We start from the raw sequence: 288,358 nt of genomic DNA, 5'->3' as shown, positions 1-288,358 counted from the left end.
AGTCCTACTTCTTGTTCAGCCAATCGCTAAGACAAACAAGTTTGTTTACATTTACGGGAGATAATGCTGCCTGCTTCTTATTAACAATGTCACCTGAAAGTGAGAACGGATGTTTGCATGGCATTTTTGTAGCTGGCGTTGCAAGGTATTTACATGCTAGATATGCTAAACATTCGTATGCCCCTTCATACTTCGGCCACTATTCCAGAGGACATGCTTCCATGCTGATGAGGCTTGTTAAAAAAATAACGTATTAAATTTGTGACTGAACTCTTTGGGGGAGAATTGTATGTCTCCTGTTCTTTTTTACCTGCATTCTGCCATATATTTCATGTTATAGCAGTCTTGAACATGTGCTGGGTCATCATCCATTTTAAGAACACTTTCACAGCAGATTTGGCAAAATGCAAATAAGGTACTAATGTGAAATTTCTAAAAACAGCTACAGCACTTGACTCAAGGTTTAAGAATCCGAAGTGCTCTTTTAAAACTTTACTTTTAGAAGTTTTAAAAGAGCAACACTCAGATGAGGAAACTACAGAACCCGAACCACCAAAAAAGAAAATCAACCTTCTGCTGATGGCATTTGTCTCAGATGATGAAAATGAAGATGCGTCGTTTCGCACTGCTTTGAGTTGTTATCGAGCAGAACCCGTCATCAGCATGGACGCATGTCCTCTGGAATGGTGGTTGAAGCATGAAGGGACATATGAATCTTTAGCGCATCTGGCATGTAAATATTTTGCAATGCCAGCTACAACAGTGCCATGCTAATGCCTGTTCTCACTTTCAGGTGACACTGGCTAAACAAGAAGCGGGCAGCATTATCTCCTGCAAATTGTATCCAAACTTATTTGAGTGACTGATTCAACAAGAAATAGGACTGAGTGGACTTGTAGGCTCTAAAGTTTTACATTGTTTTGTTTTAGAGTGCAGTTTTTTTTTTTTTTTTTTTTTTTACATAATTCTACATTTGTAAGTTCAACTTTCATGATAAAGAGATTGCACTACAGTACTTGGTGAATTTTTTTACAGTGCAAGTATTTGTAATCAAAAATAAATACAAAGTGAGCATTGTACACTTTGTATTCTGTGTTGTAATTGAAATCAATATATTTGAAAATGTAGAAGACATCCAAAAATATTTAAATTAATGGTATTCTATTATTGTTTAACAGTGCCATTAATCGCATATAGCTTTTTTAATCACTTGACAGCCCTACTTATAACGTCAAGAGTTATGCTGGCAGTAAATTGTTTGAAGTAACATTTAAAACATCTCAGTTAAATATAAATCTGATCTTAAGAAACTGAGCTTAAGTTTTCTGGATTTTGTGAAGAGCATATCAAGTGTCTCTCTCACTTCATTGAAAATCTTTGTTTAAACTGTAAGAACTACACTTACTGACAAGTACTTTGCTCACCAACTAATTACTTCTAGTAACTGAAAATAAGTATTATGATTTAGCAAATACATTTTCCTACTTTTCATGGGCACTTTTTCTGCAAAGGCAGTGACGAAATGGGGGAAAAACACACCCAGTTTCTGAAGAATTAAAAGTTTTCATTCAAAAAACTAAGGCCATGATCATCACACTTGGGTGACTAATTTTAGGCACTGAAGTCTGAAACTCTGCCATCCCCCACCCCCCCAAGTTTCTACAATATAAGAAATCTGACCCAAACTTCTATTCCTTATGATTTTGAAGACAATCATCCAGATGAAAGCCAACATAGTTGTCTTCCTGAATGTGCAAGTAGAGAGAACTGCCTCTATTCACATAGATGGGAGGGGTTAATGACCATAGATGGTGAAGGTTTTGATCAGGATTTGCTGCAGCATTGTTAAGGAATTCAAGAGACAGGCATATAGTTAAGGAATTCAAGAGAGGTGGGCATTGACAAAACAACATGGCTCTTCAGACAGTGAGAGTTGCATTGGAAAAAGTGAAGTGCGAGCAGATGGACATTAACTTGCCATATCTTATTATGTATGCTTCTGGACCAAAGCACTTGAGCATGATGCTGAGTTGTTCCCAGTTTAAGTGGACTGTAGTAGATCTGATCAGGATGACAGTAGCACCTTGCCAAAAAGCCATGCAGGATGCTGAAGTCAGCAAGAATGACTCTGGCAAATTATCCTGGTTGGTGGCATGAGCAGAATGCCTAAGGGGCAGCAGACTGTGCAGGATCTGCTTGACGGTGCTCCTAGCAAAGCAGTTAATCCCAATAAAACTGATGCTATTGGTGCCGCAATTCAAGACTGGTGATATCACCGATGTGCTGCTGGTGGAAGTGACTCCCCTGTTCCTGGGAATCAAGATGGTGGAAGGTGTCTTCGCTCAGCTCATCAACAGGAACACAATGGTTCCAACCCAAGAAAAGCCAGGCATTTTCTATATTAGCCTGCTGACAACATACTTCTTGGGCAATTCACTCTGGTAGGAATTTCTACAGTTCAACATGGAGTGCCCCAGACTGAAGTCACTTTTGACACCGATGCTAACAGCACTGTTCCCATTTCAGCAAAGGATAAAGGGACAGGACGCAAACAGCAAATTGTGATCCAGTCTTGTGGTGACCTCAGCAAAGATGGCACTCGGAACATGGTGAAGAATGCAGAGAAACATTCAGAGAAAGACAGACGAAGAAAGGAACGTGTCAAAGCTGTGAAGATAACAGAAGGCATCATCCAAGATAGAGGAGTTTAAGGATCAGCTGCCAGCAGATGACTGCAACAAACTGAGGGAAGAAATTGCAAAAACGAGAGAGCTGTTGGCTCATAAAGATGCTGAAACAGGAGAAAACATTAGATAGACAACATCCATCTTATAGTAAGCTTCCCTCAAGCTCTTTGGAATAGCATACAAAAAGATGGCACCAGAGCAAGAGGGTTCTGGTGGAAGTTCTGGGGATCCGAAGAAAGAGAAACAGTAAAATATCACTGCTGTGCACAGACTGGAGCAGGAAGAGGGTGAAAGTTCTGAAGCTTGGAAGCAAAGGGACCATCCTGAGCTGAAATGGGCAGAATTCAGTCTGGTCTTTGCAGTATTCTATATATAATTTCTTTAGTGTATAAATGTAATGATTTGTCTACTAGATAAATCTTCATTTAATGAAAGTTAATTCATGAAAGAAAGTTCTAAAGTTTCGGTCTTGTGGTATTTTCAATTGAGCAGCCAGGGGATTCACTCATCATTTACTCTCCTAACACTTGACACAACAGTGTATTAAATTAGGTCAAAGGTTTGAAACCACATCACAAATCATGGTGCAGGGACGGGAGTCCTGATGAAGCCTGAAACAGAACAACAGCCCTATGGATCCTCTTTGTGGAGCTAAGCACTTGTGGTCTGATTTGTAGTACATCCTGGGTTCAGCAGTGGCTGGGTCAGTTACATTGCCAGACAACATTAAATCTGCAGCTAACTTAGTATTCTTGTACCAAAGGAGAATGTGTTACTTTAATTTGGCTTTAACTTTATTCCTTATTTATAAGGGCACATTGAAGTTACATGCATTGCTTGTCTAAGCTTTCTGCTCCATCCTAGTCTGCTTTCTGCTGATTGTAAAACAACTTCCCTGATGAAATTGTTCTCACTGGAATCACACACTTTAAGGTCAGAAGGGACCATTATGATCGTCTAGTCTGACCTCCTGCACAACTCAGGACACAGAATCTCACTCACCCACTCCTGTATCAAACCCCTAACCTATGTCTGAGCTACTGAAGTCCTCAAATCGTGGAAAAATCACTAAGTTTCCCCTCCACAAATTAATACATGCATCCACCCATTCCTTTCTTCACCCCTGCCCTCTCAATACCACACACTCACACACACACACACAACCTATCCCCTGCCAGTGCAGTGTAAGTCTTCTGGCTAACTACCTACTGGATGATGGTAAAAGTTAGGCAGAGTTGAACAAACCCAAGAATATTTACTGCTATCATGAACCTTTAATTAATTTGTTTCTCTTTGTTAACACATGAAATCATATACAAATGCACTGTTATTGTGGTAAGCAGTACTCTAACAACTTGTTTTATCTGTTACTAGTTTTCAGTCTTGCAAAATTTCCTAAAATGACTTTGTATTTAGGAATGAAATCAACCTTAAAAGCTGCAATTGGTTCGGAACATAGTAGCCCACTTAGGAGCCTAGACCAACAGAACCAGCTTAATCTCAGTGTTCCACTTTTCTCTGGCTCCCCAGTGAATATGGAGCCATATTTTATATTTCTGTAGTCCTATGCAAAGCCCTCCATAGGACTAAGCCAACTTAGCTGAGGACAGCCTCACACTGCCTGACCACAACCTTCTTCAACAAATGTTTCACAGGAACAACAGATTGTGAAACTTCTGAGAGTAGAAAATAGAGCTTTCTTAGCAAACAGCCCATAAATCTGGCATTCCCAAAAAACAGCGAGATTACTTCAAAGCTCTGTGCCGTCAGAATAAAATGCAAGGCTCTTTGACCTAACCTTTCCACAATAACATCCCCATAAAGCCCAGTTTTTGTAGACTTGAGGCGGGAGGAAATAAAAGGACACCATTATATCTGTGTTCATTTCATAAGTTCATGATGTACTCTGCTTACCATAGTGAACCTGGATGGAAACAAGGAGGAAGGAATTCAAATCAGCAAAGATAATAGTCTAGTGAAAATACTATTCTTTTAAACTTACATAAAATGAATTACATTCCCCTCCCATAATGTTCACATCAACAAAAGCTCACTGTGATTTAACATTTGGGAACGAAGCCAACAACAGTCCACTTTCCTCAAGGATATTAAAAAAACCCATGTATTTTAGAATATGAATGCAAAGCTCTACTCAAACCAAGGATTTAAAAATCTTCGGTGTTTACAAATAAAATATCCCCCCAGAGGTCATATTTTTCCTTACACTGTGTCAGAACAATCTTATCTGATATGGGAAAAGGAAATTTCAGATTTTACTCTTGGTTATGAATTTTAATAAGGCTGGATTTTAAATAGTTCTATTTAAACTCAGGAAGTTCTTTTGGTGTCCTTTGTAGGATTTTCCCATTAACTGCAACACAGCTGCAGATCCCCAACAATTAGTTTCACCATGCTTTTCACTGAGTGGAGTAACCTCTGCTCCAAGAAATGGCAGTCTCCAACGCGTAGACCAACAACAAGGTGTTTCTAGCTTTCCCAGTGCAATTAGTTAGAAAGATTTTTCTTTCCTTCCTCAAATGTACTGACTGACCGACTTACTTTCTTGAAGGTCTGGTATACTCTCATACAGTTATCAGTATATATGTGTGTCACCCCTTCAGCTTCAGGGTATAGCTTTACTGTTTCTTGGTCAGACATGAAATTTCTTCCGAGTTTACATCAACAGTGTCTCAGTCTTTTCCAACATGGATGTCTTTTACTCACTGCTTCTGTGGTTTATATCCTATGTAAATGGTTTTCTGAGCCGATATTATTAGACCTCCAGCGTAACAAGTGCACTGGTTTCTAAGTTTGACATCATCTTGCTCAGTCTGTGTTACTGGATCATTGTGATCTGGTGTTCTCAGTCTGATAGTGCACCTGCCTCTTCTCGTCTACTCTCTCCCCTTTTTTCCCTTCTATCAACTGCTAGTCTACAGAATTCACTGTAGCATGATCTATAGCAGGGGTTCTCAAACTGGGGTCAGGACCCCTCAAGGGGTCACAAGGTTATTACATGGGGGGGTGTCGCGAGCTGTCAGCCTCCACCTCAAACCCCACTTTGCCTCCAGAATTTATAATGGTGTTAAATATACAAAAAAGTGTTTTTAATTTAGAAGGGGGGGGTTCACACTCAGAGGCTTGCTATGTGAAAGGGGTCACTAGTACAAAAGTTTGAGAACCACTGATCTATAGCTCTCTGCTACATCCTGATCTCAGTTTAAACTCACTTCCACAATACAGAAACATATGCTAATCCAGTCTCCAATATGATGACTACTGCTCTATGAATTACCACTCAGACTGCTAGCACCAGCAGGAAGTTTAAAGAATTGTTGTTACAAGCCATATATTTCACATTGACCTTCAGGATTGGACATTTAATAGAGGGGCCCAAGATCCAACTGCAAAAATACAAAAATTTGAAGGCCAGGTCACTGAAGATTTAAGAGAACTATTCACCTCAGAATCCAGCATAATATATACAGGTATGTAGATACCTATCCATTTGCAAATACAAATGCTGTAATTTTGTTACTACATTTTTTCACTTCAGATGGGCTCCAGAAACAATGTATTTTTGCTTTCAAATGTAGAATTTTAGTTGAAAATCCCATTCTGGAAGATTCACTTCACAGCAGTTCCACAACAGGTAGCCTTTGCTGACCAGTCAAAAGGTTACTCTTCTTACTATCTTCCTGACAGAAAGATGTCTAGTCAACTCCATTTTCACTTTTTTGGGGAAGCCCAGAAAGCAACACATTTTACAATTATCTACACAACACTTAGTTACCCCCTTACAGAATTAAGGGCCTCCCTCCTACATTTTGAAGGTGGATTTGTTCAGAAGTGACTTTTAAATAAAAGTTTTAATGAATGGGTGAAATCTGTATACCTCAAGGTGACAGTGACCAAAAATACGAAAGTTGGAAGTGACAGGGGAAGAATATTGCTAATTCAATTCTTGGGGGGTAAGGGAAGAGGGAGGAATCTAAACTCACTATCATTCAGATGATATTACATATATAATATTTAAGTATATAATATTAAAAAAGCAACAATGTCTCTGCTCTCCTAAATTATGAATCAGTTGCAGTGTCACAAAGTTCCCGCCATGGCCTTTGCACGCTGTTATTTAGGACAGCAGTGTCTAGAAGCCCCAAAGATGGGGGCCCTATTGTGCCCACAGGCGCCGCCCCCGCAGCTCCCACCGGCCACGGTTCCTGGCCAATGGGAACTGCGGAGCCAGCACTCAGGGCAGGGGCATCGTGCAGAGCCGCCTAGCCGCACCTCTGCCTAGGACCAGCAGGACATATTGCCGCTTGCGGGGAGCCACCTGAGGTGAGTGCCACCCAGATCTGGCACCCCACACCCTTCTCCCACACTGAACCCCCAGCCCCGAGTCCCCTCCCATACCTGAACTCCCTCCTAGACCCCACAACCCATCCTGCACTCCGAACCCCTCATGCCTGTTCCTCCACCTAGGAGCAGCAGGGACATGTTGCCGCTTCCGGGGAGCCATGTGGAGCCAGGTAGAGAGCCTGTTGGTCCTGCACCAATCGGACCATAAACCGGACTTTCAATGAATATCAGAAATGCCGGTTTATAGAGCTTTCTGGTTGGTAAAGTGCCAGATAACACAGCTTTTACTATAATTAGTCATTGCCTCTTGTTTTTCATATTTTGGAAAGGAGCTGCAGATGTAGGCTTTATAGATGTGAGGTTTTTTGTTTTTTTTAAAAGGAGAAGTGAAGCCACATGTGGCTTGACAGTACAAGTCCATACATTCAAATGAGCATGAAAATTAAAATGCCAAACACAAAATATAAAGGCCTTTAAGAAACATTTTGCCTTTTCAGTTTACTAGTAAGTTTATCCTGGGATGTGAGTTGCATAAAGACATTTCTGAAGATGAGATGTCCTGGGTTCTTAAAACTTTCTTTTCCCTCTTGAAATGTAAGAAGATCCCATATGAAGAAAGCTAGTCTGATTTTAATTAGGAGTACAATGAAACATGGATTCTAAAAAGCAGATGTCATCCTTGTTTGCTAGGTACTACTATGACAATCACATCAGTGTTGAAACTGTTGAAAAGGGCATGTTTAATAAAAGTTAATGACTTGTTAAAACCTCCCAGCGTTGTAATACAAAACAGTTTTATTGTATTGTAAGCACCAAGTGTTGCAGCTTGCTCAGTTTTTCATTTGAGCTCCTGTTCAATGCAATGCAAGTTACAAATTTATTTACTTTGCAGATTTTTCCTTAAATGTTTAGTAAATATACATTCATATACTACTATTTAAAATATTTTGCTCATTTCTATCTCTCTACTCCAAATGCTCCATGTTGTGTCCAAACTAAAATCTTGGACTGTCTCTCTGACATGTTTTCATGGATGTCTAGCCATCAATTCAAGCTCAACATGGCTAAAATAGAGCTCTTAAACTCTCCCTGCTATCTCTTTTCTCACTGACCATGGAAAACACCATCAACTTGCCGGTCACTCAAGCCCATAACCTCGGTGTCATTGTTGAGTTGGAACCCTCACGCATAGATCACCACATCCAGGCTATGTCCCAAGTCTTGCAGATTCTTTCTGCATAATACACCTCTACCCCGCATTAACGCTGTCCTCGGGAGCCAAAAAAATCTTACCATGTTATAGGTGAAACCGCACTATATCGAACTTGCTTTGATCTGCTGGAGTGCGCAGCTCCGCCCCCCCCGGAACACTGCTTTACTGCGTTATATCCAAATTCATGGTATATGGGGTCGCGTTATATCGGGGTAGAGGTGTATTCCTTTCCTATCCATCCACACAGCTGAAACTCTCGTCCAGGCTCCCATCTAGCATCTCAGTTACTACAACATCCTTTTCTCTGGCCTTGACAAATGCAATCTTGCCCATCCATTCAGGATTCTGCTGCAGAGATCATTTTCCTGTCCCTTTACTTTGACCATCTCCCCTGCTTTGCATCCATCCACTGGCTCCCCCTTCTCTAGTGTATTAAACAACCAACTCCTGCCACTTTTGATCCGCCCATGATGCCAGCCTTCACCACCCACTTGATAAATTTTCAAGCAAGCACCTTTGTGCTTTCTCCAATGCTAACCCTCAGACTTCAGAGGAGCTCTTCATAAATATCTGCAAAACTAACTCATAAAACTTCTTCAAACCCTGCTCTGCCATGATTCTTACAAAAACTTCACAACAATTAGGCTGTGGTGGCTGAGACCGCAGCCTCTCACTGTTTTCTTGCACTCCTCCATCAATCTGCCTCTGTATCCATCTGTTGTCTCTTGTCTGATACTTACGGTAGATTGTAAATTCTTTGGGGGCAAGGATTATCTTTTTGCTCTGTTGCTACTTCACCTAGCACAATGTGGTCCTGGGCCATGACTGGGACTCCTAGGAGTTACAATACACACATAATAAATAATTAATAGCTATTATCTGTAGGATGAAAACATGAAGCCACACGTGGCCAAATGTTATAAATCTTCACGAGGTTTGAAATAAATCTAGTCAGTTTGCAATATAAATCAAGTTTAATGACTATCTTTACTCTCCTAAGAGCTACTCAGAACGTTATTCTTGAAAGGTCAGAGTTCCAGTGCCAGCAGGGCAGTTTAAAATGACTCATGAATATCAATGTAAAGGTTGTAGATATCAAAATGGAGGACACTGCCATTATAAACCTGGATATTATAGACTTTAACAAAGGGAAACAAATACAGGTAAGATATTGTATAGGTATACATCCGATGAGGCGTTCATCTTTATCAGCTCACTTATTTTGAACAAAATACCTTGGGCCAGATCTTCAGGTTGGTGTAAACTCACATAGCTTCAATGTAAATTGGCATAACTCCATCAGCTGGGGGATCTGGCTCCAGAAAGAACCCTAGAGAATTTTGGGGGTTGTGATTTACGCAAACAGTATTTGAAGAGACACTGCTGGAATACATCCATATTAATACAATTCCTCCATTTCTAATGGTTTTGAAATGATACTCTTTCAAAACTGAAAAAATCCCTACCTACAACATTATAAATAGCATTTTTATGGTAGGCCAAATCACACCAGTTCCTGGAAAATAAAATCCATAATCTGAATTCTTCCCAGACTGTCGGACATTACTTCGATCACAAACAACACTCTACTATCCTTGTCTATCCTCAACAGCTCATTGCATGTTCTCTGTGAGAAGTTCCAGAAGTTTTCCCTCCCCGAGTAGTATTTGGAGGGATTCTTTCAGTGTTCCTCCAGCTGCCCAAGAGCACACCTGCCATGGCAGAGGCTCTGGCTTCATTCCTAACACATATCCCAAATAATTCCATCTTCTTTTCTGGATTGCTTTAGAGATAATGAGCTGTTGAATGCTCTGATAAATCTTGGCATTTGTTATAAATTCATTCCATTTGATATTTAGTATTTTTCTAAAGCATTTAGACACTTGCCTGTACCTTTGGTGGATTTCCAGCTATTACATCCATGCATTAAGACGGAAATAATATTTGAGCTCAACATTCGTAGACTGGTCTTTAAGTTGTAGACTTTTGATGACCAAATCTTGTTTAAGCTGGGGACTTCAGCTGCCACCTTACCAATTAGTGACATTATTTCCTTATAGCCATCCCCACTGGCTTGCATGCATGTTACTGCCAACGTATGTGAATTAACTCACTTCTTTCTATTCCTCTGCCTTCTAAAGTAATGCTTGAGTTGGAAGATGCTGGGATTCTCAATTGATTTTTTCCCCCCATAACTGATTATTAACCCCATCTTTTTTGCAATGCTGGTCTTTATTTGCATGTTGGCTGAGCTGTCACTTAGACGAGCTATATCATCAGCACAAAATAGATCTTCTATACTGTTGTTAAGCTGCCTTGATGATACTAGTTATTTTTACTGGCATACCATAACACTTAAAGATGTTCCCAAATGAATTGCAACAGATGCATCAAATGCTTTCTTGAAATATATGACTACTGGTTTTTGCCATCTGACCCTCTCTTCGATTCTTCTTCTTAGGGTGAAAATCTGGTTGACACATGATTTTCTGGGTTTAAATCCAGCCTTCTAAAATGAGATTAATTTAATACCGCTACCACACTCATCTCCCTAAATATGCCCTGGTTAAGCAAGTACAAAGGGCATTCAAAAAAGTTAGTCCATTCTCTGTAATTATGATCAGAAGAGACTAAACAGAAGAAGTTTTCAAAGTCTCAAGGTCAAAAAACTAACACTTAGGTTCCTGACAGCCTCAAAAAAGATAACAGTTTCAAACAAACAGTAACTGTTAATGACAGTTGCTACTGATGATTAATAAATACTTGCTTGGGAGAGATGAATGTTACCAACGGTCTCAATGTTCTAGAAAGACTTAACTTCTATACCTAATCCAACTACACACAGGAAACAAAAGGTCTCAGGTTCCCCTCAAATCATCCAAAGGAGGAAGCTGGAAGCTGCAAGCACCAGTGAACAAGTGGATGCTGTTGCATCACTGACATCCGTCCCATTCACATTAGCACCAAGGTCTCCCTCTTTCATCAACAACGGGCTGAGAAGAAAGTATGAGATTTTCTCAGGTCTTGTCTAGACTGGCATAAAATGTGTCTTTTTAAAACACTTACTTTAGCTAAAGTGTTTTAAAAATACACCTTTTACCCTAGCTGAGATAAGCTCTTACTAGACAGAACACTCACCATCTCTCATAAAACGATGGGGAGTGCAATGAGGGAAGGGTATCGTCTTTCACCTCACAAAGAGCCCTAGTATCGAGCCAAGAGCTAATTAATTCCCCCAAACCATGGTAACAGTATCAGCTCCTTACCCCCCCTCCCCCCCCCCAGCAGTGACTGGATGCATCCTGACAAATGACGGAGAGGAGCCAGAAGAAAGGGCAGCATGCTAAAGGAGGCCGCCGCAATCTTGGGTATACTTGGGATAACAGACTCTTACCACCGCACCTTGCTGCTGTATGCCTGTTGTGTACCAGCTGACAACTTGGCCTATCAGGCCTTGTCTACACTAGATTTTTCCTTAAAGTTACCCACCATTATTACAGCTCCACTGGTGGTAGCAACAGCGGTCATCTAGTGCGGACCAGTTGCTGGTATTTCAACTGCATCAGAGCAGGCCTAGACAGCATGGAAATTAAAACACCTACTTTCACCCACACACTACCTATGCTAGCTCTCCTACTATTATCACTGATTGAGCCACACCAGAAAGTTTTAAGACAAGGCTTCAGTAGCTGCACGTCTCTGACTTGCATTCTCTCAGTAGCAGGAAGATTCTGACCAACCAGCAGTCACAAAACTGTTCCCCACTCCTCTCCCTCTTGTTTGCAGCCAAGTTGAGGGAGAAATATTCCTCTCAGACAAGGATCTAGAGATGTGTAAAGGCAGATTTTTCTAACAAAAATGGAGGGGGCAGGGAATGGCATTGTGCTTGCTCTGCCCTTTTTCCATCCTCAGAAGTAACAGGAATGTCAAGTCTGGTATTCCCCTGGTTTTTCAGGAAGACTTTTAGTGGACCAGGGCATATGAACTGGAGAGCTGACTCTCAGGGAATAGGGAAATTAACTGGAATAAAATATTTCACAATAGCTCCCTCTGTGAATTCACTTATTCCAGTGTATGAGTGTTCACATGGAGAGCAGTTCCAGAATATTTTTTTCAGAACTGTTTACCATGGTGCCAGGGTGCTGAATCTTTAATGAAATCCTTTATCCAGAATGCTCATTAGTCAAGTGAAATTAAATGTGTTAAATTGTAAACAATAAGTGACTAAAAAAATCACTTCTCCTTCCAACTGTTCAGTTTTCTGTCTTTTTACTCTTAGGATATCAATTTCACTAGTTCTCCAGTCACCATATAGCAGTCAAAGGAAAAGAAGGCTGGATTTCTAATGTGTAAAAACCATACATAAAAATTTGCAAATTGAACACTTTTCATGCCTTTTTTATACATTTTTTAAAGAGAACATTTGCCTATTTTCCCTTTTTAAATTGTCACCTTTAACTTTCAATTAGTTATTTTCACATTTAGGATAAAATTATATAGGAAACATCCCCACAAAGAGAACAATGTAAAAAAATTAAGCAATGCGTGTTTTAATTAGATGTTCCCTATTCAGAAGCACGGCTTGGTAAAGCAACTGGCCCCAGGCAAGACAGAGGCCTGCCTAGCTAGCAACAGTACTTAGCTTAGGTTCTGCAAATGTTGATTGTCTATCATTTACCAAAAAGTTTCTAGCCCTTGCACTTGTGACGATAATTTTACATTAGATTATTGTTTGAAAGCTAGTCCTTTTCCAAATCTTGGATACAGATTGCTCCAGAGTGCCACTTCTGTTACTCGTAACTTTGTTAAACACCAAAAAGGTAAAATTAACAAAATTCTGATAATTTTTATTGATGGTATTCAAAACCTTGTGCCTATCATGCTATGCATACTTAGTAAAGCAATGAGAAGCTGCGAAATGGACACACGAGCTAATTACTCTGATGTGCCACACAAAACATTGCTGATTAAAAAGGTAAAGCAATGGAGACCATTTCCCCCCCCCCCCTTGCAGAAACAGGAAGTACCTATGGAAAAAGACAGAAAAGCTCCTCCTCCCTCACAAAACCTGGGGAAGTGCGACTTCAAATTTTTCAGACTTTTACTAATCAGCAACTGATATCCAGGATATAGATTAGCCTTTCTGGCTGAGTTTCCCACCACTGCTCACACTGGCAGAGCTGAATCAGTGATAACAGAGAGAATTTTTATTTATTTATTTATTTTAAACACAAAAAGTCCATGATGTACACAAGTCAGTGGAGACCACAAGCAGGTTCCAGAGACAACATGCTGGAATAGCCTCAGCAAAACTGTCTCCCCCCCTCCATCTGTGTACATGTTGGCCTTGGAACTTGGCTTCTCATCAGGTTTTGCTGCTGGAGACCCCACCCTCTTTTCTCATACTGGAATGGAATAATGAATGTCTAGTCAAGTTTTTAAGTCCCAACTAAGAATTAAACATGCAGACCATAACTGCAGTTTTAATGAAACTAGAAAACCAAATATGAGTGTTGCATTATAGACATGTAAACTACTGGTATATGAGGCATACTGAACACTCGAGATTACCTCTTAAAATTCTCCTGTATGTTACCCTTAATAGATAATATTTAAAACAGAAGGAACAATTTACTCCAAAAGTTACTGAATACTCGGGAAATAAGTGTTATAGTATCAAGAAAGAAGATGATAGAGTTCTTGTTTAGTTTCCTTTTCTAGTATGTGTAATCACAAGCAGCATGTCTTTAATAATATTAACTAGTAAATAATACTACGCAGCACATACTCTTAAGATGGCGCAAGTGTCATGATGCTAATGGTGAGCATTCACATCATAACAGGAGTACTTGTGGCACCTTAGAGACTAACAAATTTATTAGAGCATAAGCTTTCGTGGGCTACAACCCACTTCTTCGGATGCATATAGAGTGAACCATATATTGAGGAGATATATATACACACACATACAGAGAGCATGAACAGGTGGGAGTTGTCTTACCAACTCTGAGAGGCCAATTAAGTAAGAGAAAAAAAACTTTTGAAGTGATAATCAAGATGGTTCAGTACAGACAGTTTGATAAGAAGCAAGTGTGAAAATACTTACAAGGGGAGATAGATTCAATGTTTGTAATGGCTCAGCCATTCCCAATCCCTATTTAGCCCTGAGTTGATTGTGTCTAGTTTGCATATCAATTCCAGCTCAGCAGTCTCTCGTTGGAGTCTGTTTTTGAAGTTTTTCTGTTTTAAGATAGCCACCCGCAGGTCTGTCAAAGAATGGCCAGACAGGTTAAAGTGTTCTCCCACTGGTTTTTGAGTATTATGATTCCTGATGTCAGATTTGTGTCCATTAATTCTTTTGCGTAGAGACTGTCCGGTTTGGCCAATGTACATGGCAGAGGGGCATTGCTGGCACATGATGGCATATATCACATTGGTAGATGTGCAGGTGAACGAGCCACTGATGGTATAGCTGATGTGATTAGGCCCTATGATGGTGTCACTTGAATAGATATGTGGACAGAGTTGGCATCGGGCTTTGTTACAAGGATAGGTTCCTGGGTCAGTGTTTTTGTTCAGTGATGTGTGGTTGCTGGTGAGTATTTGCTTTAGGTTGGGGGGTTGTCTGTAAGCGAGGACAGGTCTGTCTCCCAAGATCTGTGAGAGTAAAGGATCATCTTTCAGGATAGGTTGTAGATCTCTGATGATGTGAAGCATAAGCTTTCGTGGGCTACAACCCGAAGAAGTGGGTTGTAGCCCACGAAAGCTTATGCTCTAATAAATTTGTTAGTCTCTAAGGTGCCACAAGTACTCCTGTTATTTTTGCGGATACAGACTAACACGGCTGCTACTCTGAAACCATTCACATCATGGCAATAGAGGAAAAACTCTGTTGGCAGCACCAAGCATTTGTACCCCATTTATAACATTTAGGGGTGGGGGGGTCAATCTCTACTTTAGCATATACTATCCTCTTAGGCTGGATTACTTTTGTTTTTGGCCAGATTCACACCGAAGAACTAATAGTAGAGTAAGAGACCATATTTGGAGATAAAGTAAAAGCATATTGGTATTATCCTGTTTAACAAAAGCCCAAAAGAATTACAACCGAGGCTTAACAAAACCCCCTCTCAGAGACCCTATTTCTTCCCAGAAGGCACAAGTGGAAACAGGCCTCCATGAGCCTGTACTGAAGATGGCTTAACTGCAAGGGAAGAGGCAAAACCCAAATAATTGTCAGTAATGTGTCAGTTTGCTAATTATACTGGGCTCAATGTCCATAAGGAATGAAACTAGAACTACAGAAGTTTTGAGCTACATAAAGCAGAATGGCTTTTAAGTGTCTTTCAAAGTTTTCCATGAGTCAGTAAGTCAGTCCATAAGCCACCAATTCACATTTAAAATTACTATCATCACTGATCTACATTTACATACAGCTTCTCTTTTTCATTCTTCATATACCTATAACTACTCGCCTCTATAATTAAGTTCAGGACTTCACAGCACACTCAACTAGCAGACAACAAGCCTCGCTTTATATCTTCTTGCAATACTCATGAATCGGATGTACCCAAGTGTTAAGATTCCTTTATTTTTACATTAAATTGCAGAGTAAACTGTCAAGTAAGATTGTTTCCCAATCTTTGCTGCTCCTGTATTTATAGTATTGCAACTCTTTTTCTGCTCTATGACAAATACCAACTTTTATCCAAATCTTTACTTTGCTAAAAATTACAAAATTTAGTTGTTTCCAACATTCAGGGGGAAAAAAAAAAAAAAAAAAAGGGATGATGGAAACCACCCCAGGATTTATGTTGTGTGTCCAAATATGAGAGAAACTTTAACAAAACTAAAAATAAACATCAATGTTCATGTGGTGTAAAATAAGAGGGATTCAACTAAATGAATGTATGAGAGTAGAAAATTAAACAGTAGTGAGTCTTCATCACTAAAGCTTTGGCTAAAATGTTGCATTTCTGTAGCTTCAAGAAAACATTGCTGGAAAACGGAAAGAATCGGCTTCAAAGAATCCTTTAATACACACAGTCAAACCTAAACCCACCTCAAACAATTTGGGATTGTTAAGTATCACTTGATGTTTGCAGTATTGTAGCCATGTTGGTCCCCAGATATTAGAGAGACAAGGTGGGTGAAGAAGAGCTCTGTGTAGCTTGAAAGCTTGCCTCTTCCACCAACAGAAGTTGCCACAATAAAATATATGACCTCACCCACCTTGCCTCTCAAGTAACACAGACTTTCAACAAGTTCTCTGCTCCAAGTTGCATGAATGTCAACTCATGTCCTTCCTTTTTTGCCTACCCACATCTTTGTTCTATGCATTTACAACATCAATTTTATACTGTTTCTTTTTCAAACAAAAAAACATACTCCACAATACTTTAGAGTTAATACAATTTCACAGGAAGATTCAGAAGGAAGTTCTGAGTAGGTCTTCAGGAAGCAGCAGCCAATAAATTCTCATTCTTGAGCTTCACCTTTAGTTTATCCCCTCCCTCCTATGTACACTGATTCTTACATCCAAAAATAAAATAAAATAAAATAAAATGGCAGATCACATCCAGCAGCAGCAGGAAAATGGGGAAAAGAGGATGGTTAGAAAAATAACAGTCATGGACACAGAATGAGGGGACTACAAAAACTGAATCCCGAAAACCTTTTCCAGACCAGCCTTTAAACTGGACCAAGCTCAGTAAAGAAAAGGTCATTTACTTATGGTGCAACGTCTTCTATGAGGCTTCCTGATAGTTATTAGCACAGAGTAGAACACATGGGTTTAGAATGGGCACCACCCATATGTACCCTACTTGTAGGCATTTTCCTACACAAGAATTTTTTTTAAATTGGAACATAAATTGCAATTGGTGCAAAGGTAGCACTTCCCCACAGGTAAATTGCTCGGTATTTTCACACAGTATTTGCAACCTCCAACTGCACAAAATCAATAACCACCAGAAAAAGCTAGTTCAGCCACAAACATATTTCATTCGTCTCATTTCCAGTATTGTTTAAATAGTAAAGCATTTTATATCTATCTCATTTGACCTACTCAGTTGATTCTCTGATACAAAGACCAAGATAACAAATCTCAAAAAAGGTAACAACAATATAAACATACTCTGCCTTCTGCAGATTGAGATTAAATTAATCCCTCCACAAAACGCATTGGTGGAGGTTTGTCTAATCTAAAAACCTGATCACCAGAATACTCCTCAGCAAACTCTACACCTTCAACATGTAATAAGGTTTATTTCTTGAAGCTTTCATTTCCCCCTTTTGATTCTGAATTAAAAATTCTTAGAGGAAAAGAAAGTTATTTACACTTTGGAACATATATTGTTCAGTAAACTCTCTTTTCTAGAGGATCAGCATCTTGAAGAGGAATTTTTTACTTATGGGTTCAACATTTTAATAATCTCCACTCTTCCTCCCTCCCCAACAAAAAACAGCCAATTATGGAAACCAAAACTGCAGAAGATGCCTTTAAAAAAAAAAAAAGACGTCACAGTTCATTGTTCACATATCCTTTCCAGTACAAACAGCACCCTGGAGTTGATTTTAGTATAAGAACATCTAATCACATTTGTACTTTTAAAAGAGATACTGTGTTTATTTTCTAAGCATATATAGACATTCTCTTCACTCCCAATCTGGCTTTAAAAATCCCTCAACTTTTGAAATAGCTACTATACAGCTGTGTATTTTCGTTTCTGCTGCCTTTAACTGTTCTGCCTTCATTAATCTGGTTTATATCTATTTTCTGACAGATTGTAAAGAGCTTTGAACAAGAGTAGTGTACTTATTAATACAAGTCTACAGACTAAGCCATCCCCTCTTCTCATTCTAACACTATTATACTCACATATTAACAAACTATACACAGTACAGAGTCATGAAATCAGGTGAACATACATCACATGTAATCAACTGCAAGTCAGGCCCTACTTATTCCAAGCCAAGAGCAGAACAAGGGTGGGTTTGTTTAAGTTGTATAGTGCACCGTGTGGCAGAAAAACAGCAGCTCAGGACACTGAATTCCACGGTGCCTATGCATTAAGTGTCACTGGTGTTAATAAATTATCTTGGAGACGAAGTTACATTAAACAGAACTGGCACAAGCTCCCCGCGCAAATCCTGGATATTAATTTTCTGAGATCTGCACTCCCCTCCCTCCCCCCCACAAAATGGCGACGTGGACCGTAGGGAGGAGGAGAAAGGAGAGAGTGCAGCCCTCTCCTGAGAGCCGGGGCTGGGGAGGATGGGAGTGGGGTTGTGTGAGGGGAAAGGGGGGCGCCCCGGGGGGTAGGGAAGAAGGGATACGGATACGGGGGGAAGGGAAGGAGAGAGTATAAGCCGGGGAGGAAGCCGGGGAGGAGAAGGGGAATGTGACGGGGAGTGGAGGAATAGATCCCCGAGGGGGAGGGGGGTGTCCCCAAACGCCGGGGAGGCTTGGGTGGGAAGAGGGCGGCAGTGCGAGCCGGCTGCCCCGGGGAGGAGGGGCAGAGCGGGGGAGGGGGTAGTGGGGATTAGTCCCCGGTGCGGCGGATGGGGAGCGCGGCGCAGGCCCGAAGCCCCACGGGGTGCTAATGAGGAAGAGGAAGGCCCGGGGCGGGGGAAGAGGAAGGGCCGGAGGTGGAGGCTCGCGGCCGGAGAGCGGGCCCCGGTACCTTTTCTTCTCGCCGGTGAGCTCCATGGCGGCCGCTCCTGGCTCGCACGGCGGCGCCTGTCGCAGTCCGGGCTGGCGGTTCAAGCCCCGCACGGGGTCGCGCAGAGGTGGGGGGCGGCGCAGCCGAAGGCCGGGGCTCAGCGCATGGGGCAGGCGGCGGGGCCTGCGGAGGGGACGGGCTCGGCGGCGGCTCTGACCACGCAGGCGGCGGGCTGCTCGCTCCTCGCCGAGCGCGGGGAGGCGGAGGGCGAGTGGGCGGGCGGGGCCGGCCCTGCCAAGCGTCGCACCACTGAGAGGCCTCGCAGCCGCCCGGCCCCCCTCGCCGGCTGGGTCAGCTGAGCAAACAGCTGGGAGGGGGCCGGAGTCTCACGTGTAGGGCTGTGTGCGGGACGAGCCCCCCTCCGCCCGGCCCGCGGCGACACAGCGCGGCCTGCAGAGCGCTGGGGGCGGGGCCAGGCTGCAGGGTCCCTGCGCCTGTCACCGGCACCCCGAGCCCACCGCGGGGCTAGAGACGCCCCCACGCTCCGAGCCTGCCACCGGCACCCCGAGCCCACCGCGGGGCTAGAGACCCCCCCCCACGCCCCGAGCCTGTCACCGGCACCCCGTGCCCACCGCGGGGCTAGAGACCCCCCCCCACGCCCCCGAGCCTGTCACCGGCACCCCGTGCCCACCGCGGGGCTAGAGACCCCCCCACGCCCCGAGCCTGCCACCGGCACCCCGTGCCCACCGCGGGGCTAGAGACCCCCCCCACGCTCCGAGCCTGCCACCGGCACCCCGTGCCCACCGCGGGGCTAGAGACCCCCCCACGCCCCGAGCCTGCCACCGGCACCCCGAGCCCACCGCGGGGCTAGAGACCCCCCCCACGCCCCGAGCCTGCCACCGGCACCCCGTGCCCACCGCGGGGCTAGAGACCCCCCCACGCCCCGAGCCTGCCACCGGCACCCCGTGCCCACCGCGGGGCTAGAGACCCCCCCACGCCCCGAGCCTGCCACCGGCACCCCGTGCCCACCGCGGGGCTAGAGACCCCCCCACGCCCCGAGCCTGCCACCGGCACCCCGTGCCCACCGCGGGGCTAGAGACCCCCCCACGCCCCGAGCCTGCCACCGGCACCCCGTGCCCACCGCGGGGCTAGAGACCCCCCCCACGCCCCGAGCCTGCCACCGGCACCCCGAGCCCACCGCGGGGCTAGAGACCCCCCCCCACGCCCCGAGCCTGTCACCGGCACCCCGTGCCCACCGCGGGGGCTAGAGACCCCCCCACGCCCCGAGCCTGCCACCGGCACCCCGTGCCCACCGCGGGGCTAGAGACCCCCCCACGCCCCGAGCCTGCCACCGGCACCCCGTGCCCACCGCGGGGCTAGAGACCCCCCCACGCCCCGAGCCTGCCACCGGCACCCCGTGCCCACCGCGGGGCTAGAGACCCCCCCACGCCCCGAGCCTGCCACGGGCACCCCGTGCCCACCGCGGGGCTAGAGACCCCCCCCACGCTCCGAGCCTGCCACGGGCACCCCGTGCCCACCGCGGGGCTAGAGACACCCCCCCCCGAGCCTGCCACCGGCACCCCGTGCCCACCGCGGGGCTAGAGACCCCCCCACGCCCCGAGCCTGCCACCGGCACCCCGTGCCCACCGCGGGGCTAGAGACACCACCCCACGCCCCGAGCCTGCCACGGGCACCCCGTGCCCACCGCGGGGCTAGAGACACCCCCCCCGAGCCTGCCACCGGCACCCCGTGCCCACCGCGGGGCTAGAGACCCCCCCACGCCCCGAGCCTGCCACCGGCACCCCGTGCCCACCGCGGGGCTAGAGACCCTCCCCACGCCCCGAGCCTGCCACCGGCACCCCGAGCCCACCGCGGGGCTAAAGACCCGCCCCCGAGCCTGCAACCGGCACCCCGTGCCCACCGCGGGGCTAGAGACCCCCCCACACCCCGAGCCTGCCACCGGCACCCCCGTGCCCACCGCGGGGCTAGAGACACCACCCCCGAGCCTGCCACCGGCACCCCGTGCCCACAGCGGGGCTAGAGACACCCCCCCCCGAGCCTGCCACCGGCACACCCGTGCCCACAGCGGGGCTAGAGACCCCCCACACCCCGAGCCTGTCACCGGCACCCCCGTGATCACCGCTGGGCTAGAGACACCCCCCCCCCGAGCCTGCAACCGGCACCCCGTGCCCACCGCGGGGCTAGAGACACCCCCCCCCCGAGCCTGCAACCGGCACCCCCGTGCCCACAGCGGGGCTAGAGACCCGCCCCCGAGCCTGCAACCGGCACCCCGTGCCCACAGCGGGGCTAGAGACACCCCCCCCCGAGCCTGCCACCGGCACCCCGTGCCCACAGCGGGGCTAGAGACACCCCCCCCCCGAGCCTGCCACCGGCACCCCGTGCCCACCGCGGGGCTAGAGACCCCCCCCCCGAGCCTGCCACCGGCACCCCGAGCCCACCGCGGGGCTAGAGACCCCCCCACACCCCGAGCCTGCCACCGGCACCCCCGTGCCCACCGCGGGGCTAGAGACGCCCCCACGCTCCGAGCCTGCCACCGGCACCCCGAGCCCACCGCGGGGCTAGAGACCCGCCCCCGAGCCTGCAACCGGCACCCCGTGCCCACCGCGGGGCTAGAGACACCCCCCCCCCGAGCCTGCCACCGGCACCCCGTGCCCACCGCGGGGCTAGAGACGCCCCCACGCTCCGAGCCTGCCACCGGCACCCCCGAGCCCACCGCGGGGCTAGAGACCCGCCCCCGAGCCTGCAACCGGCACCCCGTGCCCACCGCGGGGCTAGAGACCCCCCCCCACACCCCGAGCCTGCCACCGGCTCCCCGTGCCCACCGCGGGGCTAGAGACCCCCCCACGCCCCGAGCCTGCCACCGGCACCCCGAGCCCACCGCGGGGCTAGAGACACCCCCCCCCGAGCCTGCCACCGGCACCCCGTGCCCACCGCGGGGCTAGAGACCCCCCCACACACCCCGAGCCTGCCACCGGCTCCCCGTGCCCACCGCGGGGCTAGAGACCCCCCACACACACGCCCCGAGCCTGCCACCGGCACCCCGTGCCCACCGCGGGGCTAGAGACACCCCCCCCCGAGCCTGCCACCGGCACCCCCGTGCCCACAGCGGGGCTAGAGACACCCCCCCCGAGCCTGCCACCGGCACCCCGTGCCCACAGCGGGGCTAGAGACCCCCCACACCCCGAGCCTGCCACCGGCACCCCGTGCCCACCGCGGGGCTAGAGACACCCCCCCCCCGAGCCTGCAACCGGCACCCCGTGCCCACAGCGGGGCTAGAGACACCCCCCCCCCCGAGCCTGCCACCGGCACCCCGTGCCCACCGCGGGGCTAGAGACCCGCCCCCGAGCCTGCCACCGGCACCCCGAGCCCACAGCGGGGCTAGAGACCCCCCCCCCCACGCCCCGAGCCTGCCACCGGCACCCCGAGCCCACCGCGGGGCTAGAGACCCCCCCCCACGCCCCGAGCCTGCCACCGGCACCCCTTGCCCACCGCGGGGCTAGAGACCCCCCCACACCCCGAGCCTGCCACCGGCACCCCCGTGCCCACCGCGGGGCTAGAGACACCACCCCCGAGCCTGCCACCGGCACCCCCGTGCCCACAGCGGGGCTAGAGACACCCCCCCCCCGAGCCTGCCACCGGCACCCCGTGCCCACAGCGGGGCTAGAGACCCCCCACACCCCGAGCCTGTCACCGGCACCCCGTGCCCACCGCGGGGCTAGAGACACCCCCCCCCCGAGCCTGCAACCGGCACCCCGTGCCCACCGCGGGGCTAGAGACACCCCCCCCCCGAGCCTGCAACCGGCACCCCGTGCCCACAGCGGGGCTAGAGACCCGCCCCCGAGCCTGCAACCGGCACCCCCGTGCCCACAGCGGGGCTAGAGACACCCCACCCCGAGCCTGCCACCGGCACCCCCGTGCCCACAGCGGGGCTAGAGACACCCCCCCCCGAGCCTGCCACCGGCACCCCGTGCCCACCGCGGGGCTAGAGACCCCCCCCCCGAGCCTGCCACCGGCACCCCGAGCCCACCGCGGGGCTAGAGACCCCCCCCACACCCCGAGCCTGCCACCGGCACCCCGTGCCCACCGCGGGGCTAGAGACGCCCCCACGCTCCGAGCCTGCCACCGGCACCCCGAGCCCACCGCGGGGCTAGAGACCCGCCCCCGAGCCTGCAACCGGCACCCCGTGCCCACCGCGGGGCTAGAGACACCCCCCCCCGAGCCTGCCACCGGCACCCCCGTGCCCACCGCGGGGCTAGAGACGCCCCCACGCTCCGAGCCTGCCACCGGCACCCCGAGCCCACCGCGGGGCTAGAGACCCGCCCCCGAGCCTGCAACCGGCACCCCCGTGCCCACCGCGGGGCTAGAGACCCCCCCCACACCCCGAGCCTGCCACCGGCTCCCCGTGCCCACCGCGGGGCTAGAGACCCCCCCACGCCCCGAGCCTGCCACCGGCACCCCGAGCCCACCGCGGGGGCTAGAGACACCCCCCCCCCCGAGCCTGCCACCGGCACCCCGTGCCCACCGCGGGGCTAGAGACCCCCCCCCACACCCCGAGCCTGCCACCGGCTCCCCGTGCCCACCGCGGGGCTAGAGACCCCCCACACACACGCCCCGAGCCTGCCACCGGCACCCCGAGCCCACCGCGGGGCTAGAGACCCCCCCACGCCCCGAGCCTGCCACCGGCACCCCGAGCCCACAGCGGGGCTAGAGACCCCCCACACACACGCCCCGAGCCTGCCACCGGCACCCCGAGCCCACAGCGGGGCTAGAGACCCCCCCCCCCCACGCCCCGAGCCTGCCACCGGCACCCCGAGCCCACCGCGGGGCTAGAGACCCCCCCCCACGCCCCGAGCCTGCCACCGGCACCCCGTGCCCACCGCGGGGCTAGAGACCCCCCCCCCCACGCCCCGAGCCTGCCACCGGCACCCCTTGCCCACCGCGGGGCTAGAGACCCCCCCCCCACGCCCCGAGCCTGCCACCGGCACCCCGTGCCCACTGCGGGGCTAGAGACCCCCCCCCCCACGCCCCGAGCCTGCCACCGGCACCCCGTGCCTGCCACCGGCACCCCGTGCCCACCGCGGGGCTAGAGACCCCCCCCCCACGCCCCGAGCCTGCCACCGGCATCCCGTGCCCACCGCGGGGCTAGAGACCCCCCCCCACGCCCCGAGCCTGCCACCGGCACCCCGTGCCCACCGCGGGGCTAGAGACCCCCCCCCCACGCCCCGAGCCTCCCACCGGCACCCCCGTGCCCACCGCGGGGCTAGAGACCCCCTCCCCCACGCCCCGAGCCTGCCACCGGCACCCCGTGCCCACAGCGGGGCTAGAGACCCCCACACACACGCCCCGAGCCTGCCACCGGCACCCCGTGCCCACCGCGGGGCTAGAGACCGCCCCACACACGCCCCGAGCCTGCCACCGGCACCCCGTGCCCACAGCTGGGCTAGAGACCGCCCCACACACGCCCCGAGCCTGCCACCGGCACCCCGAGCCCACCGCGGGGCTAGAGACCCCCCCACACACGCCCCGAGCCTGCCACCGGCACCCCGTGCCCACCGCGGGGCTAGAGACCCCCCCACACACGCCCCGAGCCTGCCACCGGCACCCCCGTGCCCACCGCGGGGCTAGAGACCCCCCCACACACGCCCCGAGCCTGCCACCGGCACCCCGTGCCCACCGCGGGGCTAGAGACCCCCCCACACACGCCCCGAGCCTGCCACCGGCACCCCGTGCCCACCGCGGGGCTAGAGCCCTATACAGGCGCCCTGGACACTGAAAAAGAACTCTTCAACTGATTGCAGGGTCAAGGCAAGGCCATGTCCCTAGGAGTTTCAGGCAGGGATGGCCAGTCACTGATGCATGCCCCTAGCATAGGAAGAGTAAGCCACTACAAGCCATGACTGGTGCCAGGGCAATTTATCCTTACTTGAATAAACTGCACTGGTGTAAATCATGGCTTGGCCTGTCTACTGGGTTTCCATCTGCTACACTGATGGCTGGTTACTGATGAGTGAAATTCCCTGTGCAGCCAAGGCTGTTAGAGACTGTAAGGCCTGGTCTACACTAGGAGGTTTTTTCAAATTTAGCAGCGTTAAATCGAATTAACTCTGCACCCGTCCACACAACGATGCTATTTAGTTCGACATAGAGGTCTCTTAAATTTGACTTCTGTACTCCTCCCCAACGAGGTGAGTAGCGCTAAATTTGACATGGCCATGTCGAATTACGGTAGGTGTGGATGGAAATTGACGCTAATAGCTCCGGGAGCTATCCCACAGTGCACCACTCAGTTGACGCTCTGGACAGCAGTCAGAGCTCGGATGCTCTGACCAGCCACACAGGAAAAGCCCCAGGAAAATTTGAATTCCTTTTCCTGTCTGGGCAGTTTGAATCTCATTTCCCTTTTGGACATCGTGGCGAGCTCAGCAGCACTGGCAACGATGCAGAGCTCTCCAGCAGAGGTGGCCATGCAATCTCAGAATAGAAAGAGGGCCCCAGCATGGACTGATCGGTAAGTCTTGGATCTGATCGCTGTGTGGGGCGATGAGTCCGTGCTTTCGGAGCTGCGATCGAAAAGACGGAATGCAAAGATCTACGAGAAGATCTCAAAAGCCATGACAGAGAGAGGATACAGCCGGGATGCAATGCAGTGCCGCGTGAAAATCAAGGAGCTGAGACAAGGCTACCAGAAGACCGAAGAGGCAAACGGACGCTCCGGATCCCAGCCCCAGACATGCCGTTTCTACGAGGCACTGCATTCCATTCTGGGTGCGGCCGCCACCACTACCCCACCACTGACCGTGGATTCTGAGGATGGGATATTGTCGACGGCCGCTTCCTCGGAGATGTTAGCGGACGGGGAAGATGAGGAAGGAGATGAGGAGGACGAGGCAGTCGACAGCACTTACAACGCTGATTTCCCAGACAGCCAGGATCTCTTCATCACCCTCACAGAGATCCCCTACCAACCGTCCCCAGGCGTTAACCCGTACCCAGAATCAGGGGAAGGATCAGTCGGTAAGTGTTTTAAACATGTAAACATTTATTTTGAACAGAACAGGAATATTAACAGTGGGTTTTTCATGATTAGTTTGCCCTAGGCGCTTAACGTTTTAGTCCTTGGCAGTGCAACTACTGCCAAAAAATCTAACAATGTCCGGTTTATCATGATTGGTTTGCCCTAGGCGCTCTACTGTTTAGTCCTTGCCAGTGCAGCTACAGTAAAATACGGTCTATATGTCCGGGGATAGAGCTGAAATCCTCATGGGACATCTCCACGAAGCTCTCCTGGAGGTAATTGGAAAGCCTTTGCATGAGGTTCCTTGGGAGAGCGGCCTTATTGTGTCCTCCGTAGTAGGAAACGTTTCCGCGCCAGGCTATCAGCAAGTACTCCGGGATCATTGCCTTGCAGAGCATGGCGACATATGGCCCTGGTCTTTGCAGGCTTTCACGAAGCATGCGTTCTTTCTCGGTCTCAGAAATCCTCATCAGAGTGATGTCGCTCATAGTGACCTGCTTTGAATTAGGGGAATGTTAGTATTGGGACTGCTTGCCAGTTCCTTTACAGAACTGTAACTGGCAGTTTACAGCCACGTGGTGGAGGCGGGAGAGGGGCAGCATACAGGGATCTTTCCCGGGGATAGCCGCGAGGGGGTGGGACAGGGGCAGAGTTCATGCTTGCCGGATTGCTGGCAGCAGGAACTGGCCAACGCTAGGAGCATTGCTTTGAACGTGAAAGAAGAGCAGTGCTATAACTTAAGTTTTAAGTAGCCACAAGTCTACGGCTTACCATGTCAGCCTGCTACCCAAATTCCGCTGTCCTGCCCCGCTTGTCTGATCTGCACTGCAAGACCCCAGGCACTGAATGCGAAGGCTGAAAATTCGACCTTGTCCTGAGTGCGCATGTGATAGGTGCTGTGCATGGTCTTGTTCACAGAGAAAGACTATATTCTTTGTTCACAAAAAAAAATATCTTTCTGAGGAATTCACTCCCTTTTTCCCATCCCACAGCTGCGACTGTCTCCCAACCTACCCTGGCATCACCCTCCCAGAGGCTGGCGCAGATTAGGCGCAGAAAGAAAAGGACACGGGACGACATGTTCTCAGAACTTACGGGCTGCTCCCGAGCCGAGGCGGCCCAGCAGACCCAGTGGAGGGAGAACATGTCGCAATACCAGCGAGCACACAACGAACAGGAGGAGAGGTGGCGGCAGGAAGACCAGCAGGCGACTCAAACGCTGCTTGGACTAATGAGGGAGCAAACGGACACGCTCCGGCGCCTTGTGGATGTTCTGCAGGACCGGAGGCAGGAGGACAGAGCCCCGCTGCAGTCTATCTGTAACCGCCCTCCCCCGCCACAAAGTCCCATACCCCCCTCACCCAAAGTCCCAAGAAGGAGGGGCGGCAGAGGCCGTGAAAACTGTCACTCCACCCCTGCAGACTGTTCAAGTAGCAGAAGGCTGTCATTCCCCAAAATTTGATAAGTCCTTTCCTTCCCGCCTCACCCAAGCCCCCGTCCCAGTTTTATCCCCTAACTGTGTTGTTGCTAATAAAAAATACCTTTCTGTGAATTACTGTTTCCATCATGTTCTTTTAGAGGAGAGTGTGTTTGAAGGGGGGGAAGGGGGTTGGTAATTGGACAGGACAGTCACCTTTACCAGGGTACAGACACGGGGGCAGGTTCAGCAGCAGGTCACACACACATTGCAGTCACTAGGCACCCTGGTCATTCTGGGAGGTGGTTTTCATGTTCTGTGTGGGGGGGCTATGTGACTTCGTGGCGGGGGAGGGCGGTTAGAGATCTTATGCTGCGGTCCTTATCCTGGATCACAGAGCCACGCACCAGGGGATCTGTAACCGTCCTCCCCCTGCCAGAAAGTCACATAGCCCCCACACACAGAGTCCCGAACAGGAGGGGTGGCAGGCTCCGTTGAAACAACCAGTCCACCAGCGCGGACCGCTCTAGGAGCAGGAGTCTGTCATTCCTCGAGTTTAGAAGCGTCCTTTGCATCACTACACTACACCCACTCCCCACCACAGTCTGCGTCCCAGTTTCAACACTTTACCCAGTTTCAACACTTTACCGCGAAAACCGTAATAAAGAAAACGGTGTTCATTAACAAATTTCCAGTTATTTTATTTTTAAACGTGTGTTGGAAGGGGGGGAACGGGGTGAACGGGGTATGTAACAAACTTAATAGTCACAGGTTACCCTGCTCACTGAAGAACCTAGCTTTCAAAGCCTCCCGGATGCGCAGCGGGTCCCGCTGGGCTCTTCTAATCGCACGGCTGTCTGGCTGGGCGTAATCAGCAGCCAGGCTATTTGCCTCAACCTCCCACCCCGCCATAAAGGTCTCCCCCTTGCTCTCACAGAGATTGTGGAGCACACAGCAAGCTGCAATAACAATGGAGATATTGATTTCGCTGAGATCAGAGCGAGTCAGTAAGCTTCTCCATCTCCCCTTGAGACGTCCAAAAGCACACTCCACCACCATTCTGCACTTGCTCAGCCGGTAGTTGAAGAGTTCTTTTTCAGTGTCCAGGGCGCCTGTATAGGGCTTCATGAGCCAGGGCATTAGCGGGTAGGCTGGGTCCCCGAGGATGACTATAGGCATCTCCACATCCCCAACAGTTATTTTGGGTCCGGGAAGTAAATACCTTCCTGCAGCCGTCTAAACAGACCAGAGTTCCTGAAAACACGAGCGTCATGAACCTTGCCCGGCCATCCGACGTTGATGTTTGTAAAACATCCCCTATGGTCCACCAGTGCTTGCAGCACCATTGAAAAGTAGCCCTTTCGGTTAATGTACTGGCTGGCCTGGTGGTCCGGTCCCAGGATAGGGATGTGAGTTCCATCTATAGCCCCACCGCAGTTTGGGAATCCCATCGCAGCGAAGCCATCTATGATGACCTGAACGTTTCCAAGGGTCACTACCTTTGACAGCAGTAGCTCAACGATTGCGTTGGCTACTTGCATCACAACAACCCCCACGGTAGATTTGCCCACGCCAAAGTGGTTCGTCACTGACCGGTAGCTGTCTGGCGTTGCAAGCTTCCAGAGGGCTATGGCCACTCGCTTCTGGACAGTCAGGGCTGCTCGCATCCGGGTGTCCTTGCGCTTCAGGGCAGGGGACAGCAACTCACAAAGTTCCAGGAAAGTTCCCTTCCACATGCGAAAGTTTCGCAGCCACTGTGATTCATCCCAGACCTGCAGCACTATGGGGTCCCACCAGTCTGTGCTTGTTTCCCGGGCCCAGAATCGCCGTTCCACAGCATCAACATGACCCATTGCCACCATGATGTTCACGGCGCGGGGTCCCGTGCTTTGTGACAGGTCTGTGCCACTCTCAGACTTCATGTCCTCACTGCGCTGCCGTAGCCTCCTCGCCCGATTTCTCAGCATCTGCCTCTGGAAAAGGTGGATGATAAGGTGTGAGGTGTTGACAACGGCCATAACTGCAGCGATGGTCGCAGCGGGCTCCATGCTCGCAGTGCTGTGGCGACCGCGCTGTCACTCACCAGAAAAGTGCGCGAACTGATTGCCCGCCGGCGCTTTCACAGAGGGAGGGCGGGAGTGACGGTTGGATGACTACAGTTACCCAAAACCACCCTCGACACATTTTTTTCCCCAGCAGGCATTGGGGGCTCGACCCAGAATTCCTATGGGCAGCGGGGACTGTGGGAACTGTGGGATAGCTGCCCACAGTGCACCGCTTCCAATGTCGACGCTTGCCCCGTTAGTGTGGACTCACAAAGTCGAATTACTGTCCTTAGTGTGGATACACACGTTCGACTTTCTAATATCGATTCCACATATTCGATTTAAGTAAAATCGAACTACTATCATAGTGTAGACATACCCTAAGATGCTTGGGGCAGGGCTTGTGTTTTTCCTCTGCATTTTGTACAGCACCAAGTACAACTGATGAGACTCACCAAATAATACACTTTATAACATGCAAAAAAACTGTTCAGCCTTATAGCTGAGATTTTATGGGCACAATAAATAAACGTCCATGATAGCACACTATTATTAAAAATATTTATGAAAAGATTTCCCCATCTCTTTTCAATTTCCCCATGGTATTGTACAACACAATGAAAACATAATTTCAAGTTACCCTTATTAAAACTCAAACATTTTTAAAGGCGTCTTTTTCATTATGAAAGATGTAAAGGAGTCATGTCCAACCTTTTCAGCCTCAAGGCTGGACAAGTTATTTCAAACAGTTCATGGGGCCATGCTCAGTACTTGGGGCCACATGCTCTGTCCTGTTCATCTTCATTTGTGCCTCTCAGGCACTGCGAAAAGGATCACTCCAACTCCCAACTAGTTGCAAGTTCCCAGCAGGCAGTGAGAGCCAGCATAGTTTTCTCCTCCTTGCAGCTTCTGCAACACAGCCCAGGGAGGGAAAGTGGCTGGAATGTGCTGCATTCAGATTATCCACAGCTGGTTTATGTTCTTTAGGGACCATAGCCAGCTGGCATAAGTTAGAGCACCCCCTAGAGCTCTAATCTGTGCTGGGACTGTAGCAGAAAGGGAGGGAGTTGTAACTGGTTGTTGGTTTGCAGTTTTCTCTTCTTTTTCCCTCTTGTAAGCTATATGAGGGAGAGGAACCTTCCTCTGATTAGTGCTCCCCTAGGCACAGGCAGAACCAACTGGGCTCTTACAGATAAGGAATGGGGCAACCAGAGGGATGCACCAGGTGGCCAGTAGGGGTGCTACTGAGCAGCTGCATCTCAGACTGGGCAGCAGGTGCTCAGAGCACTCCTGGCTCACATCAGAGCTGCTCCTGGAGCTGTGCAGGGGAAGTGGCAGGAGGCAAGATTCCTTACTTCTTCCCATGATTCAAACATTTCAGTTGAGAAGTCAGAGGGCATGGCTCAGAAAGCTCACTTTCCATTTGCAGAACAAATAGACGCAACTAATCCACAAAGTCAAGGCACTAAAGTCTTTTACAAACTGTGTCCCCAATCCCGCAGACTCTTAATGAATAATTGTATACATATGAGTAATCCTGTTTAGATGAATAGTACTCACTTGCAAAAAGCTACTCGAGTATATAATGGTTTGCAGGACTGGGTTCAGTGGGCCCAATCCAACTCTCATGATAGTGGAAAGACTCCTACTGACGTCAATGGGAGCAGGACTCCTACAAACATAGCCTCGCTGTAGGAGAAATATGATTGCAATGCAACCACGGTACAATTTTCATGTTGTCACATAAATAGGACTAATATCTCTTGTCTTTTGCAATACAGCACAGGTAAAATAAATTATGTTAATATAGTATTAAGAAAATGTTCTGTGCTGAATATAATATATTAGTGTAGTACCTTTTGTTCCAAAGGATGTCAAGGGATTTTACATATGCAGCATGACGAGCGTACCAAACACAGAAGGACAAGGTCCTTTCCCAACGAGCTTGCAATCGAACTCAGACAAATACAAAACAAGAGAGAACTGTGCCAGCACAAATACATGCCAATACTTTGTTAGTGAAGAGATTAACATAGGAAGGCCTCATGAAGGAAGCTTTACATAAACACAGGAACACAGACATACAGTATGAAACATCTGGGAAAGAGAATAACAACTAGAACATGGCACACCATGCAACCACAGCTAGGGAGTGGAGAGAGGAAATTTTGGCCAGAGTCAGTGCATTTAGCATTGAAGCCTCCACAGCAATGTTAACTATGTCTCCTTGATCATGTGGATTATGGGCCTGATCCTGTGTGTGGTAAATAGACGCAAGATACAATGGGTGTTCAGAGGTGATGAACTCCCACAGGAGGCAATTGGCACCTCACAAGATTGAGTCCTATGACAAAAGCTTTCATTATATTCCATCATATAGATCACTCTGCTTCTGTGTTTTACCCCCTCTGCCACGCTGTGTCTATCTTGTCAATTTAGATTATAAACTCGTCAGGACAGGTGCTGTCTGCTACTCTGTCTGTACAGTGCAATTACAATGGGGCGCCATACTTGGTTGACATAAATAAATAATAATAACAAACAATAAAAAATGCTCACATAAAGCTGGGTAATGTGATATGCTATTCAATCATGACACATAAGGAGCTACACTTGTTAAAAGATAAGTTTTGGTGCATATAGGTAACCTTTTGCATGCCTGTGTACATATTGTATAATGTTGTAATGAACGCTCCTAGGGGTGCAAGTTGGCGTTGCTGTAATATCCTTCACTCCCTGACTTTTATTTATGTAGGTTCTTAATTTTAACAAACCAAAGTCATTTTTGCATGCAACTGTGTGTTGTTGTTTTTTTTTTTAAGAAGAAAAAGTGGTGACTGTGACGTTTAAATAGAAATGGCAGGGCGAATAACTGCTGCAGTCTGATACACATATAACATAGACTCTTTTTATCCCTTTGAGGTTTCTCAGCTGAGAACTGATGAAGGCCAGTTTTGCTTAGCTTATGAGATGTGACAATATCATCGCTCACGGCAGCAAGGCTGTGGACTTGTGATATTTTTGTTGTTCTGCTCACTGAAGCCTCAAGGACAGAAATAATCAGAACAGGTACCAAAACTAGATCTCCCACATAAACACTGAAGAGCACTACCACGAGGCCACCCGACAGGAGGCCAGATACACCTCTACCCTGATATAACGCGACCCGATATAACACGAATTCGGATATAATGTGGCAAAGCAGTGCTCTGGGGGGTGGAGCTGCGCACTCCGGTGGATCAAAGCAAGTTCGATATAACGCGGTTTCACCTATAACGCGGTAAGATTTTTTGGCTCCCGAGGACAGCGTTATATCGGGGTAGAGGTGTACTTACCTTTCAAAATGAAGCACAGCCAGCCTAAAGATAGGGAGAAATTCACTGGTGCATTGCAGCGCCTTTATACCAACTTAACTGGGCCACAGAACCACTGTAACAGTCCTCTGGGGAATTCCCCTGATATAAAGGTGCAGGTGCAGAGGTGTCACAGTTGGCTCTGTGCCACTCCCAAAGGAGCCCCAGCAGAGTGGATGTGTTAGGGGCATTTCGGGGGTGGGGGGAGATAGAATGTGACAGTGGCATTCCTGTGCCCTGTCCTGGCTACTTCTGACTGCTGGAATGGTGCTCTTACCTGCACTGGGAGCTGAAGTAGCCCCTGCTGACCCCAGCCTAAGGAGGTGCAAAGCTGCCTTTGCACTTCCACTTCAATGCCTGCGCTGATCTCAGTGCATGTGGAGGGTTGATTTGGCCCCTTAGAACACTAGGTAAATAGCACAAGAAAAAGAACTAGTCAGGTCAAAACCTGCAGAGCTTTGAAAATTAGACAGGATCAGGTTTATTCTAGCCATTAGCATAATTTGTTTTCAAGCTTGCCGTTGCAATCCTTTCAACTGCAACTAACTTTGATACCTGTGATGTGCTCATTTTAGGAGGCACTTGTACAGCTTTACCACCACTGTCTGGGTTTGTTATACCATTAAAGTTTGAAGAGTTTATGGACCACTGTACATGTGACAAATTTAGATTGTGCCTCACAGTATATCCCCAAATGCCTCATCCTGTCTAGTTGTAAGTGACTTAAGCAATGAGACTCCAGATTAACACTACAGTCACACAGGTGTAGTAGATCCTTTGAGATCCCTGGATGGAAGGCACTAGATAAATGCTCAGTGTGCACAGTATTAATAGTATCCACGTTAATTGTTTAGAAAGTGTAAAATCTCGCTGCATGAACTGGCTGAGGAGTTGCAAGTGCTATGGTCTCATTATGCACTGTTAAGACAGGCACTTTTGTGTGCATTTCTCTCATGCCAAATATACACGCAATCTGTAGTAAAGACCTATCCATCAAAGGGTGGTAGTGTTTCAGAACAATATTAAAAATGGAAGCTTGTTTAGCAATTAAACATTTCCCTAAAAAAATGGTGCTATAGTCGATTTAGAGATGATATGAAGTATAAATGTTTTCCCCGACATGAAATTTCAAGCCACTTAACTTCAACAATTTCTTATACACTTTTCCTTTCTCATCTTGCCAGTGCCTGCTAACAGTAACTCATTATAGTATGTAGCAACTTAGTCACTTTTCCTGACCTTTATACGTGTACAAAGTTCACTAAGTTATTTCGTGAGCAGTAACCTATTACTTACATATGACTAATTACACCTAATTCACAGCAGGCTGGGCATTGAGTCAGAAAGTAGCTCAATGAGGATGGAGCAGGAAATAGGGAAGAGAACAAGTCAACAGAAGGATGCCGGACCTTGTTCCTTCTCGGTTTCCTGGTGTGCTTGCTCAGTGGTTCAGATACCACAGTGTAAAGGAGCTGTCTTGAGCTCCAGTTCGGGTCTCATTGAAATAAATGCCAAAGCTTCTATTGACTTCAATGGGAAGCTGGTCAGGACCTTAATCTCGTTGGACACCCTTCTTTCCTGACACTGCAGCAGGACACACATAATTCCCACTGACTTTCAATTGACAGTGAAGTCTATTGTGATTACAGCATTAATATCCATCAACTTTGTAAATAAGCCCTTGACGCTACAGTGATAGGCACCATACAAATAAATACATATTTCTCCACAAATCAGATGCAACCCACTGTACTCCTTCTGGAAGCACCTACTGGAAGGGTATGTCTTCACCTCAGAGTTAGCCTGGGCTAGACTAGCATGGGTGGAGCATCCCTACTGCAAAGCCCTACCTGTGAGACTGCATCCATAATGGTGCTGAACTAGCCCTTGTGCTGTGTTGAATTTCACGCAGGATATCCTATGGTTCTCAGGCTAGGTCTACAGTACGGGGGGGGGGGGGGGAGGGGAGGGTCGACCTAAGATACGCAACTTCAGCTACATGAATAGCGTAGCTGAAGTTGCGTATTTTAGGTCGATTTACCTGGCTGTGAGGACGGCGGCGAGTCGACCGCTGCCGTGCCACTGTCAACTCCGCTTCCGCCTCTTGCCGCGGTGGATTTCCGGAGTCGACGGCAGATCCATCGGGGATCGATTTTATCGCGTCTTCACTAGACGCGATAAATCGATCCCCAATAGATCGATTGCTACCGATCCGGCGGGTAGTGAAGACGTGCCCTTAGTCATGCATTAAACTGGGCCACTCCTATGAATTCATTTGCTGTGTGTTGTGGGAGAACTTGTCTGTCCTTCCTGGGTTCCTGTGGAAGTGGTCTTGTGGGTCTTACTGATGTCACCCCACAGCTTTACCATAAGGCTGGTGTCAGCTTCTGGCCATCAGGCAGCACGGGAGAGAGATTTATTGGATGGCATCTCTGTTTAAATGCTGAGGAAGTGCAACAGAAATGGAGCAGGCGAACAAAGGTTTAAAATGCAGTGCAGAATAAGGGAGGAGTTCGACAAAAAGTACTGCCCAAGTGGGATAGATTCGGAGAACTAACAGCACTTGGGCTTGATTAGCCTGCATTCACACAGCAAAGTAGGCAGGTTGCCAGCTTGGGCTGAAGTGAAACCCAAGTTCAATTGCCAATTGCTGTGATGTTTTTCATGATGCAAAGACCTGGGATAATCTCCAACTCATTTCACAATAAACAGCTATTTTTCAGTAATATCTGTCCCTATTGAGTGGATTCAAGCCTGTGAGCGGGTAGTGAAAGCGACTACCACGAGTTATTCCCTGAGTCTGCAACATTGGCTGAAGCAGAAGAGACGTGACTAGAAAAGGATACTACTCTTCTGCAATTGCTACTATTTCCACTAGTCTCTCCCAAGCCTTAGGGCATGTCTACAGTGCAATCAAAAGTGTAACTGCAACTCATGTAGACATACCTGAGCTAGCTTTGATTTAGCTAAGCCAAATAACAACAGTGATACTGCAGCAGCCCAGATGGCAGCACACGCTGTACAACTTCACTCAGGAGCCTGGGTATGTGCTCAAGCCGCTGGCCTGTGCTGCCGCCCTTGTTGCTACGGCTTCACTGCTATTTTTAAGCTTGCTAGATCAAAGCTAGCTCAGCTATGTCTACATGTGCTGCAGACACAATTCTGATGGCAATGTAGACGTACCTGTGACGGGCTGGATCACAGAAACCCCCTTGGGAGCTGCCACCTAATGTACCAAGACTTCTTCTATTCCTGTTTTCCCTGCCAGCTCAGGACTCCAGCACCCTGTCTTGCTGAGCCAGACACTCCCGTCTGCTCCAACACAGACCCAGGGTCTGAATTGCTTGCCCCAAAGCTGCAGGTTTACCTGAAAACAGCTCACCGAAGTGCGCTTGTCTTTAGCACTCAGATGCCCAACTCCCAATGGGGTCTAAATCCAAATAAATCCGTTTTACCCTGTATAAAGCTTATACAGGGTAAACTCATAGATTGTTCGCCCTCTATAACACTGATAGAGAGAGATGCACAGTTGTTTGCTCCCCCAGGTATTAATACATACTCTGAGTAAATTACTAAATAAAAAGTGATTTTATTAAATACAGACAGTAGGATTTAAGTGGTTCCAAGTAGTAACAGACAGAACAAAGTAAGTCACCAAGCAAAATAAAATAAAATGCGCAAATCTATGTCTAATCAAACTGAATACAGATAATCTCACCCTCAGAGATGCTTCAGTAAGTTTTTTCTCAGACTGGACACCTTCAAGGCCTGGGCACAATTCTTTCCCCTGGTACAGCTCTTGTTCCAGCTCAGGTGGTAGCTAGGGGATTCTTCATGATGGCTCCTCTCTCCCTTTATATAGCTTTTGCATAAGGCGGGAACCCTTTCCACACCCCCTCACTGGAAAAGCACCAGGTTAAAGATGGATTCCAGTTCAGGTGACATGATCACATGTCACTGCAAGACTTCATTACCCACTTGCCAGCACACACATATACAGGAGGACTCACAGGTAAACACAGCCATCTGCAGACAATGGTCCTAGTTAATGGGAGTCATCAAGATTCCAAACCACCATTAATGGCCCACACTTTGCATAATTACAATAGGCCCTCAGAGTTATATTTCATATTTCTAGTTTTAGATACAAGAGTGGTACATTTATACAAATCGGATGATCACACTCAGTAGATTATAAGATTTGTAATGATACCTTACAAGAGACCTTTTGCATGAAGCATATTCCAGCTACATTATATTCACTTATTATCATGTTTTTATAAAACCGTATAGACTGCACAACATCACAGTACCCTTGAAGAGTCTCCTCACATTCCTAATCCAGTCTCTTGTTCCTTCTTCTTAGCATTTGCATGCTAAAATATTTTAAGGCCAATGCCCTCTTTTAGGGCCTGGCTCCAAAGCCGGTTTAGGTAAATGGAAAGACTCACACTGACTTCAATGGGCTTTGGATCAGGCCATGTTTCTGCATACAAAGGGCATGCAGCATGGCTGGTAACTTTTACTGTAATAAAAAAAACACCATCCAGTTCAATCTGCCCAAATTCAGTATAGCTGAACTTTAAGGGAGAATATTGCTCTCCTGAATGAGACAAACTAACAACACTGACCAGATGGAAGCACGGTGCATGCAGGTGCTACGCAAGCTTCCCCACGCTAGTCTGCCAATGGACTATGCCTTGCCAGCCCCAGACCGCTCTTGAACAGACACTGGTCAATGTATGGAGGGTTTCCTGATGGGGACAAACATTCACTAGGGATCAGAATGGTATCTACAAATTGCCCCACAGAGTAAGGATGATGACCTTGTAGTTAAGACATTATCAAGGGACTCAGGAAGTCTGGGTTCAGTTCAGACCGTCTGTGGGACACTGGGCAAATCAGTTTCTCTGTGACTCATCTTCCCATCTATAAAATGGAGACGCAAATGTTTCCTTTTCCCCACCCTTTGTCTTTTCTTGCAATCTCTTCAGAGTGTGGGCTGTCTCTTACATATTTATGTACAGTGGCTAGCATAATGAGGCCCTGATCTCAGTTAGGGCCTTTTGGTCCTACTGCAATACAAATAAATAGGGTTACCAGACACTTTTACTTGTGTCCAAAATACAGGATTTTAACTCACATCTCTGGAGATGAAAAGTTACTCCAATGTGCTGACCAGCCCACAGCGTAACCAATTTAGCTGCAAGGCATCTGCAAAGCTAGTTTTACTTTCTTCTTAGTCCAGCTTCCCTTCTGAATGCCTTATAAGTATAAGGGAAATGTTTTAAGAACATGTAATGGAAGCCAGGCAAACAGTAGGTAGGTGAAACATGAACTGAACTTCAGGAAGAATGTGTTTGTACATACAAATGCCTACAACAGAGGGGACCTGTAACTATCTCAAAAGGAAAAGTGGTTTTTGCTTCACACAGACACTCGTTGCAAATACCCATGAACATTTTGGAAAATGTTTATTTTCTCCCCCTCAGCTAATTTACAGCCTGGACTGCAGGTTTGTGAGATTCTATGTTCCACAAAATTCGATATTCTGTTATTTCTGTAATAAACTGTGAGTGTTAACATGTATGTGAATGATTAAAATATAAGGGGAATCTATATATTTTTGCATAATCTAACATCCTGTATTGTTTTAACGTTGAAATTTTCCTGTCACGCTACTAAATTGATTTTACTAAACATCGGAAAATGCACATTTCCTGAATAATTTTTCTGTTTATCATTTTCCCCCTTGGGTTTTGGCTAAAATGGAAACTTAATTTGCTGTTGTGTTTTGGCTAATATATTAGAAAACACAATTCAGGCTTTAATAGCTGTGTGTGTTATAACATGCCTTTTGGAGAACTGTAGGCATTCACAGAGGGAGGTGATTAATATTATATCTAGGCTTGCAAAAACACGTAGAAGCAATTGGCTTGCTTCTCCAGATATTGGAAGACATTAATTAAAACAATGACCTCTTGCATTTTTCCTTCTTCCATGAATGTGTGCATGTACACTACTCAAGAAGATTATAAACCCTGAGCCACAGCTTTTAAGGGATCACCCTATTACAGATGATAAGGATTTCACACATATTCAAGAAGAAAAATTCATACAAGCTATAATCAAAGTGTTTATTATAAAGCAACATCAGTAGTAAATTTAAAGTGAATTCAAGAACTCCTGAATTCTAATCCCAATCCTGACACTAACTTCCTCAGTACTTTACCCAAGTCACTTAACCCTCCCCTGCCTCAGTTTCCCCATCTGCTAAATGGGAATAACAGCACGAACAATGCCTGATGAGAACGTTAACTAGCAAGATTCACTAAACTACCATAGGGAGGTGTCAGATACACCACACCCTACACTAGTGTGGAACCTTGCATCCCAAGGGTGAGATTTGGAGGGAAAAAGGACAGGTGGAATTACTTCCTCAGGAATCCCTCTTGCAGAAAGCCTAGGGGACCTAAACCAATGTTTATAAAGTACTACGTAAATAGAAAACCATCTCACTGGGCAGAAATTAGCACTTTGCCAACTTGACAAGGACACGGCTGAGACAGGGAAGATTTCTCGCCTTTTAATTCGCTTGCAATTATCTAAATGATTGGTTGTCACGATGGTTCAAGGCCAACAATGCAATACTAGCTAAAGAGAGCTCTCCAGTTTATCACAGGGTAATCAATGGTTATCCCTTATAGCAGTGATATTGCTTTTGTTGTGGTAATGCCAAAAACTAAAGCAATATGGCAAGACACCTCTGTTATACTTAATAACTCTCCAAGAACCCTGAGATGATTTATTCAGCCTACTGGGATGAAGGGTGACCCAGTGGTTTGGAGGCTAGCCTGGAACATGGGAGACCTGAAATCAGTGGGAGTTAGGTGCCTAAATACCTCTGAGGATCTGGACCTTAGTCTTTCTGTGCCTCAGTTCCCAATCTGCATAGGGGGGATAAAAGCACTTCCCTCCTCACATGGTGGGGGTAACTAAATTAAAAAGTGTGAGGCACACAATTTCTATGGTAAGCACCCCAGATAGACAGATACCATGCAAGTTACTGTTCAGAGGCAGTAGTGGCCCTTAGCCTGTGTGACCGCATAGGACCTTGTATTTATAGCCAGCTGGGGCACCATCCCTGATACCTTGTCTATCATCCTATCTTCTGACATGATTCATGGCAGATACTGAATTTCCCTTCCCCCACTTCTAGCTTGGCAAGTCGGGCTTTAGCTCATCCTGCTGGCTTCATAGGGGTTTCACCAGAGACTATAGGGGCTAATAAAATAGTGGAGTGTGAGTGGATCTTGGGCAGCCAGGAAGGAGGGGGTAGCTGTGCAGAGATGGGGGGAATGAACAAGTCACAGGAAAGCAAGGAGCTGGATGGAGCCTCGCCATATTATTTCAAAAAGGGTTCCACCAACTTGGGCTGACCCTGTTGGGAGGTGATAAATGGAGTCCAACAGAGAACGTGAAAGACCGTGAGTTCACATTAAAAGGAGGAATCAGTGTCAAAGATGGTTACATGAGGAGGAGAGTGTTTGCAGAAGTACTAGGCCAGGAAAAGTCAAAACCATATTGACAGAGCAACTGATTGAAACCAGTCCTTATTAGCTGAAATATAATAGTAATTAAGGAAACTGTTGCTCCATAGGAGGCAACTCATGAATGCGGGAGACAGTTTTCATGGGAGCTGGGTGTCCATTACATGACCATACATCTCACCATTTGCAGAACTGAATATAGAACTCGTATACACCCAGCTTTCCCATAATAAAGTTCCTCAAACACACACACCCACTCTCTCTCGCACATACACAGATTGTAAACTAATCAAGCTATTTCTTCTACAGGCTTGGAAGGAAGAGAGAGAGAGAGAGAGAGAGAGATTATTACTATTATTTTTATTTTTACATATGAGGGAGGCACTCATACTACAGTAATAGGGGCCATATACATTTCTAGTTAGAACAAGGGTTCTCAAACTGGGGGTCGGGACCCCTGAGGGAGTTGTGAGGTTATTATATGGGGGGTCGCAAGCTGTCAGCCTCCACCTGAAACCCTGTGTTGCATCCAGCATTTATAATGGTGTTAAATATATTTTTTAAATGTTTTTAATTTATAAGGGGGGGTTCGCACTCAGAGGCTTGCTGTGTGAAAGGGGTCACTAGTACAAAAGTTTGAGAACCACTGAGTTAGAACTTACTTCTGGATCCATAAACACTTGTAAGACAGCCTCAGAATTGAACTAAAGATGTAAACCATATTAAAGTTTATAACTATCTTAACAAAATGCAGACCGTAAACTAGGTGAAAAGCTTCTGGTTCACTGTCAACAACACCATTTAGTTTAACAATGAAGTGAAATAAAATAAGTAAACAAGGTCTTGGACTTTATATTGAGATGTGGAATAGTGAGCTGCATACCAGATGTTCTGTCAATACATGAACCTAATAAGTACACTTCATCTGAATAGATTGTGTTGTGAGAGCCCGGGGAACATTGTTAGAGGACAAACATTTCAGAGATTAGAAAAATACAACAGAACACAGCCAAAGGTGTGTAGATTGGAGTTCTGATTAAAGATTAGCCAAACTCTGCTAGAGATTATGGGGCACCAGAGTTTTAACACTAGATCAGAGGTTCCCAAACTTTTCTTATTGTATAGTCCCTTCCAGATCTACCAGCTGCCCACATACTCCCTTCCAGATTTACCAGTTGCCTGCATACCCTTCCCCTTCTCCTCACTGATACTTTGTGCATTCTTCTTAGCACAACCTGTCTTTAGCCATCTGTCCATATTTCACTGTTATGTACAGGTATAGTTATAGTGCAATGTATACACTTGAAAAAACAAACAAACCCTAAATTCTGAGCTCAGTTAGATTGGACAGTTGCTGGGCAACTGAACCCATGCTGTACAGTGATTGGAGGGGAGGGCTCTGTACAGCATCTCTGTGTATCTGTGTTCTTATTGGTTCATCTTGAAGTAAATGAACTACCGTACTTTATATAACAAATTCCCACAGTTTTAAAGCTTTGTCTGAGCAGTCGATTATGAAAATGGAATAAATAAAATCCACCATTACACAATTTCTCATGCATACCTCCCAGAGATGTCTCGCAGATCCCCAGGGGTACGCATACCACGGTTTGGGAACCTGCACTAGATCTGTAGGTCTACATTCTAAAAAAAGGGAAATAAGGGCAATCCAGGGAATTACAGACCAGTCAGCTTAACTTCAGTACCCGGAAAGCTAATGGAGCAAATAATTAAGCAATCAATTTGCAAACACCTCCACGATAATAAAGTGATAAGTAACAGTCAGAATGGATTTGTCAAGAACAAATCATATCAAACCAACCTGATAGCTTTCTTTGACAGGGTAACAAGCCTTGTGGAAGGGGGGAAGTGGTTGATGGGGTATATCTTGACTTTAGTAAGGCTTTGGGTACTGTCTCACATGACCGTCTCATGAACAAACTAGGGAAATACAACCTAGACGGTTCCCAGAGAGTAGTTATCAGTGGTTCGCAGTCAAGCTGGAAGGGCATATTGAGTGGGGTCCTGCAGGGATCAGTTCTGGGTCCGGTTCTGTTCTATATCTTCATCAATGATTTAGATAATGGCATAGAGACCACGCTTATAAAGTTTGCTGACAATACCAAGCTGGGAGGGGCTGCAAGTGCTGTGGAGGATAGGATTAAAATTCAAAATGATCTGGATAAACAAACTGGAGAAATGGTCTGAAGTAAATAGGATGAAATTCAGTAAGGACAAATGCAAAATACTCCACTTAGTAAGGAACAATCAGTTGCACACATGCAAAATGGGAAATGACTGCCTAGGAAGGAGTACTGCGGAAAGGGATTTGGGGGTCATAGTGGATCACAAGCTACATATAAGTCAACAGTATAACACTGTTGCAAAACAAACAAACAAACATCATTCTGGGATGTATTAGCAGGAATGTTGTAATCAAGTCGTGAGAAGTAATTCTTACGCTCTATTCCAAGCTGATTAGGCCTCAACTGGAGTATTGTGTCCAGTTCTGTGTGCCACATTTCAGGAAAGATGTGGACAAATTGGAGAGAGTCCAGAGAAGAGCAACAAAAATGATTAATGGTCTAGAAAACATGACCTATCAGAAAAGATTGAAAAATAGGACAAGATACCAGTCTTACGATTCAATGATTCTAACATACGGTACCAGCAGTATTTCATGGTTCTGCTGCTATAATAAAAGAATGCAAAAGTGACATTCCAAATTCTCCCAGCAGCATTTAAACCACTGATTTATATCAGCATATCTCTATATATAAAACAAAGACAAAAGAGATGTTCCACTGACTAAAGTAAGATCATGACAGGAAAAGAACAGATTATTGCTAAAAAGCAGCTCCAGATAATTGAAAGGCAAGAGTTTATGGCTGAAGTAAAAAGGGCAATGGCTATATACAACTGAGTGTGAATTTGTTGCTAGAACTAGAGGTTGTGTCATGGAGAAAGTTCCCAAAAGCAGCAACCAAAGTAAATTTAACTGGCATAGCAGAACATTACTTCTGGAAGCAAAAGGAATTAGTTTGGAGGTTATAAAGGAAAAGTTTTTGGAGTTTTGGTTGATTTAAATCTGGATACAAATTGACCCGTAAGGAAAAACATCTATAAGAAAAAAATCCTCAATATTAATTGGGATAGGCATTAATAAGTCAAATGGTCTTCTCTTGCTGTTACAGGTTTGTACATACATTGGAGATGGTTAAAGGAATGTAGTGGGGATAAAACTCTTCTCCGGTGGCTATGGGACCTGGACCAGGAGTCAGCAGGACCTGGGTTCTATTCCTGGCTCTGCTATTGACTACAGCATGACCTTGTGCAAGTCACTTTACAATTCCGTGTCTCAGTTTCCCATCTCATATCTGCTTATACTGCAAGTTCTTCAGGGCAAGTTTTGATGGAAAATTTTTGACCAGCCCTATCAAGCAGCTTGTTCAAAGTCCCACACAATCAGTGAAAAAAATTAGGGACAGAACTCAGGTTTCCTGATTCCCAGTCTTGTACACTTGCCACTGGATCATGCTGCCAGTAGTTATCAGAAGTGAAAAAATCCAACAACGGCATGTCAGGATCAAACACACTTTTTCAATCAACAAGAGAGATGTGACTGGTGTGACCCAAGTTTATCTTTCCATATCAAGCAGCTTCTCATGCAAAAGCAACCCAATTAAGTGAGTCAAAAGCCAGCAAGAAGCTGTCATGCAAAACAAATATAACATTACATGTCCAAATACAAAACTCTTTAAATGAAAAGAACCTGTTCCATACTTAAGAGAGTTTACACATGAGTAAACGTCATACAGCATATAGAGATAAGAAAACGGATGCAATATTCCATAACCATAGACACAACACAACACAATCAGGGCTATATTTTCAAAGTTAGGCATGTGCAATAGTACACACACAATTTGTATGTGCCTAAGATATATATGCACAAGATGCAGCTAAGGTATTTAGACACACATGCCAGTTAGGTGCCTAGCTGGCTGTGCATGTGCACACACCACATATATCTGAATGCGTGCATTTGCACATGCTTCACTTTGAATATCTTTTACCCCTCTCATACCAAGAGCATGCAAGAGGCATAATATCCTTGGAGTGACCCAATGCATCTGACCAGAGTTTATTTTATTGTTCACTAGCTTTTCTTCAGTTGGCCATCTAGAGTCTCTTGTCAGGAAGATGCCTCCAAAAGGCCTCAGTGCTACAGAGTAATTAAAGTATAAATAAATAGTAACATGTGCTATGGAATAGCTTACCGAGCACACACAGCTAAAGAGTAGAGGTATGTGTGTATGACTCAATTACTGCTTTGTGTAAACCTTATAACTGGCAGATTTCCAGTTCCTGAAACATTGCTCTGTCACTATGAACCCTGTCTCAAAGTTCATTTTTTCATATAAGAAAATATTAGTGATGTTTATAGCGTGACTTCAAACACCTGCTGATCAGATGAAGATGCTAATCATGTCCTGGCAGCATTTCTTCTTCTTCTTTTTTTTCATGTGGAGTTATTTTCTGTGTTATAATTATGCACAGCCACAGAGTCTTATTGGATGCATCCATGCTTCGAGGCATCCAGGCAGTAATAGTGGCAAGAAATGCCTTCTTCCACCTTTGGCTAGGCAAAAGACAGTCCCGCACTATGGTGTTCAGGGATCATTTAATAAGCAAAGTGCATGCAAGAGATTTGGTTTATTCTGTGTCTGGATCCAACTGGCTGCGCATAACAGCAAGATCATTCCATCGCCCTGCCCAGACTCCCTATCTGAGAAGCTCATCCCTAAAAGGCACAGTCCCAAATACCACACTCTTTCCTCTCAGATGAGAGCCGAGAAACTGTTATGCATGATTTCATCCTATCTTGAATGGTTTACAGCAAATTCTTCTGACTGGTGCTCACTGTGATGTCCACATAGAAACTCCACTTTGGACCACATACAGCTTCCCCGTTATACAAATGTGACCAATGAGAGTGTATCACATGAGTGCTCTGCATACTACGCTGGCTCCCCATTTGATTCCAGATCCACTTCAAAGTCCAGGTCCTTAATGAGCTGGGGCCCAGCTATGTATGTCTCCATCCATCTCACCCACTCAGTGAGGATGTTGCAGTTGGTAGAGATTTTTGTGAACCAAGAACAGCGACAATATGGCAGAAGATTGTTGACTCTGAATGAGCCTAAATCTGACTATTTTCATAGCATAGTGCAAGGCCCACCTTTACATGCAAGCTGTCCCTCAATGAAGGAGGGAGAATGTCTTGTCACAAACAAATGGATGATGGCAAGGGCTGCGGGGGCAGTGGGAAGGGAAGTCACAAGGACCTGATCCTATAATCCCTTGCTCACATGAGTAATCCATATTCACATGAGTAATCTCATTGAAGGTTTGCTGTAATGGGCGATAAGTAACAACACTTCACATCAGGAGGTGAAGAAAGCAGGGTACTTCTCAGCAACATTTTGCTTTGGATGGCCTAGATACCACACAGCGATGTGTGTATTAACTATAGATAGACAAGCCATTTCCTCTTTGTGGCTTAATATCGTCTTGCTATCACAGCAGCCATTTTAGTTTCATTGTGATAAGATGAGCAACATCATATCTGGGGCGTCAGGTAAAAAATATCCAGCAAAACCCCCAAGTTTAAAATTTTATGTTGCTAAAGTGAGCAAGATCGAAGAGAACAGGGCAGGAGTCCAGACTCTCTGTCTGCGGTAAAACCATTTTTGTGGAGCAGAAGTGCGGACTCCTGACTGAAGCGGATGCGTATGAATTTTCCTTGAAGAAGTCAGTGCAGTGAGATTGTAGGCAGAGCGGCAGAGTTCAGGAAGACGATGAAGGTGGCAGGGAAGGCACAGGGGTTGTAACTCTGTTTTGTGAGGGGGATGGTGGTACAGAAGTAATTAAATGGGAGCTACCAAAACAAATTTCTCTTTTCAGGCACATAATTTTTAGGTTTTCCAGTGAGGTAACAGCCAGGGGAGGGGAAGGAGGCGTCTGGTGAAGAGCCATAGAAAAGGCATCTTTTATGACAAAACATTAGCCTACTTGTAAAGGATGAGGAACTCCATCACACCCAGCATTTGGGGATTCCCAGGGAGTGGAAAGGAGACTGAGGCCAAGCCCAGGAAGTGTTAGAGCTGTAGAAATAGGATAAACAGGCAAAAATGAGGGTAAGGCTAGGAACAACCACTCAAAACTGCAATCTGGGAAAGGAATTGGAGAGTCCCATGAGAAGCACAGGCTAGGTCTACACTACCCGCCTGAATCGGCGGGTAGAAATCGATCTCTTGGGGATCGACTTATCGCGTCTCGTCAGGACGCGACAATCGATCCCCAAATCGACGCGCTTACTCCACCAGCGGAGGTGGGAGTAAGCGCCGTCAACTGGGAGCCGCGGCAGTCGATTTTGCCGCCGTCCTCACAACAGGGTAAGTCGGATCTGATACGTCGAATTCAGCTACGCTATTCGCGTAGCTGAATTTGCGTATCTTAAATCGACCCCCCCCCTGTAGTGAGGATGTAGCCACAGCTGCCTGAGATCAGGGATTAAGCAGGCCTTGTGAGCAGGCTCATGATGACTCATAAGCCAACAGAGCATTTCTTCCCTTCTGAAAGAGAGCACTTGTGTGCTGGGCAGGGCTATGGAAACTCTCTCTCGATGCCCTGCTGTTACAAGGCAATGCAGCCATAGCTACTTTCAAGGAAACAAGCTTAGTGGGTTATTTTAATAAATGCTTTTTACAAATAACATTTGTACAGAACATATTTTTTCTCCTCGGGAAGTATGTGACACATGGTAACTGTCTGCTTGCAGAAACATTTGGCTATCTGTTTTCAAGAATGAACAGAACAGAAAGTTACCTTATCCAACATGTAAGAGAGAAAAAAATAACCACACAAACCAAACAAAACTGGGAGCACAGAGGCAACGTTAAACACTGTCAGTCCATTTCCTGAGCTCAAACACAGCATTTGCAATGAAATACCAACAGAAGCTTTCCTCAGTCTTAGTAACACAGTTCAGTCTACTACAGAACTACCACATGGTAGCATTTTTGACTGTTTATACTCCTAGTGAACATTGGTAGAAAAGGTTATTTTATTATTCCTAGTGTGGGGGTGGGGGAGGAGTGGGGGGATTTACTGAGTTCTGGCATTTACATAAAGCCAGTGTTGTTTTTTTTAAAGATAGGGATTAAAAAACACAATGTAAAATATTAATAATAGCATCACTGATTTTTAAAGAATTAACCTACATTTTAAAATTCAGAAAATACAGCAGCCAAGTTTCATAAATATTTAAAAGGTGATCAACATTTAACTGAAAATTTTTGTTCTATATGATGGGATTCCAGCTGAAGCAGGCACCTCAAAGTGAAAATGCTCAGTGATATGAATTTCTCTTTCTGTGTATTTTGGAATGTTTATGTTTACTGAAATGATAGCTTTTCTGGTAATTTCTCTGTTTCCCACACACACACAAAAAGCCTTAATCGCCTTACTGGAAATTGTTCTATTTATGCAGTAAATCCTGCTTCTAAAATTGCTTCAGATCATGTTATGTAACCTAAACAGATGGACTTTGAACAATTTTTGTATGTCAATTCAAACCATAATCTAAACAGGCTGCAATCATTTATCAGCTCATTCACAGCAGAGAAAAAACAGATTTGAGGCCTTAAAATATTCATGGAACACGCACACTGATTAGCAGTGTTGATGTGATAAAACTGTAAAAAATAATAGAACTTATAAAGGGCTTTTTCCCACCCTCCCCAACTGAAGCACTCTGGATGCTGTATATAATAAAATAATAATAATTAATAATAATACAATGTATAATATACTGTGGTCCAGATCCTGCACATGTTTGACTTTATGCTGTGTGAGTAGTTCCACTGAAGCCAGTCCAGACATGCACACCACTGTGGATAAAGTTACATGTGCATAAGTCTTTCTGGGACCAAGGCCTAAATGATCAGCCTCTAAAAGCTTAATGAGGGAGGAGGAGCTTAAAAAGGGGAAGGAGATAAAATGGGGAAATGAGGGATGGAAAGGTAATAAATATATAGTTCCTTAATCATGTTCTCCAGCTCATCTCATAAATAGTGTTATATACTGTAATCATAAAGCACCAGTCCATCCCCCTGCTCCAAGGCAGGGAGAAATATAATAATGTATAAACCAGAATATAGCACCCATAAAGGAAACTAATTTTTAATTAAAATATTAATAACCTCCCCTTCCCAGTCAGATTCAGACAAACGGTGATGTCTCAAGGGGCCTGATTAGTATCACACCAATTTTACACTTGTTTATTACCACTGACTTCAAAAGGGCAACTCATATTTGACACCTACCTAAGTGAAAGGAGAATCAGACTCAAACAGGGGTCTGATACCAAAAAGGATGAGAAGGGATCGAGGGAAAGGTAGTGAATAAAAATCATTCTTAAAAAAATTAAGTATCTGGGTGCTTTTTAAAAGTGGGGAAAGTTGGTCAGATGGGTGTTGGGGCAGGTGGAGGAGGGACACAAAGAATGACTTGTGCCCCCTAGAGATTAGCCCAGTCAAGACCTGATTTCTTACACACTGAAGACCCATCCAAGGCTAGAAAATCTACCATGTTAAAACATGGTCTTAGTCCAACCATATTATAGCTTTCAGCTTAGTCCTCCAAGAATTAAGTGGAGTACTTTTAAGTTTGGGATCAAACTGTGATGTAGCCATGGTAAGGAGCTTTTCTCTAGGCTATTTTTTTTAAAACAGAGCTAAAAGCAGGGTTTCTTAACATGGTTTAAATATTCTATCCAGAAGCCAGGCCAAACATGGCCCCAATCCTACAATCACATCCATGTAAGCAGACCCTCGTGCCCATGTGGAACTAATTGCAAGATTGGGACCCCTGTTATACCGTGATTGGGCCATTCCTGTGTTTAAATGTGGTGCTTAACTACAGTGGATTTTGTTATGGAGATGGGGCTTAAAGGGAAATGATGCAACTCATGAGAAGTGTGTGGTGTAAGCAGCCTGAAGTCCAAGTCCCTCCCAAACACAGCCCAGGTCTGCCCAGCAGGCCATTTTCTGCCCTCAGTTACCCATCTGAAATTCCATTCACTACATGGTTGTGAGTTGCACTTTTCTAACTTCCCTGCTCTCCTCCACCCTCAAGGTTTTCCATTTCTAATCTTCTGGTAAGGGTGAAGGTAGCCACAGGTTTCACTGAAACACCAAGTCATTACAGAAATGAACTGACAGTACATTAAATACAATGGAACAAATTCATCCTCCTCATTCTCTGTATGGGTATATAGTGCCTAGCACAAACGGGGCCTCGATTTTTGGGTGCTACTGAAATACAAAGAATTAATAACTGCAATGACTTCAGTGTAGTTTGAATCTGGCCTAGTGATTATTTTATCATCTTTGAGTCAGATTCTATTTTGCTGTACAAAAATATCTCCAAAATTCCACTTGCTCACAAAAGAAAACCAGTGTGTTTTCCCTTCTGTTTGTAAATATATTGAAATGATCAGCTGAAGAGGATTGGCACTCAAGGTTAGAACGCATGCTTGGTTTAGAATAGCTTTCCCATAGATGATGTAATTTACTTTATTCTACAACTGTGTTAGTCGATCTAAGTAGATTAATGCTGATGCACCAATCTGGCATGCACTCAATTTGCCCAGCAGTTATTGAGTGCATTTCAAGCATGCTGTTATTTTAGGTTGCAGAATGCATGGTCCAGATGACTTTCAGATGGCCATTGCTTTGTTTGTGTGTAAATAGGTCTAAAATCCCCGAGGACTAACTATTGGACTAAGCCAAATACTGTATTAGCAGTTACGTAAGAGGAGAGCTAATGTTTTTTCCCCCATTGTTACTTGGCTATACTGAATTCATTCCCGTTACTAATAGATGTTGTTTCGAAGGGGACACCCACATCTTTTGGCATATTGATAAACTGATTCCTAAAAGGTCTCTTCAGGTCCCCAGTGTTCTCAATTTAAAACCCAAAAGAACATTGGATTTGTAGCTCTTAGGCAGGAGGGTTGTTTGTTTAATGTTAGTGAATTTAGTACTAATAAAACATGCTGGCCTGACAGCTCTTGGGAAACATATTTTATTTAAACAGAGAATATAGAGCAAAGTTAAGAATAATAAAACCTTTTCCATGACACACTCTTATGTGCCTTAATGCGGCCTGGTGGTGGTCTTTAAGAGGAAAGACAATAATGATCTCCATGCAACGTCAAACCTTGGTCTCTCTGCTCAGTTAACACATTGATTTTGTGCATCTGATCATGTCTCCCTCTAGTAGCTGGCTCCAAATACTAAAACAGACTCTTACATGAGGTCTCGGGTGGTTTTAGTGCTAGAGTACTAGTGCTAAAGATTCCAGCGTCAGACTCTGCTAAGGCAATGATGCATGTAAATAAACAAAATAAACTGTGGTATGCTCTCTGTTACACTGGGATGCCGGGCCCAAGAGAATGTCACTAATTGCAACATTCTCAAAGATCTAGACTGAGCGCACAAGTCATTTTACATAAGCGCCCAGACAGCCATTAGACCAGGGGTGGGCAAACTTTTTGGCCCAAGGCCACATCAGGGAATAGAAATTGTATGGCGGGCCATGAATGCTCACAAAATTGGGGTTGGGGTGTGGGAGGGGGTGTGGGCTCTGGGGTGGGGCTGGGGATGAGGAGTTTGGGGTATAGGAGGATGCTCTGGGCTGGGACTGAGGGGTTCGGAGGGTGGGAAGGGGATCAGGGCAGGGAGTTGGGGCATGGGGAGAGGCTCAGGGGGTGCAGGCTCTGAGCGGCGCTTACCTCAAGCGGCTCCCGGAAGCAGTGGCATGTCCCTTCTCCGGCTCCTACGCAGAGGCATGGCCAGGGGGCTCTGCGCGCTGCCCCATCTGCAGGCACTGTCCCTGCAGCTCCCATTGGAGCACATAGGAGCCGGAGTGGGGCCATGCCATGGCTTCCAGGAGCCGCATGGTGTGGCCCCTGACCCAGTGCCCCAGCCGGAGCTCCGGAGTGGGGCTGAGCCGCATGGTGTGGCTCACGGGCCGGCTTAAAATGGCTCGCGGGCCGCAGTTTGCCCACCCTTGAATTAGACCATAGCAATTTTTTGGACACTACTGGCCCAGGCTGAATTCAAGTCATGGATCTAGAGGTGAAGATGCCATATGTCTTTACAAGCCCCTGACCCAACCATTGCTCTAGTTTTTCTGATTTCTGATTTCCCATTTTGAGTGGGTGGGTCAGATTTTGTGGCCTGCATCATGCGGGAGGTCAGATTAGATGATCATAATGGTCCCTTCTGACCTTAAAGTCTATGAGCCTATGAGTCTATGAGGTGGCAAGGCTGGCCAAGAAACTGACAGCATCAGCAGTGACAAGAATGGCCCCTTTTTTTTAGGTGCTATAAATATTCCCAGTGCATGCAGAATGTACACAGATACAGTCAACTGAGCAGAGGCGAGTAGTTAATCTTGGACATACTCAGTCTTTGTGCAAGGTATTACCTATGCTCAAGACTTTGCGCTGAACTTTCCTCCCTTAAATAATAGCATTTTGCGACAGACTTGTGAAACAAAACTGGGAGCTCTAATGGCTGCTCCTGTCACTATATTTATCTCCCGGCGAACAGTTTTATGGCAAACGATGTTTCATTTTGATGAAAAAGCTTTTGAGCAGAAGCCAAATTGCTCCAGGCAAAGCAGATTTTGTTTTCCTACCATTTAATAAAGAGACCAATATTGTACTGCCACTGACTTGAAGTCAAACATCTCAGCTCACTGAAATGAGCATTTCCTTTCTGTTGCGCTCTGCGTTCTCTTTGTAATGTACCTGGGAGTCAAACAAAGATTCTGTTGGCAAAATATAATTTTAATTTTCTATGTTCCATTAATCATGTTGCCTAATATGAATCTAAATCCCAAACTAAACTTTAAGGAGCAGATCTTCAGCTGGTGTGATGAGTACAGCTCCGTTGGTTTTACAGGAGCTATGTAATTCCCACCAGCCAAGGTGGTCCAGAGAGTTTTAGTGGCCATCGCCTTCTGAAATGTTCTAGGGTCTGACTCGTCTAGTTTGTTGTTGATTATGTTAAAAATAAATGTGACCTGTTAAGGGGAACTTGAGGACGTTGCTCAAATTCCTGTTTGTGCCCTTGCTCCTAAGCGGTTTCTGCTCTGGCAGCTATTCAAACAGCGTGGACTTCTACAGAAATGATATTTTAGGATTCCTGCTGCAAAGGATCATGGTTTGTTGCCCTGAAAGAAGTGTTTCTAGAGTAAACACTAATATGCCAATGTAGCATGTGTCTGTGCTACCAAAATATAAGCTGTTTTGAAGCACTTTTATTTCTATGAAAAACATACTCGGTGGCACTGTGTCTGCTAACGCCAGAGCTGAATTTGGCTCAGTCTTAAAACTAAATGCAATTTTTTCAATTTGGGGGGGGGGGTGGATTGAGGGGAGGGGGAAGAAAGAGCCTTTTTTTCTTTCTTACCCATATGGAGCAAAATTTTATAACATTATCTATAACAGCCATGCAAATGCTACACTAGTGCCATACATTTTATGTCTGGATATGAGATCATATATTTACTCGTACGTGAATATAAAAGTGGCCCTTTTTATATTTCACTCTTCAGTTATATGTAAAACATCTATTACTTACAACCCATGGCCCTGATCCTGCAAATGTGACTGTATGAGCAGACCCCTATGCTCAACTCAAGCAGAGCCCCATTGATTTCAGCAAAGCTTTGCAGAATTGGGACCTATGTGTATTAAACATATGTCCTTTCCACATACATAGAGCCATATTTGGTACTGTCTTCGAGCCACGCTGGGTCTCCCATGGCAATTGAGGATAGAGCCTGAGGGCCTAAGATTTACTGTAAGACTGTAGTTAAGTCCGTCTTTTCTACCCATTCAAATATCTCTGGCTATTACCAAACCGGGGGGGGGGGGGGGGGAGGAGGAGGGGGGAGTGACAGGTACATTGATTTGCATCTCATCTGATATATTTGAAAGTTTTCAAAGTACAAATTCTAATCACAACTGGCAACAAACCGAACGTGGGCCAGATCCTCAGCTGGTGTAAATTGCCCAATCTCCACTAACTTCAGCTGAGCTAAGTCACTGTACACCCGCTGAGGAGCTGGAGGCATGCCTGTCAAGCACATACCCCTCTTTAGCATCATAAAAACCCAACTGTCACTGCAAACCAGAAAACATTGTAGAACATGTCTGAGGTAATGCAGGCTTGTCTGGGGTGATGCTATACAGAATGCAAGCAGCGAGACAGAAACTGCTCAGACCTATTATAATTCTTCTTATAGGCAGTTCTGAGGTTGTTCCAGGGTATAAAATGCATGTAATCAAATGCAGGTCTACATTCTTCCATGTTTACAGAGTGTCTGGACAATGCTTATTATTCTATTCCAGTTTTTTCATGGCCCCCATCCTAAGGGCTAGGCACACTACAGAAATGCATAACCATTTTAATAAAAGGCTAAAACAAGGCATGCAGAAATGCCTGGAGGCTGCACAGCAACAATGTGGATGGAGAATCCCATGTATAAGCACAAGTAATACACAGGACAGAGAGTACAGGGGAACCTGACCCTGCATTAACGAGAGTGCTGCTGCACCATCAGGAACTTACTTCTGCCTCGTGGCAAGAATATGGCCAAAGAAGAATGTAAGCTAATGTAACTAAGCAGTTTGGGAAAGATCCTGGCTCCCTTGAAATCAATAGGAGTTTTGCTATTGGATTCAATGGAGCCAGGGTACCCATTGGGTGAATGAGAAGGATCATACTTGTACTACCATCTACACACACACACACCTTGCCCCTTTTTTACCCTCTGTTGAGAGCACAAGGGCAAACACACAAAAGGCTTCAGAACTTCAGACTTGCTCCCAGTGCTGCTCCTTGCATAGCTGGGGGGCTCATTCTGCTCTGTACATGAGGGTGGAGCAGATTTTGTTCTCCCCCAGCAGTTCTCTGGCTCTGCTCCACTGGCTGGTGGGCCCAATTTGTCCCCACCCCCTTTTTGGAAATCTGCTATCTAGGGGAAGTAAGAGTGAGCAGTTGCTCCCCAAATGCCAGGGGAGCAGAGTGTGTGTTGTGAGTGGTCTCTGTGCAACAGCTAGGGAAATTACTTGCTTGTCCCTACCCCTGTATACACACTCATAATCTGGGCCTTAAATTTTATAAATTACTAATTACCTATAACCTTGTAGATGCTTAGGGCCACATTCTGCTCTTGGTTACATAGCCATACTCCAGAGTAACTCCATCTAAGAACAGGGCCTGTCTACACTAGGAACACAAACACTTTCTGACAATGGCAACAGACAAGAGTATCCTTCCAGATCCTCATTAGGAAGCTGTTTGACAGCTAGTGTAGGCCTGCGCCAAGTTGTTGTAACTTCATTACATAAAATATACGAGACCGCACAGAACCTGATGCATTTTCTACAGGTTTTGTCCCTTCTGTGCTGGCATCCAAACACTTTTCAACAGGAGCTGCAGGGGGAAGTCAGGATTGATTAACATTGTCAACAGCAGTTCAGTGTTCTAGGGTAGCAGAGCTTTAGATTTCTGCCTTCTATTCAGGGTCATATAAGGTGACTGCAGCTGGCAGTGCATCTGCCCAGTCCTCTTAGAAACTCATTCTAATCAATATTGAACTGAAACTAATTTCAGTGCTTAAACTGACTCCCCCCGCAATGGGAATTTCCATCACATCCTCGTCAGGTTTTGAGGACAAGACATCTTGAATCTGTGAGCTTCATAACTAGCGTTTCCACCTCTTTCCATTACAATGTCACGGTTAATGCTTTGTGAATATGTTTTAAGTAATTAGCAGATGCAGCTAGATTATCAGGGTTTGTGGGTTTTTTTAAAAAGGGAACCTTAATATTCACTTTCTGTTTGGCTTCTGATTTCATATTGATCTCTGTCCTTACCATTGTCACCTCTTACCACTGCTCTTCCTGAAAAGATTCTGCTGGAGAAAGACAGCTTTGATCTCTGCTAGCATCTCTCATCAGCTGAGGCTGCAGCAGGGACGCACTGAATCAGCCCATTTCCTGGCCCCCAAAGCCACCACCTTTCCCAGGCCACAGTACTGGTGGGTTCTCTGTGAATGCCTGCACAGTGAGACTGGCGATGCCTCACACTGCCACAGGGCTTCCACTATCCAACCAGGTTGGTCATGGCTACTAAGGGTATGTCTACCCCCAGCCGCTAGTTCGGCGGCTGGGAATCGAAGTTCTGGGTTCGACTTATCGCGTCTTGTCTGGACGCGATAAGTCGAACCAGGAAGTGCTCGCCGTCGACTGCGGTACTCCAGCTAGACGAGAGGAGTACCGCGGCGTCGACGGGGGAGCCTGCCTGCCGCGTGTGGACCGAGGTAAGTTCGAACTAAGGTACTTCGAACTTCAGCTACGTTATTCACGTAGCTGAAGTTGCGTACCTTAGTTCGAATTGGGGGGTAAGTGTAGACCAAGCCTTAGTCTCCACAAGGGTTTGCCCCAGTTTCCACTGGCATGGACTATGGAAGGAGTCTGGCCCATTGTACCTAAAACCCTGCACATTTGTCAGTTCTCTGCACTGCACATGCTGAAATACTACATGTGCCTGGTTTTGCTTTCCCATATATTGCATGGTTTAATTACATGACATTACATTCAAAGTCATACATGAACCTCTATTGCCAGCATCATCATACCACTTAGCACTTCTGTAGCAGCTCAAAGCTCTCAGAGCAATTTACACAAAAAACCACGCGTGACTCATTGATACCTATATTTTGACAAGAAGTGCACACTAAACCATTGGCAGGGATGATCAATGTTAAGGTATCTATTTCACAGGGTAAGAATGGTCTGTTGGCACAGCTGAGCCATTGTAACTGTTTGCAATGGAAAAACAACAGAAGCTGATAACATCTGTTCTTATGTCAGGAAATAGGAGGGAGACTAGGGGATTGAGCTCAGAGGGAACAAACCAGTGTCAATTTTCACCAGGTTTCCTCATTTCAAGCGTCAGCATTTTTGTTCTTTACAATACCACTTCTGGAGAAACTATTTAAAGGTTTTGTTAATTAGTCTGTGGTCTCCAGCCATTCCTGTGCTAACTGCTGTGATGCCTGTGTGATGCCATATGGTTAAATTTGTCCGATGCAATGTCAAGACATACGAATTGCAAGGAAACAGGGTATTTGCTCACTCCCAGCTGTACTGAACAGTGGGGACTGCTAAGCTGGGATTTATTTGTGGAGGTATCCTGATAATAAGGGGCAGTCTTTCAACAAGCATTGCCTGCAATCAGTCTCATTTGCAGAGTGCTTCTGTGAGCTAGGTTCCAGACAATCAGTGCCTGTGCACTGATCCCAGCAGGCATTGCTGAGGATTCCCAATCTCACTAGAATATCATCAGGGAACTACCGCTCAGACTCCGAAAACTGCTGAAACTTCCTCTTCCCCAGCACAACCTGCCAGACAGTTTATCAGTGTGTTGGCCCTGAAAGCATCACAAAAGACATGCACAGAGAATAATTAAGTACGAACATACCTCCCTTTCCTGAAACCACAGCCCACGGCACAGGGCACTGCAATGCACCAAGAGTTCTTTCACCTCCCCCTCTTCCCACATGCGGAAGGGAGAGGAGCAGGTGATTTTTTTTTTTTTGACTCTTCCTCAGAGCCCAACAGAAGCTTAAGTAAATGTTTAGCTGGTGGTGGGAAGGGAGCGTAGCAAACAGGGCTCCCTAGTTCTGCGGATCTGTAGTTCAGACCCGAACCCAGGAAATTAAGAGCGGAGGCTCCCAAGTTAGAATCACCTAAAGATGGGAAACCAGTTTCTTCAACTCTGTCACCATGAGGCTCCCACTGCTCATGCCTTACCCCTTCCTCTACTTCCTATTTAGCACACACTCACTCCTTCTCTCTCTCCTGCTGCTGCTCTCAGACCACTGCTTGGGCTGCCAGGGTACAGCATGGCCCAGGGACCACCAGTGGCACCAAATGAGGAGGCCCTCCACCCAAGGTTTCTGCACTTGCTCAGATTTCCATAGGCTGCACAGCTGGGGTGGCTGTGGCCTGACCACTCTTAAGCAGCGGCCCCATCCTAAATCAGTACGGGTGCTGCCCGAGCGGCCTGGAGCATCACTCCAGCTGCAGGGTCGCAACACCCCTGAAATCTGACCCAGCCACCCCCTCTGTCCAGACGGACAGGCAGCCAGGCCAAATGCTGTGAGCTGGTGCACAGGGTTCGGTGGAGTGCAGACGAGCCCACCGAGAACTTGACTCCTGGCAGCACCAGCTCACACACTGAACGGATATGAGGAGACGAGACTCGCCGGGTGAGGGAGATCTGGGGTCCCTGTGGGAAGGGGAGGGAGTGGGGATGAGTGGGGACAGGAATTTACAGCACTACCCTCCTCCCCCAGAAAGAAAAAGAAATCACCGTTGACCCAAAGCGCTTGTAGTGTATTGAGGTAATTCGACTGCATAGGTCAAATAAACTGGAAATAGATTTCCAAAAAGAGGTTTAAAGACTGAACAGTATTTTCCTTCGCTTAGGCTGGCATTTGATATTAGTAATGAAGTGTAATTTAATTCTTAACGTAACTCTTAATGCCCATGAGGGATTACATGCCTTCCTCATCAGGATGCTGGGAGGATTAGGTCGCTAATGTTTGCTCGGTGCTTTGAAAATGTAAAGCACTAGATAAACCATAAGCATGACTCCCTGTCCACAAGGCTGTAAAATGCCAGGGTTCATGGTATGCTACCACCCCCGGTATCTTGTGGTGTGTCTTGTGCCACTGCATTATGCTGTACAAACAGCAGGCTGTAAAAATCCTCGATTTTGCCACAGATGAAAGATCAGAATTCTGCTCTCAGAGCAGTGTGACACCATTGACTGAAGCAGAGTCACTACTGATTTACACCAGGGTGTGCAAGAGGACAGCTGGGCCTGGTCTGTAAAGGGCTGCAGCTTTCCAGGCCTTTGGTCTTCGATATTCTTTGTGACACTGGGAAGTACTGTCCATAATTCCCTCCCTCTCTCCTTAGTGCGGAAAGAAGAACCATGCCTTCTCTCTAGATGCCCTCCAGAAGTCCTAGTGCCACACATGAGTGAGTGCAGCACCACTACAGATGTAGCCACATGGATCAGGCTTGGGTAGGGCTTAGCAGTGGGGACATTTGACCCAAGCTAGGCTAGCCCAGGCCAGGTGCCCCATCTCCCGGGCTAACTCTGCACTGAAGGCACACCCTGCCTACATCCTGCTCAACGCTTTGCAGACCTCTGTGTGTTCACACATGAGGCTCTTTAAGTGAGTTTGCCTTTTTAAAGAGGATTGTCAGTTTCTCTACTATAAACACATTAGGTTTCAGCCTCTTTAATGAATGGCCCTTTCAGTCTTTGGTGGATAATACTTTGCCAGGCACCAGCCTGAGGCAAATCCATTTGAAAGTCTCCTGGAATAACACCACCACTTTGAAGATATCTAGTGAGGTGACACACATTGTATGAGGGTAATTGGGATGGGGTGAGGGAACCAGAGACTCCAACAAGGTGTGAAGAGAGAGAGCCTCAACAAAGAATGAAGACAAAAGGCAGATGATGCTAATGTCCAGATGCTACTCCCCTGCTGGGGAATTCATGTTCACTGTCTGGTTGTTAGCTTTCTCTATGCACCCACGAGACATGTAAAGTGGGCAAAGAATATTTTTATGACATAGCCGTTAGAATGGGATTTAATTCAGAGGGTAAGGCTGTGTCTTCAATACTTCAGCGATTACACTTAGCTTGTTAGTTAGGGATACCTGTCATTCTATTTATTCCCAGGGTTTTATAGCTGTGCATTAGATTTGATGTTAGAATCAGTATAAAATGCGCACACAGAATGGCAAGTCCTTTATTTTCTGCATTTTTCTTTTTGCAGCAATTGAATATTTGCCTCTGTGGATGAGAGCACATACCGATCCAAGTGGCTGTGCCGAGATCTGGGGTGTGAGAACTGAGCATGCCATGAGCTACCTGCACAGGGAGAGTGGCTTGGAAGACGATGGGTAACAGCAAAGTTGTGTGTTTGCCCTGACTGTATGTATTTACACACACAGGTCTGCAGATAGATGCACTATCTAAAGCATAGAGCTCGCTGACATTTATTATTGCAAGAGAAAAAGAGGACATAAGAAAATGAAAATCTCTGCATCATCATCTTTCAGAATCACTTAGCAGGTTTTGCGTCTTCAAATTTAATTTCCAATTTCTCACATCTGTTTCCTTTGCATCACAGATGTAGAAGCTGGAAAAATCTCATGAAGTAAACATTTCAGAGAAGCAAACAAGCCAAGCTCTGTCTTTGTCTGCCTCAGGAGAGCCCAAAAAGGGACTTGTAGTTACTTTAAAAATATATAAATTTACTCATGAAGGCTGGGCACCAAAGTTCTAATACCTTCATCAAAGTGGACATGGATGTATTTTAAATTGGTGCTTCACCACTTATTACAAAGGAGCTTGTACCTAAAAAAGGCTCCCTGTTTAGGAGAAAACGATGTTATATTAGGGCCAGATCTGGATGCACTGCTTAGCACCTTACTCTGTGAGCGTCCCCATTGACTTCAGTGGGACTGTTCCAGAAGTGAGGTACCAAGTGTGACTAGCAATGACAGACTACCAGATTTAACCCTTAATTTTCCAACTCCAATTAGCCTTTAAAGTAAAACAGATGATTCTTCACAAAGATGCTTGAAACAACACATTACCGAGTGTCACTGTAACGGATGAGAGAGTGTAGCATAGTTTCCAGCTTATCACTTCAAATCAGCAACACAAACCAAGATAACAGGATTGGATAAGAACAAATATTTTTGGATTTACACAGTTTTCCAGATTCAGGCTTTGCTGTTATCAGATTCTGGAAAAGGGGGGCAAGGGCAGTATGTTTTCCATAGATGGTCTGATTGCTAAAGAGGCCATTTGAATTATGCTCAAAATTCCTGGATAATTCATTATCCAAACTTGCATTAGCAAATTCTGCATACACAGTTTATACAAGAGCGATTGCTCTGGCAACGGATGTTTCCCTCCTGTTATGTTTCCATCGCATTAAGTGCCTTTGACATTAATGCGTGTGCCTAAGCAGAGACATTAAGATGACTGAAATTGCAAGACACAAGGAATCACAGATTCCACACAACCAGAAATACAGCTGCAATGTATCTCACCAAGACCAAAAGGCATAACCATAACACAAGGGAAGCAATTGTTTGGGGTTTTTAAGAGAATTGTTGCGAGGGTTGGGGGGGGGGGAGCAGAAAGGTCAAGAGTTCTGCTGTGTTAATGACTCTCAATCTCTCTTGCTTCTGGGTTTTGCATGAATTGGAAACAACTGGCACCTTTTTAGTCCGGTTTCAGAAGACACCTATTGGATGAATCAGACGCTTTCTAGAGACACATTGGCTAAAGAGCCATTTCTTAAGTACTAGTCCTAAGTAGAACTGTCCAAAATACTTGTGTGTGTATTTTATTGAGAGATTATCATCATTAGGTTTGATTCTGCTCTCACCTACATGGGCTGTAAAACCAGAAATGACGCCACTGAAGTTAATGGTTTCAGAGTAGCAGCCATGTTAGTCTGTATCTGCAAAAAGAACAGGAGTAATTGTGGCACCTGATGAAGTGGGCTGTAGCCCACAAAAGCTTATGCTCAAATAAATGTGTTAGTCTCTAAGGTGCCACAAGGACTCCTGTTCTGTTGACTGAAGTTAATGGAATTACACTGGTGTAAAACCAGACCAAGTGAGAGGAGAATCCGTAGATGAGTTGCCAGGATAGCACCAATCAAATATTCCGAGTTGGGTATATCCATGATTCTTGAACTCTAAATGCAAAGTGGGAAGAACAGGCAATTCTTCATATTAAAGGTGAACAAGAATCCAAATACATTCTCTAGCAATATGTGGCTACCATTTCTGCCCTTTTTAAAACAGGACTGATGCATAAGAGATATTTTCAGATGACAACTGAAGCGCGCACGCAGAGCTCGTTGCAAGCTGCTGTGAATTACATGGTTTAAATCAGTTGAAGAGGGTGAGAGAATGATTCTGAAATAACAGAACTTGCCTGATAGGAACTTTGAAACTAAAGCGTCCTGCTTCTCCCAAGCATTGCAGTGGTGAAGTGCATTTTTGTCTCCCATGGTGTCATCATCGTGGACTTCTTGCTGGGAAGTAAAATGGCAGCTGTTATCAGGAGATACCAGCACCAGTCATGGAAATCTTGAGATGGGGATAGTTTCTAAGATGCCACAAGGACTCCTCAGACTAACACTGCTACCACTCTGAAACCTAAAACCTCTGTGGAGCTCAAAGCAAATCATGTGTGTGTGTGTGTGTGTTATTTACCTATCATCTCCTATGAATTGATAGCATCAGGTTTATTCAGCGCCACTTTTAACCACTCTGTGCATTTTTTCTTTAACACCGCTGAAAACGAACAGCTTTTGAAAAAAAAAAAAAAGTTGGAACAAAATAGTTCCAAGTCAGAACAACGCTCAATTGTGCAAGTTCTTGGGAAAACTCTTGTTGTTTGGTTTTTATAATAGAGATTTGTAGAGTCTGAATGTTCTTCAAGTGAAAGGGACTTAATGCTGGTAAATCCCTGCCTAAGAACTGTCCCCAGCCAAAACAACATTTCTAAAACAATCAGTCATGGAAATAGCTTCTGGATTCCTCAGCTCCCAGAAGAAGATATTTTCTAGGTGTGCCTAAAGCTCAGTCAAACAGAGAGAAAAGGGCACAGGCAGAGAAGTGGAGCTGTACTAAAATAATGGGTAAGAAATTTGACATTTTGTCACTGAAGAAAAGAAAACAGCAGAAGAAAAAATGTTCCTTGGATGCAGATGCTTAATTGAAGCTTTTCCAAACAGTCTGGACCAGATCTGGCTGCTGTTGGACCTTAGTGACAGGGAACTGCTTATCTCAAAAACCACTGAGAGTCAAGCTATAAGCTTCACTGAATGACATGAATCCAAACAGCACTGACTAAAACCCCCTAAGTCCTATCCAGCATGCAATGGGCTCAGTGTAAAACCTAGGATGAATCCTTTCTGGAAATGGCCTCCTCTTTGGCTGTTCCAAAGTCCTGGTCAGGATTACGTAGGAGGCACTGCCTGGACATTACAATGACCTTCATCCCCTGCTCTGTTGTTCTCTTGAGGGGACAGGGAACTGTCAGCTGGCCTGCTTACCCCTAGCTGATTATAGCTTTCCTCTATGGAGAGCTGACTAGGCAGGTAATCAGCTTATCCCTATAGACAGGCCTTCCCTTTAGGGAAGCACAAAGGCAGCAAAAAGCCCAACTTAATTCTCATTAGGCTGCCTAGACAGTCCAATTCCCTCCTCAGTCTTCTGCATGGGACTCAGTAGCCTTTCCATTGTGGGTCCTGCTTTAAAATGTAGAAGGCCCTCCATGTCTTCAGCACAATTATCTTCCCCGGAGAATCACCCACTTGATTATGAAACCCTAATACGTAAGATCCTTCCTTTCCCCTTTTAAACTGTAAAGTAGTAAGAGAAATCCTAACTACTCGCACCCCTCTGTGCCTCGAATAGACTGTCCTCCTCCTGGGCACAAAGGGATCTTGCTCTTCTCCTTCAAGCTCAAATCTCCCAGCCACCCTTCCACTGCCAACTCTCCTCCAGGGCCACCTACTCCTGAGCTTATGCCTGAATAGATGCTCTTCAAATATAACTCGCCAACAACAAACAAGAAATCAATGTTGGAAGAGGAGACAATCCCAGGACTTTATCCTCTTGAATCGCCTTCCTCCCCCTGACCCATCCTATTTTTGCCCCCACCCTACACTGTGGTGGTAGCTGAGCCTTCATGCACAGGGAGGTCTGCATGCCAATCTGGGCCTGTAGATCTTTGAAGTGACCTTTATGGAATCCTCTTACCCTTCTATAGAACCCTAATTGTTTCATTCCACCATTACAAGTTCTATAGGACTCAATTATCGCCAGGGGATGCATACTTAGGGCACTATAAAAATAATAAAGCAATGGGGTCTACCCCCACATGGGAGGGCTAGTGGGTCCTGTTGCAGAAGACTGGGGTGGGTAGGGAGAAAAAATGGACTGCAGACCCTCGGATGAGATCTGCCTTAATAGGGGAGTCGGCCTCTTCTTGCTGCCCGCCCACCCACCAACCCACACCCAATAGGACCTGCCGCTGTAGGTAAATGCCCTTAACTAGGCATTGTTGCACCTCCAGGAGACTCCTTTTGCCTTCTGGGATTCATTCCCAGGGAAGGATTCTCATTTTATCCAACCCATTCACCCATCACCAAAAACAGTTTCCCGCAGGTGTCAAATTTGCCGACATTCCTATTAAAAAAATGAAACTGTGTGTTTGCCACCAGTAGTGAAGAGGCCTTTTGCCAGGCCAGTGAGCAGGAACAGCGGAAATGAGCTGGCAATAAAGAATGAAGTTTTAATGGATCCTGTACATCATCTTTCAGGGTGTTTAATTGCCTGCTCGAGCCGATAGCATTCAGCTCTTGCTGCTGTTGCAGGATGTGGAAAGAGGAAGTCAGACGAAGAAAGGAGACAGGCTATTGTTGCAAGATCTTCAGGGTTTCCCCCTTGCTGTAGCATGAAGCAATCTGTGTGCTTGCTATGCTTTAAACTTGCTGGTTTCATTTTCCAAGTGGACTCTCTCAGAATTATTGTTCTGAGAGGTGTGTTACTAATTCTGCATCATGATCCGGTGGCGCTAATGAAATCCTGAAAACGGGGCCAAGGAGAAAGGACGTCAATAGCACCAAAAATAACAGGAGTACTTGTGGCACCTTAGAGACTAACAAATTTATTAGAGCATAAGCTTTCGTGGGCTACAACCCACTTCTTCGGATGCATCCGAAGAAGTGGGTTGTAGCCCACGAAAGCTTATGGTCTAATAAATTTGTTAGTCTCTAAGGTGCCACAAGTACTCCTGTTATTTTTGCGGATACAGACTAACACGGCTGCTACTCTGAAAAATAGCACCAAAGACAATACTATAAAGGAGCAACGTTGATCTGGTGGTTTCTACTCAATAGTGACAGAAATGGAGAAAGGCTTGTTTGGGAAAGTAGAGGATTCAGCTGGGGCGAAACTGGAATGGGCCATTTCCTTCTGCATCTAGGTTTACTGGTCTCCGAGTCTATCAGTGCTTTTTGTGCATTGTTCCAAGACTAAATATAACAAGTCATGGATCTTTGACCTGTGCTATTATAATGTATTGGAGAGAGTAAATCAATATGATCTTAACTGTCATCTCTAGAACAGGAATCCAGTGTAATTCTACATGATTTAAGGGTTACATTTCAGATTGATCAGTGAAGGATGCCAATGTTCCTTTCCCATTGTCTGACCCCACTGTTCTAATATCAGTTCTTAGCTCAGCTGCTTTTCCATGAACTTAGTGATATTCTGGGAAGTATTATCAAGAGATACAAATCCAGGTCTTAAATTTGCTCTTTCTACCCCTCCCTTATCCCCGGAGGAGATCTGAGATGTCAGTGACAGAATCCTATTTTTCTTTATGCAATTGATTGTTTTATAGTGACTAAATTCTGGCAGCCAAATACTGTCCCTGCCCCAGTAATCTACCCACGAGATCTAGAAGTTGGCTTCCTTGGCCTATTATTTTTTTGGCTTTCAATTGGTCTCACTCACGGGTCAGTACTTTTGACTAAGGTGATAAAACAATGTAAAGAGCCGAGGACTGCTGGGCTGTGGAGCTAACTGCTCCAAATGCTCTGGAGCTGAAATGTTGACCTTGATTGCTCTTGGGCTGCCTAAACTGCTGCCTGCCCTCTGGCAAGGATTAATTAATTCACGTATTGATGTATCAAGCAACTGTCTTGAAATCATAAAAAAAAAAAAGGCAGAAAGCTGTTCCATAAAAACTTTGAATGCTAGTTCCCTATCTTTTTCCAGAGATGGACATTAACGAGTGGGAATGGTGAGAAAACTCCATCTTGTGTATGGGTAGCAGCAGCCTTTAATTTCAGGCTAAATTTTCTTTAAAGAGACAGACAGCTTTAGGGTCTGATTCTCCTCTTATTTACACTGGGGTAAACCAGGAGTAGAAGTCAATGGATTTACACTGGTGTAAAGCTAGCAGAAGTGCAAGGGGAATGTGATCTCCGGGCTCAGATCTTGAGCTGGTATCAATCAACAAACTTTAAAGGACCCACACTGATTTACACCAACTGAGGATATGGCCCTTAAGGTTTATTTTGTGGACAACTTTATAAACTGAGACTGGATCCAGCCATCAGTTTAGATTTCAATTCAACTCCTACGTTATTGTCCACCTTCTCCTTTTAGCAGATGAAGCTGGCACTAGTTCCATCTCCTGTTCCTATACTGGATCTCATCTCCCTTAGATAAGAGTTAACACAGTTATCTTTTCTCTTTAAATCTATCTGAACATGGAGACATCCCGTAATATTCAACAGTTCATGTGATCTATTCTGACAAGTAAATTTCTGCGTTAAAAAAAGTGGTGCATGGCCCCACACTTTCTCCAGTACAAAGTGTTATAAATATACTGTTGAAGTCAGGAAAGCTATATTTAAAAATAGGGCTTGATAATTTTGAATCTCAGTTACTTTTAATGGGCTATTTCCACATCACCTTGCACCAAAAGGAAGTATTTCCCCTTGTGAACATTGTTGTAAGGAAGAGAAAAAGTAAGTAGGGGAATGTCAAAGAGGATGTTGGTGTGGGAGTTGTGTGATGTTTCCTCAACCTGACTGTTCCTCCTTGCTTTATATGGAGATGCAAAAGAAGCTACAATTTCTGATTGTCTTATATATACATTTGTGACCTGCTACCTGAATGATCAATCAGATTAATTACATTCTTTGTTGGTTCCCTAGACATGAGCTGCCTGAGGAAAGATCAGTGGAAACTGGCACAGTTAGCTTTGGCTGGAAGAGGATGTTGGTCCTTTTCACATGTTGCAAATAGGGAAGAAATCAGTGCACCTGCAACTAAGCACAAATCCTTTTGTTTGCAGCTATGAGGCACCAGCACGGCCGGGAAATAGGCAGGGCCGGCTCCAGCATTTCTGCCGCCCCAAACAAAACAAAACAAAAAAAAAAAGAAGCCGCAATTGCGATCGGCGGCGGCAATTGAAAAAACAAAACAAAGCCGCGATCGCGGCGGCAGTTCAGCGGCAGGTCCTTCGCTCCTAGAGGGAGTGAGAGACCTGCCGCCCCCGAATTGCCGCAGGTGCCGCCCCTCTCCCTTGGCCGCCCCAAGCACCTGCTTGTTAAGCTGGTGCCTGGAGCCGGCCCTGGAAATAGGGGAGAGCTGGAAGAATCTGCTGGGGTCTGGCATGTCAATGAGTGTACAAAGCACCCCATTTTGCTTGCGAATGTCTATATCTGGCACTGTCACCATAAGTAGCCAGCCAAGAGATACACTGCAATATAAACATGGCCCTACCAAATTCACGGTCCATTTTTGTAAATTTCATAGTCATGGCTTATTAAAAATATTGAATTTCACAGTTTCAGATATTTAAATCTTAAATTTCACGCTGTTGTAACAAAGCATGAATATGTATTTAAAACAGCAAAAATATAATCAGGTGAAGCCCTTAAGTTAACAAAAGCAGGTGGAGAAAAAATAGTTCTGGTTTCAAATGTCATTAGTTGAATGTGAGCATGGAGCATCCTGCAACTGTGTCTTTCTTCATTCCCTGTCTCTGTGCTGAAAACACCTGTCTGTGTTCTGTCACAGCTCTCTGCATGCATGGAGGAGGCTGGAATTGTTAGACAGCGCTGAGCTAGCCTTGCAAGGTGGGGGATTCTGCCTTCCACTGAGATCCAAAACCGTAGCACAAGCAAAGTTCAGTCTGCTGCTTTCGTGATATTTTTGTAAGCAGGAACCTGCCACTTACAATTCTTGTCAAAGCCAGGAATTGCATTAAGTGAGGTTAAATCCCCCATCAACAGGGGCATTTGTGCAGGGTCAAAAATATGCACAGCTTTTAGGAGCCTGGCTGCAGGTTGCCGAAACTTTTGAGTCTTTTTTTTACATCGCTTGACTCTTCCCCATAGCAGTAATATTGTCCATACAAGAAAACACTTGCTGAGCACTGGCATTTAACTCAGCGTTGTCAGAGTGATTTTTCATTTCACTGTCAGCCAAGAACAGTGCATCCATTACTTCATTGTAAGCTTCATGGATTATGACATGTCAAGATTCGAACCAAGTGATTAAGTCCTTGAGTCCTGTGGCATTCTTGGCAATGAACTGAACTTCCTCATTCAGCTGCGCATCGTTTAGAAGGGTTGAAAGTTCTGTTAAAACCTGCGTTTTCGGTGTCAGTGTCAGTTCTTCTGAGACAAACTCTGAGCAGTACTTGAGGTGAGCTGCATGATACTGTACAGCCCGAAACCAGGAATTCCAATAACTGGCTATGGGGGAAGTGCAATTTTTGTTCCGCAAGTTCAGTTGCATTTGCAATGTACTGCCCGTATCGAAGTTTGCGGCTAGGGCAGTGTTTAAAGATCTTTTTAAAAGACCAGTTTATTATCTTTACTAAACTCGCATCTCCACACCTCACTGACTAGAGAAATTATACGTGCATTACATGTAATATGGACAGCATTTGGCATTAGACTTTGGAGAATAGATTTGAAAGATTTTGTCATGTAAGTTGCATCGTCGCTTGTGAAAGCAGATACTTTGTCAAAGTCCGCACCGTATTTTGAAACGCTTTTAATTATCGCTTGAGAAACTGTAGTGGCGTTAACAGCATCCAAGTAAATGCAGTTGACGAGCACTGTTGTTAGCTTTCCTATTGGTACATCTTTGGCCTGGTCAGAAATAAAATCAAACAGAACATGTAGTATCTAGCTGTCTTGCTCATCAGTGGATTCAGCAGAAATAATTGCAAAAGACTCACATGAGTTGGAGGCATCATCTCCTCAAAATGTGTTGCAAAACCTTTGGAAGATAGTTCTGTCATAGCTTATTTGCACTTGGTAAGCAACCGGCATTTTGTACATTCTGTTGAATAAATTCATGCAGCTTTGGGTGATCATGTTTTTCAAATGGTATATTAGCACTTGCAAATGCATCCACAAGTTCCATTCTAGCTAATGACAGGCCTCAGAGGTCTCTGATGTCTTCTTACAAAGAGAAGAAATTGTTTGTTTGTTTTCTAACTTTCATTTCCCATCAATGCGCTATCTGCAGCCCTCTTACTGCTTCGGTGGCTTTCCGAGTTTAAGTGGCGCTGAGCCATTGCCCGCTGTGTGTGATCCAATGAAACATGGCAGCTTGTACAAACAGTTTGTCACCATTGGCTTCCAAATTCCTTCACACGATCCACTGCAGCAATGATTGTAGAGGTTTTTGATTTACTTTGGACACTCATTTTAAAGTAATTTCACTTGTTTTACGGTAGGCTACCAATTGAGATGACTATGCTACAAAACTGCACCGGATGCCCCTATCTACCAATCAGTGAGTTGTGCCCTGAGTGTTATTTGCTGCTGTAAAGTGTCAATCAACAAATCCTGTCAAGTTCATGACCTTTCCTCTTTTTATATTGAAACAAGCTAATAATTGTATCTGGAACCTGTAACAGTACATATAATTGCATTGGATTTTGCTATAGGGTAAAAGTACACACAAAAACAGATTTCACAAGGAAGACCAGATTTCATGGTCTGGGACGTGTTTTTCACGGTCATGAATTTGGTAGGGCCCGAAATATAAATGCCATAGAGAGACAGAATTGGAGACAAGCGTGTCCACAAGATTATCCCCTCTCCTCAGATTTGTGGGATATTGTCAATTTGCAGGATGGTTAGTCTTCTATTTATTTGTATAGTAGTGTCGTGATGTTGCACCATGGTGTCACAACACAACAGTGTCATGCAGTCACACAACACCAGGAAATGGAGATGCAAATATAGAAAGGGCCTCTGATTAGAACACTGGATTGGGAGTTAGGAGACCTGGATTCAATTCCTCGCTCTGCCACAGAATTTCTGTGTGATTTCATCTGTAAAACAGGGAGAAAAACTCTTCCTTTCTCCCACCTTTTGGCTAATTCTTCAGGGAGGGGACTGTCTCTTACTGTACAGCACCTAGCACAATGGGACCCCAATATCAGTTGAGGCTCTAGCCACTTCCGTACTGCAAATGAGTACCAAATAATAATTGTGGTGTTGCGATAGTGTTGCACTGTCACTAGGCAGTTTATTTTATCCCACCAGGGTAATAGTTACAGACAGCTATACGCACCACAAGCAGTGCTTGTTTTCAAACATTCTTCAGACTTCCGTCCCACCCGGGATTCAAGGAGAAACACCTACACGACAGGAGGCAGAAATGCTTCCCAATACTCAGATTTTCAGTGTTTGGCTTTATCATCAATTTGATTATTTTCCTATCAGAGGCTTTCCCAAAAGTCCCTGCATTTTAGGATTTTTCGTTCCTTGTCTCCCTTTAGGATATTTGATTTTGGAATGTGGTGCCAAATACACGTGTAGTTGCTCCATTCTCTACCTTTCTCTGTACATTTTGCTGTGACTCAGATTCAAATAACCCTATAAACTTGGTGAATCTTAGCCCTAACCTGCATGTTTTGCCTTGGTATAAAAGTTTTGCACAGCTTCGCAGGGCCAATGTGGAAAACTGTCTACGGCCAGACAAAGAGCAGCAGCTAAGACGCGCAATCGGTTTCTTCTAGACCCTAGACTACACTGCTGCTGCATTGTACGATGACTGTCAGAAATAAATACCACATCACTTTGATTAGCTGATTCTATTCTACAGATTCAATGGGTTACCTGGCGTTGAGATAGCAAACCAGTTATCCAACAAAACATTAACAGACTTCTCACTCATCTGCCCACTATGGGACTTTCATAAGTTCAAACCCCATTCTATACCAAAACAGAGGGGAATGTATTAAGAATTAAATAATACACACACTGAAGTTGTCAACATTTTGAGACCGCCTCTATATTCCTGCCCTTGAAGTCAAGCCAGTAAGCCTTTATCTTCACAAAGAACTCAGTTGTGTTTAAAAATGATTTTAGCAGTCAAGTTAGCCAACATGCAAGAAGTTGTGTTTAGCTAGTCATACATAACCCCTGTCCCAGTAAGGTTTATCCACAACTTGCTGACATGATGTTGAATGTGACTTGTCCTTGTCTATGCTTACCAGTCAGTTGTGGTCAGCATAGATTGTTAAAAGTCAAATTTAAACCTGATTCAGATCTCTCTAGCCCCTTTAAAACATAGAATCAGAGAAATGTAGGACTGGAAGGGACCTCGATGGGTGATCTAGTCCAGTGCCCTGCACTGAGGCAGGTCTCAGCATTATCTAGACAGGAGTTTGTCTAACCCAGGGGTGGGTGAACTTTTTGGGCTGAGGGCCACATCTGTGTGGGGAAATTGTATGCAGGGCTGGGGCAGGAGGTTGGGGTGCGGGAGGGAGTGTGGGGTGTGGGAGGGGGTGCGGTGTGCAGGAAGGGGCTCAGGGCAAGGGATTGGGGCAGAGGAGGGGTGTGGGGTGTATGAGGGGGCTCAGGGCAGGAGGTTGGGGTGCACAGGGGTGCAGGAGGTACGAGGGGGCTCAGGGCAGGGAGTTGGGGTGCAGGAGGGGTGCGAGGTGCAAGCAGGGGGCTTAGGGCAGGAAGTTGGGGGCGGGGTGCAGGAGGGGTTCGGGCTCCAGGGTGGCAGCGGCACGCACTGGGGCCAGGGCAGACTCCCTCCACGCCTGCCCTGTCCCTGTGCCGCTCCAGGAAGTGCTGCGGCCCGGGGGGGGGGGAGGGGCAGAGGGCTCCACATGTGCTGCCCTTGCCGTGCCTCCAGGTACCTCCCCCGAAGCTCCTATTGGCCGTGGTTCCCTGTTCCCGGCCAATGGGAGCTGCAGGGGGCAGTGCCTGGAGGCAAGGGCAATGAATGGAGCCCTCTGCCCCCCCCCCCACCTGAGAGCAGCGTGGGGCCCATGGCGCCATGGGGGGCAAGCCCACGGGCCGGATCCAAAGCCCTGAGGGGCTGGATCTGGCCCGCGGGCCATAGTTTGCCCACTCCTGATCTAACCTGTTCTTAAAAACCTCCAATGACGGAGATTTCACAACCTCCCTAAGTAATTTGTTCTAGTGCTTAACTACTCTTACAGTTAGGAAGTTTTTCCTAATGTCCAACCTAAATCTCCCTTGCCACAATTTAAACCCATTGCTTCTTGTTCTGTCCTCAGTGGATAAACTTTTCTCCTTATCATGCTCCTCTTTATAACAACCTTTTACATTCTTGAAGACTGTTATCATGTCCCCCTCTCCTTCCTTCAGTCTTCTCTTCTCCAGACTAAACAAACCCAGTTTTTTAAATCTTTCCTCATAAGTCATGTTTTCTTGACCTTTCATCATTTTTGCTGCTCTTCTCTGGACTTTCTCCAATGTAGCCACACCAGAGGGAACAGGTGTATTCTCCCTTATCATGTTCATGCATGGTCTACACTGTTCTAGACATCCAGGGTGATATTCACAAAGGTATTCAGGCACCTAACGCCTATTGGTTTCAGTGAGAGTTAGGTGCCGAAAAGTTTCCAATCTGATCTCACCAGCCTGCCCTCACTCCTGCAAACAAGGAAAGAAAACAGAAATTCACCAGGACCACATAAGAGGAAACACCACTATCCATTTCAAGGAAACCTTCCCCCTGACTTTTTCTAATAACATCCAGGTAATGTAATCTGAGTGCCAGAGATCGGAGCAAAGCTGCTCTATATGTCACAATTGATTCCAACATCATATTGTACTGGGTTTTTTGCAGACTTTCCCACTCCATCCAGCTATACCCCTGACCTGAATATCTGTAGAATTATCCTTTCCCTTTAGGCTCCAACCAGAGTTTTCCTGCTCTGCTGCCTACACTAAGAAAAGACTGATGGGCCTCCTGCTTTGCCAGGCTTGGCATTTTCCCACCATACCTCCCAAGTGCAATTGCAATGTAACGTCTCGCCTTCAGCCAAGAGGACAGCCACATGGCTTCCTCATTTAACGGCTGCCAAGGCTGGGAGGAAGTCCTATGGAGTGAAAGGCTCTTCCCTTTCTAGAGCTCCCAGCCTCTTACAGCTTGTTGTGCAAGGTAGCCAGAGATCATACCACACTAGAGTTTCCCCAACAGATTGTAAAAGCGCATGGCTAACACATCTACACAACATGGTAGACAAGAACGGCCAGATCCTCCTCCTACTGAGAGTGGGGTCACTCGATTGATTTCAGTGGAGATGCTCTTGATGGACCCTGCTGTGAAAAGCGAGTCTAGGAACTTAGAAAACTCTATTTTCAGGAAGTGCTTGCCAAGAGAGGACAGTACATGTGTAGGAAGGACTAAAACCTGAATATTGCACTATCTTGGCTCTTTCTTTTTGCACACCCAACAGTATAGGTGTGGGGCTGGCTGGCTTCGGGGAGGGCAGGGGATGCGGAACTGGTTGGAGATGGGGTGCGGAGTTGGCTGGAGGCGGGGGTGCGGGGCTGGTTGCAGGCTGGGCAGGGGGTGTGGGGCTGGCTGAGGGCAGGGTGGAGGGTACCAGGGCCGTCCGTAAATATTCTGTGGCCCTACGCAGCCCCCCCGTGGGGGGGGGGGGTGCCCCAGGCCTCCGTGGGGGAGGCGGGAGCGGGGGGGTGGGTCCCAGGCTTCCGTGGGGGGGCAGGCCTCCGTGGGGTTGGGGCTGGCTTGGGGAGCAGGGGGGAACCACCCCCCAGCACTCACCGGCGACGTGGCTGGGGCCGGGTCTCGGTGAGTGCAGCCCCGGCCCTGCTGCAGAGCTCAAGGGAGTGGGGGCAGGGCAGGGCTGAGCAGGGGCAGGGCCCTGGGGAAGAGCCAGAGCAGCAGGAGCAGCGCAGCGCCCCTGGTGGCCGGAGGAGAAATAACATCACTTCCCGGCTGGCCGGAACTGATCAAAGCAGCAGCGCCCCCTCGCACAGTGGTGGGAAGAGGGTTACACATTTAGCCAGTGCCGGGTGAGCATCCCAGACATTTTGGGCACCGCTTTTTGGCGCCCTCAAATCTTGGCGCCCTAGGCAGCCGCCTAGTTTGCCTAGTGGATGCACCGGCCCTGCACACAATCATATTATAAGGATGAACATGGGGGTGTAGGGTGTTCCCTCTAGGGTGACCAGACAGCAAACGTGAAAAATCGGGACGGGGGTGGAGGGTAATAGGAGCCTATATAAGAAAAAGACCCAAAAATCGGGACTGTTCCTATAAAACCGGGACATCTGGTCACCCTAGTTCCCTCTAGGTACAGCACATCAGAGTGAATCCCGCCCCCCCCCCCCCCGCAACTTGCTCCCCTGCTTAGCCCTATGACTCTAGTTGCAATGGCAAAAGCAGGGGATATTTGCCTAGTACTTCCCTCTGAAGGAAAGCAGGGTAAGTAGAAGCAGTGCTGGCTCCACTCCTACCTCTCACCAGCCTGACACACTGGCTGGGCACATGAAGCAATTAAGCAGCTCCATTGAGAAGGGGGAAGTAATTTACTCTTCACCCCAGAGCAAAGAGGAAGTAGAGCAGGAATCGTGACTCAGAATCCCAATTCACTCCCCAATCTGATCCTTTGGCAGTGCAGCTACATACCACCCCTTGCCTAGGCCAGACTGTAAAGTCACAATCTAGCCCTAAATTAGGGTTACCATACGTCCGGATTTTCCCAGACATGTCCGGCTTTTTGGTCCTCAAATCCCCGTCTGGAAGGAAATTCCAAAAAGCCGGACATGTCCGGGAAAATAGGGAGGGGTTGTGGGGCTTGGATCCAGGCTGGAGCCGCTGGGGCTGGAGCCAGAGCTGCTGGGGCTGGCGGTGCTTGGCCGCCGGCTGGCGCCGCTCGCCCAGGGCCGGGGCCGGGGCTGGGCCGGAACTGCTCGGCCGGAACCGGGGCCCGAGCTGAGCCGGGCCGGAGCCGCTGGGACCGGGGCTGGGGTGCTCGGCCGCTGGCCGGCGCCGCTCACCCAGGGCCGGGGCCGGGCCGGGGCCGCTTGGCCGGAACCGGGGCCCGAGCTGAGCTGGGCCGGAGCTGCTGGGACCGGGGCTGGGGCCGGAGCCGCGGCCGGGGCCGGTGCCCTGGGGCCCGAGCTGAGCTGGAGTCGCCGGGGCTGGGGCTGGAGCCGCTGGGGCCGGGGCGGGCCGGAGCCACTCGGCCGGGGCCGGCGCCCCAGGGCCCGAGCCGAGCCGGGCCGGAGATGCCAGGGCCAGAGCCGCTCGGCCGGGGGGCCGGACTGAGCTGCGCCTCCTCGCGCCCCCCCGCCACCGCCACTGCCCCAGCCCCAGCTTACCTGCTGCCTGCCTGTTTCAGGCTTCCTGCAAACATTTGATTTGCGGGAAGCAGGGGAGGGGGAGGAGCAGGGGGCGGAGCGTTCAGAGGAGGGGGCGGAGTTGGGGCAGGGACTTTGGGGAAGGGGCGGAGTTGGGTTGGGGCCGGGGCGGGGAAGGGAAGGGGCGGAGTTGGGACGGGGCTAGGGCCCCGTGGAGTGTCCTCTTTTTGTTTTTTTTAAATATGGTAACCCTACCTAAATGTTGGATATGACATTGTAATGTTTTCTACTCCAGTGGTGTAAGGCAAAATGCACAGTGGTGCTGGATCTGGCAATTCACTCTGGCTAGAAATCAGAATTTCCATCCTGTGAGAAATTCTAATACATCAACTCACAGACTCAGACTTTAAGGTCAGAAAGGACTGTCCTGATCATCTAATCTGACCTCCTGCACACCACAGGGCACAGAACCTCACCCACCCACTCCCGAAACAGACCCCTAACCTTTGGCTGAGTTTCTGAAGTCCTCAAATCATGACTTAAAGACTTCAAGTTACAGAGAATCCACCATTTACACTAGTTTAAACCTGAAAGTGATCCAGGCCCCATGCTTCAGAGGAAGGCAACAAAACAAAAAGATCCACCAGGGCCTCTGCCTATCTGCCCAGCGGGGAAATTACTTCCAGACCCCAAATATGGAGATCAGTTAGACCCTGAGCATGTGAGCAAGACCCGCCAGCCAGACACCTGGGAAAGAATTCTCTGTAATAACTCAGAGCCCTCCCCATATAGAGTCCCATCAGCAGCCGTTGGAGATATTTGCTGCTAGTAGTCACAGATCAGCTACATGCCATTGTAGGCAGTCCCATCATACCGTCCCCTCCATAAGCCTTTGTTTTCATCCCAAATTGGGAAGAAATTTTTTTCTAGGGCTGTCAAGCGATTTAAAAAATGTATCGCAATTAATTGTGCTGTTAAACAACAATAGAATACCATTTCTTTAAATATTTTTGGATGTTTACTGCATTTACAAATATATTAATTTCAATTACAACACAGAATATTAAATATTCTCTCTTCTTCCAAGCCTATGAGAAACTCATCTACATTAATACATTATTAGTAGGGCTGTCGATTAATTGCAGTTAACTCATGTGATTAACTCAAAAAAATGAATCGTGATTTAAAAAATGAATCACAATTAATCTCAGTTTTAATTGCACTGTTAAACAATAGAATACAAATTGAAATTTATTAACTATTTTTGATGTTTTTCTACATTTTCAAATACATTGATTTAAATTACAAACCAGAATACAAAGTGTGCAGTGCTCACATTATATTTATTTTTTATTACAAATATTTGCACTATAAAAAACAAAAAAAATATTTTTCAATTCACTTCATACAAGTACTGTAGTGCAATCTCTTTATCATGAAAGTTGAACTTACAAATGTAGAATTATGTACAAAAAAACTGCATTCAAAAATAAAACAATGTAAAATTTTAGAGCCTACAAGTCCACTCAGTCCTACTTCTTGGTCAGCCAATCATTCAAACAAGTTTGGTTACAATTTGCAGGAGATAATGCTGCCTGCTTCTTGTTTACAATGTCACCTGAAAGTGAGAACAAGAGTTCGCATGACACTGTTGTAGCCGGCGTAGCAAGATATTTATGTGCCAGATGCACTAAAGATTCATATGCCCCTTTCATACTTCAACCACCTTTCCAGGGGACATGCGTCCATGGTGATGATGGGTTCTGCTTGATAATGATCCAAAGCAGTGCGGACTGACGCATGTTCATTTTCATCATCTGAGTCAGATGCCACCCACAGAAGGTTGATTTTCTTATTTGGTGGTTTGGCTTCTGTAGTTTCCACATCAGAGCATTGCTCTTTTAAGACTTCTGAAAGCATGTTCCACACCTCGTCCCTCTTAGATTTTGGAAGGCAGTTCAGATTCTTAAACCATGGGTTGAATACTGTAGCTATTTTTAGAAATCTCACATCAGTACCTTCTTTGCGTTTTGTCAAATCTGCTGTGAAAATGTTCTTAAAATGAACATGTACTGGTTCAACATCCTAGACTGCTATGACATGAAAAATATGCAGAATGTGGGTAAAACAGAGCAGGAGACATACAATTCTCCCCCCAAAGAGTACAGTCACAAATTTAATTAACGCCTTATTTTTTTAATGAGCATCATCAGCATGGAAGCATGTCCTCTGGAATGGTGAATGAAGCATGGAAGGGGCATATGAATGTTTAGCATATCTGGCATGTAAATACCTTGCAATGCCAGCTACAAAAGTACCATGCGAACGTCTGTTCTCACTTTCAGGTGACGTTAATAAGAAGCAGGCAGCATTATCTCCTGCAAACTGTAACCAACCTTGTTTGTCTTAGCGACCATCAATGTAAACAAACTTGTTTCTCTTAGCGATTGGCAGAATAAGAAGTAGGACTCTAAAGTTTTACACTGATTTGGTTTTGAGTGCAGTTATGTAACCAAAAAAAAAAAAAATCTGCATTTGTAAGTTACACTTTCATGAGAAGGAGATTGCACTTCAGTACTTGTATGAGGTGGATTGAAAAATACGGTTTCGTTTGTTGATCATTTTTACAGTGCAAATATTTGTAATAAAAAATAATAATAGAGAGAGAGCACTGTGCACTTTGTATTCTGTGTTGTAATTGAAATCAATATTGAAAATGTTTAATAAGTTTCTATTGGTATTCTATTGCTATAAGTGCAATTAATCGCGATTAATTGTTTGAATTAATTGAGTTAACTGCGAAGGAAGCCCTATTTTTTCATGAATTAATTTTTTAAAGAAACAGAAAGGTCTGAAAATTTTTGATTCAGAAAATAAATGTTTTTACATCCCAAAATTTAAGTATTTCATTTCCACATTGTTCGACATTGAACTGTGTCTGCCTGACTTGCAGCAGTGCCTCATGGGAGTTGTAGTTTGAGAATGGGGACATGATGCACCCTATGGACTTTGCTCCCTGGCTGGACTACATTTCCCATGAAGCACTGTAGTCTCAGCTCTGGTTGAACCACCATGGTGCATCATGGGATTCCTGTGGCAGTGGTGCACCATGGGAGAAGTAGTTTGACTGCAGAGCCCCATCCCTTAGAGGAGAACGGGGACATGATGCACTCGAACTACAACTCTTATGAGGCATGGCAGCAACACCTGTGGAAAATTTCAATTTTGCAGAAATTGCATTTTGTTTTGAAAAAATATTGACAGAAAGTTCCTGACCAGCTCTAACTCTGACCATGGGCCCTATTCTTTGAAATCATTAGAAGATTTTAGTAAGCATGTCCAAATTAATTCCATTTTATGGCATGTTCAAAAGCCATCAGGTGGATACATCAAATCCTAATAAATTAAAGCTATGTAAAGCGCAGATGCAGTCTCACAAACTTTCTATATGTGGGATTGCATAATAACCGGTAGCCTAAAAGACAAGGTGCCAAGTGTGAAGTAACAGTTAATTATTTATACATTTCAGTTGTCTCAACCTGCTGACGGCATGGCCAGGAAGGAGAAAATGGAAGTAAGAGCTGAGCAATTAAAGCAGGGAAAAGCGGTGGTTAGAGATGCAGGACTCATGATGGCTCCCTGATTCACAGTTTGCGCCTGGCCTCCTTTTACAGGCCAATCCTGCTAATTAGTGGCCTCAACACCAGCTGAAGTTAACGGAGCTGCTGAGGATGCTCAACACCTTGCGTAATTGGGCCCTTAACTCCTACTGGATGGTGATGGCAATTTACATTTCTGGGATTCTCTAGCTCAGGCTGCTGCTTCCTGTCTGATCACGGTGGGGAGGCGGGGGGGGGGAAGAGTGGCATTGGGCTCAGTGCTGATAACGAGGTGATTAGGAGCCCTGGCCCGGCCCACGCCACAGCAGCACCCATAGCCCAGGGCAGGCACCACACTGCTGGCTGGTGAGGCACTATGAAAAGTCAGGGGATGGGGACAACTGCCTCTCTGCCCCATAGAAAACAACACCCCAGATATTAACACTCCCCCATCTTTGCAATCCAGAGGTGAAAAGCACTATGTAAAAACTAAGCATTATTAATGGCCAGCCAGAGCCTATCTGTTCTGAACCCTTTTTTCTTTTACGACTCTAAATAAATACGTACAAAAATGTCTGTGAGTTTCTCGTCTAATGGCAGTGAGTCATCAGTCTAGTGCAATCACACCCCAGCAGCTTGCCATGGTCTGACAGACTGAGAAGGAGCTTTCCCTCGGGCCAAGGCCATCCATTTAACTGTAGGGGAAAAGGGGGAAATTTACCTTAATATGGGAACCATTTGTTACATTTAGTGAGAAATTCAGCCCTCCGCAGAGATTCAGCACCAGTTAGAGTCCCATGTAAGCCCTATTTTCAGAGCCTAAGCAGTGCGCACGATGCTCTGTGCATGATCTGCATAGGTGTGAATTTTACTGGTACAGAGGAGTTTTTACTCCCTAGATTTTACAGGCCAGTTTCCCTGCTGGTGTAAATTGGCATTGCCTTCGGTGGAACTCTACTGATTTACATCACTTAATAATCTGGCCCTATATATTTTGACCTCAGTACATTGTCGCTCACTGTGTCCCCTAGATGCAGGCAGATCAATTAGGGTTCAATCCTGCACAGAGCTGAGTGCCCTCAACTCCCATTAACCTCAGTGAGAGATTTCACAGGAGGTGTTCAGCGTCTCTCAGAATTGGACCTAAAAACAGATGCGACACCTATGATGAATAATACTTGCACCTGGAGGTTACCCTGGAGGGACCCTTTAAAAATGCTGTTTCATATTCCATCTGCTTGACTTTTAAAAAGTTATGCTTCCATGATCTGTATGCAGTACAAACAGAAGTGCCACTTGCATTTATGTTGCAATGTTGTTATATGCAATTCTCCTTTATGCTGACATCTGCAGAACATTGAAGAGTGTATTAAAAATGCACCAAACAAAAAAGGAGTGCAGGCCAAACTTCGCTCTCAGTTACACTGGTGGAAACCTAAAGTAACTCCACTGAAGTTCATGGAGGTGCTTGATGTTTACATCAATGCAAGAGCAGAATTTGGCTTGGCAAGTCATAATTATAGCTATGAGGAATGTTCATAGCCAAAACCAGATAGAACTGACATGGTTCCAGGTTTTGTTTCAAATACAAAACAGACCACATTCATCAGAGAGTTTGTGTGGGTTCATGAACCCTTCTGAGTGTCCCGGGGCAGATTAATGGTTTCAGACCACAATCATGCAGAATGTGTCATTTTGACTCTCAAAGCCAGAGAAATTTGGGAGTTTTCCTTTGAGAGCCATGGCTTGTTCAAACTGAGAATTCAAAGGAAAACATTGGGGCAGGAGCACACGGGAAGCGCCACAGAAGGAAGTGTTTACATGAATCCCTGCAAAGCAAAACTTCCAAGTCTTGTTTAAGTCTGCAGCTGCATACGAAAGTTGAATTGGGTTCATTACAAGTTTTTTCCATGAAGTCAACTGAGTTGTGGCCACTTACACCAAGGATAACTTTGGTTCAATGATTACTCTGATTTCGTTAAACAAAAGAAACCATCTCACTGTAATTTGCTGTGCACTAACATATCAAACATACAGTGCTGCAGCAAGCTATAGCTACTTGATGGTCTGATGCTGCCACTTTTACTCATGTTGTGCAGGACCTTACTGATTCTGTAGCCTCATTTATTTCAATGGGATTACTCAAAGCCTAAATTAGTACTCTAATGAGTAAGCGGGGGGAGAGGAGGGATCTAGTTCCTAGGATGTAGCTTGTTTCTGCTCAGAAAGGAGGGTTAACGGCAAGACACCTCCCAACAAAAGCAAAATTTGTAAAACAATTCACGCCAGCAAGTTACATTCTGATCAAAGCAAGTTTGAGATGAATAGTGTCAAGTCCCAATACGCAGTAGGCTGTATTAATGCCTGCCTCAACTGCTACGTAGCTCCAGGAAACAAAGGGTTGAGCAGCTGAAAGAAAATCTAGATTTATCCAGATACAGGGTGTGCATACTCTGTAACAACTTTCTTCTTCTTACCAGAGATGACACAGGCCTGAATCAAAATAAATAACTAAATCATCCAGAACTTGGAGAGACGTTTTTTGAAATCCTGATTCAGGTCTGGGTCTGGATTTTGTGGTTTATACCCATCTCAGTATTAACCTATTTCAGCTTGATAACATTCCTTGGTAAAACAAAGTCAACTCTTTAAAACTTTATAAAGAGAGAAGATTATTTAGGTCATGATTTTCAAAGCAACCAGCGATTTTTGGGGTGTCCAACATGACACCTTAGAGAAGCAGATTTTCAGACAGTCATGAGCACCCACCTCCCAAAAATAAATAAAACCAGGCACCTTTAAAGAGTCTCAAGTTGGGTACCCAGAAAATTGAGGCACTATTGAAAACCTTGGCCTAATTAGGGCCCAGTTCATGTTAAGTAGTTTCAAAGGTACTACTGAAGGAGCAACGTAGTGCTCCATGTAAGTAAGGTGGCGAAATTGGGCCCTAAAGAATTGTTGGTTATTTATTGCGATTCATCATAACTCCATAAAAAAGAGCTCCCATCCCCGGCTGTGTACACCCCTGAAGTCCAATTCATACCTAACACACTCAGGCCACTGGCTCGCTGAGAGCACTACCCCAGCAACATCACCAATATAACAAACAGTGAATAATAAACCCCAGCAGCATCCCAATCTTATCCCTTGTCCTGTTCCCTGGGGACCGGTGAGAAGAGATGAGCCCCGACAGTTTACAAGTTTAGGCTGCTATGAATCAAGTGGCAAAGTGAGCTACAAAGACGTGGGGCTTCAAAGGTGAATGCCTGCCCAGCGACCTTGTCTCTTTTATACCAGTGGAATTTTAGTTCAGGCACCTGCACTCACAGATTCTAAGGCCAGAAGGGACCACTGTGATCATCTAGTCTCACTTCCTGTATAGCAGAGGCCAGAGAACTTCCCCAAAACAATTCCTAGAACAGATCTTTTAGAAAAACATCCAGTCTTGATTTAAAAATAGTCTGTGAAGGAGACTCCAACACGACTATTGGTAAATTGTTCCAAGGATTAAATTATTCTCATTGGTAAAAATGTACCCCTTATTTCTAGTCTGAATTTGTCTAGCTTCAACTTCCAGCCATTGGATCGTGTTATAACTTTCTCTCTGCTAGGCTGAAGAGCCCATTATTAAATATTTGTTGCCCATGTAGGTACTTACAGACAGTGTTCAAGTCACCCCTTAACCTTCTCTTTATTAAGCTAAATAGACTCAAGGACCTCAATCTATCCCCATAAAACATGATTTTTAATCCTTTAATCAGTCTCCTGGCTCTTCTCTGAACCCTTTCCAATTTATCAACATCCTTCTTGAATTGTGGGCACCAGAATTGGACACAGTATTCCAGCCATGGTCACACCAGTGCCAAATACAGAGGTAAAATAACCTCTCTACTCCTACCCAAGTTTCTTCTATTTATGCATCCCAGAATCACATTAGCTCTTTTGGCCACAGCATCACATTGGGAGCTCATGTTCAGTTGATTATCCACCATGATCCCCAATCTTTTTCAGAGTCACTGCTTCCTAGGATAGTGTTCCCCCATCCTGTAAGGATGGCCTACATTCTTTGTTCCCAGATGTATACATTTATGTTTAGCTATATTAAAAACACATAGTCTTTGCGAGATCACTCTGAATCAGTGACTTGTCCTCTTAATTATTTACTATTCCCCCAATTTTTGTATCATCTGCAGACTTTATCAATGATTATTTGTTTTGTTACAGGTCATCGATAAAGATATTAAATAGCACAAAGCCAAGAACCAATCCCGGTGGGATCCCACTGGAAACAGACCCCACTCAGTGACAATTCCATGTTTAGAGTTACATTTTGAGACCTATCAGTTAGCCAGTTTTTAATCTATTTTATATCATTCTTGTTTTTTAATCAAAATGGCACGTAGCACCAAGCCAAATGCCTTGCAGAAGTATATAGCATCAACGCTATTACCTTTATCAATCAAACTTTTAAACACATAAAAAAAAATCAAGTTAGTTTGACAGGATCTATTTGCCACAAACCCATGGATTGCAACTGCAGCAGGGTAAGAGATTGCCTCTTACTGAATGTCAAGGTATGAATTGGTAACCTTTTAAAAAGAAAGACCATTGCATATCATGCAATCTCACATTATTATGACTGAAAGGATTCAGAAATTAGTATAAACTGCAACAGCACCATTAAAAAAGGACAACCACCCCTGGCTTAGCAGCTTGGAAGCAATACATGTCACCGTGCAGGACGATCCAGTGGTGGGTACAGTCCTAGATCTTTAGCTCCAGGGACAGGTGGAACATGGGTATGTTGCCAAGGTGACGTGAGCAGCACTAGGGGAGAAGGGTGCCTTCTGTCAGCCAGTTCACTGAGAAGCATTTGGCAATGATTTCAGAGAAAGAGCTCAGCTGCCCTTCTCGCTTCCAGTGTGTTCCAACCTGTTATGGAAGGATATGATCGAATCGGTCTCAGAATTACTGCTCGGGGCCCCACCTCAGCTGGCCTCAGTTCCACCAGATGTGGCTGCAGAGATGGCTGAAGTGTAAACCCACCAACAACCGGAAAGATGGCAAACATCTCCCATGCAGTTTTAACTGGATTTGGTTCATGTCTTAAACTCTTATGTGCTGTTCCTGTGAGCTGTTAGCCATTTGAGATGTTCCACCTTAGAGATGTTCTGTGATGGTGATTGTATTGTCTACATAGTACAACAATGCAGCTCAGAACAGCATTAAACATCCCAATCCTCAGATGGGATTGCTCTATTAGCTTCAACAGAGAGAGGTTAATTTGCACCAGCAAAGATTCTGGCCCCTGCCATCTTTTGAGGGGTGGTCTGGTAACTGCACAACTACAGACTAGGAAGCAAGGGCTGCAAGTTTTGTCCCAAGATCTGTGAGGCTGGAGCCATATTCTCTGCAGATCCATGGGTGCTGATCTATCAACATCCAGATCCCATAATGGACATGTGGAGAGAATTCCAGACATTTCAGCTCCTGGAGATTTTTTTTACTTAATTTCTCCCTTGGCATAAACATTCTTGAAAACAAGTACGTAGTTCTCCCAGTGGCCTGAAAGCAGATGCAATGACATACCCAGCCTTGGCAAATATCTGAAACATCTGCTCCCAGACTTCATTTTCTCTGTGAGCACGATGGGTGAAATATGCAAGTTTTCCACCCTAGAACTGTTTCTGAAAAATATATGGGACAAACCAGGACTAGAATACTATGGCAACCCAAAATAGCCAAGGATCAAGACAGCATGCATGAGAGCCAAATGTATCTGTGTGCACCTTTTTCTTTCTTGACTTCATAACCTTGACTTAGTTGGCAGTCTAAGTAACTGAACGTGTTTAAGTCTTAGAATAGTACGTGTGATTCAGAGGTAGACTTAGTCAGACCTGGCAAGAGTCTAAAGGAAGGTAGATGTTGTACTGAAAGTACTAAAGAGCAGACGAAAGATCCAGGGATCTGCAAAATGAAGAGCTTTGAAATGCATAGTAGATCTGCAAACAATGCATGTATACTGGCTCATGACATGTATTAGGGGGGATGAATGGATGTGCAACCATATTACGATTAAAGATGCCATGGGGGAGGCGGGAAGGAGGGAAATGTAAGGTGGATTCCTGACAATGTTTGGCTTGTGACCTCTGGCAAGGTCACAGCCTCAGGTGATGTGGTGACAGCCCATATTACTGTATCTAGTAAGGCCACAAATTAAAGGGCAGGGCTTCCTACACTAATCCAATACCACTAATGGCAATACCTTTGCCACCTGCCCTTTTACTCTTTATTGGAGGGGAAGGGAGAGAGCTTCTTTTATAGTTTAAATTAGACTGTAAGCTGTTCAGAGCAGAGACTGCATCTCCCTAGGTGTTTGCACGAGGCCTGGTACAATGGGAACTGACGCTGATGGGGTCGTAGGGCACCACACCAATACAAACAACACTGTTTCTTCAAGATGTTGCAAGATGCACAGACCCTTTCAGTTACGAATTTCAGCTAAGTAGAAATGAAAAGGAGAGAAGTGGAAGAGTAGCTTTATTGTGACTTCCTGAATTATCTTCTCAGACAAGGGCAGGCCTGTCTTTAATCCTCGTTTAGTAATGATGGGGTTTTTGTTAGTGCCTGTCACTGCAGTACCTAAGTTGCTTCTGCGGGCGTGACCAAGAAGACCCCAACGCACTTACCTGATGGCAGGAAAGTACCAGCTGTGTGGGAAAGCGGCTGACCAAGAAGAACTCTGTCTCCTGAGTAAAGGGAAAAGGAGGAGGAGGTCAGGTTCAGAGATTGCAAGTACACTGACCTCCATGCTGAACAGCACGACTCAAACTTCTCTGGAGTTGCTTACGCCTTAAGAGCACTCCCATCAAATAGGCGCTTTGCTTTAAGTTTACCATAACCCCACCACCCTTGTCTCTCTGGGTGGTTATGGATTAGAGAGGCTTGCACCTGTAGGCTGCCAGTTCAAAGCCTCCCATGGTCATTAGCTGAGAGAGGTGTCCTATGGAAAATGAGCTGCTGGTCTCCTTCCAGTGGACAAGTGTTCATAACACAAACACTAACCCGCAGCCTTGTTGGCAATATCAGAGACCAAGGGTTGCACAGAATGCATGGAGACTGACTTACCTCTCCCTTCAAAGGCCTCTTACCTGAGGCAGGATAGTGGCTTGAGGCTCAAGGAGAGGCACATTGATGTTTGTAGGGTGACCAGATGTCCCGATTTTATAGGGACAGTCCCGATTTTTGGGTCTTTTTCTTATATAGGCTCCTATTACCCCCCAACCCCTGTCCCGATTTTTCACACTTGCTGTCTGGTCACCCTAGTAGTTTGGGAGATCCTAGGTTGCTCCCTCCCCCCCCGCCGTGCCACAGCTCTTCATCTGGGAGGTCTCCACGGCTGTCAAGCCAACACCTTTCGTATACACAACATTTCACTGCAAACACAGCTTTCAAAGTCTTTTGGCCAAGTTTTTTCCAATATTTCATTTTGGGTGCTCAACTTGTTGTGAAGGAGCCTGATTCTCAGCAAGTGCTACACGCCCACCCTCTGAAAACAAGGCCTCTTTAAAATGGTCTGAAGGTGGCCACCCAAAAATAATTGGTCACTTTTGAAAATCGTTGCCCCTGCCTCTGTACTCTCAGATCCACATGTAAAATATGGTTAGTTACCACCAGCCCCAGCCCCCACAACCGCAGGATAGTCCTGATTTCGGAACATCTGTCCTGCAAGCTTGTCTCCACACATAAGGCACAGAGGGAGGGAGAGAAACTGGGATTTTCAAATTCTCCCTTGCGATGGATTTTGGGCATCCAAATCCCTTAAGCTTCTTTTTTACAGTTCGAGCTGGGATTTTGACAAGCATCACAGTGGAGCAGTTAGCTTCCTGGTAGGAGTATGGGAGGGTTTGTCATCCTTCATCGAACTGAACTGATTAGAAACTATTTTGTAGAGGGATTATTAGCAGATTTTGCAAAAAGGCCTAGTCAGTAAATGATTTACCAGGGCAATAAGAGATCAAGGAAGTTATTCAGATTGCATCACAAAGCACCTACAAGTTTGAAGTCTATGCAGATCTTGTCTGTGCCCAATACTCAACCCTCCAGCTCTTTTGGAACTTTGTACCAGTTAATTGCCCTGCATTCGATTTTTTCAATAAACTCATGACTAAGCCTACATGTCTGCTAACATGTGCTTTGCTCCAACACGCATATGTATCGGATCCTAGTAACAGCCCAGAGAGGAGACACTGTCAATGGGCTTGAATTTCACATACAATAGGGCTAGGGAAACTGCTATGCAGAAACAACATGGACAAGACTGGGAATAGCGTCCAAAGCTGGGAACAACTAAACAACAGAGGCTGTTTTTGAAACCTATCTAGTTTCATGAGAAAATGTGAAAGTCTCCTAGCCACAATGCTGCTGAATGAGAAATCTCCCCCTCCCCCTTCCCCTCTCCACAATGAATGAGGGGGGAATTCACAGACTGTGTAATAATGTCTTAATCAGAGAGAGATTCCACAACCATGGCAACTTTGACCGTTGTTCACACAATACAGTCACAGGGCCAGACCTTCAGCTGATGTAAATCAACATAGCCCCACTGACTTCAGCAGAATTATGCCCATTTACACTAGCTGAAGATCTGGCTGCTAGCGCTACTTGAATTCAGAATTAATTTGCAAACCAGACAAATGAATAAAAATAAGTGGCTACAAGCTACTTTATAGATCAGGCTCCAAATAATCAAACCTGTCTTCCCCCACCTCCACCCCCCAACAAGTTACTCTTCTCTTTCCTTGAAAGGGAACCAAACACACACTAAAAGAAAAGGCCATAAACAGACAAGAAGGGAGGAAGAGATGAAGGATAATAAGATGCCGTACCTACTCTGTGAGGCACGTACACATTGGCAGACATGTCACGTAGGCTCCCGAATAGGCTTCTAATGGTAACAACTTTCGGCCAGTCCTACAGTAGTTTGGTTTGAGTGTGAACTGCTGCCCAGGAGGTAGGATGACAATGGGAGATGGAACCTAACTCCAACTCCCTGAGCTAAGTAGTCTCTCCTCTAGAAGTAAAGGAAACAGGGCTGAGATGTTCAAAACCACTGACAGGATTTTAACATGCAATTCCCATGAAAATTAATAAGAACTGGGCATCTAAGTCTCTTGGCAAATTTCATAGCTTCTCGAGCTGCCTGGATAGTTAGTGGCCCACAATCTTCTGGAACGTTGGTTGTGTTTTCTTGCTGAGATACAATTTCAGCACAGTGCAGGGAACAACATTCACGTTCCTTCTCTTCCCCAAATATTTAAACCAGCTGTCAGTGAAAGCTGAACATCCTTTTGGTTACAGTGACCGCAGACAGCTACAGTTATTTCAGTTGGTGATGCAAGAACTTGTTCTGCAGCTGAGATAAAGTCAATGTCTTGCTGTTTCCTTACAGGACTAAATTATTTTGCCTGAGTTTTTGCAATATTGCATATGGAAAATACAGGGACACACTCGACTAACCTTCTCTTTTTATCTAAGCTAAAGGCTGGAGGATCTGTTTACAGCTCTCATTTGTTCCGGGAAAATTCCAAGCACATAGAACTATTTGAGAACTTTTAGAACTTGTGCAGACACCACAAGGTTTGTTCCAGGCCACAGATGTTTGCTGCTAAGTTGCAGGGCCGGCTTTAGGAAGTGCGGGGCTCAGTTCGAACATTTTCGGCGGGGCCCCAGCAGAGGTGACTAAAAAAAAAAAACATGTAAAAAAAAAGCCTTTCATTTCTTAGCAACTGGTTCCCTATAAAAAGTTCTGATTTAAGGGATGTGCCACAGTATGTATTTTTTGTACCAATAGGGTTACATACGTCCGTATTTTCCCGGGAGAAATTTTTAAATTTTAAAAATTCCTCCCGGACGGCGATTTAAGAACCAAAAAGCCTGACATGTCCAGAAAAATACGGATGTATGTTAACCCTACCTAAAGTTCTTTTTTAAAAAGATGGGCCTGAACTAGAAATAAGCTCCGTTTCACATGTGTGGGTCCCCGCCACTCCCTGGGGGTGTGCTAGGGTGACCAGATGTCCCAATTTTATAGGGACAGTCCCGATTTTGGGGTCTTTTTCTTATATAGGATCCTATTACCCCCACCCCCTGTCCCGATTTTTCACACTTGCTGTCTGATCACCCTAGCCGGTGTGCACATGTGTGGGTCCCAGCTGCTCCCTGCCCCCCTCATTGAAGCAGGTGTGCAGGGTTACTGCCCTGGGAACTGTAGGGCACCACTGGACATGGGGCTGGCTGGAGGCAGGGCAGGGGCTGACTGGAGGTAGGGTCTGGCTGCAGGCAGGACAAGGGGTGCGGGGCTGGCTGGAGACAGGGGTGTGTGGGGTGGGCTGGCTGGCTTCAGGCAGGGCCGCAGAGGGGTGCGGCATGGGTTGGCAGGGCTGGAGACAGAGGAGTGCAGGACTGGCTGGCTTCAGGCAGGGGGGTGCGGCAGGGGTTGGCTGGAGACAGGGCAGGGGTACGGGGCTGGCTACAGGCAGGGCAGGGGATGCAGGGCTGGTGTGGGCAGGGGTGTGTTGGGGGCTGGCTGGCTTTGGGCAGGGCGTCAGGGGTGTGTGGCAGGGGTTGGCTGGAGACAGGGCGGGGGTGCGGCAGGGGCTGGCTGTGGGCAGGGGGTGCAGGGCTGGCTGCGGGCAGCAGCAGGGCAGGGGGTGTGGGGCTGGTGCGGGCAGGGCAGGGCAGGGGGTGCAGGGCTGGTGCGGGCAGGGCTGGTGCGGGCAGGGGGTGCAGCAGGGGCTGGCTGCGGGCAGGGGGTGCGGGGCTGGCTGGAGACGGGCTGGCTGCGGGCAGGGCAGGGGGTGCGGGGCTGGCTGGAGACGGGCTGGCTGCAGGCAGGGCAGGGGGTGCGGGGCTGGCTGGAGACAGGGGCTGGCTGCGGGCAGGGCAGGGGGTGCGGGGCTGGTGCGGGCAGAGGGTGTGGGTACAGCCCACCCTGTACGGTAAGTGCCCCCTCCTCCTCCCTCCCCCACCAGGGTAGCAGCAGCAGGAGCTGGGGAAGCGGCGGGGCTCCAGCGGCTATTTAAAGGGCCGGGGTGGTAGAAGCAGCGGGAGCCCCGGACTTTTTAAATAGCCCCCAGAGCCCCGCAGCCCTACCCCAGGGCTCCAGCAGTGGGGCTCTGGTGGCAATTTAAAGGGCTTGGGGCTCCAGCCCCTGCTGGGAGCCCCAGGCCCTTTAAATTGCCCCCTGGGGAAGCCGGGCCATCCGGGTACAGCACACCGGCTCTTGCCGGTACGCCGTACCGGGGCTTGGGTGCGGGGCCCTCTTAGGGGTGGGGCCCGATTCAGGGGAATTGGTTGAATTGGCCTAAAGCCGGCCCTGCTAAGTTAGGTATATCCCTTGGGTTCAGGGGCATGCACGGGGGAGGGGGGGCAGAAGCAGGGGCACCTCCCCACCCCCCCAATCAGTGGGGGACAGAAAACTCCCCTGGAGCTGGGGTGGGGATAGAGAGCTTCTCCGGCCCTGAGCTGGGGCGGGAGATGATAGCTCCTCTGGCCCTGGGGCCATGGGGGGAGATCCGGCTCCTCCAGCTGCTGGGAGAGAGCAAGCTCCACCAGCCCCAGGGCCATGGTGGGGAGAGGCAGCTCCTTGGATGGGGGGGCAGGGGAGAGCCAGCTCCTCTGGCTGCGAGCGCCTCAGGCCTTGGAGTGGGGGCAGGGGAGAGCCAGCTCCTCTGGCCACGGGGGGCGCAGAAAGTGCCCCTCCAAAAGCGGCCAAATGTTTATTCCCGTGCATGCCCCTGCTTGGGTTTGTGTCCTGTCTACACAATGATTTTGTCACACTGTTAACATGTTAATTAACATGCTAAAGCATGTATGTTCTTTAGAACAATGCATATGCTGGACTGGATTTGAGTGTTACGTTCACTAGGATTACCTGCACTGCTCCTCCCCTGGGAGGGCAAGGCGTGAAACCCCTTGTGAGTTCTGTTAGCAAAGGCAGGGCTGCCTTCTATCCTGGGATCCAAAGAGCCCCACAGATAGAGGCTGCCCAGCTCTTTGCTAAATGTACTGTCCCAAGACATGCATCTGCTGGGCTGGGCTCCATGGCCATTCCCCTTCCCCAGCCCGCTTCTGGGCTGCACCAACTGGCTCCAGCTCCCCCTTCAAAGTAAGGAATGTGGCAGCTTCCCTTACCTTGGCTCCACCCACCCTCGCGGCAGATTAGCCCAGATTCTGCCGGCTTCCACTGGTGGAACCCAGCCAGTGAATCACACCCACTGGAAACAGCAATTCAGCCCGTACATCCCATAGCAGAGAAGCAGAAACACATCCCACGCTAGCCACCATTTGTACAAACCCTGACGAGCCAAACCTTCTCCTCCCCCCGACTGCTGTATGTTTCCACAGGTGTCACTTTCCCCCGGAGCTCAGCTGTTGTGACCATCTGAAGCATCTGTGCTAAGAACCCGCTGGTTTAAATAGGAGATGGTTGGGGGCATTACATTCGCAGTTTGGAATTCACTTCTCCCTTTGATCTGCCACAGCCCAGGCGCTTTTTGTTCTGTCTGTACAGTGCCCAGCGCCCCCCGCCCAGAGACCCCTCCATAGAGTGGGGCCAGGAGCAGAGCCCCGGTGGTGGGGCCAGGCGGCAGAGACCCCGGACCTTGTTGAGCGGAGCCAGTTGGCAGCCCCGACCCGTCCCTGCTGCCAACCCTGAGCCTGACCCCTGCTGCGTGGGGCCTGGTGCAGCCCCAATCCCAGACCTTTTTGTGTGGGGCCTGGTGCAGCCCCAATCCCAGACCTTTTTGTGTGGGGCCGGCGGCAGCCCCAATCCCAGACCTTTTTGTGTGGGGCCGGCGACAGCCCCAACCCCAGACTCTGCTGCATGGGGCCAGGTGGCAGCCCTGACCCTGGACCCTGCTGTGCTGGGCCGGGTGGTAGCCCTGACCCCGGACCCTGGAGTATGGGGCCGGGTGGCAGCCCTGACCCTGGACCCTGCTGTGTGGGGCTGTGCAGGAGTCCCAACCCTGGGTGGAAGCCCTGACCCCAACATGTAGCAGCCCCAGTCCTGGCCCCTGCTGCCCTTTCGCCACACAGCCGGGCCACAGCTGTGTGCTAAGTGGGCCACATGCGGCCCACAGGTTGAGAACCACTGATCTAGTCTGACCTCCTGTCTAACAACGGCCACAGAACTTCACCCAGGGATTCCTGCAGCAAGGTTCCTAGCATATGGTAGAACTGGAGCACATTTTGAATTAGTCTCTGATTAGAGAATCGCTGGGTTTGTAAGCTCTGAAGGGCAAGGACAGTCTCTTTACTACATGCGTCTGTGTGAATAGTCCTTAGCAAAATGGGGATCTGATGCTGACTCAGGCTTCTGGGTACCTCAGTAATATAAATGATAAATACTAACACCCCATTATTATTAATTATTATTATTATTCCAGAAGCTTGTTGCGGGGATGGGCTGCTCAGCAGCTTTGTTTTCCTCTGAACACTGCTTGACATTTTTGATGATAATTGTTCGTGGGTCTGGTTTCTGGGATGCCCCTGGAGAAGCTGATAGACGGGCAAAAGAAAAAAGCATCTAAATAAATGAATCCAGAGCCCCATCCAGCGCCATGTTTGAGGATGCTGCTGAAACCCTTGGGATAAATGGGTTTGCACCAGTCCTTGAAAGCAGCCATCACATTTTTAGCCACGCCCACAGCCGGGCCTCCCAGGGCTTTTTGTTTCAGACAGCAGCGGTGGCCTCTTGAGCATATAGTCATGGCAGATGAGGCACCCACAATTCTTGGGCCTGCCGAAGAAGCCCCTAAAAATCAAGGTAAAATTGCCTGCTCCTGCCAAGTGGTGGGAGAGCATCTTCTCCACCCAAGGAGGTTCCCAACCTCTCTCTCACCGTTGAGGGGAGGAGATGTAATGAAGACGAGATCCGCTTTCACATCATTTCCCTCCCAATCTAACAGCCTGCACCAAAGCCCAGTGAAGTCAATGGGAATTTTTCCATGGACTTTGTTGGACTTTTTGATCAGGGCTTGAGAGGGGAATAGGCCGGGGATGCTCTGCTAGCTTTGCAGAGCCACCAGTCACACCTCTCAGTACAGGGACTGTTACACATTGACCTGCTTTCCCTTGCTTTCTATCATAGCCCCATTGGGCGCACACTCCCAGAGGTACTGGAAACGAGCACAGCTCCACTGAAGTCAATGGAGTCATATAGCTTTGGCCCTAGAGCTCCATCTTACATCCTGCTCCCTTCCCCTCCCAGGCAATTCCAGTTCCCTACACTGCATTGTGGGATTCCCACCCAGCTTCCTTCCTTGAGACATCCTCTAACCTTCTAAGCAAGCCCCAGGAATAGCCATATGTCCACTCCCCAGGTATTCTCGTCGAGATATCAGGAGTTTTTGCTTTATAGCAGTTCCTAGGTCAGTTTTTAAAGGGATAGCCTGGGATATGCTGCGAATTTTTAAGGTAACAGCACCAGTGACTTAAAGGTTTAAACACTTAAGCAGACTATGATTTATACCCATTGCAGATCCTTGACCGAGCGTAACTATATCATACCCTAGTGTTTAGCCCTTGCTCTGGGACATCCCTTCTATGGAATTGTCTAGGCCTAGATCCTCAAAGGTAAAGTAAGTGCCTAAATCCCATTGACTCCAGTAGAAGTTAGGCACCTAAGTACTTTTGAGGATCTGGGCCTTAGAGCCTGATTTTCAGAGTTGCTGACCACCTGCCATTGACTTCCACTGGAGTTTTGGGGGATCGGCTTCTCTGAAACCAGGCTGAGACAGAGTATGAAACTGAAGGACATTTGCTGGGTTTGACACAGGGCCACTTTACTCACAGAGATAGATGTGCCAGGTGAGCAGAATTCAACCATTAGTGAACAACCCCTAGTTGATATCTGCCAGCAGGGAGTTTATTTGGATGGGGGTCATCAGAGAAACACAGTCTTTCATTAAGGGGCTAGTTCCTTTGTGATTCTGCAAGGGCTTTTCAGCTCCTTTGAAACAGATTAACACATTCTCGGATACATAATACATTTTAAAATCCAACACACACTATTTAGGTCACTGTTACCTTGACATTTCACTTCATTCTCGGTTTGGTTGAATGCAATGGGGCCCAAAGGTGAAACAGCCTAATTAGCAATACCACAAACTAAGTAGTGATCTGATTACAATAGCCCATCTATAGTCTGATCTGCATATAGTATCACTTAGCATGATAATCACTAAGTGCAGCATGTGGTTTAAATATCTCCTTTATACTAATGCTAAATGCATCTATAGCCCTAATCGCCTAATTGATTGATTCTAAATGTGACAGATTAGCTTTCTATCTCATTATATGGAGTACCTGCGGCACTTTAGAGACTAACAAATGTATTTGCGCATAAACCCCCCAAAACTTATGCCCAAATACATTTGTTAGTCTCTAAGGTGCCACAAGGACTCCTCGTTGTTTTTGCTGATATAGACTAACACAGCTACCCCGCTGAAACCTGTCTCATTATACGTATCTAATCAGCAGCTGAGGGGGCGTATTTCCTATTTAGATAAATGGAAAAACATGCCTTGCAACACCAGGTAACGTTACCCAGCGCTTGGTTCATCGCAGTCTTCTCCTCAGGAGTGGCGCCAGGGTTTTTGCCGCCTTAGGCGGCAGCGCTCCTCCTCTGAGCATTCGGCGGCGGGGGGTCCTTCCGCTCTGCGTCTTCGGGGCACTTCGGCAGCGGGTCCCGGAGCGAGTGAAGGACCCGCCACCAAATTTCCGCTGAAGACCCGGAGCGGAAGGACCCCCTGCTGCCGAATTTCTACCGAGGACGGCAAAATGCCGCCCCCCAAATCCTGCCGCCCTAGGCGACCGCCTAGGGTCGCCTAGTGGAAGCACCAGACCTGCTTCTCCTCCTCCCCATCACAGAAAGCAGTCACCATGTATATTATGATGGTGAGAAAACTACAGCAAGGTTTCACCTTAATTTGAAGGCCTCAATGTAGAAGTATTGCAACTAAGCCGTAGGGTGTGTCACCACCCCACCATACCCCCCAAATCATTGTGAATTTCTTGCTCCCCTTTCATCACAGCACTTCTTAGCGTTATAATGAATCGGGAATCATACATCTCTGAGGAGCTCAACATATAGGGCTCTATTCTCCCGGGAGCTGGCTGATGCTCCCTGATCCTAATCCACCTAGCCCTGGCATAAGCTAGGACAGCTGAAGAGCTACCTTAATTTATATCACCAGTGCAAGGTCCCTAAGCGATCCTATGCTAGCAGAGAATAGGCATATTGGAGCTCTGCAACACCTCCTCAGCCCTTCCCAGACAAGAGCCTTAGGCCAAGGATTTGAGGGGCATAGCTGAAACAGGAGGCAGGTACGAGCTAAACCGCCTCCACTAGTTTTATGCCAGCGGAGAGTTTCCCTATGACTAAGTGGTGCAAAGTGGCCATAACAGACTGGAGAATCTGGCCCATAATGCATTATTGTAGCAGAATAAAGATGAAAGGTGTCATGCCCTGAGATCAGAGATTTGGAGAAGGCATCCTGGGGCTGTAAGAAAAAAAGCTCACCCATTAAAGGCAAAAATAGTCATCAATTAATTGATAGGGAATGGGTTACCTGCATAATAAAGTTCAGTAGCAGGCAAGAATAAGAGGCATGGGAGGCACCCACCAGAATAATCTCACCTCAGGAGAGCAACATGTTCAGATCTGTTTTATCATCAATTAATTGATAGGGAATGGGTTACCTGCATAATAAAGTTCAGTAGCAGGCAAGAATAAGAGGCATGGGAGGCACCCACCAGAACAATCTCACCTCAGGAGAGCAACATGTTCAGATCTGTTTTATCAGGCAAGGATATTTAAACGTATTGCCCAAAAGTCAGTTCAAAGAGTTTTAACCAAATGACTCAGCCTTACTTATCTTTAATATGCTTACTCATGCTTACTCATCTCTAATATGATCTTCTTGCTTTAGGCCACAGGGTTTCCAGCTGCAAGTGGTGCTGTTAGGGGGCTTTTCTCACTTCACAGATTCCAGCAGCAATCACTGCAGTTGTCAGTAAAATGGCAATAGTTCTGGCTTTCACAAAAGCAAGGGCCCAGTTCTTAGGTCTGCAGTGGCTACTTTTGCACTACTCCCGGAGCACAATCACATTGTCAAGCTAGGTTAAGTTGGCTACTTGGGAAGCCCCCGGCAGAAAAGGGAATCTGGGGGTGGCACAGAACTGGAATAGTGGCTCCATACACCCATCCAGCCCCATAGTTGCTGTATAGGGGGATGTGGCCAGGAAAAAGGCTGTGTAGACTTTGTGGCCCGCTGTTCCTGGTTAATGGATTGGGCTCTTGGGGGATAGGCAGGTGGGGGCTAACTGGTCTGTGGTTGGCCCTGGAATTAAACAGCCACACAGCGGACATAAATCACTCCCCATTTGTCAGGAATGGGTTCTCCTCAACTAGAACTGAAACATTATGACTGCAAGTATAGACAAGGCAATGCTGTTTCAAACCCTTAGCCAGAAGAATGCATTCTGGGGCTGTGCTGAAAACAGTTCTTAGGTACCCAAGTCACATAGGCACTTTTGAAAATTTTACTTGTGGGTCTCTAGATAGTGAAGCAGCCACTGGGTCTGACCACCAATTCTCCCCACTTCTGTTCCTCCACAGCCACTTCCTTTGTTCTAGCATAGCACAAGCTTCTTCCATAGCCCTTACAAGATAGAGCCAAAGCTTTTGGTGTTTTCCTGGTCTCTCCTTGTTCTGAGAGAAGAGGTTGTTTATATCTTCTGGCACTCCCTCCCAGCATCCCTTGTTGTGACAGCTTCTAATTCCCACCAACCCTGGGAACTACAACTCCCAGAATTCTCTGGTTCTGACTCATCTCAGACCACCCTGAGTGTGGCGGATGCCTTGTTTATCAACTCTTAATGCACGGGGGGGGGGGGGAAGTCCCTCCAACTACCTTATTTCCTAGACAAATGGGGCTACACACTGATTTACCCCTCCCTGTTTGTGAGAAACTGTGTTAGCAACCAGAGCAGCTGTGCCAGTGGCTCAGGGGTATGCTTTCTTCCCTTCCCCAGATTGGACCCCCTGAAGTGGGCTGTGGGTGGGAATGGCAGAATGTCCAGTCTAGCTTCCCAGATTCAGGACCCCTACAGAAATAACAAATCTGATATTTGCTGTCACAACCTTCCGCAGCCTTTGGGGCACACCAGTACCCCAGTTTCAAGGAAGAATGGAGCTGGGCACAAAGAAATCAGGGAGAGAGAAAGTCAGAGAGGAGGCCCAGCAGTTCATAACCACCAGAGGCAAGAGGTCACTACAGCATTCTTCATGGTTGGAGACACAGGAGGATGGGCAGGCTGTAGCCACCAAAGAGAAGAATTATGTAGGAAATTCTGCACAGTTAGAAGTTTCAAATTGATACCTGGTCCTCAGAATGGAAACTATAGAAGATAACTCTCGAGATCAGAAGGAAAGGACAGGTAAATGATGCAGGGCTTTGGTCTTGTGGAACACTGGTCCACCTTCTATGGGGAGAGGAAGTTGAATAGTTTGGATGGCCTTCACCTCAGTAGAAGGTGGACCAGTTTCCTTGGGGACAGGCTGGCTAGAGTAGTCAGGAAGGAGTTAAACCACTAGCAAAAGGGGAAAAGCGGGAGGATATGAGCACTTAGCACAAAATCAAGATGTTGAGAACAAAATCAAGAAACCAAAGGACATGGAGAGAAGACATGGCTGAATTGCCTGTACACTAATGCTAGGCACCTGGGTAATAAACGAGAGGAATCACTCATTTATGAGCATAAATTGGATCTAGTTGGTAGTACTGAAACCTGGTGGAATGAGTCGCACAACTGGAATGTTAAAATCAATGGTTATAACTTATTCAGGAAGGATCAAGTGGGAAAAGGGGAGGGGGAGTGGCACTCTATGTCAAAAACCAGATTACCCATTTCAAAGTCACTGATCACATGGAAGAAGATTATCTTGAATGCTTATGGATCCATGTCCAAACACATAAAGCTCAAGATAAGGTTCTAGTTGGTGTCTGCTACAGAACACTAAATCACAGTGTGGAAAAGGATGGCCACCTCCTTACACACCTATAAGGTGTAGGAAAAAATACTGCGTGATCATGGGAGATTTCAACTTGAGTGACATACAGTGGAGGTCTCATGCTGCCAGTACTAAAACATCCTTGGAATTTCTAAACGTTGTAGATGACAGTTTCCTAACTCAAAAAGTGTTCCAGCCATGTCCTAGCAGATAAAGAGGAACTGATCACAGAGCTAAAAGGTTATGGTAGGTTAGGTACAAGTGATCAGGACATGATCACATTTATAATGTGCAAGCAGAATAAAGTCTAGACTAATAATATATTTACTTGGTGCTTTAATAGGGCCAATTTCACAAAGCTGAAAACCATTATGAGCCAAATCAGATGGGAGGAAAAATTTAATCTGGAAAATGTGAATGACTTAGTGGAGCGAGAAAGAGCATGAGGCCTGGTGCAAGACCTGAAGCCTAGTCAGCAAAGCCAGACCATGATATGAGCCAAAGTCAGGCCCTGTCATAAAGTAGACATTTGCTTACAAGTTCACTGCCTGGTACATGAACTTGGCAAAGGTACGGCAAGTGTTGCTAAAACACAGGCTCTCCCAAGTACTAAGTACTGGCTCTTCATGTAAACACAATCCTGGGAGATAGTACAGGAACACACTGACCCCGAGTAAGACAAGCACGGGGGACAGGAAAATGTAGGGGGATGTTTTGTTCAAACCAGCAGGTACAAGGTGTAGGGTTAGTAACTAACCACGTCAGGAGTGTAATACGTAACTTGTTTGTATCAATGTATAAAAGAGAAATCATAGAAGGGGCAACATCAGAAAGTCCTGTTGCTGACTGAGCTGGCCCATTGATCATGGGCATACATGTGTTAGTGTACCTGTAGCACTTATGGGGCAGTAGAACCGTGATTTGTCGACAATAAACCTGGGTGAAGGTCTTCTCCACCAAACCGAGTCTGTATTTTTTCTGGGTAGTACTATCAAGGTCTGTGCAGAGGTGGGACAGCTCACGGAGAGAAAATACAGATGCCAAGTGACAACAAATGATAATTGGGAATAATTTAAGAACACCTTACTAGATGCCCCACCATCGCACAATTGAGGAAGAAGGCTTTGCTGGTTGGGTAAATTAACCCTCCAACTAAAGGGTTAAACCTCTTGAAAATCTCCATCCTCTCCTTCATCTTCTCTTGATCAGGGTCCCAGTCTTCTCTCCTCTCTAGGGTATAACTGCAATGACCCCCTGCCGGTCCCTCGGAATCAAAGGGGAGCTCACACCCTCCCTCTTCCACAAACTCTAGTCCTGGCGTAGAACTTTTCCAAAGCTCCTACATGACTCATTCCCATTGACCTTTAATGGAACTTACACACCTAAGTCACTTAGGCACTTTGGAAAATTTTCATCCTTGGGGCCCAAAACATCAGGTCTGACCACGTTTTCCTGCTTCTGTTTTCTCAAGGCTACCTCTTTTGTTGGGCATAGTTCAAGCTTCTTCCAGGGCCCCAACTAGCAAGGCCCAGAGCCCTGGGTCATTTCCTGCTCTCTTCTTGTTCTGAGTGAATGGGTTGCTTATATTCCCCCCGCACACCGTCCCAGCATCTGTTGACGTGACAGCTCTTATTCCGATCAGCCGTGGAGATTATAACTCCCCCAGTTCCCTGGTTCTGGCCTGAACTGGGAACAGGGCTTAACGGACCAGCACACCCTGTTACACAATGCAAAAAATAAAACCAGGTTTGTGTGCCACCGTGATGAAAACACGTTGTGTATGAACATGCCAACAGCAAGAGGTGCCTGCTGTTGCGTGTAGAAAACTATATGCCAAGGCATGGGCACTTAATTAATCAGCAATGGGATGTAAGTGCAAAATGGGTGTATTAGTAACTGTAGTATTGCCAACCACAAGCGTTTAAAGATCATGAATTAGCCCCCTCCCTGCCAAATAATAAGATTTTTTGGTTAAATTTCATGATTTTTAGGCCAATATATTTTGGTTTCTTTTTACTTGCCTTCTACCTTTAGAGTCTTTAGGATGCACGTGAGTCCCATTTTTAACGCAATCAGAAAGGTTAGAAAACTACGTTTTTGTTAAAAATGAAAGCTAAGATTCTCATATTTACACAACTGCAGGAGCTGGGGCTCTAAGAAAAGTAAGAAATATCATGAGACTTGCAGATCCTGAGAGTTGACAACACTGTAACGGTAACATCCAGTAAGCCATGACTGGTGAGCAAGAACAGATAAGATGTCACTGATAAACCCTCTGCCTCATCTATTGTTAGGTACATTAACAACCAGCAGGCAGCCCATGCCTCATTCACAGTGCGGAGGGTGTAAGTTGCAGAATGCACAAAACAGACCTTCTTCTCATTGCAGGCACATTCCACTTGTCAGCAGCTGCAGCTTTTGAGCCTTGCAAGAGAAGGGATCCTTTGCAGTTGCTTTCCTGCAAAAATTCTGAGTTCCCTTAACTGTGTCCCTGTGTCCTCCTGCGCTGAACGAGACAGGGTTCACTATATTTTTTACTACAGTGCCACCTGCACTACAATTGTCAAGCCCGTATAACTCAGCTAAATCAACAGAATTTTTGCCAGGGTAACAAAAGCAGTATTTCCCACCCAGATGTTCAAAAAGCATGAGCCAGGCCCCCCAAAATGACCAGGTTGGCTCAAAAATCATAGAATTAAAAAAAAATCATTCCGAGTCTTTTTTTGTTTGTCTTCTGGTTTCTGAGCCTTTTGGAAATATCTGGGTCACGTTTTTTCAGCTTTCCTCTGCAACCATGAGGGCCAGAAACTTTTTTAAAAAACAAAACCTGAGATTCTCACCTAATCCCATGACTCCAAGAGCAGGGGCTTTAAATAAAACAACAAATATTGTGAGACTCCCAATACAATTGCAAGGATCGCCAATACTGTGAAAGGCACTTTGACTCCATAAGGGCTTTGCAATTCAAATTGCTTAGTGTGAGATATTTTTGCAATGGGAAAAGTGAACTTTACTCCTTGCCCATCCCCTTGTTCTCAAAATTGCTTGTTCTCAAGCTTGAAAAAAAAAATATGGAAAATTTCATCCTAGCAGTTGAAAGGTATAGAAGGTAATGAGGAGATTAGGGCAGGAATGCTTAGGCAACCTCAACTGAACGCAGCCATTGCTTGCACTGCAGTTCGAAAATGAGTGAAAACATGATGTGGGATTTTATAACTTACGCAAAGCATCTTTAGACAATTGCTAAATTTTATTTTAAAATTAAATTCCTAGAAATATTTCGAGGCTAGTGACAATGTTTTTTCATTGCCTGCCAAGCCGTTGCATTAAAAACGATTCCTTTGACAGCCTACTTGTCATATATCTTGAGCCATCTGCCTTCTTTGAATTGCATCTTCCTCTAAACTTTCAAAGGCCTTGAATGAGATTTAGCCCATTGAATTTTATGGCTAAATCTCCTGCATCTCTTTGAAAATGAAAGGATAGTCCATAGCAAGAATTCAGAGCTGAGACATCAAAGACACTTTCCTTTTTAATGCAAGAATTAAAAAGCCTGCATTTACCCTTTTAGGGCAAAGTTGCCTAATAATAATTTGCTCCATGGCCAATTTTCATACTGGAGAGAATACAAGCTTTCTATACTTTAATCTTTGGAAACCAGTGGCTGCTAGTTTAATACACTCCCAATGCAAGGTCTAAAATTAATATACTAAAACTGTCTAATCATATCCACCCAAGCTGGTCATGCTGTCAAAATAATTGGCAGAGCAACTCACGCAGGAGCTTCTTCGTATGGACGCTTTGTTTTAAAAATCAACCTTTAGCTGCATATTCAACAACAGCCTAAATGCTAGATCTGCTTTCGCAAAAACCAAAATTATTGCATGGATACTTTCTAATGAGTTGATATTCATTCTGCAGCCAACATGGTCTTGAAGGAGTGAAAGTGAAATATCAATTCCTTCTAAAAGAATGGCAGAATTCGGGGAATCCGGCCAATTGCAGCTGATTCAGCGTCTGCTGACTGTGGCAGCTAAATTATTATGTTTGTCATTTTAGTTCCAGGAAGCCAGCAGAGATGAATGGTTATTCTGAATTGTGAAAACCAGTATCATTATTTTACACAGCACAGCAGAATTGCAAATTACCATTGAATTTCCAGTCCAGGCAAGAGATCTGCATGTACATGCTTTTACAATGATGAGGATAATGTAAAAGGTCCTATGGGGTGAATTCCTGGCTCCACTAACATCAATGGCAAAATTGCCATCGACTTCCATGGGGCCAGGACTTCACCCCTGACATTTTACTCACCCGTCCAAAAACATTACCCCTGGTGAATGATCAACCAGAAATTGGCTGTACAAGGGGAGATTTTTTCCTGCTGGGCTCCCTTCAGTATGGTGTTAAGTGCAATTAGAGTTACTCCTATTCCCAACTTTCTAGCAGAGATTTTTGTGAAATGTAAATCAGAAACCATGTCACAATGGCCTGTTCCTTGGATTCACTCAGAATATAGATTTCTAGGGGGTACATCAATAAAAGTCTTAAAAGTTGGGTTTTCCACATTCATCTTGCAATCAATAATGTAACCAGCTACTGTAATATTGCTGGAGTCTGGTTAGCATGGTGATGCAACAGTAAGGTTCGATGTTTATGGGTGATTTGGCGGCTCTAACTCCTGAGGGATTCAAGAATGGTATCCCATGAGGCCCATGGATGTTCAGAGGAGCAGCACTACCAATAAAAGTGAGGGGGATGATACCAGCCATCTGGTGAAGGAGGCATGTCACGAATCACCCTCATGGCACAGGTCTAACTGCCAAAGGGGTTTGCCCATAGAGAATTTGTAACCAGCTGCCTGCTGAAGCCCTCCTTCCAGTGCTGAAAGTAAGGTTTTTAGAATGATCATTTTTATTCATTTGGTGCCCACCACGTGCATATTGCTTGTTAAAGAGAGAATCTCTGTTTTCACCAGTGCTCAGATGCTGCTGTGGTGGGTGTGGCCTGATCCAAAGACCACAGAGGTCAAAGAAAGGAGACCACTTGACTTCCATAGGCTTTGGATACAACTGTAATGTCTTGTCTACATACACAACTTGGACCACTTTAACTAGACCAGCATAATTAAAGTAGTACAACCCCCAAGTATGGATGCAGTTATATTGGTATCCAAGTACTTACAGCAGTATAATTTATTCCTGTACAGGAAGAGAAATAAACTATACCAGTATAAGCACTTTTATACTGGTAGAACTGCCTCCATACTAGGGGTTGCTTGTGTGCAGCTCTATCAGTAAAAAAATAAAATAAAATAAAATAAATCACACCCCTAATCAACATAGTTTTGCAGGTATATTGTTAGTGTGTAGACCAGACGTGAGAACATGGACAGTCCTTCCCAGACCACCCTTTTTTCAGATTAAACTTGTGACTTGTAACACAAAGTAGCTTTGCAAACTGTTTAAAACTCATCTCCCCTTCCCACTAACTGGTATCTGCCCAGGAGGTAGTCAAATCCTCAAGAAAAAAGGTTCTAATCCTGACACGCAGGCTGAAGCTTAGAAATGGCTAAAGAAGTCAGCATTGGAAACAGACATATAATGTGTCCGCTTTCCAGAAGTGAAGGTAAAGCACATCTGAATCTCCTACTGGAGTGACTGGTTCCTAGAAGCTGCTTTCAGCATTGTACCAACTTGACTATGGCTCATGTGCTTAAGGCTACAATTGATAAGACATCCCTTCTGAATAACAAGCTCTTAAATCCAAACCCAACTAGGTCACCTCTCTCCTTGAATCTTAGTGAAGGTTTATCCTTCTAAGGGGGAGAGTGTTGTCCTTTTATGTCTGTCATAACTATAAAGGGAAGGGTAACAGCCCTCCTGTGTACAATACTATAAAATCCCTCCTGGCCAGAGACACCAAAATCCTTTTACCTGTAAAGGGTTAAGAAGCTCAGGTAACCTGGCTGACACCTGACCCAAAGGACCAATAAGGGGACAAGATACTTTCAAATCTTGGTGGGGGGAAGGCTTTTATTTGTGCTCTTCGTTTTGGGGGTTGTTCGCTCTTGGGACTAAGAGGGACCAGACATCAATTCAGGCTCTCCAAATCTTCCTAACAAGTCTCTCATATTTCAAACTTGTAAGTAACAGCCAGACAAGGCGTGTTAGGTTTATCTTTGTTTTCTCAACTTGTAAATGTACCTTTTGCTAGAGGGTTTACCTCTGTTTGCTGTAACTTTGAACTTAAGGCTAGAGGGGGTTCCTCGGGGCTCTTTGAATCTGATTACCCTGTAAAGTTATTTTCCATCCTGATTCTACATCCCAGCCCCAGGCTTCCCGGAGAACCCGAGTCGCCCGATCTTTGGTTGCCCTGAAGAAAAAGAGACTGATTACAACAGAAGACATTAAAAACTTGCCATGGTACCAACGAAGAAGTATTATTACCTGGCAGGGAGGGACATGTGGTATGACTTCCTGGAAATGTGGGACTCGCTATTACCTAGGATTTCTCCCAGGGGAAGCCCCTTGCCGCTACCCCCAGGTTCCTTCCTGGTGCACTGCACTCCCCAATTGGGTGGACGAGTCAGTTACCAGTCAGGTTGTCACCCCTTCCCCTCTAAGTCCCGTGGGTACTCCCCTAGCTAGATCCCAAGCCACTGTCGTAAATGCTTCCAACTGGCCTAGGCCAGAAGGTCCTTTTTTTTGATTAAAAAATTTTGTTCTACCCTATTCTCAACAAAACCTAACGGCCACCTGTATGGCCACACTATCAAGTGGCATAAAAACAAAACCGTCACTAAGGAATCCTTCCCCTTTTCCCTTACCGACACCAACCTTGAGGTTCTAAGGGAAAACTCCCGTGCAGAAATTGAAATAGTAGCAACTGCTGGCACTTGCGAACTGTCTTTTGGTAGAGAAACTTCCATGCAATGCTTTGTAATCAGTTACCTACTTTTTGGTATTCCTACCACTTATTCTGGTTGTCACCCTAAGTTTACTTTCACCTGCAAAAGGGGGACCCCTACTCTACATGACTGCCTCATAGCCCATCGTTACAATCCCCACTCCCCAGTTGCTCCCCCATATATCTTCTCCAATTCCCATACAAATTTATCTGGCTGTGGCCTCAGAAAGCTTCAAGTCTCAGACTAACAAATGTGGTGTAGCACACCCTACCGACGGAATTATCGTTTCCGCCGGTGGATTGTGCTAAATGCTACTATAGGGACCACCACATTCTCATTTCCGCTTTCCAAATAACTACCCTATACCCCAATTGCACCCAAGGAGTGGCCATTCGGTTAGCCCAGCTTGTGCAGTGGGAAAATTTTCGGAGGAAAAGAGGCTTGCTGGAAGGGGCCTTGCATGGTCTAACTGGAGCAGCCGCTATCTGGACAATAGACAAGGCCCAAGACCATGAACAACGCCTGGGAAATTTGGAAAGGGCATCAGGCCTTCTTACTAAGGCAGGGTTAACCAGCACCCATTCAAATATAGAAACCCTCCATGCCCTGTCAGGACTGGGAACCACAACCCAAACCCTCTTAACAAAATTAATAAACACCCTCATTTTTATAGGGAAAGACACCAGATGGGATTCAGCTTGCAGCCAAATGCAGGATTTCTTTAATGGTCCTTAGCAAAAAATGCGGAGCGATGTCCTCAGTCAGCGATGGCCCAAAGCACTTAACACTACTGCAAAAGTGCCACCCGAGCTGTGGAAATGGAGGCATACACGTGGACGTTGTCAGGATGGGGCCTGCGACTCCTCAAAATGCTCTTTCCAGGCTTCGGGGCCTGTTAATGGCACATGGGCCCCAGTGCACTTACTTTTGCCGGGACCCTGGGCGGGCTGTCTATGGGACTGGGTTATCAGCCGGCAGGTATGGGAAGTCAAGCCACCCCACGGACCTAGCCGTTTTATCACCACTCCCCATGGTTTCGCTGCTCAACACGTCTGGGTGGGAATCGGAACCTTGTGGTCCTTATGGCCCTTGGAACCCCCACAGTCGTTTTGTCTCCGTAAGTTACACCCTGGGGAATTGCTGAACATCTTTAATACAGTTTGTTGGGAAGGAGAAGCAGTAGGTAAGGCCCCAGGAGGAGAACCCGTTTGGGAAAAAGGATGGTTGCGCCCTGCCATCCAATCCCCTCACCCCTCTTCCTTTTCACCTTAATTTGACCACTGCTCAAGGTAGCCGCTTTATCACATGGCCTGCTAATCCCCAAATCTCTGTATCCCTCCACCCAGCCGTCCCTCATACCTTCGATTGGACTTCCCTCATCCCAAACCGCTTCTTAAATTTAACTTTTCTATTTTCCCTCCTCTCCAACCTATCTCACCTCCAAGACCAAGTACATGTAATAGAGGTCGAATACAGCGAAGAGGCCAAAGCATTTCAGGCCGCCTATCGAGTAGGGCCCCTATGCTCTTCCCACGACGTTTTGTGTTTTGCCTCTAAGGAAATCACCCAAGCCATGCCCAGTCTCTTCACTTCCTCAGTCTTAAAAATACTAGCTGGTATAATACTTGCAATTTGTTGTTGTTTATTGATTGCCTCAAGAAACTGTCTGAGAGGGAAAGCCACTCGTCAATCAGCGAAAGGGAATGCTACGCCATTGTGTGCGCGCTGGAAAAGCTACGCCCATACGTTTGGGGACGGCGTTTCCAACTACAAACCGACCATGCTGCGCTAAAGTGGCTTCATACCACCAAGGGGAATAACAAAAAACTTTTTCGGTGGAGTTTAGCTCTCCAAGATTTTGATTTTGAAATACAACACATTTCAGGAGCTTCTAACAAAGTGGCTGATGCACTCTCCCGTGAAAGTTTCCCAGAATCAAGTGTTTAAAAATTGTTCTTGGAATGTGGGACATATTGTTAGTTTTTATATAATCAGTAGTATGTCTAAAGGTGCAGGTGTCTTATTAACTCTGTTTTCTCCTAGAGCTCCAGGAAAAAATCACAGCCAGTGTGGAACCGGCTGTCCAACACTATCTATGATTTGGGGGGCGTGACATAACTATAAAGGGAAGGGTAACAGCCCTCCTGTGTACAATACTATAAAATCCCTCCTGGCCAGAGACACCAAAATCCTTTTACCTGTAAAGGGTTAAGAAGCTCAGGTAACCTGGCTGACACCTGACCCAAAGGACCAATAAGGGGACAAGATACTTTCAAATCTTGGTGGGGGGAAGGCTTTTGTTTGTGCTCTTCGTTTTGGGGGTTGTTCGCTCTTGGGACTAAGAGGGACCAGACATCAATTCAGGCTCTCCAAATCTTCTGAACAAGTCTCTCATATTTCAAACTTGTAAGTAACAGCCAGGCAAGGCGTGTTACGTTTATCTTTGTTTTCTCAACTTGTAAATGTACCTTTTGCTAGAGGGTTTACCTCTGTTTGCTGTAACTTTGAACTTAAGGCTAGAGGGGGTTCCTCTGGGCTCTTTGAATCTGATTACCCTGTAAAGTTATTTTGCATCCTGATTTTACAGAGATGATTTTTTACCTTTCTTTCTTTAATTCAAAGCCTTCTTTTTAAGAATCTGATTGATTTTTCCTTGTTTTAAGATCCAAGGGGATTGGATCTGGACTCACTAGGAATTGGTGGGGGAAAGGAGGGGGAATGGTTAATTTCTCCTTGTTTTAAGATCCAAGGGTTTGGATCGGTGTTCACAAGGAAATTGGTGGAGAAGTCTCTCAAGGCTACCCAGGGAAGGGAGTTAGTACTTGGGAGTGGTGGCAGCAAAACCAGATCTAAGCTGGTAATTCAGTTTAGAGGTTCACATGCAGGTCCCCATATCTGTATCTAAAGTTCAGAGTGGGGAAGGAACCTTAACAATGTCATTGCTTATTATTTGACAATTCTGCTTTCAAACAGCTTGTCAGCTTTGCAGCTCCTGTCACAATAACACTACAAATAATTTAAGAGCTACCATTTTCCCTTAAAGTTTTAATGAGCCAGTGAACTCACAAAAGGGGGCTCCGTATAACATAATTAAATAAAATCCAAGTAAATGGCAAGGTTTCACACACAATATTTTAGTTGAAAACAGCTGGTATGCAGAGAAAGGAGCATTGAGAGTGCATGATGCAAAAAGGCATTTCACAGAATGCAAATGCTAAAACTTTTCATATCACACATATTAAAACACTGAGCTTATAAGTGGCTTCACTCCGATTTGGAAGAACAGGTGGGGGTGACATTTTTTTGCTAGTCTGCACAGTAAAATATTTTACATGGAAGCCCAAAACAGGTTCAAAGAACCATTTGTCCTTAGGATAGAAATAAATACTCCAGAAACAGGTAGCGCCACATGGACCACCTTGCTCAATGAGCCCAGTGGTTGCTGGTTCTTTCCATGTTTCCAAAGAGGAGGCAGTGCTGGATCCCTCAAAGCTGAATCTTGCAAAGGTCAGTATTGTAAAATGTCTGTTTGGCTCAGAGCTGCAAAACTCTGCTCATTTCATGCTCACACCAACTCCTCAAACTCATTGCAAATTGCAACTAGTCAGATCTGTGCTGAACCAAATATCTCAGCATTAATAGTCTGCATTGACTATTTATGATACCATGTTTATTCCAGCCCTATAAATATTTGATATCAGAGTTGCACAAATCCTAGAGGTTTTGTTTTTTTTATTTCACATTAAGGTAACTTTGTTGTTGGTGCTGTTGCATAATATAAGGCCGTTTCAGTGTATTCCTTGAGAATGAAATTCCTGGTAAACCCAATTTTCACTTCTTCCATCAGGTTCTATCACCACCTTGCACAACCTTCCATGTGGCTACGGCTGTAATTCTGGATCAGTGTATGAAAAGTTTCTAAATTCTTCTTGGTTAATCATTGCAAGAATCCCCTCTTCGATGGGGGTTAGAACTGGTTCTTCTTTTATAAAATCAGGATCAAAATTACTAACATCTTCGCTGCATTTCTGCCAAACAAAAAAGACAAAAAGAGGAGAGGTCAAAACCGTGCACCATCACTTTTCTATTCTCTTTGTTTGTAACTTATTCTCGTCTTGAGTGAGATGCATGACTGCCTCCATGGAGTGCTCAGCTGTTCTGTAACTCACTTTGGGCTGCATCCTGTAAGATGCTGAGTGGCCCTGCTTAGCCCTTTACAGCCTGTCCTTTGTAAGCCTCCATAGGCCTTTTGCAGGCAAACCCCTCGCTGACTTAGTTGACAACAGCTGGAGTTTTGGCTGCACTGTCGCTGAATGGCAGACCCCATGGAGCAGTAATCCCTTACTTTGTTTAAGTGTCAGATTGCACAGACCCAGCCATTCACAGTAATTATACACACAGTTTCCAATTAGCTGAATCTACACAGTCTTTCCTTATCTGTGCAGTGTCTGAAACGGCCTAGTTGGGGGATATTCTCCTTTGTTCAAAAGCCATTATACTTGTACAATAATGAATTAGTAATGCTACAGGAAGAACAAACACCGTCTCCAGGTGCCGGATTCCTACCCACCCAGTACAAAGTATGATCGTTTTTAATAGAGACCCCAAAGTTGGCTTATGGTACATTTTGACACAACGCTGATTTTTCCTGCCCCAGAACAGCAAGGAGAAGTTTTATTACCACGAGAGTTTATTTTTCCAGATCCACTCTAGCAAGGGAATTCACTAGACCCTGCAGAATGGTCACTTTACACTGTGCAAGAACATGTGCATGTTTCGAGTGGGATTTTCAAACATACTCAGCATTGGCTCAGCTCTGCTCCCACCTGTGTCTCAAAAGGGCATTTTACCATTGACTTCCAGGGTGGGCTGAGAGCCTTGGAAAAGCCCACCTGGATGGTTTCCTTGACAAGTCTCACAAACCTTGCACAACCCAAGAGATGTTCAAGCTCAGCAGACACACAGGTCTCTGGATGGTAATAGAAAGCTTGGTTCTGAAGTCCGAACTCCTCATTAGCCAAAGCAAAGGCCAAGTACCAGTAGGGTGAGCAGATAGCAAGTGTGAAAAATCGGGACGGGGTGGGGGGCAATAGGGGCCCATATAAAAAAAGCCCCAAATATCGGGACTGTCCCTATAAAATCGGGACATCTGGTCGCCCTGAGTACCAGGGATGGCTGGGCTGGGGTCCCAACATTAAGACTGGGGAAGATCCTGGTCCCAGGAAGATTTGGATTCAGGTGAAGGAAAAGGCAGAACATAAAGAGCCTGATCCTGAAAAGTACTGAGCACCTGCAAGGACCACTGGGCCTGATTCTGCATGCACTGAACTCACTGGGATTTGAACAGGAGGGGGGCCCACTGACTGCAATGTGAGATAAAGGAGCTCAGCAGCCCTGCGGATCAGGCCCCAAAAGGGAATTTAAAAGGCAGTGGTGCCATAGGAAGCGAACTGGAGAGAATCTCCATTGGGAATGAGCGCGAAAGCATCATGAGGAGCATCCGTGGGACAGTATGGTATCAGGGGACAGAGGGACCAGCATCATGAGGAGCATCCGTGGGACAGTATGGTATCAGGGGACAGAGGGACCAGCACTCTGTGCTCCCCATCATTGTAATTATTCAATGGCATTACAGTAGCACCCACTGGGCTGGGCACTGTACAAATACCCAGTGAGAGACAGCCCCTGTCCTGGACAGGTCACTGTCTCAATAGACAAGGCAAGGTTAAGTTGGGGGAAGGGAAGGATTATTACCCCACATTTTGCACATGGGAATTAAAGCACAGAGGGGAGTTAGGTACCTAATCTGCTTAGACACTTCTGAAAATGTGTCATTAGATGCTTAAGTATCTTTCTGTCCCAGGCAGATTGAGGAACTTGACCAGCATCACAGAGGGATATCTGTGGCAGAACTGTGAATTGAGCCCAATTCTCCTAAGTCCCAGTCCAGTGCCTTAATCACAAAGTCGCCCTTCCACTGCATCCTTCTCCCCAGTAGTTATACAGCTAGTGAAAGAATTCAACAAAAGGAGATTCTCTTGCTGGCTCCCCATCACTCACAATTCGAGGTCTGAAAGGCGGTTCCATCTGGCGCTGGTTCAGGAGGTCCCAATCCAATCCTTTAAAGTAGGGGTGCCTCAGTATAGTGTTCTCTCCACCCAGAGCCAGGCTGCCCAGGCGCATGTTGGGGTTCTTGGTCATAAACTGCAGAGCAAAATAAATGAACCTGGTTAGTCCTTTACTCACATCCAGCAAGGAGACGGGAGAGACACCTATTACTAGCAATCACACAAACTTTCTTGTTGAGCCTACTTTGCTGGCCAGACTTTCCACCTTCATTACACTGGAAGAGCATGCAGGGATCCTGACTCCTCTTTTAGGGAGGAAGCATGGGTATATTTATGTCCTTGGCCACTTATATTTCACTTACATCCTTGGTTACCATGATAGTAAAAGAAGGTTAAAGTGCATCATCTGCAGCACTATTGACATTGCACAGTGTTTTGGGGGGGGTTCTTTTTCAAGAACAAAAGCTCTTTATAAGGTTGGTATTTGCCAGCTGCCTGGGTTTTGGATTAGTCAGTTTTTAATGGTTCCTTTTTCCTAAACCTCAGCCTGCTGAAGTGAAGCCAGAAACCTGCAACGAGCTTCTTGCAGTCTCTCAGAAATCGGAGATGGCTGAGGAGAATGAGGAAGGGTTTGAATGTCACAGATCATTAAGAAGGAAGCAGCAACCCAAAGAAAATTGAACATATGAATTCATACAGGTGACATCACCTTTTGTATGTGAAACCTATTGGAGGACTTTCCCATCTCTGCTACGAGAGGAAGAAACCTCTGTATAGCAGCATCAAACTTCAGCTAGGGGTTCTGATCTGGAGGAAAGTAATAAGAAAAGCTATGGCTCATCTAACTGGTTCAGTACTGGGGTGAGAGGGATATGGCTTGTACCTTTCAGATTCTAGAAATGCTCAAGTGAGAATGCATTTTCAAGCAGTTGGGAAGTCTTTTCTCATACGAGGAATAGAGTATTTTCCTTTGTTTTTAAACTTCAGGACCTATTTTTTTTTTTTAAAAGAAACCAAATCAAAATCCCCACCCCCCAACATTTGATTCACTAGAGTAAGAGAAATCCGATTCAATTTGATTGGGAAAAAACAGCCACTTCAATTTGCCGGGACAGCTGAAAGGGCAGCAGAAAGGAACATCAGGATCATTGGTTGAGTTGTCCAGATGAGTTTCTCGAGGATGAAAGAGCATTACATTCTTTAAATACCGTACCAGCCACACCAGGCATCTGGTCACTGTTGATAGAATTTTAAGTCTACTGCATCCTCGGCAATGAGAAAATTAAAATGAGCAGGAGGAGCTTTGAGAAACCTTCTTGAATCCGACTGGAAGAACCTTTCAGAAGGCTGGAATTCCTTGAAGAGGAATTACTAAAAGGCCCAGTCATTCCCTCCCCTGGACAGTCCCATGAGAGGGGACGGGGATCACTGGAAATTCTGCAAGATTCACCTCAAGGAGTTTCCTCCACATTTCCCCCATGAATGGGATGGGCTTTCTGACCTCATGCAAGTGTGCGTGGGGGATTTTGCAGCCTGGGAAGCCTATAGGACCCTCAGCTCCACAAATAAACCAAACAGCACCCTCTTGGACTTCAGGCCACTGGCACAGGGAGCCAGCTCCTGTGTGGAGCTCTCTGACCTCCCAACCTTCTTCCTTGGCAGCATGGCTTCCATGGGAGCCATGCTGCCACGGGCTCTCCCATCCTATGTCTGTTTTCCACCAACCCTGCCAGAAGGTGCAGAAGGGGAGTTAATGCAGTTTACTGCAGCTGATAATCTGGATTCACAGGTGGCTGTGCCCTAAGCGTGCCCCTTCTGTACCACAAAGTGCCAGCTATGTGGTATCTCCTGGGTGGGGACAAAATACAGTGGAAGGGCTGTTTCCCTCCTATGAACGCCCCCTCCTATTCTACCTGCTTTTGTTCCTCTGCCAGCACAATCCAAGGGAAGTACGCATCCCTAAAACACTCTGATTTGGGATTAGTGGATTCCCCTTGATCTATTTCTCTGTAAAATCTTCCATGACCGCTCAGATTCCAATCCATATACAAATCAGTGAGGGGCAAAGTGAAACCCATTCAGAGCCTTTATATGAACTTCTTAGGTTTGCAAAAGTAGCTGGAAATCATATGATTACAGACCCACTAGTGAGATTCCCTGTGATGTTGCTTCCAGTCATGCTGGAGAGATGAGAACATCTCTCCTACTGTTTTAGCAGACCCACTTCTGAACCCAGAGGGAAAGTAAAAATTACTCTTTTTCTTATTTGTATTACAGTGGTTCTTAGAGGCCCCTACCATGATCAGGTCCCATTGTGCTAGGCCCTGTACAAACACATAGTACAAGACAGTATTTTCCCAAAAGAACTTGGATTAAATAGGCAAGACAAAGGAGGGGAAGGAGAAATGGAGGCACATCTAGATGAAGTAACTTGTCCAAGGTCACACAACAGCTGGAAATAGAGCCCAGGTCTCCTGACTCCCAGCCCAGTACCTATCCACTACACTATGCCGCCTCTGCTAAGAATGAAAAATAACAAAGATTTTCAAGTCTCAGCAAAGTCTCATGGAGGATAGGTCCATCAGTGGATATGGGCAGGGATGGTGTCCCTAGTGTCTGTTTGCCAAAACTGGGAACGGGCAACAGGGGATGGATCACTTGCTCTGTCCATTCCCTTTGAAGCACCTGGCATTGACCACTGCTGGAAGACAGGATACTGGGCTAGACGGACCTTTGGTCTGACCCAGTATGGCCATTCTGATGTTCTAAAGGCTTGGTACATATAGGTTCAAGCCATGTAACCAACAAAAATCAGAAGGGTCTGTCCATTCACAAAACCAACCCAGAGCCCTAGGAAGTAGGACTGTGCTTACATTCTCACTGACTTGTTTTATTCACCATTACGCCAAAACTGCATCAAGCAAAGGCATCCAGTGCAACAAATCAAGGTCCACCCAATTGTTCTGGTTCTGTTAGCTGGCTCTGATTAGCACAGTAGACCTCCTGCACCTCCTCGGGGAATTATAGCTGACACAAGACAGTAGGTATCTCAAACCCGAATGTATCTGGTTTTTGGTATCCAAAGAAGGCAGGAAGGGAATCAGTCCTTCCCATTTGCTCACTTATGGAATGCACTTCTCATTGCCTGCCCCCTGGGGCAGTTGTGGGAAGATGCATAATTACTGCCAAGCTCATGGCTGGGCCTCTGTGAAAATCCTTTTGAAGTGATCCTTGTTTCAGAAGAGTAAACATCTTTGGAAATGATTTGAACCACTGGATACCTGATCAAAGAGCCTCCTTCTCCTGTGCTTCATATTTGAGGTATAAATTCAGTCCTGTTCTGTAGTTTGTCTTGTTTTGGAAGTGTGTGTGTTCACTGTGCACAGGCACTGGGGCTCAAGTGATAACGCAGAAGCCTGAACAATTATCTTTAGGTCTCTCTCAAAAATAAAGGGCCCCTATCTCAGGAAGGCCCCTTTACACCACTTTGACAGAGTAGGTGGGTCCTTAAGAGTGAGTGTAAATAACTTAGTTTTCCGAAGGCACCTGTACATGACCAGAGTGATAGCAAAGGGCTGTATTAAATGAGAATCAGGCCCAAAATATTCTGTTTTAAAACAGGCAGGATACAACTGGAAAGGACAGTCACATTTATTATCATCACACATAACTGCATCCATCTCTGACTGACTTCTTTTACACTGTACTGAGGCATTTTGCATGCAAATACAGCTCAGTATGTGTGATTTATCATTCTGAAATTCTAGCCCTTAGATGTCATTATACAGTACCTGTAAACGGTTACTATATTCATGGCACCCCAGAACATCCTCCCCAATTACACAGGCTGATGTGCTGTCCTCATGCCGCTATGACCCAGGGGCTGTCACAAACACCATGCTGTTTGCCATTTCTAGTCTTTCGGTGCATGAAATCTTATCATGCTTTCTAGAAATGGTGTGTCTGGGGCAGACTGGATACAGTCTGTATGTTTTATGTTGGAAATGGTTGGGTTTAACATCATCAAGTACGGTAGGTATCTGGCAACTGAGTCCCAGGAAAAACAGAATGCTAACAGCACCTCTTACTAACTAAGTGTGTCAATGTTAGTATTTTGTGCCATAATGTAGTTACATATCGTAGCATCTGATGCACTTCAAATTAAAGGCTCAAATGTTCAAAGCCGCCTAAGGGATTTGGATGCCTGATTCTCATTACATTTAATAATCTAAAAGATATGCTCTAATTCAGTCCAAAGTAATGGGATTCACGCAGGATTCACTGGCTGAAATTCTAAGGCAGGAGGTCAGACAGATGATTATGATGGTCTCTTCTGGCCTTAAAAATCTATGAAACTCCCTAGGCAGCTTAGAACCTCAGTAAAAATGTTGTATTATTTATTCTTTGTATTATGGTAGTCTCTAGAGGCCTAATAGCAGGGACACGATATGCTAGGTGTTATACATATACACAGTAAAAGACAGCCCCTAAATAGACAGGACAGACAAAGAGTGGGAGGAAAAAAAAGTATTATCTCCATTTTACTGATGGGTAACTGAGGCATAAGTGGCTCAAGGTCACAGAACAAGTCTGTGGCAGAGCAGGGAATTAAACCCAGCTCTCCAGAGTCACAATCCAGTCCCTTAATCACAAAGACCAGCCTTCCTCTCTAAAGTGTTTACATGACGTTATGGGAGATTGAAGCTTGTGCCAATGGCTCCAAAATTTTAGCCAACACCTTCCTAACTAGTCAGTGGCAGGACGGGTATTGCAGGATGCCATGCTAGGCCACTAGAGAGCTCTGAGGGCTTCTGGATACCAGATGAGACATGAAGAGGACAAGGGAAAACACACAAGGACATTTAAAAAATCCAGGGCCTGGCCTCTAGGATTGTACTGGGAAATGATAAACTCTGGAAGAGGAAAGTCTTGGCCCCACAAAACTTAGGCCAATATATATTCATAATCAGGCCCAGGTCTGAAAGACCTACAGGGCCTTCCAGGTCACACAACTCTTCTGTGTTTTGGCAGGTAATGGGAGATGATTCACAGGTAAAAGGTTTCCCTTGGAAAATGTCATTTAGTACTTAATCAGTATCTGTACTTTGCACCAATAATTAGACAACTGATATGAATATCTGCCACTGGACCCAGCCCTATCTACAAACTGCCCATCAAAGAGTTACATAGAAAGAATGAGACAGCCCTTAGCAAAAGCAAAACAGGTTAAAAATTGTATGTCACTTGATCCTGCTTCCATTGAAATCAATGGCCTTGACTCCTCTGTTTACATGGGTTTGTAAAGCTGTAAACTCACAGTTAGATTGAACCTGACCTCATCTGAACTTCCCAGAGGCGCATCAGCCAAAAACAGCACACTGAGCCAGAACACCTGACTTCCATGGAATTATTGATACATATTTACTGAAAGAACATATAACGAATCACTCCATACAGTTAAGAGTGGAAGATTAGTCTGCCAGTGATGCTACAACAGAGATTGTAGGGATAAGAGAGCTCATCATTGGGAAAATATTTTGTCACCCACCAGAGTTAAATCTGTAGACAGGTTCTGTACACTGCTTGCCCCAGAGCACTGCAACTGATTTATAAAGAACCATGCCTTGTAAACTTGTCTAGAGACTTGAGAATGTGCAGAAACGTTTGCACAAACTAGGTTTCTAATAATAATTTCCTTGCTTTTTAGAGTTTTATATATAATGATCTCTCTCTCTCTCTCAGACACACTCAGCATTATTTTAACATATCTATTTTGCATTTATTTATCATCAGTGATTAGTTTCACATGTAATATTCTGGTGAGTAGGTTACTTCTTAGTGGGGGGGACTGTAAAAAAAAAAAAAATCCAAACACGAGGGGTGAGGGGAAAAGCATCTCAGGAACTTGGAAGGGTGAGGAATGAAAATGCCTTCTTTAGCCACAACAGTTGGCTTCTATTAGCAATAATTATTATTACTTGTACTACAGTAGTGTGTAGCTGTCACAACTCAGGTCATTGAGTTAGGTTGCTTACGTACACTTAGTAAGACATAACCGAAGCCCTGAGGAGTTTACGATCTAAACAGACAAGAGAGAGACACAGAAGGTAAGTATTTAATGAAGTGTTATTATCCCCATTTTACAGATGGGGAACTGAAGCACAGAGAAGTTAAGTGACCAGCCCAGAGACACACGGAGAGCTTGTGGCAGAGCCGATGACAGCTCTCCTGAGTCCCAACCCATCTCTTAACCACATGACCAACCTTCTTCAAATGGACACTGAGCCAGACCATCCCAATCCAACTCTTGCCTTCAAGATGTTAAGCAAAAGCAATATTTCCTTGTACTTTTTCTTAGTTTCCCTCTTGTTGTTAGTGAAGTATGATAAACACAAAAAGGAAAAGCAAGAGTGCACTAGACTAATGGAACCAAACTACAGCTCCCTTGGGAATGAGACAGAATGGGCTCTCCAGGATACTCAGGCTCATTCAGAGGAGTGGCCTGGAACAACAAAACAGAAATTAACTCTAAAGGAAACAGGGTTTCTCAAAGATCTATCTGATTTTAGACAAAGGGGAATCGTTATATAAATAGAGCAATTACTCTAATTAAGGCTTCTCTTCGTGAATCTTGTGACTGAACACTGGACTTGCAGCAAACGTGGTTTGACTATTATGTAAGCAAAACAAACCAACAATATATGATTTCATTAGCCTTCAGCAGCCTCTAAACAAAGGGGAAGACGCATTTGTTAATGACGTGAAGTCAGGAGGCACTCAGATAGCATAGGAGCCCTTCATTAGCAGCTCTTACGGGGCTCAGTCCTGAGCTCCTTTCTTGGACAAGACTCCCATTACCTTCCATGAGAGCACTGCCTGAATTAGACCAGGCATATAACTCCCCAAAGTGCCTAAATGGCTCAGAAGCCGTAATCCCATTTTCAAAAGTGACCCAGGCACTTAGGCCTTGGCTACACTTGCGAGTTACAGCGCTGTAAAGGCTCCCCCAGCGCTGTAACTCACTCCCCGTCCACACTGGCAAGGCATTTGCAGCGCTGTATCTCCGTGGTTGCAGCGCTGCATGTACTCCACCTCTCCGAGAGGAATAGCGAGTATTGCGCCGCCGCTGCAGCGCTGCGGCGCCAGTGTGGCCGCCCAATGTGCTGTGAATGGCCTCCAGAAGTATTCGGCAGTATCCCACAATGCCTGTTCTAGCCACTCTGGTCATCAGTTCAAACTCTACTGCCCTGGCCTCAGGTAACCAACCATGTGACTGACCCTTTACATTCCCCGGGAATTTTAAAAATCCCCTTCCTGTTTGCTCAGCCCGGCGTGGTGTGGAGTGCTATCAGCGAATCTTTCCAGGTGACCATGCCTCCACGCGCCAAGCGAGCCCCAGCATGGAGCAATGGTGAGTTGCTGGACCTCATCAGTGTTTGGGGGGAGGAAGCTGTACAGTCCCAGCTGCGCTCCAGCCATAGGAATTACGATACCTTCGGGAAGGTATCAAAGGACATGATGGAAAGGGGCCATGACCGGGACGCCCTGCAGTGCAGGATTAAAGTGAAGGAGCTGCGGAGTGCCTACCGCAAAGCCCGCGACGCAAACGGCCGCTCGGGTGCTCCCCCCGCGACCTGCCGATTCTACAAAGAGCTGGATGCGATACTTGGGGTTAACCCCACCTCCACTCCGAGCACCACCATGGACACTTCAGAGCCGGTGTGGGGGGGAGAGGGGGAGGAGGAAAACGGGAGTGATGGTGGTGGGCCGGATGGAGACACCCCGGAATCCCTGGAGCCATGCAGCCAGGAGCTCTTCTCGAGCCAGGAGGAAGGTAGCCGGTCGCAGCGGCCGGTACTTGGTGGAGGACAAACAGAAGAGCAGGTTCCCGGTAAGCGGGTTTTTTTTTTGGGAAGGAATTTTTTCGGTGCGGGCTCTTTGGGAGAGGAGGGTTAGGCATGCATGCCTAGATGCGGAATAGTGCATTGATGTGGTTTATCACATCGCGGTAATCGGCCTCGGTAATCTCCTCGAATGTCTCATCCAGAATGTGTGCAATGCGCTTGCGCAGGTTTATTGGGAGAGCCACCGTGGTCCTTGTCCCAGCCAGGCTAACGTGTCAGTGCCACTGTGCCGCGAGGGGCGGGGGGACCATTGCTGCACACAGGCAAGCTGCATATGGGCCAGGGCGGAAGCCGCATTGCAGCAGAAGACCCTCCCTTGCTTCCCAGGTCACCCTCAGCAGCGAGATATCGTCCAGGACGAACTCCTGTGGAAAATGTTGGGACAGTGTTCAGTGTAGGTGCCCCCTGAAGCTGTTGGCTCTCCCCAAGGCACAGAAACCCAGAGGACAGTGAAGCCCTGAAACAATCAGTCCCCCTTACTCACCATTTTGAGGCTCCCATGGGATATGTGTGCTCTGTTTCGGACGGGAAAATTATGCTATTGTGTAGACCCTGTGTGTTTTCTACTCCTTAAGTGCGGGGGGAATCATTACTCTGTCTGGTATGAACAATGCTGCCTCTGTTAAATGTTGCATTTTGCCTATACAGCTGCATCAACCTTGAGACCTCAGCCATCCCTCTTATCGCCTGCTCAGAGACTGCAAAGACTCAGGAAGAGACCGCGAAAAAGCAAAGACGACATGCTGCAAGAAGTGATGTGGCAATCTATTAAAGAGAATGAGAAAGCACAGGACTGGAGGGAGAGAGAAAGCAGGATCCGCCAGGAAAACGCAGCGCACCGGCGGCAAAGCACTGCGCACCGGCAGCAAAGCACTGATAGGCTCATAAGCATCCTGGAGCGCCAAGCAGATGCTATCCAGGAGCTGGTAGCCATGCAGAAAGAGGAGCAGTACCGCAAACGCCACCCCCCCCTACAGCCCTTGTCCCAAAACTGTTTCCGTTGTGCCCCACTGTCACCTCCAACCCACTTTCCCCAACTTCCATGTTCTTCACGCCACCCGCTGCCTCCAACACCAGTATCTTCACCACCCAGCCCTGAAAACTACGACCCTTACCCTCTGCACTCAACCCCCATCACCATGCAGTATAGCTGTCCTGAAGTGCAGCACTCACTGCACAGCACACCAGACAGGACATACGCGAATCTGTGATTGTACCGTTCCCCACTCCACCCCCTTGTTTCTTTTCAATAAATATATTTTTTTTCTTTTCAATAATTGGATTCTTTGGCTTTGAAAACATTCTTTATTATTGCATAAAGTAAAAGACTCCTTAGCCCAGGAAATAAACAGGCACTGCAAGTCTGCTTGTCTGCTAAGCAGACACTGATTCCTAAAGATTGGAACTACTGCACTTCACTCCTGTGCAGGGCACCAGATATCACTGCTGGTTTTCAGCCTCAAATTGCTCCCTCAAGGCATCCCTAATCCTTGCAGCTCCGCGCTGGGCCCCTGTAATAGCCCTGCTCTCTGGCTGTGCAAATTCAGCCTCCAGGTGTTGAACCTCGGAGGTCCATGCCTGAGTGAAGCTTTCACCCTTCCCTATTATGGAGGGCACAGCACGCGGATATAACCGCGGGGATGCTGTTTTCGGCCAAGTCCAACTTCCCATACAGAGATCGCCAGCGACCCTTTAAACGGCCAAAGGCACACTCCACAGTCATTTGGCACCGGCTCAGCCTGTAGTTGAACCGTTCCTTGCTGCTGTCAAGGCTCCCTGTGTAGGGTTTCATGAGCCACGGCATTAACAGGTAAGCGGGATCTCCAAGGATCACAATGGGCATTTCAACTTCCCCACCGTGATCTTCCGCTCTGGGAAAAAAAGTCCCGGCCTGCATCTTCCTGAACAGCCATGTGTTCCGAAAGACGCATGCGTCATGCACCTTTCCAGGCCAGCCTGTGTTAATGTCAATGAAACGCCCACGGTGATCCACAAGCGCCTGGAGAACCATAGAGAAATACCCCTTCCGATTAACGTACTCGGATCCTAGATGGGGTGGTGCCAGAATAGGAATGTGCGTCCCATCTATCGCCCCTCCACAGCTAGGGAACCCCATTTGTGCAAAGCCATCCACTATTTCCTTCACGTTACCCAGAGTCACGGTTCTTCTGAGTAGGATGCGATTAATGGCCTTGCAAACTTGCATCAACATGATTCCAACGGTCGATTTTCCCACTCCAAACTGGTTTCCGACCGACCGGTAGCTGTCTGGAGTTGCCAGCTTCCAGATTGCAATAGCCACCCGCTTCTCCACTGGCAGGGCAGCTCTCAATCTCGTGTCCTTGCGCCGCAGGGTGGGGGCAAGCTCCTCACACAGTCCCATGAAAGTGGCTTTTCTCATCCGAAAGTTCTGCAGCCACTGCTCGTCATCCCAGACTTCCATGATGATGTGATCCCACCACTCGGTGCTTGTTTCCCGAGCCCAAAAGCGGCATTCCACGGTGCTGAGCATGTCCGTGAATGCCACAAGCAATTTCGTGTCGTACGCGTTACGCGGCTCGATAGCATCGTCGGACTCCTCACCCTCACTGTCACTTTGGATCTTAAGGAATAGTTCGACAGCCAAACGTGACGTGCTGGCGAGACTCGTCAGCATATGCCTCAGCAGTTCGGACTCCATTTCCCGCAGACAGATCGCGCTGCACAGAAACCTCTGAAAGATGGCGCCAAAGGTGGACGGCAACAAAGGGATTTCTGGGATGCGAAGCGATGCATCACGGGGCATTGGGACAGGACCCAGAATCCCCGGCACCCACGTCCCCTTCCCACAACCCACGGCGCCAGAATGGGAAAAGGTGCTCTGTGGGATAGCTGCCCATAATGCACTGCTCCCAATAGCGCTGCAATTGCCGCAAATGTGGCCACGACAGTGCACTGGGCAGCTGTCAGTGTGGACAGACTGCAGTGCTTTCCCTACTCAGCTGCACGAAGTCAGGTTTAACTCACAGCGCTGTACATCTGCAAGTGTAGCCAAGGCCTTAGGTTCCACTGACTGTCACTGACAATTAGGCTCCTAAGTGCTGAAGTCATTTTTTGAACATAGGATTTAGACTTCCACGTCAATGAGGCACTTTTGAAAATGTCAGCTCTCTTCTACACTGAGGATTTGCCCCGATTACAGCTAGCGGTGGCCAGATGCAGCAGGAGCAGTACTGCTGCTTGGCCCCTTGTGCAGGATGGTAAATTGCTATAAGCTGTGATTCCTACCAGTCAGTTTACCATAGTTTTAAGCAGGGGTGAGCTCCATTGATGCAAATAACAGCTTTGCCTGTCTGTGTTGGGGTTCTGGCTACTGCTGGCAGGAATCAAGGCAAATTCTCCCATGTAGACAAGGCCTGAAGAATGCAGCATTAGGTCTAGGGAGTAGAAATATATTTGAAATGCATTTTTGAAAATGGGGGGAAATTCTTGGTTATTTCCCCTTTCCAGCTAAGAAGTAAAGGGGAGGTGGGTAAGACTAAATTACTCCTCTCTGCTCTTCCGAAAGCCACATGGAGTGTAAAACTTAACATCTATCACAACGGCACTAGCAACAGCTTTAGTGCTACAGCCCCCGGTGCTAAGGATAAAAATGTCAGTGCTGCAGAGGTTAACTTCACGGATATTAAATTGAGATAAGTTTGGTCTCACTCCTGCTTGGTCTCTAGATGATCACGGGACCACTGGATGAGGGGCTGACAATTCCAACAGCTGCAGAGAACAAAGAAGATTACTCTGTTGTGAAGATTGTTGAGGAAGATGGATACGCAAAATAAATCAGGGTAGAAAGAGGAAGCAGTGTGAGTGATTGACACATCTGGGGCTACATTTTCTGCAGCTGTAAATGGGTAAAGCTTCATTGACATCAATGGAATCTTGCCCATTCACACAGCCAGGGCCGGCTCCAGCATTTCTGCCGCCCCAAGCAAAAAAAAAAAAAAAAAAAAAAAAAAGCCGCGATCGTGATCGGCGGCAGCAATTGGAAAAAAAAAAAAAGCGGCGATCGGCGGCGGCAGTTCAGCGGCAGGTCCTTCGCTCCTAGAGGGAGTGAGGGACCTGCCGCCCCCGAATTGCCGCAGGTGCCGCCCCTCTCCCTTGGCCGCCCCAAGCACCTGCTTGTTAAGCTGGTGCCTGGAGCCGGCCCTGCACACAGCAGAGAATCTGGTCCCAAAAGGTAGCTCTCTGCCCCAGGTGAAGTTAGAATACTGATCGTTTAGCTTCAAACTAACTTCTTGTACTGGAATCTGCTTGCTTCCCCCCAACTTTTTCAGATGTTCCCATCAACACAAATACAACACAAAAATGAATAGACTTAGGCCAAAATTTTCAAACCTGGGTACCTAAAATAAAAAAATAATCACGATTAATCACGCAATTAAAAAAATTAAGCACAATTAATTGCACTGATAAACAATATTAGAATACTATTTATACAAATATTTTTGGATGTTTTCCACATTTTCAAATATACTGATTTCAATTACAACACAGAATACAAAGTGTACAGTGCTTATTTTAATTAACACATTATTGTTTTAATGAGTGTCATCAGCATGGAAGCATGTCCTCTGGAATGGTGGCTGAAGCACGAAGGAGCATACAAATGTTCAGCATATCTGGCACATAAATACCTTGCAATGCTGGCTACGGAAGTGCCATGCGAACATCTGTTCTCGCTTTCAGGTGACATTGTAAATAAGAAGCAGGCAGCCTTATCTTCCATAAATGTAAACAAATTTGTTTGTCTGAGCAATTGGCTGAACAAGCAATAGGACTGAGTGGACTTGTAGGCTCTAAAGTTTTACATTGTTTTGTTTTTGAGTGCAGTTGTGTAAACAAAAAAAAAATCTACATTTGTAAGTTGCGCTTTCATGATAAAGAGATTGCACTACAGTACTTGTATGAGGTGAATTGAAAAATACTATTTCTTTTAAAAATATACTTGACACTTTCTTTTGTTTATCATTTTTACAATGCAAATATTTGTAATAAAAATAATATAAAGTGAGCACTGCACACTTTGTATTCGGGGTTGTAATTTAAATCAATGTATTTGAAAATGTAGAAAAACATCCAAAATAGTTAATAAATTTCAATTTGTATTCTATTGTTTAACAGTGCGATTAAAACTGAGATTAATTGTGATTCATTTTTAAAATCGCGATTCATTTTTTTGAGTTAATCACATGAGTTAACTGCGATTAATCGACAGCCCTACTAATAATGTATTAATGTAGATGAGTTTCTCATAGGCTTGGCAGAAGAGAGAATATTTAGTGTGATCTCTTTGGAAGTTCTCTCAGCTGGGAAGCTACAGGGATTCCAGAATGAGGTTCTGAGATTGGAGCTGGAGAACTGCTCAGGAAATGCAAGATGAAAAGTAAACAAAAGTTGTTTACAAGGATCCAGCACAGAGCTTCAAAAAGCAAGTCAAATATTTTAGTGTGGCTTTGACAGCCAAAGCTTAATCTAACTGTTGGGTCTGCCCACTCAGAAAAGATGCCAAAGGGAATGATGTATTGGCATATTTGAAGGCATTTTTAATATCTGCTTTTGTTAGCCAGGCTCCTTGACTGTGAGGAGAAGCAATGAGTTCAGCATGGCTCCTCTTTGATTTCAGTTGTGTCCACCATTGTGTGCATCCTTTCCCCTTTAATCCTTGTCTAAAACCTTACAGTACCCAGTTTGTTGCACAAACAAGTTCACGCTGCTTGTTCTGACACTGTGTGCAAAACAGATTAGCTGCTGCCTTCTATTTGTTCTTAACACAAAGAACGTGGGCCGGATCCATGGACCATGCGTGCAAAGAAGGGAGAGCACTGTGGTAACACTCCATGTGTTCTCTGGGGGATGTGTCAGTGTAGCCAGCTATAAGCCACCAGCTCCTGGTTCTCCCCTCTCACATTCCAGTCCACTGTAGGATGCATTCTGGGGTGCAGCTGGAGGGCACACCAGCCAGCAGAAGTTACAGCAGTCACAAGGTTGCTCTTACTGGCCCTAAGATTTGGGGGATGAGGCAGAAAGGTGGCAGAAAGCTAAGCTCAGTCCTATGTATTTAATTCTCTGCTCCCCTGGCACTGGTAGCAGTTTGCTTGTATTATGTTCTTGAAAAAAATCTGCTTCATAAAAAAAAAATCTTCTTACTGCAAGAACCCTGGTCTCTCCCACCATCTCTCCTAACTAATGACATTTTCAAGTTGCTGATTGGGACAAGACTGAGGCTCATCTGGCTCCATGCTCTCTCTCATGGACTCGGGAAGACCTTCCTAAAAGTATGCTGATGAGCAAGCGTAAGGTGTCCGACACTAGGTGTAACCAATATAGCTGGTAATGTTTACATCCCCTAGGATGTATAGTTTATTTCTCCTGCATTCTCATTGCTTTCTTTACTGCAGCTTGCCTGGGCTGAGGGCCATAGGGGAATTTTTTTCAGTATCTCTCAGTTCTAGTTTCTGGCCAGATTGTGGTATGTTCGTTTGGCACAGATTCAGTCTCTGAGCGCTTTATTTTGGAACGATTATCCTCCATTTACTTGGACTGAATCACATTTAGCACTTACCACATAAGATATTAAAATGATCTCAGCTCTGCTTTAATTGCATTTTTGTGGGGGGCCTCACCATTTTCTGTGCTTCCTTACTTGGTATCACCCGCAAACTAGGAAAATCCCTGTTTTCTATACACTGTTATCGACCTTATCTATAAAAATAAACTGGTTCACTGCACTAGACTTTGATTTAAAAGGTGCAATTATGGTGTTATTTATATGAACACATAAAGCATTGACCAGAATGCACTACCCGAGTTCCTCTATGTAGCATGCTGCTTTAGTGCTTGATTCTGCCATCCTTATGTACCCTGAGTAGTACCTGACTCTGAGTAGCCCCACTGATTTCAGTGAAACTACTTGTGGAACTACTCAGTGTAAGTAAGGATGGCTGAATCACACCTCAAAGCAACAAGCTAACAGAGGCATCCTGGCAGCAGGGCATTCTGGGAAATCCAGTTGTCTCTCTACATGCTCTCAAGCACTATGGGGAGATTCTCCAGGACAGACTGCATCCGGAGAAGAAACTCCCAATTCCCTTTTTCTCTCTTGTGCACCAGTGGCCAAGAATTAGAGCATAGATAGGTCCTGTGAGAGACAGACTTACTTTCTAATGGCCTATTTCCACAGAGATTCTTGGAGCAACATTATTTTGTTTCCTATATCCAAGCTTAGGGCCCCGATTCTCATTTACACTGCAACCCCTTTACACCACTCTGGCAGTGTAAAGGGGCTTGAAAGTGAGTGTAAATGTAACTTTCTCTCACTTTCAGGCCCCTCTACCCTGCCGGAGGAATGTAAATGGGAATCAACCGTTAGATCTTTATGACACGTTGATCACGTTATGGTGGAGAGTGCGGGCAGCTGCAAGCAAGGGTGTCACTGATCTTTGGGCAATCGCACACTTCAGTGAAGCTGATGGGTAACCACCCTTCATTCTGGCTAAATAAAATAAGCAATTAAGCACCTATATGGAGTAAAATAGCTGAAACAATAGATCCCACCGCCCAAAGCACTGGCCACATGGAAGGTCTGAGCAAGAACTCTGGTAGGATCAGGAGTTTCCCTGGGGATTGATTGCAAAACAGGTGATGGGGCATTGACTGGATTGCAGCTGTGTGTGCTGGAAGCAGACAGCAAGAGAAGCAGTGTGATTGCAGCCCTGAAAGGAAACCAAAAGAGTTTTTCTGGGCAAAGTACTGGCTGAAAAGATAGGCTAAGAAATTTTGAGCAAGGAAACGGCCTCCTGTTTGTTCCCACTGTGCACAGTGAAGAACTTTGTACACTCTTGTGAATAAACAGGATTGAACAAAGAGATACCCGACTCCCATCATCAATTTCTCCTCCTAATGAAAACAACCTAGCAAGGCCTCCAAATTGGCTCACCACTCAGCTGAAAAGAGGCAACAAGAAGATTCTGGAAGTGCGTCGATATGAGGAATAGTAAGGAAAGATATGGGACAAAATATGCTAGCTGCTGCTTGGGAGAGTGGCTTTTCCTATTCCATGATCTATTTATATTTTTCAAAACAATTCAATAAAATAATAAGTGATAAAGAGAAACATGCAGGACCCAGCGATAACACTGACCACTCTGCTCAGGAATTGACATTAGAAATCCTTCATGACAGGTACTCAACTTTGCTGCTGTTGTTTTAATCCTGGGTTCAGACAACTGCAAGTGTTAAACAGCATCAAAGGAGTTACGTAGATAACCACAGCAGGAAGTGAACTCGGTGACTTGTGGCAACAGACAGTTTGGTAAACCAGAGAATTTGCCTTCTGAGTCAGTGTCAATTCTAGATAATTGTAATCTTTAAACATAGATCAACTTCCGTCTTCTTTTCTTCTTTCCTAATTTCTGTCAATTCTAGATAATTGTGATCTATAAACATAAATCAACTTCCGTCTTCTTTTCATCTGCATTTCCAAACTAAGTGTTGAACACAGAATACTGAAACCCCAGGCTGTCCTTCCAGCATCTGACCCCTCTCTTGCAGTTTCATTCAAAATCAGCATTGCAGGCACCTACCCCCAGTCTTGATTTTGACCTTTGTGGACAACAGCAGTGTTTAAATAATACTTTTTTTCCATTATGTACATCTCCAACCAGGGGTGCTGGAACAATTTTTACAGTGGGGGTGCTAAGAGCCATTGAACCAAACGGTAAACCCTGCATATGATAGAAACCATTTCAAGCCAGGGGGAGTGGCAGCACTCCCAGTTCCAGCACCTATGTCTCCAGCAGGCCTGAAGTCTAGTTTGTGATCCACAAAAATAAGGCAGAGCTCCCCACACACCAGTTTTTGGAGGAGGGTCTGAGCTGTAAGAAAGTGTCTGAACGCTCACATTGTGCACAGAAGCTAGCAGTCATCTCCCAGTGAGCACCAGCTTCCTCATTTGACTGTCAAATGTGAGGGGGGCCTGATGGTTAGAAGCTCTGGGCCCAGAAGGCAGGGATAAAGCTATCCTGGGGTGCTACCATGCCTTAACCCTGGAGGTTACCTACATTGTAGAGTGAGGCTTTAGTACAGCTGGTACTCTCCAGAAAACCTTGGAAAGCATCTAGACTTCAAATCTCCAAGCCTTTGGAACACCGATCACCAGTTCTATCTATTACCTACACCATCATCCCTTGTAATGACTCCATTGTCTTAGGGCTCATCTAAACTTACAGCACTGTAGCGCTTAGTAAAGACTCTATCTTCTCCCATCAGCGTAGTTAATTGACCTCCCTGAGAGGAGGTAGCTATGTGGACGGGAGAAGCCCTCCTGTTGACATAGTGTTGTCTACATCAGGGGTTAGGTTCATATAACCATCTCGCTCAGGGGTGTGGATTTTGGTAGTGTAGTCCAAGTATTCCTCTTCCCCTTGCCCTGAAGCCTGGTGCAGAAAGGAAGATCTCTGCATTTTTCCCTCTGTACCTTTCATGGTTTTACCTCCCCTTTAGACCGTTGCTCCTTGAGCCTTGGTTTTTAACATGACTTTCCCTGTCTCCTTTCCTGTTAAACCAAACTTCCAGCAAGCTGGTGCAAGATCGGGCCATATCCAAGAAAAGCACACAGATATGAACTCAACTAGAGTTATAGTGATGGTGCTGAAATCAGATATACCATGCTGCTCCTGGGGTAAAAAGGATGAAAGAGACAGTCATATTTCATGCTGTAATTCATCCAGCTGGGATCCCAAGATCTCCAGCTGCTTGGAATACCACTAGCTCCACTCTAAATGTTATTGTCCACTAGTGACAAATCAGACATCAGCCTTCTGTGTTAAAATGAACCCCTACCTACACACAGCCAATGTGAGTCACGGTCTAGGAACTTGCATAATGACATTTCCAGTGCAACCAAAAATTAAGTTTCCTTTTCACAGAGTCCTCCCCAGAAGATGGGGGTAACTAGGTCAGCTTATATCAAGGAGGATTTTGAGGGGGTATATTTTATAGAAGTTGATGCAGCAGGAGCAGGGGCCAGATTCATTCCTGGCATATCTAAATAGAATTACATTAGGGCTGATAATGAGTCGTGGGAGATGGAAGTTGGAAAATGAACCTCATACAGCTCTAGTTACAGCTAATGGGCCAGGTCCCCAGCTGGTGTAAGTTGGCACAGCTTTGCTGATTTACACCAGCTCAGAATCAGCCTGTCCTTCCCTCCAGCCCTTTACAAATATTTTTAAAATGACACAAAACATTGAAGGGGAAATAAGGAACAATTTCCTGTTTAAAGCACAAAATGGTTTCTGCTCTGGCTTCTACACAGGCTCCACGTGCATCTAGGTTGTTTTTTGTTTCCCTACAGCAGCAATGCTCAAAAATATTCCTGGAACAGCCATTGACCAAACAAGACCTTATGTCCTAAACAAGCACTTGAGAATAGATAGTGGCAACCTTCAGGAAATTATGGAGATGCACAGGATGCAGCCTACCTCACAGGATACATGCACAGATGACTTCTAGGGCGGAGGGAGCTGGGCAAAGCAGAACGGTGGTGAAAAGCAACTTGAAATAGGCCCCAAACTTCATGATGCTGAATCACAGCAGAAAGCCATACACAAAGATAAACTGCTCCTGTGCTCATTTATCCTATGTATTAACTTGTAAAAAATCTCAAAAGGCCAACTGTTTAGCAGATCAAATATCACGGTTAATTTGACACCCTTTGCCATTCTGGCTGGAGGGAGAATTTGATTTTGGTTTCAGGGATGTGTGTCTCTTGTGCTCTGCATTTATTAGTATCACTAGAACTGCTGAAAGTTTCAAGCCAGGCCCGTTAGTGAGGAGGAATGGTCCAGTAGTTTGGGTGCTGGTCTGGTATTAAGAAGACCCAGGTTCAATTCACGCTCTGCCAGACTTCATGTGTGATCTGTTCCATTCTATATCGGCTCTTCTACCATGCTCATCACTGTAATGTCAGAGTACTTGGGTAAATCACTTAGTCTCTCAGTGCCTCATCTGTAAAATGGGGTTAATGGTTTCCTGCCTCGCAGGAACACTGGGAGAATAAATACAGTAGAGACTGAGGTGCTCAGACACTATAGTAATAGAAGCCATATAAGTAACTTAGAGAATGTTAAAAGCAGGAGCCCTCTACCACCTGAGCAAGTCTCTTAACCGGCAGCTATAGTAAGCTATTATCCTTTCATAAAGGCCAGCCACTAGAGGGGAACAAAGACCTGCATTGTACAGTAACTCCTCACTTAAAGTCATCCCGGTTAACATTGTTATGTTGCTCATCACTTAGGGAACATGCTAGTTTAAAGTGGCGCAATGCTCCCTTCTAACGTCGTTTGGCAGCCGCCTGCTTTGTCCACTGCTTGCAGGAAGAGCAGCCCGTTGCAGCTGGCTGGTGGGGGTTTGTAACCAGGGTGGACCGACCGGCAGCCCCCCATCAGCTCCCCCATCCCCTAAGTTCCCTGTGCTGCAGCCGCCCAGCAGGCTAGCAATCAGCAGTTCAGCTGTCCCTCCCCCACTGCCATGTGCTGCTCCTGCCCTCTGCCTTGGAGCTGCTCCCAGAGACTCCTGCTTGCTGTGCAGGGAGGGAAGGGGGGGCTAATGTCAGGGTGTCTCCCTCCCCCTTGCTCCTGCACCCCGCTTACCCCTTCTCCATATAGAGCAGGGAGGGGACACAGACAGAGAGAGAAAGAGAGAGCTTGGGGCAGCAGCTGCTGTCTCAACTTCCTCATCCACTTAAAAAGACAATGCACTTAAGAGTGGGTCAGCTTACTTAAATGGGCAGTGTGCATCTCTGTCTCTCCCACACACAAGGTGTGTGTCTGTCTCTGTCTGCTATGCTGTCTCCCCTCCCTCGTGTTTGTGCTGCCTTGTGTGAGAGACTACATTAACAACAAAGGGTTAACCCTTGAGGGCTCAGCCGAGTGCTAGTTCATCATTTAGCAGCAAGACATTCCCTGGGAAATATCCCTCCCTCTTCCACCCTCTAACTTCACCACCTCAACCAAGCTTCACAATCATCATAGCTGTGAACAGTATTAAATTGTTTGTTTAAAACGTATACTGTGTGTATATCTATATAATATATAGATTTTGTCTGGTGAACAAAATTTCCCTGGAACCTAACCCCCCCTATTTACATTAATTCTTATGGGGAAACTGGATTCGCTTAACATCATTTCGCTTAAAGTCGCATTTTTCAGGAACATAACTACAACTTTAAGCGAGGAGTTACTGTATTAGTGTGTGTTATACGGGCACTTCATATATAAATATTGAACTGTGCTAATATCTGTGGCAAATATATAAATTCAGCTATTAGCACTAAAATTCCTTCTTACAATTCAAAAATAGGTAAAGAGCAAACAAGCATGTCAATTATTCATTGGAATTTAGAGGCCAAAAACATCCTTTTGTATCTAGTTACAAAGAGCTGCCTTTCCTCTAAAGCGGAGATGCTTTGGCACTATTGAAAGTACGACATGAGACAGTGAGAAGCGACCAATGAGACTATCTGATGAAATGGTCTGTAACCAAAAGCAATTAATCAGAGGCTGCAGGGAGCTCGTGCTCAAGATATACAAAGTGTCTTAGTGCTGCGAAAAGTGACTTGATCTCTTGAATCATAAATAAAAATTTCTGGTGCAGGCACCTGAAGCAGCAGCCACCTGGAAAGTGACAGATGTGTAAGGAATTGAACCAAATGGCATATATAAAATTCTGTGATGTAAACTCTCATCAGTTCATCACAGACTCCTGGTTATTGCCCTGAAATTGACCTGCTCATAACCTCCGTACTTTAAAGTCTTCTTCCTCCACGTCCCCCATTTCAGAAATTCCTTTCAGGGCACAGCTTTTTGTAAGCAATGCTTGTAAAGTGCAGAAAGGCAGTTCTGCTCTGGTTTGTGTTTCATGAGCAATAAGCAATGCTAGGGTGAGGAAGTGTTGTAGGAGAGAGATCTTTATGCATTATGTTGAGGGTCTACAGTTTGAGGGAGCTGCCTGGCTTCCGATTACATTCCTAAACACTCTGGTGTCTTACTGAATTAGGCCCCTCCTGAAACCTGACCCTCTTTCTCCAGTTCCACTCACCATGCTACTATTTGCAGTTACAGGAAGATCACTTAAAGTAACACGTTTGAAAACTTATTGTGAAATCACTATGATTATGGCTCCCTGATTCTTTGCCCCAGCCCTGGCCCTAGCATGGGGCAGAACAACTTGGGGGTGAATCTAACTTGCACCAGCTCGTGTGCTGAGGTGCCTGTTGTAATTAATGAAATAAATGTCATCAGTTTAACCTCCCCCCTTCACCTCATTCTGGCACAAAATAGGTCATATTACACTTTGTACTTCCTTGTGTGATTAGCGTTTACTGTATCACATTTTGCACTCTGTCTCAGGCTTACGTAAGAGTCCTGCAATGTATGAAAGTACAACTTTATCTATTTTAGATTTGTTTTTTGATTAGCTGGCATTTACACACCTGAGGAGGTATCCTTTCCATGACATAAACTGTCCTAAGCATTTAAGAGCACTGATCTAGCACTACAAATACTGCTCTTGAATTTCCACTGCTTTGAAACACAATCTTTTTTTTTTTCCTTTTAAATTGTTTTGAGAGATTTCCAAGCCAAAGACAGCTTTCAATGAGAAAAATGATCACCTCTGGCCGGGGCCTATGTATTTCGTAGCATGATCCTTCCGCAGGAGATGGATTTTGTTTTTAGTGGTGCTTTTAGGAATACAGGTCTGTCTCATCGTACGCGGGGGTTCCGTTCCGCGGTTAGCGCGTAAAGCGAAAACTGCGTATAGCCAAAACCTCATTGAGTTCAATGGCGGGCGAAATCGCCCACACTACAGGTATAATATTTAAATTGTTGTTTTTCTCTCTTTTGTTTTGTTTTTGTTTTTGCCGACCGCGTAAAGTTGAAATCGCGCATGTTAAATGCGCGTAAGATGCGACAGACCTGTATTATGGATGTGCTGGCAATTTTGTAAACGGTATTAACTGCTTTATATCCCACAGAAACCTTCCACATTAATTTCCAGAGTTTCATTACTAGATTACCTTCCTTTATAGAGTTGTTCCTATGGTGCTGCATTTATTTAAGCCAGCGTTTCACAAACTATTAATTACTTATGTTAGGTATTTATATGGTTCCCCCCCCACAATTAACAGAGTATCTGAGCACATCACAATCTTTAATGTACCTACCTTCACAATGCTGCTGCAACGTAAGGAATTAACTGAGGCACTGATAGGCTTAATGCCTTGCCCTAGGTTACAGAAGAAGATTGTGGTGGAGCAAGGACTTGAATTTAGGTCTTCTAAATCCTAGGTGAGTGCCTTAACTCCTGGACTGTCCTTCCACTCCTTACAGCAGTGCCATGCAGCCCCAACGTGGTAGGTGCTGTATGCACATACAATAAAAGACAGTCCATGCCACCAAAATTTTACAAGCTCAATAAACAAAGGAAGGGTTATTATTCTCATTTTACAGGTGGAGACCTGAGGTGCACAGAGACTGAGTTGTCCATGGTCACACAGCGATATGTGGCAGAGGTGGGAACTGAAGCCAGATTTCCTGAGTCCCATGCCAGAGCTTTAAACGCAACGTCATCCTTCCTCACACTGTTTGTTGGGACCTCCCCAAAGCGGGTCTCCAGGCAGGTCAGGGATTTTCCATTATAAACATTCAAAAATGAGAATTTTCTAGTGATTCCCTTGGGAAAGTCAACATTACCTACAGTTAGCAATAGGACTATCTGAGATACTGAAGATATTTCCTACTTTGCTCACACAGAAGTAACATGGTATCTGATGGTACATGCGGAGTACGGTATCTCTTCTGTTTTGGAAGATGAGCATGTGCTAAATCACGTAGTCTCAGAGGGAGCATGCATGCTGCTTGCCAGCCTGACTGTTGAACCAGTTAGGGAATATAAGCAGCGGGTGAACACGTCAGCACTGCAGTTCTTACCCTTCACCCCAAGGTAACGAAAGGATCCTGTTAGATTCATAACCATGACTCTTGCTACTCCACTCATCCGCTTGCTTTCCAGTGTGTCTGTCCCACCTCGTTGTAACTTTTTTGGATGCTTTTTAACTCCCACACTGCAGGAGAGTGCAGTATCCCCTGTCCTATAGGGTAGCCTGGGGCAGGCCTTTCTCACTCACTCCTATTGAGGCTGTTGCACTGTGTATACATAATTATACAATCATTGGGCCAGAGAGAGGGACTGACTTTATAGCCAGGCAGGTAGGACACTCTCCTGCAATGTGAGAAACCCGAGTTCAAATCCCTGCTCCAATTATTATTGAATTATACGTCAGGCAAAGGGGAGTCCTGAACGCAGGTGTCCCATATACTAGGTGAGTGCCCTCACCACTGGGATAAAACTTATATGTAGGCCTAGTAGAATTCAATTTTTATAACCTTGATGGATAATATTGATGGTTATTTTTAAGCCTTTTAAAGATTTTTTTATTGATTTACATTTTTCACAGTTGTGCAAAAATTATGGGTTTTAAGGTTGTTTTTAATTTTTATCGATTTAGCTTTTCACAGCTGTGAGAAATTATGGGGTGTGTATCACACACCACTACTTTAATGTCAGCAGACACTGAAATTCAATAAGTTAAAGCTTTATGACTGTTCAAACACAACTTCACATCTCACAACATACAAAAAGACAGGTTTCAGAGTAGCAGCCGTGTTAGTCTGTATCCGCAAAAAGAACAGGAGTACTTGTGGCATCTTAGAGACTAACAAATTTATGAGAGCATACACAGTCTCTCAGCATAGTCTGTGTGATATGTAGATTGTAATGGATTTTTTACCTTTAGTCCTTTTGGTATGATGTAATGCTAAAAAATCCATTACAATCTACATATCACACAGACTATGCTGAGAGACTGTGTATGCTCTCATAAATTTGTTAGTCTCTAAGGTGCCACAAGTACTCCTGTTCTTCTTTCAACATACAAAAAGAAATCTCTTCAAATCAAAACTCTAATGACTTCTCAAGCAGCATATTTCTTACTTTGCCTATTGGAAATTTCAATTATTACTGATGGAAATAGTTTTACGTCGGTTTGTGGGTGTATGGTGAAATCAACGTTTACCGACAAATCTAACCCTTTCAAGCCCTCTTATAAGGAAGATACTACCTTCTCCTCCAATCCTTTCCCCATTCTGTGAATCTAGCCCCTTATAAACTCCCAGAAATAAAATGTCTTGTGTTGAATGAAATGTTTGTTCGACCCGATTCACCTACATTTTTTTCAGAATTTTCAAATTCAGTTAAACCTGAGCCAAAATATTAATGATTTTTTTTCCATTTTTGGGAACTGCCAGAGAACTGAAACATCAATTATTCACACAGCTCTATTTGCATCAATGATATCAACTATTATTTTAAAGAACACGTCAGGCTGGTGTGAGCTGGCATGAAGGGCACAGAGGACACAAAATTAAGGGAACTTACAGCTTTCAGGATCCGTACTGCATCCTGCTGAAGCCAGGTTGGGTAAACAACTTCATCATTCAGAATGGCTTCAAAGAGGTCATCTTCATTCTCTGCTTCAAAAGGGGCGTGACCACATAGCATCTCGTACAGCAGCACCCCCATAGCCCACCAGTCTACATCAGGACCATAGAGCATCTCCTGCAGAATCTACAATGGGGATGGGGGAGGGGGATAAATATTATGCACTGGGCTTAACAATTGTTTTTCTAAGTGGGGGAGAAAATGGATTATGGAATATTAATGTGAACAAAACATATCACCGCACATTAACTAAGGGTATTCTCTTCTGTGCTTGCCATTCCTCCTTTCTCAGAGCCCCTATGTGATGTGCATGTCCAGCTGGCAACCCATTGATTTACATCTCCAGTGAACAAGGGGTCTGCCAGTTGTACTCACTTACCAGACGTGCTTAGGAACAGACTCTTTAAAATAATGTGCTGAGCAGGAACTGAAGAGTTTTTCAGTCAAATTGTTGTAGTGAGGTGGATCAGCTGGGTCTGTGGCTTGAGCCTCTTCACTCCCCTTTGCCTCCCAGAAGGAAAGGCTTACATGGCTCCAAAAACACATTTCCAGCTCGAGTAGGGAAGGGGTGTGAGAGCAAAAGAAGGCATGAGTGTGAGGAGTGGGGCAGAGGAAGCATGACCACAGAGCATAAATCCAGCAGCGTTACGGAAGCACCTACAGGATCTGGGAGGATCTGGAGGGAAGGTGCTTCTTAAAGGTGCTGTTTATTCATTTTAAAATTAGACAGATGAATAACGGGGGGGGGGTGGGGTGGGGGGAGGAGGGGACAGACAGAGGCAGAGAAGGGAGTTGGGGAATGAGGGAGACAGCAGCCTGCTTTCAACCACACTGGGATGGTACCTGTGCCATTTGCTGTAACCAGTATTTTGGCAGCTACAATCTGGCATCTATGTTTTTCAAGATGCATTTTCTTTTCCCCCAGTGGAGCTGACCCCCCTGTGTCAGCCCATAACAACCTGCAGACTTGTTTAGCCTTCACTAGCCCATGGGGCTGTAAATCTCAGTGTGCTTCTGAGACCAAACTTTCCACCTGTCAGCCCCATAAGATGCAGCCAAATTAAGTGGAGATCTCATTGTGTTGCTTTTAAACCAGATCTACTAACAGCTCAATAGATTTTCCAATGAAGAAGGGTTTCCTGTACCTCTGGAGCAATGTAGTCTGGTGTGCCACAAAACGTTGCGGTAGTAATTCCATTGCAAATCCCCTCTTTGCACATGCCAAAATCTGCCAACTTGCAGTGGCCCTCGTGATCCAGCAACACATTATCCAGCTTCAGATCCCTGCAATAACAACAATTATTATTGTTATTATTTCAATTGCTGCATACTAGGAGCTGTACAAACCCAAACGAAGACACAGTCCCTACTCTCCAGAGCTTAAAATAAAACCTGGACAAACACGTATCGCTGGACCCAGCAGCCAACTGCACCATCATCTTCTGAAAAAACAAACGGTGTGCATGAATTTGGCACTTGTAGAAGAGAGGAATTAATAATGTTGGGTTGAGCCAGATTTAATGTGGTCAGGTTTTGTATGAACTTCCCCACATGGCTTTCCCCACACACCACAAGTCTGACCTGCAGAACCCCCTGCTAATTCAGTTTTGAGATGCGTTTGAGCAGAGTGATAGTTCTACATAACACAAAGGCCTAAATGTTCTTCGTTGCACTTATTTCAGTGAGGTTGCACTAGTGTATCCAAGAGGAGGATTTGCTGCCAAGAATCTTATTATTTATGTTTTCTTGTCCCGTCCCCATGTTACTGTCAAAATGTCCAGCGGCTGCACCCGATAGAATAGGAAAGATGCACTTTCCAGTACACCACCTACCCATCTATCGGTATGGAAGCCCATAGTTTAAGCTAAGTTCAAGAAACAGATTCTAGACGATCAAGCAGTGTAGGAAGCTTGTCAGCAGCTTGACCTTGAGATGGCCCCAGGGAATATTCCACAGTCATAAGTGCAGTCAGGAGCCTGGCCAGATAGCACTGGAGCCATCTGCAGACCCAGACAATGCTTTCCTAAAAATATGCTCCAGCTCTTGGCATCTGGCCCCGTCAGCTGTCAAGCTTATCCTGTGCACACTCGCAGATGGGGGGAAGCAACCACTGTCAGAGAGCCGCCCCAGTGATGTTAACATCAACAGCAGGACGCCTGTGTACATGATAGGAATGGGCTGTGTTTCCCCTTCCTGGATTTTGGGGAAAAGATATGTGACTTGGCCTCTCGAACATATTCTGCTTGCAAAGCATTCTGTCAGATAAGCCAGTGCCTTCCTGGTGTGGTACAACCCAAACGTTCTGGCACAGGAAGTCTATGTCAGAGATGGGACTAGAACCCAGGTCCCTGGCTAGCATTCTAACCACTGGGCCACCGTTCTTCTCTACTATGGTGCCCTGAAAATGAGAAGGCCAGTTATCCCACTCTGTCTCAGACGTCCTATAACCAGAACCACCACAGGAAACATCTCTTAAACTAGCATTGGGTGACCATAGAGTTTCTTATTATCTCTATTACAGTGGAGCAACTGGCCTCGCTGTGCTAGGCAACCGTGTTAGTAAGAGTCAGGTCCTGCCCCAAAGAGCTTACAAATAGACAAGAGAGTGGGAGAAAGGAAAAATTATCATCCCTACTTGGCTGACGGGGAACGGTGGTGCAGAAAGATTAAGTCACTTGCCCAAGGTCACCAGAGCCAGGAATGAACCCTGATCTCCTGAGTTACATTGCAGCATTTGCTCTGGATGGGATGTGAACAAGTAGCAGAGTTTTTCTTTTTAAAATGAAAAATGGTCATAAAGCCTTGGGACAAAACCAACCCTGGAAGGGATTAGGAGGACACAGAGAGACATATTACGTGTGTTGGGTCATGACAACCTTACAGTGTGGCTTAAAGAGTGGTTTACAGTTAGAGCTCCTGGAATTCTGCCATGCGCTACTGGCACATCAGGAAACATCTCCAAGCATAAAGGCAAGCCCTGTTCACCAGAAATTTGCAGGAAAGTGGTTAAAACAGCAGATTATTCTTTATATCCAGTAAAATCCTTGTTGGTTCTAGGCAAGACTGGCTTGGGGGCCACTACAAATATGCAGGTGGGCAAGGCATTTTGATGAATAGGTGAATGCCTTGGAGATGCCCCAAATAAAATCCAAATGGTTGTAGATTCACTATTTACTACGTTTCTTGGAAACAGCTTGAATGGAAACTCTCTACTTAGGTTCTGGCAAGATAGATACGTGAGAGAGGGAGGGAGAAACCAGGTACAGCCACAGTCCTTGAAGGCTTTAGTCCCTCTCAGAGGCTGCGAGGTTTAAGCAAGCTTCAGGTTTTATAGTGGAGCTGCAACACCGGGGCCTGTTCTGCCTGGAAGCCATGTCTAGAATCTCCACTGCCTCCCATCCAACGAGCTACAGCAGCCCTGGGCTCCCTGTTAACTGGGAGATACAATATGATCATTAGAGCACCAGTATGAAAGGAGCATTTGCAGGTGCAAACTCACTGTGTCCCCCCAAAGGAATCTGTTTATGTAATTCCCATTAAATTTAAACCAGCTGCTGCCTGCTCATGTTCTGGAAGCAAGTACAGTTTTAACTACACCAAGGCAAGGCTCCAGCCTGTGGGCTTTCTCAGGCTTGCATATTAATCCTGTTAATGTCTGTCCCACACTGCGACAAGGTGGACATTTGCGCCTACTGGCATCTTTTTAAGTGATGTGAAATCTAAAGCTCACATTTTATTATTTCATGTAGCCCAGAATGGGGTATTAATTGAGCCTTGCTTGGTCACAAGATGCTCCAAGTTTGGCTCCCAATATAGGACGTGCCAAAAAGGGTTTATTTCACTCTTCACTGACCCTATCCGCAGTCAGTGGTTTTCTCAAGTGATGTCAATGGTATTAATCTGTATACTTGCTGCTTTGCATTCACTGGCCCTACTGTTCTTTATGCCAAGTGAACCAATGAGGTCACATTAAAAAAAAAACGGACAGGATTCTAAAGATTTACAGGGCGCTCTTCAGTTCAGCAGCAAGAACTCCAGGAAGCTGATGAAATTGGAAAGTAACCCACTCACAAAGCCCAAATCTACCTCAGATTCCCTTAATGCTTGCATTTTCCAGTCAACATTTTTAGTAGTGTCATGCAGCAATAAAGGGAGGGATATTTTCAAAGGTCATTATGCAGTTTTGATGCAATCCTTTCGCAGGCAAACTCCCACTGGAGTTGAGGACTTCGTGCATACTAAGGAATGAAGCATTTGTCTCTACATGTAGTTACAGTGTGTCAGTTAAACGCGTCCTTTATTTTAGGCACGGAAGACGTGACAAAAAGGGAGCTGTTCTAGCCTCTTGCATCACAACATGTGGATTTGCTATGTTGGCATTTTAAAGATCAAAATTTTTCCAGAAAAAAATGTGCAACTTGCCTGGTCCTCTCTGCAATATTTGCACATTTTGGCTTCCTCTGCACTATTGGGAATTTTGCCATTGACTTCAATGGGAGCAGGCACATGCCTTATATGAGTGCATGCCGGTCAGTCTGGGTGAAGTTGGATAGTTCAAAAGGTGGTAACTGCATTATTGCTACCTTTGCTCCCACTGAGCAGTACTTTACTCTGAAAGTGGTCACAGGGGCTATTTGCATTCCACTTGAAGAGGGGTAGCAGAATTTGGCCCAATATTTGTACTGAGACCTCATTTTGTCTCCCCCTGTGACACGTCAAAGGGCTTGAGCCAAAGCCCACTGAGATCAATGGAAAAACTCCCTTGGGCTTTGGATCAGGCCTCAAGTGATCTTTTACCCTATGGCAGAGATGAAAGTAAGCCGGTCTGGTCCGGTCTGGCATACCGGCAAGAGCCAGTACGCCGTGCCGGACTGGACCGGCTTCCGCAGCGGTGATTTAAAGGCCCGGTGCTCCGGTCCCTGCGGGGAGCCCCAGGCCCTTTAAATCCCCGACGGAGCTCTGGCAGCTGGGCTCCCGCGGTAATTTAAAGGGCCCGGAGCTCTCCGGCGGCCAGAGCCCCGGGCCCTTTAATTTGCCCCTGAGCTCTCAGCCACCTCTGCAGCTGGTAGCTCTGGGGTGATTTAAAGGCCCTGGGGCTCCCAGCCACAGCTGGAGCCCCAGGGCCTTTAAATCTTGAAAGGCCCCGCCTCTTCCGGTTGAGGCCACGCCTCTTCTGGTTGAGGCCACGCCCCCACTCAGGACTCCGGCGTACTGGTAAGTCCTTTAAGTTACTTTCACCCCTGCCCTATGGTATTTTACTAATGGTATTTGCAAACCCATAACTTGAAATCATGGAGAAGTCATTATTGAGTAATAATTTTTTTGAGAGGAAAATCTCATCTCTTCCAGATTTTTTCCAATAATAAGGCATGCACGTGGCCATGCATATTTTTATAACCAGGAATTACCTATCCCACTGCATCATGAGAATGCTTTGCAAATTTCCAGAGCACCAGTAAAGCTGAGTAAGCATCAGCAAACAGTAGCAAATGGTGTCTAAGGAAGACTTCTGCATCTCTTACGCTGGAACGCAGATAGAAAAACCAGTCTGAACTGCTGTTCTTTTTGTCAATGTTACCACATCAGTAGGTTTAGCGAGAGATTGAAATCACAAATGGAAAACCAGGGTATTGGTTTTTGAAAAAGGAAGCCACAAAATGGAGATGAGAAATAGATCCAACTGTTTTTAACATGAGAAAAACAGCTTGAAAGTTTCAGGTCTGTAAAATAAAAGACAGAATTATCACTATCTTTCAGCTTTGGATGCTTGCTCTAAACCTACTGTTGTGGAACTTTAAAGGGAAAATCAGCAGAGCCAGACAAATTCTGTAGTGATAAACAGTACATATGGGGTACACAGAGCTCAGAGAAGGAACACTTTCTTTTTGGCGCAGAGACAAATGGAATACTGAAGGTGACACATTCGGGTGATTAGCTAAAGAAATCCAGTACCCATATCTGGCCATAGTATTCTTGCCTGGCCCAAGTTTAGAAGGTTGGAATTGTTTTATAGCTCTGCTTTCAGAACATGATCCCAAAACCTCGTCAAGATTTAACTTCAGCCTTCTCTGCTACTTTCCCTTATTTAAAATATGAAACAAATGATATTGTAGGTATGTGCACAGTCCTCCTGATATTTGAAAATGAAGCATCAAAATAAAGCTTTCAGTTTGCAAAACATTAGTTCACCAACCCCCAGTTTTCTAGATAAATGTTCTGTTTGTTGGATGAGTGAAATGCTCGATCTAGTTTCCAAGTGGCTGTTAAAAGCCCCTGTAGTGTAGGAGCAAATTCTGTTTCAGGTCACTAGTGCACTGAATGCGATTAGCTTTAGAATCATAGACTATCAGGGTTGGAAGGGACCTCAGGAGGTATCTAGTCCCACCCCCTGCTCAAAGCAGGACCAATCCCCCACTAAATCATCCCAGCCAGGGCTTTGTTAGAATTAGTTCCTGCTACATCTGTTGAGCTATATGAAACAGTATCTTCACATATAGAAATATTGTTATTCCACGTCATCTTAAAGCCAACTAGCACTTTGAGCACACAGAGAAGTTTTTGCAAGCGGTTTGTCCAGGCCATGCCAATGCCATTCACTTTTTAACAGATCTTGGACTAGAACATAGGAGCTCCTGGCTCTCAGTTTTGCCCTCACATCACTTGATACTGCTGCCTTGTATCTGTAACTGTGTGTTACACCTGCAATATAACTACACAACAGCACTTGTAAGACCCAGAAGGCTTGGCTTCCCAGGATGGTGTTTACAAAGACGCAATGCCCAAGAGGCTGACTGCAGGTATAATACATGAAGGGATGCAAACACTGATCAGACTTTTCCTGCTTCTGAGACCTCTCTGCATTCATTTTAAATCTCTGCTTCCCCACCTCAGCCCCTTTTGGACAGTCTAATTGCTCAGAAGAGCTTCCTAGGGAAGGTAACTATTTCTAACACGGCTTAATTTTTACTGAGCCAAATGGGGCCTGATTCAGCTCCCAATTAAATTTGAGTGGGTAGGATAGAAAATACAGCCACTGACTAAAAACCTGGCACATCACAGTATATAATCACAAAGCTTCCTTGATACTACTGGCCCTGAGAGGTGCAGAACCAATGGGGAGCGGTGGGTGTCCTACACCTTTCAGGATCAAGTCCATCAATAAAACCTGCACCCTTATTATACCAATGGCGGCTATTAGATGGTATAATGACAGTTTCAAAAAGTGGCCTTAAAAGAACTGAACTACTCTGGTTTATGAAATTGGGCAGCAGAAAAACATTACTGCTGAAGCACAGATGCTGCTAGAGATTGCTACCTTAGGGTAACCCCAACGATGGTGCAATCCACCCTTACGTACATATATAGCACTTTAGCACACATTTACTTGCTGCACTTTTTCATGGCAGTCTCCTCAGGAAACAGAAAGAAAAGAGGTCCACTTGAGGCATTTCCCAGAATTCCAATGAAAACATTCGCTCATTTACTGTGCGGAGGAAAGTGACGGAAAAAAGTCATTATTTCAAGTTCATGGTATGTATGCTGTACACATCCTGTCTGGGTCCTGAGCCATTGGACTGACAGCCTTGACCTGGAATTTGCTGGCCCAGGCAATGCCATTTACCTAACAGTGCTTCTATTTTATGCTTGCCAAAATGATTAAAAAAAAACCCAAAAAAACCCTCCATCCTCCTGCCTGAAATCTTCATAGTAGGTGCACAGTAAGCGTCAGCCATTAATGTACCAGTAAGATGAAGATTCATGACTGATGGTGCCAAGAGAGAAAGAGGGAGAGAGATTACAAAGCATTAGCTGGGTAGGTCACTGTGACTGAAATAGACCCACACTGAATCCTGGATAATTAAAATGAAACAGCACTTGTGCCAGCTGTACATCTGGGAGTGATGAGGTGGATGAATTACCTGACAAGATGAATGATTAATGATCAAGCCCAGTTATAACCAGTTGTCCAATATCAATCCACAGCCCACCTAGTAGTTAGTATCTGCTAAAAGGCCCAGCCAGAGCTCTGTCCTGGTAGAATTAGAGCTGGTTTATTGAAAAGGATTCTGATTGCACCGAGGGAGAGAGAAATGGCCCCTTTTTGCCTGAGCCTGTCATTTTGAAACTAGAGGATGGCTCAAGTCAAAGCAACTCTTTCTGCTGCCTGATGACTAATCACACAACTGCCTGTGAAATCTACCTTCCCCAGGCCCAGAGTAACAGAAGGAATATTTCATTTCTGGAAGAAGCAGAAAACAGTTGGCAGAGTTGATCTGGATCATGTGTGCTGATTACTGCTGGGAATAGCCGGGACAGCAAACTAACCTGTACCAATATTTGTAATGACTAATAGGGTTTTGTGGGGAAGGAGGAAATCCTGAACTGAACCTAAATGTCTGGCCAAACAAACAGGTCTCTCCACACCCATAGAATATACACCTGCAGTCCTCACTTCCCCAGCCCACTCAAATCAGTGCAAAGACTTCCATTGACCCTGGTGGGCTTGGATCAGGTCTTTAAACAAGAAAACCCAAACATTACTGAGGCTTTGATATACCTATAAAGACTTCAGAGAGACAAAGTGGGTGAGGTAATACCTTTTATTGGACCAACATCTGTTGATGAAAGAGACAAGTATTCGAGCTACACAGAGCTCTTCTTCAGACCTTCCTCAGAGCTAAAGAAAAGCTGTGTAAGCTCAAAAGCTTGTCTCTTTCAACAGAAGTTGGTCCAATAAAAGATATTACCTCACCCAACCTATTCTCTCTAACATCCTAGGACCAACACAGCTACAACAACACTGCAAGCTCTCAAGGCTTCAGGCTGTTTGGTAGCACTTCCTCTATTACCCCTTTCTATACAGCAGCAGGAAAGTGGATGGTAAATTATGAAATATTCTGGGTGGGACTTTCAAACATACTCAATTTTGGCCTGTTTCCACTGAAGCCAATGGGACTTTACTACCTACTTCAATAGGTGCAGTGTCAGGCTAAACACTCAGTATTTCTGAAAATCCTCCCTCCCCTTTGTGTATAGCTTCTGTTTACATTAGGAAGCACAGTCTCTAGGATACATTCTCGCTGGCTACAGAGCAACGCACTGGGGGCATAATGCACTTGTGGTATGTCTATACAGCAAAACAAAACAACCAATCCCCTCCCCAGTAGCAATTTTCAGAGCTTGGGTTAACTGATTCAGGCTTGTAGGGCTTGTGCTGTGAGGCTAAAACTAGCAGTGTAGACATTCGAGCTTGGTGGGGGGGGGAGTCCAGGCTTGGAGACCTTCTCCCTTCGTTGGGTTTCCAAGCTGGGCTCCAGACCCAGCCTGACTGTCTCCACTGCTATTTCTAGCCATGCCGCGCAAGCCTGAGTCCGTTGAGACTCGCTGCTGCTGTGTAGACATACAAATATTTTAAAATATTTACTGGGGGAACCTGTCTTCAGATCCAGTTACAATAAAAGCCAAGACCAGCATCGGCATTATTGGTACTCTCTTTTCTAAGACTCTGTGGAAGCTGTGGCTAAACAAAAAAAATCTTCCTGTCTCCTCTGAGCTCTCTCTTGCCACAGAAATCGCTTAAAATCCATTAGTGAACTCAAATGGAGAAATATTTGTCAGAACCTAGCAGATGGGATATTGTCCAACGTTTTAGCTTCCCTTTAACATAGATTATTATTGCTATTCACTCATTAACGGTGATTCACTCCATCCCCACGCAAGGTGCAAGTATCCTGGCTTTCTATGGGTGGAACAAAGTGAGATGAAATTCACCCCACCCACCGCAGTGCCAGGACGCTGGGCTACTGTGCAGCCCATCCTACAACTATAGGAACGCCTGCCCTGCTGCTTAGGCAGCCCGCACGTAGCTGGGCAACTTGCTTTGCATCAGCCCTCCACACTCGAGGCAGATTTCACTCTGCTTGCCCAAAAATGCCACACAGACACACCCAAAAGAGATGCCAGTCCTGAAGAGCCTTGATTCTAAATGCCACACCTATGAAGCAAAGCAGTGATGTGGGAGTTGGCACCAAGGGGACAGGTTACGTGGCAAAGGTGGTTTGAACAACTGGCTGTTTTAGAAATAGATTAAATATGTATAATAAATAGGTGACTCATTCAATAAAACAAAGCTGTCTTGGCTGACCCTCCCTTCCGTTTGTAGGAATTGTAGTGGAGGTGGGTCTTGAAGCAGGACTCAATGAGGAGAGGGTGGTGTATGGGGAATGTATGTCTTTACACGGATCATGATTTGTCCCTCTAGTAATAGGAACAGCAGATGGGGCCTATAAGACAATACTGGGGATTGGTGATTAACTGTGGTATGCAGTGAAGATGGGGATTTTGAAGGCACCATCCATGAGTAACATGCGCCTGCCTGTCAGCTCATCCTGAGTCAATAATTGCATGGTTCTACTAGGTTCACATTTTCCCCCCTAGAACTAGACCTTTTCGATTAACAGAGGTTAACTGTGAAGGTCTATCACTCATTCTTCACCAGTTTGGAACTGAGGGTCTACTGTTCTCAGACTAGACTATTTAAAACCAAGGAAGACCTAAGTTTCAGAGGAATCCTTCTTCCATATAGCCCTCGTTGAGGACGTGCAGTCAGGTGTTTGTATTGTGAGTCACTTTTCTTCACTCCAAAAATGTTTTATTTAAGCTTCTTTTAATCTAAGAAACAACAGGCAAGAAGGAAAGAAATCTTTGCTGGATGGGTGACTAGAAAACACCTGTCAAAATCTGAGATTACGTATTCTACCCTCAACCCTCCCCTATTTGCACAGTATAGAATTGCATAACCATTAACATTTCCTATTATAATCTGAGGTTTGAATCCATCTTAAAACAAGATTTTTCAAAGCACTTCTGATCTATGATTGTTTAGGTATAATAAACCAGGTGAGCTCTAAAGTGCATTGTATTTCACTCATGTCCTGATTAAAGTTTAATGCACAACACTCAGAAGTCCTATTTTTTCCATCATTCTCCCGTCGCATTGCTGTGTTTATGTACAATGGAAACTGAGCGGCTCTTAAGTTCTGTATGCATAGATATTGTCCCTGTAGCGGGGTGAATGCCCGCTCCAGCCCTGAAGGGGTTGGAAAAGCCCTGCAGAGGGCTGGGGCTGTGTAAAGGGGCAAAACCCCAGCTGATTGGGGAAGTGGCTGCAGCTGGGGCCACACCCCAAACTGAGCCACTCAGCCTTATAAGGCGGCCAGGGTAGCCAGGGCCGAGCAGTCTCCCTCTGACAGGAGAGAGAGACAGGCCTGGCTGCAGGGAGCTCACCGGGGACCTAGAGTAAGGCAGGGCTGGGGAAAGGCCTTGGAGGGCTGGGAAGCCCTAGGCCAGCAACTCCCCAGGCTGCAGGGCCTGGTCCCAGGTCCATATAGGTATTGGGGTTGCAGAGGGGCAACCTGAGGGTGGGTAAAGGCAGCCAGTCCAAACCCCTTGTTGCCGGTGATGATTGGCTGATAGACTGCAGTCTGCTCCAGGGCGCGGGGGCTAGGTGGTGACTGGCAGTAGCCATAACTGAGGCGACATTGGGATAGGAGGTGGGGGTTCCCCTGGGTGGGGAGACCCAGAGAAAGTGGGGTACTGCCAGGGGGGCAGCACCTAAGCCAAGGGCACCAGGGTCCGGGAGGGACACGGGGGCCAATGACAGGTGGATCACCGGCCTGCAGAGGGCGCTCCAGAGGCTGGTGAGCTAATTCCCGGTACGACCAGCAGGAGGCGCCGCAGGAGCGAGTCCACGCCTGATTACAGTCAGTAACAAGTAACCAAATTGAACAGTATATTCAAGGGTTGGCACCAATATATTCTGGAGGTCATTCATTCCACCACATAAGCTAATGAATTATCTGAATTATTAAGGGCAAGGAGCACGTGTCAAGAGGAAAGAATAGGATGGTACTATGTTCCTGTCTCTGCATTTTGGACATACAACACACACACACACTTTTATGAAGCCCATGCCTCTGCTCACAAGCAGAATCAACCATATTTCACATCACAATTGGCTCTCAAACTTTTCCCACATTGGATCTAATCTTAAAACAGAGATCCTCTCTTTCCCTCCCAGCCCCACACCTTGCCTGAGGCAACTATATCACCCAGTTACATGATAGCAATGTAATGGAGACAAGTGCATCATTTTGTCCTACACATTTTGGGCCAGTGCACTTTCACTGAGTGTGTCTAGGACTTCACAACCATTAGTACCAAATAGCCCTTTGTTACCCCCGAATCCTCCTGTGATGGGATAGTCGGTCCCTTATAGGCAGTAGTGCCTAATGATCAGCCCTCCCTGCCACATGGCATGGCCCTTTAAGGGTTTGAAAGGGCATATGGATAGAGAGGAGAGAGTCGTGGAAATGAGTGGTGCATGGGAGGAAATCCTGTCACTTTATCTTTAGGGGCCCAGGGCCAGGAGCATTGCAGAGAGGCAAAGCCCCCCTCTCACTCAACTGATTGGGAATGAGCTGGGAGCGGGGGACTAGTATATATCACAGCAGACACCAGCAGAAGGCGGCTGCCAACCCTTATAAGCCTGAGGACTAAGTGGGACCAGCTCAAGGAGACGCTTCCTAATGTCCTATAGCCAGCTAAACTACAACCCAGCTCCAGCAGGACAGCTGGGGATTCCTGGTTTAAGGAGGAGGAGAATAACCCAGCTCCAAGAGGAGGGCAGGGGGCTCCTGCCATAAGGAGAAGCACACAGACAGAGGTAACCCTAAGGGTTACGGAGCTTAGAGAGTGAGCTTCAGAGGAACCCCAAAGGACAGAAGAACTTTTTGTTTATTTGGGACTTTTGTTATGGACTATTTTGTACAAGGTTTTATATGAAACCAGCACCAAGTAGGGTATTATTGAGGGTATCAAGAGGACCCAAAGCGGAGTTACTGGCTTCCTGAGGCAGGGAGTGCCTGGAATGCCACACTTAGCCAAAAGGGGCACTCCAAAGCAGTCATGTCCCGTGACAGCTGGGCTGCTCTAATCAAATCATTCTGAAGTTGGTTCTATCCCTCCCAACTGAGCATTTGCTATCCCTCACATTTTGGCGGCAAATTAGATCATGGGTGAATTTACTCCAACTAGAAAACATTCAACAAAGAAATACACAGTAACAGAGTTTATCTCCTGTGCAGCAACCCAAACGGGTTCACAGGGCAATTCAGCCTGGACAATGACGTGCGTAACTGACACTTTTGTAGGATGTTTGGAAGAGCGGCCTGGCTCTGTTGCTTGTGTAGAAGTGCTCCCACATACGCCATCATCCACATGCCATAGTCAGAGGCCCCTGCAATGCGTGATAGGTTGCCTTGCCCAGCACTTTTAATTTAAACTTTCTATCTCAAAGCAAAGTGCTCTAAAGGTTGAACACTGCAGAGGCCATATTGCATCTTTACAAGACAGAAAGCTAAAATTGGCACCTGGCCACCAGTGACTTGCTACTGAAACACGCAGCGAAGGATAGCTTCTTTCTGTCCTTAGTTGCACCATGGTAGCTGCAGCTCTTCCTGGCATTTCACTGGCAACGGTACTGACTGATATAGGTGGAAAAACTAAATAGAGAACCAAGCAGCTGCTGGTTTAATTTCTTCACCTTTAAAGAAAATGTTAAGATACAAAATTGGCTCTGGCCAGCTGCTCACACACCAGCAGGCCTCTTTTTTAATAAGGTAGTTTTCAGATATATGGTCATGGCTGTCATTAATCCTTCATGTTCTGGTCTCCTCTCCAATGGTGTTGCCACACACTTTCCTTACCTACACCTGTCAGTTGTGTTTCATCCTGTCTGTGCTAGCTTGCATGCTGTTTGGCGCAATGACTGTGCCTCATGTGGTGTTTATAAAGCACCACACATCTATGCATTGCTCTGTAAATAAAATATTACATGACTCAATTCCCAAGCCCTTTCTGCACCTATGGTAAACTTCCTTTGTAGAGCTGGAAGCATTGCATGTAGTGTAAATAGGGGCTTCCTGCTGGGAGGATTTTTAAGATAGGCATTTAAATATCTCAAACAATAAAATTTCATAAGTTGCTCTGAGCCACACTTTGGGTGGGGAAGCGGCTCTCTGGGAATTTAAGTCAGCTTCTTTCCTCACCCACTCATGCAGGGGTGGCCAACCTGAGCCTGAGAAGGAGCCATTATTTACCAATGTACACTGCCAAAGAGCCACAGTAATACATCAGCAGCCCCCTATCAGCTCCCCCCCGGCCCTGCTCCCAGCGCCTTCCGCCCACCGGCAGCCCCACCGATCAGCGCCTCCGCCTCCCTCCCCGCACCTCCCGATCAGCTGTTTCTCGGTGTGCAGGAGGCTCGGGGTGGGGGGGAGAGGGAGGAGCGAGGGCACGGCAGGCTCAGGGGAGGGGGCGGGAACGGTGGAGTGGGGGCAGGGCCTGTGGCAGAGCCAGGGGTTGAGCAGTGAGCACCCCCCAGCACATTAGAAAGTTGGCGCCTGTAGCTCCAGCCCTGGAGCCTGTGCCTATACAAGGAGCCGGATATTAACTTCTGAAGAGCCTCATGTGGCTCCAGAGACACAGATTGACCACCCCTGCACTCATGCCTTTCTCCTTACCAGACTGCCACTCTTTCTCGCGCTGAGTTGTGCCTTACTTGGCACTGTTTTCTCATCACATTGAGTGGGGCTGTTTCTGGGCTGAGGTACTACTCAAGGGGAGAAAGGCTGGCAAAAACCTGCCCTCACATGAATGCTATATTCTCTTGTGATTATTTTTCTACCACCCTTAACCCAGATCGGCAGCCAATTTGAGTGGTATGGGCTGCATGAACATACACCCAGGGCCGGTGCTACCATTTAGGCCAACTAGGCGGTTGCCTAGGGCGCCAGGATTTGGGGGCGCCAAAAAGTGGCGCTCCCAATTTTTTTTTTTTTTTTTTTTAAAACAGCGGCTGCTGCGCTGGGAGGGAGAGGGAGTCTGAACCACCGGCAGGCAGCCCAGGGGTTCCCCTGGGTCAGAGCTGCCGCACGGATCCCCGGGCCGGGGGGGAGGAAGCTGCCGCGGGGGGGGGGGGGGGGGGGTACCTCAGGGCGGGGGGCGCCTGAGGGTGGAGGGGGGGCGGGGAGCTGCGGCAGGGCTGGGGGGATGGGAACAAGGTGGAAGTTTCGCCTGGGGCGCGAAACTTCCTTGCACCGGCCTGCATACACCATCGTCAGAGGAACCATGGAGGGGTTAAGCCCCTTCCTAGGGCGGAGAGGAAAAACTCAATCTGTAAACACTGCCCCAGGGGGTAAAACCTGCAGAGAAGGGCTGACAGCTGTGGCACCTCAAAGACTGAGCCAAGAGACATGACTCAGGAGCAGCAGCACCACAGAAAGTTGGGCGTTCGCTGGGATGTAGGTGCTCCTGTAGGAGGAGACTGGCGCTTCACTCCAGACAGGAGAGGAGCAATTTACCTCCCTTCCCCTCATGCAAGAGAGGACTGGAATCATGTGACTGCCCTGCCAAGAGAGGAATCTTTATTGCTCAGCTATTTGTTTTAGTCTGATCTTGATAAAAAGGGGAGTGTGTGAAAGATTAATTGCCTCCCAGGAGGAAAACAGCCTGAGCTGTTAGAGAGAGAGAGAGAGAGAGAGAAAGAGTGAGTGAGTGAGTGAGTGTGTGTGTGGATTGTTGGTTGTTTCCAGGCTGACTTAAATGGGTTAATGACTTCCACTACAAGGGGGGCGAGGCAGTGACCCTATTACAGTGAGAACATAATCCCTACGGGCATGTGTTACTAAGTTTGCCCTAAACATAAACCATCACTACAACCTCACAGTATTTACTCACCAGATAAGAGTTTGCTGCTCTTGCATGTCTGAGGTACCTCTACAAGGACAGGTTTCAGAGTAGCAGCCGTGTTAGTCTGTATCAGCAAAAACAACGAGGAGTCCTTGTGGAACCTTAGAGACTAACAAATTTATTTGGGCATAAACTTTTGTGGGCTAGAACCCACTTCATCAGTTGCATCTACAAGGACAGAATAAGGAAGGAGGCTAAGGCAGGTCTTGAGGTTTTTTTTATCCAGCTGATAGGAATTCCCAAACCTCAGCAGTTTAAACAAACTTTTAAGGTAGCTTGCTCAGAAAAAGCTCCATGTGACCTCTACATGGCAGGGAAATGAAGTGAAAGTCACTGAAAAAATGGATGTGCACAGAGAGAGAGAGAGAGAGAGAGAGAGAGAGACAGCGCGCGTGCTTAAAGGCTTCTCTGGCTACAGGAAGAAGGGGCTATTTATAAATTATGTAATCCATTAGGGGATAGGTGGGTCCATAATTGTGTGTGTTTTTTTCAAGTGTTAAAAGGAGGTAGGCAGGTCTTGAAAAAATCACCAAAAAAATGTGTTACGGAAGGTATGGACAACCCCGAACCTACTGGATTGAAAAATCCCTATAGAAAAAGCCTCCAGGACATTGCTTTAATTCTGTATTTGTTTACAGCAGTCCCACTGAAATCAGTGGGTCTATTTTCAGAGCAGGGTACTACTCCGGGGGAGTAAGAGTAAAGAATTGGGCCCTATGCCAACTGACACCTTTATTAAGCACAAACAGCTATTTATTATCTAGGAGCCCTAGTTATGGCTCAGGGCCCCATCATGGTGGGTGCAGCACAAACACTGAACAAAAAGACAGTTCCTGCCCCCAAGACGCCTCACAGCATTACTATGTGATCTATAATCACGTGATACCCCTAGGTGTATATATTGTGGTGTATTGGGGGTAGGATTTTTCCAAGGAACCTAGTTAGCCACTCAGACCCTTAAAGTTATTATGCGGCTAATTCCAATAGGAGATAGGCACCTACATAACTCTGAGGATCTGAGCCTCAAATCCAGACTTCCAAGGGGATTTGGGCACCAAACTACTTAAAATGCCTTTGAAAATCCCAGACTCCGGTGTCTTTTGCTTCTATTAGCTGTTTTTTCCTATCAAAATTTCACATTCAGGGCCAGATCCTGCAAATGTACCGAGTTTCTGCTCGGAGATGATCAGCACTCTCAATTCTATGACTTCAGTAAGTATAGAGGATGGTCAGCTTTTATCTTGAGGTAGTTTCCTAAGCGAGAAAATAGAACAGAGGTTTGTCATGTGTCCTGACTTAATTCTGGCAAAAGGGTTTGAATTTGGTGTATTTTATATTTCAAAACACACTAAGTTAATGAAATTTGAAGAATGTGTAAATTTGTATCTATATTTTAGCACTTTAACACAATTTATCAGAAGTAGCTCAGCATCTGGCAGGACAGGTTTATATCATCACACAGCATTCAATCACAATCTTTCTAATCATTCTGGATGCCAGTTGTTCAAAAGTCAGCTTGCTACACGTTACTAGCTTGAGAGCACTTGTGCAAAACACTCAGTTGCAATTTCCCGCCGAGGAAGAAAGGGATCACATTCTTGTGGCAGCCTCAGTCCAAATAAAATGTTGCACACGCAAGCCCTGGGAGTTGTGAAGAAGAAGAAAAAGAAAATCACCCACACATTATAATAATAATTATTAGAGGCTCCTTGTGAAAAACCGCCCGTAGAGGACACAGCCAGAGAGGTAGTGATGACGGGTTTAGAGAAGCTGCCACATAGCCTGTGCCACATCTTCTGCAGGGAGCTCCTCCATGCCAGCACTGCAACTTTAGTGGCACGTAGCTCTTTACTTGGTGACAGCTGCTGACACTTTTATACCGAAGAGAAAGAATGTTTGTTCTGAGGAGAGGAGGAGACTCAAACCACTTGTGGTTCCCAAGAAAAGAGGCTGTATGGCAGGAGGTAGGACACCAGACAGAGGTATCAAAACAGCCATAAGAGGAGAGTACAGCATTCTAGACATCCAGATGGGTCTATTTCAAGAGCAGACAAGCTCACCTCTCTCTTCAAATAAATCCCACTGAGGGATGGCCAGACTGAAATTATGCATTTCCCACAGACATCAGTAAGCAGCAGGAGGAGCAGGACTTGAACCATGTAACAGCAGACCAGGGTCTGAGGTGCCTTCCCAGGGAAGACAAAAACAAAGCAAAGGTTTGGAACATTTTTTCTACGTTAGAAATAACAGTGGGAGTAGTGGGAGGGGTTCTGGCATTTTGGTACATAAGAAGTAAAGAACTAACAGCAAAATCCTTTCCTTGGTCAAATATGGAAAACAGTAGAATGACCTAGATATGCCAAAACCTGGAGGTGTGTGTTTGACCCCTGTACAAGGTGAGAGTCTGCCAGGTTTGCTGTTTGGTCTCCAAGAGTTCCACCTGACATCCCTATTGTCCCAAAGCATGCTCAGTTTAGGGTTAGCCTCATGGTCTACTCACAGCTCAGTGCAATTTGGACTCTGTTCCTTGCTCCCTGGTCCAGCAGGGACTATGTCACTCGAAAGGCTGCATCTGGCCGACATTCACATAGACAAACTTTAGAAGAAATCCCATCTGGCCAAGGGAATGCTACCCTTCAGGGCCCTTGAAGGTGGTTGTGATGGGAGATGCTCTACCTCTGTAAGTGGGGAGGAGCTACGAAAGCTTTCTGCACAATCTTTATAAAAGAAAAGAACTTTCCCCTTCACTGGGCCTTCAGGTTAGCCAGCAGTTTGCATGGTCAGGTGGAACAACTTCCATAGATCCAAAGGGAGTAGGGGCCACAATATGGAGAGCTTCCACTCATGAGTCACAGTTGCTGAAATTCAAATCCACTAGAAAAAGTCGAACTTCGTTTCTCAGTTTATAAACGCTTTGCAACACTTTTCCCCGGATAGTCACCTGCAGGGCCGGCTCCAGGCACCAGCCTGGCAAGCAGGTGCTTGGGGCGGCCGCTCGGGAGAGGGGCGGCACGTCCAGCTATTCGGCGGCAATTCAGCGGACGGTCCCTCACTCCCGCTCGGAGCGAAGGACCTCCTGCCGAATTGCAATCGCGATCTGCGGCTTTTTTTTTTTTTTTTGTGGCTGCTTGGGGCGGCCAAAACCCTGGAGCTGGTCCTGGTCACCTGACTTCCATCTGAAACAACAAAGCATTGTGCGCCGCTCCCATTTCTCCACAAAGCATTGCAAAGAGATGTGCCCTTGTGGGCTGCATCTTGATAAAGTTCATGATTTTAATAGCAGATCTCAGAACCTCAGCAAGCTCCCGATCCATGTTTCGAGTTGCAAGGGCTTTGCGGTGTTTTGTACAATGAGTCCATGATATATGTGGAGCAGTTTCAAAAACTTTGACTTTCAAGCCTGCCCTACCTCCAGATATAGAAGGGGTCCATCCATGCAGATTCGGATGCAGGCTTCCCACTTCAACGCGTGAGAAATTAGGAAGTCGTTTAAAACGTTAAACAGTTCAGATCCAGTTGCACGCATCTTAATTGGCTTACAGAACAAAAAATCTTCCAATATTGATGTTTCATGAGAGTACCGAATGTAAGCAATTAAATGAGCTTCTTTTGATATATATATATATATATGTTGCTTCATCCAACGGGATTGCAAATAAACTGGATTGCAATTGAGAGATCAGCTGTGCCTTGATATTTTCTGACATGTCAGAGATTTGGTGACTGACAGTGTTGGCTGACAGCGGAATCATTTTAAAACTTCTCTGCCGTGCTGTCACCAAGCATCATCCTGCAAATGTCAATTGCTGCTGGGAGAATCAGCTTTTCTCCAGTTATACAAGGCTTTTTATTCTTGGCAATATGGTACACGACTTGATATGATGCATTTAAAGCACTTGCAACGGTGGATACCACATTTTTCATTGCGGTTTTTTGTTTGTTAATTTCTTGTAGATTTGTTAAAAAAAAAAGTCTGTTCTCTCCTATCGAATCGCCATGTTTTGTTTCTAAAAATGGCATCTTAATTATGGCCTAATTTCTCTGTTAACTGCAAAGGAAGTGAAACCAAAATCCAAAAAGGCTTCATCATATTTTTTGTTTTTACAGATTTTTCCTCTATATCAACTTTAGTAGTTTCGGCTTCTGCCTTTTGTTTCAGAACATTACCATCTTTTAGCAATACGTACCCATCCATTTTTGACCACATAATTATATGAAAAAACATCAAACTCACCAGCGGAATAAACACTGCACAACTGCTTGCTGTAACAACAGGATATGACATACTAAACCGGAAGGCGGGAAAGGTAGTTGTAGCTATAGAAATGATCGTCGGCTTATAATTAAATACATTGTAACACACTCCTGTGTACTGCATCAGCAGCCTTGTATCAGCCAAAAAAGTCCATCTGATTAAATAAGTTGCAAAATGTTTACTCATACTTAAGACCTTACTTAAATTGTGACATTGCGGATCCCACAATATCAGGCTTCCACCGCAATTTTTCGGCGGGGCGGTTGGCGGCCGGGGCGCCCACTGTCAGCCCCAGGCAGCTGACAAAATTGCAGTGGGAGCCTAATATTGCAGGATCTGTAATTTCCACAATATCACAAATTAAGTAGGGCCTTAGTAATAACAATTTTTAAAAAGTAAAAAATACCTTGCACAACGCACCCCTGCAGCATTCCTCCAGGCCCCGCAAGAGGGGCACACCCCACAGTTTGAAAACCTCTGGGTTAGACACCCTGTCAGGGATGGTCTAGGTTTACTTGGTCCTGCCTGAGCACAGAGGGATGAACTAGATGACCTCTCCAGGTCCCTTCCAGCCCTACATTTCTATGAGTCTATGATTGTGGGTTGTGCTAAAGTGCTATAACATAGATACAAATTTACACATTCTTCAAATTTCATTAACTTGGTGTGTTTTGAAATATAAAATACACCAAATTCAAACCCTTTTGCCAGAATTAAGTCAGGACATATGACAAACCTCTGTTCTATTTTCTCGCTTAGGAAACTATCTCAAGAGACCAAACCGGATTCATATGGAGAAAAAAGCCTGTATGCTACGTGCCACACATCAGCTCAGCCACTGCTTCCAACGTGCTAGAACCTGTGTGCATTGGAGTCTGTAAATGAAATGCCCTGCAGCTTTCCTGTATACATACAGGCATATTTACAGAAGAGAGTTTGGATTAATGATTTCTGTTTTCAAAGTTCCCTTTTCCCACAAACTTGCATGTGATTTAATTCCTGACTGTTGCATTCCAAAGTCCTATCTCACACTGCATTTCTCCCTCCTACCCCCGGCCCAAATTTCAATTACTCTGCAAAATACAAAAAAGCCATGGCCATTTTGGCAAGGCTTCTCTGACTGAGATGGCATGTATCCAGTGAGTCTGGACACCTCACAGTACCACCTTCTCCCATTGCTTTAGCAACTCATATTGAATGTTAAAATTCTTGGATGAGTTTTGCGATGGCAGGATGCCTGGAAGTGGGATTTAGCTGCAGGAAAACACTTCCTAGGTGGAAGTCATTTTCCTGATTCAGGAGTACTTCTTTGCGATTTCTAAGCTGTTCAGAGAGAGAGAGAGAGAGAGAGATTGACTTATGAAACAGCTCTAGCTATTTATAATTTATGCCTCTGATATGGATATAAACAATTGATTCCAATGAGGCCTGTTCAGAATTTGGAATAAGTGTTTCTGTGGTTTCTGGAGATATTATAACGTTGGATGTACTTCATAAATCTGAAATTAGACTCTGAATAACTCTGTTATTAGTTTCTGAGGTCGGCTCCTATTGTAGTCAAACACTTTTGCCACTGGCATCAGTGGGATAAGGATCAGGTAATGCAACTTATGGACTAGACTGTGCCTTTAGGCACAGCTCCAAGCAAGGGGTGATGGTGTGTAAACTGCATTATCCCAGCAGGTATTGTGACACGCCTATGAGGCATGCTTCTCCATTTGCTCTGTAGCTGGGGTAGTGGTTTAGCAATTTGAATTCTGGTCTGTACCAGCAGCAAGTCATGACACTCCCTGAATCAATTCAGCTGCACCTGGCTGGTGTATTATGGGATGGAACCAAGGCTTTACCTATTCTCTACCCACCTGCCCTGCCCACTGCAGGGATTAGGTGAGCGGTACACACCCACCACTGTGGTCAACTTCATGTACCCTCTCTACATACATGCACATCATACATTATTCAAAAGCTTATTATGTCTAATTTAAGATGAGGTATGATGTGGAGATGTCTAGTGGTGTTGTTACCATAGAAACAGGGACAAACAATAACACCATCAACACGTCAAAATGACCACTTTGAAATATTTGCTTTCGTTTCTCTTAGTTTACTGACTCTGTGTATTATTTCAAGACACAACGTTGGATTTCTTTGTGACCTCGAAGCACCATAACAATCTAAAGGGTAAAACACAATCTAATAATAAATGTGTACAAGTATCAGTGAAATGTAATAGCGCTGGTGACATTTCTAGTCAACATCTTGTTCAGCATTAAGATCTCTGTTGAGTGTAACCACCAGGGGCAGCTCCAGGCACCAGCGCACCAAGTGCGTGCCTGGGGCGGCAAGCCATGGGGGGCGGCCTGCCACTCGCCGTGAGGGCATCAGTCAGGCTGTCTTTGGCGGCATGCCTGCGGGAGGTCCGCCAGTCCCGCGGTTTTGGCGGCAATTCGGCGGCGGGTACGCCAAAGGTGCGGGACCAGCGGACCTCCCGCAGGCATGCCACCGAATCCGCATTACCAGCGGACCTCCCGCAGGCATGCCGCCGAAGGCTGCCTGACTGCCGTGCTTGGGGCGGCAAAATACATAGAGCTGCCCCTGGTAACCACAGTCTTCATTGCCTTGGCATGTACACAGTTCTGTGCATGGAAGATTCTTCTGACTACAGACATAGTTGATTGTGCAGCGAACCCTACTAATACAGGCACAAATAAGGTTTTGTAGAAGCTCAGATGCCATTGGGCTCTTGACTAATACATTTTTCCATCCCGGTTGCAATGGTGATCCAATATCTAGTTTACCTATGTGTGAAGAAATCCAAATCTTTGTTTGCCAAGATGCTCTTTTGTCATGCTCTTCAAAACTGTCCTCACACGGTGGGAGTTTGGCCAGTGACTTGTCCTTTTTGATGGCTAGACTGAAGCACAAGCAGCTGAGGTCTGTGTGGGTCTCCTTTTCTTTCTCACTCTGGTCATACAACACTACTACCAACTACTTTGCTGCAAAGATTGTGGCTTGTCTGTCACTCTCTCCCAATTTGGCAAGATCTCTGAACCAGTTAGCACCCTTTGTTTTGATAACATTAAACACAGATTCCCCGCTCCCTCCCCCCCGCCCAGTATCAAGTAGAGATGACACAAAGTCACATCCCGCTAATGCACATACAGCAGGAAGTATGTTGGAGAAATCAGGAGTGAGTGCATCATAAGTTGCATGCACAGGTATGAAGTGACACTTGTCAGTTATGCTGGTAATGGTGCCTGTTTCAATCCACATTATCTGTGCATTCCATTTTTGGAAAGCAGTGAACAGCAAGGACCAAAACATCTATATCAGGTGACCTAATTACTACGGTTCCTTTGACACCAAGAGACCCAAAAGCCATATTGGCACATACAGCATGCTGAAGATCCTTGTGTCCACTTGCTCTTGAGTACTGTACACGTCTTTGGCTTCTTCAACACCTCTACCAGCCATTGGAAAAGCTTCCTGCAAGAGGGAGTGTTTGTGTTGGGTGTGCTTCTACACACGGGTGCATTTGGGGGGGGAGGGATAGCTCAGTGGTTTGAGCATTGGCCTGCTAAACCCAGGGTTGTGAGTTCAATCCTTGCCACGGTCATTTAGGGAACTGGGGTAAAAATCTGTCTGGGGATTGGTCCTGCTTTGAGCAGGGGGTTGGACTAGATGACCTCCTGAGGTCCCTTCCAATCCTGATATTCTATGATGATTTTGAACCATATATTCACAGAGGAGTTTTACAAGTGACTACATGTTGGATGGCACATTTAGAAAAGTCTTCCTTGGAGGCACAGAGTGTCCACCACTCACCTGGTATTTCTTACATCCAACCTTAGATCCTGTCCAGTGCTGTCCTTCTGCAGTTTTCACGGCGTTACTGTTCTCATATCTGTCAAAGACTTCGATTAAAGAATTAGCTTTGTCAAATCCTTATAGGACCTGTCTCAAGTACTCAGCAGCCAATTAATTGAATGTGTGGAAATTGTCTCCAGACATCCATTGTATGACAGCCATGGCACCTCTGATGTACATTGCGGTTTCTTTGTTGCCTGCTGTTAGCTCATGGATTCTGTTTAAACTTCCAGCTGATGCCATAATTCAGCATTGTCTGTTTTTTTCATTGTTCCATCAGCATGGAAGAAGGACATAGGCAAAGGTCCTTTTGGGTGACTAAGAACAGTTGCCATTGAAACACTATCTCTGCATTTTGCGAAGGACAGGGCTCTGTAGAAAACAAATTTCTGGACTGATAACTGCTGGGATTGTCCCTCCCTTGCCAGACTTAAAGTTGGTCTTCTTGGTCATGTCAGCAAATGGTTTGATGCCAGATATCTTGACTAGTCCCTTCAAAATCAAGCACACCTCTCACAAATCTCTCCATTTGTTCTTCACCAACATCATCTGTTTTTTCAGCAGAGACTCTTCTACATCTGATGTTACATGCAGTCCAGTAGATATGTTGATAAGCACCTCTGGATGTGATTCTGGGTCAAATGGGTTTGTCATACTATTGATGACATGGTTGGCAAGGGCTGTAACTTCTTCTTTGCAATGCAGAGGCAAGGACTTGTTTGTGGAGTTTATCTTCATTAGGCCACTTCTTTCTCTCGTAGCTTTTGCATACTCATAATGTAAAACTGGGTATTGTCACCCCTAACACTAATACTGAGCTGTGCATAAGTGTCACTGAATTTAAAAAAGCTAGTTTCTAGACTATTTCAAAGGCTAATAGCACATGCATATGCAATTACAAATTAAAACCTTCTACCAGGCAGACTAGATGCTACATTGTATGTACAAAAGCTTATAAATGGGGAAGTATTACATTAGGAATTCATGTACATTTATGCCTACCTACTATGCAGTACAAACTGTGGGCACTCAATCTAATGCTACTGGTGCACCATGTGCAGTGAGAGACTGATCTGGTCAGCAAACTTCAACTGAAAATATAGAAAATTATTATACTCACGTGCGAAATCTTTTGACAATTAACAATATGATGTGTGAAAACTTTTCATGTTAGTATACTGCATTTTTGCCACATGCTAAACGGCTTAAACATTTTTGGGGAAAAATAATACTTGACCATGCAAAATCAATAAAAATGCTCTAATACATTGTTGTCTGGTAGCTTTGACAAACAGACACCACATCAAGTTGTTGAAATTAACTTAATCAGTTAAAATGGCAGTCATAGTCATATTGCAGTGTTTCTGGAACCATGCAAAAAAATGATGCATTCTCATTTTGGGTACCATTGTTTCACTTCACCTACAGTCTTATGGCACCACTTGACAGCTCCACATCATACCTCATCAAAACAAACTTAAAATATGTTTTCAAATGATTTATGATGTAGGTGTGTATAAGGTGGGTACATTAAGCTCCAAAAACATGGCCCTTTTTAGAGAATTGCCACACGCCTAGGTAACAGTGGGGTTCCCGCTCACCTGCATAAGCATGGAGTCCAAGTCACAATTGGTCCCTATAGCAAGTATTATAGTTACTACTAGTGATGAAGATACTGCCTAGAACACTTGTGAGAGAAGAAAATTCTGTAGGAACAATTCTACACCTCACCCTGAAATTCTTGTTCTGCAACTCATAAAAATGTTGGCTATTCATTAGTTAATTCAAGAATGTAAAGTGTCCGACAAATAATAATAATTCTAATACCATTTAGTATTTATTTCATAGAATCATAGAATATCAGGGTTGGAAGGGACCTCACGAGGTCATCTAGTCCAACCCCCTGCTCAAAGCAGGACCAATTCCCAACTAAATCATCCCAGACAGGGCTTTGTCAAGCCTGACCTTAAAAACTCCTAAGGAAGGAAATTCCACCACCTCCGTGGGTAACCCATTCCAGTGCTTCACTACCCTCCTAGTGAAAAAGTTTTTCCTAATATCCAACCTAAACCTCCCCCACTGCAACTTGACACCATTACTCCTTGTTCTGTCATCAGGTATCACTGAGAACAGTCTAGATCCATCCTCTTTGGAACCCCCTTTCAGGTAGTTGAAAGCAGCTATCAAATCCCCCCTCATTCTTCTCTTCTGCAGACTAAACATTCCCAGTTCCCTCAGCCTCTCCTCATAAGGGCACACTGTTGACTCATATCCAGCTTCTCATCCACTGTAACCCCTAGGTCCTTTTCTGAAGAACTGCTTCCTAGCCATTCGGTCCCTAGTCTGTAACAGTGAATGGGATTCTTCTGTCCTAAGTGCAGGACTCTGCACTTGTCCTTGTTGAACCTCATCAGGTTTCTTTTGGCCCAATCCTCTAATTTGTCTAGGTCCCTCTGTATCCTATCCCTACCCTCCAGTGTATCTACTACTCCTACCAGTTTAGTGTCATCTGCAAACTTGCTGAAAGTGCAGTTCACGCCATCCTCCAGATCATTAATGAAGATACATCTCTACCCCGACATAACGTGACCCGATATAACACGAATTCAGATATAATGCGGTAAAGCAGTGCTCCGGGGGGTGGGGCTGCGCACTCTGGTGGATCAAAGCAAGTTCGATATAACACGGTTTCACCTATAACGCGGTAAGATTTTTTGGCTCCCGAGGATAGCATTATATCGAGGTAGAGGTGTATTGAACAAAAACATTGTATTGAGGTTGTCATAACTATAAAGGGAAGGGTAACAGCCCTCCTGTGTACAGTACTATAAAATCCCTCCTGGCCAGAGACTCCAAAATCCTTTTACCTGTAAAGGGTTAAGAAGCTCAGGTAACCTGGCTGACACCTGACCCAAAGGACCAATAAGGGAACAAGATACTTTCAAATCTTGGTGGGGGGAAGGCTTTTGTTTGTGCTCTTTGTTTTGGGGGTTGTTCGCTCTTGGGACTGAGAGGGACCAGACATCAATCCAGGCTCTCCAAATCTTTCTGAACAAGTCTCTCATATTTCAAACTTGTAAGTAAACAGCCAGGCAAGGCATGTTAGTTTTTATCTTTGTTTTCTCAACTTGTAAATGTACCTTTTTGCTAGAGTGTTTATCTCTGTTTGCTGTAACTTTGAACCTAAGGCTAGAGGGGATTCCTCTGAGCTCTTTAAGTTTGATTACCCTGTAAAGTTATTTTCCATCCTGATTTTACAGAGATGATTTTTACCTTTTTCTTTAATTAAAAGTCTTCTTTTTAAGAACCTGATTGATTTTTCCTTGTTTTTAGATCCAAGGGGGTTGGATCTTGATCCACCAGGAGTTGGTGGGAGAAAGGAGGGGGATGGTTAATTTCTCCTTGTTTTAAGATCCAAGGGGTTTGGATCTGTATTCACCAGGGAATTGGTGAAGAGTCTCTCAAGGCTACCCAGGGAAGGGAATTAGCATTTTGGGAGTGGTGGCAGCGGACCAAATCTAAGCTGGTAGTTAAGCTTAGAAGTTTTCATGCAGGCCCCCACATTTGTACCCTAAAGTTCAGAGTGGGGAAGCAGCCTTGACAGAGGTAGTGCAAAGGACTCCCTGTCATGGACCAGGACCCAGTTGAGCTAGACGCTGTCCAAACACAGAAATGAAAGATGGCCTCTGCCCCAAAGAGCGTACAATCTAAGTAAATAGTAAAGCCGAGTAATATACTGCACGTACAATGGTTATTCTGTTTCTATGGCTTATTGCTCACACTGAGGCTTAAAGGAATCAGTGACATCAAACTCTGGTAACTTAATTTATGTCTTTTTTTAAAATTTGTTTTCAAGTTGAACTTCAAATAATTGACGTAGGCATAAAGAGAAAAAAGTCACATGCTACACAGCGGGCTACCATAACTGAGAGGTAGGCAATAAGGAAAAGAGAATGAGAACATCAAATTGAGTATGCCAAGCAGCATCTGAAATAACAGAGTTAGAAATAAAAGCTTATACAATTCATCTCCTTGTGTGTGTATATATATATTTTACGCGCACGCACACACACACACACACACAATGTTTTAAAACTAATTGGAGTACTGAACAGGAATTATAGACCAAGGAAACCTCAGTAACTGGACCTTGCTACTCTGAAAAGCTAATTCAGATTTTCCCTGTATAGCCTTTCTATCTGCTAATGACTAACAATGTCAATATTGCTGATTTTCTTGCTGCCACTATTACATATATCGTTGTTTCACCTTCTGTAACATGCCATGTTGCAACAATTCTTCTATTTCAGCAAGTAGGAAAGAGTCAATGAAATGAAATTCCGTTGGTATACTGTTTGTTTTTAAAAATACACAAAGCATTCATTGTAATGAAGGTTGACAGAGCTAAATATATCACCCTCTGCTAAATATATCACCTCTCCTAATGCAAACTTAAGGGTTATGTCTTCCAGTATCGATGTTGAAAATTTCCTTCAGAAATTTCAGAAATGATTCAATGTCACCAATTTATTTTAGATGACAGATATGTACTAAATTGACAAAACAATTATTGCATTAATATTGGACAATTTTAGGGGTGAGAGATATAAGATTTTCAAAGCTGGCTGCCAAAAAAAATCAGGCTCTTAAATCCATAATTAGGCACCTATGTGCTCAGCACCTTAGAAAATCACTTATTCAGGCGCCAACATACTAGAGCTGATTGAAAAATGACAATAGTTTGTTCTGGGAAATTTGTAAAAATAAATAAGTAAAAATAAAAAACTGAAGTTTCCCATGAAAACATTTTATTTTGTGACAAAAAAATTGAAAGACAAAATGTTTCAGTTTTCATTTTTTTTTTGGCCCCTTTCAATTTTCCCACCCGTTTCCCAGTAGCAAAATGGGAAAAAAGGAAAGGGCAGGGGGAGTTCTTACTTACAGAAGAGGCTGTTTGACCAAAAATTGTCCACCATCTCTGTTAAGTATGGCTTTAGGGCTTGCAAACTTTAAAATCTTGGCTGAAATAGTTATATGTAGCTATCTCTTAATTGTATGCTTTAGTGAAAAACTTTAAGGATGTATTATTAAAAATAAGAAATACAGATCACCATCCCAAATTTGAGCTTAATCTTGTACACCCTTATGCATGTGAATAATATTGCTTATTTGTAGTGCATTAGCATCCAAGTCCCCAATCAGAACTGCCCCCATTGTGCTAGGTGCTGTACAAACACAGAGTAAGGAACAGCCTCTGCCCCAAAGAGCTTACAGTCTAAATAGACAAGATGCAACAAACAAATTGATGAAGAACAAGTAGAACAGTAACAGGAACATGTTTTTACATAGACTAGCTATGGACACAGGTTGCATGTTTTGAGTCAATTTGTTTTAACAATATAAAAGAACCAACAGGCATCAATAATATCAGTAATCCCTGACGATGACTCCTCTAGCTACTATCAGTTGGTAATTCAGTTGCTCTTACTCATATGAGTAGCCATATTAAAGTCAGGGAAGCTATGCAAATGAAGTCAATGGGATGAGATATGGGTATACAATATGCAACAGATATCTGAAAGCAGGACTTTTGTCCTCAGAGCAAAACTGAAATTCAGGGATATTGCTAAGAGATATTGCAGAATGACATGCAAATGTGATAGGCTGTTTTCTCTGCATTTACCATTTTGTCCATGCACTAGGGACCTCCAGCGCTAAGCAGAAAATAAACACCTTATACAGCACAGGTCCAAATGGTGTAAAATAATACAGCACACAAATAAAAAAGGGAATGCATAAAAGTGTTAATCTGAACCAGGTTAAAAAAAAATCAGTTGTAATCAAAGTGCAAAGTATCTGAGCTGTCGGATATGATATAACCTGCCCGCAGACATTACTAGACTACCTGGCCCTTGATATGTTATCATGTCTGAATGCCCTTTATTCAGTTGCAGAAAAGGGATTACGATATGAAGAGAATTTAGGTCTGCTGCATACAAACTCTTGCTTAAGGGCAATGCTACTTGTAAGCTACCGTGCTTTATGCCATTTTACAGCTTTTAACTTATCAGCTTTCTTTGTTCCTAATAAAATCTGCTTATTTTCCATTCTTTAGTAAGAGCATAGCCCTTGCCTATTCTATCATGCATATTTCAGCATACTCTAAATACTCTTTCTGGCCCCCAATTCAGGAAAGCACTTAAGCCTGTGCTAAAATACTTTCCTGAATCAGGGCCTCTAAGATTACAGCAATACTGGGCTTATTCAGTCACTGGGGATTCTTGGAGTTACCACAAACGTATGAGCGTGGATTCAAAAGTGTTTCAACATTGGCCTAGCTCTGCTCCCATCCCATCCATAGCTTCCCCATTGGTATACAGACAACATGTATGTGTGTACAGATATTTATGGGATTAGAGGAGAATACAATAGAGTGGACGTGTAACCCACTGGCGAGTGTGTGTTACAGATCCCCCTTTGTACCAATCCACAGATTACATGAATTCTTGCAAACCCTAGCTAGAGACTTTTAGCTGAAGCTACAAAAGCTCATGTGCTTAGCTCTGGAGGTCCCAAGTGCATCAACCAAGATGGCAGCCATCCCCGATAAACTGTCTATGAAAAAGTAAAACCTGGTCTCTTGATGGTTTATTAGTTGGGATGCGTTCAGGATTCTAAATATCTCATTAAGCAGAAGTTCTATCTTTCCGTGTTAAGAATGCAGAAAAAGCAAAACAATAGTAATCGTGTCTGACGTAGGCAAAGGAATGTCTTATGCGCTGAGGCTCCCTCTGCTGGGTGAATAATACAGCCTCATGTGCAGAATAGTGCTGACTTCATCAGCAGCACCAATCTCATCCTTGTTTAAGATATTAGCAAAAGTCCCCTTGACTTTAGGGCAGTGGTTTACAACCTTTTTTCATTTGCGGACCCTTACAAAATTTTGAATGGAGGTGCAGACCCCTTTGGAAATCTCAGACAGCCTGCAGACCCCCAGAGTCCGCAGATCACAGGTTGAAAATCACTGTTCTATGGTAACAACCTTTTGCAGATCTCTTAGACATAATCTGTGAACCCCCAGGGGTTTTGGACTATGAGTTGAAAACCACTGCTTTAGGGGAATCAGGATCTGAACCCAGATGTATAGACACGGAAACCAACAAGAGACACAAAAGGGAAATAAAATCACCATTTGCAAAAACGGAAAAAGTAAAAAACGTGTGTGAGGAGGGTGAATCTCTTGGCTTGGGAAGAAGGGAAGCTATGTACTAGAACAGGGGTGGGCAAACTACGGCCTGCGAGCCACATCCAGGCCGTTGGACCTTTTAATCCGGCCCTCGAGCTCCCACTGCGAGCGGGGTCAGGGTTTGCCCCGCTCTGCACTCCACTAGCGTAGTCTGGGGAGCAAAGAACTATAATTTGGCCTCTGAAAAAGCATGTCCTTAATTCTGTGGCTGAATTTCATTCTAATTTCCCCCCCTTATATGATGGGATATGTAACTGCAATATACTTATCAACATTCTTCAGAAAGCAGCTATAAATAGCAGGTGCTGACTTGAGAACTAAACCTCAGCTGATATTTCTTTGATAATGCTAGTAAAATGTCCTACTTCTGCAGCAACACAAGAACATGCATGAAACTGAAAACCCTCTAAAAAAAACAAAACAAACGAACAAAAAAACAAAGCCACAAGTTTATGGGAATTATTCTTGAGTCTGTGGTTAAGAACAAAAAACAGATTTTTATCCAGTGACAGCTTCAAAATGAGGTGATCTGAGCAGCCACTGAAAATTAAAGGGCTACCATTAAAGTTCTTTATCCTGAAATGCTTAATTTTGAAAGATGGAAAATTTCAGTATTGTTACATTTAAAGCTACCCTGGAAGAAGAGCTAATTATGTGGGGCTATACTGGGTCATCCTCTAACTTACTATTTTATTCTAATGATAATTAATAATAGTGAGGACCAAAGACGATTGTTGGAAAGACACTGGCAAAACAGCACCAATCATTCTAACATCAGTTCAAATGGCTCCCTGCTGAATATTTTCCTCTGTCCTGCAAACTTCCTATGAGTCACTATGTCACACGACCATCCAAAGAGCAATTTATGAGTTAAAAGACTAACTGATTTCCTCACTGGCTTCAACAATTGAGAAAGCTGAGACTTTCTGACCAGATGGAGGGATCATATTTAATAAATCTGACACCATACACGAAAGCACACTGTTCTTTCTGGCTGCAATCCTTATCTAAACGAAGATAATCTACCATGCATTTATAAGGCACCCATCCTGCTGGGATCTGTGTGCCACATACACACCTACATTTTCTAACAATGAGCTCCAAATCAGTTTAATTGCCGGATCAGCCTTTGGACATCTCTAATACCGAGGCTTAGTTTTCTATCACGAACTATAGCGACACGTGGGAAGCTCCTCGTTATAAACAGATTGACTCCTCTTGTCCAAGGGACAGGCAGCAGGAGAAAACATTAAAACCACAGAGAGGGTGAGGTATTAGATTCCATGCAGACAAGGTTCTGTCAGTGACTGATTGACAATGACTATTGGAGGTCACTATTTTAAAACAATGTTGGTTGTGTAATTATTTGGCAGGGCCTCCCCTTTGGGGCTGGTATTTTACCCAAGGGAAAAATTAGAATGAAATCTAGCCATGGGATGAGTGGACTTGCTTTTACATGTAGGTCACAGGGCTTTAGAAGAGCAATATGCACTGTAAATATCACAGGTAAAGCCTGTGCTATATTGGAGTTGGGGAATATTAAAACAACATCCTTTTTCTTTTCCATTTTACATGCTCATGTAGCAGATCATTTTGTACTTAAAAAAAAAAAAAATACAGCGAACTCTGCTCTGTACCTGCCTCTCTACATATTCTGGGAGCTCCATCTGCAAAGAGAAAGAGCTCTATCACCCTTTCCCTAACTTATTTTTTTGTCTTGCCCGACAAAAAACGGTTACTCACATTCTCACAACTGTTGTTCTTAGAGAGGTGTTGTTCATGCCCATTCCAATCAGGTGCGTGCATGCCGCGTGCACGACAGCTGGAAGATTTCCCCCCTAGCAGCATCTGTAGGGTCGGCCTGGGCACCCCCTGGAGTTGCGCCATCATGGCGCCCAATATAGGGCCCTGCCAACCCTCCATCCCTTCAGTTCCTTCTTGCCGACTACTCCAACAGAGGGATAGGAGGGTGGGTATTGGAATGGATATGAACAACACATCTCGAAGAACAACAGTTATGAGGTGAGTAACCATTTTTTTTTTCTTCGAGTGCTTGTTTATGTCAATTCCAATCCAGTGACTCACAAGCCCAAGTTCAGGATGTGGGGTCGAAGTCGTCCACTGCTCGGAGCACTGCTCATCTGAAGGCTGCATCACCTCTGGCCTGCTGGGTGATCGCGTAGTGCGTGGTGAAAGTGTGTATGGAGGACCACGTTGCCCCTCTGCAGATTTCCTGGGTGGGAACCTGCGCCAGGAATGCCATTGAAGAGGCCTGAGCCCTGGTGGAGTGCACAGTGATCGAAGGAGCAGGCACCCTTGCCAAGTTGTAGCACTCACGAATGCAGGACGTGATCCATGACAAGATACATTCAGAGGAGACAGGAAGACCTTTCATTCTCTCCGCCACTGCCACGAACAACTGGACGGACTTTCGGAACGGTTTCGTTCTCTCAATATAGAAGGCTAGTGCTCTGCGGACATCCAATGAGTGAAGCCTTTGTTCCCTGCCGCTGGAGTGTGGCTTGGGTAGAATACAGGGAAGATGATGTCCTGGTTGATGTGAAACTGTGACACAACCTTCGGGAGAAAAGCCGGTGAGGCCTGAGCTGAACCTTGTCCTTATGGAATACAGTGTAAGGGGGCTCTGATGTTAGGGCTCTGAGCTCGGACATTCTCCTAGCTGAGGTTATCGCCACCAGGAACGCCACCTTGTATACACCACCTTGTATGAGAGAGAGAGCAGGGAGCATGTTGCCAAAGGCTCAAATGGTGGCCCCATAAGTCTGGATAGGACCAAATTGAGGTCCCAAGCCGGAACAGGCTGTCGGACCTGCGGGTATAGCCTCTCGAGACCTTTAAGGAAATGGCTGACCAACAGGTTGGCAAAGACCGAGCGTCCCTCTGCGCCTGAATGGAAGGCAGAGATGTCAGTCAAGTGAACCCTTATTGATGACATTGACAGTCCCTGCTGCTTGAGATGGAGAAGAAAGTCCAGTATTAGTGGCACCGAGGCGAGCGTCAGGGATGAATGGTGCTGCGCCGACCAGATTGAAAATCTCTTCCACTTGGCAAGGTACCTACCTTGTACTAGCTCTTGTGGAGGGTTTCCTGCTGCCCAGGAGAGCTTGTTTGACTTGATCAGAGCAAGAAAGCTCCATTGGGTTCAGCCATGAAGCTTCCACGCCATGAGGTGGAGCGACTTGAGGTTCGGATGTTGGAGACAGATGTGATCCTGAGTTATTAAGTTCAGGAAGAGCGGCAAGGTGACTGGGGCTTCCACGGACATTTCCAGGAGGGATGTGTACCAGTGCTGGCGGGGCTAGTCTGGAGCTATCAATGTCACCAAAGCTCGTTCCCTCCGAATGTTGAGGAGCACCTTGTAAACGAGAGGGACGGGCGGGAACACGTATAGGAGACGGCCTCCCCATGGGAGGAGGAATGCGCCCATGATGGAGCCTGGGCTGTGATTCAGGAAGGAGCAGAATTGCTGACACTTTCTGTTGCGTTGGGTGGCTAACAGGTCTATCTGGGGAAAACCCTACTGATGGAAGATTGAGTTCACTACATCCGGGAGAGGCGCGTTGGAGATGAGGATCGGTGCGCCATCATCGCTGGCTTGCCCCTTGATGGGATCGGGGGCCGGGCGGTCACCGGCGACTTGTCTCACCTCTGCGGGGAGGACGGCGCTGTGAGGCGCATAAGGCCTTGAGGGGAGCTGGAGCTGCCACCCATGTTGGTCCAGAAAGCGGTCAGGGTTCGGACTCAACTGGATCCCGGAGGGGGCAGGAGTCGACCAGAGCCTGGGAGGCAGAAAGGGCCGAGGTGACATGGCCCAAATCGGCTCTCCCTGCTGCAGACTCCTTGGGTTTGGATGGGGGACAGCGACCCCTCTCTGGCCTTTTCTTTTTCTGGGGCCTCACCCGCCACCCCTCAGTTCCTTCTTGCTGCTGGTGACGGCTAGCTGGAACAAACTATTGCTCTTGCTTTGCAAGCACGTTTGGGCAGTGTGCACTCTTTGTGTTTATATGTTGCTGCAGAAGTGAGACATTTTACTATCATTATCAAAGAAATATCAGCTGAGGTTTAGTTCTCAAGTCAGCATCTGCTATTTATAGCTGCTTTCTGAAGAATGTTGATAAGTATATTGCAGTTCCATGTCACATCATACAAGGGGGGAAAATTAGAATGAAATTCAGCCACAGAATTAAGGACATGCTTTTTCAGATGCCAAATCATAGTTCTTTGCTCCCCGGACTATACTAGTGTAGCAGATTTTGAGCAGATTTTGTCTCAGTTTGTGCTATATATTACTAGGCAAAAGCATCATCACAGTTAAGGTTGTTGCATGTAGAATTCACTTTCATAGTGCAACAGTTGTGCGCTCTTTTTTTAAAAAAAATCTACATCCAAAGGAAAACACAATGATCAGCTTGGGCAAGGATATTTGAGTTTTCTCACAACTCTGTGTAAAGCGTGTATGTAATATTCTTCTTGAGGCAGCTTATTCTTAGGGCTTGTCTACACTGGCAATTTACAGTGCTGCAACTTTCTCGCTCGGGGGTGTGAAAAAACCCCACCCTGAGCGCAGCAAGTTTCAGCGCTGGAAAGTGCCAGTGTAGACGGTGCACCAGTGCTGGGAGCTACGTCCCTTGTGGAGGTGGTTTTTTTAGAGCACTGGGAATGCTCTACAATGCCCCCACATAGTTTCTAACAGTACTGGCATACCATGTAAAGGCCTGGGTGAAGAGTGGGGCTGTGGCAGGATTGTCAGGCCATACTTGGATATGAAACATGACAGATTTGCTGTTGGGAACCCCTGAAAGAATCTGTGTAATCTAATTAGCCAGTCTTCCTACCCTCTGAATGGGAGGACATCCTGAAGTGCATTGCACCAAGTTTTATAGACAGTACTCTTTAATCATGTCCTCCTAGTATTTTGTATGCTCACTGCACTAGTCATTCCATCCAGTTCTATGAAGTGTCTCATATATCCTGCTCCCTTGCATACATGATGGAATTCTTAAAAATTTCTGGCATCGTGATCTTTGCCAGACCAACCTCCATGATCCAGAACCAGTGATCCACTCTGGCCTGATGATCACAGGGTAATCAGATTGGCAATTGGGAAGCGTTGGGGCATTACACAAGGCACAGTCAATAACCAAACTGGCCCTGCGGACCCTGATGGATTCTGGGATTGGAATGCTATGTAGCCATGGAGGGGGAAATGGTATCTTGAAAAACACCCATAATCCTCTAGCCTGACAGGAGCATCAGAAGCAGTGTGGAGACAAAGCTCAGATTTTCCTAGACTGCACTGATACAACACAATCGTGCAAAGTGGCGGCTGTGGACGGGCAAACAAAGATGACGTCTGATACTTACTTGTGCTAGGAAAAAAACCCTTGTGTGGACGTGCTGAGTCATGTTAGACGTGTGTGTCAGACTCATTTTTCTGTCTGTAGCATAAATGGACATTGCGGGGGAATGCGGAGGAACAACAGCCCAGGGTGGATTCAGGCCATGTGGACAAATCACTCACTGGCAGGGGATACAGCCCATTGCATTTATGCCCCAGATAACACAGAATGCTTTCACCTAATCTACTCCCTCTTTGTTGTGACCTTGATTTGTACTCAGCAGCGGCAGGTTAGGCTGATTCCTATTGAGAGGAGGCTTCTGTTTTTCAGCAGCTAACGCTCAGCAGCTATCCAATTCCCCATTAATACAGGCGCCTTGATAAGTGCAAATGTCTGTGGGCCAGAGGCTGAGCTGGTGTAAATCAGCATTGCTTCACTGAAGTCAGTGGAGCAATACTAGTTTACACCAATTCGGCATTTGGCCCCATATCTTGGACATGTAAGGGTGATATTTTTATATCTGTTCCTAGACATATAACTGGTCTTGCAATGATGGTTCCCCTCCCCCCCATAGTAAATATTGTATCAGGTAGTTTCCCTGCCTCCTGCAGGCTGTGAGCACCTTTGACAATAAGCAACAAGGAAACAGAGCGATTGTCATTACATTTGTTAACTGGTTCCCAGTGGCTAGCGAGGGATTATTCGCCCAAGTGCAAAAAGGGCAGTTTAGACCAGGAGAGTAAATGAAATCCAGAGCTCACCGATAAATGATGCCTTTCTCATGGAGAAACATGAGGGCCGAAATAATTTCCGCAGCATAGAAGCGGGCTCGAGCTTCGTCAAACCGACGGGACTTCTGAATATGGAACATCAAGTCCCCACCATTCACGAACTCCATGACGAAGAACAGGCGATCCTTCACAGACACACAAACATAACATGGACAAAGAGCATTAATCAGCATATCCTGTCCCATGCAGAAATGAATTCAAATCAAAACTATTCTCCCCAAAACAAAAACAGAAAAAACACCAAGAGATGCGAAAAATGTGATCTTTCCAGGGAGGTTAAGTCAAAAACTAGAAGATCTGTCAAAAAAAAACCCTCCCAACCATCTCAATAATAAAGTATGTCCATTTGGTCTGTACATATGAGCAGATGCAAGCTAATGAAAAGACTCCTAGAGAATTTAATAGATAATTATAACCTTTCCATAGGTTTTTATTAACCACCCCAATCTGATTTAATAGAGAATTATATCCCTTCTGTGGCTATATCTGGATGGCTCAAAAAAATCTATAGAAAGTATCTCAATCTTTATTAGATGCTTATTTATAAGAGTGGCTTCTTAAAGTAGAATCATATTCGAATTTCTATACATCACCTACTAATTTTACCCCCTACTATTCTATAGGGATTTGACACACAGTTACGTGTACACATGATGCAGTGAAAGTAATGCAGAAGTACATATTGTAATACTTTCAATTCTAGGACTTCAATTTCCCCTTTATTCAGGGAATAGGTGTTGACTGTCAAACTCAAGACGTAAATACACTAGATTTGTGGGCATAACTATGCCACGTTTGCTCAGCTTGCTTACAGCGCATAGCTTTACCATTTTGAAGTAAAGGTTATAACAACAATGATGTCACATCTAGAGCATCCCTAGAATCTGCTTCAGAGAATTTTTATTGCTTTACAAGCTAGGATCATGGAAATGGTCTTGAAATGTCAGCCTTTCATAATATTGTTGATTAATCTACAGACCTTTGTTGGTTGTAGGAGCTGATGAAGACTGAGGATAGGTCTACACTTACCCGGTAGTTCGGCGGCGAGCGATCGAACTTCTGGGTTCGACTTATCGCATCTTGTCTGGACGCGATAAGTCGAACCAGGAAGTGCTCGCCGTCGACTGCGGTACTCCAGCTAGACGAGAGGAGTACCACGGAGTCGACGGGGGAGCCTGCCTGCCGCGTGTGGACTGAGGTAAGTTCGAACTAAGGTACTTCGAACTTCAGCTACGTTATTCACGTAGCTGAAGTTGCGTACCTTAGTTCGAATTAGGGGGTTAGTGTAGACCTGGCCTTAGTATACAGTAAAAATTCTGCTGTGTGAAAGTGCAATACATAGTTCCTTGCAGTAAATGAGCAGAGATTCACTGAACTGATGCTGTTCTTTGACCTCCTATATTTTTGGAGAGGTCCATAAATGTGGAGAAAGCTGTTGAAGATGCAGTTCATGCAGCTGTGTCTCCAATTAAGCAACCTGGACACAAAAATGAAGATTTTGCATGTGCAAAATTGGTGCATGCTCTGTTTTGGGGGGCATAGGGAGGAGAAAATGCAGTCCAGTGTATGCAGAAAAATTGCATCTGAAAATAAATCAAAGGCTTGTTTGAGCCTGGCTCAAAATTTGCCTCCATGTTTAAACATCATTATGTTCTGTTCTTCTAATTGTTTCATCACTAAAGTTTTCATTCTGAACCACAGAAAAGTCCTGTCTGGAAGGTAAATAGAGGATTAACTTGAGAAAGTTTGATTTCTTTATGATGCTTTTTGACCTGCCCTTCTCCAAACCCCCCTCCCATGATTGAGCATTACTAATCTATGACCCGAGGTTTTAATCTCATCTCTAAATTCTGGGTGTTTGGTTCTCTCCAGTCTCTTGCATCTGGTCAGCTTGAAATGACCACTGGCATTAACATCTTGAGATGCATGCAGTAGAAGAAAAGCAAACCAGGAATCCTTTCATTTTACAGCTGGTGCTGAAGACATAAGAGGGAAACCAAATGGCTTGTGACTGACGATAACAGCATTCCTCTCATCACCATCATGGGCCTCTGTTAATCTGCTGCTAGAGTTGATGGAATCTTTCAGCTCTCTCCAGAAGCAGCAAAGTTAAGATAGATGTGCCCCCAGATCCGGGAGTCTAAAAATACTCAGCTACCATTTGAAACTACTGTGGGGAAAACAATCACACCACAAGAGCCTTAAATGCTGTTTGAAATCCATACAAACGACAATGATCCTTTACTGTTTCCCTCTGGTCTGATATTAGGACTCGTCTATATGGGGAAATAGCCTGGAATAACTACTGCACACTAGTTCCCCACAAGGACAATCTTATTCCTGACTACGAATGCCTTTGTGTGGTTTACCTTAATCCATATGTACATAGTTCTGAGTGAAGTAATAAACTGCTGATCAAATCATAGAATCATAGAATATCAGGGTTGGAAGGGACCTCAAGAGGTCATCTAGTCCAACCCCCTGCTCAAAGCAGGACCAATTCCCAACTAAATCATCCCAGCCAGGGCTTTGTCAAGCCGGGCCTTAAAAACCTCCAAGGAAGGAGACTCCACCACCTCCCTAGGTAACGCATTCCAGTGCTTCACCACCCTCCTAGTGAAATAGTGTTTCCTAATATCCAACCTGGACCTCCCCCACTGCAACTTGAGACCATTGCTCCTTGTTCTGTCATCTGCCACCACTGAGAACAGCCGAACTCCATCCTCTTTGGAACCTCCCTTCAGGTAGTTGAAGGCTGCTATCAAATCCCCCCTCATTCTTCTCTTCTGGAGACTAAACAATCCCAGTTCCCTCAGCCTCTCCTCATAAGTCATGTGCTCCAGACCCCTAATCATTTTTGTTGCCCTCCGCTGGACTCTTTCCAATTTTTCCACATCCTTCTTGTAGTGTGGGGCCCAAAATTGGACACAGTATTCCAGATGAGGCCTCACCAATGTCGAATAAAGGGGAACGATCACGTTCCTCGATCTGCTGGCAATGCCCCTACTTATACAGCCCAAAATGCCGTTAGCCTTCTTGGCAACAAGAGCACACTGTTGACTCATATCCAGCTTCTCGTCCACTGTGACCCCTAGGTCCTTTTCTGCAGAACTGCTACCTAGCCATTCGGTCCCTAGTCTGTAGCAGTGCATGGGATTCTTCCGTCCTAAGTGCAGGACTCTGCACTTATCCTTGTTGAACCTCATCAGGTTTTTTTTGGCCCAATCCTCTAATTTGTCTAGGTCCCTCTGTATCCGATCCCTACCCTCTAGTGTATCTACCACGCCTCCTAGTTTAGTGTCATCTGCAAACTTGCTGAGAGTGCAGTCCACACCATCCTCCAGATCATTAATAAAGATATTAAACAAAACCGGCCCCAGGACCGACCCTTGGGGCACTCCGCTTGAAACCGGCTGCCAACTAGACATGGAGCCATTGATCACTACCCGTTGAGCCCGACGATCTAGCCAGCTTTCTATCCACCTTACAGTCCATTCATCCAGCCCATATTTCTTTAACTTGGCGGCAAGAATACTGTGGGAGACTGTATCAAAAGCTTTGCTAAAGTCAAGGAATAACACATCCACTGCTTTCCCTTATTGGTTAAATAAGATTAACCAACTCTCCCAATTTGAGAAATACTGACCTGAAAAGAACCTAGCCTTAACATTAGTAAGCTAATGCTTCCTTGACTCACTGGATTAAGCTACACTGCATAAAAGGTACTCTTAATATGGAATAAGCGTGCACACACAAGAAGTTAGTGAGGAATAGCTGTTGCGCTTCAAAAAATCACATCCTAATTTATTCTGCAATAGCATTTCAGTGTAGACAAGCCCTTAAAAGGACATTGAGCAAGAATAAGGAACATATACTGTGGTGAAATCTCGTAGAATTTAGGTCAGTTCACTAGGCCATCACCCACCTCTTCATTCAAATTCCTCCTTAAAACTCCTTCCTGCCACATTGCCTACATGAAGTTATTTAATTCACCAGCACCTTATTTTTTGGGCACGTGTATTTAGGAACATAGCGATTGCAATAGTGCAGTGTTTGCCACTGTGTGTTTTTTTTTTTTTAAAAGCTGAACTTCAGGAAATTGAAACCACTGCAATCCCCTCCTATCTTAATTCATACATGCTCTGCTTCTCCACCCCAGCTAGTGCTTCGTGATCTCCTTGTGGGGCATACCTCACACTCTGGGATAAGTTGCTGTAGATTTTCATAGTCTAATACTTCCCTCCTTTCACACATGCTTACAGGTGCACTGAAACAGCAATGTTTAAAATATCATCATTGGCATCTGAATTAACAGATATTGAAATGAATGGGGCAGTCCACAGCTATTGTTTCAGGCTCTCCGCAAACTCAGGCAAACATCACTACATGGGTTACACTTGGGTCATAGACTGAAGGTTTTCTTCGCAACCGTAGCAGCTAGAGACTTACCTCTGCATATGCTCACATGCACAGACTATAAATCAGGATTGTTTCGCTATTGAGACTCTCCCATTTAGCCTTCAGCATAACTTCTACCTACCCAAATTAATTCTTTCCCTCAGGGTTGCTAATTGCCCAGTTTACTAACACTTTTCAGTCCTGTGGGTCTGACTAAGTAGAAGAGATGGGGTGGGTATTGTAATTTGTTCACTATCCAGCATTTGTGCATTGACTTCTTACATGCATGGTAGCATATATTATAAAGATCAGCACTAATTAGTATGCTTGGGGGATGAGGAATTAAATAAGATTTTCTATTGGCCCCACTTGTGAATATCATCAACCTGCTAAACTGCAAAGACCAACTAAATAATCTCTCCAAAAGTATCCTGAGGAGAAAAATAAACATTCTGAAACAATGACATTTTATTAAGAACGGGGATTCACAGCCTTTAAAATTAGGGACCAGCATATTATGAAACGTCTATGAACCAGGAAGTGGGGGAGGTTACATAGAAAATGGCTTTAATAATAAAATTAGGGGTAGATTATCTGGCACTCCACAGCAATGCTTGGCACGCCTAGAGGATGGGTAGGGATAGAGAGTCTTATATCACTGTTCTGCCACTCCTGACCTTGGGCTCTCAGCACAAGTTAGAGCAGTCTCAGTGTAGCTCTAACTCGTACTAGTGAATAAAGGCTCCCAAGGAGCTTCTCCGCAGGCCACGACTGCCCACTCTTCACTTGGGAACGTCCCCTGTACTGAGGTGGGGCAGAGGGGGAGGGAAAAGTCTTCATCTGCTAGTTTAAGACAGCTTTCAGTCCACTTTGAGTTGCTGGATAGGTACAAATGGGAGTTAGGACGGGCTGAGGATTGGACTGTGCTTTTGACAGAGAGGCACTGCCGAAATCCTCCTCAGTGTTTTACATGCTGTGTCTCAGAAGCAGCTTTCCCTGATCTGTTATCTTTGTCTAACACTGGCAATAAGAAGAAATTAAGAATTTGTGTCAACAGGAAACAGTGACGTTAGAGGCTTCACAGCAACGGCAGCCACAACAGGAAATCCTGTTGCACCATTTTGGATTGGAATCAACAAAGCCACAGTGCCAACTGTTACTGTAAATTAAAGAAACAATTCAGTGAAATAAAGTGATCTGGGTCAGATGGGTTTGTTTTGAGGCTGGCCGGTGTCCAGACATGAGTGCTGTAGATTCCTCTGCAGGATAATTCGGTTTATTTTTCATCTTGCTTACTAAGCTGGCAGGAGTTAGGAACAGGGCTGGGCAAATAACGGTGGTGGTCAAAGCAAAAAAACAAAAATAATTTGGGATCAGACAAACAATTGTTTAAAAAGTTTTTCTTGACAAAACCAAAAAACTGCAAAAAAAAAAAAAAAATAGTTTCAGATCAAACCAAATGTTTTGGCTAGCACCACAAATGAAATTTTTCTGGATTTTTCCTCCCCCAATTTGTTTTCCAGCCAAAACGACTAGCTGAATTCAACCCAAGTTTGTGAATTGTTTTGGTCGACCTGAATCTGCATTTTTTGGTGAAAAAAATATTCTTGCACACACACAAAATTCCCCAGCTCTAGTCAAGAGTACTGTGGGAGCTACATGCTCTGTCCCTAATGAGGGGGCCTCATGTAACTCAAATGCACCGCCTCATTTTTGCTTGGAAAGGCACCGTGGGGCTTTGAAGGTAATTCCTTCCAGTTAGGCCCTTATTCTGCAAGCTGCTCTGGGTAGATTTCCAGGGGGGCTCTGTGTGGGTACTGAGCAGCTTGCAGGATTACGATTAGGGTTAAGGGTATGTGGAAAAATTGGGAAAAGTCCAGTGGAGGGCAACAAAAATGATTAGGGGGCTGGAGCACATGTCTTATGAGCAACAGAGAGTCCTGTGGCACCTTTAAGACTAACAGATGTATTGGAGCATAAGCTTTCGTGGGTGAATGCCCACTTCGTTGGATGCATGTCTTATGAGGAGAAGCTGAGGGAACTGGGATTATTTAGTCTGCAGAAGGGAAGAATGAGGGGGGATTTGATAGCTGCTTTCAACTTCCTGAAAGGGGGTTCCAAAGAGGATGGATCTAGACTGTTCTCAGGGGTAGCAGATGACAGAACAAGGAGTAATAGTCTCAAGTTGCAGTGGGGGAGGTTTAGGTCGGATATTAGGAAAAACTTTTTCACTAGGAGAGTGGTGAAGCACTGGAATGGGTTACCTAGGGATGTAGTGGAATCTCTTTCCATAGAGGTTTTTAAGGCCCGGCTTGACAAAGCCCTGGCTGGGATGATTTAGTTGGTGTTGGTCCTGCTTTGAGCAGGGGGTTGGACTAGATGACCTCCTGAGGTCCCTTCCAACCCTGATATTCTATGATTCGATGTCTACACAGCCCATTAGAGCGAGCCACACAGCCCAGGCTGACAGGCTTGGGTTAGCAGGGCTCACGCCAGCATTTTCAAAATAGGTGTGTAGACCGTGCTTTGAAGATGCAGCTCTGGCTCGAGCTTGGGCTCTGAAACCTACCCCCTCCTATCCTCTTGGGCTTCAGAAGTCGAGCTCCAGCCCAGCCAAAATTTCCAAGTACTGCCCATACAACTATTTTTAGAGCGCTAGCATAAGCCCTACTACCCCAAGTCTGTCAAACCAGGCTGTGTAGACATACCCCTTGAGATTAGTGGCTGGGACACTGGCCCTTTTGTGAGTGAGCTGATTCAGGCAGGAATATGGGCACTGATTCCTAGGACTATCTGGGGGACAGAAGTGTGTGGAATCTGCCTGTGAAAATAAGTTTTCGTTGCATAGCATGGAACAGCAAATGAAATACATTTGTTCTCCAAAGCCTGGCACATACCTATAACCCATGTCTGAAACACTCTTCAAAAACTGTTACAGCTAGAGTTGGCTGGAAAACAGAGATCCCTTCTTGTGAAAAATTTCATGTTCTTGGGGTGGGGGGCGGAAATCATCCCCAAACAGGACATAACTTTCAGGCAGAAAATGAAATTGACAAGATTCCTTCCAGCTGAGGAGATCTGATTTCAATTTTCCCCAATTATTCCAATAGAATTGTAATTTTTCCACAGACAATTTCAGTTTTGCAAAACAGACATTTTCCGTCAAAAAAATGTTGGAGACTTCCTGACCGACTCTAGCTATAACATAACACAGCTGTAACACAGTTAGTGTCCACACACAAAATGGTTACAAGCTGTGTGAGATCAGCATCATTCCAGAGACTTGCCTTAAGCAGTCTATCTGGTCTGCAGCTCAATGCTAAAGACTTCTGGCATGAAATCCTCACCTCTGCTCGGACCCCTTTATGTTGAGTCAAAGGCCTGGAGTGGCATAAATGGGCCCTAAAAATCCCAGTTCAGGACAGGAGACAATTCCCCTGATGCAGGAATGGACTAAGAGAGCAGTAAGGCAGGCTCGGGGGAAAGCGCCCTCACAATCCCTTGTGTAGGGGGCGTACCAGGAGCGTGTCAGAGCAGGGATGCTCAGAGCGTGCTGTAGAGATTCTGAGACATGATAGGGCCCACAGAGCTGCCCCAAGGAGGCTGCCCTACTTAGATAGGCCTCCAGATCGGTATAAATTACACTGGGGCCTCTCCTGCCCTCAGAGCAGCCCAAGATTGAAAGGGTGCAAAGGTGGCTTAAAGCCATATTAGACCCCTCTCCCTTTAGGCTGCAGAGCATAGAATCTCACCCTGAAGTTGACATAGGCCTCAGTCCTGCAAACAGATCCATGCAGACAGATCCTTACACCTACTGACTCATGTGGATGCCTTCGCAGGATCAGATCCTTAATTACTCGTTTAACAAAATTTAACTACAAGTAATTTTATTCTTTTTGTCCAAAGACTTTAAAGTTTGTAGTGTCCATATAAGGGAGCATTTGGAGGAGACTGAAAACTGGTATATGGTTATCCAGCATGTTCAGAGATTCCACTTGAATGTGGAATTCCACACTGTGTAAGCATTTAATCTCCACATATATGGCTGGCGCATGTGATTCATTGGCAGGCAGATTTAGGGCCCAATCTGAAACCCATCAAAGTCAAAAGACTCCACTAGAGAGCAGGGGACATTTTCACTCTCTGTTCTCTCGTTGAAAGTGCTTTACAACAATACTCAGCAATTTACTCTTTGCACAGTGGAAACCAATGCATAAAAGCTACCTCCATGCAGGGGGTCAGGTCTTCTTCTCTAATGGAATTTTATTAGTTCATAAATAAATAAGTAGTAAATAAGTGTATGGGTTGGACAGCTGGTAAAAGTATTATTATAATGCCACCTCAAGGGCAGTCGGTTTGCCTCAGGGCTCCTCAAAACTCCTGATTTATTTATTTATTTTTGCATGGCTCTGCAACCTCACACAACCCTACTCACTTTAAGTCTTGGCTGGAAGCTTGGAAATCAACAACTGTTTTCTAAATACCATGCTGATAAACACAGGTCAAACTTCACCAGCATTGCAGTGCTCTAACTACAACAGAGTCCAGATGCACTAGAGCATGGAACAGGAACAGGCCAAATGATTTGACAAATTTCACAATTTTTTTTTCTGAATATGTTATTTGAGTCAATAATGTGACTGATCCTCTCCCCCACCACACCCACTAAACCAGCCCTGAATCCTAATGAGCTCTGGCATTCTAAACTAAGAGGTTTACACAATTACAGAGGATAAACTGATAGAATGGATAGTACTCGGCAGTAGTCCAGAGTAAGAAGGGATTAGCAGCAGCAGTGGAGGGGGGAAATGGAGAGAGAAGTCACTAATACAATCTTTGAAAAGTGTTCTGAAGTAGATTTAATTTTTGCGTCAGATTCCCAACTGACTGCAATGGAGTATACTGACCTTCAAGGCCTTTGCTTTCAAGTCAGAATAATTAATGGAGATAAGCCATTACATCCACTCCAAACTTTGTCATAGGAATTGTTTATATACATTAGCTATGGCTCTTAAATACAGTCAAATTGATGACAGCCAGTGGCACACAGTTTAGCTAGCCATTTGGAAATCTTGTGGGCACGGACAAGGACTACGAAAATTCAGCAATTAACAGTTAAGTGCAAACTGATTTTGTTGCAATTTCACTGGACATTTTATTTGCATGCTTAAGCCTTCAATCAGTCCATAAATCCATGCTGCTATCAGCAACAATTTATGCCTAGGAGAAATCAAATTGCAGCATGCCACAAATAGTATTATATAGCCTTCGGGGTATTGGTACAGCACAAACAGAAAGGAGCTGCTGTAAACCTAAAGGCAGTGAACTGCTGGGATTTTGTTTTGTTTTGTTTTTGTTATCTTTATTGAGCTAATGAAGGCATAATGAAAAACCAACACATTTCAGAAATGACAGAGTAATGTTGCATTTATTTCTCCAAAGCAAGCGGCTGTCCCTTGAGAGGGCACAGACTTCCTGTCATTAGAAGAATTTAATCTAGGGGTTTGCCTGGTTTATATTTAGTGAGTACATTTCTGAGAAACACACATCAGTTTCTCACTCTGGGCCCGCTCTTACAACAATGAATTACTGACGTCACAGTCCCAGCTCCAGGAAATGTTGAGTCATCATTTGTTATTTTACACGGCTGATAGCAGGCACAAGACCAACTTCCATTCACCGCACTCCTAAAACAACTGAACATTACGTAAGGAAGCTCCCTTGAGGCACAGACAATTAAACTGGTTCTTTCCAGCTTCCTATAACATTTCTCCAGCGTCTCTCTGAGTAAAGGGGTGTGTGTGTGTGTGTGTGTGTGTGTGTGTAAGTAACACTAAGCCTGAGTTTTCAGGCTTCACTCCACCCTCCTGGGATTGTGTAGTAATTTTTGTTGTCAGAAGGGGGTTGCAGTGCAATGAAATTTGAGAACCCCTGATCTAGTCTGACCTCCTGCATGATACAGACCAAACATCATCCAGTTACCCCTGGATGAAACATAATAGCTTGTATTTGACTAAATGCTCAAACATGTAATAAACCATTGTAGATGGAGGCCTATAGAATGGCTTAAAATTCCCTGTCCACACAGGTCAGGAAAGTCAACCCAGCTAATAGCAGTGGTATTTAAAGCATGGATGCTGCTAACATCATATTAATTTCTGTATGGAGAGGGTCATATTTTACATGTCATGCAGGATCAGATTGATTTTTCCTGTAATAGTCCATGGATTGGAGGCAATTCGCTCTGCAGACAGGAATTGCACTCATGGAGTATCCTGTAAACTAATCTACACTCTAGTGTTGGTGATTAACATAAAAACGTAAGAACAGCCATACTGGGTCAGACCAAAGGTCCATCTAGCCCAGTATCCTGTCTTCCGACAGTGGCCAATGCCAGGAGTTCCAGAGGGAATGAACAGAACAGGTAATCATCAAGTGATCCATCCCCTGTCGCCTGTTCCCAGCTTCTGGCAAACAGAGGCTAGGGACACCATCCCTGCCCATCCTGGCTAATAGCCATTGATGGACCTATCCTCCATTTATTTATCTAGTACTTTTTTGATGGCCTCAGAAGATACTATTCCACACCTGGAAGGAAGGCAGTAACCTACCCATCCTACCCTTGAGTACCTCAGCTACAGTCTGACTTCAAAGGGCTTTGTAGCAGGCCCCTAATGATGCTTCCCTTTCTGGCCTCTACTTATGTCCAAGGAATGCCAAGCATTACTGAGCCTCTTGGAACATGCTGTGCTAGAAACATTACTCTCAGCCAAAACCAAACGTTGTGGCAGAGGGCTTGTCTACACATGGGGTTTAAACCGGATTAAGTCAAATTAATCCAGTTCGAAAATGCTTGCATACACACAATGCAATCCATCACAGCACACAAACTCTGCATTTATCACAAATTCTGGAGTCTTCTTCCAAAATGGACTACATTTGCTGCAAATTGAGTTAGACACAATGTTGCTGTTGAGCAGAGCCAGATAAAGAACAAGCAGCTCAATAGGACCTATATTAAAACCAAGGATGACCAGAAATAATTTGGCAAGGGACTTGTAACCTACCCATTTTCTGAGGAACTGGACAGGATTTTGCATAAATACATAACCACCCAACCCAGAAAGGTTGTGGAACCTTCTGACCACTCTTCTCCATCCCTCCCAAGGACAACCAGCAACACTCATTGGAGAATGAGCATGAAGAGGCCAGTGGAGTTGTCCCCTGAGAGCCAGGCTCTGATGCCAGCCAGGTAGAAAGCCAACCCAATTCCTGCCCTGCAACAACAGAGCCCAAGTCCCAGCCAGAAACTCAGGCTGGGGTCCAAGAGGCAGATCCTCTGGAGGGAATTTCAGCATGTAAGTATCTGTATTTACAATGTATTATTATTTGTGCTATAGTGCCATGATAGCTTCTGTTACAGGTGCCCCATTACCACAGCCATTTTAGGCAGATGTGAGCTAGGAGACTTTCTAAGCCTCCAGCCCCTGCGCCTCCCTCCCTCCACCCATGCTGTCTGCTCACCCTCCACCCCCTTACACATTTCTGATTACCCTGCTCCACCCAGGTAATCAGCCTCTGTCACATGCTAAAGCCGTGATTACTGACCATTTTCGGGCCATGCCACAGAAGGCAAATGCTCTTCTACCTATTTTCCTTTCCCCTCCCCTCATCTGTCCTGCCCAGTGAACACCCACACCTGGCAGTCTTCTAACATAGCAGACTCATTGCCCGCTGCTGCCACAGAGGAGAAAAAAAAGATCCAGTCAGCAAGAAGAAAGGCTCCAACAAGTACATCTGCACTTTAGGTATCTGTAAATTACTCAAATTTACCAATTATTTCACAACACTAGAGAGAAAAGGATGGATGTTTACAACACCAGGAGTGGATCAAAGTCATCATGATAACTGCAGCTTTAGCCCTAAAACCCTAAAGGGGCTCCTATGAACCCTTTTCAGGCAGAACCTCCAACTTTCCCCCCCTCTTTCTGATTTACTTTCCCACTAGCACCCTCCATGGCCTGTGTCGTGATGTTTTTTCCTCTGGCTGAGGGAGAGCTAACTGTGGCATTCTGGAGTTCCTCATCTCTGCTACTCAGGGCTCTGCCCCAGTGATTGTCACTGCTGTAGTGTGTGAAACCTCTGATTTCCGGGTAGCTGCTAGATTACAAAGACAGCCTCAGTGTTTGCCCCATATGTTATGTAATCCTGGAGAAAACAAAACTGAAGGTGTCCCCTTAAAAAGTAATCACAGCTAGATCCCTTACGTAACATATGCACAGGCTCAAGTTTAGCCTGATCTCTTCCGATATTAAATTTTTAAAAGTCACAGCAGCTGAGGACAGGCCCATCTGTTAAACGTGTGGGAGATTTGTGACATAATGGTCATGTTCATTCTAGACAAAACAAGCTGAATACCATGGGAGGCATTAGAGGCAAATGAGTAACTTTCCCAGTCTGTTCAGTCACTTTAGTGGCATGACGTCAGCTAGCATCTTTTAAAGGGACAGATGTGTGTACACCTTACAAAGCCTCCTGGCTTTGCAAAATGGTACTATTCAGTGATTAGCTCTCCTGGAATTCCTGGATTCTCTTGACTTCAAGAGTATCCCTGTTTGTAGGCTATCATTTGAGAAGGTGTTCATTACAGAAAAGCATGTCCCAATGCCAAGAACTCAGGTCTCACAGTTTTTTGAATGACACTTTCAAGGCTCCTTGCTTCAGCAATTGGCAGCATAAGGACATGGAAAATAAAGCCACAGGATGACCGGATTTGCTGTCCTGCTAACAAGGACAGTGCCTGAAATAGCATCCCAGGACGAGAGAGTACTCTGAAAGTATCCTGTGCTCGCTAGGAGAAAGGGATGAGGGCAGTAGGAGCAAAACCTAGAGGCATTAACTTGGGTGCCATTTGACACCATGTGCATGGGAAACGGATCACTCCAGTCACTTTCACGGGTGTTGGGACAAAGAATTTAAAATCAACCATCCTCACAGAAATAACGGTTCCTCAGCCCCCAAGAAAATGGGTTGTGTGTAGTGCAAACATATGTGATTAATACATTCCAGGGAAAACAAACTCCCTTGTTCTAAATTCCTGTCTAAATCCTTATAATCTCTCTCACTCAGGCTAGGAAGGTATTTATACTGCGCTTGTCTCTGTGGTATTTGATGACGTGGACATCATGGAAATAAATACAGAAATAAGAATATTCTTTAGTGATCATTGACACTAAGGAACTAATACATATGGTTCCCTAAGAGAAGCCCAGATCGGCTATAGGACCAGTTAGCATACTGTACAGGATACCATTACAGGGGTATAATCCTGTATGCCATTCGATAGGATGGCTCAAAAACCGTATAGAAAGAGATAACTGCATTAGGCTAAGCAGAAATCACCCCTCATGTAAAGATGTGTGATTATAAAAACTGTGCACAGCATTAAAAATACCAGTTGGAAGAGTAGACTTCAAAGAGCAGACATCCATCCACTCAGACCCAGTTTCAACATGGTTAAAAATCATCCGATTAAAGGAAGAGCATGGCATTTTATTTTCCTGGATGAAAGGAATTTAGGGAATAAAGTAAAAAAAAAAAAAAAAAAAAGTCCTTCATCCTCCCCATCAGTTTGTGGGAGTTACAAGATACAGGGTAAGCAAGGAGCAGCATGGATGGGTGTCCTCAGCCAGTCTGTTGTGTTACTAACATTTCTTCTTTAGACTTCAAAAACATGTGACCCATTGTGGCTAAAGGTACACTGGCAGCTCCTGCCACCTAGTGGTAAAAACATTTCCTTTTTAAAACAGCAAGTAGATTGCCTTGGGGTCAGTCGACTCTAAGATTGATAACAGAGTTGGGCCTGTTCAGGATTATTGCTATTATTTATTATTTGTATTGCGGTCGCGCCTGGGCTCCCTAGTCATGGATCATGACCCCACTGTGCTAGGCGCTGTACTGAAACAGACCAGAAAGACAGAAAATTATCTACAGTAGACGCAGGGGTTCTTATCAAGAAATGAACTGCCTGTCTAATCGGCAGCAAAGCAGTTGTCTATGCTTTGCTCCTAACTTGGGGCAGTACAGTTTGTTTCACTGCACCCAAATATTATATAGGGGTCTAGATGATCAAATGGGGTCTGCGTCCATCAACATCCCCAACGCTTCTCTTGCCCATCCACCCTCAAAGCTTCAGGGTACTTCAGACACTTTTCTACAGTAAGGTCTCCATCACCCCAGAAAGCACTACTGCTGGCACAGCCTCACGTACATTTATGCTACAATTTATGCTTCTGATGCTCATCGCTGTAATTTTCAAACGATGCAACTCTGTGATGAGGAATGGATTTAAAAAAAACTTGCTTTGGATCTTTGAAAGGGAGCTGTTGAGCATCCCCACCTCTCACTGGGGTCGGACCCTATGTTTATTCCAGATGTTAAATAGCCCTGCAGGGAAATGTAAAATGGGCACCCCAGAGGAGATGTGGGAGGTCAGCACTTCTCAGGATCAGGCTCTTCATTTCCTTTAAAATAGGATAAGCCCTCAAAATGGGTAGTTATTTTAAGATTTCTAATGAGAGGCCTGGCACCTTATCAATTGTAATGTACGGCCCAAGTTTTGAAAATTTATATGAATAATGAATGACAATGTCATTTTAAAAACTTAAAGCAATTAAGCTTTATTAATGTAACTTCATGGAAAGAACAGAAATGAATACAGGAGGAAATTCACCCCCGTGCAGAGAGTGAACATAAAGACTATACATCACTTTAGCCCCACTAAGCCCTGTTTTGATCATTTAAATGTTGTCTGCACCGGAGTGAATTTCACCCCAGTCAATACATGTCTCTCTGTTGTAGTAAAAGGACCCAATCGTGCTCTAAGAAACTAACATAAATCCTATTATTGTGGGTTACAGCTGGCGTGGCTGAGGACAGAATTTGGCCCAAGCACTACAAATCAAAATTAACGATGTTAATTTGAAATCTATTAATTTTTTAGCGTCTCTGTTATTTTGTTTTAATTTATTATAGGTGCACGGATGTTTACCACTGCTATCAGGACAATCCTGATAACAAACCAATCTCTCTCAATTCGGGGGATTCTCCCGGGAAACATTTTAATTAAATAAAGTCACAGCAAAGTAGAGTAGCTGTTACTGGAAGAAAGTCCTGACAAAGTAGATCTGAACTCTGGTAATATCTAACATTACCAGACCTTTCCAATCATATTTCTATGCAATCCATTAGTGAGGTTATTAACCTGGGTCCTTGCACCTTTGTGCTATGAAAACCAAAGGGAGATTCATCCAAGCCCCTCTATACTTGTGACAGGGCTGATATATAAACCCTGTTTCCATTCAGGATAGGTTGCTTTGAAATACATAAACTAACAAAAATCTCTCCTCCATTACGTGGGAGTAGCTTCCCAGGGCTCCACCCCAAGCAGGCATGGTGCCTGAGCTCTCCAGCTGGCTGTTGCACCACTCAAATGAACACAAATACCATCAGTCAGGTTGCTGCTAGAGCGCACTCCTTCCCTGTTAGGGATTCACCAAGCAGCAGGGAAGTACATGTGATTAAAGGATAATTGCTTCTATGGCCCTCTGAGGGAAAAGGCAGGCTCTATGAGATGTCAGTAGAAGACAGACTAGTAATAGCTAGAAATGAGTTGTAGCAGTTTGAAAGAGCTGTGCTGTAGTGGGGACAGCGCAGTGTCATTCAATTCTAACCAGGATCTCTAGGTCCGAGATCCCTCACTGACCAGTTCAGAGGATTGTGTGGAGAAGGGAGGCTCAGAGTATGTCTGGGGGTTGGCATTGACACCGGCTCTGTTGCCAGGAAGAACGGCACAGCAGGTCTTCCCCATCATTGCAATTTTGTTAAGCAGCTCGGAACGAGGCAGGATTTTGCCAGGCAAACGGGGATGTTGATGCTAGAGGTGGAACCTTTGCCCTGCCCTCAACCCCATCAGTGGCATGGAGAAACTGCGACTACGGCAGGTTGTGAGGGAACTGTCCGCAGATGCTTTGCTATCCACTCAGCTCTGCTTATAGCAGGGGAGGACAAACACTCAGGAAGGTTCCATGCTACCCAGCGCACGGGGAGCAATGTGGAAGCTGCGCCATACTCACAGGAGTCTGAAAGCAGTAGAAAAGCTGGGTGAGGAATGGGTGGCTCCTGGCCAGGGACAGTATGCGCTTCTCTGTCATGGTGCATTCCACATCGTCATCCTGGAGAATAACATCCTTCTTCAGCACCTTCACGGCATACAGTTGGTCGGTCTCTTTTATTTTGGCAAGCATCACCTAAAGCAAAGCAAGAGAATGAACCGTATGGGCTAAACCCTGCTCTCTCCCACACAAGTATGGCAGGAGGACACAGGGGCCTCTCACACCACCTGGCAGGAGACGGAAGGCAGCATATCTTCACGGCACACAGTCGTGAAGTCCAGCCACTAACGAGGTCATTGTCAGCAGACATGGGTGTGGCCACCAGTGTGGCCATCTAGTGACAGAGCTAGCTGGCATGCGTGCTGCCACGAGAGCAGGCCCTATCCAGCAGAAGTGGGCATACAGGTTGCTCAGTGCTATAAGGAGCAGCAAATCTCTCCAAGACCTGGTCAGTGGCATCCTTCCCAGTGCCAGCAGGAATCCTCTACCATAACACACACCAAGCCGTGCCTTCTATCCCACCTTCCTGCACAATCAGAGTTTGGCCCATTCACCAATTTTGACTGCACCATTTGCACATTGGTTTTGAGGCAAAAACTAGACACACGTTTTGCTGGTAGATGGACAGTGAGCTCTGAACCGCATTGAGCTCCTACACTATTACCTTGCATCCTTTAAAAGAGAAGTTCATCTTCCCAAGGAAGTGCTGAACAAGATGAGCATTAATGCTGCAGCATACTTGCCATTTCTGTTATGCTCCCTTGCATGCGGAAATTATTCTTTTGGTTGTGGCCGTTTTCCCTTTTTGTTGTAGCCAGCGTTTCAATTTGTGGTTGGTTTTACATTCCCCTCCTCTCCTCTCCTCCCTTCTATAGCTGGTCTGTGATGTTGCACTCCATAATGTTTTATGCAAATATGCTTATAAGTGTAAATATGATGTAACTGGAATATGCTTTATGCAAAAGATCTCGTGTAAGGTACCATTACAAAGCTTATGATCTATCTCATAGAACTGGAAGGGACCGCGAAAGGTCATTGAGTCCAGCCCCCTGCCTTCATTAGCAGGACCAAGTACTGATTTTGCCCCAGATCCCTAAGTGGCCCCCTCAAGGATTGAGCTCACAACCCTGGGTTTAGCAGGCCAATGCTCAAACCACTGGAATCCATCTTAAATCTGGTACTTTTCCATTTAGAAGGAGGGGTGGGGACCCAGAGAGACAAAGGATTCCTGCCTTGTGCCAAAGCTATAAAAGGGGGTGGAGCAGGACATAGGGGGCCCCAGTCATGAGAAAGCCCCTGCTTTTCACCTAAGATGCCTGCTGGAACTAACAAGGACTGTATCAGGGGAAAGGATTGGGCCCAAACTAGGAAGGAGTCTAGTCTGTGAAAGAAGCTTATTGGAACATCTCTGAGGGTGAGATTTACCAGTAATCAGTTTCTTAATGTATTAGGCTTAGACTTGCGTGTTTTGTTTTATTTTGCTTGGTGACTTACTTTGTTCTGTCTGTTATTACTTGAAACCACTTAATAAGACCACTTTTGTTTATTAATATACCCAGAGTAAGTGATTAATACCTGGGGGAGCAAACAGCTGTGCATATATCTCTATCAGTGTTATGGAGGGCAGATTTATGAGTTTACCCTGTATAAGCTTTATACAGAGTAAAACAGATTTATTTGGGGTTTGGATCCCATTGGGAACTGGGTGTCTGGATGCTGGAGCTAGGTAACCTGCTGAGCAGTTTTTGGTTAAAGTCTGCAGCTTTGGGGGCGTGGATCAGACCCTGTGTCTGGGTTGCAGCAGACTAGCGTGTCTGGCTCAACAAGGCAGGGTTCTGCAGTCTCAAGCTGGCAGGGAAAACGGGCTCAGAGGTAAATTCAGCATTTCAGGTGACAGTCCCATGGGGGTCTCTGTGACCGAACCCGTCTCATAGTCTTTCTGCATACTATATGTATAATCACCCTGATATTCACACATGCTGAGCTCCCGTGCAGCCCCCACTGATTTCCAGTCTTGTTTCTCCTGACAGGGATCTTACATTTTATTTGTTTTGGGAAGCACCTCATGTACTTGGGAACCATTAAAATAACAAACAACAACACTACTATTTCACGAAGAGCCAGGAATAAAACTCACCTTCCCAAAACTGCCCTTTCCCAATACTCGGATGAAGGTTAAGTCTTTGATCCCGAATCTGCTTGCTGAACTTCCACTCACACTGTTGCCATCGTTTGGACTTTCTTTTCCCTGGCGCCTCAGCGTGGACCTTGAAAGTAATTTCTGTGGAGGAAAATAACTGAGTTTGCCTAAAAATTGTATCTCAACACGATACGCCGCGGGCATAATATCACCTCAGGCGTCATGCGCAACCAGCCACCATCATCCATGGCCACAAAGAAACATAAGAACTGGTTCTTGCTCTGTGTTTTACCTTGTAAAGTCACTTTGCTAAACCTAATGGGCAAGCCTGACTGCCCTACTTTGGAAATGGGAGAGCTGAGTGATAGGTTGTATCTATATGTTGTGCAGATTATACAGAGGACATACTAGTAGTGCCTGCTTGTTCAGAGCACAGGCTGCCCCCACTGAAATCAATGGGTGCTTCAGGAGCTCTGTAATCAGGGAATAAATGGTTAACTCTATTACAGTTTGTGCTACAGACTGAAGGATGCTGATGAGAGGCTTGAAAATCCCTGTAGGCCTATTTTGCTATAAGCTTGATCCAAAGCCCACTGAAATCAATACGGGCAAGATCCTCTATTTGTCCCATTGATAGGCTATGCAGATTTACATAATCTGAGGATCTGATTTGAGAATTTTTCCCTTGAATTCAGCGGGCTTTGGATCAGGTCCTTCGTAGCTGGAGAATCAGCATATTATTTGTCTGTCTTTTCCTCTACATCTCTTTCTTCTGCCTGTTCTCTCTTTCTTTCTTACCTTGGTTCTACATGAAGACAAAGTTGGTTTTATGACTTATGCCAATATACATGCGTTAACTTCCTCTAGCTATATATTGAAATTTGTCATGTCTGATTATTTATTTTGTCACTTTTTATTTTTTTAATTTATTATTTTACCTTTTTATGTATTTTTTGAGAAATATTAGTAATCATAAAATTGAAACAACCCATTGTAAGTTGATATGTTACCAAGGCCCTACCAGATCTTCCAAAAAAATTACCATGGAGGTGAAATAGTTTAAGTAGAATATTACTGAAAAACTTTAAAGCTGATTTATTATCACAAAAGACAAGTCACATCATGTTTGTCTTTCTTGCTCTTCTTGACGTAAACACATTTCTGATGCTATCATAATTTGGGCTCTTTGCAAGATCACACACTGTTAGCATCACTAAGGCCAATGTACGCGTACTTGGCTCATGATGGATCAGAGGCAGTTTCTAAATCAGGGCTGACTTGTTTGAGTGCTCTCCTTCGGAAACTGAAGTCACTATGGAGATGAAAATCCTTAGAGCAACACAGGTCTGTGGGAAAACACTCTGCAGTTCTTTTTCATAAATCTTGTTTAATTTAACTGTAGTCACTTTTCCAAATATCTCGTTCTTAAAAAGGTGAATTTCCTCTTCTATTGAATCTGTCAAGTAGCCTTTTGATAGTTCTCGAGCTTTTGTGATATTGGAATTGCCATAATTTATAGTTGGGTTCCAAATAAATGAAAATATGCTGTTGATTTTTGAAGCAGGTTCAGATCTTCTTGTATTTGTGTGGATAAGCGTGTCTACAGCAACATAAAAAATTTCAACCCTGAACTCAGTTTCTTGGTTTTCATGGTCGTACGTGGTGGTCCTTTCTTCACCATGGCGTGTTTTCCTCTTTCTGCTTCTTTTCTTCTTGAAATCTTGTTCAAGGCCCAGGTCCACTGCTACAAGTTTTGACTAGTCAAGAATCAGAGGCCAAGATTCTCAAAGGCGCTCCAGTTCCCTTAGGAGTGATTTCGTCAGCCTTGATTCTTCATCTAGTGTAAGCTCAGAGTCTTGAAGTAAACTCCGTAAGATGCCAATGGCTTGTTGAGTTTTAAACCAGAAAGTAGCCAGTAAAACAAATTTGAAAGACTTTAACCATTTAGACAAACATTCCACTTCGCTGCATAAGTCCATGGGCAAGTCAAATTCTTCCTTCAGTTTCACCAAAGCTTGCAGAATTTCCCTTCTCTAGTGGTTTCACTGCTTCAGTTCCTGCACCGGGTTTGCTACATACTATGCCACAAAATGTTTGCAGCTTCCATCGGGCAGGACTGGAATGGAACATATCCACTTACAGACTGGCCAGGCAAAGAAATGGTTTTGTATCTTTGCTTATTTCTACCAATATATAGACCCTCTTTAATCTTATTCCCAGTACATGAATGACTTACATGTAGAATTGTAGCCCACCTTCTTCATAAAACTCCATACGAGTGTTATTTAAGCTGGAGTGCCTTCAGCACTTGCCCTTATAGAGCTCAGTAATAAATAAAGACTCACGCTATTCAAAGACTGACTGTCTCACACACAGGCTGCGCAGAAAGTACTGCAGCAGAACCTCTTGCTTTTATATGGACTCCGTCACAGTATTGTAAGCCTTTTTTCCATTTTCTGCATTTTGTCGTCTTTGGAATTCATGTAGTATATCTGGGTTGTGCATAGTAGAGGTGTTTCATCCAATAATCATATTGTTCCTTGGGCTTGGAGGCCCCCCTCAAATGGGGGGAGGGCTCAGGGCAAACTGCCTCATTTGCCCCTCCCCTTACCACCTTTTTTTCATAAATATTTACAGACATTTTAACACTCTGTTATATTAAATTTTATAACACTCTAAATAGATTGCAGAATACTTTAAAATACATGAATATACAGGTGCACACTTAGGCCCCAATTCTGCAAACTCTTACGCACAATGGGACTAATCAAGTATTTAAAGTTAGGCATGTGTGTACTGTTTGCAGGACTGGGGCATTATACCCCTGGAAAGTTCTCACTATTATATGGCCTCTCAGCTGAAGGGACAGGGGCTGCTTTCCATATACTCCAATAAATAATAATATGTAGTTCTTATATAGCACTTCCCATCCATAGATGTCAAAGCACTGTACAAAAAAGGTGAGCACCATGACATCCATTTTACAGATGGCTAAATCGAGACAGAGGGAGGTGCAGCGACTTGCCCAAGATCAGCCAGAAAAGCAGTAGCAGAGCTGGGAATAGAACCCAGGTTTCCTGAGTCCCTGTGTAGTGCTCTATTCTCTAGGCAACACTGGATTTTGCCACATTTTACATTGATCTAACAGGAAGAAACACACATCGAAGCCTCTGCAATATAAGCTTGGAAACTGAACATACATTTTCCAGATGAGGTGTTTGCTGAATGTCACAGAATGAAAGGCAATTGGTCCAGTGCACCCCGCAATGCCCTTCATTCTAACCAAAGCCCTAACCAACTTCTCTTGTGCTTGTACAAATGACACGGCTGTAAACTCTGATAAAGAAAAGAGAAAAGTCTCACCGAATTTGGAGAAATATTTCCTGGCTGCAGGCCCATGCATGCCAAGGTTTTGGCCAGTTCTGCTGCATTCACCCCACAGTTGGGTGCCACATTGGCTTGGCACCTAATATGTACATTCATTTTACACACTGAGGGAATGAAAAATAAAATCAAATGAACAATTGGAACAACGCTGAGAGAAAGGCTCAGAATGTTACTGCTGAAAAATAACATGGACTAAAGGATTTCACTCCTGAAAATCTACATCATTGCCCTGATCCTGCGCTACTGAAGCCAAGGAGACTTTTGCCAAAGGGACTTGCAATGGAGGCAGGATTGGGGCTCCTATGAGAGAACAAGGCTATGAACAACAGGTGACAGTACACCAAACTACCCAGTATGATGCAAGTATGAGGTCCATTTGTGTACATGTATGAGCGTGGTGGGTATAAGGGGTACATGCAGTACTTTCAAGCTATGTCCACAGGTACAAATTAGCTCTAGGATGCCATGGAACTTAGTGACACACTTCAACACCCAAAAAAGCTGGGTGAATAACTGATGTTTTAGTTTGCTGTGCAAACTGAAAATTTTAACAATATTAACAACGGACCAAAAAGTTGGGGAAAAAAATGTTTTGGGTTCAAAATATTTCATTTAGTTTTTGAACTTTTAAAAATGTTTTTTATTTTTTTTTTAATAAATTGAGGCAAATTTCTAAATGAAGTCATTTCAAATTAAAAAAATCCAAGTGTTTTGCTTCAAAAATGTTGAAACTGAATTATTTTATTATTTTTATTTTTTTAAGGTTTATTTCAACCAAAACTATTCAGCTAATTTGAGATAAAATTGCAAAATGTTTTGGTCAATTTGAATCTGCATTTTTTTGGCCAAAAAAGGTCCAACATTTTTTGCCCAACTCTAGTTTGCAACTATCTAGTTTCACATCCATATCATTCAACAGAAAATTAAACTCACACAGACACAGAACGCTGGGGGAAGTGAAGGCAAATGGAGATAGAGCATTTGTTACTTAAATGGCTTGACAATAACCGTCATCAAACAAAAACTAAATGCCAGAAAAGCTTTTGCAGTCAATTAATTGTGTGACAAAGAGCCATGTTAATCAACAAATATGGATGACTTTTCCCTGTTAATGTTTTTTCCGCTACCTTGTTAGTATTCACTGCTTAAGCAAAGGCTCTCAGGTAAATAGCAAGAGCAATGCTGGAAGTAGTAATATCCATGAGCATTTTCAGCTATGTGAGTGAAAGAAAATTGAACAGACAGTGCAAATTAGAATCCACTCTGCAGCCTGGAAAAACATCACTTTTGTATCCACGGACTAGAGAGGAACGTAATATTCTTTCAACAGCTTAAGCTAAAATATACAGGAAATTGTCCCCTCAGCTCTTTGATTTTCCACACATCCATAGATGTTTTCCTAAGAAAGCCCGAAGAAAGAATAAGGCTTGCTTACTTTTACACTGCAGTCCTTGTCGCATTATCCCCCACAGCAAAGAACCACAATGATCGCAGAAGGTTGGTACTTTGTAGTTGTGGATTCTAAACTTGTGGGGAATGTTGATTCCAAATCTTTGTTCAGAAACCTGAGAAGGAAACAAAAAGATAAACACAGGGTAGAAAAATCAGTACATAGAGATAATTTTATTAATAAAAAGTACATTAATGTAAGAGCAGGGGGGTGGAGCAGGGGGTTGGACTAGATGACCTCCTGAGGTCTCTTCCAACCCTAATCTTCTATGATTAGGAACAACTGCAGAATTATTTTAAAAAATCCCAGTTCTGAAAGTGTCATCTCTGCTCTCCACTGCAGTGTAATTTACCGAATGGTAATGCTGCAATGCATTGACTGAGCTCTAATCAGCAATCAACCTGCTCTGGCAGATTTTACAAAGGATTCATTAGCGAATTTCAAATTCTTACAATGAACTTGGAATTATTAAAACTAGATGGGACTTTGCCTCATCACAAACCTAACTATGAAACCATTTAAGTACTGAATACAAATTATTGCTAACTATAGGAGTTTGTTACTAACTAATCAGCATTAAAATGTTTAATTTATGTGTCACATGCAAAAATACAATTCTTTAAAAATGGTGAATCTCTGTATCATTTTTAGTACATGGTATCGGTTTTCCCAGGCCTTCCAAAATTCCTCATTCTCTTTTTCCCCCCACTTCTTATCAATGTTTATTTCCATTTTGGATCCTGATCTATCTCCACTTCTCCCCCACACACATCTGGGGTTATCCCTCTTTTCCAGTGTGAACTATTTAGATCACAAATGCAGAATCAGAAAACGTTAGAAAATGTTACACATGTTGAACAAACGGGTCCTATTTTATTTTGTGCCTCAACATTTCGGCCCTGGCAGATTATAAGGTGAATCCATATCTTAAGTAATTAAAAATATAGGTGCTAATGGAACAACAGGTTTCAAGTCAATTATACCTCTTGAACTTTCTCTCTCTCTTTTTAAGAGCTTAAGTCTTTTTTCGTTAAAGTGATTAATTGCCATCTTGAGAGAGTCGGTATTTGACTGACGTTTTAGGCAGGGCCGGCTCCAGGCACCAGCTTAACAAGAAGGTGCTTGGGGCGGCCAAGGGAGAAGGGCGGCACCTGCGGCAATTCAGGGGCGGCAGGTCCCTCACTCCCTCTAGGAGCGAAGGACCTGCCGCTGAACTGCTGCCGCCGCCGATCGCAGCGCTTTTTTTTTTTTTTTTTTTTTGCTTGGGGCGGCAAAAATGCTGGAGCCGGCCCTGGTTTTAGGATTCGTGAAGAGTCATTTTAAAGTTTAGTTCAACGGTTCTGGTAAGAAATAGTGAGCAATGGCATCTGTTCACATGTTCTAGAAAGAACATTATTGGTTACAATACACCTTTTGTGGTGTAGATTTACTCCATGACTAGTAATATTCCTCATGGATCTTGGTCCTGGATGGATACTATAGAAACACAGGACATAGGATGGGAAGTGATCATCTGGGTCTGAGTCCAGTCGCCTGCTGTCGCAGGCAACCCTGTCATATAATCCCATTCATAAATTTATCAAGCTCCACCTTAAAATTAGTTAGGTTGTTTGTCTTTACTACTCCTATTCAGAGAATTGTTCCAGAGCCTCCCTCCTCTGATGGTTTGGAACCTTTTTCTAGTTTCCAGCCTAACTTTACTCCTGGACAGTTTATACCCATTTGTTCTTGTCCCAACATTGTCCTTTAGGTGAAACAGCTCTTCTCCCTCCCTGGTGTTTATGCCCTGATGTATTTATAAAGCGCAATCATATCCCTTCTCAGGCCTCATGTCGCTAGGTTAAACACACCAAGCTATTTTATTCTTCTCTTGAAAGAAAGATAGGGTCTATAATTCCCCTAATTCCCCTAGCAGCCCTTCTCTGAACTTCTTCTGGTTTTATCATGGACTGGGACATGGGCGGTCTGAACCAGTGGTGAGGGCCGGGGCATGGCCTAGTGGGTAGAGCTGAAGCTCTGCCTAGTGGTTGGAGCCAGGAACAGGAACCAGGAGTCAGAGCCAGGAGCCGAACAAGGGCACAGGGCTGGCAGACTGGAACTGGACAGGAACAAGGCATGAACAGGTCTGGAGCGAGGCTGGAAACAAGCAGGTGATCGCAGCTGTGGGTGTAAATGTTCAGCAGCATGCGATCTGCTGCTGAGCTTAAATGCAGGCCTGTAGGCTCCTTGCAGCCAATCAGGGGGCCAGCCAATCAGGGGATGCTGCCACAACCCAAGCTGAGCCGGCTAGCACCAGGCTCAGCTGAGGGAAATCGGGCCCAGAGTTCTTGACAGTTTTGAATTAATCTTTCTTGGACATGGGTAACCAGATTTGTACCTAGTATTCCAGATGAAGTCTTACCAGCGCTTTGTACAATGGCAGAAATACTTCCCAATTTCTAGGGGAAATACCTCACCTGATACATTCTAAATATTATCAAGCTCTAGGAATGAGCCATACAATTCACCAAACAGTCACATCCTTACCTAAAAGTGTGCCAAACAGAGCAAAAACTATGGAAGAAGGAAGAATTAATAATAATAAAAGATCAAAAGGTGATTTGATAATGGTGTACAAGTACTTTCTTTTGGGGGGGGAGGGAACAGCTACTAGGGGGCTCTTTAATCACGCAAAGAAAGGTGTAACGAGGAGTCCAAGCCAGAGAAATTCAAACTAGAAATAAGACAATGATTTAAAAGTGAGGGTGATTAATCATTGGAACAAACTGCCAAGGGGAGTGGTAGATTCTCCAGCTCTGGAAGTCTTCAGATCAAGACTGGATGCAAACAAAATAGGCTTTAGTCAAACACAAATTATTGGGCTCAACAGAAGATGAAATTCTATGGCTTCAGTTATGCAGCAGGTTATACCATATGATCTAAATGGTCACTTCTGGCCTTAAAAATCTATAAATGTGTGAATGGAGATAAGAAGCCAAAGAAGAATAAATTCCATTATTTTGCAACCACTACAACCCACACAAACCTGAAGATTCAGGAAGTCCTATGATCCAAGTAACCAACTGTGACTTTACCTTGGTGTCTGTCTTGTTAATATTGTTTTGGCACGTGCAGGCTGTAACAATTAGATGATGGCAACGCTTGTGTACAACACAGGTGCATACTAGGAAACAAAAGAAGCATATTGAACTTTATCAAAAAAACTAAAAATGTATCAAACAATAAACTGGGCTCTGCTAGAGTCCATTTAAATCATCAGCAGATAATGGAACGATAGAAGAAACGTACATCCTAGCTGAGATTTTCAAAGCCGCCTAAAGGATTTGGATATCCAGTTTCCATTAATTTTAACAGAAATTGGATTCCCAAATCCTCTAAGAAGCTTCGAAAATCTCAGCCTATATAAATATCAGGAGATACATTCAGAAACGTCAGTGCAATCCAAACATGACTAACAATGAACTAAATTAATATGATCAATGAAATCTTCCAATGAAGACTATTACATGTGATGCAAACAAAGGCCATAGAGGACATTGCTTTGATAAATTTAAGACCCCAGACACAGTCCAAGGCAGTGCCTCCAAGAAGGGATATTTGGGAGGCCAAATGTAACTCACTGGTGAGATCCCCCAGCACCTTACACCAGCTTGCACTCGCAAGGGCCTAGCAGTATGTGAACCCTTTCTTTTTGTTGAGCGTAGGCAGGAGACATTTGGTTTATCTGCAGTTCAGGTCCATGTGAACACACTGGTGTCCCAGCACGCCCCGTAAGAGCCAAGCTTCATTATTAGACTTACTGAAAGACCATTCCTGCAGGAAGCCAACTTAGTCATATTGCATAGCACTCTAGTGCAAAGGCACAGGGAAAGGGAGAGGCCAAGACAAACTGATGAGAATTCATTAAACAGAAAAAAAATACTGTAAAAATCAATTCAGCATATTACTCGGCATTAGGCAAAAATAGTAGGTCAAACCACAGAGTTTCCCGTTGAAATAATTTCTCTAATGTCAATTGGTTTTAATTGCATTGTTAAAGGAATTATTGCAGGGAAAAGCCATCCACCCAGGGGCCTATAGACTGCATGGCTAATGAAGGCTGGGCACTATATTGAGATGACACAGGTCCCAAACTGAACAGTGAGCTACAAGGGGCGCCACTGACTTCAGTGGGGCTCAATGAAGTGGCAGGAGTCCACCCCCATGGAGCACAGGATTGGGGCCATAGCATGGGGATGCGCCTGCGTGCATATGTATGACCGTGCTCTCATGCAGCCAGCCTGCTCGCTGCTAATTCACACCTTCTTTGTTGGCTCAAATGTGCAGACAGCATGGCCCTGCGGGAAGGAGATGCAGCTCAGTGTTGGAATATTCTATAATATACGGTATATGGATATAACACTTTACCTTGGCACTGGTATCCCTGCTTCCCAAATACTCCCCTGTTCAAAACAAAACATGGAACGTGATTCACAATCACAAACCAAAACAGTTTGACAGTAGTTTCATGAGGGCAGAACTGAAATAGAGCCCAAGCATTCTGATTTCCAAAGCAAACAGCCAGTGGTGACAAGAAGACAGTGAGCTGGCTGTGATTCAGTGCATGCAACAAAGGGACAAGGAAGCCTACCCTGTGAGCCGAAGCCTATCAAAATGCATCTTTCTTTCCACATTCATCTCTCACTGTATTTCCTTAGGTATTCTACATTACTCTAAACAAAACAATTATTAGATGGACCAGATTACAGGAGCTCCATAATTACCTCCGAAGGCCCCATGTTCCACATAGAACAGAGAGACATAACAGAGTGGGAGATAATTACCTCTCCCTCTTCCCATGCTCCTCTCAACCATTTCAGTTTAATGGATTGTTACCCCCTACTTTTTCTACCCATTTTAGCTCCACATCTATTAACCTGCTCTTTATGCCTTGAATGGTTTTCGTCTCCTCATCCACCCAGCTCTTTCTCGCTCCTCCTTCAAACCCACTTCTGCAAACAGCCCTTCCTGCTTTCTTCTCACCATCAGTAATTCCCACAGCATCAATTGAACTGCTGTCCAGGGTCTTGTATAACCATTCATCTTGTGTAACTCAGGCTGTAAGCTCTGCTCCTTAATCGACATTTGTAAAGCACCATGTAACTAATTCAGTATTGCTTGCTGCATGGGGGCATACCTGCTAGAAGGAGTGTAAAGGTACGGTTATGGGCTTGTCTACACGGTCACTTGGCACATGGTAAACTGGGGTGTAAATCTACACTGCACTAGCTTGCTGTGTACTAACTCACAGCATGGACCCTGCACTAAAAGTTCCGTAGTGCACTTTGACCTACTGCTGCAGTAGTGGGGTTCACATGGAGACTTAGTGTGCATCAGACTAGTGAGCTGTACAATCACAACCTACGATGACGTGCACTCTCCATGTGCACAAACCCTCAGGGGAAGGAAAGGCCCAGGTGGTTGTTTTTTAAGTCATTCTTACCAGATAAACTCCTTGCAATGGGAGCAGTATGTTGGTTGTCGCAAATACGTAGCCATAAATTTGTGCCCGTTGACTTGATGTACTCTTCTTCGCATAGCCCTCTGGCGTTTCCGAGTAAAATTTTTAAAAATTCTCTCTCTCTGGAGGGTTCCTATACAGAAAAAAATACAACATAAAAATTAAATTTATGTTTATCTATAGAACAGGGAGAATAATTATTATTGTATATAATGCTTTTGATCTATATATCTCAGAGCACTTTACAAGGTTATCAATCATTATAACCCCAATTTAAAGACAGGGAAACTGCAGAGAGAGAAATTATTTGTGCCAGGTCACAGAACAAGACAATGGCAAAGAGAGGAATTGAACCCACATCTCCAGAGTCCCAGTCCAGCATCCTATCCACTAGATCATAATTGTCACTTGCTCGATGAATGCTATTTACCTCACCTTTGGTACTCTCATGCTACATCTAAGCATCACTCTTTGGGGGATTTTTTCCATTAAGTATTAAACAAAACATAAAGGCCTATATTTTTAGAAGCGATCAGTGGTTTTAGGGGACTCAATTTTTTGGTGCTCACCTGGCGGTCTCTTAAAGGAGCCTGGTTTATCAGAGGCTTGGCATTTAGCACTTTCTGAAAATAAGGCCCTTTTAAATTATCTCAGTTTGTGCACACAAACTGAATTACCCCAAATCATTAGTCAATTTAAAAAAAAAATGGACTAATTTAGCCATATAAAAATATCTTCCTGCAAAGTTAAAGTTATGCGAAACATGAACTAAGTCATTTCTAATGCACAGAACTACTGTCTATATCAATAAAGCCATTCACACATATTAACGGATATCTAACATAAAATCATAGTGATCTTGCATTTTCCTGTATACAGAGCATTTTTCATCTAGAACGACCCCAGCACTGACCAGGTTTGACCTTGCTTAGCTTCTCAGATCAAAGGCAGTAAACATTTGCATCAGATAAAAGACATGAACATTGCAATGAACAGGCCAGTGTAGGTGTACTGCTGCCCTCTACTGGATGGAATCAGAGCTGATCAACTGTGTATCGCGTGACATGTACTGTAGAATGCTAATGGAGAGTCTCCTCTAGTGAAAGTGCTCAGGGCCCAGGCCTTGGGATAGGAGATTAAAGGTTCTATTCAAGTTGATGCCAGGAAGTTCTGCATGCCATGGTGTTCAGCACAGTCACAACTCAGGAGACTGTAGAGTTGCCGACTCTTTCTCCGATTAGCTTATCATCGACACCACTTCCTCTAATCATATCTGAAAGTGTTGCTACTAGTACCAGGGATGATGCATGGGGGTAGGGCATGCGGGGTCACGTGCCCTACTCTTCTCCCCCACGCCCCCAATTTGCTGCTTGACTTATATTGAGCATGCTCAGTAACACCTGCTGAAGCCGCTGCCCTCACTCTGCCCCCCAATCCCCCCCGCACTATTGGCAGGTATGGGTTATCTCTGTCTACTACTGTAATAACCACCACATTTACCTCCTAAGAATGGCCTGACAGAATGTACCCATGTCCACACCCTACACGCTACTGTTATAATCTTTGTACAAGGTATATCTCGTAAGGTATCATTCAAAAAACTGTAATTTGCTGGGCAATATTGTGATAAAATGTGTGTGGCAACACTGCATGTGAAGTTATAAGATTTCCCCGTATGATGTTAACAACACATTTCAAACATGTGGCAAACTGGTCTGCCTGCACGTAAGCAGTAAACACAGTTATCAAGCAGGAAGGGAGACAAAGGAAGTTCAAACTGGTGACAAAACCAGCAGGAAACATCCTTACATATAGATACTCTGTCTCCTGAATCTCAGCTAGAAATGTTTTACAAGTGGGGGACTGACACTGTTAAAAGGAGGAATAAACACCCCAAGGCACCCTATTCTCCCTTGCCTTCCTCTGTCAATTCACTGCCTGAGAAGGGACAAAGGGAGCAGCCATTAAACAGAAAAGGGGTCCTAGCCTAAGAAGTTGGGCTAGTCAGACTATTGAAAGCATGTGGTGAGAAAACTTTGCTTTGAATTTAACACAGTTTGTTAAGTTAGGCCCTAGTTGTGTTTTATCTTTATTTTTCTTGTAACCATTTCTGACTTTTATGCCTCATTACTTGGATTCACTTAAAATCTCTCTCTTTGTATTAATAAACTTGTTTTACTGTTTTATCTAATCCACTGTGTCTAAACTGAAGTGTGTAAAGAGCTATTTGAAATAATTAGTTGGCATATTATCTTAAAGAAATAACGGACTTAACACACTTGTATCATCCAGGAGAGGGTGGGCAGTACAGGACATATACTTCTGAGGGAAATCTAAGACTGGGAGTGAGTTGGGGTCACTCTGTACTATAAACAAGGCTGGTAAGAGCCAAAGCGTGGCTGGCTGGCTGCAGCACACAGACAGACACAGAGCTGGGAGTGACTTGCATGCTGAAGGCCGTTGTGAGCAGTCCAGGCGGGAGGCTACAACAGCAAAGCAGTATGAAGGGTACTTCAGGTTAGAGGGCAGGGGTGACACAGATCCCCGTTAGTCGGGATTGTATCCTGGGTATGTCACAAACGGGTTAAAACATTTTCCCTTTTTTCAACCAGCTCTGCCCATTAGACATTTTTTTAAACAACAAAAAATGCTGCCAACTTGATCAAGACTTGAGAGGAAAGAGTTAAACATCGCAAGCATATTTCATGGTCCTTTCTGCAGGAACAGAGATAAAGAAAGTCATGCTATCAGTGCTGCAGCCAACCATTTCAAAGGGACACCAACCACATGATACACTCCAGTCTCTTTGAATTCTTGCTGTATAGCTTAAGAAAGAAAACTATCAGTAAAGCTCAGATTTTTTTCTGCTGGATACTTCAGTCTTTTATACACATGCTTCCTGTCACTTGCACAAACTGGAAATTTCACATCTGATGACATAACTAGGACACTGAAGACTGCTTGCGTTTCAAGATAGCTTGAATTTATTTTTAAAATGAAAACACACCATAAATTGGGATCTGCCCATTAGACAAAGCAGGGATGTGGTATGTATGATCCAAGAACTTAAAAGAAACTTGCTTTCTTTATAGCCAGTCTTCTAGCTAACGTAAACGATATTGCTCAGAAAGACATATGGAAATCATCCCAAAACATGCTTAACTCCCATTGAAGTCAATGGGGCTTAACACAGGAATTGTCTTACTGAATGGGACCCATGGTCCATCTAATCCAGTATCCTTTCTCCAACAGTGACCAATATCAGATGTTTCAGAGGAAGCCGTAAGTACCCTGCAGCAGGCAGAGGTAGGATAATTTGCCTCTGACATTAAGTCTCACTTTGATTTCTAACAACTGGTTTAAGACCTGAAGCACAAGGTTTAATATCCCTTCCAAATGTTTTATCATTATTAATCCTGCTGACTCTGGATATTCTTGATCTCCATACAAGTCTCCAATCTCCTTCTGAATTCTCCTAAATTCTTGGCCTCAGTGACTTCTTGTGGTAATGAATTCCACAGTTTAATTATACATTGTGTGAAAAAATATATTTTTATAATTTTTTAGTTTGCCATTTTCTAATTTAGTGGACTATACCCTTGTTCTTGTATTAAGCACATGCTTAAGCGCTTTCCTCAACCATAGGCCCCCCCCCCCCCCACAAAAAAAAAAAAAAAAAACCCAGCAAGGAAAGTATCCTGCATCAGAGTTTCAGAACTGATAATGCAACTCCTGGGCATTGAAAGTGAATTGAAGAGAAAAAAGACTAATGTTTATAAGTGTCCCTGTTTATTCAATGCATAGTTAAATGGACTAAAGAATAATTTCAATGTACAGCTTGCTTTGCATGAGTTGTTCCACTGGGAAATCCAGCAGATCCTGCCCTTCACATTTTGTCACTCATGTTTGCCAGAACTTAAGAGAATGTGTCTTTAATTTATCATGTGTATTTCCTATTTTCCTTTTGGTTCTCCTCAGGGATCTGCACAGAGAAAATGCTCCCCTGTGCCATCCCAATTTGTAAGCATCTGATGTGTAACGACACGCAATCAAGTTCTTTGCAAAAAGAAACATAACTATTTAGAAGTCAAACTCATTAATCCCATTTACTGGGATTCAGCTGTGCATTCAGGAGCTTTGCCTGGTTATTTTAGAGAGGCTGCGCTTTGGAATCACCTATCTAAGTCAGGCAAGTTAAGCTCTTCTTTGTTTTCCTACAAAACATCATCCCACTTGCTGGTGCTAAAGTTTCAACACCTACTCACAGCATCGACTATATTTTCAAAGCATTTCATGGGCGTGATTAAATCCTGTACGGCATTTTGATGCTTCTTCAAACCCCACTAAGGGGCTTTTCTGTGGTTACCGGTTCATAATTGCTTTAGCTCAGAACCAGTACACTCATGAATCTATGAGTTATTCCTTTATGCCGTTTGGGCCCTTTGATCCTGGGAACAGGTAATTTGTAGACAAGGTCACCTCGCCAGGGCGACCCTACTCAGGTCTGGAGGTGGTCATTTCATTCCCCTCCTCCCATTTCCTAGGAAACCCACTCAACAAACAGTTCGTTCTTGTCTTAGCCCACTGTTTCAGAGAGTTCTCTGAAGCTCATAATGGTTCCTTAGGTTTATATTAGTCATGTCTTCTAGATAAGTTACATACAATCCCACCATAACACAAACACTTGCATTTTTAATACAATGAGCTCCTCAGATACTTACTTCAATAAGGTTTGTCCAAGATATTGAGGAAATTGCCATATTTGTTACACTCAACCGCTCTTAAATCTGGCCCAAATTTATTTAAAAAAATGTTTGAATACACTAATTTTCCCTTCCAGTTCAAAGTACCTCCTTCCCCACAACCAACTTCCATCAAGATGGCAAAATCCCAGCAAATAGCCACTGTGTCTGCCGACGTATCCATCCTTCCAGAGACTGTACATGGAATGAATAAGAGAGCATAAGAGTCTTTCTTGGTTGACACAGGGGGCTGATGTAGTAGCCCCACTTGTCTATAATTACAAATAAAAAGTAATTTATAGTAATATCTAGAAAAACTCACACTGTATTCTGGCCAGTTTCCCATAGAATCTCTCCTCCCACACCCACCCACTTCCCCATTTAACATTTTACAAAACAAAGCAAAAAAGTCACGATTTGAAAAACTCCAGATTACTTTAGGACTTATAAACTTTTAAAAAAACCCAACCTCTGGTAATGCAACCAGCAGTACGGTCCAAATTCTGCCATCATATGCACGCAAGCAACTCCCCAATGAAGTCAAAGGGAGTGGCCAGTACTGTGCTGATGGCTAAATTCAGCCCTCTATAATAACAGGGTGCTTACTGTGCTTGATTATTTGTAAAACTAACTACAGAGATGAATACTAAGGATACTAATACTTCCCCTTTCCCTCTCTCCAGACATGCCCAGTACACATTCACCTCAGTGGAAATGATGCATGCTGAGGAGCAGAGAATAAATAAACCACTAAGTCATTTGAGGATATTTGTATGTAACGGCATGCTATTCACCCTATCAGCAGTGTAATGATACTGGAGTACCTGCCGTATTAGATTAAGTGATTCCAAAATTCTTTGCAATGGAGATTTTTCTTTCTTTCCACTGCATATATTTTTAGGTGAATAAGCTTTAAGGAGTCAAGAAAATTCCATAGCTTCAAAATAGAGATCATCTCCCCCCTCCCCCGAATAAAGCACATATTCACATTTGTATTTTTATTCCAACAAAACCATTTATTCATACTGTTCAGAATGTTACTACGTATTGCTCCCTCCACCCAACGTTCTTTGCTATGGCTCAACTCCCCCTCTTTATAAAACAAGAAAACTTAATTAATTCTGTCTCTGCTGAAAAGGCAAATGAGTGAGTTGACTGATCAGCATTTGCAGAATTTATTTGCTTACTCAGAGTGTTTGCTTCAGTTCAATCCTTATCTTCATTTTATAACTGCACCAATAAAAGAAAAAACCACAGAGCCGCTGTTCTAAGTGTTATGCTGCAAAATCATTTGCCTCAAAGGAGATGTGGGATGAAATAGACAAAGACTGCCAGATCTCATTGACCAGAAATCAGTCTCACTGTTACTGTACCTACTGATATTACTATGCTGGTTTTACAAAGCCCTGTGGTGACAACTTGATGCACGAAAATTCCTTCAGTGTTATATTGTTCTTCCCCTCACACTCACTCAGCTGAATTCTAAACTAAACAAAAAATAAGCGGATTTGATCAAGTGAATAGTCTTAAATAATAATGCCAATGGAATCAAGTTTAGTCCCAGCATAAAGATTCTCCTCCTGCTACATAAACACGGAGGCACTTATTGAAAATAAACAGAGGCAAAATCAAGATGTTGAGTAGGAAAACACTGATGCTGTGACAAAACTTTCCTACAAAGACTTAATATCTTTTAAACCAAAAGAGTGCTGCAGATATTATCCTTCAGTTTGATGAACACAAAGGTCTGAAGACCCATTAGTTAAGACATTATAAACCCAACATAGCAATGGAGAAGGCAGAATTCTACAACGACAGGAGGATGTGAAAGTATGATCTAAAATGTCACTTCCATTGCTGACTGATCTGATTCTATGATTATTATTGCTGAGGAGTGGAAGTTTCTCATTTCATGACTAGTGTAACGTTGCATTCCGGATTAGCCGAAAGGCTACTTCTACGTGCACTTAAGCCAACTCGAGAATGCTTCTCTCTTTATGATTCAGGGTCTTTTTAAATACTCAACATTTTATGAATAAACTGGTTTCAGATTGACAGAAGCTGAAAGTTTATTTTTTTAACAAACAATTATAAGCTTACACTTATAACATTAAGATGACACTAAGCTGGGGGAGAGGTAGATACGCTGTGATAGGATACAGAGTGACCTAGACAAATTGGAGGATTGGGCCAAAAGAAATCTGACGAGGTTCAACAAGGACAAGTGCAGAGTCCTGCACTTAGGAAGGAAGAATCCCATGCAGCGCTACAGGCTGGGACCAATTGGCTAAGCAGCAGTGGGATTACAGTGGACGAGAAGCTGGATATGAGTCAGCAGTGTGCCCTTGTTGCCAAGAAGGCCAACAGCATATTGGGCTGAATTAGTAGGAGCATTGCCAGCAGATCGAGGGAAATGATTATTCCCTTCTATTCGGCACTGGTGAGGCCACGCCTGGAGTATTGCGTACAGTTTTGGTCCCCCCACTGCAGAAGGGATGTGGACAAATTGGAGAGAGTCCAGCGGAGGGCAACAAAAATGATTAGGGGGCTGGGACACATGACTTATGAGGAGAGGCTGAGGGAACTGGACTTGTTTAGTCTGCTGAAGAGAAGAGTGAGGGGGGATTTGATAGCAGCCTTCAACTACCTGAAGGAGGGTTCCAAAGAGGATAGAGCTAGGCTGTTCTCAGTGGTGGCAGATGACAGAACAAGAAGCAATGGTCTCAAGTTGCAGTGGGTGAGGTCTAGGTTGGATATTAGGAAACACTATTTCCCTAGGAAGGTGGTGAAGCACGGAATGGGTTACCTAGGGAGGTGGCGGTATCTCCATCCTTAGAGGTTTTTAAGGCCCGGCTTGACAAAGCCCTGGCTGGGATGATTTAGTTGGTGTTGGTCCTGCTTTGATCAGGGGATTGGACTAGATGACCTCCTGAGGTATCTTCCAACCCTGATATTCTATGATTCTAAGGTTTGGGGAGTCAAAAATTGAATTTGCTGACAGTTTTTTCCACTTGGAACACTATCACACTTTAGTTCACACTTTTGCTACGTCAGCAGCAAAGGATTTTTATCTGATGATTAACAAATTCAAAAAAGATCACCTTTTTCTTTTCATTTGAAGTTTTTTTATACCCAGATCTTAAACCCTGCTGAGTTCACCCCATTGCTATTTTCCAATGTATATATTCAGTGCTGCCAAAATAAATTCATTCCAGTAATTACATTTGCTCGTAATCTTCAATTGCTGCTTATGTTTAATCTTCTCTACTACCTACTTTTGGCATCTAGTAACAGGGAAGGACAGGAAATAGGTGATTTCCATGGGTGCTCCTACCTACAACAAAATTTAATGGCAATAGAGCAGATATTTTAAAGTATCTTATGTTTATGCCATAATTGTTCACTAAAGAAAGACTGATTCATCTGACTAGTGCAAGCAAGTCTCTCATAAGGGAAGAGCTAAAGGTTTCCAGCCAATTAGGCTTCCATTTCTGCTTCAAAAACCACCTCTTGAACACTAACCTGTCTGCATCCTACATTTGGCAGCAATCATGTTTTGTCAATCATGAAAATTATGGTATGTTTACCCCGTTTTCTATCTGACCTGTCCATTTCTTTCAACCTTCCACTTCCTAGAGATGTTCAGTGTTGAATGTTAAAAGATAGAAAGAAAAAGTTAGTTAGTTTCTCTTGACTAGACGGGAATGTGGTGTGACAGATATTGCATCCCCAGGCAGTATCTTTGGGGATCACTGTATTAAATTTATGAATGGTTTATATACGATTGTGCTCTACTCCATGTGTTCTTTTCTACCACAGCCAGGAACTAAAAAACACTGGGGTGTGTGTGGGGGGGTGGGTGGGGGGGGTGATTAAGGTGAGTCACCAAGACTAAACAACTCTAGAGAGATACCACCCCCTGGAGAGGTTTGCATAAACTGGTTCAAACTGAGTTCCCGGAAACTCACATGAAGAAACGGCTTGGTTTAAGAAGGCTGAGTTTGAACGGACACATGGCCTTCTTTCTGAGCCAGCAAATGAACATGAACTTTATGGCCTCCTTGGACCAATCTACGGAAGGGCTGGTAGGACTTCGGCCTATTAGGGCCTCATAGAATTAATGGGTGTTTCATGGTATGTTTAATGTGAATTTAAATTGGGTGTGTGTGTGTGGGGGGGTGTTAAACATTTTTTCCTCTGTAACACTTTTACCTTAAGAATAAATGTGCTTGCTTAGAACTGGGTGGTAACTTATAACTCCTGGCAATACACTGTTCATAGCCCTGAAAGAGAAAGCAACGCGCAGATGCTGGCTATTAGGCAGACTGGTTTGCTGGGGATATCGCAGTGTACAGCAGGGACCAGTGCAGCCTTAAAACCCCAGTCAGGTGGAGTGGGACAAGAGTGCCTTCCCTGAGACAGGTGACAGCTGGAGATCTAAGACCTGACTGGGTACTCCTCAAGAGAGCCACACAGGGGGAATATAGTGCACTTACCCTGAAACTGTGACATGTAGTACTTCATCATTTTCTAATAATTCATTATGATTGTTGAGCTACTGATGCGGTCATTTCTTTCCTGACTCTGATGTGCTACTTTTTAAAATTTTTCTACATTTTTTATCACCCTTTGGTTTTTTTGTGAAGAAATATGCCTGGTTTAGTTCCCACAAGGGGCACATTACAAAGCACTGACTTAACCATTTTAACTCAAGGAGAACCTTACATTTGATCCAGCCATTGTTCTCCCATTAAAGTCAGGGGAAGGACCAGATATAATGATATCAGTACACGTATTAGGACTTCAGCCAGCAAACCCATTTTAAAAAAAGAGAAGTTTGTCCTTTAAGGGTTTTTACCCTCCCCTCCAGTGTTGTCTGGAGGAATGAGCACAAAGGATGAAATTCTGACTCCAGTGGAGTGAATGGGGGCTTTGCCATTGACTTCAATGGTGCCAGTATTTCACTCAAAGTTAGAAGTCACATCCATAGCTCTAATCCTTGCTCTGTCACGGACTCGTGCAGCTTAGGGCAAGTCATTGTTCCTTTCTGTCTCAGTTTACCCATCTACAAAATGAGGACTAAACGCATTCCCACCTACCTCACAAAGGAGTTTTGAGGATTAATTTGTTAATATTTGTACAGTGCTTTGAACACAGAAAGCATGATATAAACACTGTCATATAGAATACTAATACTTAGGAAAAGAAAAATCACAGAAGCATCAGCCTCTTAGTAAACCATTTGCAGCTCACTTGTGCATTGTAAAGGATTATTACCAGCCGTAGAAATTCACTAAATAAGGCAATCCATCCACGATCAGCGTATGAGCGAAAGACCAAGCAGAACTCTACACACAAGGCAAGGCATTCAGCCTCCTTGAATTTCCTCTTTCCGCTGTTAAAGAAAGCAGACAAGCTGCGCTTCATTTCTATTTATATATTTTTGCCACATGAGGGAAAGAAGTTAATTGATGAGTAATGCCATCTAAGCCTCACCCTCAGACAAGTGGTAGGATGCAGGCTGAACTACTGGTAGTACTTTAATATGACAACAGTCAAAAATGATAACAGGAACTACCTGATTAATTTAGCTGACTGTGTTGTCAGCACCAGGCTGTAACACCTACCTTCCCACTGGAAACTTCTTTTCAAAGGTCCAATAATTACTTTACCTTTTTGATTACACTGCTCTACAGCCAAAATGCTTCTGAAATAAATGTAGTCAAACTTTACTAATTCTGGGTCACTGAGAACAAAAATGATGCTTAAAATTGTTGATTGGCTCTAGTTTTCAAGATATGCTATTGGGTCAGTATATACGACCCTTGACTTGGGAATGGCGGAGGATAAGTGAGTTATAAAGGGAAGGGATCTCAATTTAAACCAGAAATGACTAAAATACATCTTTGACTGGATCTATGAATAAATCTATGACTGGGTTTGGACAGTACTTGCTTTTTAGGCAAAACAATGAATGATGCAATCTGAAGCTGGTATTGCGTCATACATGATATGAATTGCATCATGTTATTCCTAGAAGTCATGGATGATGCAATCGTAACGAAGCTTACATCACTCTGCTGAACAAATTGCCCTATATCAGCTCTAGAAATCATGCAGTGTCGTGCTCTCTTATTTGTCAGTGTTTGATTTTGCAAAGGGACACATTTCTGTTTAGCCAAAGTGAGCAGAGATGCCTCGTACTTGTGTGAACAGTGCAGATAACTTCTGCTATGTTTGTGGTGAAGTGACTTTTGCATCACAAAAGCGCAGTATAACCACTATGGTTAAGAAAGCCTATCACCTTTATTTTGGCTGCAAAATTGGAGATCAGGACAAAAGGTGGGCCCCACACATATGCTGCAACACTTGTGCAACAAATCTTCGCCAGTGGTTGAACAGGAAAAGGAAATCTATGCCTTTTGCAGTGCCAATGAGTTGGAGAGAGCCAACAGATCATACCAGCAATTGTTACTTCTGCATGGTGCCTCCAGTTGGGAAAGGTGTGTCAAAGAAGAAAAAGTGGACTGTGCATTATCCAAACATTCCATCAGCTATACGCCCAGTACCCCAAGGAGAAGGACTGCCGGTTCCTGATGCACCAGAATCATTCTCACTTGAGTCAGACGAGGAAGAGGAAGAGGATGAAACTTGTGGGTCCTCTGGCATTGATGGTTCAGGACCAGATTTTCTCCCATCCTCCTCCTCTGAACCACACCTCATAACACAAGGTGAACTGAATGACCTTGTCAGGGATTTGGAACTACCCAAGAGTAAGGCAGAGCTGTTGGGCTCCAGACTACAGCAGTGGAATCTCCTGGCAGGTGATGTTAGGGTTTCCATGTTCCGTGACCGTCAAAAGGATCTTGTCCCATTCTTCTTCATGGAAGGTGATCTTGTAGCCTGCAACAACATCGATGGTGTGATGGCAGCCCTCAACATCGTTCACGATCCAGATGAGTGGAGACTGTTCATTGATTCATCCAAGACGAGTCTTAAAGCTGTTTTACAGCATAATGGCAATGTTTTGCCATCAATTCCAGTTGGTCATGCAGTCCATATGAAGGAAACCTATGACAATATGAAACAACTTTTGAGGTGCATAAACTATGACCAACATCAGTGGCAGCTTTGTGGCGATTTGAAGGTTGTTGCTCTCTTGCTTGGTCTGCAGACTGGATACACAAAGTACTGCTGTTTTCTCTGCGAATGGGATAGTCGTGCAAGAGATTCCCACTACATCAAGAAAGATTGGCCACTCCGACAGTCATTGGAGCCTGGGAGGAAAAGTGTTGAGCATCCACCACTTGTTGAATCAAGGAAGATTTTGTTACCACCCTTACACATCAAGCTGGGTCTGATGAAGAACTTTGTCAAGGCCATTGACAAAACACAAGCAGCTTTCAAGTACCTCCGTGGAAAATGTCCAAGGTTAAGTGAAGCTAAGATAAAGGAAGGTGTCTTTGTTGGTCCTCAGATTCGTGAACTTCTTCGAGATGATGCATTTCACCATGCACTGCGTGGCAAGGAAAAGACGGCATGGAAAGCCTTCCAGTTAGTGGCAATACATTTTCTCGGAAACAACAAGGCAGACAACTACAGGTTGTTGGTGGAAAACCTACTCAAGGCATACAAAAGCCTTGGTTGCAACATGTCACTAAAGATACATTTTTTGCACTCTCATCTAAATTTTTTTCCACCGAACTGCGGAGCAGTGAGCGACGAGCACGGCGAGCGATTTCACCAGGACATTGCAACAATGGAGAAACGCTATCAGGGCAAATGGAGCCCATCAATGCTTGCAGACTATTGCTGGACAGTGACAAGAGATGCTCAATTTAATGAATACAAGAGACAAGCCAAGAAGCGCCAAGTAGACATTGAATAGGACTAAACTATGTACATAATAGTTTGCCTTTTGTTTCATAATAAATTTTATTTATATAACCCTTTTGCTGATTTTTAAAGTGTTACATAAACAGGACAGGTGAAATATTATCATGTAAAGCAACCATAAACACATGAAAAGACCTAGGTTTATAATTTATGATTAAAACTCTACTATCTACACAATATACATAGACATAAAATGTAAAAACTTAAATATCTTAGAAACAGTAGCCAATCAGTTGTTTTAATTGTCATATTTGAATTCAGCACATCAAAATACATAATAAATAGCACATTTTATCTCTGAAGCAGACGACTTCTCAAAAATTGTAGACCAGTGTTATTATTACTCTTCTCTCAACCGTATTCCTGAGACTCTAGGGCCTTGGATCCTATAAGATGCATAGAACCTCCTGGAAAATGCTGAGTGCCTTCTATTCTACCTAGCTACTGTATATGGCCTCCATCACCAGAACAGCTGAGTGCCTCCTATCATTAATGTATTTATCTCACAATGCCCTGTTGAGGAACGGAAGGATTATACTTCCCATTTTAGAGATAGGAAATTGAGGCACAAAGGGAAGGTATTTGCCCAAGGTCACAGAAGTCCATGACGAAGCTCGGAACTGCACTCCACTCTTTTGAGTCTCACACTGAAGCCTTAACCTTAAGACCCTCCTCCCTCTGATTCAGCACCCTGCAGGAGGCACACACACAGTGCAGGATCAGAGAGGCTGGATGATTTAGACAGCACACTGGGGACTGCGAATTTGGAGATCTGGGGTCTATTTCCCTGCTGTGTGACCTTTGGCAAATTACTAAACTTTCTGTGCCTCAGTTTGGGGATAACGATAGCCACTTTTCCTGGGTAAAGAACTTTGAGTTGTACAGATAAAAAGCATTAGGTACTGTTATTAGTTCCTGAATCAAGAGACAGTAAACAGCTGATTTCTCCCCCTTCCCTCCAAATTAAAATCCTTACCATCTCCTTGTGCTTAGGCAAGACGACCCCCTACTGTAAAACATCATGTTAGTTCTTCTTGTCTATTCAACTAAAGAGAATTTGAGAGACATAATTTATTAGGGGCCGAAACCATTTAAATAGATTTATTAATTAAAAACAGGTAAATAAAATTAACAAAGCTGCTTTGATGTGTCTGGTGATTTATTCATGTGCCAGAAGCCTTCCTGCTCCTTAGATTTCAAAGCTTTCATATATTACATGGCTGGAGATTATAAAGTGTTGGTGAAACAACAACTTTTATAGACGAAGGCTGGCTAGAACCTGCAAAGGCTGGCAGTAGTGGGGTGAAATTTGGGGGAATTTACATCCTGTGGAAATGGCAGGGAGATCCTGAACTTCCCCTGATGCCTCAGAGCCGGTGTCTTATTGTAGCAACCAGCAAATCACATTTGGTCAGTAGTTCTGTAACAGGGATTGCAATGTGCAGTGCTTATTTAGGCCTTGCCTACACAGGAAAGTTTTATTTAAGTCCGTTTTTAAACCAATATAATGAAACTGGTGCAAACCCCTGAATGGACACTCTTCTTTCAGTCTAAAAGTGGCTTATTTTGGTTTATTTGATCAGCTTAAGCTGAATCAAAAAAAGGCACCTTTATGCCAAAATAAGAGTGTCCACACAAGGTTTTGCACTGCTTGAACTAATTCTATCTAAATTCATACTTCATGCTAAACTGGTGCAGCTTTCCTGTGTATACAAGGACTTAACATCCATCTCAAAGATACAGTATGTGGAAAATACTCTTCAAGTTGACGGAGAGTCAATGCAGAAAAGAAAATATATTAGGAATGGTCAGAAAACCTAAAGAGAATCCTACTTTTTTTTTTTTTAAGGGCTAAATTTATTAATAAACCTAATGATCATTTGAATTTCAAGCAACTTTCATCCAAAAGGAGCCAATGTACTTTAGCAATTCTGTGACTAGTGATCATTTTACTTACCACTACAATGCAGCCACCTCTAGTAAATTGACATAATTACCTAGATTTTTAAGGCACTGGACTTTGCATATCATTCTGATACAAATTAGCACTATACAAAAATCAGCATAGGCCATATTAAACGGATTGAAAACTGGTTAACTGACAGATTAAAAAAAAGTATTTGTAATTGTAACTCCTCTAACAAACCTTAGTTGACTCATATTCCCAACCTCCCTTTTTTGGGTGAGGCTATCGAGAAGGTGCTACTGTAGCACCTCCCTTTGCATCTTCATGACCAGATGTCCTTACTCCAGGCATTACGGTTGTAGAGATGGGGACAATATGGAGATGGAGCTGCTACTAATGATTGATAATTTCCTTCCAGAGATGAAGAGGGGCGAGTGCCCTTGCTTATTTTATCAACTCCACATGGCCTTTGATTCCACTGACGATGAGGCTTTGTTGACTTGTGGGAACTTGCAGGAGTGGATGCAGGCCTTCCACTGGGTGTGTTCCTCCCTCTCCAAGTGGTGTCAAAGAGCGGTAATACATACTTATTCTTCCTCTCCAAGGGCTCTCCCATTTCACCCCTCCTGTTGAATTCATGTGTGTGTGCATTTGGTTTTTCTTCCCTAAATGTAGCACTTTACATTTGTCTTTGTTGAATTTCATTTTGTTGTCTATAACCCAGTTATTCAATGTATCAAGATCCCTTTGAATTGTAGTTCTGTTCTCCAAAGTGTTTGCAACTTCCCCTAGCTTTGTGTCATCCACAACTTTGATCAGTATGCTCTCTATTCTGACATCCAGGTCAATAATTAATATGTTCCCTGTGGAATCTTACTTGAAACCTCCTTCCATTCTGACGTCATTACATTAATAGTTACTCTCTGCGGTTGTTCAACCAATTATGTATCCACTTAATGGTAGTTCTACCACACCTGCATTTCTCCAGTTACTTATCAGAATGTCATGTGGGACTGTGTCAAAAACCTTGCTAAAGTCCAGATATATTATGTCCACTGCATTCCCCCATCCACCAAACCAGTTACCATGTCAAAGAAGGAAATCAAGCTACTTTGGCATGATTTGTTTTAATAAATCCATGCTGGCTGCTGGTGACCGCCCCTTCATCTTCCAGGTATCTGAAAGTTGAATGTTTTATACATTGCTCCAGTAGTTTCCTAGGTATCAAGGTCATGCTGACTGGTCTATAGTTCCCCGGCTCCTCCTTTCCCCCCTTTTTAAAGATGGGCACTATGTTAGCCCTTTTCCAGTGCAGACGTGGTTTGAGGGCATAGAAATGTACAAGGCGGTGTTTATGTGGGCTGGACATTTTCCTGTGCAGCTAAGCAGTATGGCAGAACAGGATTTGATTGATGCACACTTAGATTTCACAGGAATCCTCCAGAGAGATCTCTAGGAAACGTTCCTGGAGGCATTTATCAATCCTTTGCCAAAGGTTTCTTGGCAGAGCTGTTTTGTTCCTTCCCCCATTGAAGGAAACTTTCCCGCGCCATTCTGCAATCACTTGTGCAGGGACCAAAGCAGCACACAGGCGAGCAGCATAGGAAGCACCCTGGCTTCCTTACTTCCTCTCAGGAGTGAGTTATCTGCTACAATGATCCCCGCCTGTTTCAGGAAAGTGGCTTTCCTCATCTGAAAATTCTGTAGCCACTGCTCATCATCCCAGACCCTGCATGATGATGCGATCCCACCATTCAGTGCTAGTTTTCAGAGCCCAAAAGTGATGGTCCACCATGTGCAGCTGTTCCGTGATTGCCAAAAATAGTCTAATGTTGCTCCTATCCATATCAGACAGCACGTCAGGCAACTGTGAATCCTGTTGAGTTAGGAACTTCACGATTAACTTCACTGCCATCTGTGATGTGTTAATGACAGTTAGCAGAGCAGTGAAGAGCAGTGCGGGATCCATCCTTTCACACAGAGATGGTGGGGCAAACAGCAAACAATGGCGTTGAAAAATGCTGCAAATCGAAGTTGGAAGTACATGGAATGCTGGGACGGAAAACAATGTATCATGGGATGTTGAGACCGGACCCATAATGCACTGGGATCCATTCGGCCTTCCCACAAGACCTAGCGGCAGATGGTGGCGAGCTGAACTGTGGGATAACTACCCAAAGTGCACTGCTCTCACTGTCAATGATAGTGTCTCAAGTGTGGATGCACTCTGCCAACAGAGGGAGCATAGTGTGAACATGCAATATAGATTTTCTTATAGCACTTTTTGATTGTTGACTAAACTTTTGCCGACAAAACTCTGTAATGTAGACAACGCATCACTCTCTGTAATCCTTTTACTCCTCTGAACCACACCTAGGTCACAACCATGTTTAAACTGAGCTTAACTACATTACAGAAATTATTACCTAATGCACAAAGGGACTTATTCCCAATTCTTGTTAGTGACAACCTCGGGACTAAAGAAGTGAATAGTTTTTTTGTGGTAAACTACTACATAAAGGGTGGATATTAATATCCCTAATAATTGGACAATGCTCAGTGGAGAATCGATATAGAATAGGTTTAGAAATATAAATATAATATTGTGCAGGGGGAAAAAAAACAGTCACATCTTTAAATCTGTATTGCAACTGTAGAATTATTTATGATTTGCTCAGTACCATAGCCAATAGTTTATAATATGCGATTTCCTGCAGTGTTATACCTTCTTGTTTTATACCTAAAAGAAGAATTTCTGGATTCCCGCTATATCCAGTCTACCCAGCGGGCAATTACATAAGAACGGCCATACTGGGTCAGACCAGCGGCTCATCTAGCACAGTATCCAGTCTTCCGACAGTGGCCAATGCCAGGTGCTTCAGAAGGAATGAACAGAACAGGGCAATTTATCGAGTTATCCATCCTGTGTCATCTAGTACTAGTTTCTGGCAGTCAGAGGTTTAGGGACATCCAAAGCATGGAGTTGTGTCCCTGACCATCTTTGCGAATAGTCACTGATTAACCTATTCTCCGTGATTTTATCTAATTTGTTTTAGAACCTAGTTATACTTTTGGCTTTCACAACATCCCCTAGCAATGAGTTCCACAGGATGACTGTGTGTTGTATGAAGTAGTACTTCTTTATGTTTGTTTTAAACCTGCTGCCTATTTCTTTCATTCGGTGATCCCTAGTTCTTCTGTTATGTGAAAGAGTAAATAACATTTCCTTATTCACTTTCTCCACACCAGTCATGATTTTATAGACCTCTATCATATCCAGGCTTCGTCATCTCTTTTCTAAACTGAACAGTCCCAGTCTATTTAATCACTACTTGTTTGGGTGCTGTTTCATATCCGTAATCATTTTTGTTGCCCTTATCTGTACTTTTTCCAATTCTAATCATGGGAATAGTTTGGGGGGGGCAGGGAGGTGCTGCACCCCCAAACTGCAAGCCTCGTGCAGGTGTGGAATTTGCCCCCCTCATGGCCCCATTGGCTTGAATGGAGCTGCCCCCCGCCTCCAAATATAGAAGTCAAATTACACCTATAACTCTAATATATCCTTTTTGAGATAGAGCAACCAGAACTGAATGCAGTATTTAACGTGTGATCGTACCATGGATTTATATACTGTAGTGGCATGATGATATTTTCTGTCTTATTATCTAACACTTTTCTAATGGGTCCTAACACTCTGTTAGCTTTTTTGACTGCCACTGCACACTGAGTGGATGTTTTCAGAGAACTATGCATGAAGACTCTTTCTTAAGTGGCAACAGCTAATTGAGAGCCCATCATTTTGTACATAATGTTTTCCCATGTGCATTACTTAGCATTTATCAACAATGAATTTCATCTGCCATTTTGTTGCCCAGTCACCCAAGTTTTGAGAGATCCCTTTGTAACTCTTCACAGTCAGCTTTGGACTTAACTATCTTGAGTAAGTATGTATAGTCTGCAAACTTTGCTACCTCACTGTTTACCCCCTTTCCCAGATCATGTATGAATATGTTAAACAGCAGTGGTCCATGTTGAGCTCCTTGGGGGGCCCTTTTATCTACCTCTCTCCACTGTGAAAACTGCCTATTTATTCTTACCCTTTGTTTCCTGTCTTTGAACTAGTTACTTATCCATGAGAGGATCTTCCCTCTTATCCCATGATTGCCTATTTTGCTTAAGAGACGTTGGTGATGAACATTGTCAAAGGTTTTCTGAAAATCTAAATACACTACATCCACTGTTCACCCTTGTCTGTATGTTTGTTGACCCCTCAAAGAATTCTAACAGATTGGTGAGGCAAAATTTCCCTTTATAAAAAAAACAGGTTGACTCCTCTCCAGCATATTGTGTTCATCTATGTATCTGATAATTCTGTTCTTTACTACAGTTTCAAACAATTTGCCTTGTACTAGAGTTCTGCATACTGGCCCATAATTGCCAGGATTGCTTCTGGACCCTTTTTTAAAAATCGGCATTACATGAGCTATACTCCAGTCATCTGATACAAAGGCGGATTTAAACGATAACTGTGGTATGATAATGTAACCTATCAGTTCTGCAATTTCATATTTGCGTTCCTTCAGAACACTTGGATGAATACCAGCTGGTCCTCGTGACTTATTACTTTTTAATTTATCAATTTGTTTTAAAACCTCTTCTACTGATATCTCAATCTGGGACATTTCCTGAGATTTGTCACCTAAATACAATGGCTCAAAGAAGCAGTCATTAATGATATCTAGAAATGTTCTCTCTGCATCCCCTCCTGAGGTGACATGTTCCCAATCAATACGGGGATAGTTGAAGTCTCCCACAATTATTGGGTTTTCTATTTTTCTAGCCTCCCTATTTTCCCTGAGCCTTTTACAGTCACCAGCAGCATCCTGGTCAGGTGGTCAGTAATATATTCCTAGTGCTACACTCTTGTTATTCAAGCATGGAATTTCTATCCATAGAGATTCTATGGTACTATTTGATTCATTTAAGATTTATACTAAATTTGACTCTATGCTTTCTTTCACATACCCCCACCAGTGCGACCTACTCTGTCATTCCTATATATTTTGTACTCTGGTATTGATAAAATATCATCATTCCACCAAGTTTCTGTGATGCCTATTATTTCAAGATCTTCATTTAATACCCAGCATTCAATTTCACCCATCTTAGTACTTAGACTTCTTGCATTTGTATACAAGCACTTATAAAATCTGTCAATACTCAGTTGTCTGCCTTCATATGATGTACCTGAGATTGGGACCTTTTCGTTTGACCACCAGCTCCTCCCCAGAACTGCACTAGTCTGTCTAGATGTCTTGAGAGGTCTACAACCTTTGCACCCAGCAGGCAATTCGCCAGGCGATTCTTCCAGTCATCACAGACCCAACTATCCATATTTTAGACAACTGAAAACCCCCTTACGATTACCTGTTTCTTCCTAATAACAGGGGTCCCCCTCCCTGGCGAGGTATCCTCAGTACCATGTACACCTCTACCCCGATATAACGCTGTCCTCGGGAACCAAAAAATCTTACCGCGTTATAGGTGAAGCTGCGTTATATCGAACTTGCTTTGATCCGCCGGAGTGCGCAGCCCCGCCCCCCCGGAGCACTGCTTTACCGCGTTATATCCAAATTTGTGTTATATCGGGTCGCGTTATATCGGGGTAGAGGTGTAGTTTGATCTGTATGAAGTGCTACATGAAGAACTGAACACAAAAATTAGCATGTAACTTGTTACACCTGACAGTATTAATTAATGATTGCATCCTGGCTTTGTGTTTAAGCTTCTCAGGCATTATGAAATATGTGAGGCAAGAAAGCGGCATGCTACCGTTTCCCATTCAAAAGAATTGCATGTTTACTTAACTAACAAAAGAAAGCCAATAGAAAAAAATAGTTTAGTCACATGACTAAGACAACACTGATTTTATTACTTATTTGTAAATGAACAGCAAAGGTAGCATAGAAAAGAGAACAGGCCTGGAAGACAAAATCCTGAGTTCTAATCCCAATTCTAACACTAATTCACTGTGGACCTTTAGGGAAACTGATTTGGACACAGCAAAATCTGAAGTGAACCTTGACCATAAACTTGAACCAAGCTCCTAATTTATTTATTTATTTTGAAGATCAGAAAAGTCCAGTGTAGGTGGCACACCCCCACACATTATATTTTCACAACACTGTTGCACTTCTTGGTTTCAGCTAAAGCAAAAGTACTGAAATAGCATGAGAAAGTCTGCTCTGGAGTTATTTCTAACCTAGTTAAAAACAATGAATATGAGAAATATCACAAGACAATCTGATTTTGTAAAATTTAGAGCCCCATTTCTACTCCACAGAGGTTTGGAAAAGGCTTCATACATCACTGAATACCTACCAGAGCCTCCTAACATTTTAAGGTTCACCTGTCACTAACACCAAGAGAAGAATGATATTCCTCTTCTATTTTCAATTTAAAAAATAGCTACAAATATATATAAATTGTCTTTTCCTTTGAAAGAAAATCATTGAGAGAGCAGTCACCACTTGTATTACAGAGCTCTGATTTGGTGCATGTTTCTTTCAATTTCTGCTTAAGACTTCCACCAATAGAGCCAGAAAGCATTTAGCTAGAAGAGGGTTCACCAAAAAGGTATAAGATTGATTCATGATCTGAAAAAACACCTTCTATTGAGAGACTAAAGGAGATCAATCTATTTAGTTTATCAAAGAGAAGGTTAAGACTCTAAACTTAAGAGGCAAACTTATTCACACGGATATACGCACATCTGATACTAGACGTCTCTTGAATCTAGCTGACAAAGACAAAACAAGGTCCAGTGGCTAGAAATTAGTCAGAAAACTTAAAAAAAAAAAAAAAAAAAAAGAAGATGCAAAATTTTAACAGTAAGGGTAACAAACCATTGGAAGAGGTGTCCAAGGGATATCACAAATTTTCTATCACTTGGAGTCTATAAGTCAAGATTTAATGTCTTTCTAAACTATATGCTCTATTTCAATCACAAGTTCTTGGGTTCAGTTCAGGAATCTTTATGCGAAATTCTACAGACTAACACGGCTGCTACAGCCTGTATTATTCATAGTTTTTGAGGTCAGATGGGACTATTAGATCATCTAGTCTGACTCCTGTACATCACAGACCATTAAATTTCAACTAGCTATCCCTATACTGACCCTAATAACTTGTGTTTGACTAAAGCATATCTTCCTGGAAGGCATCCAGTCTTGAAGGGATCAAGAGATAGGAAATCCACCACTTCCCCTGGTAGTTTGTTCCACTGATTTATCACTCACTATTAAAAATGTGTGCCTCATTTCTAATATGAATTTGTCTGGCTTTAACTTCCAGCCATTGGTTCTTTTATGCCTTTCTCCACTTGATTAAACAGCTCTTTAGTACCCGATATTTTCTCCCCATGAAGGTACTTACTGTAATCAAGCCACACCTCAGTCTTCTCTTTGATAAACTAAACAGATTGAGCTCTTTAAGTCTCCCAATTTAAGGCACTGGTTCTCAACCTATTCACTATTGTGGGCCACATATGCAGCTCTCTATGTGTTATGTGGGCTGCATTCACACACTATATATACTACCTGTATGGCCCTGAGGATGTCATATGGGCTGCAGCTGATTGGGCCGCAAACAGCCCACAGGTTGAGAACCACTGCTCTAAGGCATTTTCTCCAAACTTCAAATCATAGCGGTAGCTTTTCTTTGCACTCTCTCCAAATTTTCAGCAATGTTCTAAAATGTGGACACAAGAACTGTACGCAGTATTGATCTCATCAATGCCATATACACAGATACAATCACCTTTCTACTCCTACTTAGTAAACTGCAAACACACCAAGAACTCTATTTTCTTCAGCCAGGCACTCAGATACCACAGAATATGTTCTGAGGACAAAGACCAGGATACACAACTTAACAGGCTTAAAACCGCCTTCAGAAAGCAAGCACACTCCACCAGAGAACTAGACTGCATCATGGAAAGGGACACCCAAATACCCCAAGAGAACTTGCTTCAATAGCTCAGTGGTTTGAGCATTGGCCTGCTAAACCCAGGGTTGAGAGTTCAATCCTTGAAGGCGTCATTTAGGGATCTGGGGCAAAAATCTGTTTGGGGATTAGTTCTGCTTTGAGCAGGGGGTTGGACTAGATGACCTCCTGAGGTCCCTTCCAATCCTGATATTCTGTGATTCTATGAATACAGAAATAAAGCCCCCCTCTCATCCCTAGCTGTCACCTACCACTCTACACTGGAACTTATACAGGGTATCAAACAATTACAACTCATACGCGATGGGGAACCCATCCTGAAAGAAATCCCCCTTCTGGCCTTCAAACAATCCCTCAACACTATTCAACACTATGGCTTGGTCTACACTTGCCCCCCAAGTCGAAGTAAGGTACGCAAATTCAGCTACGTGAATAACGTAGCTGAATTCGACATACCTTACTTCGAACTTACCGCGGTTCAGACGCGGTCCACACGCGGCAGGCAGGCTCCCCGTCGACTCCGCGGTACTCCTCTCGCCGAGCTGGAGTACTGCAGTCGACGGCGAGCACTTCCTGGTTCGATTTATCGCGTCCAGACCAGACGCGATAAATCGAACTAGGAACTTCGATCCCCAGCCGCCGAACTAGCGCGGCAGTGTAGACTAGCCCTATGTCTCCACCTCACTCCCATTTATCCCCTTAAAGGCTGAGAAAATAATGTGCCTGCTTTAACCATCAATTTGAACTTTTCCAAGCAAGCTGGGGAACTCAGTATTTCCACACATATTATCAAAGGACAAGCAGCCTGAACGCAGATTAGCTGTTGCTATTTTCTTTTCCCAGCTGTATACTGAGGGAAGGCACACTCTATTTTTGCATTCTTCTCTAAAAATCACTCTCCATACTGGATGAGCCTATTAGGTCTTACGCGCAAGCTGTCCAGCAAATACTCATCCTCTGTATCTTTGCTTTCCACTGCCAACAACAGAGTTTGCAAGCTAACAAGATCACAGAGTTTGACAGATTCAGACCCTTGTCCCTTTGGATATAGTTTGTCAATCCACTTTGTTGTGGTATAACACTAACTTTAAAGTAATGTTGTCTTCAAGGGGAACGACGTTGAGTAAGCCACCAGCACCTGGACAAGACAACATGTTAAAATGAAGTGAAAAACTCTGTTCCTCATTATGGCCAGAAATTCCGAGATCTTGGAACAGATGGTGATCTTGTATATTATATATAAGCTTCAAAATCACACAACACAGCTAGCTGAGGATATAATTTAACCCTGATGTTATTTGCTAAATTTATATAAGATCCTCAAGGTTTAGGTATGCACATGTCTGGCAGATATCATCTGTGTCCCATGTTTATTTTTTTAAATATAACATGACTAGCGTTGAATTACATCCGAAGATCTTTCTGCGTGCTAGGATTATTCCAATAATTACTAAACTTAAGTGGATTATTTCCAGGAAGGAAGGAAGAATGCCCTGTGGTTAAGGCCAAGGACTGGATCTCATGAGACCAGTATTTATTTTGTGTCAGACTCCCTGTGTAATATTGGGTCAATCACAATCTCTTGATCTAAGCTCCCCATGTATAAAATAGGGAAGTTTTAGCTGGTCATATACTTTCCTGACAAAACTGTTTTTGATGGAAATTTGGGGATTTGGTGAAATGTCTGCTTTTCTGCAGAAAACTTCCATTTTCATCAAAAAACAAACTGTGCAAAACAAAACAGTTTGGCTTTTGGAATGAAGTGTTTTAATATTCAGATTTCTGACTAAATATTTTTCTTTTGTCAAAATTTCCCAGTTTTTTTAAAAAGAAAAAAAATCCTTCCCTGTCTCCACCCTTTATCTTCCTCTTCTGGGCAGGGGCTCTCTCTCACTAAGGGCTTGTCTCCACTTATCATGGATCGACGCTGTGGCGATCGATCCACAGGGGGTCGATTTAGCAGGTCTAGTGAAGACCCACTAAATCAAGCGCCGCTCTCTCTCCCATCAACTCTGGTACTCCACCAGAATGAGAGGCATAAGGTAAGTCAATGGGAAAGTTTCTCCCGTCGACCCAGCGTGGTGTAGACACCGCAGTAAGTTGACCTAAGGTACATCAATTCCAGCTACATATTCACGTAGCTGGAGTTGCGTAACTTAGGTCGACTTAGCCCCGTAGTGTAGACCTGCCCTAAGTGTTGTACAGTGCTCAGCACAATGGTGCAGTGGTCCCTGCTGAGGCCGCTTGGTGCTACTGTAATGCTAATGAATAATCACTGTGAAAATAATCACTGTGACAGGGACCACAGAGTGCATGTCCCTCTGTCTCGTGGTATCATACAGCCCAATGGACACTCCTCAGGAAGCTTTCATGCTCCTCCGTGATGGAGATTTTCTCCAATTTGTTTCCTTTGGCACTATTGCCTTTTAAATTCCCTCTTCTGGCCTGATCCTCAGAGCCACTGAGCTCCCTTACTTTACATTATAGTCTTGATTGAATTTGAATAGCACAACTCCAATGGAGTTCAGTGGGTGCGGGATCAGGCCTTAATAGGTGTTGCAGGGGCTCAGTGCTTTTTGGGATCAGGCTCTTTATGTTCTGCATTTTCCTTAACCTGAATCCAAATCTTCCTGAAATCTGTGGGACCAGGATCTTCCCCAGTCTTAATTTTGGGACCTAGCCCATCCCTGTTACTTGGCCTCTGCTTTGGCGAATGAACAGTTTGGCTTTCAGAACCAGGCTTCCTATTGCCATCCAGAAAGCTGTGGTATCTGCTGAGCTCGAAAGTCTTTCGGGTTGTGCAAGCTTCTTGTGCCTTGTCAAGGGAACAATAGAGGTGGGATTTCCAAAGCTCTCAGCACTGCCCTTCTCTGCTCCCATGGAAGTCAATGGACCTTTGAGACATCAGTGGGAGCAGAGCTGAGTGCATTTGAAAATCCGGCGCTACAAATGCACATGTTCTTGTACAGTGTAAAGTGACCAATCAGCAGGGCCTAATGAATTCCCTTGGTAACTACTTAGATCGTTTATTTTTCCAGATCCATCCTCTCATGGTAATAAAACTTCTCCTTGCTGCTGTACATCATGTGTGGCCTCAGGCTAGTCACTTAATCCCTCCATGATTCTGTTCCCTACCTGTGAAATGAAGACAACAATACTTCTTTTCTCCCACTCTATGTCTATTTGGATTATAAACTCTTTGGGACAGAGACTGTCTTTTAGTAAGTGCATGTACACTGCCTAACACATGCCTCTGGATGCTTTTGTCTGGGCAGTAACTTTTAAGTTAAACTGGCCCATTTAACCACCCATCAATTCTTCAGCATATGTTATAAGCTATATCTGGCTGCCGGGAACTAGAAGTTTTCTGCTCCTATTTCCATTTGGTTTTTACCGACTTCTCAAAACAACTCACTCACCTGACTTCTTAAACCGCTTGAAAACCATGTTATTAAATTTACAGGGTATGGGTGGGGGAGAGGGAATCAAAAGATCAGCACTAGTCTCTCTCACTCATCATTCTTTTTTCATATGGAAGAATCTAACAAGGCATCTGTGTTCCAAATTTTTTTGCTGGGGGGGGCGGGGGAAGGGGGGAGGGCAGTACCGCTTTATAGGAAGGATAGTGTCCTGACAGTGTTAGAACTCAGTTTGATTTTGACTGTATGGCATAAGACTAAATCATGCTTTAACCAGAATACAGAACCATGCTGCAGTCTTAGTCTTTGGTTTTCTATGCTATGGAAACCTATCATGGTGCCTGACCCAACTACATTATGACAATATTTGACATGCTCACAGTGAACTGGACCATTGTTTAATTGTGTTCTCAAATCATGTCACGCCCTTGGGCTCTACTAAGATGGGTATAAAAAACATTGTTTGGTCAGTTCAAACCAAATTCTTCATGGGGCTGAGCAGCTCAGCTCCCATTGACTTTAATGGGAAATACAGGCATTCAGTACTTCTGGGGCACTTCTTCTTGTAAGATCAGATTCCTCTACTGCAAGACCAAATCTGTTTTAACAGTGTCAGTGCTACTGTCTTGGATGGACTTCCCAATAGAAGGTGGCATTTCATAGTGTAAACAGGACCCCCTGTAAAGTTACACTATTACTTACTATATGTATTGCAATAGCACATTCCACTAAGCACTCTACACACATAACAAAAAGACAGTTCCTGTCCCAAACAGTTTACAGTCTAAATATAGGACGAGACACCTTGATGTTTAGCAGACAGAAGTTGCAACTAATGAGGGATTACATTTTAAATGTTCAGAAGTTGGTTGAGATACACATCCAAAAGTTCAGGGCTATCAGTCTATTGGAACCACAAGAACGGGCTGGAAATAATTTCAAGCCTAAAAAAAAAATTCCATGTGATTTCTGCGTGAAAGTTTAGGGAGTCAGGAGCTGATGCCAGGGAGGAAGAATCTTATCAATCCTTGTGCATGTCCATATTATTATTATTTGTAACATTGTAGAGCCAGGAGCCCCAGTCATGGGCCAGAATGCCATTATGCTAGGCCCTGTACAAACAAAGAACAAAAAAAAGACTATCCCTGCCCCAAGGGGCTTACAATAAAAGGGTATGTCTACACTACGGAGACTACTTTGGCATAGCTATAGTGTAGCCAGTAATTATAGCCGGCATAACTCAATAGTGTAGACACAGCTTACTCCAACAGAAGGGATTTTTCTGTCAGTGTAGGAACCCCACCTCCCCAATGACACTAGCTAGCCCTCTTCCATCCACATAGCTGCATCTACATTGGCAATTAGGTTAGCATTGCTGTTTTTTTCACACCTCTGACCAACATAGCAATGCTGATATAATTTTTCAGTTTGGACCAGACCAGTGTAAGGACAATAGACAACAAATAGATGGATACAGGAAGATGGGGGAGTTCACAAGGAAACAATGAGACAATAGCGGTCAACATAATAGGCAGTGGTCTTAACAGTGTCTCTAGCTGTCAGGTGAATGTTTCGATGACTCAATAAAGCAGTGTAACTAAATATTTCCTGTCTTGAAACCTCTACGGGTGCCTATCGAGAGGAGGGGAAGGAGGGGGCAGGGGAAAAGACGACAATTTTTAAATTATTATTATAAAAGAAAAACACTTGAGAATAAAAAAAGTTTTTAAAGAAACTAAAAAGATACTTCCTGCTCAAAAAAGGATACGTTACTATCCAAAATACACCATCTGCCTAAGATTGAGAGTTACAAATTGCAGAGGTTTTTCTGGTTTAGAGGCAGGTTCTGGTCTCCTGGCTGCAGCAGCACCTATCTTCATTAAATATTCAGGAACGGGTGCCAAATCTGCACTATCAAATGTACTTGTCTACTGAATATTCTCTTTGTTCTATTTCTAGCCTATAGCTTGAATGTGTCTTTTTTCTTTCCTGGCTCTTCAAAACAAAGGACTGTCATTACAAGAAAGGATGTGGGAACCCAGAATGGAATTTTATGATAGAACTATGATTTTGAGTGGCAATTTAGAAAAAAATAGGCAAGTTCAAAAGAGTCCAAAGCATTAAAATGGAAAGGATTATTATATTCTGTAAGGTTTGCATTATTAAATCAACTCAATAGAATGAATTCATAGTATTGGTTTCAAGTAACCTTGGTCAAAATGGAAAAGAATAAGAAGCAAGATAGTGAGATAACACAGCACCTGTCTCCTGGTATTCCCCCATCTGTCTGGATCCATCTGTTGTCTCTGGTTTTATATTTAGATTGCAAGCTCTTTGGTGCAGAGACTTTTTGTTCATTGTGCTACATGCTGTACAAACGCAGGAGTCGTGGTCCGTGACTAGGGCCTCTAGGCATTATGGTAATACAAATAATTAATAAATAATAATAATAATAATGTGTGTATATTTTGTAAGCGTAATGCCACACCTTATGTGCAAAGTAGCCTGCCAGTGGACTGAGTTAGCCTTGTGTTACTGGAGTTCCAATGAAGATGAGTTTCATGCCATCTCTCAGCTACATACTTGGGGTTTCTCTGTGCTCATTCTGGCCCTACCTCAGCAAAGCACTTAAGCACATGCATAACTATAAGTCCATGAGCAGTCTCACTGATTTCTGGGAGTGTGATTGGATAACTTAGTCTTGAGAGTCATTAATACATACTACATGTGGGTCTTTCTACTGTGTAAAAATTATTGGTTTCCCCTTTTACAACCGAAGTCAGTATTCAGTAGAATAAGGGATGAGAACAGGAAATGGATGGCAGGAAATGGATGGCAGGTCTTAATTTATAGTTCATCTCTATTCATTCTGAATCATGGCTGATTCACAGAATACCTGCAGAGGGCACTGGCAGAGCTGAAAAACCACTAATGTAAATTGCGTAAATTGTACAAACTCTTTGTATCACTCATCTTATCTGAAGAAGAGTGTCACATTTCACACAAACCAAGAAAGGAATCTGAGTGAAGCGCCATAAAAGGCACAATATCAAACAACTGCTGGGGACTATAAAGGGTGATGAGAGAGTATGGAACTATACCAGTAATGTCTCATGGCTATACAACATATTTGTTTGTGGTAGCATGCAGAATGTGCCAGGTGCTTTACAGACACTGAAGAAGGGACAGTCCATTCCCTGGAGAGCTCACAGTATAAGGACAGACAGACCAAAAGCAGACAGAGGTGAGGAGAAGGGGGAAATAATTAGGGAATTTTATACAGTTAGATTCATTGTAGGCAGCACAGAGTGTTTCAGAGGGACTTAAAGCAGAAGTGGATTTTTAAAAGAGATTTAAAATATAGTCAGGGTCAGAAATTTATGGATGATCTAAGAGTGATCACACAGTGCCTAGGGGGCTGTATCAAAAAAGACACACAGGTGATTGCCTTTAAACCAGTATTCAGATGGGTCTTCTCCAGTCATAAGACACTGCTGAGAGGGAGCCATTTTCTCATGACAAGGTACCTGCTCCATCTAAGTCCTGTGTAGGAAGTGTCCCTATGTCATGCTACTCAAGAAAAGGGCTCCACAAGGTATGCTTCATGTTCATGTATTGGAGACTGAATGGGCATTAATTGGCTTCTAGCAGAAGCCATCCACTATTAAGTAGTGGGGAGAAAACAACCAAAAAACGAAGTATTAAAAGCCCATTCAAAAAACAATGTAATAAAAAAATATAATGTTAAATGGAAGAGCACTGATGAATTTTCAAAAGTAACTAGTGATTTTGGGTGTTCGCCTTTAAAAGGACCAGATTTTCAGAAAGTGCTGAGCACAACCCTTTGGAAAATCGAGGCTCTTTAAGGTGTCTCAAGTTGGACGCTCAAAATCACTAGTCTCGCCTGAAAATCTTGACCTGTATCTACATGAAAAAATGAAAAAGGACTGTGAAATAGATAAATAAATAAAAAAAGGTGGGTATTTGTTTCCACCACAATAGAGTATTAATTGCAGCAACAAACTGCAGTTAATTGCTTTGTGCAATGTTCGCAGCACTAGCAGGAACTCGGTCAGTAGCATGTGTGTGTCAAGCATGTGATGATCACAGTCTGAGGTAGAGAGGTTAATTATTTCTGTCTTGGTGGGTTCACACAGGAAATATAAGCTGAATAGGAGGGGAGTCTGTACAGAATAATAAGCAGAGAGAGCAAAACAATTTTTGTCGAGTCCTGTTTTGCACAGAGATACAAGCACATTTACTCAACGCAGCTAGAAAACAGAGAGACACCATGGCTAAATTATCCTCAGTCCCTTTTTCTCTCTTCCTATGGCACCATTTCCCCCTCCTAACAAAAATGATGTGTACTTTTAACCCGAGTAACAGGCATATTTCCATGTCTCAGAACAGCAAGCCAGCAGTGGAAGAAAGATGAGCCATCCTCACAGGAGTTTCCATTTGAGGAAGTAAGGAGGTCTTCAGAGAAAAACAAGGATGCCAGTCAGTTAAATTAATATTCAATAGCATCCACTTGGAGCTGACTGAAGAATATCCTTCCACCAAGTCCCCACTAAATAATATCAATGGGCTGTCCAGTGAAGGAAATAGGATCTGAGAATAAAGTAGTAAACACTAGGGCTAAAAGAGGGTCATTAATATAGGGAGGGATTTATCCACACACCCACTGTGAGGTAGGTGTCACATGTTCAGGATAACTGAACATGTATTCTCCCTCCATAGTCGCTCGAGGGCATCCACTTAAGGTTTCTAGCTCCCAGCCATCACCTCTCTTGGGCAGAGATCCAGGTCTCTCTTCCTGCTGACTGGGGTTTTAAGGCTGTGCAGCTGCCTGCCCTACACTGTGATATCCCCAGCAAGCCAGACTGCCTAAAGGCCGGCCCCTGTGCCTTGCTTTCTCTCCAAGGGCTATGAACAGTGTATTGCCAGCAGCTACACGTTATCACCCCGCTCTTTCTAAGCAAGCACCTTTATTCTTAAACGGAAAGCATTACAGGGAATACTTGTAAAAAACAATAAACGTTCCTATACATATTAAAATCTTACCAGAGATCACCCATCAGTCTTATGGTGCCCTTTCCAACCCTTCTCCAAGGGTCAGGGCCTTTGGAGAGAAAGTCCTGCCTGTTTGCTGGAAGAAGGCCCTTAGTCAGTTTAAATGCAGCCCTTTTAGCCAAAAGTCCTTTCTTTGTTGGGGTCTCTGGGAAACCCAGTTTGAACCAGTATATATCAAGCCTCCCCCGGGGTGGTACCTCTCTGGAGGTGTTTACAACCTGAGCGATTCACCCTAATCACTCCCCGACTTCTTTTAGTTCCTGGTGGCACTGTGGTAACCCTCTTCCCCCAGGGTTGCATAAAGTCACTGGCCCATAGTGATATATGAACCACTCATGCACTTAATACAATATGGTCCCCAAAGATATTACATTGCATGCAGTTTCAATATCTCTCACAGTAGGGAAGTACTGTTGTCCCCATTTTACAGATGGGGAACTGAGGTACAGACACTAAGAGACATGCTAAAGAGGTCACACAAGAAGTTTGTGGTGATGTAGGGAATTAAACCTGCATGTCTCAAGACCCAGGCTTGCACACTAGTCACTGGACCGCTCTGCCTCTTGTGCTCCCCCTTCCCAAGGAAGCTAATACAGTTTCCTTAGGGCAGAAATGATATCATCCAGAATTCCACGGTAGTTCTCGTAAGCAATTGGCCAGCCAAATCCTGCACAGTTCACTGGTGCAGTAGAAACAACCACCAGCAAATAATAATTTACATCAGTGTTCTCAACGTGGGCAGGAAATAATGGGGGGTGGGAAAATGTGGACGACATTTTCCAACCCCCCATTATTTCCTGCCCAGGTTGAGAACACTGATGTAAATTATTATTTTATATATATGTATAAAATAAATAAAAAAGAGAGAGAACAAAAGTAGTTTGAATCTTCCCTATTATTTGTTGGGTGATGTATTTAATGATTTTTGAAGATGAAACATTTTTAAATGCTCTTTTAGAAACGAACCACTGTCCCCACGAACTCCAGATTTTCTCTCTCTCTCACACACACACACACACACACACACACACACACACACACACACCCCATAATGTAGGCCTGAGACCTGATCAACCCCATATTAAACCAGCCTTGGGTGAAACTTGGAGTTCACCACTAAAATTGAAAAAAGGAATGTTCTGCTACTGATAAAGCACCCTCACCTCAAAAATGTCCCTAACGAGAACTATACCCACCAAGGTTGTAAAGACGCTGGGAAATTCGGGAGGATACACGAAGAGACTCAACAAATGGTAAAATAAGCTCTGACCTGTGCTATATGCTGACCATGTGTACACATAAAGGTCACAATTAAGTTATAATTTGGGCATGAAAAATAAAATGTACAGAACTTGGGCAGGAAGGAGGACACATAGATGCCAGTGCGTAATTGGTTAACATTTTTGTTATTTAGAACTGTGGAATAATGTGATAGGTTTAGTAAATTGAAGGAGGGAGCTAGTTTTACCTATATAATGTAAATAAAAAACAATGCTCTTTGGGAACCATTTCCGGACTGCAGTTCAACATCAAGCTGCTGGAACTCTGACCCCTCTGCACAACCGTGACGTGCAGAGGCATCACCGGGAACCCCAGATGAATGAATCCTGACTGGCCATTGGGTGAAATCTGTCTGTATATTGGGAGTGGTGAGCATAAAAGATTTGCTTGGTATATGTATTCTGTGTGTGTTGCTAATAAATAGATGTTTAGAGCACAACTGTGTAAGGCTCTTTCACTGGGCAAAGGTTCCGCAGACCCATAGAGCCCTGAGCCCCAAGGAAAAGGGCGGATACTTAAATTGACCAGGTTTCTTCCTGAGCCCCGTGGTTAAGGATAGGTGCCTTACACCCTGAGCCCTCAGAAAGGAAAGGGTGGGGGTGCCTAAATTGATTGGATCATGCCTTAAACCCTCGGTAGGGTGTAGGCGGGGTGCCCGAATACCAGGTCACGCCTTGAGCCCTCGGAAGGATATAGGAGGGGTGCCCGAAATCGAGCGGGTAACAACAACAACAACTCAGGCCTAGGGCACATTCAAATTTTACACCTAAACAAAAAGGGCATGTCTTGACTAGGATTTAAAGATGTGATGTTATCACACCTTTAAATACTAATCTAGACAAGGCCAAAGAGTTGCTTCCCTTATGTTTCATTACTTAACTAAGCTCCACAAACAAAAGACCATGGAACTGCACAGATTCACCAGGTACTTCCATTCTCCCATGCTACATCCCACTCTACTGGCCTTCCTGCCCAGTCACCCTATCTGGCTCCTGGCTACAGCTCTTGGCAGTACCTCATCATGGCTTCTCTGTTCTCTTCATTCACATCCCACGCCATCTGACTCCTCCTGCTAAGTCCCAAGGCTCCAGAGAGATCCAGCCTTGACAGTGAAAGTCCCAATCTGACATCCTTGGTAAGGTCTGTTGGCCTGGGCTCACTTCTGGTAAGCTATAAAATTTGCCAGAGAGAAAAATTATCTCCATAGTGGAGCTGCTAGCTCCACTTCACATGGCAACTTTGGACACAACTCTTTCCCTCTCCCTCACCCCTGTTACCTACAGAGTTGCATCCAAAGCTGGCTAAGCAGGCAGCCTCTTTATCTGGTGAACACCAGTGATTCATGGCTTCTGGGTCATGGACTTTAGCAGGCCTGTCAAATTGGGACTCATGCTGCTCAGGCTCACTACAGCCTAGAAATACGTCCCAGGGAACATTGGCAAAGTTGCTGGTCTCCCTGCTCCCCACTTAACTCCAACCTCAGCTAAAAGAAGGCCTTGCCTGTACTAGAGAATTTCACCAGTTTAACTAGAGTGATTCAAAATCTATTTTAGTTAAACTGGGGCAATGTTATGGTACAGACATGCTTGCACTGGTCAGTTTACCTTGTCTTATTTGCTACATGTAAACAGATGAAGTCGGAGTTAAGGTTGTTTGACTAACTAACTGGATGTGGGGTGAGAATTTTTATGCAATGCAGAAAACGAAGACGTGTGTGTGTGTGTGTGTGTGTGTGTGTGTGTGTGTGTGTGCGCTCAGCGGCTGGCGGAGGTATCGCAAGCCGGTGGGCTACCTCACTGGGTCGCACACCAAGAAACACTCTCCAGCCACGGGATTGCAGTCCCTTTTTCTTAGTTCTTCAAACTAAAGCGATTTGACACAAGTTCAACATTGCAATAATATCCTTTCCCCTGACCCGAGGTCTTCTAAAGAGGCCCCATCTATTCCCTACAAAGTTACTCTCGGTAGGCCATCTGGCTGGGTGTCAAGGCAAGCCTCCTTCTCCTTCCTAGCCTGCTCCCTGCAGGATTACACTCTGCAGGCCCTCCTGCAGCTGGGAGGCAGCTGATACGTCATGGGCAGGGCTGGGTCCAACTCCTTTAAAGGGCCAGTCAGCCTCTGACAGGGATATGGAAATGTTTAAATCACTGATTGAAAGTTTTCTCTGTCACCTGTGACTTGATAGACCCCTAGCAGACAGGCATCTGCACCACAGCACTTAGCCGTGGCACTCTCGTTAGCAGACTCACAGAGGTGAAACGACTGACAGAGGAGTAACATATTCAAAAGTGATCAAGTGATTTAGAACCTAAGTCCCATATTTAAAAGTGACTCAGGGTTCAAAATGCCTATGTGGCTTTGGAAAATGAGACTTAAATGCTTTTGAAAATTTTGCCCTGGACACTTGGCGCAATGCTGGAGCTCTATAAACGATGAATAACTGGGCAGGAGGACAAAGCTATCTCCCTCACCCCTGGAGGTGGTCTCTTCGGGTGAAGGCTGGGACACACTGAAGGGACAGTACTGAGACACAAAGGGAAGCTTGCACTGCTACTTGCGCTGTAGCTCTTTGATGCATGATCTTCCATCACTTGTCACAAGTGATGAATTCACTTATAAATAATTCGTTGCAGGAGATGATACCTCATTAAAGTCAAATCCACTAAGAGAAGATTATCAACAGTGGGTCAGGTTCACGGCCTGGATCCTTGACTTCCACAGGGAGAAGCCAGGCTGTGAGGCCCTCAAGGCCCACCCACAGTGAGGGTGCAAGCTGTGAGCAACTCCCACTCCTATCAGGGGCTGGAGCCGCCTGGCACAGCCCCAAAGTGGGAAGAGGCGGCTAGGTTTGAGGTGGGACCAGAGCACCCTGGCGATGTGCAGAATCAGCACATCCTCTGAGCAGCTTCTGTGTTTAAATTTCCCTTCCCTGGCAAAGAATGGCAGTGCTGCCACCTCATTCCTAATCCTGGGAGTGAATTCCCACTCTGGAACAGCTAGGAGCAGGGGGGAATCTGAATCAAGCACAATAAACATAATGAGATAGGTGACATAGACCAAGGTCTGGAATAACACATGGCTTAGTGAACAGGGACACCAGAAAAAAGCTGAATGCAAATGATGCCACTGAGAAGTAGTATGTGGATTTTCAAATCAAAACCAGGACCAAAACCAGCAGATCTTTGTGTGACTCTGCGAATGTACGAACAGTAGGAGAAAAGCAGAGTTTGAATAAAGAAACAGAATATAGCACCTGTGCCAGATACTGAAAGACTATTCTAGCAAAATTATGAGTCCCACTCCAGCTTCCATTGAAGTTAATGGGAATCCTTCCATTGACTTTAATGGGAACTGGATGGGACCCAGGGTCAGCAGCTATGCATCCTTTGGAGTCCTACAAAGTGCAGAGTCACAGAGCATCCAGAACAGTGGGACCATCTAAATAGAATAATAGAATATCATGGTTGGAAGGGACCTCAGGAGGTCATCTAGTCCAACCCCCTGCTCAAAGCAGGACCAATCCCCAACTAAATCATCCCAGCCAGGGCTTTGTCAAGCCTGACCTTAAAAACCTCTAAGGAAGGAGATTCCACCACCTCCCTAGGTAACCCATTCCAGTGCTTCACCACCCTCCTAGTGAAAAAGTTTTTCCTAATATCCAACCTAAACCTCCCCCACTGCAATACCAACATTAAGCTCAGCGTTCTTCTCAAAACAGCTCCTAGTCCTTTTCACTGGGAAGAGTCTTCCAGATACAAAACACATAAGGATCTTCCAGCATCTCCTCACCGCCTACACCCATGTCTGTCTTCCCTAAAGCTAACCATTCTCCCTGTTAGTTTAGGAAGGCCTAAGGGCTTCACATCCCCACCCAAGTGTCTGCTCCCCTGTGAATAGCTGCCCCTGCCTCTGGACTAGGATTGCCAACCCTCCGGGACTGACCTGGAGTCTCCAGGAATTAAAGATTTTAATTAAAGATTAGATTATGCTAATCGAAGAAACCTCCAGGAATACGTCCAACTAAAATTGACAACCCTACTCTGGACAGGTGACTGTTTACAATCCTTTTGAGCACTGGGAAAACAAGTCTTGTAACTTGGTTGGCACCCGGAAGTAGAATCTTCCCAGCTAATAGCTCAGACATTGTCTGTCAAGGACCCCCAACATGTTTAGTGGGAGGTTATTTGGAGCTATTATGTTGCCTTCCAAACAGCCCTGCTGCTAAACTAAACCAATGTATGCATATAGTAAACATCCCAATAATCCAATATAGCCACACATTTCCTATCCCATAACCAGCTCACATACAAAATTAATAAATTATTACAGATCCGCCCCATATCCTTCACATTTCCACCCTATTGAAGTCAATGCAACTTAAGCACACGTGTATGCTGGAAAGAAGCTGTTTTGTCTTTTCCAAGCAGGCATTCCAGATTTCACGGCTTACTGTAGCAAAGCAGTCATCTGTGCTCACATACATACCTGAGCATGCTTTAATTGTTATCAGAACAAACAACTGGAAAGTTGAAAACATTTCACAAAAGGGGTAGTCAGAGAAGGGAAAGAACAAATGAAGAATATTTTTTCAAGGCAACTTTTGCACTGAGAGGCTTATAGATGTCCAGTATTATGTGTCTTTCTTGACACATTGTGAAGTAGATGGGTGAAATTATGGAATGAAGATTACCAGGAAGAAATTTACATATTTGGCACACCCAGTCAAAGGTACTCACATAGAAATTTCAAGTGAATGAAACAATCAGTTTGAAGGACAACCTGGGAGAAATGAACCAGATCAGGCACGAATCAGCTCACTTGGTCCAAGATCACAATGATAAAGGCCCATGTTGTATACAAAATAAGCAGTCCAGAAGAGTTTCTTCAAAACTACCCTTGTTACTCATAAAATCTTCATGTAAAACTCACATACCGCTGCACACTGAAGAATACTATCATCCACAATATTTACAGTATGCTAGCGAGTGGCAGCTTAAACTTAAGCAATGATGGATTTTAAAACGTCTTTGAAAACAAGCCAAAATATTTCTCTTACCTTCAGTGAAGCTGCCTGTAAGAGTGATTACCACAAACACTTTTCCCTCTGGCTCCAGATCAACCTGAAAAAGATTGGGGGGCAGGGGGAGAAATTATGCTTCAGAATAAAGTCTTCTTCGCATGTTAAATTAATCCAATACTTAAACATTTAAAGTTGTGTAAGTTATGCTCCTTTAGACCTGATTTTCAGAAATACAGAGCACCCTCAACTCCAATTGCTCACTAACTCTGTGGGGGGGAAAAAATAAAGTTCTTAATTCTTTAACAATCCAGTGTGTTGAACAGTCTCATTCTTGCATTAAAATATGTGGGTGAAATAATCAATAGAATCTAATATTATTATAATTTGTCAGGCATGTGTAGTGGCAACAAGCCCCTAGGTTAATTCACCGTTAGTCTGGTGAATTAAAAAAGTTTGTTCATTTAGTCCCCTATTATCTCATATTGTGCTTGTTTTAGAGTCACTGGAAAAACATCAGTGCTGTGTATAACATAAGCCCCCGTTTGCGCCTGATCCACAGAAGTTAGGAGTCTCTTACCCCAGCCAGCCAGTGCATGCTGTCCTTTAACTCAAGCTATAGATGGCCACATGAAATAGTTCTGGAGGTCCCAGGTTCAATCTCTGATGCTGACCAAGTTGAAGCCCATTACCTTCCAGTTGAAGGAGCCAAGGAATTTTTATTTTGAAACATTTCTTGAAAGTTCACCTCATTTATTGCAGCCTTGCAAAGAATTACTGAAGTTCAAGTCAGCCTACCACATGGTGTCTATAAAAGCGTCTTGCTAATTTTATCCTTGCTAATTTAAAGACAAGCTTCACACCACATGTGTATTGATAATCTTTGCAGAAGAAAAATTCTGAAAATAGAGCTCCCAGGAGGAATGACTAAACACGATAAATTTCCAGCTGTCTTTGTGCTGATCTTAACTTGTTTTAGATGTGAAAAAATGATTTAACAAGCCACTAAAGCCACCGTTAGATAACAAAGTTTAACACTTATGACAGACATGTTTTAAATACACCTTGCTGTGCAAACGTAGGTGGGACTGATATACTGTCTAGTAGAACAATGTGTTTTCAGGGGTTGGGTCAAGACTGTGAGACCAAATCCCACAGGATTTTAAAAGTACCCCCAAACTCACCACTTCTGCTCCAAGTAGGGTGACCAGATGTCCCGATTTTATAGAGACAGTCCCGATATTTGGGGCTTTTTCTTATATAGGCTCCTACTACTCCCTACCCCCTGTCCTGATTTTTCACACTTGCTGTCTGGTCACCCTAGCTCCAAGTGCCAAATGCATATTTTCCAACTTTGCTTTCCTTCACGAACATAAACAAAATGTACACCAGCCAATAAAGAAATTCTGCACAAAATCTTCCCCCTGGAGAAAGGAAGGAAGGAAGGAAGGAAGACAGAAAGAGAACCAAGATGTGACACATCACTTGAGGCATGCTTGGAAAGTGCTCAGATACCATAGTGATGGTCATGCTGTAATAGCCTGAATAGAAGACAGAATCATAGAATATCAGGGTTGGAAGGGACCTCAGGAGGTCATCTAGTCCAACCCCCTGCTCAAAGCAGGACCAATTCCCAACTAAATCATCCCAGCCAGGGCTTTGTCAAGCCTGACCTTAAAAACCTCTAAGGAAGGAGATTCCACCACCTCCCTAGGTAACCCATTCCAGTGCTTCACCACCCTCCTAGTGAAAAAGTTTTTTCTAATATCCAACCTAGATCTCCATCACTGCAACTTGAGACCATTACTCCTTGTTCTGTCAATAGTATGGTTGTTCTCAAACTGAGGTCTGAGGACCATTGGTGGGTGGTCTGGAGGACAATTGCTAGTGGTTCACAGAACTCTGGATGATCATGTGGTGCTAGGTATTACTACTTATTTCCCGCTGCTGAACTGCAATAAAATGCAGTTTAAAAATAGGTTCAACTTGCATTTAACGGTTGCTGTAGGCACTATATAAGTGCTGCATGATCATGAATGGTAGGAGAGGTGGTCCACACAATTGTAAATGGGAGGAGATGTGTTTGATAAGTCAGTCTCTCTACTGAGTTGTGTTGCTAATATTAATGAGTACTGTCTGTTAGCACTATCCAAGAAATGGTGCAGCACCACTACCAGGGAGGCTAATTACAGCTGGACTAAGAAAAGCAAGGAGCAAATGATATTCTGGAAGGGACAGTAAAATGCACCATTCTCACACCTCTCTCTTTTTCCCAGATCTTGGCACCAGTATAGAGAAATACTTTAAAAAAAATTTTAAATTCTCATTCAGAAGTGCGAGCAGGTGAATACGAGACACCACAAAGGAGGAAAAGAGCAAAGTAAGGGTGAAAGAAAAGATGGGAGCTAGCATACAATGGTTATTTATACAGCCCAATAGCGGTTCATTGTGCTTTAGAGACAAGAAGAATGACAGGTACATGCCTACAAGGAATAAAAGACAAGGAAACTCATTGTTTCCTGACAATAGTTTAACCAGAGTTGCTTGGGAATTTTCTACTGAAGAGTTTTTTGGATGGAAAATGTGTCAATTATGCTGAATCCCACCCCGCCCCACACCCTCAATTGGGAAAATCTAAGCTAAATGTGTCGTTTTGAGTCGACATTAATCGATGCATCTGCCTTAGCTGCCACTGTGTCTCATATGCCTCCATTCTCTCTTATGAGATCAGCGCCCTGGCCGGACTACACCTCCCATGATGTCACGTCCCCTGTGGACCTAAATTCCAATCTGACTGGGTTTCTATGCACTCCTTCAACTGTCCTAAACTGTTCTTTTAAAATAAATAAAACTGAGTTATGGGCCTTTGGGAACAGACAGGTCAAGCTTCTGTGGATAAATTCTTCATTTTATCTTGAATATGAGCTAAGTAGGTCTTCAAATGTAAAATCAAAAATGTAAAATCTGTCACTATGCATTGTTTTTCTGCTAATTTCATTAGGTGAAGATGCCTCAGGCTTTCACTTCCACATCCAAGAAGAGGAACATTCCCTGTTTCTCTTCTTGAAATTTAATAGTAGAACACAGGACAAATGCTACAGGCCTTAGTCTTTCCGCTGGAGTTCTGCCCAAGTACAGACTGCAGGATTTAGCCATATATGTATATATATATATATATATATATATACACACACACACACATTTGATCGACCTTACATAGTTATCGTGATATGGAACAGCTTCTGCATGGGCTTTTTGTGGTTGTGCACTCCGCTTTAAATATGGTTTGTGCGTCCAAGGTACTACGCAGCTTTAGGAGATTGGCGCGATCACTCATTTTAAAGATACAGCAGGAGACTGTCTACCACATCAAAGAGCCCCAAACTTCTCCCCATTCTAAGGTTGAAGGATATTCAAATCCAGTAAAAAGATTTTGCAGCCATGGTCATAGAATGTACCGGTTTCTCCCCCTCCCCCCCGCCCCCAAGAGCCCGGAATGGGGCTGTAATTGAGACTTTCTCATGGCACATCCTGGTGGGTTCTGGAAATATATAATGTTCATCCCCTTATATAGTTCTTAAATTATTTTTGCAGTAGCACCACAAGGCCCCAATCCAGAGTGCCAGGCACTATATATCAGAGATATGCTCTAGTTCAACCCCATGCCATGGGGCTAGATGCAGGAATTGCTGGGTGAAATCTGTGGCCTGTGTTATGCAGGAAGTCGGACTAGATGATCCTAATAGTCTGTGCTGGCCTTAAAATATATGGGACTTCAGGTTTCATTAAAGAAATTGTTACAGTGAAATGATACGATTAAACACGTCAGATTGTCTATAATAGTTTGGATTTTTGACCCACAATGCTGTCTTTTAAAGGTGACCTTTGACAAGATTGTGAAGAATCCCATATAACATTCATCATTTGAACCAAATCAGAGGTACATGGAAGGAGGTGAAAACAAACTATAAACTTTAACCAGGGGAAGTAATAGAGGAAAATGAAGTGTTAACATCCATCTCCAGCCCGACACTCCCAGGAGTCTGCATGAAACCTGACATGGACAGACAAGCTGCCCTGTCATAGCAGTTCAGATCTCATGGGATACTCTTGTTTGACTCCTAGAACTGAGCTCTCTAGGATGAGGCATGCTCGGGAGAAGACTAATGCCTATGGAATCTGCTCGCTGAGGCTCCAATCCAGAAAGGCACATAATTAATTTTAAATACATGAACAGCCACACTGAAGTCATCCCATTTAAGTCAATCGGTCTATTCACATGCTCAACTCTGTGCACAAGTAAGGCTTTCGCTACTGTCTCACATTACTTTCTCATAAACAAACTACATAACTATAGCCTAGATGAACCTACTATAAGGTGGGTGCACAACTGGTTGGAAAACTGTGTTCAAAGAGTAGTTATCCATGGTTCACAGTCAAGCTGGAACTGCATATCGAGTGGGACACCATAAAAATCTGTCCTGGGTCTGGTTCTTTTCAGTATCTTCATAAATGATTTGGATAATGGCAAGAGAGTACACTTATACATTTTGTGGACAATACCAATCTAGGAGGTGTAGCAAGTGCTTTGGAGGACAGGATTAGAATTCAGAATGATCTTGACAAAGTGGAAAAATAGTATGAAATAAATAGGATGGAATTCAATAAGGACAAATGACAAGTACTACACTAAGGAAAGAATAATCAATTGCACAAATACAAAATGAGAAAGGAAGGAGTACTGCAGAAAAAGATCAGGGGATTATAGTGGATCACAAACTAAATATGAGTCAACAATGTAATACTGCTGCAAAAAAAGCGAACATTATTCTGGTATATATTAGCAGGAGTATTATAACCAAGACAGGAGAACTAATTCTTCCACTCTACAAAGCACTTATAAGGCCTCCAGTTCTGGGCATCACATTTCAGGAAAGATGTGGACAAACATAAGAAAGTCCAGAAGACAGCAACAAAAATGATTAGAGATCTAGAAAACATGACCTACTGAAGAAACTGGGTTTGTTTATTCTGGAGAAAAGAAGACCGAGGGGAGGCATGATAACAGTTTTCAAGTACACGTTATTATTAAGAGGAGCACAGGATAGGAAGTATTGGGCTTAAATTTCAGCAAGGGAGATTTAGGTTAGACATTAGGAAAAACTTCCTAACTGTAAGAGTAGATTAGCACTGAAACAAATTACCTAGGCAGGATGTGGAATCTCCATCACTGGAGGACTTTAATAACAGATTAAACAAACACCTGTCAGGGATGGTCTAGATAATACTGAGTCCTGCCTCAGTGCAGGGGACTGGACTAGATGATATGTTGTGGTCCCTTCCAGTCCTACATTTCTATGATTCCATACGTAAATGCCTTCCTCGATGTAGGCCCTAGAGCTGAAATCTGGTAATTTTCAGTACATAGTAAAAGGCGTTCCGTAAGAACTGTACTAGAAAGTTTTACTACTTTAACTATATTCAGAATGGATGCAATTATACCTGTATAAAGTGCTTATAAGGTTATCGCTTATTTCAGTTCGGGAAGCAAAGTAAATTATATCAGTACAAGACACCTTTATACTGGTATAACTGCACCCACCATAGGACTTATAGTGGTATAACTATATCAGTTAAAAAAAATCAAACCCCTTACCAATGTAATTTTACCTATATAACTATTCTAATGTAAACCAGGCTCTCATTTTATTCATCATCATCACAGCTTGATGCAAGGCATGTACACAATATGGACAAAAGGCAATATAGAAACTGCACTTTGCCTCTCCTCCGGGAACCCATAAAGGGTTTCAATAAAACGGGGGAAGAGTTTAGGGAATAGAAAATTATCACATCCTGGGAATGTAGTTAGAGAAATTTCCCTTTCTAGTGTTTCCAGTCCCTTGTCTTGAGTAAAAATGCTCACATACGAGAGACACAAATTTTAATTCATCTAAAAAAAATCCCCACAACATAAGGAATGTGCATGGTAGCGATATTTTTGAAGATGATTTTGAATCACATGCCCCCTGGCCTATAAGAGGATAAGGAAGCATTGCTCAAGAAGGATTTTCAAGGGTGCTTTACATTTATGACACCATGCTGTGATGAAGGCAGGAAATCATTGCATTCAGATTCCTGTGAGCTCCCATACAAACAAGAGTGTTGGAGGCTACACCTAGAATATTTTACAGCCTGATATTACAGATATTATGAAGGCAAGGGTAAACTGAGAGGCACAAGCAGTTTATGTAACATATTCTGAGCAGTATATAACATTCTACTGGACTTCCCCCCTCACCCCCCCATCGCTTTATTTACCAGACCCAGGAATGTGCCTTTTTCATCCAACAGAAGTTCTGGTAGAATTTTGTCAGTCACTAAAGAACTATACACATACATTGTTTATGTGTATTTTTTATTATAAGACTTTTTCACAGTGTTCTATTATTAAGTAATAGGACTTAAGCACTTCAAAAGGGAGCAGCTAATATGAGGCAGTCCCTCGAGCCACGGAAGGTGTCACCACATCCAGCACATGCTTGGTTACAGAGCATACCAGGCCAGGACTATGTGCAGACAAGACTCCCATAATTTCAATACCAGTTGTAATGACTGGATCCTAAGTCTATAACTACAATACCCGCGCTGATATAAAGGCAAATGCCATCCATACACCAAGTTTGCTTCTCGTGTTCTCTTTCTTTTCATCGCAAAGTTAACTGTAGCTGCTTAAATTGTATTTTTATGGAAGAGGAGGAAACAGAAGTTGCAGTTTTATCACTTTAGAAATTATTAAAAGTGAGAGCAGATCAGATTAATCAGATTCTTTTGGGAAGGTGGAGTTGATACAGATCTCTCTCCACAAGTGATTTCCAGGAAGCACAGAGAAGCACAACAATATAATCAGGGGGTTGGATGAAATGCATATGGAGAACCCTGTATAATTTGTCCAAGAGATGAGCAAGAGATATTTGGAGTGAGGAGCATTATTTAGGGTGAAACAAGAGGGTATAGGTAGGAGAAGTGAAGTGACGGTCAGAGAGAGAGCATTCAGACTGAATAGCAGAGAAATTTCACTGACAGCAAGATCATTGGGCTACAGAATAGTTTCCATAGGGAAGTGGTGGGACAATGCTTGGAACATTTAAAATTAGAGTGGAAAATGGACAACAGGGAAGAATCCTGCATTGGCTCAACTACAAAAATAAAGAGTCTTAATTTTCTCATTCCATTTATACTGATTTCCTATGCTCAGCTGTGTGTGCCTCACAACATTAAGTATACAATACAAACCAAACTCATGGCATGCAATATGACTGCCTGCATGATAACATCATATTATTTACTCATGTGCATAACATAATACTTGCTCACATAATATTAAATAGTAAACCCACCTGGCCACATTGTAATCTTCAATCCACTCCTTCCTCAAATTGTTGTGGGCGGGGGAGAGGGAGATTTTTTTTTTTTTTTTTTTTTTTTTGCAGAGTGCCCAGAAAGTTAACAAACCTGGACTCTAACAGACTGGTAGGGCGGTGAATGCCCATCAGCCTATTGTTAGTTGACTTACCGGACTTTTCCATCTCTAGTATCTATAATGGAGATTAAAAAGCCTATGCCACTTTACAAAAGGAGGACGGGATAATGCCAGGTGACCTGGCCAAATTACCCCTGTATGAAAATAGCTGCAGTACAGTACTTCGGCCCTAATTAAAAATGCACTTAAGCACCTGTTCTAACTTGGTGGAACTTAAAGTTGAACATGTGCTTGAATGCTTTGCTGAATCATAGCCTTGAAGGTACTGCGTGTGCTGCTGTTGAGAACCCTAAGGCCTGTCTTGTTTAACTATGGTGTCACCTCACTCCCATAACAGAACGTATTGCTTTGAAGTAAAAGCACTATAAAAAACTAGATAGGGCTTTATACTCTATTCTGTAAGCAGAGCTACTCACACAAGGCCCAATCTTGAAAGGTGCTAAGTGCCCTTAATTCCAAATGACTTCAGTGGGAAATAAAGATGTTCAGCACCCCACAGGATCAGGCCCCAAATTACTATTTTACACACTACCTCCAGGTGAAGTTGGAGATTGGCATCACTCAGATCCATATTAAAATCTTTATACTGAAAATCAGACAGAAGTTATTAACGCCTCTCCTCCTAAGTCTGAGTTTAGAAGTCAATGAATACAAGGAAGCAGAGAGACCGAAACGAAGGATTCTTCAGTCATAGACCTTCATGTACACAATAGAAACTAGTCAAGTATGAATCATCAGAGGTAGAGGCTCGGAAAACAATCTCCAAGGAGGAAAACCTCTCAGGCAACACATCAACACCCACTAAACCTGAAGAGCAGGTACTGCCAGTCAGCTTCCGAGACAGAGCTTGGCATTCTTCCATGAATATTTCACCATGTCTGAGAAAAGAAGGAAGAGGAGAAAACCTAGAGGGAGGCCTTAATTTCCATTATCTGCCTGCCAGTTTCTGTCTAAATCTGAGAACAGTATGAGTAAACCCAACCTCTAGAATACAAAGGAGAAATGTTCAATAGTCTTTACGCCAGGAATACGAATTCCTACAGAAATGAGATTCAATGAACAGGGACAACTCCCTACCCTAGCACAGTGTTTCCCAAATGGTGGGTCTTTCCCAGGAAGGTTTTAGGCGGTTTGCAGGCCCGGTGCAAAGAGGAGACCAAGGGAAGGGACAGGAGGAGGGTTGGAGAGCAAGTTCACCCAGTACTCACTCCGCAGCAGTTGCTCCTGTCTCACGGGGCTGGGCCCAGCTCCTCACTCAGGGTGTTGCGACCTGGCGCACAGGGTCACAGCGCCATTCAGATTTGGCCTGGCTGTCCCTCCATCATGACACATCTAGATTACTCATTCTTTTTTCATCATGCATTGACACAGCTGCATGCACCATGAAGCATCTGAGATTGAATTCTCTGGACTGTCACATGGCAGGCATGGCATTTCTAATGTCAAAGTACTTCAGTAAGCTGAAACTGTTTATTTGCCAGAAAAAGGGTATGTAATTAGCAGTTATGCCAACAGGCCTACAAAAATGGATTAACTTGCTGCTTTCCCCTTCCACAAATGGTAGTGTAACCCATTGGTAAGGCCTTTCTTTTTCAGTTTTTATTTGTTTTGAGCTGGGTTGTTGTTTTTTATTAATTTCTGGGGGTTTATTTAAAAGTTTTAAAAACAAGGGGGGGGGAAATCAATAAAAAACAAAACTCAAAAGCATCAGGCAAGGGGGTGCGGCGCCTGCTACTTTATGGGGACGGGTAACTCACCATTTTGCAGGTGAAGAAGCCTTCTGCACCCTGCAGCAACTGGGCAGCCTTGGCTGCCAGGACACAGCTCCATGCCCTTCTCACTCTCCCACTGCAGAGAGGAAGCAAATGGGGCCACGCTGAAGAGCCAAGGTCAGAAGAGGAGGGAAGGCTACAGCCTGAGAGTACTGACACCCCCCCCCCCTCTTGGACAGAGACCCCTTTGGACTCTGCTGGCTGTTCAGCACAGCCTTGTTTGCTTCCCCTGCAAAAAATTCTTGGGCCCCAAAAAAGCCAAAATGTGGTTGAAAAAAAAATTGGTAAAACCCAAATATTGGCTTAAAAAAAAAAAAAAAGATGGGGAGGGGATTTTTCATGGTAAAAAAATTATTAGATGCCGATAGCAAAGGGCCTTAGCCATTGGTCAGTACATGTTACGTTCTCCCTCTGTGTCCAATCTACAGAGAATGTGTCTGTTATAGCCCCAGCTAAAAAGCCAGAACTCTTCAGCTCAGACTGTAGCTACTCATGCTTTCAGCTCTGGAGGTCCCTGGTTCAGTCCCCAGAGTGATGACAAAACTGTGGCCCTCATAAAAGGACATCATGAAATCAGGTTTCAAAAAGTGTTTACCTCGTTCCGAGTTTAGTTACAGTCAAAGCTCGCCATGGATATAAAATATCTTAAAGTAACCACTTCACTGCCATCTGCATAGCATTGTAAAGTTAATGGAATTTCCCCCCCCCATTCATATTGGTGGGAATTTAGTCTTTTTAATAACGCCTATAACCAGTTATTCCAGCCACTGTTCTAATATCTTATCTTCATTCTGATGTATGTTCCAGGATGGGTGCTTAAAGCATTATTTCTTTTTTAGTAATGTTACAAAATTACAGGCTATAGGCCAACTATGAATAGGATCATTAAAACAATCAAACATAGCTAACCCCAATCACTAACCTGAAGTCTTTACTCAGTTTTACTCAAGAAAAAGCTTACTGACTTCAATGGGACCTTTGTCCAAGTAAGGTTTTATGATTTCTGGTAAAATCCATTCGCACGGAACACTTGTTAATAAACCTACTTGATGGGACATATAAACCAAAACTTTGAGGATGGTATTTTCAAAAGTATTGCCTTAATTCTACTCCCATTTAAATCAATGGGAGTTTCACCACTAACTTCAGTCGGAGTGGGTTAAGCCAATGCTGACTGCTTTTGCAAATCCACACCTCTAATGCACTGCAAACCCCAGAATAAAGAACCTCGTTTATAATTCCTTGTGACTGGTCTTTTATTTCTGTAGTAGAATGCCCTATTGTGGTTTAATAGAAGAATCCGGTTTAGGTACTCTGCAAATATAAACTACACAGGGAGTGTACATGAAAAAAAATCAATATCTATTGTCCCTTTCTTTGGGGACTATTGTCCACTTATTCCTGAATTGATTAAATAAAAATAGAAAAACTAATCAAAATCCAAACTACAGTCTTACTGTAGAGCTATCGTGCGCATATATTCTTATTACCATACCATCTAAGTACCTCAAAGTCTTTCACGTATTTATCCTCACAACACCCACGTTAGGTAGGGAAATGCCATTTTACAAATGGGGAACTGAGGTAGAAAGACAGGCTAAGTGACTTGCCCAAGAGCACACAGGAGTTTGTTGCATAACAGGGACTTGCACCCAGGTCTCATGAGCCCTCAGCTAGTGCCCTAGCCCCTGAACCATCTTTTGTCACCAAGGATGAGACTGTTTTAGGGAGATCACCTTTCCATATCTGGAGCATGCTATACGTGAATCACTGGGTGGGGGAAGAAAAAAAAAAAAAAAAAAAAAAGGCCAATAAGAAATGCAACAAGGGTCCAGACTTTCACAAGAGCTCAGCACCCACAAACAGGGCCAAATTTTCAAAGGAGTGCAGCATGTTGGGTGCAGATCAATTTTGAAAATCTGCCCAAAAGCATCATACTGGGAGCTGCAGGAAGAGGAGCTTTGAAAATCTGGCCCTTATTTAGGTGCATAAAGGGAAGCAGAGCTCTTTTGAAAATCTGGTCCTGGATCACTTAACTCTCTCATGTTAATAGTGTTTTTCTGATTTCATGGTAAGGGCATGTCGGTGAGAAGTGTTAGATGGCCACGCACACTTGCTGCTGTCTTGTCATCAATAACCTTTTAAGCACTATGCAGGGTGGGAGTTTTACCACAGAATTCTGTGTGATTGCCTGGGCTCAGTCACGCTAGTGAGTGCGACTTCCTGCCCTATGTGGCTACTGCATTCAGGCAGCAGCACAGCATTACACCGCTGTGGGAAACATTTCTTATTCAACTGGGGAAAGAGCAATGTTCAGTGTTCAGCTGATAGAACATTTAGCTCTCCCTCACACTGTATATGTGACAGAAGACTGCAGACGAGCCTAACATACTATTGACTCAAATTATCCCCTGCTATGGAAAATCCCACAGGAGGGGGCTCTGAGAGAAGAGGGCTGCACATAATGGAGGCTTTAACCATCTTTGCACCTGTAACTGTGAAGACATCATCTGGTTGAAAGTTATTCTAACATTCTGTTGCCCCTTTTTTGACCCAGGTGATTAGTCAAAGTACAGGGTTTTAGGGATAGTCCAGCTGGAAGTAGAAATTGATGGAGTCTGGCATTTTCTTTGATGCAATCTTGTGTATTTACAAGAATATGCTAAGTCTTGTATCTCAATGCAGAAGGAACCAAGAATTTGCTCTTCAGCTTCTTCCAGGGTCACACTATGCTTACAGGCTTCTGCTTGCCCCTTCCTCTCACTCTGTTCTTGTCTGTTCTCAGTTTTTGTACGAGCACTCTTCCCACAAGCACTCACACATATATATACACATATGCCCCACCTAAAACAATACTCAGCCCAAAGTTCCTGGGCGGGTTCACATATCCCTTTTATCTTAACTATAAGCATAAGCCCCTATGTTAATTGAAGGGTGAGTTCACACCAGTCAATCTCAATGAGGTTTTAACTCAACCTATAACAAGGTTTCACCAAGCTCATAACAATACATTAGCCATCAATGGGTCCCAGGGGCCATTATAGCAGCCAGGTGCAGAGAGAGCCCAATCATACTCCCAAACTTCTTACACTACACTACAGCTGGAGGGTGGCATATCATGTGCTATTGTGGCTCTAAATCATTGCAGGGGAAATCTTCAGTGGACAGAATGGTTGGGATAAGGCTTCTTTGCATTACTGGTGAATCAGATCATGGGAATTTGGTAACTGTGCAGGGAAATGGAGCTAAATCTGCACACAACTTTTCACATTAGAACTCATTTTGTTATGAGAGAAAGCGCATCAAACGCCACTGTGCGTAATCCACCATTGGACATGTGGTTATCTCCTGCTCTTTTCAAATAGGGATCATGGGATCGTTAAAACTTCCAAATGAGTGAAAATTGAGAAAGCCACAGGACCACGGAATTGAAGTTTTGCAAATACAGGGCTCCATTTTCAGACATTCATGCAGACTGTTACCACAAAGAAACCCCAAAACATCCCATAACTGTTGCCATGTGTATGTGATTACCCAGTTTGCATGTGCAATCACAGTAAATGTGCGTGCAAAACAACTGCACACGCCATTGAACACACACATGTCTGAAAGTAGGCCCAGAGTATTTGTTCTCATGACAGACCTTCCAGGGGCTTTGACAAAGGAAGGCTCAATTTGATTTCTCCTGCAGACAGTGGTGGTTAGTCAAGAAACTCTGCTGGCTAATTGTTTAGTAAAGGAGGGGAGACTCAACTCTTAACAAGAGAAAGACATGAATATCCAATGGCTTGTGCAGCTGTTGAAACCTCACCCCTCTTCATTAAAAAGACATACACCTGCTTGCTCGCTCTCTTTCCCCTTCCCCCCCAAGAGGTTTGGAACGTATCTCGATTAACTCAGTATACGGTGGCAAAAAAACCAGGAAATTGCTACACTCGCTATTTCCAATAAAAAACTAAATAAATTAAAGAAATAATTAAAAGAAAATACAGACAACTGGCATGTGGGCAGACTTTCCAGAACAGAAACAATTGAAATACCACAAGAAAAAAAGTACGTTTGTGGTGTTTCTCAGTACTAAAACAGCACTACAAAGCCTGTGCCAGACTCTTTTGTGGAAGGAAGTGCATGGGTTTGTGGATGAATTTTGGGTTTAGGGCTACCCAGAATTCTCAGATACTGCTCATCCCAAATAAAGGCCTACTTTCCTCCAGGGTCCCCATTGGAGGTGTGACCCTTTGACTTTCTGTCTGGGAAGAAACAGAAAGCTTGTTCATTTGGCTCCAGAGGAAACTGCAGAAATAAATGGAGAAAGAGGGACACAAGTGCTAGGAGGAGCAGCAGCAGTAACAGGGTTCTTGTCCTTGAGCAGGGCCGGCTCCAGGCACCAGCTGAGCAAGCTGGTGCTTGGGGCGGCAGATTGTTCGAGGCAGCATTCTGCCCAATCCTGGGGCGGCACGGCCGCTTTTTGTTGTTGTTGTTCTTGTTCCGCTCCGGCCACCCTGTAGGGGGCGGCGGCGCGGAGAACCAGAGCGCCCTGCAGGGCAGTCCTCTTCCTTCACTCCCCACCGACCGGAGCGAAGCCCTTGCGGCAGGAGGCGGCGCAGCGGGAGGGGCCGCGTGGCAGCGCCCCTGCTGTAGCCCTGGCCGCCCCCTTCTCTCTCTCTCCCGCCCGCTCCCTCCCCCTCCCCGGCCACTCCCCCTGCACCCGCGCTCTGGCCACACCGCAGGTTGTTTTTTGTTTTTGTTTTTGCTTTGCCGTTCTGGCCGCCCCGTTTTTTTTTTTTTTTTTTGCTTGGGGCGGCCAAAAAGCCAGAGCCGGCCCTGGCCTTGAGGCCCTCTCCTTTGGCTTGAACTGAGTTTTAATAGCACATCTGAGCAAGCCTAGGAGTCATTCACAACTTTAAAACTTACATTGAGCAACGAGGACTGTATTAAGATCTAAGGGTCTTCTGTACAAGACATTGCTACTATAGTGTTGGACATCTTGTACTTGCTAGCCACACGGCCACCGCCATTGCTACCCATGGATTTATAGCAATGAAAGACTGGAGAAATAAGACCTTGATGTCTACATCTTTACCTCTGGTGAATGTAACTCATGTGATTATGGAGTCCTAGGATATTTGCAGATGTTTACATCTTGAATAAAACTAACATTTCTGTTGTGATCCTACTTAATTTCCTTGGGTACTTAGTACGGCTTTGTTCTTGGATACAAAATTCTGGAAGACTATTATGGTAATGATTACAGGATTATGGTATAATCTTATATTTGTTGGGATTTCTTTTTATACAAATTTCTGTTAACTCTCAGAAATAGCCTCTATAGCGGTTTCTAATCAGCCATTGCATTTAATTCACTTTGGTCTATTGCTGCCATTCCATTTTTGCCCAGTAGTTTTTCTTCTGTTGGGAAAATAAACATTCACTAAATACAGTAACAAACATGTAAGCCTACTGAATTCCCCAGATTTGGTCACCCAAATTGTTCATGCCACAGGGAGAAAGATGAAAGGTCTCCCTTTAAGCTAATGAGGTGATACTCCAATAATGTTTAAGAGACCTGACTGGCTTTTGCCAAGCCCAGCATCGTCATCTTAATTATAGCAAAAATTAAGGTTACCATGGTATATCACAGTTTACTGAAAAAGTGAAATTATTTAGTATTTCGTACCTACAGTGATGGGCACAGAAAAAAAAACCAAGACAGACATATATCTAAGTGCTTTTATCTTGCAGGAAGGAAACTGGGGGCTACATGACGTGGAAACTAAAATGCAACATTTTAAAACAGTGCAAAAAGTACTGCTGCTCTGTTTAAAAAAGTGTCTGGTGGATTTAATTTCCCCAAATATTAGCAGAATATTTAAGGAAAGGTACAGGCAGTTATTACATGAGCTACCAGTACTATATTCCAAATTGTATTTCTTGGATGGCAACTATTCAGTTTGTGTATGTGCAGAGACCATGAATTTCAGCTATGATTATCACTTGCCTAGGCTATGCTTCCAGACCCAGTGTGTTATAACAACAAAAATCTACCTCCAATATTGTGCTTTTCAGCCACAGTTCTCAAAGTGCAGCACAAAGGATGCAAATCTCACTATCCCAATTTTACAGATAGGGAAACTGAAGCAAAGAGATCTGCTTAAGGTCACCTAGCAGGCAGGCTGGTAGCAGACAGAGGAACAGAACCTAGGTCTCTTGAGACCCAAGACAGTACCCTATCTGACAAGACATAATGCCTTACAATTGCAAGGGCTTGCAATATCAATGAATACAATACACTTTTTGATTCCATAGAATCCCCCAAAGCCTGTGAGGCAAAATTGCTCTTTCCTCCTGGAAGAAAAAGCAAACCTCTCTCTTCCTAATCATTATAAAATACTGCTCTAGTTGCATTATCTGAAAATCTGTCACTGTTGCAATCCTCTGGGGAGAGAGTCCGATTTTGTGTACAAATTAATAGTTCGCTTATTATAGTTTTGGCAAAAGTGTGGGTTTCACATGATGGAGGAGAGGCATATAGGCCTATGTATTCAGAAACTGTCTACAACATTGCATATGCAATTCAGACCTGCAGCTGCACCCATTTAAAAGCCTAACTACATTATTAAAACCTCCCCTCAGCTAGCTAGGTATCTAAAAGGGAGCAATCAATTGCTATCTTTATCAGATGCTGGATTAACGTCTAGCTGACAATACGGGCTATGACGACATGGAGAGGTCTAATCATTTGTGCTTATGTGATTCTTGGCAGGTCATGGATTAATTACATTCTTTCTCTACTGCCAATTTTCTGGCATTTGACTATATTACGGGATAGTCTGTATTTTGACTCCTCGTCCTTATAAAGTTGCACTATGATATCTCCTTGATAGCCCTCAAGAACATATTGTTAAAGCTGTAGCAACTTTTGGCCATCTCGCCTTTTAGACAAGGTGTTTCCAAAGATGGAGTACCAAGGAGTGTACTCCCCCAGCATTCCTGGGGGTATTATGTTTGCTCCTAGTCTATAGATCTAATGCCTACAGATGTTGCCACTCATTTGGGTGTCCTAATCACATTAGGTGTGGCTCTAGGAGACACAGCTAAGTCTTTATTCAGTAACCAGAATGTAGGATAGGATTCAATATTCAATTGACAACATCCATGAGCTCCATTGTGCCATGTTTGGAAACATGATATTTCTATTCTACTCAATTTCTGTGCTACTTTCTTTATTTTTAAAAAGTTAAATCAGTGAAGTAAGAGAGTGACACCTAAAAAAGATATTCTACATTATGCTCCATATTTCTACAGCAAAGATTAGTTTTAAAACATTCCTGGAACCTCAAAAGTTAAGATGTACAATAAGAAACTACTGTCAAGGCCCTCAGGCAATTTTTAGTACCATCAACTCTGGGATCATGGTTATGTAGTCAAGGAAAAACAACAAAAGAGACTATCTCACTGTGCCTTTGCAAACTTATAGTCACAGTTACCACTCTAGTGGCTGTGTTCAGAGGGGAAGGGGCTAAAGAGGGCCTCCAGACTTCTGCAGGTCTGCTAGTGTACATGAGCCTGATGTTCAACCTCCATTTGCAAAATGAGATAAGTCTGGTGTTAGTAATGAAAGCCCCTAGCCATAGGGCATATGTCTACACTGCAATTAAAAATCTGCTGCTGGCCCGTGCCAACTGACTAGGGCTTGTGGGGTTCGGGCTAAGAGGCTGTTTAATTGCGATGTAGATGTTCAGACTCGGGCTGGAGCTCGGGTTCTGGGACACAGAGATGGGAGGGACCCCATAATTTTGCATGTATAATTGGGATGTTTTCCAATATGCATTACTTTGCATTTCTCAACATTGAATTTCACCTGCCATTTTGTTGCCCTGTCACCTAATTTTGTGAGATCCCTTTGTAAGTCCAAAGTAGACTGCGAAGAGTTAACATACACTGATGCTACTGAAGGATATACGATTATTATTGCTAATCACATTCCTATGTGAACCCAGGCATTGCCAAACTGTGGAGTGGCCTGCAAAGTTCCAAGTGCAGCAGCCAATGCTCTCCTCTTTAATATGAAACTTTTGTCTGGGAACACAAGTTGCAGCATGCAAAGCTCCACCTTGATCCCAGTGGAAGATGGGTAGCATTCATTGCCACGCCTCCATACTTCAGAGGAGAACTGTCATATGCTCTGCTTAACACAGCTGGTGCCTGCTGTATTGTCACAGCAGCCCACAGTCTGTCTTGGTGTCAATACTTTATTTGCTAAAAACACACACTTTTAACCAATAGCCTCCTAAACATTAGCTAGTAGAATAAGTGTAAATTACACCCTGGAAGGAACGCTTCCCCATCTGGATGTCACTACCATCATGTCCTTTACACTGTAATTCTGTCTCTTTCCTGCTGAGTGGACACAGCTCTTTCAGAGGTGCAATCTCCTACTGTGGGGTTCTCATGCCATGATTTTTTAAAAACCTCTAAATGCCAATTTAGAGTTATAGCCATAGAGACTTCATTACTAGAGGAGAGAAGTCTCTAGAGAACATTTTCATAAATCTTCTTTTAAAGGAAGATGTTTGAATAACTTCATTGCTTTAAGATTCACTGAGTGCTGTAACATACAGCTTATAAACAAGATTAGATCTAGCTCTGTAAGTGGCATGTCAGATCATCCTGTTAATGACACTGAAAAAATAAATGCAAATGGTATGGCTCCTTTGGCATCTGACATGATATAGCCATATGAAAGTCCTTAAGAACAGAAATTAAACACAAAGTACCACACAACTCCTACTATGTATAACATTTACTGAGCTATTGATAAGATTATAGAAATCAAGGGCCAAATCCTCAGCTGCTGTAACGAGGAATAACTCCATTGATTCTGATTGAGCTATGCTGAATGACCGCAGCTCAGAATCAGGTCCTCACTCTGAGTTAACTGACACTTCATGATGTAAAGATTCCTCTTACAGTAGAATAGTGCTTGAAAGGTTTTGGGGATGATCGTCTACAATGAATATTTTCAGCCACCTAATTAACAATCTTTTTGCAATAAAAAAGGTCTGAACAACTAATAACTGACTGGAAAATTCATAGCAAGAGATGGAAAGATTTGGTCCACTTGCAAGTGTCAAACACCTACACTCCATGACTGCGGTGCAGCAGCAAGCCACAACAGGGTCTATTGTAAAGAGTGCAGTTCCTGTGGAAACTGTTGCTACATATTGTAAAGAGACGACCTGCCTGAAATACGGAGTGATATGGTTGTTGGTTAAAACTCTGCAAGTGCTCGCTAATTTACTGGCTAAAAAAAAAAAAAAAAAAAAATGCGCTTTTTGTCCTGTCTGTGATAGTCTATAGTTAAGCATCAGCTTTGGTTATTCTTTTCAAGCATTCTTGAGGCTGAACTATTTTTGCAGACATTTTTTCTGAACACAGTAAAATGTTGTTTTTTACATGCTCTGGTTTGATGCTGACAGCTGTCTAGATCATGTATTAATGAGCCACGTGGTTTATAGTGGGGAGGTACCTATTTTATTGGGGCAGATTTTAGGTCATCAAAAGAATCTTTTGAATCGTTCTCCCCAGAGCCTGTATACAGAACCCTGCATCAAAGGTTCTGTATAAAAAGCAAAGTTCAGTACCACAGTCTTTCCTCCCCTAACATTGCTGCTCAAGGCAGTAGCAGCTGCTTCAGAGCCTGTTATTTAAGTGAGATGTGACATTGCTTGAAAAACAAGGTGCACAACAAATCTATTATTGATGCACCTCATTTTGTAGTAAGAGAACTAAGATTACTTTTTTTAAAGTACCAAAGTATATACTCATCTCCTCTATTGCTTACACAAATACACCCCTACGTGACAAAGGGAAATGCCAGAGTTACAGCAAATGCCAGAAACACATTATGATCACTCACAAAAAAACAGCTATAACACGGCCTCCTGTGAAATAGCTTAACTGAATTTGGGAGGGGAGGGAGGGGCCGGAAAGACACAAATTGACTTTTTTTCTTGATGAATGGAAGAAAAAAATTAAGTGGGTGGCCTGATCTTAAGGACAGAATTATGACAAACTCAGAACTAAGACCTCGATACAGCAAAGCACTTAAGTGCATGGATAGTCCAAGTGACTTCAGTGAGACTACTCATGTTTAAAGTTACACATATGCTTAAGAGCCTTTCTAGATCAGGGCCTAAATGGTCAAAATTGTAGTAAGTTTCCCCCACCCCCCCATAGTTCTGATGTTGAAAACACTTGTGCACTGTTGATATTTTGGGCCAGTAGAAATACTTTCACACTGTATATTTCTCCAGTGGTCTGGTCTAACCCAGGAAAATGAGTGGTGTTGGAAAACAGGTTAAGGTTTTGAACACCTCTTAGCACTTACCTTAGAGACAAAGACAGTGATATTTAAAAATGTATTAATAGAGGTTATAGTTAACCCTGGGAGGGGGGAACCTCGGATTGAACGTGATCAGCTAACACATTAAACCTTGTACTATGCTACATGCAGGTTCATATCTGAGAACACGTTAATATTAGTTATGTTAGCTAACATGCCTTAAAGCACATTTTCCTAGTCTAGACCTAGGCCATTTTGTAAACTTTCAACCAAATGACAAGTGTAAACAACTTCTGAGGGTCCAATCCTGAGTTACACAAGGGATTGAAAAATGTTTTGGAAGCGTGAGCAATGTAGTCTGAACTTCCACACTATGCCTGAAGTTGCTAGAAACACCATTAGAAGAGTGTTTGAAAAGCTCCTGCTCAAATAAGACAGACAGTGAATATGTTCTGGAGAGACAACACTCTGTCTATAGCACAGAGAGCATGTAAGGCATGAACTCTCGTTAGATTTCACACATCAGAACACTGTAAACAAGTTTTTTCTGATAATCCAACAAGATAACGTGCTCTAAAGATAAAGACATAAATTAAATGGGCCCAGTCCTGCAAAAAGACACCAATTCTGCAGTATCTGCACTGGCTTCCTATAGGTCTCCAGGCAGGGCCGGCACAACCCATTAGACGACCTAGGCGGTCGCCTAGGGCGCTACAATTTGGGGGGCGGCGACCGTGGCGGTATTTCAGAGGCAGGACCTTCTGCCGCCTCTGTGGGGGGCGGCATTTCGGGGTGGGACCTTCCGCCGCCTAGGGCAGCAGAAAAGCTGGCGGCGCTCTTGTCTCCAGGTAGAGTTTAAGGTGTTGGCCATGACCTCAAGGGCCCTAAATCTCCCCTCCACAAGCCTTGCTGACACCCTCCTTTCTTGATTACCATGGACAACACCACTATCCTGCCTGTCACTCCTGCCTCTAAGCATCTTTGACTCAGAACTCTCACTAGGTCCTCACATACAGGTTCCGTCTATATCGTGCCAATTCTTTCTGCCTAAAATCTTTAAGATACTCCCTTTCCTATCCGTCCACACAACTAAAACTCTCATCCAGGCTCTCACTGTCTTGCATCTCAATTTCTGCAACCTCTTTCTCTGCCCTTGACATATGCAATCTTGCCCAGCTCACGTCCATTCAGAAAGCTACTGCTAAGATCATTTTTCTAGCCTGATACTGTAGTCCCATCACTCCTCATTTTACATTCCTTCACTGGCTCCCCCATCTCTACTCCAAACATAAGCTACTTGTCTTCACAGCTCATCCCCCGTTTCCTATCCTCTCTCATTCTGTATCAAAAGGTCAGCTCCCACCTCCTACTGGCCAATGATGTCAGCCTCCATCACCCATTTACCTCTCCTATGCTGCCCTTCATGGTTGGGAAGAGCTTCCGGTAACCATCTGCAAAGCAACCTCATTATCTTTCTTCACAACCCCTCCTTAAAACTCTCCTTTGATGTCACACCTACAAAAAACTTAACAGCAGTTAGGCTGCTGGGGTGTGGTGAGACCACTGCCAATCACCAATATTGTCTCATCGTTTCCTGGTACTCCCCCATCCATCTCTGTATTCATCTGTTGTCTTTTGTCTTATACTTCAATTGTACCTTCCCCCAGGAGCTTACATCTTTTTGTTCTGTGTTTGTGCAGTGCCTTGCACCATGGGATCCTGGTCCCTGACTAGGGCTGCTAGGTGCTATGACGGGTTGGCAACCTTTCAAAAGTGGTGTGCCGAGTCTTCCAGGACCCGGGCAATGTGAGTGCCACTGAAAATCATCTCGCGTGCCGCCTTTGGCACGCGTGCCCTAGGTTGCCTACCCCTGTGCTACAATAATACAAATAATGTCATCATCATCCTCGGACCTGCCTATCAGAGAGATCACTTTTCTCACTATGACATACTGGCCAAAGATACAGACAGCTAATAAAGGAGAAAAATCAGCTGGCTGGGTGTTCTCTGGGATGGCCCTAGGACACTAGAACTTGCTTTCTCCTTGGGATGAAACAGCCTGACTTGATGATCTTTCAGGCATGCTCCAAGGTTTGGAGGAAAGATGAAGGCATGTTCCAGTGCAGGATGAGGGGAGAGAGGGTGCTTTTGGTTTATTTTGTTTTTACATTTATTGGCTGGCTGAAATAATTTTTTTGTCTCCTGCCAATTATTTGATGCTGTGGGCTGAACTGATTTTATTTGTTATTATTTATTGCTGCTGGGGGTAATTATAAATGTAATTATCTCTAGGGTGCTCAGTGCTTCTGCACTGGGTTCTTCACTATTGTTAAATCTACATTATTAATAAAGTGATGAATGAGCACCTATATGTGATTCCAGTCCTGCAAACTAATCTGCGCACACAGATCCAAAGCCTGGATAACGTCATCGGGACTGCATAGGGATGTGGGGTTCTGCCTGCCAGATCAGCTTGCAGGATCAGGACCTTGGTAGGGTCTACATTCACATTTTACATACAACAGCTTTCACAGCCACAAGAAACTGCTCCTTCTATCTGGACAACACAGCAAAGCAGAAGTAGCCCCATTGAGGTCAATGGGTTCACTCTGATGTAAAGCTGGTGTGAGTCAAATTAGAAGCAAGTGTCAGGATTTCTGTTCCGAAATCACATCCCACAGATGATATGCATCTAGCTAAAAACAAAAACTTTTTACAGACTGACATTTCACAATGAAGGGCGAAAGGAGGAGGAAGACATTCATTAGGATGGCCTTAAAAATAGATGCCAGAAAGAAGGGAAATTGATGCCAGAAAGAATGCAGAGAGCCTGACTTCTCTCTCAGCAGTTTTACACCACTAACTGTGTTAGTGTTACTCCTTATTTACATGGGGGATTGGATCAGAATCAGAATTAGGCTGGAAATTAGGTTTCCAATCATCAGAAGAGGGAGGTTCTGGAACAGCCTGAATAGTGGGGGCAAACAACCTAACTGGTGTTAAGATGCAGCTTGATAAATTCATGAATGGGATTATATGACGGGGTTACCTGTGACATCAAGGGACTGGACTTGATGACCCAAAAGGTCCTTTCCAGTCCTGTGTATGAGAGAGACATTTCAAATTATTTCCCAAAGAATGAAAAATAAGAAACTACTTAAATGGACTGTGACTCAGTAAGGCCACCTGTTCTTATCGCTCATGGCAATGAATGCCCTTGATGCTTGGGAAGAATGTCCCATCAAAATTCATAGAGTCACTGCCTTCTCCTCTCCCCAGGGCCTCCTTAAATATCTACCTCTGCCACGATGCCTACAAACCACCACTGGCAGCCACTTGCAACTACTTTGTCCACTAAGGCCTGGTCTACACTACGAGTTTAGGTCAACTTTAGCAGCGTTAAATCGAATTAAGCCTGGACACGTTCACACGACGAAGCCCTTTCTTTCAACTTAAAGGGCCCTTTAAACCGGTTTCTTTACTCCACCTCCGACGAGGGGATTAGCGATAAAATCGGCCGTAGCGGGTCAGAATTGGGGTAGTGTGGACGGAATTCGACGTTATTGGCCTCCGGGAGCTATCCCACAGTGCTTCATTGTGACCACTCTGGACAGGAAAAGCCCCGCGAACGTTTGAATTTCATTTCCTGTTTGCTCAGCGTGGAGAGCACAGGTGACCACGCAGAGCTCATCAGCACAGGTAACCGTGATGGAGTCCCAGGATCGCAAAAGAGCTCCATCATGGACCGAACGGGAGGTACGGGATCTGCTCGCCATATGGGGAGATGAATCAGTGCTAGCTGAACTCCGTAGCAGTAAACGAAATGGCAAAATATTAGAAAAGGTCTCCAAGGCCATGAAGGACAGAGGCCATAACAGGGACGCACAGCAGTGCCGCGTGAAAATTAAGGAGCTAAGGCAAGCCTACCACAAAGCCAGAGAGGCAAACGGAAGGTCCGGGGCAGAGCCGCAAACATGCCGCTTCTACGCGGAGCTGCATGCCATGCTAGGGGGTGCAGCCACCACTACCCCAACCGTGTGCTATGACTCCCTCACTGGAGAAACACACAGGGAAGTGGGTTCGGGGTACGAGGAAGATGAGGATGAAGATAATGTAGATAGCTCACAGCAGCAAGGAAGCGGAGAAACCGGTTTCCCCAACAGCCAGGATATGTTTATCACCCTGGACCTGGAACCAGTAACCCCCGAACTCACCCAAGGCGTGCTCCCAGACCCTGAGGGCACACAGGGGACCTCTGGTGAGTGTACCTTTGTAAATATTACACATGGTTTAAAAGCAAGCGTGTTTAATGATTAATTTGCCCTGGCAATCGCGGCCAGTACAGCTACTGGAAAAGTCTGTTAACGTGTATGGGGATGGAGCGGAAATCCTCCAGGGACATCTCCAGAAAGCTCTCCTTCATGTACTCCCAAAGCCTTTGCAAAAGGTTTCTGGGGAGGGCTGCCTTATCCCGTCCGCCATGGTAGGACACTTTACCACGCCAGGCCAGTAGCAAGTAGTCTGGAATCATTGCATAACGGAGCATGGCAGCGTATGGTCCCGGTGTTTGCTGGCATGCAGACAACATCCATTCCTTATCGCTCTTTGTTATCCTCAGGAGAGTGATATCATTCACGGTCACCTGGTTGAAATGGGGCGATTTTATTAAGGGGACATTCAGAGGTGCCCCTTCCTGCTCTGCTGAACAGAAATGTTCCCCGCTGTTAGCCATGCGGTGGGGGGAGGGGTGAAGTGATCATCCCCGATAATTGGGTGTGTGGGGGGGGTTAGTTGGGTTTGTGCTGCATGTTAACCCGGAAACCGCAGCCCCTCCTTTTACATTGCAAACCCATTTTAAATGGCCAACCCAACAGGTGCTTGGTATGGGAAATGAGGGCGCTGCTGTTTGAAACCATTCCCACATGTTAAGAAGGTTAAAAAAGCCAAAAGACTGTGGCTTACCATGGCTGCCTGCAAGCCGAAATCTGTTGCCTGGCACTGCGTGAGTGATCTCTCACACCAAACCGGCAGGCCCTCAATATAAGAGGAAAAATGCGACCTTGTAACGAAAGCACATGTGCTGTGTAATGTGAACAGCAAAATTTAACGTGAAAGAGTGTACCCATTGTTCTCTAAAATGTGTCTTTTTTAACCACCTCTCCCTTCTCCTCCACCAGCTGCAAACGTTTCTCCTTCACAGAGGCTAGTGAAGATTAGAAGGAGAAAACGGCGGACTCGGGATGATATGTTCACGGAGCTCCAGATGTCCTCCCACGCTGACAGAGCACAGCAGAATGCGTGGAGGCAGTCAATGTCAGACTACAGAAAAGCACAGTATGAACGAGAGGAGAGGTGGCGGGCTGAATCGCGGGATGAACAGAGCAAGTGGCGGGCTGAAGATGATAGGTGGCGTCAGCTTGCAGACAGAAGGCAAGAGTCGATGCTCCGGCTGCTGGAGCATCAAACTGATATGCTCCAGCGTATGGTTGAGCTGCAGGAAAGGCAGCAGGAGCAGAGACGGCCGCTACAGCCCCTGTGTAACCAACAGCCCTCCTCCCCAAGTTCCATAGCCTCCTCACCCAGATGCCCAAGAACCCGGTGGGGGGGCCTCCGGCCACCCAGTCACTCCAACCCAGATGATTGCCCGAGCATCAGAAGGCTGGCCTTCAATAAGAGTTAAAGTTTTAAACTGCAGTGTGTCCTTTTCCTTCCCTCCTCCCCCACCCATCCCGGGCTACCTTGGCAATTATCCCCCTAGTTGTGTGATGAATTAATAAAGAATGCATGAATGTGAAGTAACAATGACTTTATTGCCTCTGCAAGTGGTGCTCGAAGGGGGGAGGGGAGGGTGGGGTGGTTGGTTTACAGGGAAGTAGAGTGAACCGGGGGGGGGGGTGCGGAGGGTTCATCAAGGAGAAACAAACAGAAGTTTCACACCGTAGCCTGGCCAGTCACAAAACTCGTTTTCAAAGCTTCTCTGATGCGCACCGCGCCATGCTGTGCTCCTCTAACCGCCCTGGTGTCTGGCTGCGCGTAATCAGTGGCCAGGCGATTTGCCTCAACCTCCCACCCCGCCATAAATGTCTCCCCCTTACTCTCACAGATATTGTGGAGCGCACAGCAAGCAGCAATAACAATGGGGATATTCTTTTCGCTGAGGTCTAAGCGAGTCAGTAAGCTGCGCCAGCGCACTTTTAAACGTCCAAATGAACATTCCACCACCATTCGGCACTTGCTCAGCCTGTAGTTGAACAGGTCCTGACTACAGTCCAGGCTGCCTGTGTACGGCTTCATGAGCCATGGCATTAAGGGGTAGGCTGGGTCCCCAAGGATCACGATAGGCATTTCAACATCCCCAATGGTTATTTTCTGGTCGGGGAAGAAAGTCCCTTCCTCCAGCTTTCGAAACAGAGCAGAGTGCCTGAAGACGCGAGCATCATGTACCTTTCCCGGCCATCCCACGTTGATGTTGGTGAAACGTCCCTTGTGATCCACCAGGGCTTGCAGCAGCATTGAAAAGTACCCCTTGCGGTTTATATACTCGGTGGCTTGGTGCTCCGGTGACAAGATAGGGATATGGGTTCCGTCTATCGCCCCACCACAGTTTGGGAATCCCATTGCAGCAAAGCCATCCACTATGGCCTGCACGTTTCCCAGAGTCACTACCCTTGATATCACCAGGTCTTTGATTGCCCTGGCAACTTGGATCACAGCAGCCCCCACAGTAGATTTGCCTACTCCAAATTGATTCCCGACTGACCGGTAGCTGTCTGGCGTTGCAAGCTTCCACAGGGCTATCGCCACTCGCTTCTCAACTGTGAGGGCTGCTCTCATCCTGGTATTCTGGAGCTTCAGGGCAGGGGAAAGCAAGTCACAAAGTTCCATGAAAGTGCCCTTACGCATGCGAAAGTTTCGCAGCCACTGGGAATCGTCCCACACCTGCAGCATGATGCGGTCCCACCAGTCTGTGCTTGTTTCCCGGGCCCAGAATCGGCGTTCCACGGCATAAACCTGCCCCAGTAACACCATGATTTGCACATTGCTGGGGCCTGTGCCTTGTGAGAGGTCTATGTCCATGTCAATTTCCTCATCACTCTCGTCGCCGCGCTGCAATCGCCTCCTCAGCTGGTCCTGGTTTTGCTTTGGCATGTCCTGGCTCTGCATATACTCCAGGACAATGCGCGTGGTGTTCATAGTGCTCATAATTGCCGCGATGATCTGAGCGGGCTCCATGATCCCAGTGCTATGGCGTCTGGTCTGAAAAAAGGCGCGAAACTAGTATCTGACGGGCGGAGGGAGGGAGGGAGGGGCGAGTGATGACATGGAGTACAGGTACAGGGAATTAAAATCAACAAAGGTGGCTGTGCATCAGGGAGAAACACAAACAACTGTCACACAGAATGCCCCCCCACCCAAAGATTGAACTCAAAACCCTGGGTTTAGCAGGCCGTTGATTTCACGGAGGGAGGGTGAAGCAAATGAATACAGAACAAATCTATTTTTTACATCTTAAGCTGGCAGACGACAGTGCAGCATGACTGATAGCCCTCGGCATCTTCTGGGTGCTTGGCAGAAAATACTGGGCGCTTGGCAGAAAATAGTATACTACGACTGATAGCCATCATCATCAAGACAGTTCGATAGGACTGAGCATGTCTGCCCAGGTGCCCATGATTGACAGCCACTGCAGTACGATGATGACGGATACCAGTCGTAATATACAATCTTCTACCAAAAGGCAATTAGCTGCTGCTGTGTAGCAATGCAGTACCACGTCTGCCGGCACCCAGAGGACATATGGTGACGGTGAGCTGAGCTGAGCTGAGCGGGCTCCATGCTTGGCGTGGTATGTTGTCTGCACAGGTAACCCAGGTAAAAAGGCGCAAATCGATTGTCTGCCGTTGCTCTGACGGAGGGGGAGGTGCCTGACGACATGTACCCAGAACCCCCCGCGACACTGTTTTGCATCATTCAGGCATTGGGATATCAACCCAGAATTCCAATGGGCGGCGGAGACTGCGGGAACTGTGGGATAGCTACCCACAGTGCAACGCTCCGGAAGTCGACGCTAGCCTCGGTACTGTGGACGCGGTCTGAGACAACTAATTTGTCCAGATATACCCAGACCCTCTCTACTGTTCCACCATCCACCACTCCCATGTGTCTGCTTATCCACCTATTGCAAACTGTCATAGCCCTAGACCAGGGGTAGGCAACCTATGGCACGCGTGCCGAAGACGGCACACAAGCTGATTTTCAGCGGCACTCACACTGTCCGGGTCGTGGCCACTGGTCCAGGGGGCTCTGCATTTTAATTTAATTTTAAATGAAGTCTCTTAAACATTTTAAAAACCTTATTTACTTTATATACAACAATAGTTTAGTTATATATTATAGACTTATAGAAAGAGACCTTCTAAAAACGTTAAAGTGTATTACTGGCACGTGAAACCTTAAATTAGAGTGAATAAATGAAGACTCGGCATACCACTTCTGAAAGGTTGCTGACTCCTGCCCTAGACTGTAAACTCTCTGGGTCACGGAATGTCTTTATTTTATTCACAGGTACATCAGCTAGCACAAAGGAGTGCTGACTGAAGCCTTCATAGGTTCTATCACTATGTAAAAGAGCAGCAACTATCATTTTCTTTTTCGTGAAATTTCTATACTGGCAAAAGCCCTAATGTGGCTGCAGTTATGCCAGCAAAAGCACTTGAATGTCAATAAAAGCTACGTCTACACTAGGAGAGTTTGCTGGGATACCTATATCACAAACCTTTTCTAGTGTAAACCTTGCCTTAAAAATAAACCAGGATGTTTTTATTTGATCTTTGAACTAGTCTAAAGACTCTGCAGCCTGGAGCACGGTAATTATTGTTGGTAACCCACCACTTCAGATGTCTCCTTGATATTAAAAACTAAGATTTCACACTAGTCAGAGGCAGCCTCATTTAAAGGCTTATGATTATGAGCCATAATTGTTTGCTCGTAGGTCCCGGAATTTCCAAATGGGCTGAGATTTTGTGGACAGAGAAGTGTGGTGTTTGGTTTGGAACCATTTACAGGAATACTTAGAGACTGATTTTATTTGATATCTCTTCCGCTTGTCCTTTTCCATGGTTACACAAAAGCTCTGGGGATTTCTTGATTGTATTAGCGAAGCACAACAACTCACTCAAGCATAAAACATGTATACTGTGCAAGGGGGAAGACAACTGAATTTCATTCATTCAGCTTAGTAAGGAGATACACTATAAACTGGTAGGTTTTCCAACCGTTCAATAGTCCAAGCCCCTTGGTGGCCCATTATTCCTGTAGCTCAAAATAAGTCAAAACCAAATTGTTTCTCAGAAATCACTCAAAATCAAAAACCCGGATCACGCTGGCTAAAACGCAGCCTTACAAAAAAGCCTTTGTGGTAAAGGGTTAATATAAATGCAAATGCACAGAGGCCCCATCAGATTAGACTACAAGAGTCCTACAGAACTCAGTTTTGTACAGAAACCTCCCCAAGGTGCTTGGTTAGCTTTTTTCTACTGTTAACCTAACCTCAGCTCCCTTTCTCAACAAGCAGCCTCTTCTAAAACAGTGACCAGGGGCTCAGGCCTGCAAACATTCATCCCAGAAGTGACTTTACTGACATGACTGGTCCTATTGTGTGAGCGTGTTCTGACCCCAGTACCAGATTAATAAATCCCAGACCTATACCCTTACCCTCTAACCAGGGTCTCCAATTAGTTTCATCAACATTCTCTGTGATCTAATTTGGTAACCTGGTATATAGTAGCAGGAAAGCCACACTTTCTTTCTGTTTAGCTTAGTCAGTCTTCATCTTAGATGAAAGTTGTTGCCACATGGAAGGAGTGGCTATTTGATCCAACTCTGCAAGAAGCAGGTCACCCTGCCATTAAAGATGGGTAACAGACTGACTTGGATGGGTAGGCAAATACCCAATCAACTTTTTAAAACTTCTTTCTGAACCCAATAGTCAGATTTTGCCCATCATTCAACCTCTCGTTCAAATCTCTTTACAGATTTAGAAATTGTATTAAGCTAATGTTAAAATTATATAATACATAGGTTAAGAAAAGAGTGTCTGTACATCTGGGTATAGTGCTTAAATTATCCAAAAGTACAAAGGTTGGTTTAAAAGTAATACAATCTATATAGTACATAATCAGCAATACCTCAAGTAAGATTAATAAATTTTATGATACAATTTAGATATTAGCATCCACTTCTGCGAAGTCCACAATGACAACCGATGTCAGGAATTAGGCTGCCAAAGGCTACAAAAATCAAACACACAACAACAAACAACCTATGCTCAGTAGCTTGAATCAGAAAGGTGCTGAGCACCCTCAACTTCCTACTGGCTCACAGTTTTGGGTCTTAAAACAACCATCCTCTAGGGCACCCCTGTTCACTGTGTCACCTGTCTGCCCACCTAGATTGTAGAAGACTTGGGGAAAGGACTGTGTCCTCCTTTGGGTCTTATACACCACTTAGCAGTTGATGCTTAATAAATAAATAATTATTATTCTACTGATCACGTTCAAAACAAGGGCAAAACTTTTGTGTCTGCTACAAGAAAATTAGAACCCTACAAAAGGCTGAAGGAGAAATTTAAAAGGGTTTTTTTCAAGGGAACGCAAGAAGGGTGAGGCTAGTTTTCACCCCCACTGCAACTAAGTGAACTGCTAACAAGCTACTGTGCAAATATCCATCATGGGAGCAGATGGAAATAAGATTGTTAAGACATGCCAGCAGTTCCAAGCCCATCAATCTAATGGTCCATCTGTTGTGTATTTTCCACTAGTGGTTTTAGAGATGTTTAAGCAGGTGAATCCCTTGCTTTCATACTATTCAAGATCAAAGCTAACAAAAAGTTTGGAGGTAGTTTAACAAGGCTGGTGAGTAAAAGTGCTGAAAATTCTAGGAGCTAAATCTATAGACTGACAACCTTTGTAACAATAATTAAATCACTCCCTAATAACTATGACAATTCAACGGTGTTCCAACATGCTCTTACAATTACTATTTGTCCATGCTTAAAAGTTACCATACATCAGCTACTACACAAGTCCCATAGGAATGAATGCTAAGATATTTGGTAGTGATATTTTGGTACTAAGATATTTGGCTCTTGTAAACATTTCTCCATTCAGTTAAAACTTCAGTACTTTACATTATTTATGGCAGCGGTTTTCAAAACTTTTTGAGCCAAACCTCTGCTCCCCCTTTGAGTTACAATTTTTGGTTGCGCCCCCCCCCAAACCAGACAAAAAGAGATGAGTCAGAGGGTGAAGGTGGTAATCCCTCCCCAAGTCCCACCACACCGGGCTGAATCCAGAGCTGCCTGGCATTGCCGCTGAGCCCCCAAACTTTCTTATGCTCCCCCCCAAGGGACACACCCGACAGTTTGAAAACCTCTGATTTATTGTGTCTCAGGCCATGTCTACATTACCACCTATGTCTGCAAAACGTATGTTGCTCTGCGGTGTGAAAAAACACATCCCTGAGCGACATAAGTTTTGCCGGCATAAGTAGTAGTGTGCACAGCGCTATGTCGGCGGGAGAGCTTCTCCTGCCAAGATAGCGACCGCCGCTTGCTGGTGGTGGTTTAATTATGTCGATGGGAGCGCTCTCTCTGTTGGCATAAAGCGGCTACACGAGAGATCTCACAGCAGCGCAGCTGCATCGGTACAGCTATGCCGGCATAAGATCTCTCGTGTAGACACAGCCTCAGTGTCATCCGATTGTCAGCAGAGGCATAAGTAAACGAGGCACCGTAGTTGAGCTACAAGAAAAATCCTTAACCAAATGTCTGCAAAGCTCAATAAATGCTTTAAAATAATTCTTGGAGCACCAGGGTTGTAATCACAATGCACATCACAACATAACAGCATCCAGAGTATAACGATGAGCTTGAGTCTCCATTGCCTTGCACCTGGTGTAGCTGTATGCACCTGTGTAAAGCAAGTGTAAAGTGCTGCCATTCAGGTTTGGCAGTTTACACCCACTCAGCACCCAAAGGTACATGATAGTGGAGATAGCAATGCCCACTTTATTCATACGCACGGCATGTTGGCACTTAACAGGAGACATTTATCATACCTAAAAAAGGTAAACAAAAAAAGAGAAAGAGAGCAGAGCCTCACTACAAATCTTCCCTATTAACATGCTCTGACGAATTTGCAAGATGAATGTCACACCTGATTAATAATGAATATGCAATTACAGAAATATTCAGGTTGTAATAATATTTGTTTAGCAGAGAGGCTTTGGCAAATCAACCCATCTGAAGAGTTGAGACATAGGTAATTCTAAGAAGATCCTCCGAATATGAATTTCAACATACACCCCAAACACAGTATTCCATTCTGATACCCAGCACTGGGACAACTCACATGCATAAAGTTACTCATATATGTCAGAGTTTTGGGGCCTAAATTGCTATGGATTAAGCAAATCATCACATATAATCACATTAACTGACAAGGACTAGTAGTAGTAACATACTACTTGCTAAAGATGCCTTTCTTTCCATATCTGGATGCTTAAGCATCCTAAATTGTCTAATTACAGACTGCAAGATTTGCACTGTGCACGATGCTTTCCTATGGCTTTCAGGAAATACTAGCAATTGATTAGTTAGATGCATCAAGGGCTACAATAATATTTTAGGACACCAGACCAAAAAGACTGTGTTAGTTCTTAGGCCTTGTCTACCCACAAAAGTTGTACAGCTTTTATTATACTGGTGTAGTTAAAGCAGTACAACCCCCTTTTTGAGTGAGGGCGGTTATACTGGTATAAAAGTGTTTATACCAGTATACGTTATGTCCACACAGGAAGGGAAATAAGCTATACTGGTATAAAGAACTTTTCATACACAGAATCATAGAAAGGTAGTGTGGAAGGGATCCCAAGAGGTCATCTAGTCCATTCCCCCCATTTTGACGCAGGACAAAGTAAACTTGGACCATCCCTGACAGCTGTTTGTCTAACCTGCTCTGAAAAACCTCCAATGATGGGGATTCCACAACTTCCTTTGGTAACCTACTCCAGTACACACCTATCCTTATAGCAAGAAAGATTTTCCTAATATATAAGCTAAATCTCCCTTGCTGCAGATAGCCCATTATTTCTTGTCCTACCTCCAATGAATATGGAGAACAACTAATCACCGTCCTCTTTAAAACATATCTGAAGATATGTTATATAAGAATTCTTCCATCAGCCTAGCTACATCTGCAGTGGAGGTTAGGCTGACCTAACTATGTTGCACAGGGCACGAAATTTTTCAGAGCCCTCAGCAATGTAGAAAGGTCAGACTAAGTATTAGTAGCATCAACCTAGCTACGGGCTTGTCTTCACTATGGGGAGATCGACGCTGCTGCAATCGATTGCAGCAGGGGTTGATTTAGCAGGTCTAGTGAAGACCCTCTAAATCAGGCGTGGGCAAACTACAGCCTACAGGCCACATCCGGCCGGTCGGACCTATTAATCCGGCCTTCAAGCTCTCACCGGGAGCGGGGTCGGGGGCTTTCCGCGCGGCTCCCAGGAGTAGCGGCATGTCCCCCCTCCAACTCCTACGCATAGGGGCAGCCAACGGGCTCCACATGCTGCCCCTGCCCCAAGCGCCTCCCCCCGCAGCTCCCATTGGCCAGGAACCACGGCCAATAAGAGCTGCAGAGGCGGCACCTGTGGACAGGGCAGCGTGCAGAGCCGCCTGGCCGCCCCTCCGCACAGGAGCCAGAGAGGGAACATGCCGCTGCTTCCGGGAGCTACCTGAGGTAAGCGCCACCCAAAGCCTGCACCCCTGAGCCTGGTCCCCATGCCCCAACCCCCTGCCCCAGCCCTCCGAACCCCTCATTCCCAGCCTGGAGCACCCTCCTACACTCCAAACCCCTCATCCCTAGCCCCACCCCAGAGCCTGCACCCCTAGCTGGAGCCCTCAACTCCCCGCACCCTAGTCCCGATCCCCCTCCTGCCCTCCCAACCCCTCGGGTCCCAGCCCAGAGCACTCTCCGGCACCCCAAACCCCTCATCCCTAGTCCCATCCCAGAGTCCACACCCCCAGCCGGAGCCCTCACCCCTCCTGCACCCCAACCCCCTGCCCCAGTCTGGAGCCCCCTCCCACACTCTGAACTCCTCATTTCTGGTTCCACCCCAGAGCCCGCACCCCCAGCCAGAGCCCTCACCACCTCCTGCACCTCAACCCCCAATTTCGTGAGCATTCATGGCCAGCCATACAATTTCTATACCTAGATGTGACCCTCAGGCCAAAAAGTTTGCCAACCCCAGCGCTAAATCAACAGCAGAGCACTCTCTGGTTGATCCTGGTACTCCACCTCTCTGAGATAAGAGTAAGGTAAGTCGACCGGAGAGGGTCTCCCATCGACACAGCACAGTGACGATACCGGGGTAAGTCAACCTAAGCTATGTTGACTCCAGCTACATTATTCACGTAGCTGGAGTAGCACAATTTAGGTCGACTTACCCCGGTAGTGAACACAAGCCCTATGTCACTCAGGAACGTGGCAAATTCACATGCATGAGAGATGTAGTTAAAATGCCCTATGCCCTGGTGTAGACATCATTAGGTCGATGGAAGAATTCTTCTGTCAACCTAGCTACCACCTCTCAAGGGGGTGGATTAACTACAGCGATGGAAAAATCCCTTCCATCACTGTGGCCAGTGTCTACATTACAATGGTGTAGCTACAGCACCACATACACATATTTTGCACAGATATCTATGGGTGTGTAGCCCATACATTGTAGAAGGAGGACTCGAGCCCTTTCACCTAAAACAAGTGTTATTGAAATAGACAACAAAACTAATAACCAGTTTTAACAAAAAGATTGACAAGATGGGTGGGAACCACAATGCTGTCACACCACATGAGGTTCCTTCCTGGTCTTATCTTTTCATCAGTCCATTATGTATTTCAGCTGCTCATTCTACAGGGCAGGAACCTCACGCTTGGCTGGAGAGCACTAAGCACTGTTGGTGCTGACAATAAATAAGCAGGATGTGTAGCACCAATGTTGTATTTTTCTATAGACACATAATGGTCTCTCTGGTACTTCAATACATACTGTTATTTCTCAGCCACTATGCTGAACTGAGAAAGGAAAGTACTGGCAGCTTCTCTTGTGATAAGATCCCGACATCTATCTGTTCTCTCTAGTGACACTTCTCTCTTCCCCATGTATCATCAGTCTGATTTGACTGTGGTGGTTTTTTGACTACGCTCACTAAACTGTCTGGTCTCAACAAGTTATTAACTGTAATTCCTCCTGGGAATATCCAAACTCCTCTGCAATCTGTCTACCTGGAATGGTGTGTATTTTCATTCAGCATTTCGTGTTAAACTGTAAATTATTGCTAGATGGATACACTTCCCTTCCCCATATTCTAGTTCTGGAAATGAAAGCAGGAAATCCTTTAACTGACACGGAGGTAATTATTATGCACCACATTTTAAGAAAGATGTGAAAAAATTGGAAAGATTCCATAGAAGAGCAGCAAAAGTGATAAAAGGTTTAGAAATCCTGACCTCTGAGGAAAAGTTGAAAGAATTGAGCATGTTCAGTTTAGAGAAGAGAAGACTGTGGGGGGAATAGGGGGACCAGATAAGAGTCTTCAAATATATTAACGGCTCTTATAAAGACAGTAATTAATTGTTCTCCAAATCCACCAAGGGTAGGGCAAGAAGCGATCCGCTTCACCTGCAGTAAGGGAAATTTAAGTTGGACAATAGGAAAAACTTGGTAACTCTAAGCATAGTTAAGCACTGGATCAGGTTTGAGGGAGGTTTTTGAATCCCTGTCACTGAATCCCCTTCACTGAAGAACAAGAACAAGCTACACAAACACCTGTCAGGGATGATCTAGGTATACTTAATCCAGCCTCAGCACAGAGGGATGCATGACTAGATAACCTGTTCAGGTCCTCTGAAGCCCTACATTTCTATTATTCTGTACATCATCCATTCCATCGTTAGGGTTGAAACATGAACTATAGCTCTGACAGGTTTCAGAGTGGTAGCCGTGTTAGTCTGTATCAGCAAAAAGAACGAGGAGGAAGAATGCAAGTTGCACCTACTTGGAAAGCAGGGGAACCCGCAAATACTGATGTTTGGCTTATGCTGTTATGTATGTGATTTATGCATGATCATGCATTGCCAAGTTCAACCCTATAACTGCTTTAAATTCAGGTGTATGGGTATGTGCGTACATAGATTTGTAAGGAAATGTGTCCTTCCTCGTGTGCATGTTTGCAATTAACTACAAGCATACACATATGTATGAGAGTTTGTAGGTGTGCATGCATAACCCACTAGTGAGTGTGCATTACTCACATATTCACAGAGAATACGAGTTTTTACAGCCCCTTGCTGGGGAGCATGGGCTCTTGAGCTCATGTTTTTAGCCCTGGAGGTCCCCAGTTCAATCTCCAGTGGGTTGGCCGACATGGTGGCCGTCACAGATGCATCTTGTCGCACTTGCATGCAGAATGCACGTACCGGTGAGAATTCAAGTAGGTGTGTGAGCGCAGAAATGTGTGTGCATATATACAGGTGTGGGCATATACATGCCAGTAGATGTGAGCACACACTGCGTGGGCAGCCCACGTCCCCGCGGAAGGACAGCTACTCACCCAGCCTTCGAAGCTGTCAGCATTGCCCGTGGTGTGTAAGAGGTCATGGAAGCGCAGGGTGCAGTTGGCCACAAAGTCATCGTAGCCGATTGGGGTGTCGTGGAAGACGGCCAGCTCCAGCTGACGGCCATCGGTGACGGGGGCGGAGAACTCCTCGTTGTAGGTGGGCTTGTTGGTCTTCTGCTTCGTGCTGGTCTGCCCCACCCGCACCTGGTCCACGCTCACTGCCACGTAGGGGTCCAGCAGCTGGTAGCCCTTCTTGAAGAGCGAGTGTCTCAGCGACCAGCGGGTGGGCTGCAGCCCCACCGCCTCGCCGATCCGCACCTTCATGTACCCGTTGAACTTCATGGCCCCCCCGGCCATGACAAGCCGGCTGGGCAGCGAAAGGGGGAGGCAGTAATTGACAGCCGGCGGAGATGCTGAGCTCAGCAGCTCCAGCAGCGGCAGTTCCTACTCAGTGGGGCAGGCAGCCCCCGCCTCTGTGAGCCATCCTGCCGGAGACCGGTCCCAAGCCCCCTCCGCCCCCAACGCCAGGCGCACCCCTCCCCTGCCCGCCGGGACGCCAATCACTGGGGGGGCTCCGTCTGCAGCAAGCCCGCTCGGGTTCGCCTCCCGCGGGGAACAGTCACCAGCCAGGCACCCGCCAGCCGCAGCAGCTGGGTCTCCGCCCCAGCCGAGGCGGGCCCGGCCGGGCTGCCGAGTCCCCGCAGCTGGCGCTCCCGGCCCTCGGCGCTCCGCAGCAGGAAGCCGCCGCCCCCACCGCCAGTTCCGCACCCGCCCGCCGCAGCCTCCCCTCAGCCGGCGCGGAAGCTCGGGCGCCGCCGCCGCCGCGCGCGCCTGGCCCCGGGAGAGCGCATCGCCGGCCCTGCCCGTGCGAGCCAGGCGGGCGAGCGGGCAGGAAGCACCTGAGGCATGGGTGACAGCGCGGGGAGGAGCCTAGAACCGGCCCGGCCGGGGCTTGGCCGGAGCGGGGCGGGGAGGCTGCGTGGGGTGGGGGAGGCTAGGCTGGGCCGCTCCCCACCGGAGCCGCTGGAAAAGCCGCTTCCCTTCGCCCAGCCAGCCCGGGGCAGGAGGGCGGCGGGTCCCGGGGTGATTGTTTGCCTGCGGGACAGGGGGTTATTATCACCGCTGCCTGCTGTGTAACTCGGGGGTGGCCGGGCTCTGCTCTCCCGGGAAGAGGGCGGAGGTGGGAGCTCAGCCAAGTGCTGGGCGCTTAGCGTGGGGCAGGCAGGCACCTTGCACGGGCAGGCCAGGCCAGGCAGCGCTGTTGTACAGGGAGCATGGACTTGCTCCCACCCACACGTGGAATAGGAGCATTTCCCGATCCACAGACCAGAGCGTGATCAACCTGGAAAGGCTAGTCAGCTCTGCCCTCCCGGGGTCCGTCTACACGCCGGCTCTGCCCTCTCGGGGCACATCAGGGGTTCTCAGACTTTTGTACTGGTGACCCCTTTCACACAGCAAGCCTCTGAGTGCGACCCCACCCTATAAATTAAAAAACACTTTAAAAAATATTTAACACTATTATAAATGCTGGCGGTGAAGCGGGGTTAGGGGTGGAGGCTGACAGCTTGTGACCCCCTGAGGGGTCACGACCCCCAGTTTGAGAACCCCGGGGGTACCTCTATGCGGCAACTAATCCCCCTCCGCTGGCCCATGTCAGCTGACTCAGACTCCGGCTAGGGGGTGGTACAATTGCAGTGTAGATGTTCAGGCTCATGTTGGAGCCCAGACTCTGAGACCCCATGAGGAGGGAGGGTCACAGAGCCCAGGCTCCAGCCCCAGCCCGAGCCCGAATGTCTAAGCTGCAGTTTTAGAGCCCTGCAGTCCGAGTTTGGGTCAGCTGACATGGGCCAGTCACAGGTGTTTTATTGCAGTGTAGCCAGACCCTAACAGCCCATACCGGGACACAGAAGGGACAGGGGAGCCATGTGCCAGTGGTGACTCACTTTCTTCGAATGCTGAACAAGGAGATTATGTTATTCATATTAGAATAAAGAGAACAGTGTTCCTTCCTGACCCCTCTCACTGCTAAATCTCTCCTGCGATCTCTAACGAAAAGTGCCCTAGCCTGAGCTTTGGTTTTGTGGGGTGTAGTGGAAAGTAAAATGGTTTAATTCCCTCATTAGTGATAAATGGCTGGGAGGGTTTCTTAATTTCCATATGGAAGTGTGTGCACCTGCCGTGCTTTGTATCCTGAAGACTCCCATGAACCTTACGAATGACAAAACCATGCTATTTCTCCCGTTGCTATTCTGCAAAATAGTTTCACACTGTCTCATGTTATCTCAGGAAACATCAATTAGCAGATTGCAGCAGGAAGGATTTCTAGTATATAATTATATGCAACAATCGACATTAATGCAAAAAGTCAGGAATTGCAAGAGTTAAATCATCCAGCAGCAACACTGCGTTAGCCTGTGCAAAGCTTTGCACATCTTGTGTTTTATTGCATACATTTTATAACAGAAATAGTAATATTAAAGCTACACATTTAACCAGAAAAACAGGAATAGAAAATGTACAAATGTTTTTGCTATTCAAGCCTTAAAGGTTGCATTGCCTGCTTTTTGTGATTAACGATGCAATATACCATTAACATGGGCTTTGGCATTTAGGCCACGTCTATACTCTAAAGTTTTATGGCGAGACACCTGCCCACATACCAATATCAGTATGTCGTGAGAGTGAGTTCACATTTAGCTGTCTTTGCCCATGCACCAGGTCCTGTTAGGATGTGTCTACATAGCAACTAGACACCTGCGGCTGTCCTGTGCCAGCCGACTCAGACTTGAGGGCATTTGGGCTGTGGGGCTGTTTCATTGCAGTGGAAACTTCCAGGCTTGGGCTGGAGCCTGAGCTCTGGGGCCACCTCGCAGGGTCCTAGAGACCAGGCTCCAGCCTCAACCTGGAAGTCTACCCTGCAGTGAAACAGCCCCATGAGCCTGAGTCAGCTGGCAGGTGTCTAGTTGCTGTGTAGACCTACGCTTAGTGACAGCTTGGGTAGGCATCCCATTGCCACCTTGCAGCACACTACCTTCTAGGTAATTTTTGCAGTGTATTGTGGGATACCAGCGCTTCTCTTAGGGAATTGTGGGAGTTGGTGGCCAAGTTTCCACAATTCCCTCTGTTCAGGGCCGGCTCCAGGCACCAGGCAACCAAGCACGTGCTTGGGGCGGCACCTGGTAAGGGGCGGCCAATCTTGGGGTGGCGGGGGGCAGCGCGGCGCGGCGCTCGGTGGGGGGGGGGTTCCGGTGGCGCAGTGCTCGGCGGAGAGTGTTCAGCGGCACGGCGCTCCGCAGGGAGGGGTTCGGCAGCATGGCGCTCGGCGGGGGGTGTTTGGCGGCGCGGTGCTCCGCGGGGGGCGGGGGGTGTTCGGCGGCGTGGTGTTCAGCGGGGGGCGGGGGTGTTCGGCGGGGGCGGGGACTGTTCGGTGGCGCGGCGCTCGGCGGGGGTGTTCAGCGGCGCTCCGCTCGGCGGGGGATGTTCGGTGGCGCTCCACGTGGGGGGGTTCAGCAGCGCTGCGGGGGGCAGGGGGTGTTCGGCAGCACGGCGGGGGCGGCGGTTGTTCGGCGGCGCAGCGCTCGGCGGGGGGGGTTTCGGCGGCGCGGCACTCAGTGGGGGGGGTGTTACGGCGGGGCTGCGCTTTTTTTTTGCTGCTTGGGGCAGCAAAAAAGTTAGAGCCAGCCCTGCCTCTGTTCCATAATCTGCTCTTCCTCTTGACTGTTTTCAATCTCTCCACCATCTTGCCGTCAGACGCACGGATGCTGAACAGATCAGTGGAGGTCTCATCTGTTTTAGAGACAACCGCTACAGTTGCAGAGCTACAACAACCACCACGGCAGCCAGGGCTACAGCTTTGAAAATGGGAAAACTGAGGCGTGGATGATGTGGACAGTGAATAAAAATCACCAGATGCTGCAGGCATTCACTGACCAGCTGCACACAGTGGAGCAGCATTTCTGGGCCCGGGAATCAAGCAGCGAGAGGTGGAACCTGATCATGATGCCAATCTGGGATGAACAGCAATGGCCGTAGAACTTTCAGATGTGGAAAGCTACATTCCTGGAGTAAAAACAACGAGGAGTCCTTGTGGCACCTTAGAGACTAACAAATTTATTTGGGCATAAGCTTTCGTGGGCTAGAACCCACTTCATCAGGTGCATGAAGTGAAAAATACAGGAGCAGGTATAAATACATGCGGAGCTCACCCCAGCTCTCCAGTGCAGAGACACCAAAACAAGAGCTGCTTTGACAGTGAAGAAACGATCACTCCCTGGAAGCTTGGAATCGTATTGCGATCAGTCACTAGGTAATCAGATTGGTGTTGGAAAATCTACGGTCGGGGCAGGCATCACACAAGTGTGCAAGACCATTAAGTGTGTTCAGCTGTACAGGATTGTCATTCTGGGCGATGTGCAGGAAATAAAAGATAAATTCAATGACATAGCTTCCTTAATTGCGGTGGGCCAATAGATTGGACGTATATACTTATTCTGGGCCCCCACACCTTGCTCATGGACTTTAAGGACAGAAGGGACCATTGTGATCATCTAGTCTGACCTGCACATTGCAAGCCACAGAACCTCACCCACCCCCTCCTGTAATAGATCCTAGACCCCCACTGCGGCACTGGGACTAGAGGAGCTCTCATTCCCTGCCGTAGCCTCAGCGCTGGGGAAGCTCTCACTCCCCACTGTGGCCGGGGGACAGAGCTTTTTTGTCTTGGGGCCACAGTAGGGGGGGGAGAAAGGAGCAAACGGGTTGCGGGCGCAGTGGGGGTGGAATGGGGTGGGACCATGTGTGGAACAAGGGCGGGGCCAGGGGAGAAGGAGCAGAATATGGTTGGGCCATGGGCGGGGCCGCAGGCAGAAGGGGTAGGGAGGGGCCCCCCACTTTCTCTGGCCCAGGGCCTCAGGAACCCTTAGTCCACCTCTGGGGGGAAATTCCTTCCCACCCCCAAATATGGCAATCAGTTAGAGCAGTGGTTTTCAACCTTTTTTCATTTGTGGACCTTTAAAAAGTTTCAAATGGAGGTGCAGACCCCTTTGGAAATTCAACCTGTGGTCCGTGCACCCCTACCATAGAAGTCTTAGACTGAAAACTGTCTGAACAGAATTCAACGATAAATGTTACACCTGCTCAGCATGGCATTTGACGCAGCATGAGAAAGGGTGCTAAACTGTGGGCTTTTATGGTAATGACAACACTTCTTTGATTTTGACCTGTAGGTGGGGGGTATTCACATACTTTTGATTGATCAGAGAAATGGAATGCCTTTTCTGGGCTCTGAAACTTTATTTTCATAGTCACCTTTTGTGGACCCCTTAGACATAGTATGCTGACCCCCAGCAGTCTGCAGACCACAGGTTGAAAACCACTGAGTTAGACCCTGAACATGTGGACAAAACCCACCAGCCAGACACCTGGAAAAGAGTTCTCTGTAGTAACTCAGAGCCCTCCCCATCTAGTGTCCCATCACCAGCTATTGGAGATATTGGCTGCTAGCAGTTACAGATCGGCTATCTACCATTGAAGGCAGTTTCATCATACCATCCCCTCCATAAACTTCTCAAGCTTGGTCTTAAAGCCAGTTAGTTTTTTTGCCCCCACTGCTCCCCTTTCAGGGCTTTTCCAGAACTTCACTCCTCTGGTGGTGTGAAACCTGAGTACATAAGCAGAAAGGGGTACTCTTTCATGCTTATGCAATGATTAGTGGATCTCTGGGGACATTTCACTGACATTAACGCTGCATGGTTAGGTAAGGTGCGTGAGGCTCACATCTTTAGAAATACAGGACTTTTTGAAAAGCTGCAAGCAGGGACATTTTCCCTAGACTGGCATATTGCATGCTTGGTTCTTTTGTTTTTAAAAATAAAAATCATCTGCAGTAAAGTCAGTATTTAAATACTCCTCATTAAGTTCTGAAGTTCACAGCTCATTGTGGGGAATTGGATGGATTCCTACCTTCTCTGTTGCTATTGTTTGGCTGGAGTTTTCTAGTGACCTACTTTCTGATCTTTGCAATACAAGAAAGTTTGGTCCCTTGAAGGTCCCAATATAAGCACAGAGCAGGCCTGACCCTGCTTAGCTGTGCTAGATATGATGAGAGCATCCAGTAGAATGTCTATGGCAGATTAAGGTAACTAGGCCCTTGTTGATTCTGTCTTGGTCTCACTGAAGCCTCTGATGGATTCAAGAATCTTGGAGTTTATTTAATCTTGAGGTCAGATCCATAGTTGCCAGGACTTGGATTTGGTTGGTGGGAATCCTGGTCTGGGCCCCCAGTCAGCCTCAAAACTCTCCCCCTGCAGCCCTCTGGCTATATTTAATCTAAAGATTACTCCCATCACACTGAACTCCCTCATTTCAGCCAATGTACATAATTGTGCAAATGGAAAACCGTACATAAATAAAGCAAATCTTTCTAAGTGTAAGAGGTTTTGCTCTTTTCCCCCCCTGTCCTTCCATTTCCTCATTCTGCTCTTTCCTTTCCACCTGTCTCACCTTCCTACCATTTACTCTTTTTAACTTTTGTTTTCTTTTTCTCACTTTTTGTTTTTTTCCTCTTCCCATGGGTGGCAGGTATCATAGGCTGAGGGAGGCTGTGCCTCCCCAAATAGCCAGGTGTAGCCCTGCCCACACTCTGTCCCCAGGGCCCATCCTGCCCATTCTCCTGTCCTTGTGTCGTGGCCCCAGCTAGGTTCTCTGAGCTGGGGAGGCTGCAGCCACACCGCCTGCCCTCCCAGCGCTCTGGGGCTGGGGAGGCTCTGGCCATGCCACCTGCCCTCCCAGGGGGGACAGCAGCCACAGTGGGGGGCTCTGAGCTCTGGCAGGGGTGGGGGCTAGCCTCCCCAAGCTGGGGGTTCACGCTTCCTTCTCTTCATTTTCTCTGCCCATTTCTCTTCCCTACGACTGTTGCCTTTCTGTCCCTGTACTCTCAATCTGTTCCTTCCATAGCTTCCCTCAGTCTTCCCCTCCCTCACGTACTCTCCCCATCAGATGATCCTCACTTTACCCCAAACAATTTATTCTTACTCCCTCCAGTTGCTTCATCGCTCCACTTCTCACAACACCTGGCATGCTGGAGTGGCAGGTTCAAGATCTTTTCAGACACAGGGCTCCTCTTCACTCCCCACGAGAGAGCAGATGTAACAGGTTCAGTAGTTTAATAGTTGCCCCATTGTTTCTCTTATGGAATCAACAGATCTGCCAGCAGAGCTTGTATCAGACCCAGTCATTGTTTTTTTTATTAGGGCTGTCGATTAGTCACAGTGAACTCATGCAATTAACTCAAAAAAATGAATCGCAATTAAAAAAAGGAATCACGATTAATCGCAGTTTTAATCGCACTGTTAAGCAATAATAGAATACCAATTGAAATGTATTAAATAGTTGTGGATGCTTTTCTACATTTTCAAATATATTGATTTCAATTACCACACAAAATACAAAGTGTACACTGCTCACTTTATATTATTTTTTATTACAAATATTTGCGCTGTAAAAATGATAAAAGAAATAGTATTTTTCAGTTCACCTCATACACGTACTATAGTGCAATCTCTTTATTGTGAAAGTGCAACTTACAAATGTAGAATTTTTTTTCCGTTACATAACCACTCAAAAACAAAACAATGTAAAACTTTAGAGCCTACAAGTCCGCTCAGTCCTACTTCTTGTTCAGCCAATCGCTCAGACAAACAAGTTTGTTGACATTTACAGGAGATAATGCTGCCTGCTTCTTATTAACAATGTCACCTGAAAGTGAGAACAGGCGTTCGCATGGCACTTTTGTAGCCGGCATTGCAAGAGATTTACTTGCCAGATATGCTAAACATTCACATGCCCCTTCGTGCTTCAGCCACCATTCCAGAGGACATGCTTCCATGCTGGTGACACTCATTTTAAAAAAATGTGTTAATTAAATTTGTGACTGAACTCCTTGGGGGAGAATTGTACGTCTCCTGCTCTGTGGTTTACCCGCATTCTGCCATATATTTCGTGTTCTAGCTGTCTCGGATGATGACCCAGCACATGGTGTGGGTTTTAAGAACACTTTCACTACAGATTTGACAAAATGCAAAGAGGGTACCAATGTGAGATTTCTAAAGATAGCTACAGCACTCGACCCAAGGTTTAAGAATCCGAAGTGCCTTCCAAAATCTGAGAAGGACGAGGTGTGGAACATGCTTTCAAAAGTCTTAAAAGAGCAATACTCCCATGCAGAAACTACAGAACCCAAACCACCAAAAAAGAAAATCAGCCTTCTGCTGGTGGCATCTGATGCAGATGATGAAAATGAACATGCGTCGGCAGGGCTGTCCCCAAAGAGGTGCAGGGCCCAGGGTGACAGTGACATCACTTTTGGGACCAACCGTGCCGGGGGCGGGTAGGGGAGGCGATGCCTCCCCAAACAGCCAGATGTGGCCCTGCCCACATTCCGCCCCTTCCCCCCCAGGGCCCTGCTTCGGCGGCAGCGCCACCCACCTTCCCAGCACTGGGGTCACGCCGCCTACCTTCCCGGGACTGGAGAGGCTGCAGCAGTGCCGCCGTGCGCGCTCCCTCCAGGCTGGGGGTAGCTTCCCGCAGCCAGCGGTTCACCCGCTGCCCATGCCATGCTGGCCAATCGTGCTGGCCCCCGGGGACCTCCAAAGTGTGGTGCCTGGAGCGGTCGCCCCAATTCACCGTCCCCTAGGGACTGCTCTGTGCATCGGTCTGCACTGCTTTGAATCATTATTGAGCAGAACCTGTCATCAGCATGGATGCATGTCCTCTGGAATGGTGGCCGAACCATGAAGGGACATATGAAACTTTAGCGCATCTGGCACGTAAATATCTTTCGAATCCGGCTACAACAGTGCCATGCGAACGCCTGTTCTCACTTTCAGGTGACATTATAAACAAGAAGCAGGCAGCATTTTCTCCCACATATGTAAACAAACTTGTTTGAGCAATTGGCTGAACAAGAAGTAGAACTGAGTGGATTTGTAGGCTCTAAAGTTTTACATTGTTTTATTTTTGAGTGCAGGTTTTTTTGTACATAATTCTATATTTGTAAGTTCAACTTTCATGATAAAGAGATTGCACTACAGTACTTGTATTAGGTGACTTGAAACACTTTCTTTTTGTTTCTTTTTTACAGTGCAAGTATTTGTAATAAAAAATAAATATAAAGCAAGCACTGTACACTTTGTATTCTGCATTGTAATTGAAATCAATATATTTTAAAATGTAGAAAACATCCAAACATATTTAAATAAATGATATTCTATTGTTTTGCAGCACAATTAATCACTAATCACTTGACAGCCCTATTTTTTATTCATGGAAATTGCAAGACCCTATGTGTGTCTGCAAGGACTTTAAGTTCCTTGAACCATAGCTCTTGGCCTTATAGTGGTGCTGCTTAAAGAGTCTGAGAGCTCTGTAAATGCAGCCCATCCCTTGGAAAGTCCACTGGCCAAGTCCTGGAAACACAGGAATTGCCAGATTGCCAAGGTCAACATAGTCCATGTTGTGTCTCCAACAGTAGCCAGCAGCAAATGATTCGGAGGAAGGTTTCAGAACACTGCAATAGCAGATGTGAGATAATCTGCCCCCATGAAGGTCTCATCCTGCTCACTAATAGTTAAAGATTGATTTGTACCAAAGGTTTTTAATCCCTTCCAAAATTTGTGTTAGCATTAGCTATGATCACTCTGGATATTCTTCTTATCCATATAAATGGCCAATCCTTTTTTTAATCTTGCTAAGTCCTTAGCCTCAGTGACCTCCTGTGGCGGAGAATTTCACAGGCTATTTACATATTGTGTAAAAAAAAAAATTCCCTTGATCTGTTTTGAATTTGCCACCATTTAATTTTGTTGACTGTCCCCTTATTCTTATGTTATGAGACGGAGAAAAGAAGCTCCAGATCTACCTTCTCTAGACCATTCATTATTTTAAATACTTTTATCACCTCCCTTCTTGTTAGTCATGAGCTGTCCATAATAGTCAGCATGGACCTTACACTCCATGGACTTTGTATGTTCCATGCTGACCATGAAGGGCAACTTGCAACCATTACAAGGCTGCAGTTGGAGACATTGTAAATACTGTAGGCAAGAACTGAAAACTTAAAAGTGCCAAACCATGGAGCTGAAAAGTCCACAGAATGAGCCAGCAGACCTTATATGGGCTGAGCAGCAACCACAGATCTTATAAGCTCCATGATGGTAGGCATGAAGCTTCCAGTGTCCATAGGCCTTCAAGGGGTCAGGTTTCAGGTGCTATAGTGGTAAACAACGGACTTTTAAGTTTCTTGAAAAGGAGTTAGTTTTGGCTTTTGGAATTTACAAGGTCCACCTGAAATGGCTGATTTGCACCCAGTTTTCTTTAAAAAAGAGTTTTTTTCCCTATGGGGCTTAAAAATCTCTTCAGGCTACTCTAGCTGAGCAGCTAACCTCAGGAAGGCTTATTTAGAAGTTTATAATATCTGCCAAAACCTGTGGGAGCACACAAAGGGTTAGGGTTATGCAGAAAATCCATATTTTGCACATTTTCCAACTTTACAAGATAATAACTGGTGCAGAAGACTGCCAAGGACTCAGGAATAAAATGAGTTCAGAGTGTCTAGACCAATCCATTTTTGCAATGATTAGATAAAATTTGAATTAAAATAAAAAATGTCTGACAATATTAATTACAAAGTTGCTCTATAACACACTAGAGATCTGTCTTTCTACCTCTTCCTTGGTTTTCTAGTCCGAAGCAGAGGAGATCCTTTCCAGGAACCTCATTAGAAGTAATGGTCATGTTAAATCAGATCTGGTAAGACCATTGGTAGAAATGGGGAGAAGTTATAATGAACACTAAGGACCTAAGGTTGTCAGATTCTGGCCCAGATTCCTCAAGGTACTTATGCATGTGCCTAACTTAAGCACGAGTACCCCCTTTAAGTAACTTACCTTACATGGGTGAACAGTGAGGAAGAAAGGTGCAAAGAGCCCTCTTCCTCTCAACCTTCCACTCTTACATACACAGTATTGCAAAACCCAAACATTCAAAAATCGTGAGTCAAGCTTCCTCCAAAACCATGACATTGGCTTATGAGATGTAAATAAATAAATAAATAATACATGCGGGGTTCTTTTTAGTTACCTTCTGGTTTTTTAGCCTTTAGAGTTCATGTTTTCAAGCTCTTTTCCACAACCATGGGGGCCAGAAACTTTAGGTTTTAAAAAAACATCTAAACTGAGATTCTCAGGTAATCACATGACTCTAGGATCTGTGGCTTTTAAGAAAAAACCCCACCAAATACGGTGATGATAAAATTGTGAGCTAGCAACACCAATACCCTCCACTGCCCCTTTGCTGAGCAACAGAGATGTCCAGGTCTTCCTAGTCAGCTTCCCATCTAAGAAGAAATCAGTGATGTGTAGTTTGGGTACACTCTTAGCATAACTTGTTTTATTTATACACCAGTCCTGGAACAGAGATGGTCACACATGGCATGCAGGCAAGGCCATCACTCGGAACTCTCAGCCAAAGACCAGTGCCCAGTCCCCAGAGAGAATTTCTTCCTCCAAATTGACTCTGCTTAGAGATACTATGGCAGAGAGCAAGTCTCCTTGCTGCTCGCCAAGCTTCCTTGTCAGGTTTCCCTCCCCACTCTGAACTCTGGGGTACAGATGTGGGGACCCACATGAAAGACCCCCTAAGCTCATTGCTACCAGCTTAGGTTAAAAACTTCCCCGAGGCACAAATCCTTTCCTTGTCCTTGGACGGTATCGCTGCCACCACCAAGTGATTTAGACAAAGATTTGGGAAAAGGACCCCTTGGAGTTCCTATTTCCCCCAAATATCCCCCCAAACCCCTTCACCTTCCTGGGGAGGTTTGAGAATAATATACCAACCAATTGCCTTTAATAAAAGCACAGACCAGACCCTTTATTTTTAGGACACTAAAATCAATCAGGTTCTTAAAAGAAGAATTTTATTATAAAGAAAAAAGTAAAAGAAGCACCTCTGTAAAATCAGGATGGAAGGTAATTTTACAGGGTGATAAAAGGATTTAAAACACAGAGGCTTCCCCTCTAGGCTCAACTTCAAAGTTACAAAAACAGGAATAAACCTCCCTCGTAGCACAGGGAAAATTCACAAGCTAAAACAAAAGATAATCTAACACATTTCCTTGCCTTTACTTACAATTTCTGTAATTTTAGATGTATCATTTCAAGGTATCTTTTCAAGAGATGGTTTACCTGCTTGGTCTCTCTCTCCCTATCCAGAGGGAACAAACAAAGAGAGCACAAACACCCCCCCCCCCATTTGAAAGTATCTTTTTTTCCCACTGGTCCTTCTGGTCAGGTGCCAACTAGGTTAACTGAACTGCTTAACCCCTTACAGGTAAAATGATTCTGTACCTCTGGCCAGGAGGGGTTTTATGTTACTGCATACATAAAGATTGTTACCCTTCCCTTTATATTTATGACATTCCCAAAAGAAATTTCAGGAAAAAATAACAACAATGCAGCATTTCTTCCAAGACTAAAAATTTGCTCAGATTTTGCTAAGAACTTGTAAGAGTGTGTGTAACCGCACCATCTGGTGACTACTGCCATAACACTTTGCCATGCACAGCTCAGAGTGAGAGCAGAACTGCAGCTCCTGCACTCAGGGCAACACTGCTCCTCTCTACTTGTCTCCAACACATGCTGAGATCCGCGGTCAAGGAACTGGACAAGGAGCCCTGAAGGAGAGTAGAGAGGGGCATGTTCCTATTGTGCATAGGAGTGTCCAGGAAGGCAGACCACTTCCTAGTGCTTCTATTTGACTTGTGCAGCTTGCCCCATCCCCTTACGCTGGGCTGTACCTAATGGGAATGATCTAGCCCTAAGTGAGCTAACTCAGGAATGCTCTCTCTTAAAACTGGCTTAGCTTTAGTTTCCTCAATGCAAATGACCATAGAAGGAAGCAAAGTAGTGAGAATACTCTTGCACTTTCTCTTTGAGTCACAGTAATCTTAAATACAATTTTATGTATTTTCCCTCTTATGTGTATTGTTAGTGCTATTTGGAAAACCTGTTTTTTTCGTCTCTGAGAACAGAGCCAGACCATTTGGCTTTGCCTTGTTCTAACTTTATGGTTTAGTCAGCCCTCATTTCACACTGAAGCTATACAAAAATTAGAGCACGCTCATTCAGCGTCTAGAAAATAAAACAAACAAAACCTCTTTATCCTCCCAAAGTGTAAGTTGTTCCCTTTACCAATAACCCATCATTCTCAAGTAATTTGGTATCATCTCCATTTGGCATGTTAAGGGCAGTATGCAACTAGCCCTATTTTTAAATTTATACAAAACACTGGTTACATTCACAAGTGAGACAGTAAGTGATTGGAATACCTTGGCTCTCACAGCTACTATTT

At 44.9% G+C, this 288,358-nt stretch overlaps 1 protein-coding gene and 1 pseudogene across 1 annotated transcript; one reads left to right on the top strand and one right to left on the bottom strand.

Moving 5' to 3' along the window:
* The first annotated feature begins 1,869 nt into the window (after window positions 1-1,869).
* Window positions 1,870-2,937, top strand: LOC135877193 (stress-70 protein, mitochondrial-like; annotated as a pseudogene).
* Window positions 2,938-108,214: 105,277 nt separating this feature from the next.
* On the bottom strand, window positions 108,215-275,311 carry PRKCH (protein kinase C eta). The gene is made up of 14 exons (XM_065402572.1): window positions 274,949-275,311; window positions 238,656-238,719; window positions 201,261-201,411; window positions 200,186-200,220; window positions 198,853-198,941; window positions 195,764-195,893; window positions 194,305-194,432; window positions 190,939-191,082; window positions 188,763-188,936; window positions 172,201-172,355; window positions 136,047-136,185; window positions 134,839-135,027; window positions 110,394-110,537; window positions 108,215-108,361 (listed from the first exon to the last, which is right to left on the bottom strand). Exons 1-14 carry the CDS (start codon window positions 275,309-275,311, stop codon window positions 108,215-108,217), a joined length of 2,052 nt encoding a protein of 683 aa, XP_065258644.1.
* Between the last annotated feature and the right edge of the window lie 13,047 nt (window positions 275,312-288,358).

The sequence above is a fragment of the Emys orbicularis genome, chromosome 4 (genome assembly GCF_028017835.1).
Source record: "Emys orbicularis isolate rEmyOrb1 chromosome 4, rEmyOrb1.hap1, whole genome shotgun sequence".
Classification (NCBI taxonomy): domain Eukaryota; kingdom Metazoa; phylum Chordata; order Testudines; family Emydidae; genus Emys; species Emys orbicularis.
This window is presented reverse-complemented; position numbering and strand designations above follow the sequence as displayed.

Coding starts and splice junctions, on each gene's coding strand:
- PRKCH (XM_065402572.1), bottom strand. CDS start 275,311: ATGGCCGGGGGGGCCATGAAGTTCAACGGGTACATGAAGGTGCGGATC. Junction 198,942..200,185: donor GCAGGGATACCAGTGCCAAG/GTAAAGTGTTAT, acceptor TTTGTTTCCTAG/TATGCACCTGTGTTGTACAC. Junction 172,356..188,762: donor TCTACTGCTTTCAGACTCCT/GTGAGTATGGCG, acceptor GTGTCTGTGAAG/GATCGCCTGTTCTTCGTCAT.